The 274637-nt window shown below is 38.9% G+C and overlaps 29 protein-coding genes, 1 long non-coding RNA gene, 4 other non-coding genes and 4 pseudogenes across 50 annotated transcripts; 21 read left to right on the top strand and 17 right to left on the bottom strand.

The window, feature by feature from the left end:
- The first annotated feature begins 34328 nt into the window (after positions 1-34328).
- Positions 34329-37170, top strand: LOC125469735 (OVARIAN TUMOR DOMAIN-containing deubiquitinating enzyme 5-like). 3 transcript variants are annotated; one of them, XM_048567478.1, is made up of 4 exons: positions 34329-35028; positions 35977-36323; positions 36433-36560; positions 36661-37170. In XM_048567478.1, exons 1-3 carry the CDS (start codon positions 34908-34910, stop codon positions 36496-36498), a joined length of 534 nt encoding a protein of 177 aa, XP_048423435.1. In that variant the 5' UTR covers positions 34329-34907; the 3' UTR covers positions 36499-36560; positions 36661-37170. The 3 variants fall into 3 exon arrangements, 2 of the variants coding, with proteins under 2 accessions (XP_048423435.1, XP_048423436.1); XM_048567479.1 differs by having other exon boundaries at positions 34331-35028; positions 36467-36560; XR_007251946.1 differs by having other exon boundaries at positions 34345-35251; positions 35977-36560.
- An 8867-nt stretch (positions 37171-46037) lies between these two features.
- LOC103960726 lies at positions 46038-50296 on the top strand (annotated as a pseudogene).
- On the bottom strand, positions 50024-50790 carry LOC125469649. Its single transcript, XR_007251882.1, has 2 exons — positions 50387-50790; positions 50024-50295 (listed from the first exon to the last, which is right to left on the bottom strand). It is a non-coding gene; the product is annotated as an uncharacterized LOC125469649 (long non-coding RNA).
- Positions 50791-53316: 2526 nt separating this feature from the next.
- LOC103960665 (serine/threonine protein phosphatase 2A 57 kDa regulatory subunit B' kappa isoform) lies at positions 53317-56784 on the bottom strand. Its single transcript, XM_009373147.3, has 3 exons — positions 56262-56784; positions 54306-55465; positions 53317-54167 (listed from the first exon to the last, which is right to left on the bottom strand). The coding sequence occupies exons 2-3, from the start codon at positions 55455-55457 to the stop codon at positions 53811-53813; spliced, it is 1509 nt and encodes a 502-aa protein (XP_009371422.2). The 5' UTR covers positions 55458-55465; positions 56262-56784; the 3' UTR covers positions 53317-53810.
- A 1889-nt stretch (positions 56785-58673) lies between these two features.
- LOC103960676 lies at positions 58674-62012 on the bottom strand (annotated as a pseudogene).
- A 2710-nt stretch (positions 62013-64722) lies between these two features.
- LOC103960678 (palmitoyl-acyl carrier protein thioesterase, chloroplastic) lies at positions 64723-69133 on the bottom strand. 2 transcript variants are annotated; one of them, XM_009373154.3, is made up of 7 exons: positions 68820-69133; positions 67290-67819; positions 66989-67122; positions 66157-66270; positions 65809-65980; positions 65637-65705; positions 64723-65420 (listed from the first exon to the last, which is right to left on the bottom strand). In XM_009373154.3, exons 2-7 carry the CDS (start codon positions 67776-67778, stop codon positions 65151-65153), a joined length of 1248 nt encoding a protein of 415 aa, XP_009371429.2. In that variant the 5' UTR covers positions 67779-67819; positions 68820-69133; the 3' UTR covers positions 64723-65150. The 2 variants fall into 2 exon arrangements, with proteins under 2 accessions (XP_009371429.2, XP_048423227.1); XM_048567270.1 differs by having other exon boundaries at positions 68897-69133.
- A 13583-nt stretch (positions 69134-82716) lies between these two features.
- LOC103960680 (dnaJ homolog subfamily C GRV2) lies at positions 82717-96080 on the bottom strand. Its single transcript, XM_048567237.1, is given in 25 exon segments — positions 82717-83206; positions 83345-83413; positions 83745-83868; positions 83952-84076; positions 84423-84887; positions 84963-85264; positions 85267-85305; positions 85417-85762; positions 85850-86308; positions 86500-86718; positions 86720-86795; positions 87137-87481; positions 87575-87798; positions 88512-89006; positions 89095-89487; positions 89603-89743; positions 90191-90553; positions 91091-93310; positions 93416-93478; positions 93551-93652; positions 93851-94059; positions 94182-94269; positions 94438-94671; positions 95253-95305; positions 95308-96080. Coding segments are annotated over 25 exon segments (7740 nt in total). The 5' UTR covers positions 95687-96080; the 3' UTR covers positions 82717-82999.
- An 848-nt stretch (positions 96081-96928) lies between these two features.
- Positions 96929-98622, bottom strand: LOC103960681 (annotated as a pseudogene).
- Positions 98623-98810: 188 nt separating this feature from the next.
- LOC103960682 (probable plastidic glucose transporter 2) lies at positions 98811-103273 on the bottom strand. Of its 3 annotated transcripts, none has more exons than XM_009373159.3 (14): positions 103072-103273; positions 102525-102670; positions 102138-102249; positions 101962-102029; positions 101719-101851; positions 101135-101234; positions 100939-101051; positions 100766-100859; positions 100519-100672; positions 100257-100400; positions 100096-100169; positions 99918-100006; positions 99488-99602; positions 98811-99304 (listed from the first exon to the last, which is right to left on the bottom strand). In XM_009373159.3, exons 2-14 carry the CDS (start codon positions 102646-102648, stop codon positions 99122-99124), a joined length of 1503 nt encoding a protein of 500 aa, XP_009371434.1. In that variant the 5' UTR covers positions 102649-102670; positions 103072-103273; the 3' UTR covers positions 98811-99121. The 3 variants fall into 3 exon arrangements, with proteins under 3 accessions (XP_009371434.1, XP_009371436.1, XP_009371435.1); XM_009373161.3 differs by having other exon boundaries at positions 102525-102665; XM_009373160.3 differs by lacking the exon at positions 103072-103273 and adding an exon at positions 102886-103043.
- Positions 103274-106576: 3303 nt separating this feature from the next.
- LOC125469613 (sentrin-specific protease 1-like) lies at positions 106577-110427 on the bottom strand. Of its 4 annotated transcripts, none has more exons than XM_048567188.1 (10): positions 110259-110419; positions 109520-110137; positions 108700-109241; positions 108476-108623; positions 108229-108389; positions 107995-108076; positions 107670-107765; positions 107393-107521; positions 106986-107254; positions 106577-106888 (listed from the first exon to the last, which is right to left on the bottom strand). In XM_048567188.1, exons 3-10 carry the CDS (start codon positions 108909-108911, stop codon positions 106753-106755), a joined length of 1233 nt encoding a protein of 410 aa, XP_048423145.1. In that variant the 5' UTR covers positions 108912-109241; positions 109520-110137; positions 110259-110419; the 3' UTR covers positions 106577-106752. The 4 variants fall into 4 exon arrangements, with proteins under 4 accessions (XP_048423145.1, XP_048423147.1, XP_048423146.1 ...); XM_048567190.1 differs by having other exon boundaries at positions 106577-106885; XM_048567189.1 differs by having other exon boundaries at positions 109520-110110; positions 110259-110412.
- A 2504-nt stretch (positions 110428-112931) lies between these two features.
- LOC103960683 (transcription initiation factor TFIID subunit 15) lies at positions 112932-117229 on the top strand. Of its 2 annotated transcripts, XM_009373163.2 has the most exons (4): positions 113095-113234; positions 113827-113864; positions 115537-115837; positions 116364-117229. In XM_009373163.2, exons 2-4 carry the CDS (start codon positions 113849-113851, stop codon positions 116986-116988), a joined length of 942 nt encoding a protein of 313 aa, XP_009371438.2. In that variant the 5' UTR covers positions 113095-113234; positions 113827-113848; the 3' UTR covers positions 116989-117229. The 2 variants fall into 2 exon arrangements, with proteins under 2 accessions (XP_048423216.1, XP_009371438.2); XM_048567259.1 differs by lacking the exon at positions 113827-113864 and having other exon boundaries at positions 112932-113234.
- Positions 117230-118134: 905 nt separating this feature from the next.
- LOC103960684 (protein tesmin/TSO1-like CXC 5) lies at positions 118135-123676 on the top strand. Of its 2 annotated transcripts, XM_009373164.3 has the most exons (8): positions 118136-118851; positions 119639-119746; positions 119998-120175; positions 120791-121150; positions 121633-121733; positions 121813-121907; positions 122469-122870; positions 123066-123676. In XM_009373164.3, exons 1-8 carry the CDS (start codon positions 118559-118561, stop codon positions 123308-123310), a joined length of 1782 nt encoding a protein of 593 aa, XP_009371439.2. In that variant the 5' UTR covers positions 118136-118558; the 3' UTR covers positions 123311-123676. The 2 variants fall into 2 exon arrangements, with proteins under 2 accessions (XP_048423395.1, XP_009371439.2); XM_048567438.1 differs by lacking the exon at positions 119639-119746 and having other exon boundaries at positions 118135-118851.
- Positions 123677-124497: 821 nt separating this feature from the next.
- On the bottom strand, positions 124498-137322 carry LOC125469682 (peroxisomal fatty acid beta-oxidation multifunctional protein AIM1-like). Its single transcript, XM_048567341.1, is given in 19 exon segments — positions 124498-124829; positions 124957-125095; positions 125378-125526; positions 125685-125806; positions 125919-126040; positions 131767-131875; positions 131878-132020; positions 132217-132380; positions 132648-132769; positions 133102-133276; positions 133663-133749; positions 135269-135571; positions 136012-136067; positions 136160-136241; positions 136351-136418; positions 136505-136561; positions 136663-136725; positions 136909-136980; positions 137062-137322. Coding segments are annotated over 19 exon segments (2172 nt in total). The 5' UTR covers positions 137156-137322; the 3' UTR covers positions 124498-124784.
- Positions 137323-139487: 2165 nt separating this feature from the next.
- LOC103960685 (peroxisomal fatty acid beta-oxidation multifunctional protein AIM1-like) lies at positions 139488-145454 on the bottom strand. 3 transcript variants are annotated; one of them, XM_048567342.1, is made up of 18 exons: positions 145134-145450; positions 144981-145052; positions 144736-144798; positions 144578-144634; positions 144425-144492; positions 144234-144315; positions 144085-144140; positions 143346-143648; positions 143150-143236; positions 142600-142774; positions 142139-142260; positions 141708-141871; positions 141257-141511; positions 140798-140919; positions 140564-140685; positions 140257-140405; positions 139836-139974; positions 139488-139753 (listed from the first exon to the last, which is right to left on the bottom strand). In XM_048567342.1, the coding sequence occupies exons 1-18, from the start codon at positions 145225-145227 to the stop codon at positions 139709-139711; spliced, it is 2175 nt and encodes a 724-aa protein (XP_048423299.1). In that variant the 5' UTR covers positions 145228-145450; the 3' UTR covers positions 139488-139708. The 3 variants fall into 3 exon arrangements, 1 of the variants encoding a protein (XP_048423299.1); XR_007251895.1 differs by lacking the exon at positions 139488-139753 and adding an exon at positions 140060-140183 and having other exon boundaries at positions 145134-145454; XR_007251896.1 differs by lacking the exon at positions 139488-139753 and adding an exon at positions 140070-140183 and having other exon boundaries at positions 139838-139974; positions 145134-145454.
- A 420-nt stretch (positions 145455-145874) lies between these two features.
- LOC103960687 (protein NONRESPONDING TO OXYLIPINS 2, mitochondrial) lies at positions 145875-147578 on the top strand. The gene is made up of 3 exons (XM_009373167.3): positions 145875-146078; positions 146193-146302; positions 147296-147578. The coding sequence occupies exons 1-3, from the start codon at positions 145921-145923 to the stop codon at positions 147313-147315; spliced, it is 288 nt and encodes a 95-aa protein (XP_009371442.1). The 5' UTR covers positions 145875-145920; the 3' UTR covers positions 147316-147578.
- Positions 147579-147584: 6 nt separating this feature from the next.
- Positions 147585-152168, top strand: LOC103960688 (proteinaceous RNase P 1, chloroplastic/mitochondrial). The gene is made up of 7 exons (XM_009373168.3): positions 147585-150138; positions 150225-150314; positions 150403-150584; positions 150720-150840; positions 151048-151116; positions 151238-151367; positions 151457-152168. Exons 1-7 carry the CDS (start codon positions 148336-148338, stop codon positions 151690-151692), a joined length of 2631 nt encoding a protein of 876 aa, XP_009371443.1. The 5' UTR covers positions 147585-148335; the 3' UTR covers positions 151693-152168.
- A 1129-nt stretch (positions 152169-153297) lies between these two features.
- LOC103960689 (probable protein ABIL5) lies at positions 153298-155796 on the top strand. The gene is made up of 8 exons (XM_009373169.3): positions 153298-153552; positions 154311-154393; positions 154510-154657; positions 154761-154860; positions 154946-154982; positions 155099-155235; positions 155331-155392; positions 155498-155796. Exons 1-8 carry the CDS (start codon positions 153451-153453, stop codon positions 155585-155587), a joined length of 759 nt encoding a protein of 252 aa, XP_009371444.1. The 5' UTR covers positions 153298-153450; the 3' UTR covers positions 155588-155796.
- Positions 155797-156419: 623 nt separating this feature from the next.
- LOC103960690 (rho guanine nucleotide exchange factor 8-like) lies at positions 156420-163635 on the bottom strand. 2 transcript variants are annotated; one of them, XM_009373171.3, is made up of 8 exons: positions 159052-163635; positions 158644-158945; positions 158409-158525; positions 158143-158288; positions 157939-158013; positions 157575-157850; positions 157167-157487; positions 156420-157058 (listed from the first exon to the last, which is right to left on the bottom strand). In XM_009373171.3, the coding sequence occupies exons 2-8, from the start codon at positions 158927-158929 to the stop codon at positions 156675-156677; spliced, it is 1605 nt and encodes a 534-aa protein (XP_009371446.2). In that variant the 5' UTR covers positions 158930-158945; positions 159052-163635; the 3' UTR covers positions 156420-156674. The 2 variants fall into 2 exon arrangements, with proteins under 2 accessions (XP_009371446.2, XP_018506275.2); XM_018650759.2 differs by having other exon boundaries at positions 158644-158895.
- Positions 163636-174603: 10968 nt separating this feature from the next.
- LOC103960697 (disease resistance protein RPV1) lies at positions 174604-184368 on the bottom strand. 4 transcript variants are annotated; one of them, XR_007251883.1, is made up of 8 exons: positions 183918-184368; positions 182854-183644; positions 181152-181784; positions 179766-180864; positions 178957-179223; positions 177980-178837; positions 176062-177877; positions 174604-175070 (listed from the first exon to the last, which is right to left on the bottom strand). XR_007251883.1 is itself a non-coding variant. In XM_018650763.2 (8 exons), exons 4-8 carry the CDS (start codon positions 181682-181684, stop codon positions 176510-176512), a joined length of 4125 nt encoding a protein of 1374 aa, XP_018506279.2. In that variant the 5' UTR covers positions 181685-181784; positions 182854-182917; positions 183217-183644; positions 183918-184368; the 3' UTR covers positions 175955-176509. The 4 variants fall into 4 exon arrangements, 3 of the variants coding, with proteins under 3 accessions (XP_018506279.2, XP_048423226.1, XP_018506280.2); XM_018650763.2 differs by lacking the exon at positions 174604-175070 and having other exon boundaries at positions 175955-177877; positions 182854-182917; positions 183217-183644; XM_048567269.1 differs by lacking the exon at positions 174604-175070 and having other exon boundaries at positions 175955-177877; positions 182858-182917; positions 183217-183644.
- A 3174-nt stretch (positions 184369-187542) lies between these two features.
- LOC103946439 (protein LIKE COV 1) lies at positions 187543-190366 on the top strand. Its single transcript, XM_009357148.3, has 7 exons — positions 187543-187748; positions 188434-188486; positions 189001-189110; positions 189408-189575; positions 189665-189762; positions 189905-190031; positions 190222-190366. Exons 1-7 carry the CDS (start codon positions 187590-187592, stop codon positions 190311-190313), a joined length of 807 nt encoding a protein of 268 aa, XP_009355423.2. The 5' UTR covers positions 187543-187589; the 3' UTR covers positions 190314-190366.
- Positions 190367-191707: 1341 nt separating this feature from the next.
- On the top strand, positions 191708-191805 carry LOC125469745. The gene has a single exon (XR_007251961.1). It is a non-coding gene; the product is annotated as a small nucleolar RNA Z43 (small nucleolar RNA).
- Positions 191806-192154: 349 nt separating this feature from the next.
- On the top strand, positions 192155-192236 carry LOC125469747. The gene has a single exon (XR_007251963.1). It is a non-coding gene; the product is annotated as a small nucleolar RNA U83 (small nucleolar RNA).
- Positions 192237-192307: 71 nt separating this feature from the next.
- LOC125469744 lies at positions 192308-192396 on the top strand. The gene has a single exon (XR_007251960.1). It is a non-coding gene; the product is annotated as a small nucleolar RNA snR60/Z15/Z230/Z193/J17 (small nucleolar RNA).
- A 391-nt stretch (positions 192397-192787) lies between these two features.
- LOC125469746 lies at positions 192788-192877 on the top strand. Its single transcript, XR_007251962.1, has one exon. It is a non-coding gene; the product is annotated as a small nucleolar RNA Z43 (small nucleolar RNA).
- A 2258-nt stretch (positions 192878-195135) lies between these two features.
- On the top strand, positions 195136-196867 carry LOC103960695. The gene is made up of 3 exons (XM_009373177.3): positions 195136-195561; positions 196102-196287; positions 196373-196867. Exons 1-3 carry the CDS (start codon positions 195136-195138, stop codon positions 196649-196651), a joined length of 891 nt encoding a protein of 296 aa, XP_009371452.2. The 3' UTR covers positions 196652-196867.
- A 61-nt stretch (positions 196868-196928) lies between these two features.
- LOC103946436 (chloroplast processing peptidase) lies at positions 196929-199444 on the bottom strand. The gene is made up of 5 exons (XM_009357145.3): positions 198880-199444; positions 198106-198243; positions 197681-197767; positions 197471-197538; positions 196929-197349 (listed from the first exon to the last, which is right to left on the bottom strand). Exons 1-5 carry the CDS (start codon positions 199366-199368, stop codon positions 197121-197123), a joined length of 1011 nt encoding a protein of 336 aa, XP_009355420.2. The 5' UTR covers positions 199369-199444; the 3' UTR covers positions 196929-197120.
- Positions 199445-199943: 499 nt separating this feature from the next.
- LOC125467954 (disease resistance protein RPV1-like) lies at positions 199944-207198 on the bottom strand. Its single transcript, XM_048567393.1, has 7 exons — positions 206426-207198; positions 205189-206293; positions 204696-204989; positions 203763-204599; positions 202805-203656; positions 201102-201995; positions 199944-201015 (listed from the first exon to the last, which is right to left on the bottom strand). The coding sequence occupies exons 1-5, from the start codon at positions 206956-206958 to the stop codon at positions 203162-203164; spliced, it is 3264 nt and encodes a 1087-aa protein (XP_048423350.1). The 5' UTR covers positions 206959-207198; the 3' UTR covers positions 199944-201015; positions 201102-201995; positions 202805-203161.
- Positions 207199-209187: 1989 nt separating this feature from the next.
- Positions 209188-211614, top strand: LOC103960699 (PXMP2/4 family protein 2-like). The gene is made up of 3 exons (XM_009373182.3): positions 209188-209547; positions 210798-210889; positions 210969-211614. The coding sequence occupies exons 1-3, from the start codon at positions 209395-209397 to the stop codon at positions 211378-211380; spliced, it is 657 nt and encodes a 218-aa protein (XP_009371457.1). The 5' UTR covers positions 209188-209394; the 3' UTR covers positions 211381-211614.
- On the bottom strand, positions 211380-215735 carry LOC103960729 (annotated as a pseudogene).
- A 1112-nt stretch (positions 215736-216847) lies between these two features.
- LOC103960700 (subtilisin-like protease SBT6.1) lies at positions 216848-222120 on the top strand. The gene is given in 13 exon segments (XM_048567073.1): positions 216848-217566; positions 217957-218081; positions 218234-218386; positions 218732-218850; positions 219003-219185; positions 219368-219380; positions 219383-219636; positions 219742-219935; positions 219938-220318; positions 220462-220955; positions 221060-221551; positions 221662-221722; positions 221822-222120. Coding segments are annotated over 13 exon segments (3138 nt in total). The 5' UTR covers positions 216848-216989; the 3' UTR covers positions 221914-222120.
- A 2222-nt stretch (positions 222121-224342) lies between these two features.
- Positions 224343-228467, bottom strand: LOC103960703 (proline-rich receptor-like protein kinase PERK1). Its single transcript, XM_009373185.3, has 8 exons — positions 227833-228467; positions 226567-227130; positions 226244-226330; positions 226056-226126; positions 225737-225813; positions 225326-225473; positions 225072-225233; positions 224343-224909 (listed from the first exon to the last, which is right to left on the bottom strand). Exons 1-8 carry the CDS (start codon positions 228377-228379, stop codon positions 224586-224588), a joined length of 1980 nt encoding a protein of 659 aa, XP_009371460.1. The 5' UTR covers positions 228380-228467; the 3' UTR covers positions 224343-224585.
- A 6995-nt stretch (positions 228468-235462) lies between these two features.
- LOC103960702 (probable chlorophyll(ide) b reductase NYC1, chloroplastic) lies at positions 235463-239310 on the bottom strand. The gene is given in 11 exon segments (XM_009373184.3): positions 235463-235949; positions 236055-236247; positions 236459-236581; positions 236726-236865; positions 236972-237040; positions 237190-237382; positions 237484-237558; positions 237813-237948; positions 238042-238120; positions 238766-239020; positions 239022-239310. Coding segments are annotated over 11 exon segments (1548 nt in total). The 5' UTR covers positions 239121-239310; the 3' UTR covers positions 235463-235763.
- A 2893-nt stretch (positions 239311-242203) lies between these two features.
- Positions 242204-245160, top strand: LOC103960704 (protein CbxX, chromosomal). Its single transcript, XM_048567470.1, has 7 exons — positions 242204-242457; positions 243257-243367; positions 243511-243609; positions 243709-243819; positions 243909-244204; positions 244359-244506; positions 244602-245160. The coding sequence occupies exons 1-7, from the start codon at positions 242320-242322 to the stop codon at positions 245136-245138; spliced, it is 1440 nt and encodes a 479-aa protein (XP_048423427.1). The 5' UTR covers positions 242204-242319; the 3' UTR covers positions 245139-245160.
- An 830-nt stretch (positions 245161-245990) lies between these two features.
- On the top strand, positions 245991-249501 carry LOC103960705 (titin). Its single transcript, XM_009373188.3, has 3 exons — positions 245991-248048; positions 248340-248469; positions 249359-249501. The coding sequence occupies exons 1-3, from the start codon at positions 245991-245993 to the stop codon at positions 249394-249396; spliced, it is 2226 nt and encodes a 741-aa protein (XP_009371463.2). The 3' UTR covers positions 249397-249501.
- Positions 249502-253556: 4055 nt separating this feature from the next.
- On the top strand, positions 253557-256226 carry LOC103960709. Its single transcript, XM_009373191.3, has 5 exons — positions 253557-254026; positions 254136-254173; positions 254808-255084; positions 255169-255455; positions 255647-256226. Exons 1-5 carry the CDS (start codon positions 253673-253675, stop codon positions 256086-256088), a joined length of 1398 nt encoding a protein of 465 aa, XP_009371466.1. The 5' UTR covers positions 253557-253672; the 3' UTR covers positions 256089-256226.
- A 1307-nt stretch (positions 256227-257533) lies between these two features.
- LOC103960707 (polyol transporter 5) lies at positions 257534-259910 on the top strand. Its single transcript, XM_009373190.3, has 2 exons — positions 257534-257966; positions 258275-259910. The coding sequence occupies exons 1-2, from the start codon at positions 257849-257851 to the stop codon at positions 259663-259665; spliced, it is 1509 nt and encodes a 502-aa protein (XP_009371465.2). The 5' UTR covers positions 257534-257848; the 3' UTR covers positions 259666-259910.
- Positions 259911-265919: 6009 nt separating this feature from the next.
- Positions 265920-267161, top strand: LOC103960706 (transcription repressor OFP8-like). Its single transcript, XM_009373189.3, has one exon. The coding sequence runs from the start codon at positions 266020-266022 to the stop codon at positions 266899-266901; it is 882 nt and encodes a 293-aa protein (XP_009371464.2). The 5' UTR covers positions 265920-266019; the 3' UTR covers positions 266902-267161.
- Positions 267162-272369: 5208 nt separating this feature from the next.
- On the top strand, positions 272370-273545 carry LOC125469601. Its single transcript, XM_048567140.1, has one exon. The coding sequence runs from the start codon at positions 272658-272660 to the stop codon at positions 273345-273347; it is 690 nt and encodes a 229-aa protein (XP_048423097.1). The 5' UTR covers positions 272370-272657; the 3' UTR covers positions 273348-273545.
- The last annotated feature ends 1092 nt before the right edge of the window (positions 273546-274637 follow it).

Below are 274637 nucleotides of genomic sequence, written 5' to 3'. Positions count from 1 at the left end.
CAAATTATTAAAATAGAAAAATTAAAGGGATATGTGCATAACTTGATTGCCATGTTTACCAATTGCAGCAAGCAATGTTCCCTTGTATTTGTCTTTCAAGAAAGTACCATCCACAAACAACATAGGCCTACAAAACTTAAAACCTTCAATAGAATCACCAAATGCAATGAATATCCGCTGGAAATGAAAGGTTTTTTAGTCAAACTCCAATTCGCAATGAGATCCAGGATTTGTTTTTTTAACAGCTTCTACGTACCAAACCATTTGATAATACGACAACGAATCATCACCATGAACTTTAGTTTTTGCAATCTCTTTCCCATACCATGCATTGTAATAGGAAATATAATACGGGGTTTGGTCTGGATCTTTTCAACTATAGTAGAAGCTACAAATTTGGAACTCATCATACCACTTTTTTTCTCACGAATGCAGCCTGTGCAAGTGTGTTCGTTATTCAACCTCCTAATATAAAAGAAATTGTTAACATGACATATTGATGCATGCACACGCCATTGACAACTTTCAGAATATTTCTTATTACATACAACTGTAACTCTTTCCCTATCATTCTTCACATACACAAATGTGAATCCCATTTCAACTGCATACTTACAAAGTTTGTCTCTGAATTCTTCCACTCCGCCTTCAACTCCTTGATTTACATGATTAATGTAGGTCTTCCAAGAGTTTGACATATATACCTTGCCTCTCTGTGTTGCTTATTTCCCTAAATACTCATTGCCATCGCTGTGAATATTTCCTTCAATTATAAATGTTTGTGAAGTATTGGTATTTCGGCTGACACGATCATTGTCACAGCACGACTTTTGGTTGATAACTATATCAACACAATAATATTTCTCGTTGACAACCGACATATACAACATCCGCACGTCCATATCAGATTGCAATAGACAAGTAGAATATCCAGGTAAAGCATACGTAAAGTCGAATAAACTATGAGTCAAATTACTAAGCCTTGAGCAAACCTCATTGTACACTTCAGAGAATGTAGTGTGGCAAAAAATTGAGATAGATATAGTGGTACCTTGATGAGTGCATCTCCCCACTATAGCACCTTCCATCTGAAAAGATAAAAGAACCCCACCCCCCCCCTCCCCGGGGCCCAAAAAAATACAGTATATGTCAAACAGAAAAGTAGATGGCAAAAACTCTCGACCTTAGCTGGTCCTCCATGACTTATCTGCTCTGTTTTTCTGTTGTACCCCTTCCTATCTACAACTCTAGTAGTGTCCAACACATGAACCATTGTTAAAAAAATGTATACAATGCAATTGAATTGTACCCATGCACACCACAATAGAGAAAAAGACTTATTCAAGAATTTTTATAAACAATTTCTATGCATACAAAATTTTCGTATACGAAATTCTCTTTCAAACATTTCGACAAACACTTGGTATGCACCAGAAAAACACTGCAAAACCACAAGATACATGCTGAACTCATTGAAGTTCCCCAATACATGCCAAAAAAAAATTGAAAAATAATCATTTTACATATGCAAAACCAATTGTGAAAACGATACTACACTACTTGTAAATATGGGTACGAAAATTATAACACCAAGAATCCACCATTGCGGACAAATCAATAGAAACGAACTATGGGTGCAAATTCAAAAAATGAAAAAAAAAAAAAAAAAAAAAACCTTGAATTTTAGCTCGGAATTCTCATTGATTCTTCAAGTTACTCTGCAAAAAACTGCGCTCGCTTGAATGCTCGCAAATAAAGTATGACTTCGATTCAAATCTTGGCTAAACTTGAATTTGAAGCATCATATCAAAGATAATAATGATGGATTTGAAAAACTTAGTGAGATTATTGTGGAATTTGCAGTTATGAAAATCAAAAAGGGAAGAAATCAAGTGAGTTGGATTAGTTGGTGGAATGGATGCGTCAATTCAGTTTGGTAAGCATAGGAGGCGTTTGAGGCATCGTGGAATAAAAACGCATTCCCGGATAAAAAAAATGCAATAATTAACTATTTTAATAAAAATAAAAATAAAAATCTGACATGGAAGTATACTGATAATAAAATGCTAATGTGTACAAACTTCAAGGACTTGATCAAAAAGTAAAAAATAACAAGGTTTTAATCAAAGAAGATCAATAATTAAGGACTGGATCCTAATTTCTCCAATTTTTTTTATAACGGAAACCGTTTTTTCGAGTTTCTTTTTTGAAAACATGCTCTTTTAGTGAATTGAAGAATATGAACAGTTTGAATCGTTAACATCAAGTTCCGACTTTTAAGAATAGTGCAAATATTGCTCGATGTTCGATAAAGTTAGTCATTAAGAAACAAAATTTTAAAAGTTAAACTTATTTAATAATAATAAATAAAATAAGACAGATAACACTCGTAAGGTAGATTCCCTTGAGAAAGGAACTCAAGACATACCTAGTGAGTAGACCCAAAGAAACAGTTACTCATCTGCTACTAACATGTCAAGTCAAGTCAAGTATATATACATATCTCTGGTCAAGTTGGTGGAGGAAGTTTGTAACTGGATCGAGAATCTGCAAAACTATAGCAAGCTTGCCGGTGAAAGGCTTCTTGCGGACAGTCTGTATGCAATCTTAGAATTTTGGAAGTTTGTTACCGTTACCTACGACCATCCTGCACTTGCTCTTAGTCATATTTTAAGGGAACAGCGTCTAAGTTATTCCGGTGCTGCATTAGCCCGACAAAACGTTGACGGGCAAAATAAAGGAGGCTTCGTGGGTTGTCACGGCGGTATCCACCGTTATGGCACTGAGTGGTTCAGAAGACAATTGAAAAAATGGCAATGGTTGTGTTACCTAAACACGCCCTTTACTACATCAGTGAAAATATGTTGTGTCATTGTATGACAGCGTGAGTTTGAATCATGTCGATGACTAATCTAACAACTAACATATTAACGTTATCGCTCGACTAAAGAAAATACAAGTCAAGCTCCTTCAGTCAACAAAAACGAAAGTTTATAATATAATAATGTTGGTATGGACTTGAAAAACGACATACTGCGTGGCGAGAAGGTGCAAGGAAAGAGAGAAGAAGCGGGGAAAGAAAGGAACACGAAAGGACAGAGTATTAAAATGATGCCACAACCCGTTAAGAAAAATATTAAAATGACTCGGGAGTGGAAGCATTTGAGACAAAAGTTTTCCACACTCCACAGAGACAAAACAAAAGTGGTCGTGTAAACTTACCGACAAGTAATAGGGCGGTGGAAAAGCAGGAGCTGCATTTAAAAAAAATACAAGGACGTTTCTATTTGGAAACCACCATGCCACTTGTGGCCGCACGATCTGATCACTGGACGGTTAATATTGAAGATTCGCAAATCTGAATACGACGAGATAATTGGCAACTTGTTGTGGTGGGTATGTATTGGGAACTCTTGTTTTTTTTTTTTTTTTTGCCAAAAGTTGGAGTAATATTAAATACGAATCGAAATGTTTACATCAGTCTTCAGATGCCAAAGTGATAAACAACCACTCTAGTTCAAAACCATCCCAAGAATGATTACCCCCCATACGCACAACATAAGATGCCACCATATGTGTAGCCTCATTACAGGTATGAGGAGCATATAAAAACTCAATAGCTTCAAATTGTTGTTTTAAAATACTTATATCCCACAAGATACCATCTAAAACCGCTTCCGGTTGTATACGGCCATGAATCATATCAACAAGAACCTGAGAGTCAGTCTCCAATTGTATAGAGGTAAAGTCTCTCTCCACACAAGCCACCAAAGCCACCCGCATTGCTTCCACTTCCGCCATAATGCTTGAGACACAAGGAACTCTGAAAGATGCTTTATTCATCTGGTTTTCCACTTATTCGATTAAGCCTCGTATTGGTTCCACAATAAATAACAGTTAAAGGTAACAATTTCTCTCTCTTCCTCACCCTCTCTATTCCTCAGGATGAACGTAAAGTCTGAAAAAATCTCAAACCAAATCTCAAACCATTTCTCACTTTCAAAATGCTGTTCTATATAATATTTAGGAATTTCAAGGAGGCATATGGGGTGGCCCATATATAGTTGTGGATGGCAGGTGTAAGGTGGCAAAATAAACTTCAACGGTAAATTGCATTTTACTTCTTCATATTTGGATTTTTATATAATAATTTTAAAATATTTCAATTTCATACATTTGCTTGTCTTTATCTACATTCGTTATATAATTTGTCTAACTTGATCGTTACGTGCTGACGTTATAAATAAAAAATTAATTATTAAAAAAATAATTTAAAAAGGAAAAAAAGGGGGCTGCCTTTCTTCTCCGTGGACCTCCAGGGCGTCCCTCCGCTTCCTTCCCTTCTCCGTCTCAGCTGTTGCAATCGATTATATACTCGGCACTCCATTTCCATACAAACCAACCCAACAAATCAGCTATTCCACTCCTCCAAGAGAGAGACCAATTAGTTCAATCCGAGCTGCAACATTCTCACCATCAAATCAATGGCACGAAAATATTCAAACCCATTTTTCAACCCACCTAACCAAATCAATCAACAACGCAAACCCAAATCTTCAATCCAATAAAAGAAACCCATTTCCCTGTTTCTCCATAGATGCATCAAATGCCCCAAACCCAGCTACCCCTCACATCACCCCAACCCTGCCAGTCGTGGCGGTCGGTTCAGCCAGTGTCGACATCTACGTCGAAATCAACCAGATATCCAAAGAAGGCGAGACTCTTTTGGCCAAGAGTGGACATACCCTAATCGGCGGCAAAGGCGCCAACCAGGCTGCTGTGGCGAAAAGCTTTCTTACCCAACATACTTCGTCCGCCAGGTGGGCGAGGACACACATGGGAAGCTGATCACCGAGACTCTGGAGAGTGGTGGGGTTGTCCTTGATCCCCTGAGTGGTGGGGTCGTCCTTGATCTCCTGAGTGCTGTTTGTTTGTCTTGCAACCTCGTAACATTTTAAAAGCATTTCAACCTCGTACATTTTTTTATTGTTTATTTCAATGTCATTGTTTGGGCCCAAAATATTATGATTGGGCCGAGCAGCAAGATGTGCTCGGCCCAAGGTAATGACAAATACCATGGGCCGAATAATAAAACCCGGGCCAGCTGGCAAGGTCGGCCGAATCCTATCCTAAGAGGTCCAGATGAGTAGAGGGATCGAGGAAGTCTTGGTGCGACCAGGATTCTCGACCAGCAAGAAATAAAGCCTCAAAAGGAGGAGAATTCAGAGTCCCAGAGGGGGTAGGATTGTTCGAGCTAGAGGCAAAATGGGACAAGGACTCCCAATCCAAATCCGAATAGGTTTCAAGGAAAGAGGTGCTATAAATACAAGAAATTACGCAATAGAAAGGACCCTTGAACATCAGCATACAATTGCCCTGCGCAAAAACCTCTCAAACACCTTGAGATTTTTTCATTTTCTTTTCCTGCCGACACACCTTCAGTTTGGATAAACAGCACTGTGGAAGCAACCGGTGAGCACCTTCAGTTTGGATAAACAGCACTGCTGCCGCAGAATCAGCCGACCGAGAAACACCTTCAGTTTGGATAAACAGCACTACGTCGAGGTCGACCGATTATCTATCTAAGTCTCGGCCGAGAAGGGTTTTCGAACCTTTGTTGGTGGAGGTCATCTGACTAAGCCTTTTCGGCATAGTTGGGTGTTACGAATTGCATTGCTCGGCGTATTGGACGCCGAGTGAGTTTATGATTGGATACTCGCAAGTAAGTTTCAGGGTTCGGCATTCCGACGGCCGAACTACGTTTACTATCAAGACATATATCACATTCGAGTACTTGTGCCCGTATAGTTTGGTCTCGATTCGGCGTGCTTATACTCTCACGAATATAATCACGGTGACCGAACCAGGCTTCGGCGATTTGTGAACTCCGTAGAATTAGTAGCCTTGTCTTCAGGCTATAGAATCCAGAGACCGAGAGCGTTCCTTCCTCGGTCGCAATCGCAAGATACAGAAGTCAACAGCGCGCTCAACGCGAATACATCAAATTTCTCCTCGGCCGAGCTCGGCCGACGAGTTGGCACGCCCCGCATTCGACCGAAGGACATTAGTTAGCTCATTAGTTACTCGGCCTGCGCGCCACGTAGGTTTTGTAAATTTTAGAGTCAACATTTTGGCACGCCCAGTGGGACCATTGTGCTAAACCTTCGGAGTTCATGACCGTAGAGACACGGTCTACCAAGAAGAAAACAAACATGGGAAAGTCAACAGCTGACTTACCAGTGCAAGGCCTTGGACAGGATTCACACCCAGCAAAAAATCCGATCAGTGCTGCACCTCCCGAGGCTACAAGTGCGAACGCCGAGAAAATGAAATCTGTCTTAGCGGGCAACCTCACAACGTGGCGATCCCGAATCAAACGACGGGCATGTTTGTGGAAGGAATAGTGGAAGATTGCGACGACGATGGTGGAGAAGGCTCTGATCCACCAACTAGGTCGTTTCTTCGGAGACGACTTGATGAGCAGTATCGTCAGGTCGAGCAGTCGATTGGTCAAAGGATGAATGATTTGCTAGAAGCAATACGAAGTAACAACGATACACAGACCAGAATGCTTGAACTATTGGTTAGTAAAGCCTTTGAAGATGGCCAGGTCGGCCAACCTCGGCAGCTCTCGACGAATGCGCCCATACCAGCCGAGAGAGGGTCCGTTCGGCTGCAACCAGTCACCTTAGAAAGAAGAGGACCAGGAAATAGGTCCGAGGGACCAAGCCAGGGAGAAGAAGCTGCTTCCGTAAACATGACCGAAGTCCAAAGAATGATTGATTCGGCCCTGAAGAAAGGGCCGAAGTTTCCAAAATTCATTCATCCATACCCGGCTTATGTGGAAAGGTTTGAATACCCACGAGGATTTAAGATCCCTGATTTCAGCCTTTTCGCCGGGGAATCGTCTCTGTCCTCATTAGAACATGTGGCTCGGTTCACAGCACAGTGTGGAGACGTCAATAGCGACTTCTACAAACTACGGTTGTTTAATTTTTCATTGACAGGCTCCGCTTTCGCCTGGTACATTAATCTTCCACCCAATTCTGTGCAGAGTTGGGAAGAGCTAGTCAAAAAGTTCCATGAACAATTCTATCGACCAGGGATGGAGATGTCCGTATCATCCTTGGCCAGGATGGCTCAAGCATCCGACGAATCTCCAATGGAGTACTTAACAAGGTTTAAGTCGGCCAGGAATTGGTGCCGAGTACCACTCCCCGAGGTGGAATTCGTCAGGATCGCTCTCAACGGATTAGACGTGGAGTACAAAAAGAAGTTCCTAGGGGCAAACATTCGCGATATGTACGAACTTGCTCAACATGTCGAACAGTATGATTACCTGCTCCGAGAAGAGAAGATATCAAAGTCACCATCCCGGGGAACGTTGTATAAGAACCCCACGGTCAGCTATGCATCGGCCGAAAGCGGGGACCCTCAGTATGTCAGTGTGGATGCGGCCGAGATAGTAATAGACAAACCTTACGTCTGCAAGGCTCTGGCCCAAGTAAATGGCAAAGACGCCAAAGCCCATTCAGCCGCCGAGGAGATGAGTAAGTCCTCGAAAGTCTACACTTTTGACATCACCAAGGCCGATGCAATTTTCGATCAATTATTGACGGCAAAGATCATCAAGCTTCGGCCGGGACATATTATCCCTAAGGCCATTGAGTTGAAGGGAAAGATATATTGCAAGTATCATAATTCTAATAAGCATGCAACCAATAATTGTGTCGTGTTCCGGGATACAATCCAAAGTTGGATCGAGAAAGGAAAGTTGAAGTTTCCGGAAAAGCAGATGGTGGTCGATGTCAATCCCTTCCCTTCAACAACAATTGGTATGGTGGATGTTCATCTTCCTAAAAACAAAGGGAAGGTCGAATACGTCCCAGTGCAGCATATCCGTAAACAGAATGGTCGAACAAGGCTAAAGCTTGATATTTTTTCGAATGCACCACCCACGGAACAATCGGGGCCACTCGCCGATGAGCCTATGACGAGATCAAGTTCCGACGAAACTCATGGATCAAAGGTCTTATGTGACCATTGTAAAACACCGGTTGAACCTAGGAAGAAGACATTTTCAACACCACCCACGGCCCCTACCACTTCACCAAAGGAACTTGGCCCGCGAGGTCCAGTGTTCGATCGACTCGGCCCACAAGTACGGCTGAAAGACCAGGCCTCAGTCAGGCGGCGTCTTGACTTCGACGCGCCTTTCTATAATGAGGATTACTACTCGCACAATACCAACAATTCCAGCTCGTCAGCCGATCGTAAAACTTTCAAACCACCCAGGACATTGGATCAACGCTAGTACAGTTACAATTCCCCGACTGGCTTATACACGGCGTTGTCTAAATCCCAAAAACGTCGCCGTCAACGGATTGATTGCATGGCTCGGCGACGAGACGCGCAGGCTAGCTCTGCCAACCAGTGGCAACCAAAAAAGGCCGTGAAAAGCGTAAGCGAACGGCCAACCCCGACTATCATGACCGAGTTAGCCGAAGGGAAGAAAATAACAGCTGCCGGTTTCGAGACCACCATTGAGGATGCTGAGAAACGTATCAAAATCCTTCTCCGGCCTGGGGAAACTAGAGCTCGGCTAGAACACTTCACACAAAAGGCCGAAAGGAAACTTTCCCCGTTAACACCGCGCGAACCGTTTATCAAAGTACGGCGCAACTTACATCCCCCATTCCTCGGTGAATCTTTGGAATACATGCGAGAGTTTCATAAGAAATACTCCGCCAATGACTTGTACGGACTACCCAAGGCGTGTCAGGAAGCCCTCGACCTAGCTCTCACTTGCCCCGATGCCGAGCAAATCATTCAGAAAACCTCCGACCCAGCAATTAAGGCAAGGTTCCAACATATACGGGAGGCTCGGGTACTTGGTTTTGAAGTCGATCCCTATACAGATATCGACACCTCCAAATTACCTTTTTCGCTCGATGACCTTCAGCATTTGCGCTATCATTTCGAAGTTTTTTCGGCTGTATCACTCTTCGGCCTCACGACCGACGAGGAAAAACGGATAGCACGGTTGGATACATATCTAGACACGAGGAACGCCCGTATAACGAAGGACCAACATAAGTCTTCAGCAGTCAACATGGTCGAGGAAAATAGCCAACCCACACTCGACTTGGTTAACACGTCTCGGATACCGGCTCGTACCGAGGAACTCAAAAGTCTGATCGAGGATGTTCCGCCGACCGATACTATGGTTAGTTCTGCAGAAGACGACGACCACGATCCAATGGGTCCCTCGGTCCTCGAACAAATGGAGATCAGTATGGTCCACGTCATACCAGCTGAATTCCAACCAAGTACCCCCCAGTCGAATTTCTTGGATGGGGACGTGGTCGCCGAGGAGGCAACACAAGTCGATTTCGTCGCAAACGACGACGACCGAGAAACCCGAAGCACGGACAACCTTAAGGCGGCTTTGGCCGAGCTATTTCCTCGCTCCCCTTCGGTTAATCTCCAACACCTGAAGCCGTTGTACGTCACGGCTCACATCGAAGGATTCCCTATTTCCAAAGTATTTGTCGACTGTGGAGCCACAGTCAACATTATGCCAATATCTGTCATGAAGGCTTTACGCCGTTCTGATAATGAACTCATTCCGTCAGGGATCACTATAAGCAGCTTCGTTGGTGACAAGTCTCAGACCAAAGGAGTGCTACCGTTGGAGGTTAGCATTGCCGGTCGTCAACACATGACGGCATTCTTCATAATTGATTCCAAGACCGACTACAACGCATTACTTGGCCGAGACTGGATCCACCAAACCAGTTGCATTCCTTCATCACTATATCAAGTTCTCATCTTTTGGGACGGCAAATCGGTCACCATCCATCCAGCCGATAATCAACCATTTGAGACCAACATGATCCAGGCTCGCTATTACGACGATCACGTCGGCTACATCACCCTCCAAGGCCTTAACGAGGATGGGCGGCCGACGCGAATTTCGGTACAAAAAGTAATTGAGGTCGGCGCCGAGACTGTCCAACAGGATTCGGCGAGACTTGGCTTGGCGGATTTAGTTACCAATGCCGATGATTGAGCACACCAAGCAAGAACAGCGTCAGGCCGCGGTTTCATCAACGATGGAACGTTTGCTGGCCCATTGGTACGCCATTACCAAGCAACCGCATTCCGGCATTAATTTAATCGAATTTTTGGCCGAAGCAGATGACGGCCCTGTCCTGTCTCTCGATAAAGTTCAGGCTGCACCGGTCGAACTCGAAGACCATCGGCCTCAAGTCAAGGACCCATTAGAAGAAGTTAACGTAGGCACGGCCGACGAGCCTCGTATATTGTTTATAAGTGCTCTACTCCCATCGGCCACGAAGGTCGAACTCCATAAGTTACTCCAGGAATTTAAAGATTGCTTCGCGTGGAGTTACCATGAAATGCCAGGCCTCGATCGCAACTTGGTAGAACATGAGCTACGGATCAAAGATGGCTGTAAGCCTTTTCGGCAACCCCCTCGCCAATTTTCGACCGAGGTACAACTCGGCATTAAGGAAGAATTGGTTCGGCTCCTTAAGGCCGGATTTATTAGGACCGCTCGGTACGTCGAATGGTTGGCCAATATCGTCCCCGTGTTGAAGAAAAACGGTGCCCTCCGCATTTGCATCGATTTCCGTAACCTAAATCTGGCTACTCCCAAGGACGAATATACAATGCCAATCTCAGATTTGCTCATTGATGCCGCAGCTAATCATGAACTGCTATCTTTTATGGACGGTCATGCGGGATACAACCAGATTTTCATCGCCGAAGCCGACGTCCACAAGACGGCTTTCCATTGCCCAGGGGCACTCGGTACTTACGAATGGGTAGTCATGCCATTCGGCCTTAAGAATGCCGGCGCCACATATCAACGAGCCATGAACATGATCTTCCACGACTTAATCGGAACCATCGTCGAAGTTTACATCGACGACGTGGTGGTAAAGTCGAAACGCCGCCAAACGCACCTAGATGATCTGCGGCAAGCGTTCCTTCGCATGCGCAAGAATAATCTCAAGATGAACCCAGCCAAGTGTGCTTTCGGTGTTTCGGCCGGTAATTTCCTAGGGTTTTTGGTGCACCATCGCGGCATCGAAGTCGACGCAAATAAAGCCCGCGCCATCATTAGCGCCCCACCTCCCACGACAAAGAAACAGCTGCAATCGCTACTTGGGCAGATAAACTTCCTTCGCCGCTTCATCGCCAATTCGGCCGGCAAAATGAAGGCATTCTCCACTCTCCTTAAACTTAAGGATACCGATAACTTTGTTTGGCACGAAGAACATCAGAGTGCATTCACGCAAATCAAGGTGGCCCTTTCAACCCCACCCGTGCTGGTTCCACCTTGTCGCCACAAACCCCTTAAATTGTACATTTCGGCAGCCGCCGAATCTATTGGGTGTCTCCTCGCGCAAGACAACAATGATGGACGTGAGCAAGCTATTTTTTATCTTAGCCGGAATCTGAATTCACCAGAGCTCAATTATTCACCCGTCGAAAAACTTTGCTTAGCTTTATTTTTTGCCGCATCCAAGCTTCGGCATTATATGCTCCCATCAGTTACGCAGGTCATTGCCCAAACAGACGTAATTCGTTACATGCTCACTCGGCCTATCGTCAAAGGCCGAATCGGGAAATGGACACTTGCCTTATCCGAGTTTAGCCTGCAGTACGTACCCCAAAAGGCCGTCAAAGGTCAGGCTCTCGCCGACTTCTTAGCCCAACACCCTTCCCCATATGGTTTTGAAGGGGGCGATGTCGACATCGGTCTAGTCGCCACACGCGATAACCATTGGACTATGCATTTCGATGGTTCCAGTACTTCGACTTCGGCGGGCGTCGGCATTGCAATTCAGTCACCCGACCACTGCCGGTGGTATTTTTCTCTCAAGTTGGATTTCAGCTGCACAAATAATCAGGCCGAATATGAAGCTCTCATTATCGGCCTCCACGTTTTACACGATTTACGGGCCTCCCGTGTTCTTGTCCTCGGTGATTCTGAACTTGTGATTAACCAATTGAACGGCATTTTTCGGTGCATGAGTTGTACTTTAGCGCCATATCACATGGTCGCCACCTACCTGGCCGAGTCATTCGAACGGATCACGTTTGAACATATTTTACGAATCCACAACACAGATGCCGACGAACTCGCCCAGATCGCCTCCGGAGCACAACTCATGGGGGGCAAGCTCGGCCGAATTGCAGCCACAGGCCTGCAATCATACCCGGCCTTGATCAATCGGCAAACCCTCCAGCGCACACACGTAATACGTACTAGGGTAATGTCGCTTCCATCCTTACTAGAACGAGGAGACCCTGTAGAAGTATGTGCCGTCGAGGTAGAGCCAGATGATTGGAGAAAAACGATGTTACGGTACCTTGATAATCCCAACGGGAAACACGATCGGAGAACAAAGGTCCTCGCCACGAATTACGTGTCGTACCAAAATGAGTTGTATTGCAAAGGCGAGGATGGGTTACTACTATTGTGCCTCGGCCCACATGAGGCCGCCCAAGCAATGGCCGAGGTACATGAAGGTATTTGTGGGGCACACCAGTCTGGACGAAAGATGCGCTGGTTGCTTCGACGACACGGTTATTTTTGGCCCAATATATTAAAAGATTGTATCGAATATGCGCGGAGATGCGTACCATGCCAGATTCATGGACACGTGCAGAGAGCCCCGGCCGAATTACTACACTCGGTTACTAAACCATGGCCGTTCAGAGGTTGGGCAATGGACGTTATTGGCAAAATCACGCCATCATCAGGGGCAGCGAAACACGCGTGGATAATGGTAGCAACTGACTATTTCACTAAGTGGGTCGAGGCAAGATCATACGCCGAATTAACGGCCAGAGAGGTATGCAATTTCGTAGAGGAAAATATTGTGACCAGATTCGGCGTGCCAGAAACGATCATAACTGATAATGGCACTATATTCACGGCCGATAGGTTTAAGGAATACGCGGCAAGTTTGAACATCCGACTCGAGCAATCTACGCCGTACTACCCACAGGCAAACGGGCAGGCCGAGGCAAGCAATAAAGTGTTGATCGGCATCCTTGAAAAAATGGTAAAAGAGAAACCTGGGTTGTGGCATTTGAAGTTAAATGAAGCGTTATGGGCATACCGAACCTCACCCCGGTCGGCCACTGGAACCACTCCTTACGCGTTAACTTATGGACACGACGCTATGTTGCCGGTCAAGTTGAGTATAAGCTCGTTACGAGTAATCGAGCAGAGTGATTTGTTCAGTAGTGAATATTGCCAAGCGATGCGGCAAGAATTAGAAGATTTAGAGGAAAGTCGAATCGACGCGGGTAACTTATTGGTAGCGCAAAAGAAAATTGCCGAGCGAGCATATAACCAGCGTGTAAGGCAAAAAACGTTCGGCGAAGGAGAATTGGTTTGGCAAACTGTGTTGCCTGTTGGGATCAAAGACCCAAGATTTGGGAAGTGGTCGCCGAATTGGGAAGGGCCATTCGTCGTTCACAAAGTCCTTGGCAAGGGGGCATATCATTTAAGAGATCGGACGGGTTCAGTTCACAAATTACCGATTAATGGAAAGTTTTTAAAAAAGTACTATCCAATTACATGGGAGATGCAAGAGTAAGACCATTGTATTGGTAGCAAGATAACCATTATATTGATAGCAAAACAACCATTGTATTAATATCAAAAGGATCATTACAAGAAGAACAAATACAAATACAATGATGGGTCGCTAAGGGGTCGAAGGAAGGAAAGTCTCGAGGGCAGCTTTTAGCTCCAGCCACTTCGCTTCGCTCAAAATTATCTCAGCCTGCCTTGTCTTCTTGTTGCATTGCAGCTGCTGGATACGCCGTGCACCGGCAGCGAAGGCCGTCAGCCGAGCCTTGTTAGCCTCGAAGTCCTTCTCAAGCTCGGAAACAGCAGCCGACCTTTGCTGTCGAAGGTCAGAAATTTGACGCTCAAGGTCAGAGATCTGGCGATCAAACTCGGTCAGCTTCGCTTTCTTCGCTTTGATTGCCTCCAACTCCACTCGGCCAGCCTCCTGCGCGACCTTGGCCACCCTCAGGTCATCCTCGGCTTGTAGTGCTCGCTCGAAGATAAGAAAGTGTTACCGAGTCCGCTCTAGGAGATCGGTGAGGAAAGAGATACCCTCCGGGCTCAGGTGACCACCGCTGGCGGGGTCATTGAGACACTCTCCAACAGAGTCAAGGCCCTTGCACCGAAGGGCTTGGGAGGCAGTAAGAGACAGGACTTCGTGCAGCTTCACGAAGACTTTAGCCTCGGGCATAGCTCCCGCCGGTTCGGCAGGAGCAGCAGAGGAGCCGGCCTCGCCGGTCGTGCTTTGGAGTAGAGCGTCAAGCTCCAATTCCCACGATGGCTGCACATAAGAGGAAAATTTTGTGAAGGACAATAAAAACATCGCGATATAGTGCATAAAAGGAAAAGGATTGTTTTAGACCTGCCGAGAGGAAACCTCGGCCATGCCCTCTGGGTCATTGCTCGAACCCAGGGAACTTAATGGCCGAGCCCAGTACCTTAGACCGCTTCTCAATTCACGCGGCCGATGGAGGTCATCTACATTTGATGGCCACGATGGTGGCCAAGAGATATAGACAACGCCCGTCGGCGCATAGAATTGTCGGTGAAATGACCGTTCGGGCACCTGACATTTAATAGTTTTTTAAGAACGTGTGTCATGAGGAAAATTAACGCAAAAGGAAAAGACTTACAAAGGCCGAGGAGACTTCCTGCGGAGGAATAGGGGGATCTTCATCCTGCGGGTGGATCGGCGTCTCGGCCGTGGCCTCAGGCTCGGCCATGGGTCGCTTGCCGCGATCCGCCGCAGGAGGAGTCGGTCGAGCGGCCGCCTCGACCGCCGGAGAAGGACGGACGGGAGGAGAGTTAACCGGTCGGCGACGGCGTTCCAGGGGGATCTCCTCGCTCTCGCTCTCGACATCCTGAACAAAAAGAAAAAAAAACGTTCTGCGTTATGACCAAAAAACCTAAAGGAACAAGGGTAGAAGCAGAATTGCACCTCCAGGATGACCGTTGGAGAAGAAGGTCCCTCGACAGGGGGAGCCGACTTCCCCGCGGCAGGCGCCACGACCGGCTCTGGAGCAGTAGCTGGTACGCCGATGAGGTCAGCCGTGGCCTCAGGAGGAGAGACGGCTGGAGGAGTCGAGGCACCCGGCAAAGGAGGAGAGCCGGTAGGAGCAGCCGTCCCTGTAGTGTCACTAGGGACGACATGAATTTCCCGGTCGCCCTTCTTCGCCAATTTCTTGACGCGTTTAGAAGGGCGAGGGGCATCAACCTCCGGCTCGGCCTCTCGGTGGGGGCGTTTGGCCGGAACTGCCCGCTCGGTGGCGATGGTCTTCTTCACCAACTTCTTCGCCTTCGCCACCGCGGCAACCACCTCCACCTTCCTCGGCACGCGACCCCCTGAAGAGCAAAGTAATTAGTAACGAGGATCAAGTGGTAAAAAGAGAAAGGAGAAGAAAAGCGGAAAGACTACCTTGGGCCGGCTTCTTAGGTGGAGCCGAGGACGTCGACCGGGGATGGTCACCAAAGATCTTCTTCACCAGATCTTCGGCCGGGGCCCCGAAGAAATCGCCAGTGTACTCCTCCCACCAATCCCCGAAGGTGTCGGTTCCCAGAGATTCAGGAACCGCCGGCCGAATCCGGAATTTCCTGCATTTCTCTTGGAACTCCTGGTCGGACGCCTTGCACTCCCTCTCAGAGGAACCGGTAAGACGCCCCCGACTCAGGAGTGACCGAGAAGCGAGCAGGGGGACAGGTCTGCCTTGAAGATAGCCGAGCTGACGGGCGACAAAATTAGGGTGGTAGACCTCCCAGCCAGCTCGGCGGGCATCGCAACCCAGTGGAAGGTCGCGAGCCAAAACAAACGACCCCCAGCGCTGACGAATGTCCGCATCCTCGGACGCGGCCCACGCTGCCGTAGGAAGCCCGAGCGAGGAAGGGTACTCCTGGCACCGGCACACCAGGAACTCGTTATCCGAGAGGACGTCGAGGCTGAGGAAGTGTTTGAAGACCTCGTCGGCTCGGTGAGGAGGCGTCGGTTGAGAGGCCAGTTGAAGGCCGAGGGCGGCCGTTCGGTCGAAGGCAGGAACCTCCGGTCGAAGGGTGGAAAAGTAGACCTGCAACCAGAGTTGGAACACCCAGAGGGGTCCGTTCTGGTGCGGGTCAATCTTGCCAATGGTCGCCTCAGCCAGGCAATGGTAGAGGTTGGCGGGTATGGCTGGACTGAGCGCCAGCGAGCGACCATTGGCCAGTGCCTGGGCCACCGGCATGTTCTCCACCAGGCACTTGTTTGACCTGGTACAACAGATGAATTTGTTGTACCAGTGATGCGAACTAAGTAAGCACACAAATTAAAACCCTCTTGTGACAATTGTAGTATATAAATAAGTAGGGATCGTTCTTAACCGGGGATTAGGAGGGATTGCAAAATCACTTGGAAACTGACTCAAAAACGTAAAATAAAGTTTGAAACACTAAACTAGACTCAAAGAATGCAAAACTAACAATAAAAACACTCAAACAAATCAAAAGACTCAAAGAATACAAAACACTTATAAACACAAATTAAGACACTTTCTAACTAAATTAGACACTAAGGTAAAGGGGGATTGTGGTTTTGACGAAAATAAATTAAATGCACAGATTGTAAATTTAAGGCAGAATGTAAATATGAATGTGATGAAAATATGGAATGAATGCTAGCTAGAAGGTTCTTCTCCACACATGTTACACTTGCATACAAAATGATTTTCAGTTGGTCTTTCGATAAATTATGATATATCACCCACGGCAAAGGTGGGAAAAATGGGTTATGTTGCTGGAATGGCAGCGGCTAGGGTCAAAATTAGGTTGAATCATAAAATGGGGGGGGCCACGGCTTAGGGGGAATTATGGGAGAATGGCTGAATGGATCCTACGGCTTATGGGAATGGTGAATGAGAGAATGGGAGTTGCCGATGGCATGGAGAAAAGGCTGAAAAATAATAAGAAAGAATGAATGATTGGGAGAGAAAATAAGGTGCGGCTAATAGGTTTAGTTTATCAATTTTTAGAAAACAAAACCCTAGCTAATTTTTATTAACTAAAATTAATTTAAAGGCTGCTAGAATTAGGAAAAAAAATCAGAAATTAAAAAGACAAGGTGCGGCTAGGGTTAGGTTAGGAGAAGGAAAAAGGTTTTAAGTGCACAACTTTGGACAAAAGTGCCCCCCCTTGCACGGCAAGGGAATGGACTAGGGTTAAGGCACGGCAAGGTTGTGTAATTGGGCTAGGGCCTTGGTTTTGTGTCCTAAAGTGCCTACAAGATCATCAAAGTGGCTAGAAAATATGGACGTTTAAGTTTAGGAAAGGTTACCAAAACGGGAAACTTAAGGTTAACTTTCCTATATCAAATAGGAAACCTTGTTTGAGTAGGATTCCTCGTTTTGGTAAGAATTCATCGTTGGAGTAGGAATTCGTCGTTTCTTCAAGTCTTCAACTCATTCATTCCTCTTTCGCTCCAAAAGACTCCAATTTGCATCTTCTTGCACACTTTGGCCTTATAATCTGAAAATACACAAAAGTGGCCTTAAACACTAAAATAACTAAGTAAACACAACATGAATGCTCGAGAACAAGCTAATTAAGTCGCATGAATATGCTCCTATCAAATTCCCCCACACTTAACTTTTGCTAGTCTTCGAGCAAAACAAAACAACTAAACTAAACAAAACGAAACAAAACAAACAAAACATAACCTAAACTTTCCAACGTTTGCCTCAGGGATTTCCAATGAAACATGACATGTCAAAGATCATTACTCACATAGCTTTTAGTCTTCCTTCCCCTTAAGCACATACTTAATCATAGTCACCATTCACTAGTTCGCATTTAATCAATGAAAACACATTTTTGAATGTAGTAACATGCCTTAGAGAATTCCCTCAATTCCTCACTAGTTATGCACTCAATTTTCACTCAGATTTTCTGACTACACACCCTACACTAGTTATATGTGAGAAGATTGATGTAAACAAGAAAAACTAGTACTCACATATGTTATAACAAAGAACGCAATTTCTGGAGTAATTAAACATGTTTAGATATGATCTCATGAATGGAATGCTACTACTTAGATGCGAGAACCAGTGACACCATATGCTCATACCAAATTCAAACTCCACAATTGAAATGCACAACACTCAAGATAGAAGTCAAGGGTTGTAACGGGGCTTGGGGTGTTGGCTAACAAGGAAAGATAAGGATAAACAAAAGTTCCTTAAGCAATAGCAAGCAAAGAAATGAAATTGAGACTCAGAATCCACTTAGAATGCAGAAATCAACTGTTAGACAAATAGGGGAGATTCAAACAACTCTTAGGGCCTAATTCATTGTTTTGGGCTCTTACTTCAACAACCAATACTTTTCAACTCTTTTTCACTTTTTTTTTTTTTTTTCCTTTCTTTTTCTTTTTTTTTTTTTTCTTTTTCCACTAGCCGTGCCTATGGCACATAACTCACATCAATAATCCTTCCCCCACACTTATTTTCTGCAACACAGTAATCAAAAGGAATTCATTCATGCTTACTATGCTTCAAGAACAAGGGTACGGATGGTCCTAATCTAGGCTAGGTGAGGATGATATGGGTTAACAAAGAACATGGCTAACACGGCTCAAAGGGGGTTAAACTTAAACACAAAATGAGTGAAGGGCACACGGCTATTTGGCTTTGATGGTGGTCACTACACAACTTCATCCTGAATATGTGGTATGCAAATCAATAACATGCTTTGAATGAAATGGGCATGAGTTCTAGCATTTGGAACTAAGTGATGAAACGCCTTCTAAGTAGTAACCAAGCAAAGAATAATGAGATCATTCAACGACTTTAGAAAACATTAATGCACAGATTTTAACTCTCCAAATAACGTTTAGGCCCAAGTCTCACAGGGATGTAGCGTTTGTTTAAGTTCCTTCCTTCAAGCATGTTACAAAAACTGATTTTTATCATTTGTGATTACATGTGAATTCGTAAACTATAACTAAAAACAAGCATAAACCAAAGAGTATATCAAACGTCCATCCATGTTTGTAACTTTCTTTAACCATCATGCAATTAAAAACCAAATCCTCATCATTGTATTGGAAGGTGACCTACGACACAAACAAACACAAAAACAACTCTTTTTGGGTTTTTCAAAACAATTTTTCAAATTTTTATGGTATTTTCGGATTTTTAAGTCAACACACTCTAAAACACTTTAAAATAGCTTAAAAACAGCAAAGAACAAGTTTAAACATGTTAGGTGGTAATACCCTACGAATTTCATGCACAAAGTCTCAAAACAGAATGTTACCTCCCCACACTTAAACTAAACATTGTCCTCAATGTTTTAGACACAATTAAAAACATTACACAAAACATAAAGTAAGCAACAAAGGAAAGGGTTTAGGGACGCAAATCTGAGTGTGGAGCGATTCCCAAGTTCTTCCTTTGTTGATTGCATGGGTTGCCTCCCACGAAGCGCTTGCTTTAACGTCTTCCAGCCGGACGACGTTCTGCTCATTCCCCATTGGAGCCCACGGCATTCAATGGGATCTCCTCCACAACATGCTCGACAAAGTTCTCGTAGTAAGGTTTCAACCTATGGCCATTCACCTTGAATTCTTGTCCAGTTTTCAAACTTTGTATTTGGACTGCACCATGCACAAAAACATTAGTGATAACAAATGGACCAACCCACTTAGAACGTAACTTACCGGGGAATAATCGAAGACGGGAATTGAATAGCAACACTTTCTGCCCGATTGAGAAGGTTTTGCCCCTAATCATCTTGTCATGGACGGCCTTGGTCTTCTCCTTGTAAATCCGGGCATTCTCATACGCCTCATGCCTAATCTCTTCAAGCTCGCTCAATTGTAGCTTCCTATGATTTCCAGCCGCGTCCACATCCATATTGAAAGTCTTGACCGCCCAATGTGCCTTATGCTCAAGCTCTACAGGTAAATGGCACGGCTTGCCATAGACTAACCGAAACGGGGACATACCAATGGGCGTTTTGTAAGCCGTTCAATAGGCCCACAGTGCATCCTCCAAACGCAAGCTCCAATCTTTTCTATTCGGCCCAACGGCCTTTTCCAGAATTTGCTTGATTTCTCGATTTGACACTTCGGCTTGACCACTGGTTTGGGGGTGATAAGGTGTGGAAACCTTATGCAACACGTTGTACTTCTTCAGCAACGCCGCAATGGTGCGGTTGCAAAAATGTGACCCACCATCGCTTATGAGCACTCGAGGCATCCCAAATCTAGAGAAAATGTTAGATTTTACAAAATCTGCAACAACTCTAGAATCGTTAGTTCGGGTGGCTTTAGCTTCCACCCACTTCGACACATAATCAACGGCAAGTAAAATGTACGTAAAACCAAAAGACATAGGGAACGGACCCATAAAATCAATACCCCATACATCAAAGATTTCAACAACAAGGATTGGGGTTTGCGGCATTTGGTCTCTTTGGCCTATACTTCCGGTCTTTTGACATCTATCACATGTTAAGCAAAAAGCCCTAGCATCTCTAAACAACGTAGGCCAATAAAAACCACTCTCAAGAACTTTAAACGTTGTGCGTTGTGTGCCAAAGTGTCCACCACATGCATATGTATGGCAAAAACTCAAAATGGAATTAAATTCAGATTCATGAACACAACGACGCACAATTTGATCAGGGCATATTTTCCACAAGTAAGGGTCGTCCCAAACATAAAAACGTGCATCCTTTTTTAATTTATCACGTTGAGCCTTGCTTAAAGTGTTAGGAACTTGCTTAGACACCAGAAAATTAACCAAATCAGCATACCAAGGCTCACTTACCTGGATAGACATTAATTGCTCATCGGGAAAGGTTTCAGAAATTGGCGCTACTTCCTCATGTACCATTCGACTTAGGTGGTCAGCCACCACATTCTCCACGCCCTTCTTATCCCGAATCTCAATGTCAAACTCTTGTAAGAGCAAAAGCCATCGAATTAGTCTAGGCTTGGCCTCCTTCTTCGTGAGCAAATACTTGAGAGCTGCATGATCAGTAAAAATAATAACTTTAGTCCCAAGTAAGTATGACCGAAACTTATCTAATGCAAATACCACAGCAAGTAATTCTTTTTCAGTGGTTGAGTAATTTAATTGAGCATCATTTAATGTTCTAGATGCATAATAAATAACATGAGGTTGTTTGTCCTTTCACTGCCCCAAAACAGCACCAATCGCGTAGTCCGAAGCATCGCACATCAACTCGAATGGAAGGCTCCAATCTGGATGTGTGATAATGGGAGCCGAAGTAAGAGCCTCCTTGAGGTGCTTGAATGCCGTGGAGCATGCATCATCAAACTCAAACGCCACCTCTTTTTGCAGCAATCGGCAGAGTGGTTGTGCAATCTTTGAGAAATCCTTTATGAACCGCCTATAAAAACCTGCATGACCAAGAAACGAACGAACCTCTCTAACCGAAGTTGGAGAGGGTAAGTGACGAACAAGGTCTACCTTAGATTTATCTACTTCAATGCCTTTTTCAGAAATAATATGGCCTAGAACAATACCTTGTTTAACCATGAAGTGACATTTTTCCCAATTAAGCACAAGATTTGTTTCAACACAACGGTTCAAAATCAAACTAAGATTACTCAAACAACCATCAAATGAATTACCAAACACACTGAAATCATCCATAAAAACCTCAATGATTTTCTCAACATAATCTGAAAATATGCTCATCATGCATCTTTGAAATGTAGCAGGTGCATTACATAAACCAAATGGCATGCGACGATAAGCAAATGTACCAAAGGGGCATGTAAAAGTAGTCTTTTCTTGATCATCCGGTGCAATAACAATTTGATTATACCCAGAGTATCCATCAAGAAAACAATAAAATGAATGACCCGCTAACCTTTCCAACATTTGATCTAGGAACGGCAATGGGAAGTGGTCCTTCCTCGTGGTGGCGTTTATCTTCCTATAATCAGTGCATACGCGCCAACCGGTTTGGACTCGAGTGGGCACTAGCTCATTCTTCGCGTTCTCCACAACCGTCACTCCAGATTTCTTCGGCACACATTGGATAGGTGACACCCACTTACTATCTGAGATTGGATAGATGACTCCGCAATCTAAAAGCTTGATTATTTCCTTCTTCACAACTTCCATCATCGGAGGGTTAAGACGGCGTTGAGCCTCTCTAGTTGGTTTGGCCCCCTCCTCAAGAAATATGTGATGCATGCATGTAGCGGGACTAATACCTTTGATATCGGCCAACGTCCAACCTAGGGCAGATTTGAACTCCTTCAAAACACGCACTAGTTTCTCTTCTTCTTGTGCCGTGAGTGATGAAGAAATGATGGCCGGTAATGTCTCCTCTTCCCCCAAGAAAATGTACTTCAAATGGCCCGGTAATGGTTTGAGATCAAGAGTAGGTGCCTGAACTATGGATGGTAACAACTTGTTAGTCGAAATGGGAATCGACTCAAATGTAGAAAACTTACCCTCGTGCCTAGGAAGTGACTCTAGGGCAGCAACCAACTCTATACATTCCTCACTAGGGTGCACGGCATGGGTTGCAAAGTGTGTGCCGTGGCCTAGCAAAAGTTCTCCTCCCTTGGTTTTGAGCTCCATGCTTCTTGTAATGACGTTTTCAAGCGCATCGGCATTCAAATCTTCCATATATCCCTGCGCCAAAGAGTCAATTACATCAATGGAGAAACATGAGTGATCCTCACTAGGATACTTAATAGAATCCGAAAGACTAAAATTAACAACTTCCCCATCAAATTCCATGGACAACATTCCATTAAACACGTCAATCTTTGTCCGCGCCGTCTTCATGAATGGCCGGCCAAGTAGGATTGGCAACGAAAGGGCATGGTCAGATTCATCCATCTCGAGCACATAGAAGTCCGCCGGAAAGATTAAACCTTTTACCTGCACTAACACATCTTCCAAAACTCCATTTGGATAAGCGTTAGATCTATCGGCCAATTGTATTATTACCCCATCATTTTTCAATGCTCCTAAGTTCATAGATGCATAAATGGAATATGGCATAACATTTATAGAAGCACCTAAATCAAGCATGGCAGATTCAAATCTAGTATTCCCAATGACACAAGGAATGGTAAAGCTACCTGGATCCTTGCATTTGGGAGGTAGTTTGCGTTGCAAGATGGCGGACACATTCTCACCTACCTTTACCACTTCCTTAGTCGACATCCTCTTCCTAGTGGTACACAACTCCTTCAAGAACTTAGCATACCTCGGAACTTGCTTTATTGCATCCAATAGGGGTATGTTCACTTGAACTTTACGAAACGTCTCAAGGATGTCCTTTTCAGCTTCTTCTTTCTTCGTTTGCCTGAACCTACTAGGAAAAGGGACATTCGAAGGGAAAACATTAGTAGGAACGGAATTTAACACATTTTTACCTTTATTGGCCGAATTGGACAATTTGGAGTCATTTGAAGCTTGCGGCAAAGGTATGTCCACCTTTGCCGTGGGTTGCCTTGACTCCTCCTCTTCAATTCTTCGTTTTTCATCCTCTTCGGGGCTTGATGGTGATGGTGTAGGACCTGCCCCGACTTCTTTTCCACTTCTCAATAGTATGGCCTTTGCGCTTTTGAAGCCTCCCTTCGGATTTGGAATGGTGGAACTAGGGAGTTGTTCGGGATCTCGAAACTTACCTACAAACTCGGCAATCTGCCCAATTTGTTTCTCAAGTTGATCCACCCTCTTATCTTGGTTTTGCATAGCCTTCGCTTGATCTTCCTGCCCATTAGACAACTTAGTTAGTATCTTAAGAAGTGCATCATTGTCAAGAGACGTACCTGAGGCACTTGGGCCGGATTGGGCTTGATTTTGGGGTGGGCCGTAGGTTTTGGAAAAGAACCCCGGGGGTTGTTGCCTAAAGCCTCCTTGGTTCTGAGGTTGCTGGGAATCCCTCCACTTGAAATTTGGGTGGTCTCGCCACCCCGGATTATACGTGTTGGAGTATGGATCATGTCTCGACTGATTTTGGCTTTGAAACCCAACGGCATTCGCACTCTCCCATCCGCCATTCTCGATGAGTTGAGGACACTTTTCGGAGGCATGTCCTTGGATAGAACATACGCCACATACCACAGGTCCTTGCATCTTCATTCCCTCGGCCATCTGTGAAACAATAGAAGTAAGATTAGCCAATTGTGAATGAAGATCGGACGTTGAACTTACCTCATGTACTTGGTGCCGTGGAGGTCCTCTTTGGCCTACTCCCTCATACTGTTGAGCGTTCAATGCTCGGTTAGCGATCAAGACCTTGGCATCCCTGGGCGTTTTATCCACCAATGCTCCACCCGCCGATGCATCAAGCATTTGACGTTCTAGAGGTAGGAGACCCTCGTAGAAATATTGCAAGAGCAACTCCTCCTTCATCTGATGCTGTGGACAAGAAGCAACAAGTGATTTAAATCGTTCATAATACGAAGGAAAAGACTCACCTTCTTCTTGCTGGATTCCGCTTATCTTTTTGCGTAGGAGGATGATGCGAGAAGTTGGAAAGAACTTCTCCAAGTACGCTCTCTTCATACTCTCCCAAGAAGTGACAGTGCCGGGAGCTAACTCATATAACCAATCTTTGGCTTTATCCATCAAAGAGAATGGAAAAGCCTTCATCTTCAAGATATTTCCGTCAACAGTGACGGGAGTCATACTAGAGCAAACTACTTCAAATTCTTTCAAATGTTTGTTAGGATCTTCCATGGACAAGCCATGGTATTTAGGAATATGATGAAGCAAACTTGACTTTAATTCAAACTCATCCGTCTTACCTTGGGCAGCCGTGGGGTATTAAATGCACAAGGGTGCGGCATTATCCAAACCTGAGGCGGAAAGCTCCTTGAGTGTACGGTTGTCCACCGCCATGCCTTGGACTTCTTCAAATATCCCTGCCGTAGGTTCTTCTTCCTCTTCTAGGCCTTGTTCGTCAAGCTCAGGTTCCGGGCTTGGCGGATTTGATTCGTGATACTTCTTCCTTCGTCTCAAAGTCCTCTCAAAGTCACTGTCAAAGTCCGAGATACGCTCACGAATCGGTTGAGAACTCCGAGTCATGCACTAGTACATAAAACAAGAAAAACAAAACAAAATCAGAAACTTCAACAAAATAAATAAATAAACAGAAAGTAAACAATCCAAGGGATTAGCAAAGTTGCTAATCCCCGGCAACGGCGCCAAAAATTTGATGCGAACTAAGTAAGCACACAAATTAAAACCCTCTTGTGACAATTGTAGTATATAAATAAGTAGGGATCGTTCTTAACCGGGGATTAGGAGGGATTGCAAAATCACTTGGAAACTGACTCAAAAACGTAAAATAAAGTTTGAAACACTAAACTAGACTCAAAGAATGCAAAACTAACAATAAAAACACTCAAACAAATCAAAAGACTCAAAGAATACAAAACACTTATACACACAAATTAAGACACTTTCTAACTAAATTAGACACTAAGGTAAAGGGGGATTGTGGTTTTGACGAAAATAAATTAAATGCACAGATTGTAAATTTAAGGCAGAATGTAAATATGAATGTGATGAAAATATGGAATGAATGCTAGCTAGAAGGTTCTTCTCCACACATGTTACACTTGCATACAAAATGATTTTCAGTTGGTCTTTCGATAAATTATGAAACTCAACACCCCAGGTTAATTAGGTCCGCTTAAATTAACCGTCAAGTTCTCCTTAAGTTAATGAATTGGATGGGTTAGCGCAACGCAATTCAAAACATTCTCCAAAAGTCCTTTACGTGAAAAGCACAATAAAGATACAATCAAAGATCATTAAGCATCATGAAAACTATAAGTGTTGACGAGGCATTCGTTACTATGATGAGCATGAAACTAGTGCCAAGAATTCATTTAACGCGATTGTTTATAAGCAACCTCCACTACTTGTGAATATAAGTTCATAACTATTAGGTGAAATTCACTTATACTCTAGCATCATATTCATGCATGAAAATTAAGCGTGCACTCTCAATCAACATACATAAATAAGTTATCGAACAAGCAGTTAAACAAATTGAATTCACCATTCATGAAATTCCAACCAAAAATAATCAATTCATATTGCAAGCATAAACATGGTTTCGAATCACCCCCTAGCTAACTAGGGGGATTTAGCCTCTCATGTTCACAACAAGAAAAATAAAATTGAATTTAAACATAAAGAACAAAGGATGGATTACACCTAGAACGCCCAACGAATCCACTTGAATTTCTGCGCGTCTAAGTCCTCTTTCCTCTTCTCCTTGCTGCGGCAGTGAGGTTAAATGGATGATTTGGATGTTATTTTGGGTTGGGGATGGATTTAGGGAGGATTGGTGGTGCGGCAAGGTGTTGGAGTGATGGAGGAAGGTTGGTATGGTGGCTGGAAGGTGGAGGAAAAGCTGCGGCAGGATTAGAATTAGGGTGAATGGTGCTGCGGCTGTGTTTTTGGGAGGAAAAATGGAAGAGAAAAAATGGTGACTGCGTGAAGATGGTGGCTGCTAAAGGACAAAAGAATGGGATATGGTGGCTGCGTGAGATGGAGGAAGGCTGCAATTGGTGTTGCGGCTGGTTTTTTTTTTTGTGATATATCACCCACGGCAAAGGTGGGAAAAATGGGTTATGTTGCTGGAATGGCAGCGGCTATGGTCAAAATTAGGTTGAATCATAAAATGGGGGGGGGGGGGGCACGGCTTAGGGGGAATTATGGGAGAATGGCTGAATGGATCCTACGGCTTATGGGAATGGTGAATGAGAGAATGGGAGTTGCCGATGGCATGGAGAAAAGGCTGAAAAATAATAAGAAAGAATGAATGATTGGGAGAGAAAATAAGGTGCGGCTAATAGGTTTAGTTTATCAATTTTTAGAAAACAAAACCCTAGCTAATTTTTATTAACTAAAATTAATTTAAAGGCTGCTAGAATTAGGAAAAAAAATCAGAAATTAAAAAGACAAGGTGCGGCTAGGGTTAGGTTAGGAGAAGGAAAAAGGTTTTAAGTGCACAACTTTGGACAAAAGTGCCCCCCCTTGCACGGCAAGGGAAGGGACTAGGGTTAAGGCACGGCAAGGTTGTGTAATTGGGCTAGGGCCTTGGTTTTGTGTCCTAAAGTGCCTACAAGATCATCAAAGTGGCTAGAAAATATGGACGTTTAAGTTTAGGAAAGGTTACCAAAACGGGAAACTTAAGGTTAACTTTCCTATATCAAATAGGAAACCTTGTTTGAGTAGGATTCCTCGTTTTGGTAAGAATTCATCGTTGGAGTAGGAATTCGTCGTTTCTTCAAGTCTTCAACTCATTCATTCCTCTTTCGCTCCAAAAGACTCCAATTTGCATCTTCTTGCACACTTTGGCCTTATAATCTGAAAATACACAAAAGTGGCCTTAAACACTAAAATAACTAAGTAAACACAACATGAATGCACGAGAACAAGCTAATTAAGTCGCATGAATATGCTCCTATCAACCAGTAGAAGAGGAAGGCCTCGTGTTCTCCCTTCCTCAGGCCCTCCTCGCCTCGACCGGCGAAATGCAGGATGAGGGTGTTGTAGTTGAAGAAGTTCTTGTGGAGCTTTTGAACTTCTTCCCTTGAGGGCTCCCGATCGCCCCGGCTTAGCGTTTCGACGGCCCTTTCGTCGAATAGCACCTTCAGGTCGAGAGGAGAAGGGTATCCAGAAAGGGCGGCGTCAATGGGAAGGCCGGTCGGGGAAGTCCCAAGGATGGCCGAGACGTCGAGGATTGTGGGGCCGAGGGGGCCGAAGGGCAAGACCATGGTGTTGGTGGCCGAACACCATAGACTCAGAGCCGCCAGGAGCAGCTTCTTATCCATGGCAATCTTCATGGTTGACAGAATAATGGCATCATAGATGCCAAGAACCTTCCACTCCTTGGAGAAGAATGTGCTCATCCGGTCGACCCAGGCAGCCCAAGCCGTGGTGGTCGAGGGCCAGGCTCCCTGAGGCCGCGCCAGAGTCCACTTTGACCAGTCGAACCCCTGCAGCAGGGGTGTTAAACACTGCTCCTTGAGCAGGTCAGTAACAGACGACGGCACTGCGTCTCTGAATAGGGGACCCAGAATCTGGTGGGTGGTGGCCATGTCCTCTTCAAATCGCAGCGTCTTGACGGTGCTCCGATCAATGAAGTCTTTGCACTTGTTGATCTCATCGGAAAGTTTCGCGATAAAGGAGGTCATTAGAGTAATCTGGAAGAACTGGAAAGATTGCAGAAAGGAAAACTAGAGGGTTTGGTCTGAACGAGCAAGGATGATTAAAATTTGAGAGTTTGGGATTTCTGAAAGCGTAAGATACGAATAGAGTAAAGTGTGGGTATTTATAGGCTTTTCAGATTGAAGATCAAACGCCTGAATTTCGAAAGGCACTGGAATTCGAAAAGCATTGGTTCAAAGTGGGGGGAAATTTAACCGGGAAAGTCTGCAATCATTTAGGATATTTTGGGAACCTGCGAAAATGGGATCGAGGAGTCGAAAATCCAGGACGCACGATGGCGTGCAGCGACAGGTTCAATGTATTAATAAGGATAAGACGGTTCAATTAGTGCACGGTTTCGAGGCCCATGATTGAAGCTTTTAAGAACGGCGGAAGATTGACACGCGGCCACGCGTTGAGGGCAACGAGGAAGGTGCAATCATGTCTCATAAATATGCAGGAATAATGGTCATTAATGAAGTAAGGTCCAAAAAAGCAATAAATGTTTTCGCTTCTTCAAGGCCGAGAGCCGACCAAGAGTGACAGTCGGCGACCTCAGAAGCGAGGGGGCAATGTTTGGGCCCAAAATATTATGATTGGGCCGAGCAGCAAGATGTGCTCGGCCCAAGGTAATGACAAACACCATGGGCCGAATAATAAAACCCGGGTCAGCTGGCAAGGTCGGCCGAATCCTATCCTAAGAGGTCCAGATGAGTAGAGGGATCGAGGAAGTCCTGGTGCGACCAGGATTCTCGACCAGCAAGCAATAAAGCCTCAAAAGGAGGAGAATTCAAAGTCCCAGAGGGGGTAGGATTGTTCGAGCTAGAGGCAAAATGGGACAAGGACTCCCAATCCAAATCCGAATGGGTTTCAGGGAAAGAGGTGCTATAAATACAAGAAATTACGCAATAGAAAGGACCCTTGAACATCAGCATACAATTGCCCTGCGCAAAAACCTCTCAAACACCTTGAGATTTTTTCCTTTTCTTTTCCTGCCGACACACCTTCAGTTTGGATAAACAGCACTGTGGAAGCAACCGGTGAGCACCTTCAGTTTGGATAAACAGCACTGCTGCCGCAGAATCAGCCGACCGAGAAACACCTTCAGTTTGGATAAACAGCAATGCGTCGAGGTCGACCGATTATCTATCTAAGTCTCGGCCGAGAAGGGTTTTCGAACCTTTGTTGGTGGAGGTCATCTGACTAAGCCTTTTCGGCATAGTTGGGTGTTACGAATTGCATTGCTCGGCGTATTGGACGCCGAGTGAGTTTATGATTGGATACTCGCAAGTAAGTTTCAGGGTTCGGCATTCCGACGGCCGAACTACGTTTACTATCAAGACATATATCACATTCGAGTACTTGTGCCCGTATAGTTTGGTCTCGATTCGGCGTGCTTATACTCTCACGAATATAATCACGGTGACCGAACCAGGCTTCGGCGATTTGTGAACTCCGTAGAATTAGTAGCCTTGTCTTCAGGCTATAGAATCCAGAGACCGAGAGCGTTCCTTCCTCGGTCGCAATCGCAAGATACAGAAGTCAACAGCGCGCTCAACGCGAATACATCAAATTTCTCCTCGGCCGAGCTCGGCCGATGAGTTGGCACGCCCCGCATTCGACCGAAGGACATTAGTTAGCTCATTAGTTACTCGGCCTGCGCGCCACGTAGGTTTTGTAAATTTTAGAGTCAACAGTCATACATCTTTACGTAATCGGTTAACTAGACCTGATGACATGACAAATAATGACTTCCACATATTTTATGACGTGGCAAATAAAAATCCCAGCATTCCTCACGACCGGTGGGCGCACCAGAAACAGCAGTCAGGTGATCAAGGACGACCCCACCACTCAGCAGAGCCTCAGTGATCAGCTTCCCATGCGCGTCCTCGCCCACTTGGCCGACTAAGTATGTTCGGTGAGAAAGCTTTCTACCGCAGGATTGGCGCCTTTGCCGCCGATCAGGGTCTGTCCACTGTTGGCTAAAAAGGTCTTGCCTTCTTTGGGTATCTGGTCGATTTCGACGTAGATGTCGACACTAGCTGAACCGACCGCCACGAGCGGCGGGTTTGGGACGGTGAGATGAGCTGCTGGGTTTGAGTGTTTTGATGCGTCTACGGAGAAACAGGGAAATGGGTTTCTTTTATTGGATTGAAGATTTGGGTTTGAATTGTTGATTGATCTGGTTAGGTGGGTTGAAAAATGGGTTTGAATGTTTTCGTGCCATTGATTTGATGGTGAGAATGTTGCTGCTTAGATTGAACTACTTGGTCTCTCTCTTTCTCGGAGGAATGGAGTAGCTGATTTGCTGGGTTGGTTTGTATAGAAATGGGTGCCGAGTATATAATCGATTCCTACAGCTGAGACAGAGAAGGGAATGAAGCGGAAGGACGCCATGGAGGTCCACGGAGGAGAAAGGCGAGAGTCAGGTTCCCGGCTGAATGTGGCCTGAGCAAGTAAATGAATGATCCGGGGACAAAGAAATTGTTGGATGCCACCTTTGTCTATGAGATTGTCGTAACACTTAGTCAGTTTAAAAAGGGAAGAGTAGCAACTTAAAAAGGGAAGAGTAGCAATAGTGTCTTAACTTTAACTCAATTAGAGTAATTGTTCCTCAACTAAAAGTCTATTACTATTCGTCCATCAACTCATCAAAACGTGCAACTATGGTCCCTCAACTAAAAATTAATTACCATAGATCCCTCAACTTTAATCCAACTGTAGAAATGGTCCCTCAACTTTAATCTAATTGGAGTAATAGTCCCTCAACTTTAACCCAATTGTAGCAATGGTCCTTCCAACATAACTCATTTTGACAAAATTCTGATGAAGTTGACGAAAATGACCATAATTACATGTTTTAATGAGTTGAGGGACCCCAATTGTAGTAATGGTCTTTCCAACATAATTCATTTTGACAAAATTTTAACGAAGCTGACGAAAAGGACCATAGTTACACATTTTGATGAGTTGAGGGACCAATAGTAATGGATTTTTAGTTGAAGGACCATTGCTTCAATTTGATTAAAGTTAAAGAATCATTGCTACAATTTACTCAAAATGAAAAGAGAGGATAAAAGGACAAAGACTATCCAACAGATTATAACAATGACTTATTGACCGGGATTACAGCTATTCACCTAGTCAACAATGAATATGCATAAAACATGATATGATTATGTATGCAAGTAACGACCCCAAAGCTTATTTGTGCTAAGTAATAAAATTATCTTAGTACACATTGGATTCCTTAACAACTGGAAATTTTTTTTTTCAGTTTCGAAGTTTAGTAGTGATTATTTCTTAAGATATTTTTTTTCACCAATTTTAATCTATATTCTTGTAACACTCATCATTCGTTAATAATTTGTGGATTGGCAAGTTTGCTGCAGGATGGATTGAGGGGAGGCTTCTTTCAGATAGTCTGTATGAAATACTGGAGCGAAATAAATTGTGGAGTAAAAAAATAATTTTGAAAATTCTGGAACTAACACATAATTTTTATTTACAATTGGCTAGAACGACCCTATTAATTTTAGCTAGGTCCATCCGTTTCACGTGCAGTTCAACTACCACTAATGTAGTATTAAGTTTAATTTTGTCTCTTAGTCGTGGGGAAGTGGTCGAGAGGAGACCGATGTTTTTACCCTTGGATTTGTTCACTAATTATTTCTAGCGGCCTAGCGGTGCATATACAGTTGTAGATGGGGTAGGTATAAGGTGGCACAATAAAACTTGAATAATTTGAATCGAGGGAAAACCATATTTCTGATAAGTTTTGTTTGTATCAACGATCACACAAAAAACACATTTAGTTAACTTATTTTTTTTTATAAAGGTTCTACATTTATTTACTTCGCAATTGTTTGTGTTTGTAGGTTTTAGAAATAAACTAGCAAGGGTGTACGTGTGATGCTATGGGTTGTAAAATCGTATAAATATGTAGAAAATTCTAAATATATGTACAATAAACAATACTATTTGCATACATGTATAAATTTATTTACAATTAAAAAAAAAAAAAAGCAAATAGGTGTCTAAGGAGGGAATGACTGCTTATTGTAGAAAGTATTTTTGCAACTTTTATAAAACAAATTGGTTAACCAATCAACTTTCGAAAATGTGGTCTCACTACAAAAGCATGTGATCTCAAGATCCTTCAGTCAACAAAAACAAAAAGTTCATAATATAATAACGTTTGCGTATGGACTCGAGAAATAATATATAGCCGGGCGGGAAGGTGCAAGGAAAGTGATTACTATCAATTATGGATTTTTAGGTGATCTCAAGATCCTTCAGTCAACAAAAACAAAAAGTTCATAATATAATAACGTTTACGTATGGACTCGAGAAATAACATATAGCCGGGCGGGAAGGTGCAAGGAAAGTGATTACTATCAATTATGCATTATTTTAGGTTGAAATTTGGAAACATTTGAGAAGTAGCATGACAACAACTACATAATAAACATAAAGTGATTAAAGAATATATAAACCCAAATTTGAAGGGATAATTAACAATTATTCTATAAAATAAACATACTTTAACTAATATCGAGACATTTTATAATAAAACTTCACGTCTGACGGATTGGACAGTTGATAATTACCACATTGGGGACAGTATCAATGTGTTAGAGTAGGCCCCCTGAGCCCATTGATCCAAAATACCAACAAAAGAAGCAAACTGCACGAATTGAGGTTCCGCCGGTTAAACAAATTTGCTTCATAAGACAAGTGAGAAATTGTTCAAGAAATGACATAGAGTACTTGGTTGGAAAGCTTAATTCTTTCAAATGGGCGCTTGGCTTGCTTAGGCGCAATGTAACAATTTCATATTACTGATGACCGGGATAAGAAAAAAAAAAAAAAAAAAAAAAAAAAAAAAGGTACTAAGGTAATAACTCACAAGTGAACTGTTACCTGAATGAACTTGAAAACGTAGATAAATGCACATTTCGCTTCGTTAGTAGCAGTTGACAGTTATAGCTTGTTTTGAGAAGCTCACCCCTCTTCATGCCAAAGAGAGACGTTGCTAAAGCTGCAGGATGGTCTTTCCAACTTGAAATAAACGATACGCGTCAACATACTTTGCCGGTGGAACATAGCAGTACGGGAGATCAGCATTGGATTAGTACTGCTCTTGGTCCTCCTTTAATATAAAACTATGCCTAATGCCCTGAACATACACTTCACTTTGTGAAAACAAATTCTCCATAAATCTCTTCTCCTTCCGTTTGAACTTAAAATCAAAATTTGCCCGTTTTAACAATGTGGTCCAGAATGTTGTTGAAACTAGACCTTTCCACTTTTGCAAGAATATAACCTCACAAAATATTTCATTCATTCCATAAATGAAAGACCAGACAGACTCCAAATGGCATGTATTTGGAAATGACAAGCATCAAACAAGTACGTTCATGATGTACTCCACCACAAAGCTTGTCTCCTTCTCCCAAGAGCTAATGACTGGAAAAGAAATTGTGTCAGCAATCATTTAATATACAATAGAATTGACATATCGAACAACTGCAAGTACCTTCACGGATATATCAAGATCTTCTTCGGGTATTATTCCTGAAGGACGATTCTCTCTCTTCCTAATCTCTCAACCCTTCCCTCTTCTCCTATTTGAACTACTGCAAGTACCTTCATGAATGTTGATACTTGTGTGTTTTCTAAGAGCTGCTATGGTCACTTGTTGCCATTTTAACCGTTGATACATTTGAATTTCCGCTTAATTTGTTTATGTGTATTAAGTTGGTGTTGATACTATCAGCACTCACAAATGATAATCGTTGATTCATAGTAGGTCATAGCTAATTCTATCGATCGCCTACTACTGATGTATAGTAGATAAGATACATGGTCAGATCATAATCTACAATTCCTCATCGTTGATGTCTATAATTCCTAACAATTGATATATTGTGGTCAGGGCTGCTTTGGTATCTTGAAAATCTTGACCGTTGACGCATTATTGGTTAGGGATGCTTTGATTCATCGCCTACAATTCTAATTATTAACGCATTGTACGTAGGTCAAAAATGCTCCAGGCCATCATCCGCAGTTATTAATGGTTGATGGATTGTGAAAAGCTACAATGGGTACATGAACGACTGAAGATATATGGAAGTTAAATGCAATTCTTTGTATATCTTTTGCTAGCATGAGAACTTCATTTCATCAATATGGCATGACAGTTCTTGACCTTACTGAAAGTGACATTTTCATCAAAATAGCTGCTGTTAATTGTCTTGTTGTCTTCTTTATATTGTATGAAAATTGTGAATTTTTCCAAAACCCTAATCGTTTTCATGTACCAAAACTCTTGCAATTTCTGCCATTGATGGACAAACAATATTTGACCTACCAGTGGCGGATCTAGGAAAAAATCTTGAGAGGGTCAGGGAGGAAATAGCTCACGCGCAAATTTGTTGGATGAAAACAACACATACATTTTTAGTGTGGTATTTTCTTGAATAATTAGTGTGTTATAGTCAATGGCGGAGCCAATGCGGGGGCATTGAGCTCCCTTGACCCCAATAGATTTGTAACTTATTCCTTTAAAAAATAATTTGACCTCTTTAATGAAAGAAGCCAGTTTTTCCAGTACCCAGTCCACACCAGATCTGAAAGAAGCCATCATTCCTCCCAGCGATCTGTCTTGTTCTCCAGGTCGCGTTCTCCCGGCTTGGCATCCTTCCTCTGGTAAGCTTCTCTTGTCTGAAATTTCATTATTTATTTGTTTGGGTTTTTAAATTTAGGGAGGGGATAATCTGAGTGAAAGAGGGGTGGGAATAGCGAAGGGATGAGGTTTGCAGTGATTAGTAGAGTGAAATAGGAATTGGACGTAAGGGGTTAGGGCTTTGGCCGTGACAAGCTTCAAAGGCTTAGCTTGCGATCGCCGTCGACGGCAAGGGAGGACTCTCGGGTAAGTTGATTTCATTCTACCCATCAGCTGAATTAAAATTGGAATTTGAAGTTCATAGTCCTAGCATAATATTCAAGAATCCAAACTGTTGATTCAAATTATCAGAACCAACAAACAGAGTCCAAATGTTGGTTTTTTTTTTTTTTTTTGCTTTTTCTTTTCAAAGAATGTTAAATTTCAAATCTATGTTGTACTTTTGTTTATGGTAAAATTATTCATTGGACTTTAATGAAGTTCCTTGTATAGTTGGTGTTAATTTTTGTGATTTGATTGTGTGTAGTATTTAAATATTTCTTTAGTTTCTGCTTTGATTTTAGATGTTGGGTCAGGCTGGGATTTTCTCATCAAATCTGCGTTATTGGTTCTTCTTTTTAGATTTTCTTGTGATGTTGTATTTGGCTGGTGGTTCCATTGGTAAAGCAAGTAAGATTAACTCTTAAATCTACATGGTAAATTTGTAATCAAACGCAAACGCACTTTTGGTCGTCTAATATGAAAACTTATCTTCAAGATATTCGAAACCATGTAATTTTATTGGTAGTATTTGTTTCGACCATGACATGCATAAAGCGTTTTCATGCTCTCCAAGAAGTGGTTGAGAATAAGAATGAGGATTTGTCGTAGTTTCATTGAGGCTGGTGCCTTAAAACTGTTAGTTCTACTTTGTTGACTTTCCCATAAATCATTCATGTCATTCCCTGTTGACGACATGTTTGCTTATATAGGAAAGAGATCAAAACTTCAGGACAAGGAAACTGAAATGAAAAAGGCAGCTGCCAAAGGGAGCAACGCTGAACAAAAAGCTAAGAAAAAACAGGTGGAGGAAGAGATTACTCGGCTTTCTGCTAATCTTAAAGAAAAACATGCTGCAGAACTTGCTTCGTTAGGCTATAGTGCTAGTAATGGTAATGAGAAAAGTAAACTTGACACTTTAGTGAAGGCCATAGCTGGTGTTTCTGTCACCAGTCAACCTGAGCAGGTAAAGCCCAGCAAGAGTTTGAAGAGGCGAGAGAAGAGGGCTCAGCAAGATGTAGCCAGGGAACAAAGAATTCAAGAAGAGCAGAGCAATCTAGTAAGTGATCGAATGATTGAAAGCTATTTTTTGACCCCATTGTCTTAAATTCCTGGCTCCACCACTGGCTATAGTCCTCTTCCGAGCCTTATTGCACGGTTGTTGTCAGACGAAGACAAACCTCCGATCAAGTCTGTCAACGGATATTGGCATACGCAAGAAACTTGGTCGATAGATACCGACAACAATGCACACAAAGACACTAGCAAATGGTGTAGAGTCACACTCAGCGACAAGGTGCGTTAGAGACATTAATACGCGAATCTGACGTTATCATATTTATGGCACAATTGAATCTGCCTAACTAATCTCATCCTAACTTTTTTTGTTTCTCTAGGTTGTTGGAAAACCCCGGCCAAAAAGTTAAGAAAATCTCAGGTCTTAACTTTCTTGACAACAATGCTGTGAATGTTGTTTCAATACTGCTGACAACAATTCTCACTTCCATTGCCTGCGTTTCCGTTTTTTGAGATCGACCTGCCCAACCAAATATCTTTCCATTATCAGCTAAGATGGTGTTGATGCAATTAGAAACTGATTCATGTAGGCAGGCACGATAACAATAGTCCATCATGGTAATCTATGATTTGGATAAATGGTTTAGCAAATGCCATCCTTCTGACAAGTGTGGTTTGAGGAACTGATACTTCTAGATGGCTAGCGAGCAGCATTGTAAAATTTTCGGCTGCAAAACGTGCGTCATTGAAATCTATTCGAGCTAATTTCGAGTCACATTAAGCAGTGAATTTGATTTTGTTCACACTTACGATCACATTGTATGTATATTGGCCTTGATCCTAGACCCAACTTGCCTTAATCTTACAATTTTTTGTGTGGCTGTAACTGATTTTGTCTTGGGAGTTATTAAGTTAGAGTTAATCAGTTTTTCCTTTGGTGTGGCGAACTAATTTCACTAAAATGGATGAATTTCGTAAGAATTGGCACCAAAAAGTTCATTTACCGAAGTGTACACTGACCTGACCCTGGTCTAAGGGCAGCTCTGCCCCGCCACCCTTAGATGTAACCATGTGTATTTCTCCTTTTTACGTGTCTTATCATGAAAAAAAAAACGATAAATACAAATCAAATATGCAGCTGGTTCACCAAAGATTTTGCCAGCTTAATTTAGTGTAGGAAGATTGTGGTCTAGGATACGAAAAATTTTCAACGGAAAATGATATATGGTTGATTTATAAAGAGACTATGATTTTTACTAGATATCAATCACGTTTGATATTGTATTCCAATACACTATATATTTGTTTTGTTTTGTTTTGTTTTAATTTGCTTGTTGACAATTAAGGTACACCGTAGGCACCACATCATATATACAGAGAGATTTTTCAGTGTGCCGAAAACACAGTTCGGTATACTAAGTGTCGTAATACAAATGGTTGAATTTTTTTTCACATATCTTACAAATTGTATTATAATACTTAGTTGTTGCCAGCACCCTAAAAATTTCTCATATACATAGGCTCAAATCTAAAACAGATGGGCATTTTGGAGAAGATAAAAGAAGAAACGTTATATTATTCTTGTGAGAGATTCCTTTTAATGTTCATAAATGGTAGCTAGTTCCGCATGGGTACATGTATGCTTGCATGCATACATACACAGATAACACGTCCAAAACCTGCAGTACAAACAAACAAGATCAAAGCGAGAAATTCACAAGATCCATGACGAAATCTCGATCTGGTCTAATAAACAAACAAGGATTTACATATATTTCACTAGATCATAAGCATTTGCTGGTATTTAGTAAGAATCGCGGTCGAAGATAAAATCGTCACGATACTTATCAACATAATCATCTGATTGGTAGAATATTGCGGTGATACTAGGTTAACTCGAAAACAGATTCTCCTAAGAAAATCAAGATGCAGATCATGATACCTCTCATGACTTAGGGATTGCTTGAGAACCAAGTAAGAACGATGAGTATAAATGGAGAGAGATAGATGCATTTCTTCTGAGTTCATCGTACAAACCTAATCTTGGTTTAAGCACCGAGGCTGCATTTCGAAGCACCAACGCTGTGTAGCGAACGTAATTTTGATTTTCAGCACTCTGCCTACAGATCTTCTTAGTTCATAGCATTAATAAACTTTTCGCTGTCTCCTTCTTGTGTAGTGTAGCTTAATATCTACTTATAATTTTTGTTTTTTGACTGAACAAAGTACATTTAGTTGGGAGGACATAAACCTCTTGTTTGTAACTTTTGATTCTACGGCTGCTGAATTAATTAATTTGTTATGCATTTGACTGCAGAGTGGCATTCAAGTTATCACTTGAAGATGTTGGAACAATTGTTCATATTTACCAGGGGAGGACTAATCCTGCGGACGTAAAAAGAGCTTCAATGTGCTCTTAGCGGCCATGGGTCCCAGTACTTGGAACCTTCATCGAATTCTGCCTTATGGAGGAACCGTCTGGCGCAGCAGCAGCAACATCATCTTTGGATTATACTCGCCCGGGGGCTGCTTACACACTCAAATGGACCTTCCATGATGAACTTCGCCTCGTGTTTCTTTCTGTTTATGATCAGAAAACCTTCCATGATATCTGGTATGTGGATGAACTGCTTTCGATGGCAAAGCATAAGTTCTTGGAGATATATGATCTGACGAGGGATGTCTACAATGATTTTGATGAACCTTTTCAACAACTTATGAACTACATTAAAATCCCAATTCAGTACCCTTCCCTTGACGTGGAATTTAAATATCAGATTGAATACCCTCGCCTTAACAGGGAGTTTTAATCAGTCTGTTAAAATCCCAGTTGAATACACTTCCCCAATGCCTGCGCAAAAGGCTGGACTTCAAGGATACAAGAACAAGGGTGGTTTTTAAAAGATGACACTTGTCAAAAGATAAAAAAGGTAGAGAAGGTAGTTAGAGTTGGTTATGTTGTGACTTAGGCAGTAAGATTTGTAAAAGGTAGTATATAAACTTGAGGTTGTAAGATTGTAAGGTACGAAAAATATAAAACATCAGTTGAAGAATACTCTCTCTCTTTCTCTCTCTCTCTCTCTCTCTCTCTCTCTCTCTCTCAATATTCTTAGAACAATACTGTGAACTTCTTCCTATAATCACAGCTTGGTTAACATGGTATCATCGCTGGTATAGCTAATCGTGCGATTTTCTGATCTTGGTTTGCTTCCGCTCTCTATTTCTGATCTCCTTGCTGCTTTCTGCTTCCTCTGTTTTTTGTGGAGATTATTGTAGATCTCATAGCTCATCGTTCTTGGCGTCTGTTTTCGTGCACGGCAACTGTTTGACAAAAGTCCGCAATCACCATTCTGCTACGAGTTTTTAGTTTTCTTGCAGCAATGGTTTCTACCTCTCAACTGCAAATTGTTCAATCCCCCATTACCTCTCTCATTTCTACTGTGTCAACATCTGTCACGGTCAAGCTTGATGAAACAAACTACTTGGTTTGGCATTTTCAGATGGAGCTTTTGCTCGAGGGGTATGGAATCATGGGATTTGTGGATGGTTCCACACATTGTCCTGCTCGATTCACACATTGTCTGGATGAAATTGGGTCTTCCCAAGAATCTGATGACTACAAGATTGGAAGATGCACGATCGAGCCTTGATGCAACTCATTACTGCAACTCTTTCATCACCTGTGATTTCTTATGCCATCGGGAGTACCAGTGCACAAGATCTTTGGACACGGCTCAAGGAGCAATTTTCGACTGTTACAAGAACAAGTATCTTCCAAATGAAATCAGAATTGCAGAATATCAAAAAGGGTAATGATTCCATTTCTTGCTACTTACAAAGAATCAAGGAGGGTAGAGATTATCTTTCTGCGGCTGGGGTTAAATTTGATGATGATGATATTGTAATTCTTACTCTTACTGGTTTACCATCTGAGTATAATACGGTTCGATCAATCATCAGAGGCAGAGAACATGTTATATCTCTGAAAGATTTGAGAGCTCAATTACTTGCTGAGGAAACAATGATTGAAAGTACTTCTGCCCATTTCTTACTGCAATGGCTGCTGATACCGGTGGTTCTCAGACAAGTTTCAAGGGCAACTTTGGTCATCAGTCTCCTTCTTATACTCATACTGGTGCATTTTCTTCTTATAGCAATAACTATGGTGGTTCTCAATATAAACCATTCTATAACAAAAACAAGAACAAAGGGAAGTTTCAGTATGGCCAAGGTGGACCTAAATTTGGAAACAACAGGTCTTTTTACCCAAATCATGTGCATGGGATTCTTGGTAATTCACCTACTCAGCCGTTGCCTAATACTGGTAATCCATGTCAAATTTGTGGCAAGTATGGGCATCTTGCAGATACATGTCGGTTTTGAAATATTGATTCTGCATTTACTGAAGGGTGTCAAATCTGTGGAAAAAGGAATCACAGTGCACAGTTTTTTCATTTTCGAAATGCAAACATCACTTCCAATTCTGGAGGCATGAATGCTATGCATGTCAATGCTTCTGTTTCACCAGTGGAATCCAATTTATCTCAGCAAGTATGGCTCACAGACTCAGGTGCAACAAATCACATGACTGCAGACTTGAATAATCTGTCATTGGCAACTCCTTTTCCATCATCCTAGATGATTCAAACTGCAAGTGGTGAAGGTTTGCCAGTGTCTCATAGAGGATTTTCCATATTACAGACTCCATTCCATACTCTAAATTTGAATTCAGTTCTTTATGTACCTAAGATATCTCAGAATTTACTCTATGTGCATAAAATCTGCCTTGACAATAATTGTTGGCTGATTTTTTATGCTTGGTGTTTTTGGATTCAAGACAAAGCTACAGGGAGAATATTATTCAAGGGTCTCTGCAATAATGGATTGTATCTTATTCCCATCAAACCATCCTCTCATCCCACAAAGGTTTTCTCAGCTGCTGCATATCTTGGAAAACAAGTAATCTCTAGTCTATGGCACCATAGATTGGGTCATCCTTCAAATAATGTTGTTTCCCTTATGCTTAAGAAGTCCAACATCACTAGTGTTGCTGATTCCACACCTACATTGTGTTCCAATTGTCTTGAGGGAAAAATTAGCAAGTTACCCTTTACCTCAGCCACATGTAAACCTGTTCACCCTTTTGATATTGTTCATAGTGATGTATGGGGTCCGGCTCCCTGTCTTTCTATAAATGGCTTTAAGTACTATGTTACCTTCATAGATCAATGTACTCGATTTTGTTGGATTTTCCCACTTGTTAATAAAGCTGATGTTTGTTCTACATTTACTACATTATATCAGTTTATTCTTAATCATTTCTCAGTTTCCATAAAGACACTTCAAAGTGATGGGGGGGGAGAATTTGTCGGGAAGCAATTACAAACATTCCTTTCTACTAAGGGTATTATTCACCAATTGTCTTGTCCATATACCCCAGAGCAAAATGGGTTGGCTGAACAGAAACATCGCCATATTATTGAAACCACAATCATTATACTCCAAACATCCCATTTACCTGCCCCTTTCTGGTCATTTGCTTGTCAAACATCAGTGTACCTTATTAATCGAATGCTATCATAAACATTGAACCAAAAGTCACCATTTAAGATGCTTTATAGTTCTCTCCCTGACATTAGCCATCTAAAAGTCTTTGGCTATTCTTGTTACCCACTGTTAAGACCTCTTAATACCACTAAGTTGCAACCTCGAATAACATAGGGTCTTTTTCTAGGGTATGCATCAAAGTACAAGGGGTACTTTTGTTATGATGCCACTAAGCAGAAAGTCTATATTTCTCGACATGTTTTGTTTGATGAATCTGAATTTCCCTATTCAACTCTAGTCTCAAACCGGCCATCTGACCCTCCTACATCCCATGTGCCACAACCAGCTTTCCAACACCAGTCACTACCCTTGATAATGTGTTAGTCTCCCCCAGATCTCCAGCTTTACAACATGTTCCTTCTTCAAACATTGACTCTTCCCCATTATCCATAAACACTACTCCTTCACCTTCAATACAATCCATTAATGCAAGGGAACATGTTTCAACTCCTCAACTCCCTGTGGTTCCTGAGATCCAATCTGAGAATCTACAAGTAGTGCTCTCCATTCCTCCATTAAATTTGCATCCGATGCAAACTAGATCAAAGAATGGCATTTTCAAAAAAAAAGGCATTATTGACTACAATTCATGAACATGGAGGAGTGGATTTAGCTACTGTTGAACCTGCAACATACAAATCTGCATTAAAGTTTAAAGTATGGGTTGATGCAATGCAAGAAGAATTAGCTGCACTCAATACTCAGTCTACATGGAGTTTAGTTCCACTTCCAGTACAGAAAAACCTTGTTAGGTGCAAATGGGTTTTCAAAATTAAGAAGAATGTTGATGGTTCTATAGGGAGGTATAAGGCTCGCTTGGTAGCCAAAGGGTTTAACCAAGAGGAAGGAATAGACTATGGAGAGACTTTTAGTCTAGTTGTTAAACCAACAACTGTGAGACTTGTGCTAGCAATAGCAGCTCATTTTGGTTGGAATTTGAGACAACTTGATGTAAAGAATGCTTTTTTACATGGTATATTGCAGGAAGAGGTGTATATGGCTCAACCTCTGGGTTTCATTGATTCTCTACATCCTGAGTATGTCTGCAAGCTTCATAAGTCTTTATATGGCTTAAAACAGGCTCCTCGAGCCTGGAATGATAAGTTCACAAGCTTTCTTCTTTCCCTTGGTTTTAATACAACTTATGCCAATTCCTCTTTATTTGTGAAGACGAATGTTTCCTCTGTTGTGATATTGCTCATTTATGTAGATGACATCATTGTCACTGGTAATGCTTCAACTATGATTGATGATGTGATATCTGCGTTGACAAGAGAGTTTGATATCAAAGATTTGGGCCGTCTTCATTTTTTTCTAGGAATTCAGGTCATTTCGCATACTGATGGGCTATTTCTTTCTCAGGCAAAGTATGTTCAGGACCTACTTACTAAGACTGAAATGCTAGATTCCAAGGCTTGTGTCATACCCTGTTTGCCTTATAATCGGTTAGTTCTTGATGATGGACAACTGTATAACAATCCAGCTCTTACATACATGTTTACGTGCATGTATATATATATATATATATATATATATATATATGTATACATAGATGTGTATATACGTACGCACATGTGGGTACATACGTACAGGCCATGTGAGGTCACCGTCCAAATGAAGATGAGAAGTCAAATTGTAATGGCATGAGTCATGACACCATCATCAGGGCTTCCCGTGATTCATATTCACAAGAAATCACTGATTTCCTTATCAATATTAAGGCAAGACTACCACACCTGCTCTTCTTTTTATTCTTTCATGTATTACAATTGTATCTAACATGGGTTAATAGACAGAAAAATGTGGCTAACGCAGTCCGACCACGTCATCCACGAAGCACCTCTCAAAATATAAAGAGATGGCATATAATTTGGTCTTACTCAATTCAATTGATCTTCAACCGGTGCAAGAATTGCCTAGTCAGACAATCCTACTGAAATTTCGACCGTTTATATGTAATCTTGCACCCTGTGAGAGTTGTTCTAATCAATCAGTCTTACCAAAATTTCTCATGTATTTAGACGACTCTTTTTAGCAGAAAAATATCTTTAAACTCAAAATTTATCAACACAAGCAAGACCAAAACACCGACATAATAATACAAATAATGTGTATAATACGAGTCAAAAGTTGTTCCAAAAGTCATCATATCAACAACATTTAGATTTATGAACTTCACCTAGCACATGTGAATCCATGCTAGCCAAGGTCAAACATGTTTGTCCAAAAAAAAAAATTTGAAATGGGGAGGACTTAATTTAGCTATACAAATTCTTGACATTGCAAAGCGGATGGCCTTCAACATGATCACTATTTACTCAACAGGGAGACAGAAAAAATACAACTTACAAAAGATACGCCACAACAAACCAACCATGGAGAGTTAGCCGTTGAAAAAGGTACCATTCTCTTTGTCTCGTCGAGAAGTATGATTTTTGTTTTTAAATCACTTGATTTCATTGAGTATTGAAGAAGTTATGAATATTTAAAGTTTACCCAGTTTCCATCGAGTTTTCCAGTTTTCTCGCCTACCAGTTACCTTTGAGGCTATTTTCCGGCCATCTCCGGCAATCATTGGGCTTTTAGATAGGTATAATCTTGTTTTACACTTTCCTATCTTCATTTTGATATATTATGGGTCTTATTGGGTTAAGAAACGATTGAGTTACGAAGCTTTGAAAATTGCCCAAACTTCCGGCCAAGAGCTCCGGGACACTTAACGGAGTTTTTAATGGAATGACCAAAATGATGGATGGTGGACAATCTTAGGGACCAAAAGTGATGTGTTATGCAAATCTCATGAACTATTTTAACTATTTAACTTATATAACTTCAGAAATGAGATTATAATCCTAGCTTGCATAAACAATCCTAATAAACATAAGTCCCTTATCACCGACCATCACATTTCAGGATGTCAGAGTGTCAGTTCGTGGTTAGTCTTGAAATATTGTCGCGGCTTTCACTACCTTTACATTGCATGGTGTCAACGTGTGATTAGTCTTGAAATATCGTCATAGTTAATGTAACAAGTCTTTCTTCGTATGTATGTAGGTAATGTTAAGAAGACTAAATGTATGAACAAAATTTTGTAAACTAAATGATATGGAAATTGGTGATTGGGTTATTACTCAAGAATTGATAATACTCATTCTTATTAGAAGTTTGTAAATTTATGTACAAATTTAGTCTTCCTACTATTATCCATATAATCACTCTAGGCTGCCAGAGGGGAATGAAATGGTGGGAACGGGAATTGCACATATCCCTAACCATTCCAGCGTTTACCAAACCATCAAGAATCAAAATGATTGTGGGACCTGCATAAGATCAGGAATTCAACTCCTGAAATGGCCGGAGTCCAATTCTTGAGTGGGAGGAGGTATTTGGATTCCTGGAAATGGTTTTCATTAGGAATTCAAATTTTATACCGATAATACCCTCAAGCTCCAAAGATGAGAATAATGTCAGTGTTTGCAGCCTTTGCGATGGTGATGGCTGGCCATAGGTGCTGCCTTCAAGCCCTTGTTTGACAAGGCTAGCGTTCTCGATGAAGACCAAAGAACAGGGAAGATGGTGGTCTCACGATCAGGGGTGGGTCGGCAGCAGAGAAAGATGGGGAAGAGACGCGGACGAGAGAGATGCCTAGGAATTTTAGAAAGGGGTGGGTCAGCAGAGAAAGATGGGGAAGAGAGAGAGGTGCCTAGGAAATTTTAGAAATGGATGGGTCGGCATGGCAGCAGAGAGATGGGGTAGAGAGAGGACAAGAAGTAAATTTTCTTTTTTTAAGGGTTTGTTTTATGTTGGTAACTGGTAAGGAGCAATGAAAGAATAAAAGTAACTAAGAAATAAAAAAAAATGGTTATTCTTTCTATGTAGGATGAAAGAATATAAATTTTACTAAAAATAAATTAGTTACAATAGGGGTATTTTTGTAATCACATTAATTTTCATTTCAATTCATGTGAATTAGTAAACAGTTTATATAAATCAATATCATTCGTACTCCGATTCCAACCTATTTTAATAAACAACTTTAACACGAATTTGATTTTGATTTCACCTCATTGTAATTCCTCTTCAATCTAATTTCTCATCAATTCAATACCCATCAATTTAATTATAGTAAACGAGCCTAAGAGATGTTAAACATTATTAGGCGCAGTGCACAATGAGCACAAATTCTTCCTCATTCCATCCTTCGTTTCCTTCTTTCCCACCAAAATCCCGAAACTTAATCAGCGATAAGCATGGATAAACTTCTAATCCGACCCCTAATCGCGGTCCTAATCTCGTTGTTGATCCCCGCCAGATCCTACCGACGAAAATCACTCGACCCCTCAGGCGCAATCGCGGGTTTTGCCGTCATTACCATCCAGACTGCCGTCAGATACAGGTATCAAATTTTCTTCCACTTTCTTTCATTTTCTCGGCATCCAAACAGCCTTATTATTACTAACAAACTTTGCTCCTCGAAGGAACGGATCTCTGCTGCGGGTGTTCTTCTTCACATCGTCGAAGCTGACCAAGGTCGGGTAAGACAAGAAGCGGCGCGTCGATGCCGACTTGAAAAATGGTGGGCAGAGGAATTGGGTGCAGGTCTTATCCAACAGTGGGATTGCGTCGATCTTGGTTCTGGTTCTCTGGGCAAAATCGGTATTGCAGAGAATGCTTCGACTCGGAAGACTCGTTTCTTGTTACGTCGCTTGTTGGTGGGGTTATTGGTCACTATGCTTGTAGCAATGGCGACACTTGGTCTTCTGAGCTGGGAGTGCTCAGCCTCGATTGATCACGACTCTCAAGTTCTGTATGATCGGCTCGATTTTAGCATTTTGTCACTTGGGTTAAGCTAGAATTTTGAAAAGTTTCGATTTTTTTTTCCCAATCTTGTTCTGCTTTGCTGCATGTGCTGGCATTTCTATTGATATTTTGAGCTGAAGAACCTTACATAACGGGATGTTATTGTGGCGGTATTTGAATCTAATGACTCACAATCATTTTGGAAAGTTAAAATGAATGGCTAAGCGTGAGTGAGCTGCGTTACCTACCTGGCATCCTGGTGTAGGTTAATTTGTCATTCGTACTTAATAATCAAAGTCCTGGCTAGAAAACGTTTCCTTAAACTCGATAAATAGTTCAATTATCATATGAACACACAAACATATGTATCATTATTTTTTTCGCAGTTCCCCGTCGTAAACTCGATAAATAGTTCAATTATCATATGAACACACAAACATATGTATCATTATTTTTTTCGCAGTTCCCTGTTGTCTCACGTCTTTCTTTTAAAAGCCTAGTTACGTTCGTGCCATTGCTTATGAGTGTTATTTGTGCATCTTTTTATTCTTTGAACTGTTCTAAAGAATACCGATCGCCCTATAGACTAAGGGTATCAAGTATTTGTTCTGTCATGATTGGGATTTATACAGTTTTGGGGAATGTATTGGTCAAGCTTGAACAAAATGAAATTATCTGGCTGCTTGAATACGTAGACTATGGATGCTATTTTGGGTTTCCACATTGTATTGGCAGCCTGTTCAGAAGGGTACCAATGGCGGAGTTACAAAAGCAGGACTACTGGCAGCTGCAGGCTCTGTTATCGGACTGACATTTGTGGTTTTTGGATTTCTCACTACAAAATGCGCATATGATGTAGCACTGAAGCAGTTGTTGGTGATACCTATTTCTACTCTTGCTGCACTAGGCGGTAGTGTCATCGATTCTCTTTTGGGAGCAACGCTGCAATTCAGTGGATTCTGCACTGTTCGTAACAAGGTGCGTTAAAGATATAATACGTGAATCTGATGTTATCATATTTATGGCAACAATTGAATCTGCCTAACGAATCTCATTCTAACTTCTTTTGTTTCTCTAGGTTGTTGGCCAAAAGTTAAGAAAACCTCAGGTCTTAACTTTCTTGACAACAATGCTGTGAATGTTGTTTCAATACTGCTGACCACAATCCTCGCTTCCATTGCCTGCAATTACGTTTTTTGAGATCGACCTGCTCAACCAAATATCTTTCCATTATCAGCTAAGATGGTGTTGATGCAATTTGAAACTGATTCATGCAGACCGGCAGGATAACGATAGTCTCTAGTTGTAAACTATGATTTGGATAAAGGGTTCAGTCAATGCCAACCTACTGATAAGTGTGGTTTGAGGAATTGATACTTCTAGATGGCTAGCGAGCAGCATTGTAGAATTTTCAGCTGCAAAACGTGCGCCAATGAAATCTGTTCGAGGTAATTTCGAGTTACATTAAGTAGTGAATTTGATTTGTTCACACTTGTGATCACATTGTATGTATATTGGCCTTAATCCTAGACCCAACTTGCCTTAATCTTACAACTTTTTGTGTGGCTGTAACTGATTTTGTCTTGGGAGTTTTTCCTTTGGTGTGGCGAACTAATTTCACTAAAATGGATGAATTTCGTAGGAATTGGCACCAAAAAGTTCTTTTACCTTAGATGCAATCATGTGTATATCGCTTTTTACGTGTCTTATCATGTAAAAAAACAATAAATACCACTAAAAATGCAACTGATTAACCGATTTTGCCAGCTTAATTTAGTGTAGGAAGATCGTGGTCTAGAATATGAAAAGATTGCAATGGAAAATGATATATGGTTGATTTATAAAAGAAACTATGATTTTTGCTAGATATCAATCACGTTCGATATTGTATCCAATATACTAAAGATTTGTTTTGTTTTGTTTTGTTTTGTTTATTTTAATTTGCATGTTGGCAATTAAGGTACACCGTAAGCACCACACCATATATGCAGAGAGATTTTTCAATGTGCCGGAAACACACTAAATGTCATAGTACAAATAGTTGAAATTTTTTTTCAAGTATCCTACCACTTGTATTATAACACCTAGTGTATCAGACTGTGTTTTCGGTACACTAAAAATTTCTCATATATATAGGTTCAAATCTAAAACAGATGGGCGTTTTGAAGAAGATCGAAGAAAAAGGGATATGCCCCACGTTATATTATTCTTGTGAGATTCCTTTTAATGTTCATAAATGGTAGCTAATTCCGCATGGGTACATGCGTGCATGCAGACATACATACATACATATTACATACATAGATAACATACGTCCAAAGTCCTGCAGTACAAACAAACAAGATCAAAGGGAGAATTTCACAAGATCCATGACGAAATCTCGATCTGGTCTAATAAACAAACAAGGATTTTCATATATTTCACTCGATCATAAACATTTGCAGTTATTTAGTAAGAATCGCGGTCGAAAACAAAATTGTCACGATACTTGTCAAGATTATTATCTAATTGGGAGAATATTGCGATGATACTAGGTTAACTCGTTAATAGGTTGATCCAAAACCTGTTATTTTCATATCATATGATTTCATGTTAGGCTAGCGAGTCATGTAAAAAATTATTAAGTCCTATGATTATGCGTTGTGTGAATTAATGACTGAATTTGACCATGCATTGTGTAGGCTGCAACTGTGCTGGCGACGGCGTACTTATCTGGAGCTAAAGTCATTTTTCGTGCCGTTGGGAAATCGTACACAGGAGAGAGGCACACAACCAGAAAACTTGTCAAGAAACTCTTCAAATGACACCCAACTGTGCTGGCTTCTTAATTTCGTTATAATCACAGCATATATGCTGTTAATTAATTTGTTTGTTGATTATGTAATCTAGTATCGTTATTATGTATTTTCGAAGCTTGAAGATGAATTAATGCAGTTGTTTTGGCACTAGTTTAATGTCAAATCTAATTAATTATTTGTTGTTCAAGAGCTTCTCCTTCTCTGGTGTAATTAATTGATGTGGAACATATGGCCGAATGGATTGAAAACAAAATAGACCGGGAAAGACAAACTACAATAAATAAAAAATAACAAAAAAATGTTAGAGAGGTGGTACAAATGGAATCGAGATCCTCGCGAGATCTTAAAGTCCGAAGCCGACGAACCAAGTAATTCGAATCACTCATTTTGAATCTTACAGGCTCCTATAGTCTTTCTTACTAACCCACCTTACAAAATCCAAACGTTCAGATCATTCTCCTCTTTTAAACGATCCAAATTACGCAGTTTGTCGACTACGAATTGCGAAATTTGAAAAGAATCTAAACTGGCACAAATATGATGTATAAAATATAACTAGAGTAGCATTTTTTATATATAGTTTATTACATTATTTATTCATGAGAAATCTAATCTCCGATTCTTTTTACTTTTATTACAACCCGTCATCCATAAAATTTTAAACTCAGAACCTCCTTTCTAAAGAGCGGAGACTCCAAGTCTCCATCTCCAAATAAAAGATGACAAATCAAGTGCAGCAACAACAGAGTACATCTAAACAGCACTCACAAGTCTCATAGCAAGCAGAAACAACAACAAGCTGCAAACAAACTGCACCGAAATTCACAGATCACAAAACGAAATTAAAGGATAATCGAGGACACATATAAGTAAAAACTGTAAAAATTTCAATCAGACTAACCAAGCATAGAGGCAACCCTTCTCCTCGTGGCGCCGTCGAACGTGATCAACCGGCGACATTTCTTGGTACCCCGGTGGTGCATACATTTTCTCTTCTTCCTCCTCCCACCACAAGTTAAGAAAGATAAATAGACTGAGTGCTGATTTTTCTGTGCAACTCTCTTCTTTTTTAGGCTTACAAATTTGATAGAAATACTGAATGATAAAAGCTGTGTGTGATTTGCAACCACTCAGATTTGGTATTAAATGTATCCACCAATCATTTTTATGAGCTTCCATTACAAAATCAGTGGTTGACAGGTGGGTGAGGGAATGAAGCTGAGATTCTATCCCACCGCAGAAGTGGGCAGTCTTAACTCTTTGTAAGTACAGACAAAATCTCTTAATCTTCGTTGTGGAACACACTTGTTTTTGTGTGGGGTCATTTATGCCTTAGCACATGACAGCACACTTGGGTAAAGTGGGAGCAAGCAAGATGTGACTCAACACGTCAGTAACATATCATTACAAAAAAGTTGAGGTAAATAAACCAATTAGTAATATTGGAGATAGCCCAACTCTTTACGAGAACATGCAAGATCCTTAATTCGCCAACGTGAAATTTAGGCTGGTTTGGTATTGCTGTGCTTTGAAAAAAAACTATTTTTGTTGTGTTGTGAAAAAAAAGCGGCTGTGAAATAAAGCAGCAGAGTGTTTGATAACTTTTTTTGTAAAATTGCTTTTGGAAAAAAAAAAAAGCAATATGATAGTGTTTGGTAAACTTTTATATAAAACAGCTGTGACGGTGTAAAATGACCAATAAGGGTATAATACTAGATGTGCCATTAATTTAATTTTCTTAACCAATAAAGGTGAATTACTAAATATACTTTATTTGTTAAAGAAAAATATTTATAAACTTTATCTTAAATATTAATTAGTATGACAAACTACTTTAATTGAAATATTTTAAACTGAATAGCTAGAATTCATTAGTACAATATTGTTAATGTACTTGAAAGTAATCTAATTAGATGCATTCATCAAACTTGCCGCTATTCTATTTCGTAATGCTTCTATCTCATGTGATCCTTCAACTTCATAATTTTGGTATTCTTCATCATCATCATCACTAGTATCGCTTTCTTCACAATATTCCCTGGGGTCATCAAAATGACGATCACGTTTAGAATACCTCCGTATGTAGTTATGAAGAGCCACTGTAGCAATGACAATCTTCACTTGCTTATTGAATGGGTAAATAGGCATATCCCTTAAAATTGCCCATCTTTTCTTCCATACCCCAAAAGTTTGTTCAATGATACTCCTAAGAGAAGAATGCATGTGGTTAAATACCTCTTTCTGACCCGTTGGTTCGGCACCCTTACGAAAGTCTGAGAAATGATATCTTTCACCTTTATATGGTCCCAAATAACCTCTCATTTGTGGGTACCCCGCATCTACCAAGTAATATTTTCCTGACAATTGAAAATTTTGTTTTGTATTGTAATAATTATACAAAGCAAGTATGTAAAATGTTATAATAATACAAAGTAAGTATGAAGATTACCATTTGGAGGCTTAGAAAAGTTTAAATTTGGATTCCGTAGCACGGATAGAAAAACCCTTGTATCATGTGCAGTGCTTTCCCATCCGGCACAAGCAAATGTGAATTGTATGTCAAAATTACATGCAGCCATAACATTTTGAGTTTGTATTCCTTTCCTACCAATGTATGGAACTTGATCCGAAGGTGGTATTGAACCCTCAAAAAAATGGGTTCATCATCAAAGAGCAGCCAAACCCTAACCTAAAAATTAAATTAATTAATTATAGCAAAAATTGAAAGCAAGTCGAGTACCTGGTACCTGGAAGGTGACGGCGGTCTGGCGCTGAGACCGACGAAGAGAAAGGAAAAGGAGGAGGAGGAAGAGGTGCAGCGGCAGGAGGGAAGAGGGGCGTGCGGAGTGTTTTGCGAGAGAGAAAGAGAGAGTGCAGAGTGTAGGAATTAGGAGAAGGAGAAAGGAGAAAGGAGAAAGGAGGGGGCAGTATTGGCAAATTGAAAAAATTCATTAACTTGGTACTGTGGCTCCGTGTTTTGGATAATAAGCGGCTTCTTGAAGCTGCAAAATGCAGCTTCCACTTTTTGGCTTTTTTTCACGTGAAACTTTGAGATAAAGCTATTTTGAGATGTTTAACAAACACCAAAACCCCTACCAGTTTTTTTTTCATCCCAGCTTTTTTTTTAATCACCTCAATCCCAAACTGCACCTTACATTCTCAACAGCATACATATAAATATACGTACATACATGTTTACGTGCGCGCGCACACACACACACATATATATATATATATACATGTATACATGGTGTGTATATACATATACACATGTGGGTACATACGTGCAGCCCATGTGTGGTCACTGTCCAAATGGAGATGTGAAGTCAGATTCCAATGGCTTGAGTCATGACACCATCATCAGGGCTTCCCGTGATTCATATTCACAAGAAATCACTGATTTCTTTATCAGTATTAAGACGAGACTACCACACCTTCTCTCTTTTTATTCTTTTATGTATTACAATTGTATGATTCTAACATGGGTTAGTAGACAGAAAAATATGGGTAATGCAGTTTGTCGACGTCATCCATAAAGCACCTCTCAAAATATTAAGGGATGGCGTATAATTTGGTCTTACCGATCTCATTGATCTTCAACCGGTGCAGAGTTGCCTAGTCAGACAGTCTTATTGAAATTTCGACCATTTGTATGTGATCTCGTTCCACGTGAAGGTTATCCTAATCAATCAGCCCTACCAAAATTTCTCAAGTATGTAGGATAAACTCTTTTTAGCAGAAAAATAACTTTAAACTCAAAATTTATCAACACAAGCAAGACCAAAACACCGACATAATAACACAAATAATGTGTATAATACGAGTCAAAAGTTGTTCCAAAAGTCATCATATCAACAACATTTAGATTTATGAACTTCACCTAGTACATGTGAATCCATGCTAGCCAAGGTCAAACATGTTTGTCCAAAAAAAAAAAAAAACCCAAAATAAAAAATATGAAATGGGGGGGGCATTAATTTAGCTATACAAATTCTTGACATTGCAAAGCGGATGGCTTTAAACATGATCACTATCTACTCAACAGGGAGACAGAAAAAATACAACTTACAAAAGATAGGCCACAACAAACCAACCCTTCTGTAAAGATACAAGATGTGTCAACAAACATAACACACGGCAAGCAAAACGGTCCTTTAACGAATCTTCAGCGCAGCGGGATCATCTATCAATACAACTCAGAAGTACAACATCCAAGCACTAACACAATCTGCACCATTTGTTATCTCTGGTCCAGTTCAGAACCAAATTTTGATACCCTATTAGAGCTGTCAAACTATGCATGCCAAGTTCCGTTACTTGAGAAATTAGCAGACAACAGGGTAAGCAGGAGGTTTCATGGGAGATAAAAAGTTACAGGCTACAGGTTGGACCCCAGCCGCAGTTTCCAAGCGTTCCCATGTTAACCTTCGCTTCTCAGCTGCAGCGCTTGACCTTAAATTTTCCTCCTCCAACTTACATTGGCAGGCAATTACCAGCTCCTCATCCATATCGCAAAATGTCTTCTTCACATTCAGGGTCAGGTTCAGCACTGCTTGATTCCAGTGGTGTTGGGTGTTTCGCTCAATAGCTGGGAAGACAAGCGGCAAGATCACCTGGCGGTTATGTGCGACAAGGTTAAGGATGTGTTCATTGTTCCACAGCAAGTGGGCTCGTTCAGCCACCTAAAACAAGAAATATGCCATCGTTTAGAAGCATCATCAGTTGAATGATCTAGATCATGCTAACGTATAGTTCTTTACTATCAAGCAAGCAAATTTTCAGTCAAACAGGGGGTTCCAGTTTATGCGGTAGAATATTACCTGGTAATGAAAACTATTGAGGCAGCATCTTATCCGCCGGAACAGGGGAACCATGACCCTTTGAAACTCATCCATGCTAGTCATTTCCAAAACCTCTTCTAACTCGCTTAAAAACATCAACTCCTTCTGGCTATTTGTTACAGGCCAGTACTTCAACAACCCCTTTATTACAGTACTCGCCAATTTCGGATCCTTATCTATAAACTGTACAACACAATATGTCAACTGCTGATGATAAATACCCACGGACTTTGGTTTGTGTAGAGGAATCAGAGCCCTCCACAAAAATATCTTGTGTTCCTCCTTCAGTGGCAAAGCAAACCCACTAATTACACTTCCAAAAATCTCCAACAGCTCAGAAATTCCATTATGCCTTTCAGTTTCGAAAACAAAACGATATATGATATTGCTGACAGCTTTCCGAATAAATGGCCTGTGTACCATGAACTTTCCATAAATCCTATGCAGAATGGTTTTCAAACAATCTCTTTCTCTTGGGTCCTCAGAGTCAAAGAGGTCAAGTAATTTTACAATAAAAGATTGATCCACATGCTTTTTTGCCACCTTTACATCAAGTGAACTATAACTGATAAACCGAACCAGAAGATCATACACAATTTGCAGATATGACCAAGCAGGATCAAACATTGGTTCTTCATCTTCTGTTTCACCCCCAGTAAAATTAGATCGATACTTAGGTGGGAAAACTCTAAACAGGTTGACTGCACACATTTTACACACTGCAGAAATTGCTGGTTCAGTGAACTTCACAGTCCCAGAAGAAACATAATCAACAAGTTCTATCAATGTTTCACGTTTGAGATCTTGCTTAACTGGATCGCTGGAATCGACAAACTCACAGCAAAGGTTCAGCTTGCTGATAAATAGATTATGCTTCTGTGGGTTTGAAACCTCCTTGAAGGATAGATGGGGCTCCACTGCCTCAGCTCCGGCTGCAATGCTTGATGGGAAAACTGCTGAAGACACCCGCTTGACAACATTTAATTTGCTTGTAAGAGAACTCCCACCAATTGTACATGGGAACCCACTCCCCAAATTGGAAGTATTGCTGCCAGAATCACTCCCTATAGAATCTAGTGAATCAGACTTTGATGACTTGCGAGGAAGTTTGCTTAGGATTTGCTTCAGCATGGTAGACCCTGCATAATCCAACCAAAATTTAACATGGCGAAATGTTGTAGCAATCAAATCAATACATCAATGCATAAAACCTTCAAATAGAATATCTTTAGGCACGTCAGCTACAAAACCATCCACGTATATGGAGTGTAATCATAGTACTACAATGTCCCGCAAAGGGATTACACAACAACGCAACATAAGATTTCAACTGTGTAGGTAGTAACGGGAAATGAAAAACAGACTGAGCGGAACACAACTTGCGATGAAATTGAAGCCGTTTAGAAGACAACTTCAGTTAGTAATATCTACATGACAGCATTTCTTCAGTAAAGTCCAGAACAAAAGCATATACAAGTAACAATTGAACTGAATCTTTCACCCACCAGATCAACCTCAAAAGCAATCAATTCAAAACATGAAAATTTTATACACCAATAAAATCTAACAAATACTTCTATCTTACTAAAGAAGAACATCAATCTGACCAAAAAAGAAACAAACACTACAGAAAGAAACAAGTTAAAAACAAGTCTCTAATTAGCAACAAATTATAAGATGATAAATGCCTATAAAGTTACTAGATTTTGGTACAACAAACAATGGAAACTCAGATCTGGAACAAAAACACAATTATAACACAGATCTACACCAACCCCAGATCACAATTATCATAAAACCCTCTCAAAAAAGAAAACTTGGGCATGATCTACACAATGCACAAACAAAATTCATCAAGAACAAGAATTTGAAGTATACCCAAGTTAACTAAACTGAACACAAACATTCAAGGAGAGAGAAAGAGGAGAGAGAAACCTGTTTTGGAGCTTCTGGGTGTGCTTGTAAAAACCAGAGAGAGACACTTTTTAGCAAATGAGAGGAGCAGAGGAGAAGGTCATGGTATCCACAAAACTACCCAAAATGTAATTTTGGGTGAGAAATGAAAAAGCAATTTACTTTAGAACAAAAGGGAGGAAAAACACAAGGCAGGCAGCAGAGAGAGAGAGAGAGAGAGAGAGAGAGAGAGAGAGAGAATGAGAGAGAGAGGGAGGGAGAGGCAGCGTTTGGCCGTGAAAAAAAATGATGTTTTGATCCACTATCTCCTTTTATGTTGGACAAAAAGCTTAAGCTAGAGGGCTTCCATGGGAGATCAATACGAGGTCCTCGATTGAATAGAAGAGGCGGTGTGGCATTTTCTGAGAATTGCAGGCGCCAGGCTCCACCCAACAAAAATAAAGTTCAACACTTTTGGGTTCAGTTGGTAGAGAGGAAAAATGAAAGAAAATAAATTATATGAAAAAATAGAAAACTATTTGAGAAATATTCCTTAAGCTAAGCTTGGCTGAGCTGAATAAGATCCGGATGGGATTTTCATTTGGTAAAAAAGCATTGCTATTATTGTACTTGTGGGGCACCGAAAGCGGCCTCGTTGTGTACCATGTTAGCAGTAGCACCAACCCAAGTCTTGTGTATTGTTCCCTTTCTAACTGATATTTTTGTTGGTCCATTTGGTGTACTTATGTTTGATTAGCCCTGAACAAAGAAGAGGGGTTAGATGGAGAGGACTAATAACCTACTCTAATGATGCTATTATGACAATATCTCTTACGCACTAATATATTTTAAGTTTAAGTCGCAACTTGTATTGATGCATCAGATATTGAATATGTCATAGTGTAAATCCGAACATGTGTTTTTTTACTTAAGATACCTTCACATTAGTATCTTATATATAATTAGACGAGGCATAGACTCCCCAACATATATTGTACATACTCTTTTTAACCCGGTTGGATTATTTAGGTAACTCGACTTTTATAAAGAGTTATCATAAAATGAGAGAATCCAACTCATGACCTCTAATGATAATACTAAATTTTGTTAACAAACTAAATTACAAATTCCTTACTTGAATCACTCGGCTTAAGATCTTGCTTTGTAATTTAACTGTGAGCCTTCTGCGTTTAATCATTGTATGAACTTCGTGGCTTGAATTATTATAATTAACTTTTATTAAGATAGTATGTGAAACGTAAAAAATGATATATGGATAGCACCACCCTTTTATTAATGTATTTCAGTCTTGAAATTACATAGGGGTGATTTTAAAAAAGAAAAGAAAAGGAACCATAATGCATGTTGGCCAATTTAACAAAAGGTTAATCTTTTGATTTGTTCAATTGTTCCCCAGGACAAATGATGGGATCAACATCATAACTAAATGACAAAATATAGTGCCAAGCCTTGTCCTACCCAACAGGTGCCCATCAATTAGTTGGTAAGCAGAAAAAATGTGTATTAAACAAAAATAAAGCAAAGTTAAAATAATAAAAGGTTGGAGTTTGCTTATCGGCTTTGAGAAGCAAAGAAGACCAAATGATTCCCATAACAATAACTTTGTTTCCATTTAACTTCAATCTCATCCGTTATAGTGAACTTTCTTTGTAGAGTTATGCTTGTCTAATGACATTCTAATAATAACAACAACAAAATCTTATTTTGCTAAATGAGGTTGACTTTATATATGAATCATAGAACGTCATTACACTCAATTTTTACGTCAAATCTTTCGTTAACTTTAGGTACTATAATTGATTGGCACCCTGTTGGGTAGAACAAGGCCTTGCATGCTAAGAACGTAAAAATATTTTTGCTCTTTACATGTGATGACTCATTTTTCTTTATTATATTGTTTATATTGTGATTTGCACTATTTTTCTTTTATTCAAGTAATATTTTGATTGTTCTAATCTAATCTACAACGAAAGAATTCGAACATGAGTGTAAAGAGATTATCACACTATTCTAGCTAATTAAAACATTCTAACTACACCAAATTAAGGGTAATTAGAGTGGAAGTTGCGAGTTACACTTATTAGTAAGAATTACACTTATTAGTAAGAACGGTGTCCTTTTTCTTGTATCCAAGTTCGGAAAGGTTAGGAAGTTTACATGAAGGTATTGATTTGGGAGAATTTAACAGCAAAATGCACATGACTTTGGCTCAGTACAAGTACTTATTAAGGTCAAGATGATGTTGTCAAAAAACAAAAGCTGGTGCGCATTTCTGGCATAAACTAAGGAAGCTATTATTACTAACCAAATGATCAATTTGCAGTAAAAGTAGTAGGGCAGAGTTACTTTTACTGGTGCAGCTGTAATTACCATCAAAGTTTCACTGAATAACACAACTAAAAAGAGAGGGGGTGGAAGGTACAGTCAGGTTAACTTCTCTCTTATTTTTCTGACTAAAATGGCTTTAACAAGGAAAATAGGGATACCTGAATTGAGATTTTCTCTGTATCTCACAGTTTGAAGCCGACAAATCGAGTAATTCGGATCATTTATTTTAAATTTTACAATCTTTATTAGTCTATTTTATTAGTCTGCCACATAAAAATTAATGATCTGACCGTTAAAATTTCTTCTCACTCTCTTAAATAGTTCGAATTACGCAATCCGTCGGCCCTAAACTAAGGAATCTGAATTCCATCTGTATGTAAATGATGAGCAGTACTACTTGTATCCATGGTCAGGAAGGAATCTGAGTCCTTGGAGCTGCAAAATGATTACATCAAATATTATATGACGACCTTTTAAAAGAAGAAATAAATGAAATGAAATTAAAAGGGATTATCTATTTCTGGTTTGACGGTGCAGGACGCCATGTACCTATCCCAACAGCATCTGAACTTTTCATCAACCGAATACGCTTGCATGATTCTATAAACATCCTGCAATTAATTGGAACAAAAAACAAAGAAGAAAACGTATGGTTATACATAAGCTTTGGGTTTGACAAATCACATGAAAGCAAATTGCGTAACCAAACTTAAATCCAGAAAAGAAAATAAAAGTACGATGAACAAGAAATAGACCGAACCCTAGTCACATGAATTGGCTCTATATTAATTTACGCAACCACATTAAATCAAGACTTCTCATAGTTGATGAAAAATCAATAAGATAATATTTAAATTTACAGTTTATTCTATGATCGTCTCACTAACCAAACTCCACTCATGCTAAAGAGTTGGCCATTTAGAAGGTTAGTGGGGATTTGAATTAGGGTCGCTAGTATGTAACAGTTTGCCAACTCAACTATATATAACCATGAGGATTAACATGCACATAGTACTCTTGGCTTGCTACATATATACTTAAACACTAACTAATTTTAGTTATATGAAATGTTTTGGCAGATTTGTGACAATCATTTTCATTACATATGCATATGTAACACTTTCAGTTATTTTAAAAACACTTCCATACGAGCCCGTAGTAGGTACTGGCAACTTACTTCCAAGGGACTTCTCCAATTAACATCCAGTCTCCATCCTTGTCTTCATATGTCAGCACATATTGATCCATTCCTTTCAATGTAGGTTTCATAACCTCATTGCTGTCCTCAATACACTTACCTAATTAAAACATTATCCAGATTAATTACTAACCTTGTATTTATTAATTAGAGCTTGTATCACAAATTTATATTGGTATAACAACTAGTTAATTATAAACTATCGCTAGCCAGATTTTAGCTTAATTAACTTTATAATACTCACGGCATATGGTTAAGAAAGTGAACATTTGGTCTAAGGCTCTCAATAGCTCCTGATAACTTTTGTACACCTCCAAATCTAGTTTACGCAGATAAGGAGCTCCATCTGCACTCACTTTTACATTCCTTCTGCCTGCTTTCCACCACCACTAACGCCTTCTGTCTCATCGATCTTACCGGCGGCCACTCAATTATTCTTGCTCTGAATATCAAAACCCCAAATACACAGTTCGTTAGACAAAGCTGAAATGAAAATGTCGACAAGCTAAACAAGTATGGTGATTTAGTCAACTTTTGACATGGATATATAATTCTTGGAGTACAATTTAAAAACTGAACGATTTGATATCACACATCGGAACTACGCATGTAAGAAACAACATATGTAAGTTAAAACAAAATCTTTACTTTGCAGCTGGGGCTTTGATGACGGCGGTAGTAGTACTTGATGATAAACTGCCACGTGGATAGCTCCCGGTAGAGCTTTTCCGGAGGCCAATCTGATCAACGGTCTCCATGAACCCCCGTTTCATCGAGCTGCTGCTGCTACTACTTATCTTGAAGTTGAACACTCCAAAGACACGATGATGATCATAATCCGACGTCGTACCAGGTAACCCTAAGGTGAGCTCAGTATCCTTAAACTCCATGCTTTCATTTGATGACATCAGCTTTCCGGTCGGCCGGCTAGTACTGTGTGAACTTGTGCAGGTTGTTTGCTTTGCTGTTACATATATAGAGTACAGGAAGAGTGGAGGTAGAAAATTTCAACGGCACAAGGGGAGGCGAATGAGGAGAGTCCACGTGGGGTCCGGTGTGGGAGCACTGCTTGCTGTTAACATGTATGGCTTGACAGTAGCAGCATAGAAGTTCGTGCCGGCTGTCGGTTTATGCATTCCGATTCAGTTTCTGTCACTCTCTCTGAATCGACTTCCATACATTATTCCTTGCTAAAATTACCATAATGCTTTTTAGAAATTCCACATGATCAATAGTACTAATTGGAGGAATTTTTGTAGGCATTATAAACAAAAGTTACATACTGTATTATTAAATACGCTATAAATATACGTGATACAATTTGAGTGAAACTATAATGTTATGTAATCGTGTTTTAAGTCTATAAAAAATTATTCATGTTAATTGTTGTGCTTACATCTATAATTTCATTAGGATCATCCAATAAGCGTATATCCCAATCCTCTTTTTGTATTTTTTTTTTTTTGTAGATATTACGGTATATCACTTAAATATTTGATTTAGAGAATCATAGTATTTCTCTAGGAAAAGGATATTTGAAATTTGAAGCCTCAAACATTAAGGAGAAAAATGCTCAAACATCAGGGAGAAAAATGTAACTAGACGAAAAGTTTGTTTAATTGATAACATCATATGAATTCTAGTTTTCAACTCTTATTGGGATATTGCCAAACATACGCAATACTTAAGCCAAATTAATTATTGAGCAAAATAAGGATAGATATACATCTATTTATATATCACATTTATAAACCACTTAATATGACAATTGATGTGGTAGATCACGTTATCTGTCATGTCAGAAGCTTGTCCTCATTAAGTTTCTAATGTATAATGATTGTGTGACATATGGTTATCAAACTTTTTTTTTTTTTTTTTTTTGTGAACATAAGTTATCAAACTTTAAGGATGCATAAGTGTAATCTTAATTTATCACAATAGATTGAATCTAACGAATGATCTAACTAGGTCTTTCAAAACTTGGAGAGGAAAAACTTTGACTGCAAAGAAGCGGATTACATTGTCCATGCCAACTGGTCTAAATCCACATCTTTACCTCCTTTAACATTTGAAAGACTTATAATATACTTTTGTTCAAGGACAACAAAAATATTTTCCAAAAACACAAAATGGTATATAGCCGTTTTCACATCATCTCCTTCGTTTCCTTCCCTTTAATCATAAAACCCATACAATATGTGAGTATCTCATGAAAGAAAGGTGGTTTTGAAGTCGATAAATTTATTGACAACAAAAATAATTAATTAAGCTGTTTTATTAATAATAATAATATATTAATCCTTCAATCAACTTGGATCACTAAACTCATCTCTCAAAATGTAAAATAAAACAGGATGTCACTTAGTATTATGTTTTGAATGTATTAGTTTTTATTTGTAAATGAGAGATTTTAAGCTTAATTTTCATCAAAACGAATTCGAACCAATTTATTATAACTAGTTATTGTAAGACTTGATTCACGCTTCAATCTCTTAGTGTAAATAATATGATATGTTTCAAAAAATGTAAATAAAACTATAAAAAGTGTGGGGTGGGGGGATGACTCGTTGACTACAACTAAAGTGCTTCAAGTTCCCAGAGTAAGGATGACATAAGTCGACAAGCATGTGGCAAGTGTTGGAATGTCGAAATGGTGTCGCCTTTCAGTTCGTTGAATTGAAATCCAACAAGTGGCAGCCACTAAAAATGAAAATGAAGATGCCTATATTGTTACACCAGCACGCAGCTTAACACAACCAGTTTTAACTTTAGATTACTTGTTAATCTTCTTTCTTTTTCTTAATCCAGTTAATATTTAATTAAACATTTACTTAAACCCTTGTTCACCGCTGAAATCTCACTATTATCAAACATTGGCGAGATTCATAGGATTAGACATCAGTCATCTAATTCATAGTTATGGATTCATAATTTTTTTTCTTCTTCTTGATATCAAGATGAAGTTCACACGCTACTTTTACAAGTTACGTTTAACTCATTACCTTGCCTCAGCCTATTAGAGGCATTTAGTTAAACCTTTCGAGTCATACTCAAAGGCCTGACAAAAGAGTTGTGTTTGTCGTGTTCGTGTCATTTGTGTCATACTCATTATCTTAATGGGTCATGTGGTGTTAAACTCATTACGTTAACTGGTCTTAATAGGTGACCTGATAACGAATTGGTAACGAGTTCTTAACAGGTGATCCGATAACAACTCAATTCGTTAATGGGTCATTTTGTATCCGGGTAACGGATCATACCAAGAAATTGTTAAGCCTAATCTCTAGATCTGGCTAACGATATGTTATTAGGTTCTTAATTGATGACCCGATAACGATCCAACTTATTAACAGGTTGACCTGAAATCTGTTATTTCCATATAATTTTATGTCGGGTTAACGAGTTGCACAAGAAATTGCCAAACTTACTCAAAGATACCATCAACTGAATAGCGGGAAGTGAGAGCAATTGCATACATTAACATTTACAGTGGATCCATGAGTGTAGTCGTAGTTATATAGAATTTCATAGAATGATTCAAAGTTTAAATTAGTTGGCATGTGATGGTAATAATTAATAATCAATGTATTTGGTTTTGCGCCGTCTAATTTCAATTAAGCAATTGGAGATTGGTGCCTAATAATGTGAGGTCTCATGCTGAGTTTTGAGCTTTCAACCTACACATGTGCAATTGTTCATGCATATGAGTTGTATTAAGAACAAAACAAAACCATTAAATATGTTTTTTTTTTTTCTCTAGTTTTAATTGTAGCATTTTAATTTGGGCTTTTTATAGTGTTATTTTCTTCACAATAATATGGGCTTAAATCAAATACCAACAGGCACAGACAACTTCAGGTAGAATACCCAAATCAATTAACCTTCACCTTCAGCTTCACAATTCAGCTTTCAGCCAAAAAAGTGGAGTACTTTTTAAGTTTATTCATTTGTTATAAATAGGTAAAAGAGAGAAAACTTTTGTTAGAATCGAAGTAGGACATGATCAGTGTATCACTCTGTGTTGTTCTCTTTACTTGTGTTAGATAAGGAAAATGAATATAGAAGAAAGAAGTGAGAGAAACTTGTAGAATTTCTTTCTACAATATGATTTGATCTTTTGTCCTTTTGTAAGGAAAATGCGAAGTTGTTTATGTGTATTTTGGGGTCATAATATGATTCTTTTATATAGGTAGAAATCATAGATACAAACAACCATAATCTTACGGCTATGACAGTCGCAAAGTAAAGACTCTTGTAGCAAATAGTAGGTGAAAGCTTATCCAACACACGTGGGGCATCCATATTTGCAATATTATTTGAATTTTTACCACAAATAATCCTTTATGTTTTATCAACTCATCGGTTTTTGTCCTTTATGTTCCATACTCTTATCAATTTGGTCCTAACAATCCACATGGCACCATGTGATTGACTTCCTAGGCCCTGTCTTTGTGTCACGTCAGCCCCGTTAACAGGTTTTTAATGAAATCAAACGGTAAAGACAAAATTTATGAGTTCAGAACATAAAAGACCAAATTGATGAGTTGATAACAATAAATGATCATTTGTGATTAAAACTATTTATTTTCCAACTCAAAAGATCAATAAAAATAAAAATATTAGCGAAGCCTAGCTAGAGCATAACTAGAACCAAGTTCAGTCAATTAGTGTATCATTAAAATATCCTTAATGTATGTGGTGTACTAAAAGTTATTCGAAAAATTGGTACTAGTAGACCGCACACTCGTGTTTATTTCTAACCTTTCATAAATCAAATAAAAATCAAAAGACAAACGAGCACACAAGATTAAAATAGGTGTTCGGAATTATTTCCATAAGAAAAATGGGGATTTTAATTGAGAAATAAAAAATAAAAAAATAGTAGTAGAGAATGCAATACAAGAGAAGGTCATTATCCACAGAGACACCAATCTTCCTACCAAACGATCCAAATGTAAACAATGAAAAAATTTTGCCATATCTAACTAAAAAAAAAAATGCCAAAAGTAGTATCGTCTTTTGCCCGGTTTACCAAGACAATTAACCTGGAGTCAGGATACAACACGAAAGGTTCCGAGTGGCACAAACCAATAAAATTACAGGCACAAAACCACCATGGCCGGGCAAAGCATAACGACGCAGACTACTAGGGCGGAGAGAGGGGCGGGGAGAGCGAGAGCAAGAGAGAGAGAAGAGTACACAAGGGCTAATTACAGAAGGACTACATTTTATCCTTTTTCCAAAGATGACAGATGGGAGGGAATATATATAGGGTGAAGAAACATATATAAATCCGAGAAACATGAGCAGGTTTGTACACAAGCAATGGGCACACGCTGGTGAGACTGGTTGCCATCCCAGCCGCAAGGAACCTAATGTTTTGCTTATGCGCTTTCTGCTGGAAGATGACCCACAATCCCAAGATCGTTGGCATATTTGGGCCTCCACTCAGTCCTTCCCCTCACAATCTCGGCCCCATCCTCGAGTCGAAGCATGTGCTGGCACTCCACCCCACCATTACTTCCCAGGTTGCCGATATCAGCACCTGAGACTGCAGTCAGGGACTGAAGAACACTGTCCCTCCCGCACTCCCTCCTATACTCCATAGTCATAGAAGAGAGCTCATGACTCTCCAGGATTGGCAAGGGAGCACTCTGCATCAACCAGAATCATCTTTCAGTTAAAGAGGCGTGTAAAAAGTACAAGATGTAAAAAAGAAATGATCATTATCCATCCAAAATCTCGATGCAACACACCCACTAATTACTTTTGGGCTTGGTATGTAAGTTCAACTTAAACTCAGAATCAGCAAACCTACTAGTACAACTTCAAGTAATGAAAAGAAAAAAATTCCATTGACAGAAGTTTACCTCGAGGATCCAGCCAATGTACTTCACGTTATTAACGTGCTGGTTGACATCTAAGTCACTCCATCTAGGCTGCAAATAGAGGGTGAAAGGAAACATAAAAGGAAAATCCTTCATAGTGAGCAAGCAGCTAAAAGAAACGCGTTAGAATTATGTGCAAAGATGATTGACTTACAGTCAAACCAGAGCGAACAACGTCCGCTGTTTTGTCATCAAGTTTCGGCAGTTTCCTGCCATCTTCCTCCACAACAGGAGGAGAATTCATAAAAAAAGACTCTATTTCACCGCGAACTTCATCAGGCATCTTTGATAATCTCCTCGTCACTTTATTCATCATCACCCACACACTGCAAAACCAACAGCGAAAACAAAGGCCATACAAATCCCAGTCGGTTACTCTTTAGAACACCATTTAATTGTGCAAGAGCGCCATATTGCTGATTGAATTGCCAAAAGCTACCTTAGATCTGTAATATAGAAAACATTTCTTAGACTGTAACTAAGGAACAGGAATAACAATTACCTGGAGGCTCTTGTTAGAATTTGGCCAGTTTTCAAGTCCTGGATAATCCAATCACGACGCATTCCATTCTTCCCAGAGGCACTAACCCAAGTGTCAACTTGAACAACATCACCCCTGCAAGAAAGAAACAATTTGAGTCTATCACCATAATAGTCCAATCAAATTTATGAATGACAAATCCTTCCATTCAGAGATAATAGTTACATATAGTCATCAGCTAAAACAGATGGTATACAACTTGTCAATTTTAACCTAGTTGGGCATAGAAATGATGTATTAGTGCATGTTAATTATGTTCCCAAATTCGTCGATACTTTAGCACTCATTCTTGTATTGGGAATTTTGAATAGTTAGCTTTTGCCTCTAGTAACTTCCTCTTCTAAAACAAGACATCAACTCGCAATAACCAGAATGCAAATGGATATGAATACATCAACTGGCTCATAATACATTCAATCTTTGTGCCAAAATTATTACAACATAGAAAGACGAAAGAAAATACACAGTGAAGAGAAACAAAAAGAACATTAATGAGAAATTAGCTCCGCTATCTACAAATAACATTTTGAATTACTGTAATAATGCATCAACAGTGTGCTTGTGTTTTTTACGAATACCAAATTGAATAGTAACTTTTAAAGTGTCCCCACTACTATTCAAGGCTAATCCTAAAATTATACATAATTCATACAATAGATAACGGCATAGCAGAACCAACATAAATTCCAAAATAGTAAAGTTAATGAACCCAAATCCATAAATGAATAAGCGACAAGGCAAAATAAAAAGTAAACGACTTTTCTGGTAGAAGAGCAAGATGCATGTGACTTACCAAGTAGGATAGCGGTCTACCTCAACCTGCATCTTCGTTACAACCCATATCAGGTTTCTTACAGTCATCTCTGGAGTTGAACCAAAACCATCTCCCAGAAGCCCAGCAGTCTTAACATGATTAAGTGCTGTTTCCTGCAGCCCGAAAAGAGAAGTATGTAAAACAAAGCTTGTGAAAAAGAAAATGCACTCAAGCTCAAGAACGTGAACCAGTCACAGAACATGCAATTGGTGCTTCAATCTCTTTAACTACAAACTGAATTTGAATTTGTCATAACATAGAAATTGAATTTGTCAAAAACCTGTAAATGATTCATTAACGTCTCTATTGAAGCCGTACGATCAGCACCTATTTCGTATGATCTAATTGAGAAGTTCTGGCGAAAGACAAGACCATCCTGAACAATTCGTCCAAGACCAAATGGGTCAATGAGCATGTCAGGTCGCTTGGGTTTCCAATCAAGCATCGTCCATTGCTTCTCTGCAGCCAAGAAGATTGTGGTAATAGCAGCAAGGAGCACACTCCAATCAGGTAATTGGTTAATGAAAGTCCGTGCAGGAGGGGATGAAATGTCATCCCCATGCTTCCCACTTTCCACAGTCGCCAAACCAACGCTAGTTCCATTTATCTTTGGAGGGGCTTGAGCATTTGCCTTTACCTGCAAACCACTCGATACAGACTTCGATTTGAGTCCTAAATTGGCTGACCCGAGCTTGGTGTTCTTGGCGCTAGAGTCTGAGTTGGGAGAAGAAACCGGAAAGAACGACGCAGTAGCAGCAGTGGCAACCATGATGACAATTGGATCAGAGCAAAGAGTCACCGATCCGAGCACTGTAACAGTAAAATTCCAAATTTGTCAATGTAGTTTCACATGGGAATACAAAAATAACCAATCTTCAGCAATATGCACAAAATGCCAGCATGTTACTACCGCGGGCATAATAGCCAAATGCCAGGTAGCCATTGACACCAAAACACCGACGGTAGCGTAATTAGAACAAAAACTGAGAACAATTCCTTCCCTAACAAATTAGGCCAACAACACCACCTGATTCCATACTCAGAAACCAACGAAAAATCCAACAGAATTTGTACTGTACAATTATCCATTTTTTGTTTATTTGTTTGGGGAAAGCAGTCTAGAAGACAACCCAATTCAGAAACTTAAACAAGACTCAACATTCAAAATTTGAAAAATATGTTCTCCTTACAAAACTGAAAAATCGAGGAACAAAAACTAAAAATTACTCTAACCCCATAAGGGCTAGCAATTAAAATTTTAAGCATACGTTTCAATCATCAAACCTTGTGTATAACCAAAACTGAAAACACGAAAAATTAACAAAAGTATCAGAGAAACCTAAAATTATTGAGAAAGTGCACAACCAGCTGAAATTATAAAACTTTATCAGAAATTAATCTTCCTAAAAAATATAGAATTAAGAAAGCACAATTATTGATACAGCTACGGCCTAAAAAATGAAAACTTTTGGAATATATGCATAGAAAATCAAGGCAGATCTGAGCTTCTGCATCAACAAACATCCAGTGAGAAATCACACAAACATTTCATATGCCATACAAATGTTTTACAATACGAAAAGAGAACCATTTTTTCACTTCGTTTCTTAAAGCAAACAAATTTTCTTCCTTGTCTGTTTGGTTGCCGAGAAAATGCAGAAACGAAAAGAAAAATAAATCAAAATTTCAAAACTTTCTCATATAGATCTCCAATTTTAACAGTCGGAGATAACACCTCCCCCTCAAACCAAACAAAAAAAACAGAAACAACGCGGCAACAACAACAATATTCCCATTCATTCCGTCTTACCTCAACTTTCTCAGCAACCAAACAGACCCCCTCCGGAAGAAATCGAGAAAGCTCTCTGGACCTCCTCCTGCCCTCACCTTAAACCAAACAAACTTGAATCTAGAGCAGATGGAAGGCCTATTGCGTCATTCCGGATCGGCAAAACCTCGAGTTCTGCGTAGTTTCCAGGGTTTTCCGATTCTCCTTCGGTGGTGGTAGTGGGGGTGGTGCTTCTTTTAGCTTTTGAGAGAGAGAGAGAGTGTAGAGAGAGAGAGAGAGAGAGAGAGAGAGGGGATTTTAGGGCCAGCGGTTTTGTGGGTGGTGGGGAATTGGCGTCCAGCGAGGGACTCAATATATAGTTTCTCAACCTGGCTTTACGTAATCCCGCCTCATTCCGAACTTCTTCACCCGACACCATTTTCCTTCTTTTATTTACGTCTTTGCCACTCCCACCTTTTTTTTTTTTTTTTTGTTAAACGGATTTATTAATTTGCCAACAATTACTGTTGAGTTTTTTTTGGTTCATTATTATTGTTGTGTTATTTTGGGTTAACATTATTGTTATTGTTGAGTTGAGGGACCTTTTATGTTTACCAAATTGCAGAAATTGTCGTTATGGTGGGGTTATACGTAAATTTCAGATTATATGGTGGTAAAAAAGAAAAAGAAAAAAACCTGTTGATGACACACATGTGTGAATAAGTTATCAATTTCAGTCCAAATCAAACTTAACATCTAAATTGTTTAATTTTTTTGTAAGAGATCTTGTAACGCAGTTAGTTAAGAGTATTCGTCGTTGCATCATCTTGTAGTTTAGACGAGTTTAGTGTAGATCATCATATTGTTTGTTGAACAAAAAAAGTCTAATTATGTCCATGTATGCCTCGTTTTAAAGAATGGAATGTCATTTCAAGCCTAATTTAAGGGGCGTGCCTAAACTCAGCCAAGTTAGCTACAATGTGAACCACACATAAACGAATCTATTCGAAAGATAAATATGATGACAACGATAATTGCGAATTCTCTTAATACTCTTTGAAACGCTCCACTTTTATTATCCTTTGTATTGAGTCAATTTAGAAAATTATGAATACATTAGTGAGTAGTTTAATATCACCATCATTTTTGTTCAAAATGTGTAACATGTCATTTTTAAAGGTGTAAAAAGAGCAATTTGGACCCTCCCCTCAAATTCATGATTGAAACAATATCCGTCCTTTAACTCTAAAACAATGTTAAACTTGTATGATTATCCATCTTCTAACTTCCAAAAGTTAACAACAACATCATCCAAGCGTTATAATAATACCTTTTTAATTAAAAAAAAAACATACAATTTGTATTTTGGGACATATATTGGTTGAGCTACGTATTAGCTCGGTGCCAAACTTGAACACTACATTCCATGATACCCATCTCCCAAATTGATGGTGAGTAGCTCAACCATATGTGTACTAAATTAACAGTTGTATTGCCAGCTCAAATTGCTTTTGACCTCCAACGCGTTGGAGACCAAGGGAATTACATTCATTCTCAAATTGTTTATATATGTATACAAACATCTATATATATATACACACACATGGTTTTGACTTGTCATATGATTATGTGTCATGTTACTTGAGGTCTTCAAAGAATTCAGATTCTCTTCGGATCTTTGTGTTCGGAGATGACGGACACAAAGATCCGAACTACTTATTTTAAATCATATGACCTTCATTAATACATCTTATTAGTTCATCTTACACAAATTAAGGGTTTAAATCTCTCTTTCTTGAACGGTCTGAATTTCTCAATTTATCGATTTCGAACTGTGAGATCTGAAGAGAATCTGATCAATTCGTATTAAAAAACAAGTTTCATTCAAAAATTACACCATTTTAATTCTTCCATCGACCATCCCCGCATCGGCCATCCTCCATCAGCCATCCCCTTAACTTACCCCGACCATATATTACATTTTTATTTTATTTTTTCATCCTATTCATAAACTTTAATTTAAAATCTTTGTTATAAAAATCCCCGCCTAGGCTAGGCGGCCGGTCACTGCCCAAATTAATGCCTAGGCATTTCAAAATTAAGAAAGGGCACCTAGACCTAATGAGGCGCTCGCCTATACCACCTAGGCACCCGTCTACCCCGCCAAGACCTGCCTAAGTTGCGACTCACTTAGACAGAAAATAGATAACTTTCATTTTACATTTTATTTATTTTTTAATAAATTGTAAGCGACTTGTTGAATACTTAAATGAACACACATTATATGCTTGTTTCCCATGTTTTCATTATGTTCCACTAGCTCATAATATATATGTTATTCTATTTTGTAGTTTATGAAGAAATAATATATATTTTAAGTATAAATAGATATTTATTTACACGAAATATAATAGATTTAATTAAATTCGTCTAGTCCGCCTAGGAGCCCGCCTAACCACCTAGGCGCTAGACCTTAGTCCGCCGCTCGACTAGCGCATAACGTCTTTTAGAACATTGTTTAAAATATGTGTATTGTTGCAAAAGGTTGATGTATATATGCTTTTTTTGGTGATACGAAAAGAAAAGGAAAGTCTCATTTGACAAGCTCAATGAACCTTGTTCGTTGGCTCAAGTTTGACCCTTCAATCTTGTTGGCTTACATTACGTTTTCATGCAAGCATAGTCTTCAAAAAAGTAGACTTAAATTAACAAGTTAAATCTGCTCAATAGAGCCATATTTGTGACGTAGATCAACTTGATCAAAAGAAAACAACTCTCGATTCAACTACAACTTTTGTCACTTAAATTTGAATTCAAAGTTTCCTTCCGAAAAGATGGACGACTACATGCACGTACGTCACTATACTAAACAGTCATCCAGTGCCTGTGCCCTGTTGAATAACTTTTAAAGTAATGTTATTCTTATCATAATTTTATATCATATTTCTTTATCATCTTAGGTGGTCAATGAGTTGGACAAACTACATCATTTAATTTAAATCTTTTTATTAATTAAAACACTTAAATAATTTTAGGTAGAAGATGGAGACTCTTCGTATACCACAATCATCATTTAATCAATTTTATTAATTATTGATTAACATTTTGATTAAATGCTAATTAATTTAGATGATGTGGTTGTCCAACTGATCTGCCATCTAAGATGTTAAAGAAATATAGTATAAAATTATGGTAAGAATAACATTATTGTAACTTTTAGGTTTGACAATGACACTGCTAAAGCAAATCAAGTGGTGATATATATAACACTTACCAAACCACTTACATGATAACATGCACTAAAACTAAATATTTAGCATCCTTGTTTTGTAAATTATGTGTAACGATCATGTGGTGGTGTAACAATCGCTTTAAAATTTCTTGTGCTTTTGTTGTGAACTAATATGTGCGTTTTTGGAAAAGAAAAGAAAAAGTAATTAATTAGACCGGTAAACTACATGTTGTATCTTCTGCGTGTGTTTGACGCGTGCGTTTCATTTCCGGCTGTCAAGGGCGGAGAGAACAACAGTGAAAAGACGTGCAACGGACATATACCACCAGTGGCAGTTTTGTGAATATCAGTGCATGGAAAGGCAAACTTGGTAAAGCAATAAACAGTAAGCGTAGCCGTTTACAAGGGTTTTAGTCCGTTAACTGTCCTCGGCTTTTCTTTCTTTTTTGCCGGTCCCCATGGTCCGTTCACTTTCACAACCTGGCAGCCAGCAATATAGGGTTTTGAACTAAAGGGATACAACCTGGATATATAACCAAAAAATAAATTAAATAATTTAGTAGTATATGAAATTAAATTACGATATGAATATTAATCGACTAAAATTATTAATTAATAATGGGTTTATTTTTCCTGAACTTAGCAATAGATTGATTGGGATAGTGTATCCAAGGGCCATGTGAGATTGGATAAGGTGGGGTTGCCATCCAATTAGTACGTATTAAAAGTAATACTATGATAATCTAACAGAAATAACACGTACGGCACATCGTAAGTTTGATTTCTAAAATTACATGATGATAGTCAGAGGAGGATGAAATGTCTCCGTGAGTTCCTCCTTCCCCACCCACCCGCTCCGCTCGGGCGAAAAGGTAGATTGTTGTGGTAAAGCCACCAATTAGTCCTTTTTTTAAAAAAAAAATTCTAATAGAAATTATATGTGAACTATTAACAATAATGTTTACAGGTATAACACTTCAAGTCATGGGGTTTGCTGGCAAGAGATGGAAAATATGGATTAAAGTTTGGATAAGCTCGATGTTTAATGTCCTCCGATCGTTCTAAGTAATTTATAGTAAGAGATCTAACGTGTCCTATATATCAAGACAAGTGGCAGATATAAGGACTGAGATTTTATAAGAATTTGGAACTCAATTAGGAAGATGACTTTTGAAGGATAAGCCAAACTAGGGTTAATTAAGGGCATTAAGGCTTCGGTTTCAAAAGTTTATTCTTCACAAGGAACCTTAACCCTATCTAGGAGAATTTTGAAATCGAAGCCTTAACCTAGTCTAGGTTTTACTATGAGATGAGAATATGAATGCCGTGCGTGATCGAGTAGTCAATTTCCCATATATATATATATATATATATATATAAGTTAGGTTCAAGAGATACACTTTTGACACATATTTTGACGCTTTTTTTGTGAAGTTCATTTTGTAATGTATTTTAACTATTCGAAATATTTATATTTTAGTTAATCATTCATAAATCATACGTGTACAAAATTAGACAAATCGAAAACCATTAAGACAGACATTCATTTATAGTAAAGAAAACAAACGAATACGGTCCTACAAAGAAAAACTAAATTTAATCCTACATGCATACATATGACTTCGGATTTATGTGATTTTTGATAGATATGATCTTTGAGTTAAGACATAAAAGATAGACGGTTGGGTTGTTGAAATACATTACGAAATGGGCTACACAAAAATGTGTTCAAAATATGTGTCAAAAGCGTGTATTCCCGGACTATAACCTGTATATAATTATAATTACCCAAATCGAAGCCTTAACAACCCTAGTCTAGGCCGTTCTCTTATGAGAGGTCACTTCCATATAATAACATGCATACGCTCCAATACAACATGAACGACTCAAAGACAGAATAAACTCGGAAATGCATGAATCGAACTTGGAGGTGAGTGGCTGTGCAAACATGCATGTAAGAGGCTCGATCTGTACTGATCATGAGGTCTACAGGATATAAATCTATTGCTTCTATATATGGGCGCTCCGGGTTTTCTGCTACCAGTAAGAATAATGTGCCTTCCCTTATATTCTTCTCAAACAATCTGAGCCAGCCACGCACAAGCACAATGCATAGGCTCCACAAAAGAATATGAAAGACCAAAGCCACATTATGCCAAATTCAGTTAATGTCACATGAACATATTTTCTATTCTCATCTACCAACCAATTTCTCTGTTCATCTATTCAATATCGTTTTTAATTATTTGAATGACTTATATGTGTATGTGTTTATATCTCTTTGAGTGGTGAACCTTAAAATATAAAGAATGTTTACAATCCAAGAGTTCGATTTGAATAATAAAAATAATTGAAAGAGAATAGCACCAGGAGTCAATGAAGACGGGTTATTGGAACAATTGACATAACCGTATGTAGATCTAAAATTCGAACTTTAGGATGCCAATATTAAAAGTTAAAATGTTTTGGATAGAAATAAGGCGTAAGAAAAATGTTTATTCACTGAAGCATTCGTTGAACACGTTATGGGTTTGTTGTTGTTAACTAAATTAAGTTGCGCACATGTCAATGCCAAAGCAATCTAATGAGTGTTGTTGAGAGAAGTGGTCGAGTGCGTTGTCGATGCAACTTGCCAGAGGCACTTCGTCAAACACTTCAGGGCTTGTGTGTAAGTGCTTTTAAAATGGCTTTAAAACGTTTTTGGTAAAATTGATTTTGGGAAAATTGATTTTGAGTTCTAAGAGCACTTTAAGTGTTTTTTGTAAGAAGCATCAAATATGTTCTTTTTGCAGGAAGCACTTAAAGTGCTTTTTCAATATTCACTTAAAAGTTTTACTAAGGATTGGTTTCAAAAATATTTTCTTTAAAAACGCTTTTATTTATTTTAAATGCACTTTCAAATAAGCCATTGGAGGTCACAAAAAAGATTCGTACTAAACATTCGAGAGGTCTAAAAGACCTTCATATATATTATTCAGACTTCGAATAGCCCTACCACACCTTAATCCCAATATACATCTGCCACTAATCACTGCAACATCTCGAAACATATTTTTATACTGTTGTTACATAAAACTTATTGCTATAACAATACTTCGTGTCATAAAAATTACATATGATAATTTTGTTGTGTTATCCGTTACGTTGGAACAACTAAGTAGGAAAAAGCAGCTGTCATGTCACCATGCATGCAATTGAGCCACGTAATGAAGAACACTAATTGATCTTGGCAACACGCTTACCAATAACTTTGTATTGATTACTGGTCATTGTTATTTCGTGTACAAATAATTTACAGATTCACATTAAGTTCTATTATTTTAAACAAGATTTCCCAAATATAAACAAGATCGGTCGCGTTTTTGTTTCAAAGATGAGAAACGCAACACGAACTTGTCCGCTCATCTTTATATTGATGTTAACCAATCACCGAATGATTACTATAAATGATTTCAATAAGAGAGTTTCAGACTTTCAATTTACAGTATTTATTTAAGTAAAAAACAGAGGGACAAAAACCAAAAGAAGTGAAAAAAAAATATTAACCAAAAGCATAATATAACCGGATGACCGGAGAAAACAGTCTGCATGGGATTATAGGATCGCAGAGACATTGTCGGCACAAATGAAAGAAAGCAAATTTAGAGCAGCAGAAACTTTTCATGGCTTAAAAATAAAACACACTTTGCCACTTATCGGTGGTTTTTGTTGAGAGCATCAATCTTATATCGGAGAAAAAATGATCTTTTATGTATTGAGAGTTTCAAGTCTAGCATGTAGACAATACAAATTGGATGACTTGAAGCACGTGTGATCTTTGGGCTTCACACGATCAATGACCAGTTTTGATACTATGAAAAACATTAAGGTTAACAACATAAAAAATGACTCAATTACTTATAAGCATATGTAAGTCCTATCATTTCTCCGAAGTGAGCTTAATACTCTCAAAAGTTTTAATCAAAATTGCCACAGTTCAGTGCTGTGATTTTTTAATCAAATTGGTTGGAATATTAATTAATCGAACGGTTGGAAATCAAAGGCCAGAACCTTTTTTTTTTTTTTTTTTTTTTTTTTTGCACAAGTGAGTTTGAGCGAAAGAAAATTGAACACAGAATCTCGGTCCTATATATTATGTGTATATAGCTAACCACTTGAATTATTTGCGACTGCAAAAGTCAAGACTTTAATTGAACATTATACAAAACCGTCGACAATCATAGGGTAAGACCAAACCAGAGGGAAACATATATATTCATATTACTAGTAAATTCTGTCAAAGATTTTGACATGATTAGAAGTTTCAGAACGTAGAATCGATCGAGTTACAAGTTACGAGTTGAGAGTGATAGAAGCCATAAAAAATCCTCGTATCACCATCGTCATCAATGAGTTGGGACTTGCACCAAATAAGAGGAAACCGTCCCCGAAGCTCCTGGAAAAATTTGTTTCACATGTAAATTAATCATTCTTTTTTCTACAAAGACAATTCGTGAATCTGTATTACTAGTACCACTAGATGATATGCACGTTAGGGTTTGCATGCCTTGGCCCATAAATTTTGTATTTTTTCAATTAGTCTATGATAATATTTAGAAAAAAGGCAGGGGTTTAATATGACCGATGATTTTGTAATGCAATCACGTTATGTATTAAAGTTTACCTTAACAGTGTAACATGATATCCATACTGTAAACACTAATCTTATTACAGTAATAATAATGTCATTCTATGTTATTAACTATAACATTTCTCTTATTATATATGTAATTAATGTTGGACTAGGAACTTTGACTATTTTTTGTAATTCAGACGTTAAATGCTTAACTTCTTGTTGTAATGCTTAAATGCTATTAAGTATGAAGGTAGAGAATGCAAAATTAAATGACATTAAAGGATAATTTTACAACAATCACCAATAATTTTATTAAACAACATGTACAGTAGCATATTCACCGCCAAGCCAACTCCGTAGCTCATGGGCTTGATCGTTTTGCCCTCCATTTTGGAGATGATTGTACTCGGTTCGATGAAATGCCTTCTTTCATTTGTGATGTTATGGAAGAAGATTGTTCCACCCCTTGTACTGATGAGTAACCTTTTTATGGTTAATTGAAATATATGCCGCTTTTTATCAAAAAAAAAAAAAAAAAACAAAAAAACAAAAGAAAAAAAAGGAAGAGAAAGATAAAGCTCATTGTGGGTTTTACATCAAACAGTTGAGAGTTGCAAACAATAATACAAATTAAAATCACCAAAATGATCATGAACTACGTGGTGCATGGCAAACTGACAGGTCAACGTTGCACACCTAACACACATATAATAAAACAAATTTTGACAAGGAAATCCAAACTTCTTCATAGACCCGGGCTTTAGGGTCAATGTGGGTAGGTTTGAGTTGATCAGCTATGTATCTCATATTCTATATATCTAGCACTACACAAACACAATATATAATATTTACACTCCAAATGCCAAATTAAGGACCTGCCTGCCCTGCCTCCATGGTGCCGTGGTCCAAAATATTAATCCACCGCCTCCGCCAATCATGTTTTTAATTGGTATATTGCCGCCGACATTTCAGTTTTCACAGCCTACCCATATATATGTAGAAAGAAATAAGTGAGCCCTCAAGACAATACTTGGTTGAAATTAACCATGAAAAAATGGACTAGAATCCAATAGTTATCATTCAAATTTCGTTCAAATCACAATAGAAACAAGGGGTGTGCTATCTACACACCTCGTTTTACTTCTCACACACCCTTTGTTAATTTCTATCCGTTGATCTTTCTCAATTCATCTGATCTGACGGCCAAAAATTAGAAGAGTGTGTGAGAAGTAAAAAAGGGTGTGTGGATATCACATCTCTAGAAACAACTTTTACCTTTTCGAATCAGTGTGAACCATTAGATTTTGATCCAATTCCATGCAAGTGTATTTTACGTAGATCAGCTTAATTTTGATCCACAAGTGTATTTAAATTCAATATCAGTAATTGTCATCTATAAAAAGACTTTGTCGTTAAATCAAATAGCCGTATATAGTTCGCTAGTTTTGAAGTACATACCCTAGGTAAATTATGTATCCCCTATATACCTAACTCCCAAAACCTAATAAATAAATAATCATATTAAAGGAAGAAACATTGAATTGATATGTATTAATCATGAACGTGGTGCGTACTACTTAGAGGCTCATAGTTTGGAGATGCCCAATAAGGGACGATCTAGTTGTACTCCAAAGCGTTTGGGTCGCAGAAGGTGCACGATCCTCCTAGGAGAAGATGGAAATTGGAAAGTGAAATCCAAAAACAAATTCAATTATCCACCGTCGGTCGACATGTGCTAAATTAAATTTTCTTAACAATATTGTTAATTGCATGTAGTTTGGCAAGCATGTGTTCATTGTTGCCAGTTTCTTATTAATCTCAAGAAATTAACTGGAAATAAATTAATTTTTGACAGTCTAATTTACCTAATGATAATTTAAAATGCAGTGCAGGACCTGACTGGGGTAGTATATATATTAATTAATTTTCAGTTAATAACTTCAAGACGATATCCCACTTACATGCAAAAGCTTCTCAACAGCAAAGTTTTCATAATTTTTGCTTGTGCTTACAGATTAATTAAAAAAAGCATCGATCGATCCTCTACCAAAAAGAGAAAACAATAAAAATCGAGATATGTAAATTGAATTCCGACTCTAAATATGTAAATTGATTTAAAGGTCCATGTTTGACTTAGATGTTGGGGGTTTCAGAAGTTTAGATACTGGGACAAACTTTCGTAACCACTTAAATTACAAACCTAGCAAGTTTATATTTAAATATAAATTTGAGTACATTGAGGATTAGGGTTATCCCATGAAAAAGATAAGAAACGGATTAGACTGGAGATGTCAAGAAAGTGAAAGTCCACTAAACAATGGTCCACTCTATTGCATGGTTTTTCAATATAAAATTAAATTTTGGGACTATATTGACTTCACTAGATTGGGACAACAGCGACCCATGATTAACATGGAGCTAATATTTTGTAAAAGATTTGTTAGCAGGAATGGTAAAACCAAAACCAATGAGCACGAAAGGTTCGTCATATATATGTTTATGCCGGATTCCTGTCATCTAATGCGTAGGGTTTGTTAACATGCAATATCATCTTCATGTATTATCTACAAGTTTGGCACAATTAATGGGTAAGTCACAATATGTTTATTTAGTTTGATAAACAATGACAGGCATTGACTACAGAGAGAGAGAGAGCGCCTTGGATGGAAGGGATGATGGATGTATAATCTCTTAGATCTTTTACATTGGTTTATGCAAGTGTGATACTTATATATAGAAATCAGATAATTTGAGTTTGAGTCCAATATATTGATATCACTCATAATATATTGATATCACTCATGAGTTTAATATATCACTTTCATGAATATAATATAGGGTGGTGCTATCCACACACCCATTTTACCTCCCACACACACCTTGTTAATTTTTGTCCTTCAATCTTCTTCAATTCATCGATCTTACGGCTGGAATTTGAGAGAAGTGTGTGGTATGTGAAAAAAAGTGTGTGGATAGCTCCACCCTTAATATATTGAACTCATGAGTTCAATATATTGTCATCACACTTAAATTTTTTAGCCCACTATAAAAACGTGATTCCTATATGAGTTTAATATATTGGTAGTCACTTTTTCCGACCTAAACATTAGGGCAAAATGGCCATAGTTTTTATAGCTTCATAGGGACCCTAAACCCTGTAATTACTATAGTAGTATTATTCTTCGGGATTTCTTGTTAGTAAAACTGCTATTATCATTGGAGTAATACAGTACATGATGTCCTCTTTTTAATTTTTTTTGGTAAACTCAGTACTTGATGTCACATAGCTCTCATAGCAAACATAAATTTACACCGAGTCTTAAACTATTTGGTAGAAATTCCGTCGGTTTATTGATGTTATATGCATGGTTTATAATGCCCTTATCATTCTAACTGTTATATTTTACTTGAAATGTGATATGGAAGTAGTTTGAAGATTGTTTTTGTTATTAATTAACTCCTAATATGAAGCAAGAACTTGTAGATCATGTAGTTGATTAAGAGTGTCATTCATGCACTCTAGGTCTTGTGTTGGAATCTCAACTCTTCCAATATTCTTTTCGTTTTCGTTTGTTTGCAGAGATTTTCAATACACCATTCAAATTATAACACATATATGTCTTTTAAAGTATGACACTGTGACTCATCAACTCTTTCATCCACCCATATTGTGAAATGATAAATCAGGTAAAAAGTGTTGATATATACCCGTAAAGGTTCTCCGTTTGGGTATATGGAGCTATCCTAGTATTCCGGCTCTAAACATATAAATTGAATTAAAGGTCCATGTTTGACATAGATGTTGGGGATTTTTCAGAAAGAACTAAAGTTAGAATGTAAATTAAACATTAGGTTTATGAAATGGAAAATGCTAGGATGATCATTGATCATCTTTTGTAATCATATGATGTGGTTGTTGTAATAACATGATGTGGTTGCTAATGATTCAAATGAGTCATGTTTTAAAGAAGGAAAAATTAGTATCCGGTCCTTAATTACTAATGTTCATTGATTGAAAACTTATTAGTTTTCAGATTTTAATCAAAGTCTCTAGCATTAATGCAATAATGAATTTATATGTTAGTTACATAATTTTTAAAATAAAAATTAATAATTGATTTAGGATTTTAATACTCACACCTTTATTAAACTCCTAACTAATTTTCAATTCAAAACATTTCCAAAATAAAAAAAAAAAAATTAGAATAAGTTTGTACCCCTTAATATAAAAGGTTTCCAATTTTTTAATCTTATACAGTTATATGTACCCATTCTTGTAATTTTTCAACTTTTTAATCTTAAAATGTACCCATTCTTAAATATACCAATTTGTTGTAGTAAAATGTACCCATTCTTAAATTAGTAAAATGTACCCTTTTTTTTTTTATATAAAATCTATTCATTTTTTTTTTCTAATCCATTTTTAAACTTAAATGGGTATATTCTTTTTCTTGATTTGAGAATGTATCCGTGTCAAGTTTAATAAAAAAATTTACTAATGTTATTAAGCCTAATATCTATTATTTTTTGTGTGGTTTTGAAGAATGTACCCATATTTTGGTACAATAATTTTATTTATAAATTTTGATGAATGTACCCATGTTTACACACACACACACACACACAATATATATTTGAGAGTATAAATTATATTTTAATAATTTTAATCCACAAATTATGGGTTTTATTTATTTATTTAAAATCTCATTGATACAAACAACTATAAATTTCAATTTAAAAAAATATAGTAACATACATAGAAATACATTATCATATTAATTTCAGGGATTTCGATAAAAAATTGAAAACCAACAAGATTTCAGTAAAAGAATATTGATAGTTAATGACTGCATACAAAGTGTCCATTTAAAGAAAGAGTCTAGCCATCAATCCCACATCATGTGGTTTACAAAAATAATTCCAAATTTTGGTTTCTTTAGCATTACAAAAAAAAAAAAAAAAATTAAGAGAAGAAAATTCGAACACAAACTTTAGATGCACAAACAAACTTTCGTAAACGCTAAAGTTATACTCTAATCTCTCACTCCTTACATCCCCTCCTATTTAAACGATTACAATTACGCCACATCTACATCTTGTTTCGAAATTTTTATATAGAAAATAAGAAAAAAAAAATGTATATATGAAAAGAGGGGATGGTAATAGAAGAGGAGATAATCATACTCCAAAGTTACAATCCTAACAAGTTTAAATATTTTACAACGAGGATTCGGGTTATCCCGCTTTCGCTGAACTTGAAAAAGAAGGGATAAGATTAGACAGGAGACTCCTGGAGATGCCAAGAAAGTGAAAGTCCACCTCCCGATGACGTGCCCATTTATTTTTCAGGCATCCGCAGCATCTTCAAAATCTTATCTAATCCAAATTTACGGAAAAGGAGATTCTAACCTGTATGTTAACACACCTAACTTACTTTGCCCCTTATAATTAAAGGAACTTTAACGAAAATCATATTTTTACACTAAAAAGTTAATCTTGGTACTATTTATTTTACCATTTATTTGTCCTTATCGTTAAAACTCAAAGTGTTCAAGCTTTTTTCATTAGTTTTCCTTATAGTTAACTGGTCGAATCTACATTAACGAAATTTATTATGTTCTACCTTATAGAAAATGAAATTCGAACTTGAATGTTAGCACGCCCTATTTATTTATGAAAACTAATGAAAATAATTTGAAAACTGAATTTTAATGATAATGGCAAAATAAAGAGTAAAGTAAATAGTACCAGATTTGATTATTTAGTGTAAAAATATGATTTTTTGTTAAAATAAATAGTATCGTAAACTTTTCGTTAAAATTCTTTTTTTATTTTGCCTTGACTAACCGACCGAACGCACATATACACACCCATAATGAGCATCTAAAACTTGGCTCATAATCAAAACGAAAATGGGATGAAATCATATTTTCGTTCATTTGATCGTTTGAGAATCACTTATACCAGTTTGCAGGTCCAAACCGAGTTAACATTTCGAGTCGAAATTAACACCTAGCTGAGTAGCGATCGCCACTAAACTCACGGAAGTTGAAGAATACGAACAAAAAGTTAAACAAGAAAAGAAGAAGAAGAAAAACGAAGAAACAATTAGTGATAGGAGCATAAAATCAACATAAAACATTGAAGAAAATTGCCCAAGATGATGAGATCACACAAAAATCAGCTCAACTCAATATACAAGTGGGCAATCCCTCTTCACGTGAAAGAAAACAAGTAACTTTTTCTCACTATTCGTTGGAAAAATCGCAATAGCTACCAAGACGCAGACAGTAAAATCTGTACAGTTTACTATACAGGAAAGTATGAGGCTTTACTCTTTGTAACTGCTTAGCAACGGTTCTTTCGTTCCCTGTACTACGAAAGGTGGTCATGTTTTCCATTTAAGTCGGATGAAGTTGAAGCAGGAGGTCGCGATGGAGCGGGTTGTGGTGGGGGAGCTGTAAGGGCATAAGCGAGTCTCGAGGATGAACTCTCAATTAGTCCAGCAACTCCAGCGGCAGCGGATTGAGCACTTGAAGGGAGGAAAAGATCATGTTTCTGATCCTTATAGGCACTCCAAACCTGATAAATGAGCAATTTTCATTGCAAAAGCAACATTAGCATTGCGGTCTCACAAAACTCGGTGATGAACAATCAAGATTTTGTAAGCCGTTTCAAGATCTGGAAAGTGCAATGGATAAGGTAAGCGCGAGGACTTACTTCTGAGGAATTTAACAAGTCGCGCACTTTAGTACAATGGGCTCCCTCCGTTGCAAATGCATGCAGAACCTGGAACGATAAATCAAAACTTTCAACACGCCAAGAAAAAAAAAGGGAATGAAAACAGCTTAATAGATTAATTAAAACATGATAGATTGGAAAAATAATCTTTCCATGGACCGAAACCGCCTTTAAGTTTTGAACAAACTACCAATCAAACGAATTCAAATGTTGAAACCTTCATGAGACCTAATTCATAAAATATATAGTATTTCCTAATGAAACGAATATTATGGTTGAAAAAGCAGAGAGAATTTTCCTTCACTTATTGAAAACAAGAAGGGAACAAGAACTTGGGCAACGTAATTTATTGGCATATCTTTGATGAAAATGTTCCAACCTCAATTGCCAGCACCCTGCCAATAGATGCTTCGGATTCATTCCATTTCATCTGAGAGCACAGCCCATTCCTTCCTCCAGCTCTCCAATCAAGAAGGCCAAGAAGTACTTCAACAAGACCAACCCTACAGTATCACAGAACTTATATCAGCCAGGTCTAGACTAAGATCAGTCGAAAATAATAAATCTAGACTACAAAGTTACTCACTTAAGTCCTTGTGCAACAAGTGCATCCCTAGCTCGGTTTCCAGCAACAACAACCCGCTTTAGTGTCTCAAGAGCTAGTATGCTTCCACCTTGCCATCCAATTGCTTTCATTAGAAGAGGAACGACCTGCAAAATTGAATAGTGGTAAAACAAGAGGGGATTAAAATATGAGAGAGCACCATACATGACAAAGTGAGAATAACTAGAGGAATTCCTAGGAATTCCTACTCTCCTCAAAAACCCTATTCAATATTGACCCATAACTGTCTACCTCAATTCAAAGTAATATGCATTCTGAAGAAAAGATCAAAGATAAAGTACACAATACTACGAGCCTGAGTCTCCCAGAAATTTATGAGAACAGAATTTGCAAATGAAGTCCTTTATGAAAATTTGATAGTCATGGTTTCATGATAGAATACATGAATTTTAGATGTAAAAAGAATTACATCAAATAAGTAGTTTTACGCACCTGAGGAGTTCCTACACTAGTTGCTGCCATAGCTTCGGCACATGTGGTGCTAGCTGCCAGTTGATGTAGAACGCGTAAACAACTGAGGCGCACGCGTTCTTGTGGAGTTTGAGTGGGCTGTGTGGATTCATCATCAGATTCATCTGTTTTGTCCACATAATTGCCATTGTTTACCTCCTCCGATGCCATTGTTTCTCGTCTTCCTTCATAAGCCACAGCAGCCACGAGCTTGGGCACATATCCAAGATATCCAACATGATCTGCAAGTGCAGGGTGCACTCGTAATAAAGAAACCAACGCAGCAGACAGAAGCAAAGGAAGTTCAGGGTCAACAGCTTGTGTATCGTAATGTGTGGCAGCAATAGAAGTCAAATACTGATCTAGCAGTCCTTCCAAGAATCTCTTGGGATTTCTAAGAGGAAACTTGGGATCTTTTAGGAATAACCTAACATAGATTCCGCCAACCTGCATGAGCTTGAAACTGTGAGTTTTCCAAACAATAAGACACTTAAATGTAAATGCGAGATAACCATGTCCTACCTGTGGCTCATCTCTCATTTCTTGCTGCCCAGATGCCTGCTCAGGTACATCCCAATCAACCATGCGACCTTTCATCTGTTCGCGGTACAGATCTGATGCCATGGTTGCAATCTGTGCAGACAATGAAGTTGCCATTGCTGGTGTCCATACAAGTTCTGGGGTCTCAGTAGTCTGTTCAAGGGCAACTACAACGGCCTCACCAGGCCCATCCCTAATAACTGAAATCAAGCCATCTGGAAGAAACCTTGCTAACGTTATAGCAACTCTAGGCCCATGCATTGGCTGGCCAACAAGCTTCCCAACAAAGAGGCTGCTGCTGCTCTTTGTTGTAAGGAAATTTCTTCTGCAAATTATGATTCACATCATTAAAAAAAGGCTAATCTTCACATCATTAATAAAAACTTTAATCTTCTAAGTTAATTTTAAAAACTAGGAAGATACAAAAAGTATTTACCCTGCAAAGGCAATAGAAGTTCAAGGATGTAGACAACTCCCCCATGCTTGGCAGCTGCCCAAGCAAGTTCAGGTGTGCTGGCCAGAGCATAAAGAACATGAAGAACCCCTTCACGACAAGCTGGGGCTGAGTGAAGCATTTGTAATAAAAGAAGAAGGCTAGATCCATCTGCAACCATAGCCTCCAAGCAGGGAGCATACGTAGTCAAGAGTGATAACACGCTCAGGCAAAGTTGAGGAATGTTGCTTTCTGCTGCAACAGGCACAGAAAAGCATTCAAAAAGAGGCAATAGCTTATCTTTTGTAGAAAAAATTGACGCCAAATTTGGACTGCTTGTCAGTAAGTTCTGCAAAGAAATAAAGAGAAAAAAATGTCAGATACAAGTAATGAATTTGTACGTTTGGAACTTAACATGCAAAAGAGAGCAAGATACCTTAAGTGAATTCAGTGCAAATTTAAGGTTCTTAACCCCCTCAAATTCTTCCTTATCTACTACTTGTCCATTAGATAGTGCAGAATCTTCATCCAGAGTCTTCTGTTCATCAGTTGATCCAATAGTCGAATCATTAGAATCCTCAGATGTCTCAAAGGATGAGCCATTCTGATTTGGTACATCCTTAATTTCAGAATCGGTAGCACATTGATTATGCACAAGATATGCTATAAAATCAACTAATGCAACACAGAAAGCCTCTGGTTCACTGATCTCAAAATCTGGTTGATCGTTATAGACCCTCAAGTAAACATTGCCAACATAGAGTTCTTTTGATAGTGCCTTATACCCAAACAGATGTGAATCTTTCATATCATATGAACCATCAGGACCCTGACTTGCACGTTGCTGATCCACAAATTTCAGTAGTTCTGCTCGGGTTGTGGAGTTCCAGATAATCTAGTACCACAAATAAACAATACAATCAACCATAAAGAAACTAACATTGTAAAGCAACCAAGTGACCCTGACATAGATGTTACAAACTATGAATTACATTATTTTTTTTTGTTAAGTAAAAGAGTATGCTATATGAAAGCATGCATAAAAATTATCATAAAAAGTGTAAACAAAGAAACTAAAGCAATTACCTCTGGAGACTCCAAGTTATTGTTTAGTTTAGATAGTAGGTCTTTCGGTGCTTGATCTTTTAACATACTGGCAAGCTTAGGTGTCAACAAAGCTCTGAGGGCATCAGCCGCAGTCTGATTATAAGGTGTTGAACTCCCATCACTACACAAACCACTAAGCCTAGATAGTGCCTGCGAAGCACGTACAGCATGCATATTTTTGGCAATTTGTACACTAGCTACCAACTCCATGTGATTCTGTTGTATCAGATTCCTCTGCAGTGGAGTCATACTGAAGAAGCACGGGCAAAAGGTACCTAAAAGTAAGCGCACACAATACAACACAACAAAGATGAAGATTAATTGATCTCTTTACACAAAAACATAGCATAACAATCAGTTCTACCAAGTATCACTCAGAAACTACAAAGTTTGAGGCACTGAAAGAAAGTGAGAGTAAATGGCTTCACAATGAAACACCATTGACACCAGAATTAATAAGCATTTGTATTCTCCTCTATCCAACCATAGAAGTCACTTAACTAAATGCAGATAAAATCAACTGATGGAGATGGCAGACTAATTTGACATTTACCTGAGCGATGAGCAATCTTGCATCTAAAGTTTTAAAAGTAATTATTTGTGTAGGCTGACTTACCATAAGACACCAGCCTTCAGCAAGGCATCCTGCAATTCAGTGGACACAGAAACATGTGCAATAGTCTGGAGAGCAGCATCGACAGCAGAAGGTACAAGCTCAAGTTCAGTGCAATGCACAATGTCATCAACTAGTCCAGAATATTCAAGGATCTCGGCCCACGCACTCTCAAATTTACTCAAAACACAAAAGGTTCGCATCACATTTGTAACAATTATGGCAGATGGTTCACTTGCAGCAGTGCTTGGCTGAACTACACACATGCAACGGGAAAGAAGATTCGCAAGAAGTTGTATGCCACCATCCCTCACAAGCTCTTCTCCATTCAATGCAGAAGATGCACACCTAAGCATGGAAATATAAAATTATATCATATCTTCCTGTCAACATCAATTTGAACAATAAAACAGTTGACAAAGTGGACTAAAGGGTGTTTACGTCAGCCAAATAAGCTCTGATGCCGCAACAAGGAGAGGTGCTCTATCTGAGGAAAGAAAATTGTTATCATCCTTGTCCACAGTAACTGCATTGAGCAACATTGGATAACCAGCATATTTAAACGGCTCCAGAATGACTCCATAGCGTCTGTACAAGATACACTGTCCTTTCAATAAAAGCAACAGTCGCCAAGGCTTAGGGCCTTGCAAGCCTTGCATAGTGGCCTACAAACAATAATACAGAGTTATCAAATATCTTAACAAAGGACAGAATACCTATCACCTTCTGTCCACACAAGGTAAAATAAAAATGGATACCTACGTCACTCTACATAGAATTTTGTATAGCTCCACCACACATTAACAAGAGTACAAATAATGCACATCCAAAGGCTCAAAAGTATGCATCAAAGAAAAATACTTGAATACACAAGCACTCAGATGCACAACCAATGTTTACAGAAAATAGAATACTGAGACGTAAAAATGGCATCCACTACATACGTAAAGACTTAGACACCCATTACAAGTCTAGAAAAGAAATAAGTTTATTCAGGTAATCTTCATGGTTTAATTCATTCATGTTTACTAAATGATAGTATTACATCATAATTGATTGGAAGTAAACATAAAGGAAGCATAAATGAAATACAACTTCCTAACTGACTCTCACCATATTCTAAATATACTTAAAAAATTTCTATGTAATTAAAAGTGCACTGCCATTATTATTCCAATTCCAATGCATGTGAGCAATTTTCAAGTTGTATTCTTTCAGGCTTGCTCCCGCATCAGTCTTTGACATAACGAGAATGACCAACAGCCAGCTGTAATGAATTTCTAGAGATTTTGGAGCAAGATGAATTTTGGACTGCACATAACCAATACTTTAAGCATGCTCATATAAACAAAAACCAGTTCTGTGGGGCAGTGTGTACCTGCAGGCGCTCATAAGCTTTCTGTACGGCAAGAAACTTCTCCCTTCCTTCAGGATTTTTGTCTGGATGGTATCTCATGGCAAGTTTCCTATATTGTCGTTTAAGCTTTTCTTCATCAATGTTCTCAATCTGCTTGGATATGCTAGATATCTCCTCACCCATCTCAACAGAATGCCTCGTGTCGGCATCATCATTTGACACATCCTCCAAGGAAATCTCTAATATTTTGCAAGCTTCTTCTTCAGAAAGATCCATTGGCCGTCTTGTCAACTCCTCACGCCACATTACCAATAATGATTGCAGGAACTCAACATGTTCAACAATTGGCCAATTTGGAAAACGAATCTCGTCACATAAGTTCCGGAGGTAATAACGGTGACACCACATTTCATCTCTTAACTCAGGGTATGTCACTGGTGGCATTGGAGCATATTCATATAAAGAATGGCAGTGCTGAGACAATTTCTGGGGAAAATCACCAAGATGCTGCAAAACCTGGACAAAGAAAATATGTTAGAGATCATTAATACTCTCTTTACACAATAGTAACAAAACACATTTCTAATTTAAAGCTTCCAATTACCTGACGGATCAGATTTTCCGCTCGCATCTTGTGAGTCCATATAATCTCTGGAGTATCAGAATCAGATACCATTGCAGCTGCAAACGCAGCTGGACCACTACGTTCCAATACATACAGTAATGATGCAGGAAGAAGCCCACCCAATACACTGCGTTTTGCCAGAGGCAAGGAAGAGGAAACTGCAGCTTCTTCACCACCATGAAATGCTTGATGAACATGAGTCATTGAGAAGAGTTGGGCAATTGAAAGGAGATTAGATCCAGGATATGCCAGGGCAAAATAAAATGCCCCTGTGTTGTATAGTCGAATCATGGCCTTGGGATTTCTAGTTACAACAGCCTTAAGTAAAGAAGCGGAACCCTCTACAATACTTGGCTCTCCAGAAAGCATAGCCTAAATAAATTTGGGGAAAGAAATAGTGATATAATAATGATATAATAATGCTATTCAAGACACTTCTTCACAAGGGCCACATAAACAAATTGAAAATGAACTATGCTAGGATCACCTGAGCAATATGCGGAAGGCAACGTGGACTTGACAACATCCCTTTTACTCTAGGAGTTGGGGTAACTATCTCTCCAGCATCATCTAAATCTGAATGTGCAGATACCATGCTATGTAATATGGACAATGCTGCTTCACCAATCTGAGTATTAAAACCATATACTAGATCATGTCAAGCACAGAAAATGAGAAGAGAAAAGAAAATGGCATCTTTTCTACAGGATACTAGACAAAAGAGATAAAAGAGACCTCAACAAAAAGCATTCACCCCAATTTTTTGAAAATGTTTCAATGGACATATCCTTATGTATTCAATTAACTGAACTAATATTCAGATGTACCTTTCCATAGATTTTAATGAAAATCTTTGATATCCAATTGAACATTGACACGTTTAGAAGATAACAAATAGAAAAATAAAAAATTTTTTGATATTTTATCCAAAAGTTGAGCAGCTGTTATAATTACTTGAAACTAGAGCTACCAGCACAGCAAAGATTTGCAGAGAAGAAACTTCTTCTAGAAACAAAAAGTACACAATCATTACAACATAGATCGAGTTTAAGCTTCATGCATATCAAAACTACACCTGAGTTGGCGTGAGAACAGGGACTCGAACAGCTAAAGCCCATCGAAGTTCACGAATATCCCGCAATCTCTTCCAGTCCAACATCCCAGAAGCCCAGCATCTCGTTGTCCAATTAATATCCTTCTTTGACCAAAATCTCCTGATGGCATCCTTTTCAACAGGTCCAACCTGTGCTCCTTCCTTGTCAATAAACATCCATTCCTTGAGCGGTTCCATGAAAGCAGTCGCAGCAATCAAATTAGATTGCAAAGGAATAGCTGTCCTTTCAGAAGCCTCATGAGCCACCGTCAGCATATCAACAGCTAACACACATCCTCCCACCAAAACACACGCCTCCACATTTGACAAAACCTTCATTAACGCCTTCACAAATAGTAAATTATAGAAAGTTATCATCTTCCCCGTGTTTAATTAATAATGAAAAGACCATTTCCATTTACAAGGATGGCAAGTGGTTAACCTACAAAACAAAGGGATGGCAAAACTTGGAACCCTGGTGCACAGTGAAGGCAGTGAGAATGTCTCAATGCCTTGGTGGTGAACTCTCAGGCAGTTTGTCACACTGTGTGACTCACACACATCCAGAATGGAAGCACATCGATCATATATACATACAAGTTTTATTTACGAATATATATGAGAAAGAGAGAGAGAGCAACCAATCTAAATTACAACCTATAAATGTACTTGTCACATGTTATTACTGATTACACAATGGAGAGGCAAATGGGGAGTGAAAGGGCAGCAAAGATTTTGCATAACCAAAATAAATTTATGGAATTTTTGTACCCAAATTTTTTTAGTGTTCCCAACCCATCTTCTCAAACTACCCTACTGGAACCCAAACTGATGTCAAGGCAATTTGTATTTCCAGAGAAATAAAGAATAAAAGACTTTTACCTTCAAGAGCAATAGAAGGCGGTGCCTTAAAGCCCTGTCATCTGTCCTATCCAAAAGGACTGTGATGTGAGCAGTGCCCTCAAAGGGACCTACTGTCTTGTAATGCTGTTCATACACTATTGCCATCGCTCTTGCACAGAGCTCTCTCACTGAATATCCTCCTCCACCTCCAAAACCATCTAGTCTTCCCATGTCACACCAATCATCAGATGCGCCCATCTCATCAGGAACAGCACCATCCACTGTAAGTCCTATGTCTGCATCACATAAGAACCTATGGTAGAGTGCTCTAAAGAACGCAACGGGATCACGCAATGGAAAATCTTGTGCCCTGCCAACACTGCCACTCTCGAGCAGTAAACGTAGATAATACTGACCCACACAAACTTCTTTGGACAAGCTTGGATATCTAACTGAGAACTCAGAGTAGTTCCAAGATATCTGTGGCACACTATCTTGACCAGTCGCAGTCTCTACCATAGCACCTCCTGGAGCAATATCTTCCGTACGCTCCTTCTCAACATCTAACTTATGAACCTCAGCCTGCAAAGTCTCCCTCAACTCTTGCCGGGTACGCTCATTCCAGATCAAATCTGCACGATTATGATCAAGGCTAAATGCTCGCCAGAATTCAGGCCAATTACAAAGTAGCCTACCAGATCCCACCGGAGTGTTTTCGACAACAACCTGAGCAGGAGCAGGAAGGCCTGTGTTCTGAAAAACAGTAGTGTGGGAATCAGAATCAGTTGAGATTGAAGTATTTGCTTCCACTGCCTCATGAATGCTTGTTGACTGAACATCAGTTGAAGAGACAAATGTTGAATGATTGATTTGCGGACCACCTGTAGAGACTTCAGTGGTCAAATTTTCACCTGTTTGACTTTGAGCAATAGAAGATTGGAGAGTAGAAGCCTGTCCAGAACTCGAATCCAGTGCAGATCTTTGATAGTTATCAGCCTTAAAAGCACCACCACCTGTCGGTGTCATGGGATCACCAGGTAAGGAATGTTCTTGAGATGTTGATCCTCTCCCTGCACGACCTTTCCTCTGTTGGAGTAAGCGTCTCTGCCTTCTGCTGGTCAAGGATCCTTCTTGATTAGAATCTTCCGGTTGACTTCCATCAGAACGTGTGTGCAAATAAGCAACAAGTCCAGGAGGCAGAACTCTAGACAATAGATCCAGAGCTGGTTGATAAGAATCTGCCCAAAGAGCAACAAGCTGCCGACTAACTTCACGACGCTCACCAGGAGGAAGGAAGAACGCGTGCACTAAATGCCTCAGTAAAGCACCATCGCGCAATGCAGCACCACGCATCGACTCTGCTGCAATTGCATCTTCTTCCGCAATTGTACGCATAATAACAGCCACTGTTTCCCTAACACTTTCAGCAGGATGTCCAAACAATGCAAACAAACGACGCTTCAAACCAGCTACTTGGCGTAACAGCTCAACAAACACTGTGTATTGTGTTGTCTCACCATGTGGTTCACATATCATTGCCTCAAGAACCTCCACAACAGCCATTGACAATAATGGTGATACAGACATAGGCTTAAGTCTGTTGGAGAGTATAATAGCATAACTATGATTAGCAAACAACACTGACTTTGTGTGCATGATTGTGGCATGCTGCTCTCCTTTAGAATCTGTTAGTATATTTGTATCCCCAGGACCACCACCAATAAGTACTGCGACGAGGCCTGCTGCTTCAGCAGCTACACCCTCTGAACCATTTCTGAGTAAGCCCATTATTCTTCCAACAGCAGCAGGAAAAGACATGACATGTGAAGATGCGGTTCGTGAAGCTAGTAATCTACGTAAGCATGCAATAAAGCCCATCACCGTTGCAGCTGCTTTAGGTGAAGGGGGAGGTAAGGGAGGGGACTCTGGAGGAAGATTTGGCGTAGATGGAAGCATTGTTATTAAAGCCATCAAAGTCACCTCAGGTACTTCTATGTTAGGAGGAACTCCACTATATGGTATACATGCATTGAACTCTCTTATTCTACGCCATAGCTTAGCTCTTGATCCAGGAATAGAACCACCTTCAGAAACTGCATCTTTGGCAGCTGCTGCTAAGTGTTTCAAATGCATAGATGCACTCTCCATATCTGCAACAGGCCGCTGGAGTCTAAATTGTAATTGGACTCTCCCGCAAGGTGGATCAATGCGATGGCCAGGCATTGTCAATCTTGGTAACACAGACACTGCACATTGGCCCTACACAGATTAAACCAAGAGGTCAACCAAGAGAAATCATTATCTTATGGAAGAAATTCATGGGTAAAATCTGATCAATATCTACAAGACCACACATCCACCTACTTCTGTTTGCAACTGATCCCGAACTGCTGCAAGTAGGCTATCACGAGACGTGCTTGCATAAACCTACATACGTCATACACATCAGAAACATGACCTCATGATAAATCAGGAATTCAAAAGTAAGGTTATGCTCACATGGATGGGGCACCCATCATTGAACTCAATTGCAAACATTTGGGGCTCCTCAGCAAATCGAACAAGTGCGTTTACTGCAGATAACGGTCGAACAATAACAGCCTGCACACATCTAGTGACTATTCTCAACATTTGATATAATTCCGTGAATGCAAGTATATACGAAATAAAAAGCCATAAAAGGTTTTACAGAATTTAAACTTTCATTATTTCATTCTTAAAATTTGTTATGTGTACGTAAATTGCATGGCATCAACCTAAAGCTTATGATATATTGTTTCAGTAAATTCATCAGCTTACTTCATAGTTCTCTGGGCGTCTTTCAACAAGTGAAACTTTTGTAAGAATCAGTTGACGAGATACAGCATCACCATTTTCCCCAAGTCCACCTTTTGGGCCAACACTCAAACTCAACCCTGGAACATTTAAAGTTCCACGAGCAGCAGAGCGCAACCTTGTCACAGACCAACCTCCACATGGAGTTTCTTCTGCTCCAACTGCCTCTTTTGCTGCATTACCAGATAAATTGATAAGAACGGCTAAATAGACAACATTATTGGAACACAGAAAGAACAAGAAAAGAAGATAACTACTACAAACAGCCCTCTAAAAATGGGTTAGAATGTGCTACCCCTTCGTTTTATATACTCTGGTATAGTGAGAGATTGAGAAGTGTCCACAGTTAGTGACACCCCGACCATGGATTTTGCTGTTTTGGTCTGCATAAAATACATTATAATAAGTACTGATTCAAAAGAATCCCTGAGAACAGAATGGTTTTTCAATGGAGGCACTTCATACATTAAATTTGAACTTACAGAAAATGAGCATTTACATAAAGTTCTAAAGAAAATGTTGAACAATGAACAGTTCAAGGTTAGTCATACCAAACTTGCAATGATGGCTGAACTTGTGGTTCCAGAAGCAGCTTGAAAGGCTTTAGATTTTCTTCCATACAAAGGACAAAGAACAAAACTTCCATGTTCACCGCCTTTCTTCCCATAAGCATCAGTAAGGGAAACAATAGCGGGCGAGTCAAAATCTCTGAAATCCAAGCACCAGCGAAGGTCTCCACTTTTTAAATCAATAAGTTCAACCCCAACATAAGTAATTTTTAATTTCTGCACAAGCCATCAATTGTTACATAAAATCAGTCTAATCCTTATAAAGAGCAAACCGAACATGCCAGTCACCATTACTGACCGCTCAAATGTACATTATCAACATTCAAATAAACATCAGTTTAGTAAAAATTATTAATGACTTACATATACTTGCGAGCAACTTACATGGGTCTAAAATCTTTAAAAAGCATCAGACATAAATAAGACAGCAGTGTTCAAGTATCCTTTTTAGTAATAGAAGCAGTAACACCATGATAAGTAAACCCATTTCTGATTATTCTCCCGAGTTCCGTAAATTCTATGCTAAAACTATTAGTAAAGAATCATACTATTAGTCTCCCCAATGCTGTAAATTATATGCTAAAACTATATGGTACAGAAGCATCCTTTGCACTAAAGCTCCACTCTTCCAAGGCAAATTTGTTCATGGCTTTGAAGTAATCATACTCCTAAGTATTAGCCATTGAATCTTCTACTAACAAAGTTATCGACTGCCTACGGAGTCTTCTACTATCAAATTAGCACAGTAAAACGACATTGCACAAACACTAACAAGCATCAGAAGATGAGTAACTTACAAGTGGGACCCACTCGGCATTCCGGCGCCGGAGATGAAGCACCGGAAACTCGCGACGGCGCCCAACCGATTCCCCCTAATTCTGTGCAACTCGGTCAGTATACTCGCTCTGTACCTCGACGAGAACTTAATGCCCTTGAATTTGCCCTTCCCGTCAGTCCGAACACTCAAATTGAACTCATTGGAGTGCTCGTCGCGGCTGACGACTGGCGCGGCAGAGTCGAAATCGGTGGCGACGTCGTAGGAATTGGTGACGGAGAGCGTCCCGGGATCCAAGGTTGTTATGGCAACATTCGAAAGGCAGAGAATTCGCTTGTAGCGGCCCCGCCACGAGTGCTTGATGACCAAGTAGCGGGCGAGGTACTCCGGCTCCTCGACGACAGCAGGGGCAGGACGGGAAGAAGAATTGGAGGAGTTAATCTTGGGGCTGTCCATCGGCGCGGGTGCAGGTGGGGGCGGAGGAGAGGGGTTTTGATCGGGTGCGTGGCGGCTCACGGATTCTACGTTCGGGAGGAAGTGGAGGGTGTGAGTGCGGGGTGCATTGTGGTGGCGAAGAAAGAACCAGAGTCCCGAACCGGGTCGACCCGGTGGAGGCGCAGAGGCCGCGGCCTGAGACCGAGACTGATTCGCCCCCAGCTCTGACGGTTATTTACGCGTTCTGCCACAGCGTCCAGTTTTTTTCTCCGTTTTCCGATCGATCAAACCCTACCGGATTGAATCATCGGAGATCTTAAGGGCGCGTTTGGATCGGAGAATTGGAAAAATGAATTAATTGGAAGGAAGAAGAAAGAGAGGAATGACAGCTGGGAAGGAGGAGAAGAAGAAGAGCTGTGCTTCGCTGTGTACAATACTGTCATAAAATACCGACATCACCCGACGGTGACCTATCTTAAAACTTGAATGGCCAGAAACGATGCCGTATTGGCCCCTCAAAAGTCTTGAAGGTCCACTACTTTTTTAATATTTCTTAGTCTCGAAGTTATATGAAACTCTGACGGTCACGATGTAATTGAAGAATTTTTTATTTTTAATTCAGGGATTTAATTTTAATTTTAATTTTTACTTAAGTTATGAAGAATTGTAAGAGAAGAAATATATAGTTTTACAAAGTTTAGTTAATTCAAGTGTTATGTGGTGTTACATGTGTATTGGTTAAGAAAATATTAGTTTTTACGCATGCATATTATGATTTACAAATTAATAACACCGCGTAACGATGTGACAGTTACATTAAATATTTGTCATTCCCAATAACATATCATGAATTAATAACATGACACATGATTTGGGGCTTGCAAAAGATTATTTCGATGTAGCCCCAAATTACAAGTCATGTGATGTGGGCCTACTTTTCGTATGTCCCAAATTATTTTGTTCCTGCGCGTATTTTAGCCCTTTGAGATGGAAGTCGTGAAACCCTAATTTCCCAAATGGGAAAGTGAAACTTGACACTCACTCCACTGTTATAATTCAAAAAGCATGTGTCTAACATGTAAAAATTGAAGGGAGTTTTAACAAAACATTTCTGGTGCTGTTTACTTTTAACACAAAACCATATTTTTACCTGATATCATTCACTACACATTTATTTGTCTTTTTTCTTAAAACTAAAGATTTTTTAGATTTTTCAGTTAGTTTTTCTAAAATTGAAACCTCATGGCTCATTTTACCCTCAAATCTTGCGGTGTAAAATGCATTAACCCAAAAAGTAACGATGTATTTCCGAAAATTAAGTGGTGAATGTAGAATCACATATATTTAGTTGGATGGTAGGTAAATCCAAGGGACAAATAATGCCTAAGGGTTTGATCAATTTCGTTTAGCTAATTAACACTTCGGTCACCCGGACTCTCTGTGAGGGACAAAAGCTGTGTGAAGCTTTTTGTGGCAGATTCCGGCAAGCAAATGCACACAAGCATTGTCCCGTTCTGCTCAGCCTCGGCTTCCGGCAAGAAAACGCAAACTTGTGGCGTCGGAGTGAGGTCTATAGGACCGGCGTATATTGGCCTTCCCCATCCAAAATCAGCAGAGTCATAGATTGAAAACCGTGTCCATTGAGTTATTGTCAATTTGCCTCCAAATTCCAGCCTCCTTGGCCTGTCCACTTCGACATAATCCACTGTCGATCTCAGGTACTCTTCGGAGATGCCAAGCCGGGCGTCGCGAACCAAATGTGCTGTGTCCGAAAGCCTTCCATACACAAGGTTTCTCACAGTGCTTGTGACACAAGCAAGGCACACCACATTTCCATAATACCCTTCTTTTACCGGCAGGTTCTTAAGCTTCTGCCTCGCGTTGGCGGAGAATGTTAGCCTAAGCTCGTAGTTTAACGGCTTCACATCGAGTGCTTTCACCCATGATCTCCATATGTGAGCAGCCATAGCATCAAAAGTGCTGCAGGTGCTCGACATGTCATCACTTGGTTGCGCCGAAGTTTTCAGCCAGGTTTGAAATTCACGGCTTACTCTATAGCACTTTTGAACAGCTTTGGTTTGCCAGAGACTCATTGTGAGACTTGATCCGTCATCAATTCTCATGTACTCAACGTGTGGGAATTTAACCAGCGGTGGATCACGAGGACGGAATTTTCCCGGTCCCAACACGGCGTAGGGTTTGAGATCAATGTGCCGGCTTTCGCGGTGGCAGCCCAGGAGCTGAGAAATTGCATAGCACCAATCCCGTCGACAATACAGTGGCAGATTCTCAAGCCAAGGCTAAACCCGCCGCAGCGGAAAAGAGTCACCTGAGCTATCAGCAATGGCATGTCAAGCACTTTGTATGGCTCTTCGTTGGGAAACCTAAAGACCAGTGGCGTCCATGCCGGGTTTGGCACTTTGAGGTCTCCCAGTTCGGCCAAGGACATTTCGCAGTGCGCCTCCACCATGAGAGCTCCTTGGTCTTGCCCGAAAAACACTTCTAGCTTTCCATTTCCAGTCTCTCTCAGCCTACCCGACAAAGGGTAGTACGGAACCAAAACACTAGCAAGAGCATCCTGCAGTGCTTTCATAACCAGTTTTTGGTCATCGGAGGCATAGAAATACACGGTGGGTGTGAAAACACGAGATCCAATCACATCATCGAGGTTCGAAAGGTAAAGGGTTTTCCCGGGAGCCGCGGGAGTAGGCCCCGAGGGCATGACAGGAACCATATGATCGATGGTGATGGGGATGTGGAGGTCGGAGAAATGGAGCTCTTGAACCCACGGAGGAGCCATGAGAGGTGACGCAGGAATCTGAGGCCATCGATGCCGAAAAGCTGCATTTGTAGGAAGATCACTAGTCTCTTTGACATGCAAAGATGCTTGAGCTAAATAGATGAAGAATTTAAAGTTCTTGGTGTAGAACAGTTGGTGCTGATATTATACATGATCAAAAAAATATTATATCTTGACCGAATTAACAATTCTGTATCTTTGTGTGATGTTCTCGGATATAATTTCAGCAGATGAAGAAAAACGTATGCTCTAAATTGACATAAAATTATAATGTGTTATGTGACGTGCCAAAATGCTGTCCCGAGGAACCGTGCTTCGAGTTACGGTGAATAAAACTGATCAGTGTAGAGCTAAGCCTCAAATTTATCATTCATTCTCAAGGTACATTTATAGTTTAAACAAATACAGATACGTAGTTGTGCCTCCACTACGTCTATACGACTATGATTGTCTCTGTCGTACCTGGATAAAGACACTTACAAGTTCACCGAAATTTCACCGGATGAGAATCTGAACGATTTGCTTGTTTGATTTTTACTCTTTCCCCCCTTCCGTGGAAAGTTCTATCTATTCTAAAAAGTACCATTTTCAGCAGTAACTCGCAACTGGTAGGCTTCCAGCAGCAAACACTGCTCTCATATTAGAAGCATATAACTCTATTCTTGTGGAAGGAGCGCTATCTCGATTTCTTGGAGCGATTTTCCTTTTGTTTCGATCACATTTCGCTTCACGAAAACCACAGCCATCATGCAAAAGGTGCCAAATATAGAGTACAGAAGCTGCGGACCAAGTTGTTCAAGCAGTTGCAAGAATAGCAATCCCACAAAGAAATTTATCACCTGAAAAATACCCAGTCGCATATAAATGAAACCGTAAGTAAACTGAACTACATTGATTGATTCAGAATCTGCATAGACGAAGAAGCTAAATCACAAAATTATTAGAGTGCTGAAGCTACACAATAATTAGAAACGTAGCCTAAAAAAAGATGACATGGAATTCAGGAGGAGAAAGAGAGTTACCCAATGCACTGACATACAGAAGGCCATTGCTTTAGCCCTAATACGGCTGGGGAATATTTCTGGTAAAAGGAGACCTGGAACTGGACCAGCTCCTAGAGCAAATGTTAGGACGAACCTGCACAAATTTTGCGGTAGATGATTGGATAAAAAAAAGTTTGATTATTTTATGTCATTGTGTAACGTGATTATTCACCAAGGTGCCAACCGGTGGCTATAATTTTCTAAAGGCCATTCATCAGCATCATAAAATCTCACGAGAATTTCAAGCATAGCAACAATCATATTGTTGTCACATTTGCAGAGGCTATGGACACATAACCTCAGCATGTACAATACATAAGAAGAATATCGTTGGAAAAATTTAAATGCAGATAAATTCGTTTAATGCGGCTAAAGTCTTCAAGATGTAAAATTCAAAATTATTACTCACATAAGCATTCCACCAACAGATAGGTACAGTGATCCAGATGCTGATGAATTAAAGCTTGCTGCAGCAACTTGAAGAACCATTGACATTGCCTGAGAGGATAAAATGCATCCCATAATTGCAAAGCTAGCAAGATATTGAATTCCATGAACCAAAAAAATGACACACAACTTCAAATTACCATGCCAAAGAAGCTCCATAAGAGTAGCAGCTTCCTCCCTACTTTATCCATCAAAAGCATTGCAACCAAGGATCCTGGAAATTATAAAAATCCATCCAGTCAAGAGACAGAATGCAATAGTTGTGGGTAGGTGAACACACAACCATGAATCTAAGGTATACCTGACAAATTTGCGATTCCTACAAAGGCATTTGCAAGGCCTGATGGTACTCCGGCACTTTTAAATACAGCGGAGGAGAAATAAAAGACAGCATTTATACCAGATAACTGTTGTAAAGCAAATAAGGTTGACCCAATAAAAACCACTGCAAAACGAACATGTGAATAACCAAGCACTTTTAGAAAGCCGAAAGATCACAAATAAGAGGAAAGAAATACACCACAGGTGGATGGCGAGGGAGAGAGGAGAGCCAAAATATTTACCTCTAAAATGGCGGCCATAGAACAACTCTGAAAGGTTTACAGTATCTGTCTCATCTCCCCTGTCCAACTTGGCTAAATCTGCCATGGCAGTTTTGACATGTGATCCACCAAGGAGTTTCTCAAATTGAGCTTCTGCCTCAGAAGTTCTTCCTTGCTATATCACATGAAACCGAGACTATTAACATTTGTTTTGAGAGGTGTGCTCAATTGTTCTATTCAACCAAAGACAAGTGAGATGCAAGCATACCTTATGTAGCCAATGTGGACTCTCAGCACAGAATAACATGGCAAGAGCCAGTATTACCGCTGGGATTAGAGATACCCAAAAACAAACACGCCACCTGACACATAAACAAAGATTATAAGTTTGAAAGGTTAAATGTGAACCAATGCTATTTTGAAGCCTGTCATGTTTCTTACCAGCCAGCAATTTCTTTAACAGGGATTCCCACAAAAAGAGCCCCCATAATCCCCAGGCATGTTGCAATCTGGATGAAACTGCCATAGGTACCCCTCACAAACGCAGGAGAAACCTGCTCAAGTAAACAAAGAAACATCAGATAAGACAAGAAGTACATTATGTATTCACAAATTACAGAAAGGTTTACACCAGTACCTCTGTCACATAAAGAGAGGCAACAGGAGGGCCCAGACCCATACCAGTCCCAACAAATAACCTTCCTATAAGCATACCAGCAAGAGTTTTGGTTGATGCACTGCAAAAGCAGGTAGTAGTTTTAGCCAGAAGTACTTCAAGATGTATTACGAGAGGGCCCTTGAAGACAGGAGTATATGAGTATTGCGGACTACTTTTACTTGTATTTAAATATAAATGTGCGCAGTTACATCGGATACTGACAGATCATATATCTACATTACAAAAACCAGACTGATCCGCACTGATTTTGTGATAAAGAAACATCACATAAAAGGAAAATGGTAAAGCCCTATAATATTACAGTACCATGAGGATAAAAAAGATCTACAACAAAGGTACATAAAAAGGGGCTCTGTCATAATGTTATATCACAAATTCACAACTCAAAAAATTCCAGGAACCTAACTACTACAACAGAAAGAGTAATTACAAAATATGATAATATAAGGAGAAAAAAAACGATCTCGCAAAATATAGATCCATGTAGTTCTCAATCAAAATGATGATATTGGGACAGTTGCTTTTAAAAGTAAATATATCACCTCATAGCAGCACCAATTATCATGGGCAATGCACACAGTTGAAAAGCCCTACGACGTCCTACTCCATCGGCTAACCATCCACTGAATAAAGATCCAATAAAGGCACCTCCCAAACAGGTACTCACCACCAAACCTTCATTTGAAATTATTAAAACCCATTAGAACAGATAGCTGAAAGCAAAAATCATAAATTAGTTTACAAGTTATAGCAAACAAACAAAGAAAAGATCTACTTCAAGTCACCTTCTGCCAAGGTATTTCCCTTGAAACCAAGATCTTTAGATATGCTTTCAAGAGGTTCATTAACTACCCTGCACAAAGCAAGAGTAGAAAAAGAAAAGGAAGGTATATTACTCTCTTATGCCTGAACATAAAACAAACTATGCAAAAGAGAGGGGAAGCAGACTGTAAGCACCAACCCGAGATGGTAGCCAAACAAGAATGAAGATAGAGTTGCCACAAGTACATGGGGAAAAGACCGCTTCCATGAGGGGTTTGAAAGTTCTGGAACTGTACTTTTCTGTAAAAGAGCTAAAACAGATACAAGAATTAAACCCTTAATTGAATTATACACATACAATAAGTATATGTTTAATGCCAAAATGAGAAGACCTTAGAATCAATGAACTCCTCACTAACATTTCCAAGAAAAGCGTGGTCTTTACAAATATCTCTGCCATTGTCCTTTTAAAATTTGCTACTTTTGTGGTAAATTCATCACGAAAGTACAAAATGAACACCAGAGCATCACAATTGATAGTACCCAGCATACATATAAACTACAGATGCTCAATAAATTGAGTTACCTGAATTTTCTTCCACGTCAAGAGGATCCGTCAACTCTTTTGTATCCATGTCAATGGTATTTGAATGGTCTCTCGATGACAACCGATTGTATATCGAGAAAGCTTCGCATTGGTGGCCCCGCATGCCAAGCTGCAACCAGCCTTCCCTACAAATTAGAACAATTTGGAATCATACTTTCGAAATATCCGTCACTTCGACTACAAAACAAGCACTAGCTTAACCGATTGTAAAGGAAACGCTCAAAACATAATATTTATATAATTTTCCTTTCCTCATTTTCTCGGGAACCAAACAGATAACAATATCAAATAATTCCGAAATGAAAACAAAAAATTCACAAAAACAGAGCCTCCGCCAAACCTTCCACAGCAAAACCGAATCAAGAATCAAACTTTGAACCAAAATCTAAATTCAAGTAAGAAAACACGGAAATCAAGAATTAAAAAATCACAATTAAGCAAAAAATAAATGGAACCAAAACGAGAGCTGCAAGTTGCGATTCAGAAAACACTCAAAACTTCACAGAAATCCATCGAGCTGGAATACCTTATCTACGCTACGATCGCCCAACGGATCTGAGATTCAAGCAGCAAATCAGAGACGTGTGGGAACGGGTTTCGGCGAGGTTTGGCAGCCTCTCACTCTCGAAGTCCTTTCCTTTACAGCTCTGAGGTAAGAACGTTCGAGAAGGAAGCTTTGGAGCAGCTTCGTTTACGCGCGAGTGAGAAACTGGCGGGTACTGCGGCTGTGGTGGGCCGGGTACGGTGGTTTCTGGTGTGATAAATGCCGAGTGAGGAAGGGAAGGAAGGTGCTGGAACTTAATACGGAGAAATCTACGGGAGCAACCTCTTGTTGTGCTTTTCGAGCGGAATACAAGAGAAACAGACAAAAAGATACAGCTGAAACATAATTTAAAAAAAAAACATAAATTTTCTCGTACTGCCACGTCATTTTGCTCCATTTATTTAGTTTTTATTTTCCTTTATGACGTCAAAAATAAAATCCTGAGTTTAATTTTTGACACGTGATTGGAGACTTGGAGTTGCTGGTGGTCGGTCTCTGTTACGTCAAAGTTGACTGGTCCGAGGAGAAAGCTGGAAAATTCGCCGGAAACTGGGCAAGCTTTAAACGTTCATAACTTCTTCAATACTCAACGAAATCAAGTGATTCAAAAACAAAAAATTATACTTTTCGACGAGACGAACAGAATGGTACCTTTTTAAGCGGCTAACTCGCCGTTGTTTGGCCGGAAAACGGCTCGAAAATAGCTGTCTTGGTCTCGAGTTAGCGGCAAGTTTTCCAGTTTTCCCTCGGACCAGTCAACTTTGAGGCTATTTTCAAACCATCTCTGGCAAACATTGGGCTTCCAAATAGGTATAATCTTATTCTACACTTTTCTATCTTCATTTTGATGTATTATGGGTCGAATTTGGCTAAGAAACGATTGAGTTACGAAGCTTTGAAAATTGCTCAAACCTCTTGCCAAGAGCTCCGGGATACTTAACGGAATGACCAAAATGATGGATGGTGGACAATCTTAGGGACCACTTCTATCGATTTGAAATCTCAGGGACCAAAGTGAGGAGTTATGCATATCTCAAGATTATTTTGACTAAAAAGCCTTTTGTTGTATTGACTATGGTTGTGGTTTTTGTCTGCTTTTTTGTGGGATCGGTGATTATAGTGTCCGGTTCATATCAAATATTTATGTAGACATGCCAATCAAAACAGGAAGTTTGAGAGGGTCTTAAGAATTTCTGGGCACAGGATATGGTGCAAGCTTTGCGCGGAACATATTCCCACTAACCGTATCATTTTGGTTATTTTGAATTGCAAGTTTGCAACCAACTGTGAGGATGCTTTACTTGAGATGCTGCTGGAAGATGGAAAGTTTGGTTACAATTGCCAGATGGTGGGAAATTCAGTTTGTTCAAGTGGTATTGAATTTACCATGTTAGGAAAATTACGGACGATGTTATTTGCCCGGTAACATTGAGCTTTTCTTGGTTTCACTGGTTTAACTTGTGCTTGGGAATTGTATTTGATAAGTGGTTTGTTTGTGGTTTCATTTTCAATTTTCCTTGTTTTTGGGGGGGTCAGGTACCTGTACAGTGTCAGTTGTATAGTTATATAGTAACTAATTCTCAGCATTGCTGAATTGGGTGTAGATTGCAAGGACCTTCGGGAACTTCTTTTAGTATGTCAGTTTCTGGGTTCTGTATTTTTGTAAGACTTTGCGGAGTTGTATTTGATGGAAGGTGAACCGGTAAATTATTGTCATCGACCAGTGATATTAGGCATATAACAAAAAAGATATACAATAAGTGACTATAATTGATTAAATACATAAAATAAAATATGTATTTAAAGTTGTTTTACGACGAAGTAAGACTAAAATTATTTTTCAAGAAAACTTTCACACCATTAACTTAAAGAAAATGAAAAATAAAAAAATTTGATAGCCAAGACCGCGGCCGCCTAATTACTACCTAGATGCTTCACTGATTTTCTAAAAAAGTCGATCTATACGGTTAAAATTCAAGCACGACACCGTTTTATGTAATGGGTTGGGTTTTCTACGTTTAATGAAACAGATCGTTTCATAGTTTCTTTGGTTTGCTAATAAATTAAAAACAAATACTAACTAAATATTGTAGTACCAAATAAAGTGTATTAGGGAAAAATAAATCAAATAAAACTGATCAAGTCCAATTCAGGGGGACAAAAAAAAAAAATCACGAAGACAAGTTTATGAATATTAAGAGAAGTTCACCTCGTAATAGAATGAGAGTTTAATATTTGTGTAATAGGTGTTCGACAAAATTGAGACTACACACCATTTGGTAGTGTCTTTGTGTGCATTGTTGTCGGTATCTAAGGACCAACTTTCTAGCTTATGTCGATATCTATTGATAGACTCAATCAGAAGTTGTCATCATCTTCCATGCAATATGGCTCAGAAGAGACTATAGCACACTAATTATTCAACAAAATACCACACTAAAAATGTATGTGTTGTTTTCGTCCAACAAATTTGCGGGTGAGCTATTTCCTCACTGACTCTCTCCCATTTTTTTCTGGATTCGCCACTGGAAGGGGCTAGCTAGAGGGGGGGTAGCCTTCATCTAGTGCCTAGCAACTTTCTTGGAGGAGTGATTTTTTATTTTCGATTAGAGTAGAGAACGATTATTTTGAAAAAAATTAGTGGTATCTTAAATTTTGAACTGTAAAATACGTCATCTTGGCGTTCAAAACAAAAAAAAAAAAAAAAAAAAGATTCAAGATGGAAGCTGCGCACCGGTACTTTGGTAACAGAGACGGACCAAGTACGCCATCTTGAATCTTTTGCGAAACTGAGTTTTCTTATTCAATGTAGTTTGGATTTTTAAATGCTTGTAATTGAATTGAATGTAGACCTGACTAGCTGGTTGTGGTTGTGTTTATTTTATTTGTGTTGTTGTCGTATTATATTTATTATTTTAATTGACTATATTATGTCAAATTTGGTATTTTAATGGATGACCGATAAAGATCAAATCAGTTAACAGGTTGACTCATAACCTGATAATTTTTTATCGTTCCGCATCAGATTAACGAATCGTACACGAAATTGATAGGCCTAATTAAATGTAATTCCTCTACTGCTGCTAGGTATTTCACTGTGGGGTCGGAAAATGTCGTACTAATAACATAAAATCACCTTTTTTTTATTACTTTTTATTATTTTTATACAATAAGTAGGAAAATTTAGCGTAAATATTATATTTGAAGCTTCTTCAAATATTTATGATCATAAATATTTAGGAGTTATCAAATTAGACTTATATCAAGTTTACTCCATTTTAATCCCATCTTCTAATATCCTAACAAGGCAACGTTCCTTCATTCTTAATTTTATCACTCACTACTTCCATAGTTACCAAATCCCATGGACCCAACAAATCTCCATTCAAACAGACCCAAAATGTTTGATCGATTTAAAAAAATGATAACAAACGTATAACAAGTCATGAGGTGCCAAAAAAATGTAGGTTTACGCGGACCGGTGTCATGAGGTGCCAAGAATGATCGAGTGCTTAATTCTTTGAAAAAAAACACACACATATTATGTTGCTAAATTACGAATCTTTTGCATATTTAGTATTTGACATCCAAAAAGTGAAATGGCAGTTTAAAAAAGATAGGGCATATATGCAACCGTTGAGTATATGTATAGGCCGACCAGTGTCATGCATTCATGGCAAACAACTCCAAGGCCATTCTCTTCCTAAATAGTTCCATGTCTGCTTGCCTGAAATTCAGTGGTTTTCCCAAACTCAAGTGCTCAAGAAACTTGAGCATGAACACCCCGCAGTCCCCGCTGCTAAGGAATATTCATTGAAATTATTTATAAGTTAACAATTTGGATGACAAACAAAATTCATTATATATTATGTACCAAATTACTATGAAAAGCTCACCTGGCAGACTGTCGTGGGATGTCGCCTTCTGGATGTACCACCTTAAATGGTGTACTGAGAGGGTTCAACTCAGGCCTTTGTGCATAGAAGCCCGACTGGACAAGCAACGACGGCAGCATTGTTGCCATGGGCTTCAATATGTCAAAACTGAACTCATCTTCTGGCGTAGATTGAGACCTCGTCGAATCGTATATGGTTAACTTTCTCCGCATTAAGTCCACACATACAGCTATCCAATGCCGATTCTTGATGTTCACCGGGAGGTATAGCTGCATGCCATTATCGCACATTGATTGATCATCTAACTGCTAGTTTCTTAGGTCATGACCTAACATAGAATATGTAATACATCCATATATATGTATATGTATATGTATATGTATATGTATCTGTATAGGTATACTTACAGACTCCACTTCACTCCACGGTCGAGAATGTTTAGGCGACTTTCCAAGTGGATAGTCCAACATGTCTGAATCCCAGTTATAGGAGTCAGGGTTATGCTGGAAAGCGTCCCATCGCCCATTCATCCAACTCTACAAAATATATACCAAAAAGAAAAGAAATAAAGAAAGAAAATCCTGAATGGTTAGCCACAGTACATTAGATATTAACAGAATGGTACGTAAAGCGGTAATATAAGTATATTTCATCATGTTTGGTTTTGTTATCACTAATTCTTACCCAAAACACAGTGTCCATGATGGCGCAAGATGGAGACAAATGTTGGGACTGAAGATATGAATTCTTGCGAGCAAAATGCAGGAAAACATCTACATGCTGTGCATAGACACTTGATTAGAATCTAGAATATATCTCATCATGTTTGGCTTTGTTATTATAACTAAAATACGAGAGAGACCACGTTTGAACCACCTCTCTAATAAGCATGGGACCTATTTGTACTGTGGAGTCTCCTTGTAATAGAGAGAATTTTTAGATGTGGTCTATATATAAAAATTGGAATCCCTAACATGACTGGTTAATTAGCAAGCGCGGGCACACTTACCGAGTCACTCAACCACATGCCCGCCGTCATCAAGTCTATAAACCATTCTTTTGATGCCTCAAAAATTTCCAAGTTCTGCCATCTTCCATGAAAATAATTAAGCGATCATAAGCGATCATATAAACCATTCTTTTGATCGATGCTTAAAAATTTCACAAAGAGACACACACATGCATATATGCATAAATGTCATAAATAAATCGATGAAGGAATTATGAAATAGCTAGCATATACCCCGCGCTTGGGTCATCCAGCCATGCATTAAACTTTCTCAGAGTCAGTTCCCTAGCCTGGACCTCACTGTCAATGCTTCTTGAAACAATTGTTGATTCCGAAATGTTCATGTCGTCCCTCTCCAATTCGCTCATCCCCTTCCAGTCCATCTCGTTCTTTATCTACATTAACACACATATGAACTATACAGTTAGTTCTATGAGATTATTCGAAATTCAAAGTCAAACAAATGGAAGATTTAATTTACTTGTATGTGGTTGATAATTTGGGCCATGTAATTGTCAAGTTTATCTGTTAATTTCTCCCCGAGTGCCTTCACCTCTGCTTGTAAGTCGAACCTAACACTGCTTACATGTGATTGAACTATTTTATTCATCACATCTCTCTTCTGCATCCTGGTGAATAGAAACTAGTCGTGAATATACATGAAGGAAAATCGAACAAGATAATCAAACATAAAAGTTTGCATACCTTACGACTATAAGATTAGTCTGTTTGAGGAACCTATTTTCTTGGGCCATCTCCATTCGTAAGTTTTCAAGATAGGGTAAGTAGGGTTCCCATAACTTTTTCGTTTCTTCATCACAGACCACTCCTTCTAACTGATCAAGATACACAACTGACAGGGGCAACTTATTCACTTTGGAGCACCGCGTCATGTTGAGCTTTCTTAAACTGGACATGTTACCTATGTCTTCAGGCAACTCCGTAATACTGTAGCAGTCAGATATGTCGAGAAAGTTTAACTTGTTGAGGTTCGTAACTGAACCTGGTAACTCCGACAATGTTGAGCAGGAGTTCAACCTCAACACTTCTAAATTTATCAGGTTTCCAACCGTCTTCAGGCATGGTAGATAGCTGATGAAAATTGGTGATGCTGATGTTCTTCAGGGGAACAAAATCATAGAGCTTGGGCGGAAACTTCAGCATATTATTCTCCTGTTCTATCTTTATATTTATCTTTACTAGGGTCATCAGTGTAGCTGATATATGAATGTGACTGCTGCTGGAGCCTTCATGATCGATACGCATACACATCAATAAAAGTTATGCTCAGCAGACAATAAAGCTAGCTAGTGCTTTACTCCAAAAAACAAATCTCAATTATTGACAACGTTCATTTTTTATTGTCCATCAGTTAAAGATTGTCATTTGAAAACATGTGGTCTTCCTAGCAATAGCAAATCTACCTTGAACGGTGGTAAAAGTTAACGCTCAAAAAAGGTATTAAAACATTACCCACTAGAATGGAGAAGTAGAAGAAAGAGAGGTGGATTGAGATCAGCTATACCTAGGATTTTCTCAAGATGAAACCCTTTAACTGTTCGCAATATTGTGTCTCTGAAACTTCCTTCAGGAGCAGTCTGCACAAGCATTGACTTGACATCCGAACCAACAGTTAGTGGAGGTGCACGCCAAGCTTTATTTTCAGCTTGATTTCGTACCACGTCAATGACTAGATTGAGCTGCTTCTCTATCTTCTTTGCCGAAATCCTAGTTTTCTTCCCATCCCTTGCTGCCTGCACGGTTAGTACCTTTAAATGTGTTTTGAGAGACCCGTCCAGTTCAACAAGTTGCTTGGTGCACGTACGGTTTTTGTACCACTTATCAACAGTTGACAACTTGTAAACAAGCTTTACGCCCTCTTCGATTTTGCTATGGAAAGCTGCTATTTCCTTGCACGAGGGATCCAATTCGTCGTTGCAATCTCTCATCTCGTCAACAATTGGTTTTAGAGAATCTAGCGTGGTTTGGAGATCACCGAGGAGGGGCTTATTGCTTTTCCAGAGTTTTTGAACGCCTCTATACAGCTCTGAAAATACTGTCCCAAGAGCAGCCCCAGCAACAAGCTCCCCTACTACAGCCATGCATTACCTTGATTCTTGACAACAAAACCAAACGCCAAAATCTGAAACTCAAAACCAACCTCAGATTTCTAACCAGATCGGAGATAAAGTAAGTAATACAAATATGAAATATGTAAAGCTAAACGAGATGAAAAATATTCTAGCTAGACTGGTTCAACGCACCGTAAAGCAGCAGGTAAAGCAGCAGCAGCAAATCAGCAGGTGTTCCTAGCTAGAAATTAGGCTCTTGGGTTCCATGTGACCTCTTTCTCTTTTGATGTAATCTTGCTTAAATTAAGGAATGCTGTTGTCTTAGTGATTAAGGATATGGTTGCGTATAAACACAAAAATTTCTAATGGTCATTGGCTTACGTCACTTATTAATTCCCATCCTTCGTCACAATTTCTTGAGCTGACTTTTCGTATTTGTTTAGGTCAATTCACCCTTGATTGGAGATTTACAGAATTTTCCAAACTCATCAATTTTCCAAACCGCGTTCAGTGTTATGTATTCTTTCTAGAAATTGTATGGATGGATCGGAGATTCGTAAACCGCGTGCACAATGTTATATGTTCTTCTGGGAAATGCATGATGGTGTCGGGGCCTTTCCTAATCAAACGTGTTAGGTGCGAGACTGCTATTTTTCTTTTTGGGGTCAATACAAATGAACCAATCTCACCATCAATAAGGCTTTGCCTTTTGCCTTTAAGTAATGTTTAAGCATTGTGACTAAAATGCTGGAGGAACTTAAAGAAAGTTGAAGATGTACCATAAAATTAATTGGTGATATAAGGAGTAGCTCAATTTCTTATAAGTACTTGCATGGTTTGGTAACCGATGTAGGATTTTGTCCTCAATTCTCACAAAACTTACATGCATTTTTTTATTTGTTGTTGCTTAGTTACATGAAGTGCTCGACGAAATGCTTAATTGAAATTTTTTGTCGGTGATGTTGTCATAGTGGAAAACAATGGTCATTTTGAATAGCTTTGTTAGAACTTTCGTCCTTTCTTCACCCCTTTTAATTCTCTATTTTGGGTGGAAGTTGTATTGGTGTTGCTCAAAGTACCATTGTTCATGGATCAATATACATGAATTTTTAGTTTAGGATCAAAACTCCAATTGAGCCAAATTGAAGGATCAATGCTTCAATTTGTTTTTTTTTTTTTTTTTAAATTCCTTATATGTCAAAGAATGTGGTCTATTATAGTAATTGTCTATTGGATTTTTTTCTTTGAGGAAAATATTGGGGTAAATTAGTCAATAAACATTAGTTATATTTTAATTGGGTTTGAAATGCAAATGTTGGATTCAACAAAAATATTTCATTAAAATTAGACAAATATTAGCACGTGATCTAATATCATAGCGGATAGAAACAAATATTTTATGAGTTATCTATGTCACATCCCGGCCCGGGGCGGACCACTTCCCGGGCCCGATCCACCACCGTAGCACGATATTGTCCACTTTGGGCCCCGACCACGCCCTCACGGTTTTGTTTTTGGGAACTCACACGAGAACTTCCCGATGGGTCACCCATCCTGGGAATGCTCTCGCGCGCTACTCGCTTAACTTTGGAGTTCCAAAGGAACCCGAAGCCAGTGAGCTCCCAAAAGGCCTCGTGCTAGGTAAGGATGAGAATATACATTTAAGGACCCCTGGGCGATATGGTATGTCACAATCCACCCCCCTTAGGGGCCCGACGTCCTCATCGGCACACCACGACCAAGGTTAGACTCTGATACCAAATTGACACACCCCGACCGAGGTCAGGGAGTGCTGGCCGTCACCTTCACATGACGGCCAGCACTCCCTGACCTCGGTCGGGGTGTGTCAATCTACGTACATTTTATTATTATTATTTTTTTTTATTAACCAAAATTTTCCATTTAGAATTTTTTATTGAGAAATATATTTTGTGAAATTTAGAAATATATTTTCTTTCTCAAATTCGTCTTCATTATGATTTTCTCTGTGCAAGTTTTCGTTATGCCTTTTTATTATGGCAAACAAAATATATTGTGGGAATTTTAGTAAAAGAAAAATTTTCCATTTGGAACTTTTTTTATTGAGAAATATCTAAAATATATTGTGTGAAATTTGGAAATATGTTTTCTTTCTCATATTCATTTTTATTCTGTGCAAGTTTTCGTTATGCCTTTTATAATGATAAACAAAAACGTTAGTGAGCTAAATTGACAGGAAAAATTGAAATAGGCAGAGATCGTACACGCATCAGAGTGCATAAATTACTTTGCTCCATTGAGATATAGCACATTTGTAATTTTCATTATTCCTTTATTTAAAATAGAGAAACTAGTAGTAATGATCCCTTAACTTTAACTCAATTTGAGCAATAGTTCCTTCATGACTATTGGACCCTTAACTCATCAAAATGTACAAATTTGATCATTTTCGTCAATTTGGTTAGAATTCAAAATGACATGTTGGACGGAACATTGCTATGATTGAGTTAAAGTTGAAGAACTATTACTCCAATTATGTTAAACTTAAGGAACTATTAGAGTTGTAGGATCATTGTTACAATTTTTCTCATTTAATTTTTCATAATTGCCCATGATTTAGCCTTACATGCATGACACGTAACTCATTTTGACGAAAGTTCTGATGGAGTTGACGAAAAGTATCATAGCTGCACGTTTTGATGAGTTAAAGGACCAATGGTCATATGTTTTTATTTAAGGGACCATTACTCCAATTAGATGTTTTTATTTAAAGGACCATTACTCTAATTGGATTTAAGTTCAGAAATCATGACTACAATTTTCTTTTTAAAAATAGGTTTTTTCATAAAGGGACAACACAGAGGCTGTAAAATCAGGAAAATGTGTCGCCCTATTTCGTAATTTCGAGAAAAAGCTCTCACACCCAATTTTAGGGCGCATTACGCTCGCATCTTTTATCTTGCGATTCATCGCTGTCGAACAGCGAACCGCACAGAACGATGGGGTCAAGGGACAAAGACCATACAACACCGCATCATCAGCCTCTTCTCAGCAGCCTCGTCGTGCGGCCCTCCACCAGCGACGGCGCCGGCGGTGGAGGCGGTGGCCGTGGCAGCGATTACGAGCCCGGCGAGGTTCGCCGCGAGCCTCCTCCCTACACTCGTTCGGATCGTTACTCCGATGACCCTGGTTCGTCTCTCTAATTCTCTGCTTTTTATTTTTATGGATTTTATTCATTGTTTGACGGTGTCTCGGTGATTTATGCTCAAATCTTAATTTGATTTTGTATTTTGTAAAATTATAATTTGATTAGTATTTAGCATTTTGTCTTATAGATCAATAATCATGATTACTTATTTGCTTCATTATTTTCTTGAGTTTCTGTAGGCCTTTTGATGCAGAATAATTTATCTAAATGTATGATGTAGGATTTTATGATATGTTGTGTGTTTGATGTGAAACTTGTAGAACAAGGAGGTTAATATGTTGGAATTAATTTTTGGGCTTCTGTGAGCATAAATTTGAACGATATATATTTCGTGTCAAAACTTCTTAGTTTATCAACAATTGATTTTAAAGTTTAGTTTCTGCTTGGTCGTGTTTACGGTTATCATAAGTAGCTACGGTGATCTTATAAGTAGTGTCCTATGAATTTGTGGCAGCAAAATATGGGTTTCTTGAACCTATTGATTGTTTACACTGTGTGTCGAACTTGTGGATCTATGACCAATTATCGAGTGTCGAACTGTGAATAAATGAATTCTGCTATTGTGTCTTACAGCTCTGAATGTGCCTGCAAGAACATGAATCTTGAGGAAGGTATGTTGGTGTGAGTGCAGTCTTGGATCATGGTCTTGGGCAATGGTCTGGGGAAAATTGTTTTTTCATATTGTGGGTATTGATGGGAAATGTATATGATGCGTGAACTCGTGGGTTGCTGCATCAATGAATATGGGTTTCTGGGCCTCATTTTGTTGTATTGACTATGGTTATGGTTTTTGTCTGCTTTTTTATGGGATTGGTGATTATAGTATCCGGTTCATATCAAATATTTATGTAGACATGCCAATCAAAACTGGAAGTTTGAGAGGGTCTTAAGAATTTCTGGGCACAGGACACGGTGCAAGCTTTGCGCGGAACTTATTCCCATTAACAGTATCATTTTGGTTATTTTGAATTGCAAGTTTGCAACGAACAGTAAGGATGCTTTACTTGAGATGCTGCTGGAAGTTGGAGAATTTGGTTACAATTACCAGATGGTGGGAAATTCAGTTTGGTCAAGTGGTATTGAATTTACCATGTTAGGAAAATTAAGGACGATGTTATTTGCCGGGTAACACTGAGCTTTTCTAGTTTTCTTGGTTTCACTGGTTTAACTTATGCTTGGGAATTGTACTTGATAAGTGGTTTGTTTGTGGTTTCATTTTCAATTTTCCTTGTTTTTTGGGGGGTCAGATACCTGTATAGTGTCAGTTTGATAGTTATATAGTAAATAATTCTCAGCATTGCTGAATTGGGTGTAGAGTGCAAGGACCTTTGGGAACTTCTTTTATTATGACAGTTCTAGGTTCTGTATTTTTGTAAGACTTTGCTGAGTTATATTCGATGAAAGATGAACTGGTAAATTGAGGCAACAAATTAATGGAATTACTTATTTGGGTCGGACATGCCTCAGTTGTTTCATCCCACTATAATGTTCAGAATGGTTATGCAGCGGTTAGTGAACTCGGATGTTTTGATTTCTCTTCAAAGATGTGAAGATGGTTTCTGAAGAAATGAACATATTGGGAGTGGGTAAATTGTAGAGTTATTTCAAGGCTTGAAGTTCTGTGTGGGTTTTTTTTGGGCAGTTCATTTCCTGTGGGCGTGCACTTTGGTTTCACTGCTCCTTCTTGCAGGCATGCTTCAACTGTTCTGGGATTATTGTTCTCTGTGCTGGATTAGTATCAAATATTAGTTAGGTGTATCTGCATCTTCTTTATCTGTTGGTTGCAGATATGGTTGAAATTTTCGTCCTTATCACTGAGAAAGTCTTACATGGTTATGGTTGCACCAGATTTATGATTATTGGGTTTTCCGGATATGTAGGTTAAAAGCTTGTAATGGTTCATGTGGTAGATGGATGTGAATTTAGAAAATATAAAACCGCTCTAAAATTTATTGTTCTTAGGGTGAGCAGTTGCACTATGTGTTGAGGACTCTGAGGTTGAGTAATCATGGTTTGACATGCTCATTGCCGTATTTACTGGTATTATTCGCCGGTTGTTTGAGAAGTAACCAGGGCAGTTATCATCTGAACTTCTTATTATCTTCCACTTTTTATATCATGTTTCTCTCCCGAGTTATGGTAACAGTCCTTACAAACTTTGAAATGATGGTATTGAAGTTTCTGGGTCACAACTGCCAATTCCTCAACTACTTACATTATACTCCCATTGTGTTTCTGTGCAATTGGTAGTTACTTATCTTTACAATTCACTACCCTTTCCAGGATATAGAGTGCGTGCAGGTTCTGCTTCACCTGTACACCGCAGGGATGCAGATCATCGCTACAGCTCTGAGTATAATCAATCAGGGGGCCCCCTACGTGGGCGTGATTTTGGCAGTGCACGGGATTCTGGTAGATATCGAGACCGCTCACCTCATTATGCTCGAGGAAGGGGTGCTGGCAGGCCATTTGGTAGAGGTTTAGATGGACCGGGGCTTGGTCCTGGGCCATTCAGAGGTGAAGGGAGTAGAAATAATCCAAATGTGCGCCAAAGGCTCGGAGACTGGATTTGCCCAGATCCTTTGTAGGTTCATTTTCTCCCTTTCTTTTTTCTTTGGGTTTTTCATTTACGTTCCCTTATTTTTTGAGGTTTTCCTTGTTGGAACTTGTCACTAATGTGATTGCTAGAGGGTTCTGCTTCCTTGATTTTGTTTTAAGGCAAGATTTTGGAACTAGGGCACAGCTATACAAAGAGGCACACACATGAATTTATACTTTACAAAATCTTGTAAAGTTTTGAGAATTTTGTATTTATTTAAATCTATTTAGTTCAAAGTGGAGCTTATCCAAGTTGAATGTTGGTTTCTTGCATTATAGTTAGTATTCTAGGAACCAATCACAATGATCAAATTATGAATTTTAATAGGTAAAAGCTTCAGAATCTTGTTAACCATTTTAAGTGAAAGAGGTTCCTGCTGTAGCAGTTCTGTTTCTGATTGCAGGATTGGTTGGAACAATTTGCCTTTGTTTTACTTTCGTTTTTGACGAGTTAAGTGCTTGTAAATATGCATTCATCTTGTCCCAATCCTTATATTGTTTATGTGTCTCAGATGTGGCAACCTGAACTTTGCAAGGCGAGAATACTGTAACAACTGCAACAAGCCCCGCCGTGGAACTGGGGGAAGTCCTCGAAGGGGTTATCCTGGGCCACCACCTCCTAATGTTCCTCATAAACGCTTCCCTGGTCCTCCAATTGATCCTCCTCCCCTTGGAAGGACCTTAAATGGTGGCTATAGGTCTCCACCTCGTGGCTGGGCCAGAGATGGCCCCAGAGATTTTGGTCCTGGGCTCCCACCTCCAAGGCATGAAGGCAGGTTTCCTGACCGTCAAATGCAAAGAGATCGCTTGGACTACTCTGACAACCATAGAGGAAGAAGCAAGTTCGATAGGCCAATGCCTATGGATTGGGGTAACAGAGATCGCGGAAGGGATGGCTTTTTTAATGAAAGGAAACCATTTGACAGGCGACCGCCCTCTCCTTCACCACCACCACCACCACCACCACCGCATGTACCTCCTCACCGTGGCCGATGGGCACATGATGCTAGAGAGAGAAGTCGGTCCCCATTAAGAGGCGGCCCACCACCAAAAGACTACAACAGGCCTATGTACATGGACCGGGGACGAGATAATCGTCGAGGCATGGGGCGAGGCCGAGTTGGAGATGCATATTGACTAGGTGGCCACGGGGATTTTTTTCTGGTGTAATTTTGTCTGAGTAGGTATCCGTTTTTCATCTAGAGTGTAAGGAAGAATGCGTAGAGCTTAGTACTAGTTTTCGTATTTTGGTTTTGAATTCGTATTTGTGACTTTGAACAGGTTATATGTTTCTTCAGTCCTGCATGTTTTTTAGGTTATGTTGTTCATATAACGGATTATCCACGGTTATTCTTCTGACCTTCATGTTACTTTTCAATTTTTGTTTTCGATTCGCTTTTATGGTTTTGAATTCATATGATCAAACTCGTCCATATAGTAAATTATTTTATAAATATAGTCTTTGCAGTAAATAAATTAAAACTAAAGTCGTTTAATTATTGAATTGTCTACAAAGATATGAACAGAATTTGCTATAATAGATCGTTTGAACAATTTTATTTTTAATTTATTTTTTACAAATATGATCTTACAGAATGATTTAAAATATGAATGTTTTGCTTGTAAGTACATAGTTTAATGGATTTTGAGTAGAAATGTTTGATGTGAATGTTCAATAATTTATTGCACCTTTTTGTTTTTTCGATTGGAATCATTATTCTTTTCTGTCACATCCTGTCCGTCCATTCCGTCCATCACACCAAACTAGAAAATTCCACCAATCACAAATCAGAGATGGCAGAGAGTTGTTGACCGCGGACCCCACCAATATTCCAATCCCAATTAACCACCTCAAAGTCAGCAAAACCCTTTTTAGCGCCAAATTCCGTACGTTATTTACTTCACGTTTTACCGTGCGGAATCTTTTAAATTTTACCCCAGTTTTTTCACCACCCAAATTTTAATCAAATACGCGATCTCTCCAGCTACACACTCCACTCTTCACAATGACCTATCCTATACGTGTCACAATCTCAACTGCGAACACGTTATAGTTCCAGTGGCTCCGCGTGCACCTGATTTTTGTTTCCTAAGACACCTCCACTCACAGACTCACACTGGTGGAAAATTTTGTATCTCGTCAAATCCGACGGTCAACCACCGACCTTACTCTCACCTATGAATTCCTGCCGTCGATCATCTTTTTTAACACAAACCGTCGGATCAAACCTAGTGTCCCGATCTTACCGTCAAAAAATCGCAAAATTGAAATTTCAAAACACTGGAAGAGAGAGGGAGGAGAGACGAAAGGAGGAAGAAGAAGAACAAAATAAGGCCCCCTTTGCTGTGCCTTCTCTCTTCTCAATCCCTCTCTCGAAAGCCTCGATTTTTCTCTCTCTACATTCTCTCTCTGGGAGTTTTCGGTTTTCCTGCCGCCTCTGTTTGGCAATTCGACGCCGTTTTGTTTGCGGCCGGCCACTGGCGGAGCTTCGCCGCGAATCTTGAGCTGCGGGGAGAGCAATTTCGGAGTGTTTGAATTCTTCCGGAGGAACCCGATTGTGTTTCGGATCTGAAAGTTTGTAAAGTTGAAGAATTTGGGAGATTATCCGAGAGTAATCAGTGGATTGAGGTTTTTTTTTTTTTCACCGGAAGAAGAAAAATTCGAAAATTTCAGGTGAAATTTTGGAAATTTGAATTTTTGGATTTCATGGGGGAAGGCGACGGGGCCGATTCGGCTCCGAAGAAGGCTCAATCGGATGCTGCAGCGGGCGCTGCCACGACGTCATCCTCGTCATCGATGAACGATGTTCCGGCGAGGAAGCTGGCGAGGCAGCTCGATTTCACGGTGTTTGGTAGCGCTCCGGCGAGTGTGGCGGTGTCTGAGCTTCCTAAGCCACCACTGCCGACCGTTGCGGTGCCACCGAGTCTGCCAAAGCCCCCCGTGGTGTCCGTGCCAGTGCCGGTGTCGTTGCCGCAGCAACCGCATACACTGAAGCCTGGGTAAGTTTGTAGCTTTTCAAAGGGATAGGCATATAAGTTTAATTTGTTTGGAATTGGAAAATTCTGTTGCTTGTTAATTTTATGGTTCTGTGGTGGATTCGTAGTTCAATTTTGGTTGAGAAGTTTGGATTTTGGATTGTGAGGTAATGTGGGAATTGTTCTCAAATTTGGAGGTGATTTGATTGCTATTTTTTTGGAGGGTAGTTTTGGAGCTCGTGTGTTTTAAGGTGTAATAAACAATGTTCCAATCTTTGTTTGATGGATTGATTTTGGGTGAGTTTTAATGGGATTTTTGCTATTGGTTTTGCTGAAGTTGGGTTAGTTGAACTTCTACATTTGCAAACAAATGAGAGGACTGCATTTGCATTTTTAGAATATGTGAATTTGATGAATTGATACTGGACATTGTTCTGATAGTTTAGTTTTGTTGAAGATGTTTTAGTCTGGTTTCAAGGATCTCCCCTTATCTAAATTTCGATTTACAAATTCTCTACCCTTATTGACGTGAGTATGACTTTTATTTTAGGCAACATCATTGAACTGAGTTCCTGGTTTTGGAATTTTAGTGGTAATTTTGGCTGGGTGATTAATGGCTATGGTTGATGATGCATCTTTATCCTTCAATGCATTTACTGAACTTTATTTGTAAAGCGTAAATTTTGTGGTTGTTATTGTACGTTGAGATACATCTGAACTTACCAGTGTCTAAGAGTAGAATCATTGTGTACAACCTCAAGCTGTTTTATTTATGTTGTAAGCACTAAACACTATTATTTTTCTTTCTTAGGAAACCAGAATCCCCAAAATCGAGACCAAGACCCAATGTTGATGCAAAAGATGGTACTCCTAAGAAGCAAAAACAGTGTAACTGTAAACATTCTCGCTGCTTAAAGCTGTAAGTGCATATCATCTCTGCACTCAGTCGGTTAGTATGAAAAACCATTCCTTGTAGGATTTGATGATTTGTTACAGTTTGGAACTGATGTTCTTATTGTTTTAACCTTACGTTTTTTATGGTTCATTTTGATTTTCTCTTGTAGTTCTCAATTGTCATACAAGAATTGCTAATTCACGACTTTCATGCATCAAAGGGTTTAGGTTGCAACTGTGTAAACTGTAGCAATAACGTTGTCATTTTATGACCAGGTATTGCGAGTGTTTTGCATCTGGAATTTACTGTGACGGATGCAACTGCGTAAACTGTTGCAATAATGTTGAAAATGAAAGTGCTAGGAATGATGCAATTGAAGCTACTTTAGAGCGTAATCCAAATGCATTCAGGCCAAAAATTGCGAGTAGCCCTCATGGAGCAAGGGATACTCGGGTACGTATCTCTTAGTTTGATGGCCTAGTTTCAGACATGATGCATCTTTTAATGTTGTCTTATTTGTTCAACAAACTGAGTTCAACTATTTGGCTTTTGTGAGTTGCAGTTGTTAATGTTACAGGAGGAGATTTCTTTAATAGTGTTTTCTCTTTTTTACCTTTTCTGATGGTTCTAAAGTCACGAGAGCATTCAAGATGTATACTTTCCCTTCATTTTTGGGGTTTCATCTAATATGGAATTTTGGTCTACCTGTCACCATGCACTTCTGACCAGCGTTCTATTTTATGCCTTGTGCATGAGGGACCAGGAAACATGCTTTGAAATTGATCAAGCCGTTTAGGAGCGTATGAAATATCATTGCATGTCCAACTTATTTGGCATGATTTATGAGCTTGTGGTGTCTATTACCTTTCCATTTTTAGTGAATTATGTATGGTTTTTATTTTTTTTATGCCAACACAAAAAATGGCCTAGATGAAAGTGACTTACTTGTTTTACTTTATATACCTTCTAATTAGAATTATATTAAATATTTCTATTGGTGTTTTTTATTATAGTACCCTTCATTATGACATTGTTGACAAGAATGTGGTCTGGTTTGGAAACATGTAGGAGGAAGCCGGCGAGGTTTTGATTTTGGGGAAGCACAACAAAGGATGCCATTGCAAGAAATCAGGGTGCCTGAAGAAATACTGTGAATGCTTCCAAGCCAACATTCTCTGCTCGGAGAACTGCAAGTGCATGGACTGCAAGAACTTTGAAGGAAGTGAAGAGAGACAAGCTCTATTCCATGGAGACCATGGCAACAACATGGCATATCTTCAACAGGCAGCAAATGCTGCCATTACTGGAGCTATAGGATCCTCTGGCTATGCATCATCGCCTCCAGTATCCAAGAAAAGAAAAGGTCAGGAACTCTTTGGACCGACAGCAAAGGATCCATCATTACACCGGATTGGACAGTTTCAACAGGTGAATTTAGTCTCATGGTATCAGAACTAGTTTTTGACAAATTAGTTGGTGCTGACCAAATGGACAAATGGTCCTATTAAGATTATAATTTTTGTGAACTCACTAGACCTATTTCCAGATCAGTCGTTATTTTTTGGAGAAAGTGCATGAGTAGATATCATTTTTAGTGAGATTCACATTCTTTTTGTTTACTTCTTGTGACACTGAATTTAGTGCTTAAACGTGGACGCTGAATGATTTTTGATAATTCTTTCTAGGGGTGTGCTATCCACACACCCCATTTTACTTCTTACACACCCCTTGTTAATTTCTATCCATTGATTTTCTTCAATTCATCCGATTCGACGGTCGAAAATTAGAATGGTGTGTGAAAAGTAAAATGGGGTGTGTGAATATCACACCCCTTCTTTCTATCTACTTTTTTAATAGCATATTATAATTTGAGATAGTATCATGAAGTGCATGTTTCATGTAATTGTAAGGGAAACAATATCAGAGCCCCTGCACCCTCTCCGCTGTCTTCGGTCCCTGTTAATCACCTTGGTGGTACTACAGGATTAGGGCCTTCTAAGTTTACATACAGGTACTATCAGGTTTTTTTTTTTTTTTAAAATAAACTGAATTGACGTGGTTCAGTACTAATTTATGTATGATTGTTGAAGGTCTCTCCTAGCAGACATCATCCAACCACAGGACTTGAAGGAGCTTTGTTCAGTTTTGGTTGTAGTGGCTGAAGAAGCTGCAAACACACTTGCAGGTAGTTTATTGATTCACATATGACGAATCACTATCTTTCAGATTTCACTGTTTTTCATGTGTGTGTGTAATTATAGACTTGTGTTTAAAATTATATATATTGATATTTTCTTCCTTGAACAAAAAATCATCTTAGCATGAAGCGCTACAAATAATGTCAAGTACGAGCTACCAAAAAAAAAATCTGGAAAGATAGGCCTTCACCCCAACCCTCCTTTAGTATACCATATTTTACAAAAAATTTAGAAGTCGGAGATGCTTAGAACCTTGTTATGTTCACTGTTGTGGTTATTTGTAATTTTGTATGCAATGTTGTAGAGTTTCTCCATTTGTATATGATCCTTACTAGTTTATTTTGTAGGTGATTTTTCATACTGATTTTTGTTTGTCTTTTCTTCGTAAAGACACATTAATTACTAATTGGGCATTATATGGCAAATTCAGTTATAAACTATCTATTATTATGATACTTTGAGTAGTCACTTTTCAAGTAGTTTTAGACTTTTAGTAGAAATGGGATCTGTCTGTAAATTCTGTACATTAATCTATCCAATATGTACAGACCAAAGAAATACAGCAGGGAAGCCGACAGAAACTTCCCTTGCTTCAACGACACAAGACAGGTTGCAAAACGAAAAGGAATCTGATGCTCAGAATGCTGTGGCTGATGATCGTTCTAGTTTGAATGAGGCTGATAAAATCAGCCCTGAAGATTCCAATTCAGATGGTGCCGATGTAACGAAAGGGAGGCCTATGTCTCCCGGAACTTTGGCATTGATGTGTGATGAGCAAGATACAATGTTCATGTCAGCTGCTTCTAATGGGTTAATGGGCGATGGTAACACATCTTCACGGTTACCTAGTGCACAAGGAATGACAGAAGTCTACGCAGAACAGGAAAGGATTGTCTTGACGAAATTCCGAGATTGTCTTAACAGGCTCATCACTTTTGGTGAAATAAAAGGCAAGTGAATCATTTTTCTTTTCTGGACTAATTACGGTATAAGGTTAAAAGTTTTCCATAAATTTTACCCAAACCCTTTATCACTACTCCAGGAAAAAACTGTCAGCGTAGTTCATTAAGTTGAGATTTCGTTATTTTTCTTTTACCGCTCTTCTACATTGGGAATCAATGTGCTTGTTCCATTTAACACTGCAGAAACGAAGTGCTCATCTTTAGCCAGAAGTGAAGCGGAAACTCAAAAAGACCAACACAGCAATGGCAGTACAAACGCAAGAATGGATTCGCAGACTACGCAGAGACCAATTACCAACGGTGTTACAAAACCTGTTGTTCCACTCGCAGCCAAGACAACGACATCACAGACGGTTACTGCAGCAGTCTCAGCCCTTAGTAAAACTCCCTCCCATCCGGAAAACGGAGATGGGAGACCAAAAGCTTGAAATAGAGTTGTAGAAAGATTTTAGCAGACAAGATTCGCCAAAGGTATTGTTTCGCTATGACTTATCTCCGTTGCAGCGTCAAGCCGGTAATTAGGAAGTTATTAACCATTCTTAGAAGTATCTAATTTCTCTTTCTAAGGTTATTAATATATTTATAGAATAGTTTTTTTTAGCTTTAACCATAGTTTTTCGGTCGAATTTGTGTAAAATGCAGAGCCTTGTAGTTGTGCAAGATATCGTTTTTAGATCGTTACATACAAATTAACATCATAGCTTGTATTTGCTACATGCTAGGATGATTTTTTTTCCCTTCCCTTTTTGATCTTTTGACATGTGGAAATAATATTCAACTTAGTTTTGCCTTTATGGAGTTAGCGGAAGACTTGATACAAAATCGAGCGCAATGTAGTTTTCCTTCGAGGGAAGAATCTGGTTAATCTTTCTGCGCCTTGTGTTTAAACAATTAGCCTTCTTCAAACCACTGACAATTTCAGTGAAAAGTGGTTTCATAAGGTCTTTTACGTGCGCTTTAAGAAAAGTATTACAAGTCGTATGGGAGCGATCTTATTATTTATTGAGTTATATTGGTATATTATTGAATTTTGAAGCTGGAAAACTAGCGGGGTTAAAAATTATATTTCGAAAGTTTTCTAAAATAGATCTTAGGTTAAGTACAGATAATTTCCTAACCGTAAGGGCTAATTTCAAATTATTCTCAACCTTTTAAAATATTCAAAATAACTACATAACGTACTGTGTTGGACATCCATTAGGTCTCTAACATTAAGTGATGACCTGAAAAATTATTCAAATGAGTTTTTCTCTCACGTTGTCTATAGAGCTCTAGATCTCTAAATCGATCCTTTTTAACTAGACAAGTTTAGCATTTGTCTTGGCTAATAGGGGTCTATTTGGGATTCAAAATTCCAAAGATGATGTGTTAGTGAGAGTAAGTTTCAATATTTGTTCACGTCATTACTTAATATCAAGGACATTATCAACTAGCTGTATTTACGTAATGTTGTTAACCTAACTAGTGTACAATTTTATATACACTAAGTAGTTACTTGGAATGTTTTAAATTGAGACCAATTTGAATTCACTTCTAAAAATTAAGTAATTATCTGCACTTAACCCTAATTTTATAGTTTTTGTTGAAATTAGCAAAACCGATTAAAAATTGTGAGTTATTGTCGTAATTAAGAAAGCATACTTTATGCTAGTGGAGGCCACATTATAGCCATACATTACAGTCCTTACCATTTCGAACGTTACAACTATTCATTCACAAAGCAAAAGGAAAGAATGATGAGTAAAAGAGAGGTGACAACAATATATTTTAGTTTGTAAACCCCAACTGCTTATGAATTCTCCATAGCCACCTTGCATATTACAAGGAATCGATGAACTCGAAACTTATTTTCCCGATTGCTGAATGTGCTCGAAAACCGGTTGAAAATAGGGTTCTTTCTGCTTAAATGCGTGACCTTGAAGACGGGGATGACGACGCGGGTGCACTCTGCAGGACAAGAAAAACAAATGTAACATGTTTACTTCAAAATGAGAAAGGGAGGTTTACTTCAACTCATCCAAATCCAGCAAAAAGGGAGAAGTTCAGGACAAAAAATAAGAACCGATGTTCTTACCAGCGGCAAGCCTTTTGTTGCTCTTTCTTCCAAAAACCTTGATGGTTTGAAAAAGTTGCCATATAATCCGGACCATTTCTTTAGACTAGCGTATATATGTTTAGGGCCAACCTGATCTGCCCAGAACACAATACCGCCCCTGCCACGTAAGAAACAGACGACGTGAAATCAAGCATGTACTAATAACTTCATCAGTGTCAACCGAGTGAAAAAACTAATAGTACACATCTGCAACAAGCTTGTACAAAAATGGAGAGGGTTGTTCAAGTCCGGACAGTTAATCCCGCAAGGGATAAATTGCCCGCACCTCGGATGTCCAGATAAAACAATCAGCCCTCTCTCCATTAGCTGCACGAGTAGAGAGGCGAATATTTCAAACATCTAAAGTTCAAGCAGACACGAGGGTCAAAATAGAACTCACCGGTAAGAGGGGAAACTCATCCCAAGAACAGATGCGATGTCAAGGTCTGCTGCTCGAATAACTATTCCTTCATCTAGAATACGACATGCCTCATTCACCGCAGGAAACAGCATCATCTCCAGAATTTCTTGGTCTGTAACAGTCAAAGGCTGCAAGCCAAAGTCCAGCAAACACGATGAGCATGATAGCCTCATAAAGAATGCATTATTTAAAGCAACTACTGAGCCAGTAACAGCAAGACAGAAATCCATTTAAAGTACTACTGTGCAAAAATGAGAATCTATCTTCTGATGTACAGAAAAAGTACCTTTCCACCAGGCATGATATTCGTAACTCGTCGAGATTCCTCAATAAGAGGTAGGACAGAAAAATCAGGTTTTGGCTTGCTTCCCTTCGCATAAATATAATATCCTTTTCCATTGTTTTTACCTGAAATGCCAAAAGCACAAAGCAGTTAGAACAAAAAACATGTTACAATACCCCTCTCCAACTTCTTTCCAAAAAAGGATGATCTAATAAAATTACTGAAGTTCTAGATTACCATTTCGTCCATTTTTTATCAAGATCTCAACCAATGGAGATTTAAATGTGCGATCAGGGAAAGCACGAGATAATTCCTTTCCAGCAGCAAGGGCTACTCCGTAGCCTCCCAAGTCTTGAAGCCTGCAAGTTAAGAGCACCAGATATAATCATCAATGTAGTTCTTAATTCTACGATCAGCATGTTGGAAATTCAAATAAAAACAGGCTGTAAAAGGTTGCTTCTAGCTGTTAGTTTCTTTACAGGTTGTATCCACACATGTTGCAACTACAAAGACTAAAGTTTCCTCCATGTGCTAGCTGAAATGGTGATGAAAGACAGCAAGTGTGCTGCCATGTGATGTGCTAGCAGGAAGACAGCAGTGTGCTGCTGTGTATTAGCCGAAAGAGTGTTGATTGCAAGCTGGAAAGATAGCTGCATATGTGTGCTAGACTGTCCAAAGTTCTTGCATGTGTTTTAAAGGGTGTAAAGATGTTAAACACCCCATTCATTGCATGTGTTGTTGCATTGTTTATCAATTTCTGTTTTGTATAAATAGGCCATCTTGCTAAGCTTTATAGCATCCCATCCAAATCCCATTTCCATTCTCATTTTCAGCTTGTAAGCTTTAAGAGTTGTAAACTCTTCTAATATTTCAAAGTGTTTGTTATCACCAAGCTTGCTACTTCTTTCATATATCAAAGTCCAAGTGTTTTACCAAAGCTTGTTGCTTCCCTCCTTTCTCTATTTCTTTGTCCAATTTTATTGAGAGTGAAAGTGAGAGGTGTGATAAAGTTTGTAAACTTATCACCCACATATTTTGGTATTGAGTTAGTAAACTCTTGAGAATACCAACAATTGGTATCAGAGCCAGAATACCATTCTGGCAAGTGTAGTAGCTATGGCGTCCAATTTAGTGCAACTCCAAGTTCCCACATTGAAGAAAGAAAATTATGAAAGATGGTGCATCCAATCCAAAGCATTGTTTGGATCACAGGAGCTATGGGAAGTTGTCAGTAGTGGGTATGTTGTACCCACTGCCGAGCAAGAAGCCGTATATACTGCGGATCAAAGGAACACTCTCAAGGACTTACGAAAGAAGGACCAAAAGACGCTGTATCTTCTATACCAGGGTTTGGAAGATTCAACGTTCGAGAAGGTTGCAGAAGCAACAACGAGCAAGCAAGTATGGGATACACTCAGTACAATCTACAAAGGAGTAGATCGAGTCAAGAAAGTGAGGTTACAGTCACTTCGAGCAGATTTTGAAACTGCTCACATGAATGAAGGGGAGAGCATCTCCGACTATCACTCAAGGCTCATTGTGATAGTAAATCAGATGAGGAGAAATGGCGAGAGACTCGATGAAGTACGAGTTGTGGAGAAGATACTCCGGTCACTCACATCTAAGTTTGAGCATGTGGTGACTGCCATTGAGGAATCCAAGGATTTGGAGGTGATGAGCGCAAAGGAGCTACTAGGATCCCTCCTAGTTCACGAGCAACGCATTCAGAAGAATGCAAACCCCACAACGCTAGAGCAAGCTTTGGAGTCAAAGTTGAATATTGAAAAACCAAATGGAGGTTGTGGGCAGTGGAACTCACGTCGTGGGAGTTCATCTAACCGTAGCCGAGGACGAGCTCGAGGAAGAGGTCGAGTCTATGCACAAAATCGAGGTCAGTCTCAAGAGTGGAGATCTACTCGAGGAAAGGCGCATATCCAATGTCACAATTGCAAGCAATATGGACATTATGCCAATGAATGTTCACATAAAAATAGTGAGCATGTCAACATGGCAGAATCAAGTGGAAATACTGATGAAGAACTTACAGTCTTGCTAGCACACCATGATTCCAGTAGCCAACAAGATGTTTGGTATTTGGACTCTGGTGCAAGCAATCACATGTGTGGAAAGAAGGAGTTTTTTGCCGAACTAAAAGATGGGGCCTATGGATCTGTAAGTCTTGGTGACTCCTCAAAGTTGCCAGTTGAAGGCAAAGGGAAGATCAAGATCATCCAGAAGGATGGTAAAGAAGAATACATCTCCGATACCTACTACATACCAGGTATGAAGAGCAACATTCTAAGCATTGGTCAACTGCTCCAGAAAGGGTACATTATACATATGGAGAATATGTTTCTCACTCTCAGAAATGCAAGGAGAAAACTTATTGCACGTGTTCAAATGTCAAAGAACCGAATGTTCCCGTTGAAGTTGAACACAAAGATTGGGAGTTGCAACATCGGTGTGATGGAAGATGAGTCATGGAAATGGCATCTTCGATTTGGCCATCTTCATTTCAATGGCCTAAAGTTGTTGTCAAGTGGAGGAATGGTTCGTGGTTTACCCCAAATTGAAGCCACACGCCAAGTATGTGAAGGTTGTGTGCTTGGCAAGCAAGCACGACTATCGTTCCCTGTTGGTGATACATGGAGAGCAAAGGCACCACTGCAGTTGGTGCACACAGATATATGTGGTCCATTGGATCCCATGTCTTATGGAGGTAATAGGTATTTTATTACCTTCATTGATGATTTCAGTAGAAAGACTTGGGTCTATTTTCTCAAGGAGAAGTCAGCTGCTCTAAAAATTTTCAAGGAGTTCAAGGCACTCACAGAGGCTGAAAGTAACCACAAGCTTGTGGCTGTGAGATTAGATAGAGGTGGAGAGTACACCTCCAATGCTTTCCAAGCATACTGCAAGGAGCAAGGAATTAGGCATCAACTTACTGCTGCCTATACCCCATAGCAAAATGGGATAGCCGAAAGAAAGAATCGAACCGTCCTTGACATGACAAGGTCCATGCTTAAGGAGAAGAATTTGCCAAAAGAGTTATGGGCAGAAGCTGTAGCTTGTTCGATTTATTTGTTGAATCGATGTCCAACAAAGAGTGTCAAGAGGATGACACCACAAGAGGCTTGGAGTGGATACAAGCCGAATGTTACACACCTAAGAATTTTTGGGTGTGTTGCATATGCTCAAGTTCCAGAAGCCCAGAGGAGGAAACTTGATGATAGAGGTGAGAAGTGTGTGTTTGTGGGCTATAGTGAAGAGTCCAAGGCATACAAGCTATACAACCCACTAACTGGCAAACTAGTGGTTAGTAGAGATGTCATCTTCAGTGAGGAAGAGACATGGAAGTGGAACAACAAAGAAGTCAGTAAAGAGAAGATCGTCTCCATTGATTTTGAAGAACCAGAAGTTGTACCACCTATTGAGCAACAGCCTGCTCAAACAATCACAACAACTCCAGTGCACAGAATTGCAAGGAGTGGTCCTACATCTAGTGAGGAAAGCAGCTCCTCAACTCCAGTGAGGTTAAGGAGTCTCACAGAGATTTATGGACAAGAAGAAGAAGAAGAAACCAATTTTTTCTGCTTCTATGCAGACCATGAGCCTCTCTCATTCAATGAAGCTGTGGAAGAAAATTGTTGGAAGAAAGCCATGGAAGAAGAGATCCATGCCATCGAGAAGAATGACACTTGGGAGTTGACAAAGCTGCCACCAAATCAGAAGGCTATTGGTGTTAAGTGGGTGTACAAGATCAAACGCACTGCAGATGGGAGTGTAGATCGGTACAAGTCAAGGCTTGTAGCAATGGGCTACAAACAGAAGTATGGAGTGGACTATGATGAAGTCTATGCTCCAGTTGCAAGACTTGACACGGTAAGATTACTAATCTCTCTTACTGCTCAGCATAAATGGAAAATTTATCAATTAGATGTCAAGTCAGCCTTCCTTAATGGAGTTCTTGAGGAAGAAGTGTACGTGGAACAACCGGAAGGCTTCCAAGTACAAGGAGAAGAAGAAAAGGTGTATCGTTTGAAGAAGGCTTTGTATGGCCTCAAGCAAGCACCACGAGCTTGGAACTCAAGGATTGATAACTACCTTCACCAAAATGGATTTCAGAAATGTCCATACGAGCATTCAGTTTACATGAAGAATGGTGCAAAAGGGGAGTTCTTAATTATTTGTCTCTATGTAGATGACTTGTTGTTTACAGGAAACAATGAAGCAATGTTCTGTGAGTTCAAGCAATCCATGTTTAGTGAATTCGAGATGACTGACAATGGATTAATGTCATACTTTCTTGGCATAGAAGTGAAGCAAGGAAGTGACGGTATCTACATCTCTCAACAAAAGTACATGAGAGATATATTGGAGAAATTCAATATGGACAAGTGCAATATTGTCAACACTCCAGTTGCAACTGGATTGAAGCTGTCCAAGGAAGGAGAAGGTGAGTTTGTAAACTCAACCGTGTACAAAAGCTTGGTTGGAAGCCTAAGGTACCTTACAATCACAAGACCTGATATAGTTTATGGTGTTGGACTCGTGAGTCGATACATGGAAACACCAAGGGAGTCTCATTGGCTGGCCGCCAAGAGAATTTTAAGGTACATAAGAGGTACTCTAAACTATGGTCTATTTTATAATTTTGGTGAAGATGCAAAATTATTTGGTTATTCAGATAGTGATTGGGGAGGTGACCAAGATGAAAGGAAAAGCACAACTGGCTATGTGTTTTTTCTAGGATCAACAGCTTTCTCATGGACTTCAAAGAAGCAATCAATTGTTGCTTTGTCATCATGTGAAGCCGAGTATGTTGCTGTAGCCTCAACCGTGTGTGAGGCAATTTGGTTAAGAAATCTGTTGAAGTCAGTGTGTCATCCACAAGTGGAATCGACTGTGATTCATGTGGATAACGTGTCTGCAATCAAACTTGCAAAGAATCCTGTTCAACATGGAAGGAGCAAGCACATTGATACCAGGTTCCATTTTCTAAGGGACCATGTGAAGCAAAAGACAATTGAGCTTGTCTATTGTCACACAAAGGAACAAGTGGCTGACATCTTCACTAAGCCACTACCAGTTGAATCATTCCGGTTATTGCGTGAAATGCTAGGCATGAAAGCGTTTTGATTTGAGGGGGCGTGCTGGAAATTCAAATAAAAACAGGCTGTAAAAGGTTGCTTCTAGCTGTTAGTTTCTTTACAGGTTGTATCCACACATGTTGCAACTACAAAGACTAAAGTTTCCTCCATGTGCTAGCTGAAATGGTGATGAAAGACAGCAAGTGTGCTGCCATGTGATGTGCTAGCAGGAAGACAGCAGTGTGCTGCTGTGTATTAGCCGAAATAGTGTTGATTGCAAGCTGGAAAGATAGCTGCATATGTGTGCTAGACTGTCCAAAATTCTTGCATGTGTTTTAAAGGGTGTAAAGATGTTAAACACCCCATTCATTGCATGTGTTGTTGCATTGTTTATCAATTTCTGTTTTGTATAAATAGGCCATCTTGCTAAGCTTTATAGCATCCCATCCAAATCCCATTTCCATTCTCATTTCAGCTTGTAAGCTTTAAGAGTTGTAAACTCTTCTAATATTTCAAAGTGTTTGTTATCACCAAGCTTGCTACTTCTTTCATATATCAAAGTCCAAGTGTTTTACCAAAGCTTGTTGCTTCCCTCCTTTCTCTATTTCTTTGTCCAATTTTATTGAGAGTGAAAGTGAGAGGTGTGATAAAGTTTGTAAACTTATCACCCACATATTTTGGTATTGAGTTAGTAAACTCTTGAGAATACCAACACAGCAGGCATAAACATTCCTTAAAAAAAAGCCAGATCCTAGTTTAAGATGAACAGAATAAGGGGCGACCCCAAGCCAACAAGGCTCTTTGCTTTGCAAGGGTCGGGGGAGGAAAGTCTATTGTATGCAGCCCTACCCTTGCAAAGAGGCTATTTCCATAACCTAAACCCGTGATCTTTTTTGGTCACAAAGGTGCAACCTTTCCGTTGTGCCAAGGCTCGCCCTCTAAAATGAACAAAAGAAAACACGAAATCTAGGTATGGTGAAAAGGAAGAAAGTTACTGGAATGGACCCATAGGTAGGCCAAAATCCCTAATGATCCTGTCAATTCTGAACACATCCACTCCTGAATTGACCAATAAATGGGCACTGTGAAAATAGGGAAAAATGCTCGATTGACGGCAAAGCCTGTGCAGTTACCAACCACAACAGGAACTTTCTTTATTATTTTTCCAACGGTAAAAAGATCAAGAATAACTTGTGCTGAAGTCTTCTCTGTCCGTACTATTTCAAGAAGAGGCATCACATGAGCAGGACTGTCCATCAAAGAACAATTCAAAATTAAGGAAGTATAAACAAAATGCATTCCACCATAACTATCAGTGCATATATAAAAAACAATGACAAAAAATGGTTTTGGCGGAGTAAAACATTTCTAAGTGGAAAAAAAGTGTGTTTCTTTTCTTCGAGTGGTACAGCAGTGTCCTCCTGGGAAGAAAAATGCATGATAACCTGAAAAAATGTGCCCCCACAATGCGATCATGAGAGTTTGTCTTTCCTCCAACAACATTGAGGTCAATAGTGGATGTGTTTGTAGCCAATACGCAGTGAGGAGGACAAACTTTCTCGAGTTCACTAAAGATTTTTTGTTTGAGAGGAACACTTTCAATGACGGCCTGCAAACAAGAAATAATTGTATCAAATGACTTTCAAACAGAAATTCAAGAGGTAATATGTAGATAATACAAATTTCATTACAACAAAAAACATTAAGTAGAGAGCAGATGCTCAGGCTCTCAGGCCCAAAAAGGTGGTCAATACAGATGAGCACAAGAAATCATCTCTAACAGAACAAAGAAGGTTTAAGAAATTGGTCTGAAAATATGAAAGGAAAAACAAAAAGAAATTGAAAACATCTGGTATGGCATTCTAAAATTCCCTACCTCTATGACCATATCCACATCTTTGAAGTCGGAGTAGTCCAAACTACCTTTAAGCAATGCGAGAGATTTTTGTTCCTTGTCCTGTGTCAGCCCCCTTGTAGTTACTAAGCCCTTAACGTTTCCTGTTGAAACAAAAAACCAACGATAAAGAATTTGAAGATTTCAGGTTTCAAATATCACCAGTGCACTGCATACACAAAAAAAACCATGCCAGTGTGTTATTTTGTTAGTTATCTGAAAACAAGTGAACCACCAATCTGCTACAAAACTCAGCACGGACTCCCATTTAAAATAAACATGATCTAATGCAGCCTGAATAGACTCATTCATAAATCCAAAGTAAAATGAATAGTAAAAAAAATCATATGCCGGACTGCAGCCTGAATCCTGAAGACTCGTTCATAACTCATAGGAAAATGGTAAATCTCAAGAATTCTGCCGATGAGGTAACCACCTTCTATCTTTTTTATGCCCTTCTGAAGATATTCAGAGTTGACTTCCTTTAGAACCACAGATATATTGCTGAGGAGAAGGGCTGTAGCAATGCCAGAACCCATCAGACCTCCCCCAATAACAGCAACTTTCTTTATTTGCCTTGGTTTAAGGCCAACATCAGTAACACTGGGCACCTGCATAAGTTAAAATTTAAGTACATACAACAAGAATCAAAAGAAGGGTAAAATGCAGAAACTGCTTCCTGGCAACAGAAGATAATAAACACTCTTCATACAATTTAAATAATTAGCAGAGGCATTGCATAAAAGCATCAATACAAATTCAATTACTTAAGGATGAATAGTGGATAACTGGATTTAGAAGCAGAACCATTTACAACAAACAGACGAACATAAACCAAATGGGAAATCACATTAAGAAGCCAGGAGAGGGTTGTTTAGGGCCAAATCTGTCAACAAATGTCATCAACACAAAGACAGAGGACTGGAAAAAAAATCTAAAAAAAGAAAAAGGGACCGGGCAAGCTAGTAAAGAAGCTACTTGTGTATCAAGATCGTACCTTCGATGTTGCACGTTGGGCAAAATAAACATGGACAAGACCTCTTGCAGTGTCTGCTAGAAGTAACTCTTTAGAAACTTTAGCCTCCTGAAATAACAATTTAATTTGTTAGAACATATGTGAACCGGCATGCCTTTACACATATGAAGGACGATTAAACATGTATAACAAACAATGTATTAAAAGGCCGAGGAGTGGGCGAGGCGTCGGAGGGATAGCCCCGTCTAGGCGTGAGTCGTGAGGTGAAGCTTCACGGGATTAAATTTTTTTAAATATATGTTTTATTTATTATACATATAATTGTAAAATAAAAAAAATAAAAAAAAAACTTTGTAAAATAAACATCCATTCTCAATTTATCATTCAAATCCATAGTCATTCAAAAGATAATATCATCTAATTTCATCATTCAAAAGGTAATATCATCCAAATTCATCATTCAAAAAGTAACACAAACATTAACTAAAATTGAATCAAAGGCTTACATGGAATTTTCTGTTTTTGCCACTCTTTAGATAGCAAAGAAATGCAGCTTTTTTTTACCACAAAATGCCTAATCTTTAATATTTATGCAAGAATTTAACTGAAAAACTCTACAGAATTCATAAATAATTGAAAATACAGAAATTATGTGCATCATTCAAGATCTCAGGAAGCCAAGATTTTCAAAACCAATTAGTTTCAATCAGATCTCAGTCAAGTCCAAACCTTTTTAGTCAATTTGCCACCTTTACACATTACATACAAGCTTAACTATTAAAATAAACTAAACTTAATAAACCATTAAAAAATTAGAGACAGAAAGACAAAAATTAGAGAATACAATAAATTAAAAAAGAATCAATAGAAAAAGGAAATAGAAAGTGAAGATCTAGCATAAACTAAACTATACTGCCTTAAAATCCCAGTTACAAAATCTCAAAGAAAACAGAACCGACACACTTTATTTCGACAAATTAAGGAAACCCAGTTCTAGAATCTCCCACAAAACAGAAAAGACACTTCATTTCGACGAATCAAGAAAACCCAGTTCCCTTTTCAAGCTGAAGAGTCAACAAACATCGAACACATACTTCTCTCGCACGAGCGCGCGCGCACACACACACTCTCTCTCTCTCTAGAAAAAGCTTCAGCAAGTACAAAAAGAAACAGACTTGGAAGCTCAAATTACAGACTATGGCTTCTACGTAGCTGGTATTAGTTCGAGATTACTTCCATTATATTTAAATAATAAAAAATAGACGAGGAAGAAGGAGTTGGGAGTTGAAAGGTTGCAGCAAGATAGCTATAGCATTATTGGAAGGTGTAGCATCAGAGAGGCTATTGTAAAGAAACAAAAAGAAGGAGAAGAAGAAAAATCACACCGGATTTGAGATGATATTTGGGTTTGGGAGGTTTTTCTAAAAAAAAAAAAAAAAAAAAAAAGCCAAACAAGATGCCTGGACGCCTTGAGGCGTGCCTCCGCCACCTCGGCGTCTCCGGCGAAGCCTTTCGTCCACTCCCTCAAAACAGAGGCAGGAACACTGACGCCCAGCCTCAGAGAACACCTAGGCGAGCCTTTTAAAACATTGATATTAACAAACAAAGCCAATGACATCAAAATTACCATTAAAAGGCCACTGTATCCTCCATGAACAATGCCATCCTCGATCACATTGAGGCATGCTTGGTGATGAGGCATATTGGGAGCATTCTTCCTGGCTTGTTGTCTGGCAACTTTCAGTATCTCTCGAGCCTCAGACAGGGAACCAAGTTTATCTGTCCTGTGAAGAGAGCGCAACCAGGGTTTGCGTCTGTCTGCAATTTCCAAAGCCCATGAACGAGATACTTTCAGCAACTCTTCAGGAGATACAATAGCATCTATAAGACCAAGCTTCTTCCCTTCTTCAGACAGGATTGGCTTCAATGACTGAAAAGGACCACATGCTGTACTAAATTAGAATCAATGCAATATGAGCTTGTAATGGATAATAATTTTGAGTAAAATTTCAAGTTGTACAAAACAAGCACACTGCGTGTGTTCAGCGTACGGACCTAAATATATAGTTTCAAGATAGAACACAAGAAATTATTTCATGACATATGGGTATAAAGCTCAAACAAAATATAGTTCAGAGATAGAACACAAGAAATTATTTCATAATTCTCAACATTTCAGTATGAAGCTCTAATAAATTTTAACTGTTCCACACTAAGCTATCTTTTCCTCTTTTGCCTTTTGTCCTCTCAAGGCAAATGACAATGTTTTCAAATCAATATGGTAGATCAAGAATTGAAAGAATATAGTTGCAAGCACAAAACTAGAAAATTGAAAACGAATAAAAAAAAAATTGAGCAGAGGAGCCTTACCAACATCATTTCAATTGCCTTCTGAAGCCCTACAAGCCTTGGAAGACGTTGTGTGCCTTACATAGCAACAATATTTTCACGTTTCAGTACAACAATCGATATTATTTTAGTGTCCAATTTACTTGCTTGTGTAGAAAAAAAGTTATACCTCCAAATCCAGGTATCACTCCAAGAGACAGCTCTGGAAGACTAAGTTGAGCTCTTGGAGCAGCAATACGTGCATGGCACCCCTGCACAAAATTTACTAATAAGACGCAATTCCACTACAGTTGTGACAGCAAATTTATCACCAAAAATCTAAAAACCAGAAGTTGTCCACTCATGGGTGCGAGCACAAACCAATGCCAACTCCAAGCCACCTCCTAGTGCAAGTCCTTCGACGGCAGCAACAACAGGCTTTTTCGAATCTGTTATACACACAAGCAGTTAACTCTGAGCAGCAAAAATGGAGCCCAGTAATTGACCCTTTCGAAAAGAACATTGGGGACAATACTTTCAAGTGTGTTGAGCACAAAGTCAAAAGATACATCGGGCATAACCAAAACATCCCCTACAACACCACACAAAACAACGGTGAGTTCTCAATCCATTTCATCAGTTAACTCAATGCTACAAATAGAGAGAGACCAACATGGTTCATTTGAATCATACCAGACTCGTGAACCTTCCCGAAAACATTGATATCGAAACCGGCTGAAAACCTTCCCGCATTGCCTTCATCAAACGAAAAACAAGAAAATTAAATTACAAAACATCCACAAAGCAAAAGAAAATCAATACAAAGATTCAAGCTTTCGATTGTCTAAACTTAGATTTTCCAATTGGGACGAACTAAATCGAACAAAACGTCACCGCATCACAATTCAATCGAAAGAGCAGGAATGGAAGCTGCATTACCGGTCAAAACGACCGCCTTGACGTCGTTTCGCCTCCCGGCCTCCTCGAATTTCTCCTTCAAGCTAGCTACAGCTGCAGAAACACCAAAATATCAATAAACAATTACGAACCGGCAGAGATTTGATAACGCAGAGGCAGAGCTCGCTCGTTCACTCGGTATGGCCAAGGCGTTGACGGGTGGATTAAAGATGGTGATGACTGCAACGCCGTCGCCGCCGACCTCCAAGTTGACCTTGGCCTTCGCCATGGATTGGAAAACCAGAGTGAAGAAGAAGAAGAGAGTGCTATTTTGAATTGTACAGTATCTCGATTCATCTCAACGAGGAATTTATTGTCGGATTATTTTCTTACTTTTTTCTTTAACAATTTTTCTTTGGTGAAGAATCGATCATTATCGGATTCTGCGCAATGTAGGGACAACTTCATTATCACAAAATAATCACGAACTAATCATGCTTTATACTTGAACTTAACATAAGTTTAAGCCATAAGATTTTACAAATTTCCAAGACTTTTGCAGTGGAAAGGGCAATCACAATCTGTTTCTTACTCCTCCATGCAACCAAGTTACCTATAACGAATGTAAAGTAACATGATGTTAAGCGCATATCGTCAACTGAACCAGCCAATATGCATTAGTATAACTTTTAACTCTAAGATGATTATTCCATTTAATAAAATTTCTTTGCCAGACTTACCTTTAAATATTGCAAAATCCTTACTGCACGTGTTGTTCTCCAGGTCATACATGTATTGACTTATTACACTTAAGGGATAAGTAAGGTTTGTCTTGTGTGTGCCATGTACATTACATGGCCTATTAACCTTTGGTATCTCCCTTTGTCATCTTGTACTTCATTAGGATCCATACTAAACTTCAACCCTTCATCTAATGGTGTAGCTACCGGCTGACAAGTTGACATGCCGGTTTCATGCAACAAATCAATAATATACTTCCTTGGACACAAGAAAATTGTAGAACTGCTTCTCGATACCTCAATCCATGTTATCACCATATCATCTACGTACACAATAAATGTAGTCGGCTTCCCATTTTGTCTTTTCATAAACAGTGTATGATCGAAGTTACTTTATCTGTAGCCAAATGTTCTCATAGAATTTGTGAAGCTTCCAAATCACGCTCAAGAGGACTGCTTCGAACCACACAAAGATTTCTTCAACATGCACACCTTTCTTTTGTATTTATTTGGAGCATACATACTGGTGGCAGATGTATATAAATATTTTTTGTCAAATCTCCATGCAAGAAGACATTCTTCATTCACATTGAACTGTTGTAAGGGCCAATTAAGAAGTATAACAAAACACAGATTTTTTGTTGAACTTGGTTATTGGGGCAAACATATATGTATAGTCGATTCTATATTTTTAGTGTACCCTTTTGTTATCAGTCTCGCCTTGAATCGATCCATCGCCACTTCAGCTTTGTACTTCAAGTATAGACCCATTTGCATCCCACAAGTTTCTTGCCAACTAGCAAGTCTGTGATCTCCTAGGTAGCATTCTTCTTCGAAGACTTCAACTCTTCATTCAATGTTGCTTGCCAACGTGGATTAGCTAAAGCCTCCAAAAACTTCAACTTTTCAGTCATTACTTCTTAGACGCATAATCGAGGGAAACAACCTAACCTTACCCACCGGATGAAGGAAAAGGATCCAAATATCCTATTGCCAACCATGTATCATCACATAAACTTCAACACCATGCAAAGCATTCATACAAAAACTATCATCGGATAGTATTCCGAGTTCCTTGAAAGAATCCCTATTTGATACTAGATGGACCAAGGCCATGAAAAAAGAGATGAGTGTGCTTCACAAGAACCGAACGTAGGATCTAGTCCCATTTGCCGAGAGGAAAGAAAAGAGTAGGTGATGTGGGTGAATGCAATCTAGCACAAAGCAGATGAATCCATTAAGAGGTATAAGGCCTAATTGGTTGCCAAAGGTTATACTCAAACCTATGGTACTGACTACACGGAAACATTTGCTCTAGTAGCAAAATTCAACATAGTAAGAGTGTTGCTTTCATTGGTAGCAAAACCTAGATTATCTTACAACAATTTGATGTGAAGAACGCCTTTCAACATGGAAATCTTAATGAGGAAGTGTATATGGACATTCCACTAGGGTATACATCACTTACACAATCAAGAGTAGTGTGTAAACCGAACAAAGTTATGTATGGACTAAAGCAATCACCTCGTGCATGGTTTGTCAAGTGCAGAAATGGAGTATATAGGTCTGGTAAAAAGAATATGTGATTTATTAAGGCTTCTGCGGTTGCTTACAGAACTTGGGTATCCGCCTATACTTGCAACAAAGTTGTTTTGTGATAACACAGCTGCCATTGATATTTCTCATAATCTAATTAAGTGTGGTCGAACCAAACATGTTGAAGGAGAAGTTAGACGCAAATATCATTCAATTTCTTTTCGTGAAATCAAAAGCATATATTTTAACAAAGGCAGTTGGAAGTCAAACATCCTAAACTCACTCGATAAGTTGGGCATCAACGACATTTATACACCAACTTGAGGAGTGCTGGCATAAGTTGACTTTTTGACGTAATTAACGGGCCTTGTTCCCTATATGATTCCTTGTAATTAGGATAGACTTCATTATTTATTCTTGTCTTGTAAGTTAAAGTTGTAATATATATCTTGCCTCCTATTTGAGGAGAGTACATTGAGAATTCAACCACCCAAATGAGCACCAGAATCTTATTTTCCTGAATACTGTATGTGATCGAAAACCGGTCGAAAATATTTTTCATCTGCTTACATGCGTGACCTTGAAGACGGGGACGACGACACAGGTGCACTCTGCAGCGCAAGAAAAAATTGTCTCATGTTTACTTCAAAAGGGGAAAAAGTTACGCACGAAAATAAGAATAGTTGTTCTTACCAGAGGCAACCCTCTTGTTGCTCTTTCTTCCAAAAACCTTGATGGTTTGAAAAAGTTGCCGTATGTTCCGGACCATTTCTTGAGACTAGCGTATATGTGTTTAGGGCCAACGAGGTCTGCCCAGAACACAATACCGCCCCTGCCACGTAAGAAACAACGACGTGAAATCAAGCATGTACATTAACTAACAACATCGTTACTGTCAACCAAGTGAAAACACTAACAGTACACAACTGCAACAAGCTTGTACAAAATGGAGAGGGTTGTTCAAGTCCGGACAGTTAACCGCAAGGGATCCATTGCCCGCACCTCGGATGTCCAGATCAAACAATCAGCCCTCTCCATTAGCTGCACGAGTAGAGAGGTGAATATTTCGAACATCTAAAGCTCAAGCAGACACGAGGGTCAAAATAGAACTCACCGGTAAGAGGGGAAACTCATCCCAAGAACAGATGCAATGTCAAGGTCTGCGGCTCGAAAAACTATTCCTTCATCTAGAATACGACATGCCTCATTCACCGCAGGAAACAGCATCATCTCCAGAATTTCCTGGTCTGTAACAGTCAAAGGCTGCAAGCCATAGTCCAGCAAACACGATGAGCATGATAGCCTCATAAAGAATGCATTATTTAAAGCAACTACTGAGCCCGTAACAGCAAGACAGAAATCCATTTAAAGTACTACTGTGCAAAAATGAGAATCTATCTTCTGATGTACAGAAAAAGTACCTTTCCACCAGGCATGATATTGGTAACTCGTCGAGATTCCTCAATAAGAGGTAGGACAGAAAAATCAGGTTTTGGCTTGCTTCCCTTCTCATAAATATAGTATCCTTTTCCATTGTTTTTACCTGAAATGCCAAAAGCACAAAGCAGTTTGAACAAAAAACATGTTACAATACCCCTCTCCAACTTCTTTCCAAAAAAGGATGATCTAATAAAATTACTGAAGTTCTAGATTACCATTTCGTCCATTTTTTATCAAGATCTCAACCAATGGAGATTTAAATGTGCGATCAGGGAAAGCACGAGATAATTCCTTTCCAGCAGCAAGGGCTACTCCGTAGCCTCCCAAGTCTTGAAGCCTGCAAGTTAAGAGCACTAGATATAATCATCAATGTAGTTCTTAATTCTACGATCAGCAGGCATAAACATTCCTAAAAAAAAGCCAGATCCTATGTTAAGATGAACAGAATAAGAGGTGACCCCAAGCCAACAAGGCTCTTTGCTTTGCAAGGGTCAGGGGAGGAACGTCTATTGTACGCAGCCGCCCTACCCTTGCAAAGAGGCTATTTCCATAACCTAAACCTGTGATCTTTTTTGGTCACAAAGGTGCAACCTTTCCGTTGTGCCAAGACTTGCCCTCTAAAATGAACAAAAGAAAACAGGAAATCTAGGTATGGTGAAAAGGAAGAAAGTTACTGGAATGGACCCATAGGTAGGCCAAAATCCCTAATGATCCTGTCAATTCTGAACACATCCACTCCTGAATTGACCAATAAATGGGCACTGTGAAAATAGGGAAAGAATGCTCGATTGACGGCAAAGCCTGTGCAGTTACCAACCACGACAGGAACTTTCTTTATTATTTTTCCAACAGTAAAAAGATCAAGAATAACTTGTGCTGAAGTCTTCTCTGTCCGTACTATTTCAAGAAGAGGCATCACATGAGCAGGACTGTCCATCAAAGAACAATTCAAAATTAAGGAAGTATAAATAAAAAGCATTCCACCATAACTATCAGTGCATATATAAAAAACAATGACAAAAAATGGTTTTGGCGGAGTAAAACATTTCTAAGTGGAAAAAAAGTGTGTTTCTTTTCTTCGAGTGGTACAGCAGTGTGCTCCTGGGAAGAAAAATGCACGATAACCTGAAAAAATGTGCTCCCACAATGCGATCATGAGAGTTTGTCTTTTCTCCAACAACATTGAGGTCAATAGTGGATGTGTTTGTAGCCAATACGCAGTGAGGAGGACAAACTTTCTCGAGTTCACTAAAGATTTTTTGTTTGAGAGGAACACTTTCAATGACAGCCTGCAAACAAGGAATAATTGTATCAAATGACTTTCAAACAGAAATTCAAGAGGTAATATGTAGATAATACAAATTTCATTACAACAAAAAACATTAAGTAGAGAGCAGATGCTCAGGCTCTCAGGCCCAAAAAGGTGGTCAATACAGATGAGCACAAGAAATCATCTCTAACAGAACAAAGAAGGTTTAAGAAAATGGTCTGAAAATATGAAAGAAAAAACAAAAAGAAATTGAAAACATCTGGTATGGCATTCTAAAATTCCCTACCTCTATGACCATATCCACATCTTTGAAGTCGGAGTAGTCCAAACTACCTTTAAGCAATGCGAGAGATTTTTGTTCCTTGTCCTGTGTCAGCCCCCTTCTAGTTACTAAGCCTTTAACGTTTCCTGTTGAAACAAAAAACCAACGATAAAGAATTTGAAGATTTCAGGTTTCAAATATCACCAGTGCACTGCATACACAAAAAAAAAAAAACCATGCCAGAGTGTTATTTTGTTAGTTACCAGAAAACAAGTGAACCACCAATCTGCTACAAAACTCAGCACGGACTCCCATTTAAAATAAACATGATCTAATGCAGCCTGAATAGACTCATTCATAAATCCAAAGTAAAATGAATAGTAAAAAAAAAATCATATGCCGGACTGCAGCCTGAATCCTGAAGACTCATTCATAACTCATAGGAAAATGGTAAATCTCAAGAATTCTGCTAATGAGGTAACCACCTTCTATCTTTTTTATGCCCTTCTGAAGATATTCAGGGTTGACTTCCTTTAGAACCACAGATATATTGCTGAGGAGAAGGGCTGTAGCAATGCCAGAACCCATCAGACCTCCCCCAATAACAGCAACTTTCTTTATTTGCCTTGGTTTAAGGCCAACATCGGTAACATTGGGCACCTGCATAAGTTAAAATTTAAGTAGATACAACAAGAATCAAAAGGAGGGTAAAATGCAGAAACTGCTTCCTGGCAACAGAAGATGATAAACACTCTTCATAAAATTTAAATAATTAGCAGAGGCATTGCATAAAAGCATCAATACAAATTCAATTACTTAAGGATGAATAGTGGATAACTGGATTTAGAAAACCAAGCAGAAACATTTACAACAAACAGAAGAACATAAAACAAATGGGAAATCTCATTACGAAGCCAGGAGAGGGTTGTTTAGGGCCAAATCTGTCAACAGATGTCATCAACACAAAGACAGAGGACTGGAAGAAAATCTAAAAAAAAAACTAGTAAAGAAGCTACTTGTGTATCATGCTCATACCTTTGATGTTGCTCGTTGGGCAAAAAAAACATGGACAAGACCTTTTGCAGTGTCTGCTAGAACTAACTCCTTAGAAACTTTAGCCTCCTGATATAACAATTTAATTTGTTAGAAAATATGTGAACCGGCATGCCATTACACATATGAAGGACGATTAAACATGTATAGCAAACAAAGCTAATGACATCAAAATTACCATTAAAAGACCACTGTATCCTCCATGAACAATGCCATCCTCGATCACATTGAGGCATGCTTCGTGATGAGGCAATTTGGGAGCAGTCTTCCTGGCTTGTTGTCTGGCAACTTTCAGTGTCTCTCGAGCCTCAGACAGGGAACCAAGTTTATCTGTCCTGTGAAGAGAGCGCAACCACGGTTTGTGTTTGTCTGCAATTTCCAAAGCCCATGAACGAGAAACTTTCAGCAACTCTTCAGGAGACACAATAGCATCTATAAGACCAAGCTTCTTCCCTTCTTCAGACTGGATTGGCTTCGATGACTGAAAAGGACCAGATGCTGTACTAAATTAGAATCAATGCAAGATGAGCTTATAATGGATAATAATTTTGAGTAAAATTTTAAGCTGTCCAAAACAAGCACACTGCATGTGTTCAGTGTATGGACCTAAATATATAGTTTCAAGAACACAAGAAATTATTTCATGACATTTGGGTATAAAACTCAAACAAAATATAGTTTAGAGATAGAACACAAGAAATTATTTCATAATTCTCAACATTTCAGTATGAAGCTCTAATAAATTCTAACTGTTCCACACTAAGCTATCTTTTCCTCTTTTGCCTTTGTCCCCTCAAAGCAAATGACAATGTTTTCAAATCAATATGGTAGATCAAGAATCGAAAGAATATAGTTGCAAGCACAAAACTAGAAAATTGAAAACAAATAAAAAAAAAATGAGCAGAGGAGCCAATTACCAGCATCATTTCAATTGCCTTCTGAAGCCCTACAAGCCTTGGCAGACGTTGTGTGCCTTACATAGCAACAATATTTTAACATTTCAGTACAACAATCGATATTATTTTAGTGTCCAATTTACTTGCTTGTGTAGAAAAAAAAGTTATACCTCCTAGTCCAGGAATCACTCCAAGAGCCAACTCAGGAAGGCCAAGTTGAGTTCTTGGAGCAGCTATACGTGCATGGCACCCCTGCATGAAATTTACTAATAAGACGCAATTCCACTACAGTTTTGACAGCAAATTTATCACCAAAAATCTGAAAACCAGAAGTTGTCCACTCGTGGGTGCGAGCACAAACCAATGCCAACTCCAAGCCACCTCCTAGTGCAAGTCCTTCCATGGCAGCAACAACAGGCTTTTTCGAACCTGTTATAACAGAAGCAGTTAACTCTGCACAGCAAAAATGGAGCCCAGTAATTGACCTTTTCGAAAAGAACATTGGGGACAATACCTTCAAGTGTGTTGAGCACAAAGTCAAAAGATACATCGGGCATAACCAAAACATCCCCTACAACGCCACACAAAACAACGGCAAGTTCTCAATCCATTTCATCAGTAAACTCAATGCTACAAATAGAGAGAGACCAACAAAGTTCATTTCAATCATACCAGACTCGTGAACCTTCTCGAAAACATTGATATCGAAACCGGCTGAAAACCTTCCTCCACTGCCTTCATCAACCAAAAAACAAGGAAAAAAAATTACATAACGTCCACAAAGCAAAAGAAAATCAATAAAAAGATTCAAGCTTTCGATTGTCTAAACTTAGATTTTCCAATTGGGACGAACTAGATCGAACAGAACGTCACCGCATCAAATTCAATCGAAAGAGCAGGAATCGAAGCTACATTACCAGTCAAAACGACCGCCTTGACGTCGTTTCGCCTCCCGGCCTCCTCGAATTTCTCCTTCAAGCTAGCTACAACTGCAGAAGCACCAAAATATCAATAAACAATTACGAACCGGCAGAGATTTGATAATGCAGAGGCAGAGCTAGCTCGTTTACTCGGTATGGCCAAGGCGTTGACAGGTGGATTGAAGATGGTGATGACTGCAACGCCGTCGTTGCCGACCTTCAAGGTGACCTTGGCCTTCGCCATGGATTCGAAAACCAGAGTAGTGAAGAAGAAGAAGAGAGTACTATTTTGAATGGTACAGTATCTCGATTCATGTCAAGGAGGAATTTATTGTCGGTGCCTCAATTATTTTCTACTCTTTTCTTTAACAATTTTTCTTTCCTGAAGAATCGCTTATATTTAACTTGTTTATTCAATATATCGGATTCTGTGCAACGTAGGGACAACTTCATCATCACAAAATAATTTCACGGACTGATATGCTTTATACTTTGAATTAAGCTTAAGCCATAAAATTTCACAAATCTCCAAGACTTTCGCATATTTCGTTTCTTACTTCTCTACGTAATTAAGTTACCTTCCATGTAAGTAACATGATATTAAATGCATATAGTCAACTGAACAAGCCAATATACATTAGTATAAATTTCTTTGTCTGACTTCCCTTCAAATATCGCAAAAGTCCTTACTGAACATGTTGTTTTCCAAGTCTTGGTGAAAGACCTGGTCAAAGATTTCAGGGTTGTTGCGGGTCAATGGATCGTATCAATATTTACTAGCAGGTCGACCCATGGGCCCAATGGATCATAACCAAGACGCCCTAAACAAAGACACCGAACCCGACGTCGTTTCCTGTGGCCGTCTCGAATAAACCTTTCCGTCGGCGAGCCCAGTGACAGAGTGACCAAAACCCCACAAAGCTCGAAGCTTTCTCCAATGGCGTCCTGCAAAGTTATCTCTAGGTTATCCTCCCGATTACAGCCCTTCACGCGCAATCTCACCAAGAAGTCGCCGGCATCCGAGCTTTCTCAGCTCAAGTCGAGCCTTCTCTCTCCGGCCTCCGCTCCCGTCCGACGCATTTCTGGTCTTTCCAGGTATATCAGCTCCTCCAATTCTCATTTCTCGTCCTCGTTTTCTTACGACCTGTTTGGCGCCCGAGAAAGTGTAGGAATAGTTTGTATCTTAGAAATATTTTGTCTTTTTGTTAGGTTACCAGTGGAGTTGGGATCAATGATGCCGTTGCACAGCGCGGTGGCTTCGGCGCGGTTGATATCGAGCTTGTCGATTGACTCTCAGAACTGGGGATTAGTTCCTCAAGGTGAGATTTTTACTTTAGTATGATGATTTACGCGCTTAATCTCTGTAGCTTGTACTTGACATGATGTTAACTAGAAAATGCACACCATCTGCTTGTTTGTTTGCCAACTTAATCTACTTGTTAAATGTCGGTGTTTAGCTTCGCAGGACTGGCGGATCAGTCTCGCACGAACAATTTGAATTGTTTGATGCGATGTTGCTTCATGATAAAATGAGCTATGTTGCATTGTTGTAATAGTTGTTCGATTGCCCTCGAGCAATCCTCTTAAGTGAAAATGTGGTTTAGAACTGCTCTGGAATGACATTACGTAACAAAGTTCAAATTCTGTTTGAAACAATTGAAGTTTTCTTGTTTTGGATGCTCGGCGATATGGGGTTTTTGAGCTCAGCATTTGCTTTGATTATAAACTCTTTCTCTATTTGATTGAGTTTTAGTGATCTAAGTTTCGGATTCAGGTATATATGGCATTTTGTAGTATTTATGGACTGGATTGGCTATCCGTTGCCTGCCTTCTTATGAGCCTCTGAGTGAGCTTGTATTGTTAAGACTCGAGAGATAACTACCAGGGGCAGACTATGGTTGTTTTCGTTTTTTAGATGGAAGTTTTTGGAGCTAGATATATCCTATTGACTTAGAATTTTTCGGAGCCTCAGTTTGCTTCCTAGTAGTAGTTTATACAAAAGTTGCTAGGGTGCTCTGGCATGCCATTTTCTTTGTTCTCAAGAACTTAAACTAGACATGCGCATGTATTCACACCTGCACACTCTACCGAGTTGCAACAATGGATTCTTGCTAATCATCTTTATGTATAACTATATCAATCAAACGATATACAGCACTTAATGAAGCAACGGTTTAAATGTAAGTAAAAAACTTCCTTGTTTTGCTAACCGTAAGTTGGCTTTACATCAGTCTCGATATAATCACGTTCAGCCATGTTCATGTGATATCAAGTATGAACTCTAACACCTTCTTTTCTTTCACATATTTCAGGGATTTCAATGCCTTTATGACAATGTCTCCCTGTATCAAGTTGTCTTGCATAGGCAATGTAGGTCTCGTGTTGACATTTTCTTTTACGATCACTTTAGTGACATAAGATGTTGAACAGTTCATCGGACACCTCTGTCTGTCGATTTTCATCCTTTTGTTAGAATTCCTTCTTCAATGAGGCTGGATGCTTTTCTGTCTATCGATGTTTGGGCATTACAAAGGGTGAGATGTGCCCGTCATTGTGTACTTAGTTTATCCATGATGCTGGACGCTTTCTTTCTTATTGCTTTCAGCTACATGTCCAATTACAAGTTATACAAGACAAGTTCAATTTCAAAGCTGTTTGGAAAAGTTACCTACTTACAGAAACCCTTCTCTCTCAGTCAGTTACTTGCGGGTTATGGCACAACCCTTGAGAGGGTAAGATAAGGAGGCCCTCAGTATCTTGTCTTAGCTGATAAGATCGTTTTTTTAACGCTCCTCTTTTAGTCTCCTGCGTTTGTATTTAATTTAGAGTGCAAGTGACTAAAGCAGGAGAACTAGAGTAATGCTAAGAAGATTAAATTTTGAAAACTAAAGAGCGTGGAAGTTGATGATTGGTTTATTACTTAAACGTTGATAAAAATGCTTATTTCTATTGGTAACACATCATTTAATTTTATAGAAAATTTTGAGTTTGATTCCTATGAATTAGAGTTGAACTCATACACTAGTCCGTAAAATTTGAGTCCAGTAGAGCGAGTACAGTATAGAACATGACTCTTATTACGATTAAACTCACACAGCTACAAAAACAATGGGTAGGCCGGAAGCCCGACACCCTAATTTTAATATACAAGAATCAAACTTACATAAACCACCATGAAACAATATTGGATATAAAGGGCTTGTCATTTCATTAGTTTCAGTGGAGTTTACTACTTTACCGTCGCACTGTTAAGCAATTCCTACATCCCCTTCATAAATAGTAAGGGCAACTTCGTCATTTCGGACAACTTTGGGATTACTTTTGTATTAAATCCATATATCGGGTAACAGAGATGGAGCTCTTCCAACGGCCACACATGGCCTCCTTCACCTCCAACGCACTGCAGCAAAAGCACCACCACCACCACCTCCCCTCCGCCACCCTCTGTAAGTGCCCGTCAGCTTTCCACGTCTTTAAATTCCGTTTTCCTTCTCATATTTTCACTTTCTCGCCACCCAAACAGACCCTTAAGCTTTATCCACTTCCACTAGCTAGACAAAACATCAGCCACATAGTTGCAAAGTTATCGTCGACAACGTACCACGAACCGTACACAAAATCCCAGAACTCAGGAACTGGAAGTGGTACGGAGTTGTCTTCCTTAAAGTCCACGGAACAACGGGTTTCGAGAAAATCCGAAAAGCACCATGTCGGTTCAGGAGTGGAGAAGAAGGGTGAAGATACTAGGAAAAATCTTGTCTTTAGAAAGAGGAGGGATGGGAATGGTCCTAATGGGTCAAATGGGCATTCTTCTAGGAGGTTTAGAGATAAGAATGCGGTAAAATCTTTGAAAAGCCGAGGCGGTTTAGGGGTAAAGGAGGGGAGGAACAAGAGGGGTGGTGGTAATCAGGTGGGAGGAGAAGAGAGAAGGGAGAGAGGGTTGAAGAAGTATGATGCTGATTCGCCGGAAGTTAAGATGCGAGTAGGTTTGGATATGTGCTCGAAGAGAGGGGATGTGATGGGTGCAATTAGGTTCTATGATTTGGCTCAAAAGGAAGAGATTAAGTTGGAGCAGTATCATTATACTGTGCTGTTGTATCTCTGCTCTTCTGCAGCTGTTGGTGTTGTTCGTCCGGCGAAGAGTGGGAGTGGGAGTCGGACTTTGGATACCTTGGATTTGCACAGCGAAGAAACTAGGGTGGAATCCATGGATACATCAAATTTGGACAATGGGGACCTGGATGATACCTGTGGAAGTAACAGTTTTGATGATGATTCGGATGGTACTTCCAATGAAAAGGAGAATTTAGCATGGTTTTCTAATGGGTTTGTGAAGCGAAATTCCCGCCTTTTAGATGGACTGAACTACCCCACAAGGGGTGGAGATGATTCTTCTAATGTAAAAGATGGGAGCAGTAAGCAAGAAGATAATGGAATTCGGGTTAGTGAAGATGTGAAGAAGTATGCGCTCGAAAGGGGATTTGAGATCTATGAGAAGATGTGTTCGGATAATGTTCCGGTGAATGAGGCAGCATTGACATCTGTGGCTAGAATGGCAATGTCAATGGGTGATGGAGACATGGCATTTGATATGGTGAGGCAAATGAAGTCAATGGGAATAAATCCTAGACTCCGTTCCTACGGTCCTGCATTATCTGCTTTTTGCCATAGCGGAGATATTGATAAAGCATTTGCTGTTGAGAAACACATGTTGGAGCACGGTGTTTATCCGGAAGAGCCTGAACTTGAAGCCCTCTTAAGAGTGAGTGTGGGAGTTGGTAAAGGCGACAAGGTGTATTATATGCTGCACAAACTAAGAACAAGCGTAAGGAGGGTCTCACCGTCTACTGCAGATTTAATTGTAAAATGGTTTCTTAGCAAGGAAGCTTCAAGAGTGGGGAGAACAAAATGGGATCGAAGATCTATAAGGGATGCAATCGAGAATGGAGGTGGGGGCTGGCATGGGCAGGGCTGGTTGGGAAAAGGGAAGTGGTCTGTGTTACGTACTACAATCGGAGATGATGGCTTGTGCAAATGCTGTGGGGAGAAACTGGCCACAATTGACCTTGATCCCGTAGAAACAGAAAACTTTGCTGAGTCAGTTGCATCAATAGCTATAAAAAGAGAGAAAAACTCAAGCTTTCAGAAATTTCAAGTACAAAAATCCCATCAATATGCGTTGTTTTAGCTTAATCTTGTATTCAGCCTTGACTTAGGAAAGAAAAATATTTTGTTATGCAGAAATGGCTGGACTATTATGGACCTTTTGAAGCAGTGGTGGATGGAGCTAATGTAGGCCTTTTCAGCCAGAAGAAATTTGTCCCGTCCAAGGCAAGTTGCACGATGCTTAGGCACACACGCAAATCAAGTTTATGTTCTCATTCGTGATTGATGTAAATTTTATTGGTGGATTGTTTAGGTCAATGCTGTTGTTAATGGAATACGGCAGAAACTTCCTTCGAAGAAATGGCCACTTATTGTTCTTCATAATAGGCGCATCACCGGAGGCAGAATGGATGAGCGAGTAAATAGGGCACTGATTGAGAAGTGGCAACATGCCGATGCTCTATATGCGACACCTACTGGTTCAAATGATGATTGGTGAGTAACATAACATTGGAGGTAACTTCGTATATGATTTTTCCATCAAATTTCTGATTTAATAGCTCATTCTTGTTAATTATCTAGGGAATACATATATGCATTTAAAGTGCCACGATATTACCTGTGATTCAGGTACTGGTTGTATGCAGCTATAAAGTTCAAGTGCTTACTTGTGACAAATGATGAGATGAGAGACCATATATTCCAACTTCTTGGAAATGATTTCTTCCCCAGATGGAAAGAAAGGCATCAAGTGAGTGAGGATCTTTTGAAGCTAATATTTCATCGTGCCTCTGTCGGTTCTTAATGTGAACTTTGCAAAGATAATAAACTTATCTATGCTGGACTAGATTACTAGGTCCAATCTGTTTTACACTTCTTGCAACCAACGATTCTTGGTTTCCGGTATGATTTCTAGTCCTATTTTTCTAACTAGCTAGCTATCGTTTTCTAATTTCAGGTGCATTTCACATTTTCTGATGCTGGTCCAGTCTTTCACATGCCTCCTCCCTGTTCTGTTGTAATACAGGTAAATCAAATTAACTGAATCTTTGATTCGAAAATTCTGTATCTGTACATGTTTATATTTCTATCTTTTGAAAGCCGACTCAACAGAAATATTGGTACACTTGGTGCAATTATGTCCTTAGGAATCAGAGGAAGGGCACTGGCACATTCCAGTTGTATCAGAACATGAGCGTGAATCAGAACGAACATGGCTATGCATTATGCGAGCTAAATCACGCACGGCAACAAAGGATTCTGCAGCCATCCGTGAAGGTGATTTTCAAGTGCTAGCAATTCGCTTGTTTATTATTGCGCAGTCACTTTTGTGTTTATAAATTTACTGAGTTCATTGTGTGGAATAGATGCACAACCCCCTCGTCATAACAACGGATATGCAAGGTCAGCTACCCGAACTGGTGTTGATTCACAGCCACTGAATAGTGGCAACCAAAAATATTCTAAACACAAACCTAAGGAATTTATCAAGAATCTCAAAGATATTCTGTTGGGGTCCGTGACCTTGGATCATCACTCGATTGTGCCAGACATTGCAACTGCAGAGAAGATTGGTGGATGCACCATTGATTTCCAAATATAAAGTTTATGCAATCCTGTTCAGGAACTTCACTGAGGCATTAGGTAGTAGCCAATGAGCTCCCAACTGAGAGGTTTTTTGTATAGTTGGCGGCTGATTTTGCTAGTTGGAGAAGGATAGAGATTTGCGATTGCAGAAAGCACTTTTGGAATAAACTTTTAGTAGCTTAGGGCTTTTTTTCTCCTCCTTTTTGCACGCGTGTGTACAGTGGGGTTGGCTGATAGGGTGGTTCTCATAGGCCACAAGCCTCTCCTTTGGTTGCATGATCTTTGATTCAAGTAAACTCAATTTGATGCTCTGGCCTCGTAGCTTAAGTAGTTACCTCTGCTTCCGAGATCATGTGCTTTATTTCTCTTTCACCAATATCACTTGTTGATAAAAGTGAACTCAATTTGATATATACATTGACCTTCTGAATGAGAATCTATAACATGTTGGAACGAGCATCGAAATTATTCAAATTACGGAATTGCCCTTCATTCTCGTTCCCTCTCTGTTGTATTCATAACTTCTCTTTTCTTCTCTTTCTAAATTTTCGACTTTCCTGATTCATGATTTTCTCCTTTCCAAATAAGTTAATATGCAACCAGTTTAAGGTAATCCAAGTCGAATCTAACCACATTGGGACTGCCAATAAACCTCGTTAATTGATTGTAACAATCTTATCATTATCTGACAATTAGCCTCTAATTATTCTTGATATCAAATCATTTTGTCATGAACCCATATAAAGAATGTGTAATTACAATTATACCTCGGAAATAATGCAGTCACTCATTCAAATCAAATATACTTTAATGGATGGGCAGTACCACCTGGCACCTTTGATTCGCTTGTCAGTCACTGACTAACACTAATTCTTTTTTAACTTTTCTTCTAAACAGAAAGCTAAACAGAATAAAAGGCAAAGAACACAAAATCACGGGCTGAAAACTCTGTTTTTGTCATCTTTCTCTTTCTTGATACACATGCTGCTGTGATCATGTAGAGATTTTTCATTATGTCAAGAACATGGTCCAGTCCATCAAGAGGCAGATGCAAATTGAGACCAAGTTAGTACTATGATCACTCGGAGTTCGATAAATATATATGTGAAGGTCTGATCATCTGAATGTTTTGTACATGTTCTTTTTGTACCTACCAAGTTATTGATGAAATACCTGCTAGACATATTTAAACATATTGCGTCGACAATACTTAACAAATTCTCTCAATCTCACTCATCATATAGCTTCGGCATATGTTGCTATTTGTTGACATACGTGAATCATGGTATGTGACTCATGACAACAAGTCCATCCAGTATTTGACGAAATGCCTCGATGAATAAACCGAAAAAGATTTTGTGCTTTGCAATCCATTCTATCTAAAAGACTAAACACTGGGACATCCCAATATCCGAATTTTGAATCCGCCACTAGGTACACCAAATGTCATAATATAAGTAATTGGATACTTAAAAAATAAAATCAATCACTTATTTTGTGGTATTTGATGTAACGAAACGTGTTCTCGACATAACAAAAAATTTCTTGTGGCCATGACATGGAGAAGAATCTCTCTCTTCTCTATTAATGTGTTTTATTTTGTATGGTTTTCTCTGTGTTTCCATGCTCATCATCTCTATTTCTCTATAGATCACGTGTCTATCTGTATAGTCACAATCTCCGTGTCTCCTTCTCTCGCTCAAAACAAAAGCAAGCCACCCACCCCACTGTAATTGTACCATCATCCCTTTCTCAAAGTTTTCAAGTTTCAAACATGGAGGAGGAGATGCAGAGCAACTCCAAGTCCCCCTCAGGGAGAGGGCAAGAATCAGAGGCAGAGTCTAAGGACATTGTAAGCTTTGATAAGTCTCTTCAGGTACGTTTTCTCAACTCAACATTAAAACTTCGTCGTCGTCTGATAACCATTTCATTTTTTATTTTAGTTTTTAGAGGTGGAGGAAGAGTGATGTGAGATATGTAGAAGACTTGTATATGAAATGGTACACAAGATGAAAACTACAAACCTGAAACAGTTTTAAGTTGTATTCGCTCTCAAGTTTTTCTGTAATGCATTCTCTTTTGTTTTCTCCGTCGTCCCACCCTCCACCCTTCCGCCATCTCCCATCTCTCCTTCGGAATTTCCACCCATATGCTTTCCCTTAATTTCTAGCAAAAAAAAAAAAAAGCACAAAACGAAAAACAAAATGGTTATTAAAAATAGCGTAAATTATTGTCCATATTTTTCTTTTTTTCTTTTTATCTTGTTTTATTTCTTATGAAAGTGCCAAATTCATTCGGTTTGTTCACGGGTAAGCTTTTGATAACACAAACAAGTCAAACCCAATACTTTAGAAAATTAAAAACAGACTTTGTAAGGATTGGAAATGGTTTTAGAAAAAATGGCTGAAAATGCTTTCACAAGATGTGTTTTTAAGTTCTAAAAGCACTTGAAGCACTTTCTGCAAAAAGCAGTTTAAGCGCTTTTGCAAATTTACTTGCATTTTTACTAAAGATTGCTTCTAAATATATTTTCACCCAAAGCGTTTTCAGCTATTTTAAAAAGCACTTCTAAACGAGAAATGATGTTTTTTCTAGTTTACTGAAATCCATTTTGTTTGTGGGTTGAACTTGAAGGAACTAAGAGACCTGCGCTCACAACTTCACTATGCTGCTGACTACTGTGAATCAACCTTCCTAAAGACCAAAGAAAAGAAAGTGTGAGTCCCTCTAAACAAACCTAGTTAAATTCCAATGGCCTCCATACAATGACCTTTTTAGCCCTCACCCCATGAACTAGAGTTCAACATTTTTTTTCTTAATTCAAATTTTGCAGTGTGATGGAAAACACCAAAGAGTACATATGCAGAGCTGTGGTGACTGTTGTCGATCATCTTGGATGCGTTTCTGCCAACCTCAACGGCCTCATTTCCGAAACTAACACATTTTCGGAGGCTGAGATTCGAATTGACTGCCTCAAACAAGTTGTTATTACCACCTTATATCAATCTAGCTAGCTTATGTTAGTTAATACATGGGTTTATGTAATTGCAGCAATCACTAATCAGTATGCTTTGTGTTTGTCAGAGGATGTTCTTATGTGAACAATACACCCACAAATTTTCTCTTCCTAGATTCCGATGGAAGGACATTATCCCGCAGCATAAAGCACGGTTTTTATCTGCAGGTAAAATCCGAAACTGCTGTGCTACTTACAAAGATGTTCATAGTCTTCATTTTTTTCACCTTCTAATTCTTTGTTTTGTGATCAGCTACCGAAGAAGCTGAGAAGCCCAATGAAGATTTGAGGTAAAGTTTTCGTCTTCATAATTTCATAGCAAAAGTTGTTTTAATTTTATTTGGCTACAGGATGTTGTGCATTGATAAACAATCTTTAAATTTGATGAATTTGATCATTTATGCAGGGCTATTCCAGGAAATCCAGCCTCTCGTAAAACCATTGACAAGCAAGATCTTGGCAAAGATGTAGCAATGCCACTTGTCTTGTACACCTCGTCTCACAAACGGTCATTGTCCAAGGACGAAAACAATTCAGTTTTAGGTAACATGATCTTTAGTTTTATGAATGGTCTTCAACATACTCCAGCACATATGATTTGGGACTCTCAATCTTTAACGTCGATTATTTGACTCTAGTGCCGGTTTGTGATGGCCTCTCAATCCTGTCTAGAGGTCCAAATCCTACATTTCATTTCCAGGTGAATTGACACAAACATAATATGTTTATTATACGACGTTTTCTACCATTAATTTGTCTCCTATTCCTTCCATTATGGCATGTCTCTTCTTGTGTTGTCTTGAAGGAATCTCGGAAGATTACTGGCCGCCTCAAGAAATCTGGGCACAGTAATGACATCTTGGCACTCATTAGACGAGCAAAAAGAACGGTATGAAAAAGAGAAGAAGGCGATTTGTACCACATTGTTAGATTATTCCAAGCTTATCTTTCTTTCTTTCTCAGTGGCTAGGGATGATTGTTATGGTTGTGTAAATGAAATTAATCAAAGTTGATTCCAAAATCATCGATAACAATGTTTCGGGTTTTAAAGCGACTGGGATAAGCAAATCAGCAATATCCAATTCCAATGTTTTACTACCAGCATTTTACATAGTGAGTTGCATCCGCAAAGTTTGTCCTTTCGTTGCATAAATTTTAAATTTAGTGCACATCAAGCACAATATCCCGAAGGATGTTTTCAGTCCGATTAACTCCAACTTTGCCAATTTCATAGCGAAGAGTGCATTGGTTGGTAACTTGGTAAGAATTCGGAATTTCAATCTCACTAGGTTTTTTTCTCTACTGGGAGAGTATCTGACTCTTGCCACCAACTGGAAAAGGGTCGGCAGCGAAACAGGGTAGGTTCTTGTGGCGATGGTTTTACTTTTATGGTCAAGTTGAGGCGTTTTTAAATTTTACTCGGGTGATAGGGCTGGTTTGGTATTGCTGTGTTTTGAAAAAACTGTTTCTGCTGTGTTGTGAGAATAAGCTCATTTTTGCTGCTTCACATTTTCACCTTTTTTTCACCCGAAACTGTGAAAATAAACTGTTTTTAAGCGTTTACCAAACACCTTTTTGAACTCAGCTTTTTTTTATACCCACTTTTTATCAAACCAGTACATAGTCTAATCTAAACGATTGAAACTTTGGGTGCAGAGGGAAAGGCATATTGTCTTAGCCAACTAAACTACGGTTTAGTTGAGACTTGAGAACAAAATTTGTCGAGCGAAAGAAAGGAACAAAGACCATACAGCCTTTGAGAAAAACTAGAATACATGTATTACTGTTTCTAACAACCAGCAAAGATCAGAATAACCACATCCCAATTCTCAAATGCATCAAAAACCCACTAATTACAAACACCCAAGAAACTTCCCAATCCTTCAATAGGATGGAAGAACAAGCACACTACTTAGAAGTATATCTGTATCTCTCTCTATGTCTATCTGCCCCTCTCTCTCCTTTGTTCTTCAATTTTTCCATCAATGCCGAGCTGTTGGACTTCTTAGACCACTCAACTTCTCAAGCTTCTCCAAGTATGAAAATCTCTTGGTGTTTATGCTAGCGGGAGGTTTGCTCATGATCTTGTCACGGTCTTCATTAAAGCAGCTCTCCTTGTTGCCTGCTGAGCTATCGTTGTCTATGTCATTCTCTTCCGTCTCTGCATTCCAATCCATGAACTCAAACAGTGTCTTTGTTGGTGTCATGTCTCCATCTTCCCTAGAATCCAGTGAAAGCCTCATGTTTGATGATGATTTTCGAGCTTGAGAATCAGCGTAAAGCACATCTTCGATCATGGACATGACTTTGAAGGCCAAGCTTTCGATCACCCTCGAATAGCTCTCTAGGATAGCGTACCCTACATCCTGCATAGAGACAAAAGAAACGCGGTTATTAGATTTGAAAAACAAGTTAACAAGCACAAGATGTAAAGGAGTAAAATATGTTTGTATGTTCGGCAGTTTAGTTCTTACCATATTGAATTGAATTTTACTTATGTCAAGCGCAGATTGTGGGATTCCTGGGAACTTCTGTTTCAATAGAAGCAAGATAGTCTCTACTCTCTCTTCAAAGAGCTCTCTCTTCTCCAAGCTCACGACCGAACTCCACGAAGACTTTCCATTCTTTTGGTTCATCTTTTGCTTCCAAATTACAATAGAGGCCTCAATTCGGTCTTTGAGGTCAAGCACTTTGTGCTCTGTGGACATGTCCATGGAGCCAAAGAACTCCAGAGGATCAAAGTGGTCCACCGTTATGCTCTTATAGATCGAATCACCGAGGCTAGCCCTACCATTCTGTCAAAAGAAAACAAAGTCAACCGTTCTGTCCATTACGAAAACAATATCTTGGAGACTAATTAGAATGAGTGTTACGTGTTATACCTTGGGAAGGGATTCAATGTAGTTTTCGGGTATGCCCATTTCGGCTAGCACTTGCGCGTTGATGGCCATTGCTGCTTTTAGTACTTGGTTCACAGATTCCTTCTGAAATTGCATCCACCTTCGGCATTCATCCGAAAGCCCTTCGGGTGGAACTTTAACCGCGGGTTTCCACCATTTCTCGTCATTTCTCTGGGAATTATCATCATTTTCAGAATCTTGGGCTCCTTTTTTCACATACCAGAACTCATTTGGGGTTCCAAAGCTATCCAAGTGACCCTGTTTCGTATAACCGATTAGCAATAGGTGTATAATTCTGATATTTTCTAGCTAAACCAGGAAGTAGGTGAGGGATGAAGGTACTTACAATAAGCATTGCATCGAGCTTGCGCAAGGCAGGAACGTTCATGTGCAGATCATTTCTTTGCCGGGTCACCATTATCTATCATGTCAAAAAGAATTTAGAACCCTACAAGTTTGGAATTTTGAGCTATGTGAAAATATATGGCATTGGACAATCTGACAAGGGGAGAGAAAGAGAGAGAGAGAGAGAGAGAGAGAGAGATAAAACCTCCATGTTTGTTCCATTCTGTTGCGAAGGGACGAATTCAACAATGTGATCTGTCACAGACAAAAGCCAACCTATTTCTTTCACCCACCGTGCTTTCGCTTCCGAAGACATAGGCTCCAGTTTCCTTTGTTCTCCGAAAACAGATGCTGTGTTGTCATAGGAACAAAGGAGAAAGCAAAGAACCCTATCAGAATTACCCTCGTTTGGATTTGGTATTTTAACTTGCAAATATATTAATGCAGTTGCCGTAAGGCATAAATTTGTACCTGCTAGGTTGGTTATGGCATTTGATAAAGCCAACGCCGAAGAGACGCCCTTTCCACCACCGGACATATCTTCCCCCAAAAGTAGCTTAGAGAACCTTTCCTTCATCATTTCCATATCTAAACACAAAATATTCATACAATTTATCAAAATTGATCTTTCATCTAGCTACCATTGTGACAACTGATAAGAAATATATACAGCATGTAAAAATTATATTTGCAACAAAATATTTACCTGAAGGCCTCTTGGATTTAGGAATTTTCACCTTTTCGCCTTCATCTGTGCCTTCATCTGCACCATTATCGCGATCAGATCCCCACGTTCCTTGTGTCTCCACCGGGCCGCTCTCTGGTGTAATCTTGGGACTCAGTAACTGAGCGGTATCGCTATCTCCCTCCCTGTCCTGCCCATTCTCAAAGATCAAATTCTGAAGGTGTCTCGGGATCTCAAACATTCGTTTCATCTGGAAGGATTTTGTCTTCTGCACTGTTTGTTGTTGGGATGTAAGAGCTCGGACCATTGTGGAACTCGAAGACCTTAATTTCGTTCGAGATTACACAATCTAAAGTTATAACAACAACCTTAAAAATCCTATGAGAATACTGGAAAGAAAAAAGGAAAAAGTAGGAAACATTTCTTCACCTTCGTCTTTCTTGGGAAACAAACAACGACAATGGATGTTGTTGTGTGGGAGAAAGGAGAGATTTTGAGGGGAGATAGGTTTCTTTTCTTCTCTCCCAACAGAGAGGGATTGAGAGATGTTAGAAATTATGAAAAGGGTATTTTGGAATTTTGCTTTTCGACTTCGAAAAGTTTGAAGAAATTGGGAAAAAGAAGCTGAGGTGATTAGTGCAGTTTTCTGTTTCTGCAGCTAAAGAACGTGGGGTGCATATGTTTTGAGAAACAAAAACAGAATGTGGGGTTGACGTAATTAAGGTGAATTAATTAAGATTAATTCAGAAAAAAGATTAATTACTGAATTTTTTTTTTTTCTGGGGCTGATTTTGTTTCTTGGATGAATGGTGGTTAATAAGTTTTCTGTTCTTTAAGTTTGTTTTTATAGAGGGATTGGTGATAATTTTGATTAACACTTTCTGTACTTTTAACCTACGCGTTTTGACGGTAAAAATGGACAACCGATGATTGTATATTACTATTTTTGCATGAAATGGTCGTCGCCAATTCTAAGCTAATTTGACTGGTTTTTGCTAATAATGTTTCGTTTACTCCTAATGATCAAGTCTTAGGCCAAAACTCTTACATGCTCTTTGGTATTTTCCGATCAACCCGTGGCGGAATGAAATGGTGTACCGTTAATGTCACGTGGTATTACTATTACTAATTTACGGATTATTAATGTGTTGGCTACAAGTTTATATTTTAGAAGATAGTATAGCCAAATAAATTAAACGCGTGTTGTAATAATGGTGAACTGATAATACGATGCGAGAATGTGACGGGTACACATTGAAAAAAATCTTGTTTGTGTCATCCCATGTGGTTTTAGAATCAAATTTTAAATTCACCAGAACTTACATATGACTATTTGGTCTAGCGACACTCGATCTTTACTTTGTTAAAGTAAATTCAAAGTTTAAAAATCACGAAAAACAAAAAGCTCAACATCACTTCGTTAAAGCATGTGACCAAGTTAATCTAGTGGCATCAAATTGCACTTTGTTGAAAGAAGTACGAGTTTAAATCTCACGAATGATTAATATTTATAAAAAAGAACCTTGGAGTTATAGTATCTTGGTTCATGTGTACACACATGATTTTTGCGTCATTTGCTTCTTGTAATCATTTGGGTCTGCAGTGCTTTGCACACAAAGATTACATGTGTGAAATTATGAAATTGTTCTTACTGTTTCTTTTTTTGGATTTAGAAATTGAAAGACGTGATGGTCACAACACAAACAACTATTTTAATTTCCAGGTCTAAACTCTAAAGCAGCTTCACCAGGAGGGCACACAAAGGAATTAAATTTTGTTTAATAATGGTGAAACTATGTTCGAGTTGCTCCACCAAATGATAAAGATTCTATATTTCATACCACCAGTGACTCCACCGTTGCAACAACAGCTGCGTTGCACAAGGCGGGGAAAGGGCCGAGTCTGATTGCCAAGCTCATGGGAATCGAAGAGTACCACTCGAGATCTTTGCAGGCTGCTCTGAAGAAACAGTCCGAGGAAGGTGAGAATACTTTTTCAAGTCAGCAGATACGAGAGTTAAAAACCCCTCAAACTTTGGCTCAAACGTTGATCATGAAAAGAGGACCTTGAGGGAAGTTCTTGAAACGATGCGATTTAAAGGACTTTTGAAAGGCAGCTCTGGGGAAGAGCATAGGCCTGATTTGTCATTCCAATCACTCCGGTTCCACGGAAAGATTTGAATCACTCCGGTTCCACTGAAAGATTCACTAATGATAGCCCTCCCATTGTGCTTGTAAGGCTCTTCCTGTTTCATCTATGGAATTGGAGGAGCCTCGTGCACAATATTAGTCCGAGGAGAGGAGGCTTTCTACACCAAAATGATGCTAAAAAGTTTGGAAGCACAAGAAGGAGGTTTGTAGTCTGCAAAAATGCACCGAAAAATGAAGCAGAAGAGACTCCAAGCAAAAGGCTTGACCATGAAGAACAAGCTAAAACTGGAAAGTGGCTGCAAAGAAACCTGAAGAAAGAGAGGCCAAGACGAAATAAAAGGCTTCAAGAAAGTTGAAAGCTTCTCATCCTGCAGATCTCTAACCACATAGAAAGGTGGCAATTGACAAGAAAGTTGATAAAATCCACAAGGTGACTTCGGTTGTAGGAACTCACCAGAGAAACATCGCAAAGAATTTAATGTCTCGGCAACCAAGTACTGCGACAATGGCAAATCTCGAAACCCTCATCTCAGAATGTAGCATGTAACTCAACTGAGCGGAAAAGAAATCACTTAATGCAAGAGATCCAGCCTAAGAGCCTATGAAACTAAATCAATTGTATGTCTTCCTTGTCTCAAAATCCTTTTTAGAAAATTTCTGCTTTCTTTTTTCGCCATACAAAATGTAACTTTTAGAAGCTAATGTTTGTTTTATGCAGAACAGAAATGTTGTGAGTGAAGAAAGTGAGAAGAGTGATGCTTCCCCAATCAAAGCTGGTCTTGCAGACCAAAACCCTAAGGAAGAAGAAACAGATGCCTATGTATCTCAGAGTGGAGGTATGACCTTCTTGAATTACTAAGTAACTTGATTATGTAATGGCCACCGTTGACTTTAAGTATGGTTGTAAAATGAGAACGTTCATTGACAAGGAAACGTTGCGTGTTACCACATCTGTTTTCTTGCTCATTAGCGCTTTTAATAAGGACGTGAATTGACAAGAAAACAAGAGGGTAACATCTATTATTCATAAGCACAACTAGCTAAAGAAATGCTTAAATTACAATATCATGAAGTGTGACGTTTTTCTGACAACTCCAAATGTCTAGATGAACACATTAGCTGGGTAATCCTGAAACCTCAATGCGGTCAGGAAGAAGACAGTTTAGTCATCAGTGCCGGAATATAATCCAGTTTATAATTGTTGCCCTAGTACCCGCATGTGATTTCGACCGTTTGGGGGCCCTGTATTATCCAGTTTAGTTTTATGTTGATAAATGTTGATTTTAGGTTAGCTCTATGTTCATAAATGTTGATATTAGTTAACCTGTTTCCTTTTTTAATCACAGGACATTGCAGTAATTTCAAAAGTTCTGTATGTGATGCCACACCACTAAGCCCTAAACAAGAAATAGAAACCAAAATTGCAGAAGAAGCTTCAGAACACGGGTCGGAGAGCAGATGATGGCAAAATGTTCGAGAGTGGAGAAAATTTCAGAGATTTGCTATTAAGAAATTCATCAATTCTTAGTCTTGCGCAGGAGATTTTTTATCTTAACATGAACTGCCCTACAAATTTAAAGACATCTTCCATCTACAATTTTGGATAATCCGACAGAAGACTATTTATAGATTGCACTGGATATAACAACTTTTTCATGAAACTCAATATGAATTTCACAATAAGTTTTATGTGTCTCTCGTGTGCCCCTTTCTTAAGAGATTCGGGCAAAACTGGTGCATAGATAAAGGTCACGTTTTGAGTTAACTGAACATCTTTTGTTTGTCCTACTTTTTGTTTGGCAGCTCCATTTGGAAGGTAAAGCTACTATACGTAATGAAACAGTATGTGAGTCCTAAAGTGCGACTGTATTAGGAGGTGTTGTTCAATCACTCATGGGCAAGATGCAATCATTGGAGGTGACTGTTAGGGAGTGATTGCGCAGCATGCATAACTCACGGGCGAGATGCAATCATTGGCTGATTACTCTGACGTTAGCTCTAAGAGTAATGGGCCTATTGCCAGAAATACCGAGGATGGACCAGTTGGAAGGCAGCAAAACCTTCAATTGATAGCAAATGACGAGGATAAATCTTATCAAAAAAGTGAGGCAGACAACACTTGTAAGGCAAATTCCCTTGATGAAAGAACTCAAGACAAACCTAGTAGCTCTGCAACAAATACAAGGGCAAAAGAAGGTGGATTTTCATTCATGTCCAGCTTGCAGGTCGTTATTAAATTTTACCATTATCCTGCTGCATCCAGGTTTTTTGTAATATTAAGTTTACTTTTATGTTAAGTAGTTGTGAGGAAGGGGTCAAGAGGAGACCGATGTTTTTACACCTGGATTTGTTCACTGATTATTTCTAGTGGTGCATATATATATTGTAGATGGGGCAGGTGTAAGGTTGCATAATTAAACTTGAATCAAACAAGTTCATCGACTGCAAAGGTAGTAAAGAAAAGGTAATAAATCTTCTACGAAAATGTAGAGTCAATCTTTGGGTAATATGTCAGGGCAAGTCAAGATTAATGTCTTCTACGAAAAGGTAGTAGAAACTATATATTGACTGGCATCTTGAGGCTATCATTATTTTCTAACCTTAAAAGTAAATTCCTGGAATATGTGGTGGAAGCAGGGCAGGTATTTGTGCGAATTCGAGTAGTATTTGTCAAATATTTGGATGAATGTCTTATATGGCTTGTTGTAATGTTGAAATGTTTCTATATGCAATATATCTTCAAAATTTTGAATAACTAATTGAAAAAATCATATGAATCTGAAGTAAGTATGAAATATGTACTTGCCTTCATTATCGAACAGAGAAAGCGAAAAACAAAAGAGGCATTTGATGAACTGACTGTGATCTGGCTTAGATACGTGATGATGAGCGTGATGATGACGATGCTTCACCACCTTGATTGTGCCTCATAACAGAACCAAGCTGGATGCTGGTAAAAGCATAACCAGCTTTGTCCAAATCATGCATGTTTTCCTTCATAGGTTTGTCCCATACTAAATTAACCCCTATTCTATTCACTCTTGCATTAAAAAAATCTACACCAACTTCAACTCTATCCCCGCCTTGCAAATTGAGCTTATCGTTCGATAATTGTCCCTGCCAAATATGATGGGATTCAGGTTTGTAGGATATTCTATTCCGATCTTCTTTGACCATGTAGGCTTGCAACTGAATACACTTAGTATTCTTTATAACAGTAATGACAAGACGCACAGGATCACCAGTTTTTTTGCGTGAGCTATATGAGCAGAACATAGTCAACCCTTCAAAATTACAACCATCACTTAGGGGAATATCAAAACTGATTTTAGTGCCCTCGCTGACAAACTCAAGCCAATCAAGAACATAATTCCCATGGAGGAAAATGCCACCAAATCCACAAGAAGTCCATCCCTACGTAAACAATACAATTATACTAGTGTGATATATATACACATGTACATGTGCGTTTGTGTGTGCATGTGCACGATAGGAAGGCAATGAGAGAGAGAGAGAGAGAGAGAGAGAGAGAGAGATACCTGTAGGATGTTCTTCCTAAAATCAGCTGTGAGATTGGGGCAGCCTATCTGTTACACCCGCCCCTGCTTATAAGGATAATTCTGTAATTCTCCCTAAGAATTTATGGAATTATCACTTTGACCCTCTTTTTTTTTTGTCACAAAATCAAGATCTGAAATTTAAATTATTACCCTATTACCTAGACTGCCACGTGGCAGCACCCCAAGTCCCTTACTTTTTCTCTTTTGTCCCCCCCCTCCCGTGACACTTTTTCTTCTCCTCCTTTTTCTTTTTCTTTTCCTTTCTTTTCTTTTCTTTTGGTTTGTCTGCACTTTTCTTTCTCTCTCTCTCAAAAACTCTCTCTTTCTTCTTCCTCTTCTACCCGTGAAAGACACACACACACACACACCCATTGTTGCACTTGCTTGAGGACACAACCACCATCATCATCATCAAACCTTAGCTCTCTCTCTCTCTCCCTTGCTCACGGCGCCAAGAGGGTAAGCACCTCCGGCGAATTTAGCTTGTTTTTCCGGTTGGGTAAGCATGGTTTCTCCCTTCTTAGTCTTGTTAGAGGTTGGTTAAATGTAGTTATTGAGTTTGGGTTCTTGATTTTCAAGGTTTTGGAGTGTTTTGGCAAGGGTGGAGGTACACCCAATTTTCCGGCGAATGTGTGGTTTCCGAGGGATTTTCCGGCCACCACAAGCCGTTACACGGTGAACCCAAGGTATAAACTTACTCCTCTCCTCTAGTGCTTCATTTTGGTACCTAGATCGGGGTCTAGTTCGAGTGTTTGAAGTTGGCCGGAGCTTGGAAGCTCCGGTGGTCTTCTCCGGCGCACCCAGGCCTTCGGGCCATGTCTGTTTCCCCACGGGCCTTAGGCCATTTCGGGTTTTAGCCCAAAAGCCCAACCCTTTCAGTTTTTATTTTTAGTTATTTCTTTTAAAAACCCAAAAGGCCTTAGGGCCTTGGTTGCAGCCCAAACCCATCACCCTTTTCTGTTGTGGGCCTTTGGGCCGTAGGGATTCAAGCCTAACCCAAACCCACTTAAAAACCCAAACCCATTTCTGTTAGCCCAAAACCCTAACCCAAAAGTCTAAACCCAAAACCCTAACCCAAAACCCATGACCCGTGACCTTGACCCGTGACCCTGACCCTGACCCGTTGACCCGTGACCGTTGACCCGTTGACCGCGACCCGTTGACCGTTGACCCGGTCAACGGTCAGCGTTGACCTTGACTTTGACCGGTCAACGGTCAACGTTGACTTTGACCGTTGACTTTTTGGGTTTTCGTGCGGGACCCATCCTAGGCTAATTTCGACGTTCTGAACCCGTTTCCGATGTCCGTTTTCCCAAATTCAATCGTTTGAGTGGAGTTTGACTGAAAGTAACAATTGTGTGTTTAGGTGCGATTCTTAGCGGAGATTTCGTTACTCCTGTTTGGTACAGCTTGCACCCTCGGTGTACGGTGAGTGGACCCCTTCTCAAAATACATGTTTTAATGGTAGAATTGCATACACAGAAAAGCATGACTTTACGATTATGTTTTATGAAACGTTTTGAGATAATATGCTTACTAAGGCTAGTTTGAATTATTACTATTTTTCCTATAACCCATGTTCTTATAGAATATCTGATGGATGACGATATGATATTTAGAACATGTTTAGAACACTTCTTTATAGTATAGATGATGGATGACTTTATACTATGAAGTTGATTTTCAAGATATGTATGTTCACTGATTTTATGCCTACCTAGTGGTCCTTTCCGCTACGGGACGTAGGGATAGATCCGGTCCGTCCCGGGCGACGGTTTGGTGTTGGCATAGGGCCTGGAGTGTGTTTTCCTCTGACTGTCTGCTCAGAGACGGGGAGCCGGCATGGGGCCTGAAGTGTATTTTCCTCTGACTGTGTGCTCAGAGACGGGGAGCCGGCATGGGGCCTGAAGTGTTATATCGGACATTCACTAGTGTTTATTATTTATGCGATTTATGATTTGAGACATTGCGCGTCATGCTAGATTTCGGAAAACCTATATTTATCATTATATTTATGTTTTCATAAAACCTGGGGGTTAGTATGTTGATAACTGTATTACTATTACTGTATATATAAACTTGGTCCACTCACCTTTGTTTTGCGCCCCCTTCAGGACCTTGGAACGAGGATTACGATCTAAGCTACGAGGCGTTCCCCTACCAGTGATTTGTATCTTATTCACTCCGCTTCGCCACGTATTGTAATAGCACTTCTTTATTCTGAGTTCTGCTTGTACTCTGTATTAGAATTATGCTCTGGGCGTGCTGTGGGTTTACCTAATTTCATTACTTAGAGGTTGAACTTTTATTTGGGTTTTTAGTCTTTATTGCGTACTTTAGTTTATTTTCTCAGTTTTTGTTTTAATTAAATGGTTTCGTCACCCTTCGGGTGTCGGCCAGCACGTGACCATCTCGATGTCTCTAGGACCTCGGGGTCGGGGCGTGTCAGATTGGTATCAGAGCCAGGTTAGTTCAGAGCATACTTAGGATTTCATTCCACCATTTGGTAGTCATATTTCTCATTACATTCTTGATCTCCAGTTATTCTAAACCTTTCTTGCCTCTTTTCAGAATTATGGATCCCACTGGTGGGAATGTGCCTCGTCGAACTCGTTCTGGTTTAGGGGGAGGAATTCAGCAGTTAACTAATGCTATACGGAATGCTTTCACTAATCGACCGAGTCGCACGTATATTGAGATTGCTCGAAGCCATGGTATTCCAGATCTTAATGTAGTTGGGGCTTGTCCGGAGGCCGAGGAGTGGCTTGAGCAGGTGGAGGACACTTTGGAGAGCATGAGATGCCCGCAAAATGAGTGGGTGGACACTGCAACGTATTTTATGAAAGGGGACGCTAAACTTTGGTGGAAATCGGTGAGGCCTCGTCCACCTAATAATCCAATGAATTGGGTTGACTTCAGGAAGGCTTTCAGCGCTTATTTCTTGAGTCCCAGTTATCAGCTTAGGATGAGGCAACAATTCTTGGAGTTTCGCCAGGGCGATTTGAGTATCACGGAGGTAGACTGTACTTTTCGGCGTTTGGCGAGACATCACTCAGGGACTTATGGAAACCCAGGTGAAATGATGGTCCAGTTACTGATTTGCTTAAATCCTGATTATCGTGAAGCAGTGGCAGCAATAAGGCACAACAGTTACGAGGAGATGATTGAGACTTGCTTAAGGATTGAACAGTCTAGGTGGGAGACTGAGCATCAGGCACAGGCACAGGCGCAGGCGCAGTTACAGTTTCAGGGACCACCAAGGTATCAAGACCGACCTCGGTACCAGAACCAGAGGGGTCGTGGATTTCGATCTCGGAGCGTGAGAGAAGCTGCTAGTTCGTCTAATTATGCTGGCCCTCGACATTCTTTTTCCTTTAAACGTCAAGGCCAGGGTTCAGGTTCTTCTAGCGAGGGTTCAGGCAATGAATCTGGGAGACGATCCTTCAGTCACTTCAGATCCCCCATCACGTGCCACAGGTGTGGAGGCACGGGACATATTGCCAGATATTGCCCATCTGAGAGACCCGCCGAGAGTTATGCTTCTGCGCCGAGTTACAGTGGAGGGAGTAACCCGAGCTCCAGTTATGGCGGCAATTTTACTCGAAGTGACAGTGGGAGTGGAAGCCAAAATTCTCAATTTTCCACTCAGAGGCAGCCACAGCAGTTTGGTACAGCATCAGGTAGCCGCCCTCCAGGAAATCGAGCAGGCCGTAACAACCGAGGTTTTAGGGCTCGAGGTGGCCGTGACGGTGGTACAGGACCCCAGTTTCATAGACGTATCAACGCCATGACTCAGCAGGAGGCTGATCAGGATCCTCAAGTTATTACTGGTACGTTACTTATTTGTGGTAATTGGGCGAGAGTTCTAATCGATCCAGGTGCTACTTTTTCATTTGTGTCTTCCTCATTTGCACCGAATCTAAATTCGCAACCTACACCGCTTGGGTATGATATGCTTGTACAACTGCCGCATGGAGAGTTGTTTTGTGCACAGTGGGAGTTTAGAAGTTGCCCGGTAGTGGTGGAAGGGGAAACAATGGAGGCTAACCTGGTTCCCTTCAATTTGGTGGAGTTCGATGTTATCTTGGGAATGGATTGGCTCTCCAGGCATCGTGCTTATGTCGCGTGTTGGGAGAAATCTGTGACGTTCAATCGGCCTGGACGACCGTCGATCACATTTCAGGGTGAGCGACGAATCCTTCCTAATAGTATTATTTCTGCTATCCGCGCTTCTAAGTTGTTGTCTAAGGGATGTGTAGGGTTTTTAGCCCACGTAGTGACGAGGGATAAACCTTCGTTGAGTCCTAAAGATGTACCAGTGGTGAAGAAATTCACCGATGTTTTTCCGGAAGATCTACCAGGGTTGCCACCTGCGAGGGAAATTGAATTCACCATCGATTTACTTCCAGGTACAGACCCTATTTCATTACCACCTTATCGGATGGCACCAGCAGAGTTGAGGGAATTGAAGCTTCAACTTCAGGAGTTAGTGGATAAAGGTTATATCCAACCCAGCATGTCTCCTTGGGGTGCTCCCGTTCTTTTTGTTAAAAAGAAGGATGGTTCGATGAGACTTTGCATCGATTACCGGCAGCTGAACCGGGTGACGGTGAAGAATCGTTATCCTCTGCCTCGGATTGATGATCTGTTTGACCAGCTGAAAGGCGCTCAGATGTTTTCTAAGATCGATCTTCGTTCGGGTTATCATCAGTTGCTAATTCGAGAGGAAGATGTACCGAAGACTGCCTTTCGTACTAGGTATGGGCACTTTGAATTTCGTGTCATGCATTTCGGATTGACGAATGCTCCTGCAGCGTTCATGGATTTGATGAACAGAGTCTTCAGACCCTATCTAGATAGGTTTGTGATTGTGTTCATCGATGACATTCTGATTTATTCCAAAAGTGTTGACGAGCACAGGAAACATTTAAGGTTGGTGCTGGAAAGGTTGAGAAGTCAGCAGCTGTATGCTAAGTTCACCAAGTGTCAGTTTTGGCTTAACCAGATCAGCTTTCTCGGACATGTAGTATCTGCTGAAGGAATTAGTGTAGATCCTCAGAAGGTGTCAGCAATAACTACATGGGAGCAACCGAGGAATGTTACAGAGGTGAGGAGTTTTCTAGGTCTGGCTGGCTATTACCGACGTTTTGTGCAGGGTTTCTCAGCAATTGCCTTGCCTTTGAGTAAGTTGACTCGAAAAGGGGTTGAATTTAAGTGGGATGAAGATTGTGAGCGGAGTTTTCAGGAGCTGAAACGACGTCTCACTCAAGCTCCCGTTCTTGTCCTTCCAGACGATAGCGGCGAGTTTGAAATCTACACGGATGCATCTGGTTCAGGTTTGGGTTGTGTACTGATGCAGCATGAGAGAGTCATTGCTTATGCTTCCAGACAGCTCAAGACCCACGAGAGAAACTACCCTACTCATGATTTGGAACTTGGTGCAGTTGTGTTCGCTCTGAAGATCTGGAGACACTATTTGTACGGTGAGAAGTGTCGCATTTTCACTGATCATAAGAGCCTCAAGTATATCTTTACGCAAAAGGACTTGAATTTGAGGCAGAGAAGGTGGATGGAGCTCATCAGTGACTATAACTGCACGATCGAATATCATCCAGGACATGCCAATGTAGTAGCGGATGCACTCAGTCGGAAATATCATGGACAACTTACATCCCTTAGAGCTATCCATGTTCCGCTACTATTTTCTCTTCGAGAAACGGGCGTTGTGGTGAACGAAGGTGATCAAGGAACTTGGTTGGCACACTTCCAAGTTAGACCTGTTTTGGTGGACATGGTTATAGAAGCTCAGAAACTTGATCCGGAGTGTGCGGTCATCAAGGGTTTGATTTCAGAAGGAAAGAGGAAAGAATTTAGTATTCGGAAGGATGGAGCCTTGATGTTGGGAAACAGGCTGTACGTGCCTCAGGATAACGAAGTGGTGAAAAAGGAGATTCTGGATGAAGCGCACCTTTCAGCATATGCCATGCATCCAGGAAATACCAAATTATATCGCACTATCCGTCCGTTCTATAACTGGGTCGGAATGAAGCGGGATGTGGCGGATTATGTGAGTAGATGCATCATTTGCCAGCAAGTAAAGGCTGAAAGGCAAAGGCCTGGAGGACTAATGCAGAATCTTCCGATACCAGCTTGGAAGTGGGAAGACATCACCATGGATTTTGTGTATGGGTTGCTGAGGACACAGTCGAGATTGGACGGCATTTGGGTGATTGTGGATCGTCTCACCAAGACCGCTCATTTCTTGTCGGTTCGACAGACTTATTCACTGGAGAAGTTATCGAAGTTGTTCATCGATAATATCGTCAGACTTCATGGCGTACCCGTATCCATTGTTTCAGACAGAGATCCCAGGTTTACTTCCAGGTTTTGGAAAGCCTTTAATACTGCCATGGGTACTCAGTTGCTGTTCAGCACTGCTTATCATCCACAGACCGATGGTCAGTCTGAGCGGACAATTCAGACGTTGGAGGACATGTTGAGAGTGTCTGTCCTCCAATGGAGGGGTAATTGGGATAGCTATCTACCGTTGGCTGAGTTTGCATACAATAACAGCTATCATTCGAGCATCGGCATGGCACCTTTTGAAGCTTTGTATGGAAAAGTGTGTCGGACGCCGTTGTGTTGGACAGAAGTCGGCGAACGGGTGTTAGTGGGACCAGAGATTGTGGACACCACAAATGCTAACATCCAGCTGATTAAAAGAAATCTAAAGACAGCGCAGGATCGACAGAAGAGCATCGCGGACAAACATTCCAGGGATCGTGAGTATAAGGTTGGGGACTTTGTGTTTTTGAAGTTGTCTCCCTGGAAAGGGGTTGTTCGTTTTGGTAAGCGAGGAAAGCTGAGTCCTCGTTATGTCGGTCCTTATCAGATTACTGAGAGAATTGGTGCAGTTGCTTACCGTTTGGAGCTACCACCGGAGTTGTCGATGATTCACAACGTTTTCCATGTTTCTATGCTTCGAAAGTATGTATCAGATCCCTCACATATTATTCAAGTGGAGCCACTGGAGATAAATCAGGACGTTAGTTACGTGGAGGAACCCGTGGCTATCCTTGACCGACAGGATAAAGTGTTGAGGAACAAGGTCATTTCGTTGGTGAAAGTTCTTCGGAGGAACCACGCTGTTGAAGAAGCGACGTGGGAAACGGAAGACTTGATGAGAAATCAGTATCCGTTTTTATTTACTTAAGGTTGTAAATTTCGAGGACGAAATTTCTATAAGGGGGGTAGATTGTTACACCCGCCCCTGCTTATAAGGATAATTCTGTAATTCTCCCTAAGAATTTATGGAATTATCACTTTGACCCTCTTTTTTTTTTGTCACAAAATCAAGATCTGAAATTTAAATTATTACCCTATTACCTAGACTGCCACGTGGCAGCACCCCAAGTCCCTTACTTTTTCTCTTTTGTCCCCCCCCTCCCGTGACACTTTTTCTTCTCCTCCTTTTTCTTTTTCTTTTCCTTTCTTTTCTTTTCTTTTGGTTTGTCTGCACTTTTCTTTCTCTCTCTCTCAAAAACTCTCTCTTTCTTCTTCCTCTTCTACCCGTGAAAGACACACACACACACACACCCATTGTTGCACTTGCTTGAGGACACAACCACCATCATCATCATCAAACCTTAGCTCTCTCTCTCTCTCCCTTGCTCACGGCGCCAAGAGGGTAAGCACCTCCGGCGAATTTAGCTTGTTTTTCCGGTTGGGTAAGCATGGTTTCTCCCTTCTTAGTCTTGTTAGAGGTTGGTTAAATGTAGTTATTGAGTTTGGGTTCTTGATTTTCAAGGTTTTGGAGTGTTTTGGCAAGGGTGGAGGTACACCCAATTTTCCGGCGAATGTGTGGTTTCCGAGGGATTTTCCGGCCACCACAAGCCGTTACACGGTGAACCCAAGGTATAAACTTACTCCTCTCCTCTAGTGCTTCATTTTGGTACCTAGATCGGGGTCTAGTTCGAGTGTTTGAAGTTGGCCGGAGCTTGGAAGCTCCGGTGGTCTTCTCCGGCGCACCCAGGCCTTCGGGCCATGTCTGTTTCCCCACGGGCCTTAGGCCATTTCGGGTTTTAGCCCAAAAGCCCAACCCTTTCAGTTTTTATTTTTAGTTATTTCTTTTAAAAACCCAAAAGGCCTTAGGGCCTTGGTTGCAGCCCAAACCCATCACCCTTTTCTGTTGTGGGCCTTTGGGCCGTAGGGATTCAAGCCTAACCCAAACCCACTTAAAAACCCAAACCCATTTCTGTTAGCCCAAAACCCTAACCCAAAAGTCTAAACCCAAAACCCTAACCCAAAACCCATGACCCGTGACCTTGACCCGTGACCCTGACCCTGACCCGTTGACCCGTGACCGTTGACCCGTTGACCGCGACCCGTTGACCGTTGACCCGGTCAACGGTCAGCGTTGACCTTGACTTTGACCGGTCAACGGTCAACGTTGACTTTGACCGTTGACTTTTTGGGTTTTCGTGCGGGACCCATCCTAGGCTAATTTCGACGTTCTGAACCCGTTTCCGATGTCCGTTTTCCCAAATTCAATCGTTTGAGTGGAGTTTGACTGAAAGTAACAATTGTGTGTTTAGGTGCGATTCTTAGCGGAGATTTCGTTACTCCTGTTTGGTACAGCTTGCACCCTCGGTGTACGGTGAGTGGACCCCTTCTCAAAATACATGTTTTAATGGTAGAATTGCATACACAGAAAAGCATGACTTTACGATTATGTTTTATGAAACGTTTTGAGATAATATGCTTACTAAGGCTAGTTTGAATTATTACTATTTTTCCTATAACCCATGTTCTTATAGAATATCTGATGGATGACGATATGATATTTAGAACATGTTTAGAACACTTCTTTATAGTATAGATGATGGATGACTTTATACTATGAAGTTGATTTTCAAGATATGTATGTTCACTGATTTTATGCCTACCTAGTGGTCCTTTCCGCTACGGGACGTAGGGATAGATCCGGTCCGTCCCGGGCGACGGTTTGGTGTTGGCATAGGGCCTGGAGTGTGTTTTCCTCTGACTGTCTGCTCAGAGACGGGGAGCCGGCATGGGGCCTGAAGTGTATTTTCCTCTGACTGTGTGCTCAGAGACGGGGAGCCGGCATGGGGCCTGAAGTGTTATATCGGACATTCACTAGTGTTTATTATTTATGCGATTTATGATTTGAGACATTGCGCGTCATGCTAGATTTCGGAAAACCTATATTTATCATTATATTTATGTTTTCATAAAACCTGGGGGTTAGTATGTTGATAACTGTATTACTATTACTGTATATATAAACTTGGTCCACTCACCTTTGTTTTGCGCCCCCTTCAGGACCTTGGAACGAGGATTACGATCTAAGCTACGAGGCGTTCCCCTACCAGTGATTTGTATCTTATTCACTCCGCTTCGCCACGTATTGTAATAGCACTTCTTTATTCTGAGTTCTGCTTGTACTCTGTATTAGAATTATGCTCTGGGCGTGCTGTGGGTTTACCTAATTTCATTACTTAGAGGTTGAACTTTTATTTGGGTTTTTAGTCTTTATTGCGTACTTTAGTTTATTTTCTCAGTTTTTGTTTTAATTAAATGGTTTCGTCACCCTTCGGGTGTCGGCCAGCACGTGACCATCTCGATGTCTCTAGGACCTCGGGGTCGGGGCGTGTCACTATCAATCCACGTCATGGAGTATAATGACTTATCCAAGCCTGGAACCTCAGTGAGTTTGGCTGAATTACTTACATCCAGTTCTCTCATATTTGACATTTCCGAAAAATCTGGCATCGTTTCCAATGCAGGGCAATCATCGGCAAACAGAACTTTCAAATTTGTTGGTAAATCAGGGATTGTACGAAGATATCTGCTTCCATTTAACCACAATGTTTCGAGCTTTGAAAGACCACTGAGGTTTGGTAAGCTATGAAACTCATTATCTAAAAGACGCAAATGTTGTAAATAAATTAGACTGCCAAAATCCTTAATTGCATCATCTAATGCTCCGTATGTGGGATCAAATTCTCTTAACGAATGGGGCAATTGAATACACCTCATAGTCCCCTTCAGAGATAAATGAGTGAGATTCTTCAATCCTACTATGGAAGGTGGTACTTCTCTTATGGCTGTATCCTCTGCTTCAAGTGTTCTCAGTGATATCATCTCCCCTATATCCTCATGCAGTTCTATGAATTTTGAACAGTCATTAAGAAGAAGAGTCTCAACAGATTTCAATTTATAGAAATCCCTTGGAAGAGAAATAAGCTTACGGCATCTTTTGAGGTTCACCAAAGAAAGTCTTTTAAATTTTCTTGTTGTAGACTGTTGCTTAGCACAAAAGTTTTAATGTGCTTTTGCAGGGTTCTCTTGTCATGCTTGGCAAGTTGCAGGAAGCTTCACATTAAATGTCTCACTTGAACAAAAACACAATCATGTGACGGAGTTTGAAAAACCGAGGCATTCTGCAGATGGTTTTTTGAGGAGTGGAAATGAAGAGCTTAAGAAGGTGATCAGAGACAGCCTTGTGACTCAGAAACTGGTGGAAAATACAGAATCTGTCGAACAAGGTTTTACTTTTGCTCTCGAAGATAATGGATTCGTGCTTGGATACTCCCTCCACCAGCTCAAGCCAGAGTTATATGTTTCATACCACCAGCGACTCCGCCATTGCAACAACAGCTGCCTGGGCCAAATCGAATAGCACCCCTCGGGACCTTTGCAGGCCGCCTTGAAGAAACTGCTCAAGGAAGGTGAGAAGACTGTTTCAAGTCAGCAGAGATCTATGTTTGATATCGATAGGCCAAAATTTAGAAACCCTCAAACTTTAGCTCAAAACATTGATCACGAAAAGAGGACCTTGGGGGAAGTTCTCGAAACGATGCAATTTAAAGGACTTTTGAAAGGCCCTTCTGTGGAAGAGCATAGGCTTGATTTTTGTCAGTCCAATCACTCCGGTTCCACGAAAATATTCACTAATGATAGCCCTCCCATTGCGCTTGTAAGGACTTTTCCTGTTTCAGAATTGGAGGAGCCTCATGCACCATTGGTTCGAGGAGAGGAAACATTCTACACCAAAAAGAGGCTGAAGAAAGAAAGGCCAAGACTCTAGACAAGTTGGTGGAGGAAGTTTGTAGCAGAATCGAGAATCTGAGAAATTCAAGTAAACTTGCCGGTGAGAGGCTTCTTGCGGACAGTCTGTATTTGATGTTTGAGAGGGACATAATGTGCAGAGGAGTGGTGAACAGGACATGGGATTTGGGTTGAACGGATTTTCGAGAGATGAAGCCGAAGCAAGTAGTGAATGACAGAGAGAAACTGGTTGTAGTTGTAGAAGGATTGATTGAGGAGGTGATCGCACAATTTCTGCTCTAGTAATATCATACACGTGCAAATAGTGAATTTATGTACACAAAAATAGTTCTCAGATTAATTAAAACGGTGTAGAAAGTATTGACTGGCATCTTGAGGCTATCCTTATTTTTCTCACCTTAAAAGTAAATTCCTTGAATATGTGGTGGAAGTAGAGCAAGTATTTCTGCGAATCTGAGTGGTACTTCTCGAATCATCGGATGAGTGTCTTATATCGGTTTTTGTAATGTTGAAATGTTTCTAGATGCAATATATCTTTAAACTTCAAAACAATTACTTACCGAAAAAATCATAAGAATTTGTAATGTTGAAATGTTTCTAGATGCAATATATCTTTAAACTTCAAAACAATTACTTACCGAAAAAATCATAAGAATCTGAGAGAAGTATGAAATATCGACTCGCTGATGATGAAGCCGGTGGTGATCTGTAGTCCAGAAATTCAGATATGTGATGACGATGATGACGACGCATGACCCCTGATGATGACGTTGCATCACTGTCTTGATCGTGCCTCACCATAGAACCGATCTGGGTGTGACTTAATCTAGACAAATGAAGTTTTCACTTCAAAATTTTTGCCTTTTTCCATTCTAGTCATGTGTAGTAATTCTCATCATAGAACCGAGCTCGATGTGGGTCCAAATCATGCAGGTTTTCCTTCATAGGTTTGTTCCCTACTAGATTAACCCATGTTCTCTTCAATGTCCCAGAAAATTCAGGAGAAGAAGGGGACTAATTGCTTAGCAAGTACATATTTTCAACTCTGAGTCTTTCACTCTCTCTAAATGGTAAAGGCCAACAGAGTCAGGCGTCCGGCTGAATGTGGGTTGAGAAAGTAGATGAATGATCAGGAGACAAAGAAAGGCATGCAAAGGATTTGCAAAGGCGTGCAAGAAGATCATCGTCCAATGAGTTGGATATCTGCTCTTCACTGTCACTGACCGCCAAACCATGTGGGTGCCGCTCCAGAAGTACTGGTAGATTCCGTGGACTTGATCGAGGCTGAGAGTGAGGCCGTCGTGAACGACGCTGGATATGACAGCCTGCATGAGGAGTATCAAGAGACAAGGAAAGACGTAAATGTGCAAGGCCGAGAGGGTCATGATCATGCACTGCTACTGCTAGTTGTTCTTCTGTACTACTCATAATTTGATTACTACTCGGATCATATGCTCCCATTGGGTCGGATATCTGCTCTCTACTGTCACTGACCGCCGGACCTTGTGGTTGTCGCTGGAGAAGTACTGGTAAATTCTGAGGACATGATCGAGGCTGAGAGTGAGGCCGTCGTGAAAAACGCCGGATACGACGGCCTGCATGAGGAGTATCAAGAGACAAGGAATGATGTAAATGCGCAAGGCCGAGAAGATCATGATCATGCACTGCTACTGCTAGTTGTCCTCCTGTACTACTCATAATTTGATTACTACTCGGATCATATGCGCCCATTGAGTCAGATATCTGCTCTCTACTGTCACTGACCGCGGGACCCCGTGGCTGGAAGAGCACTGGGAGATTCTCATGACGAGTTTGAGGCTGAGAGTGAGGCTGAAGCGAATGAGTCTGTCGCAAGCGAGGCTCAATACGACGGCCTGCAGGAAGAGTATCAACAGACAAAGAAGGACGTAAATGCGCAAGGCCGAGAGGATCATGATCATAGAACCGAGCTGGATGTGGGTAACCATCTTGGTCCAAATCATGCATATTTTCCTTCATAGGTTTGTCCCATGCTGGATTAACCCCTGTTCTCTTCACTGTCTGAGGAAAATCAGATTCCGCAAAAATTATATCAACTTCAACTTTATCCTTGCCTTGCAAATTGAGCTTATGGTTCGATAATCGTCCCTGCCAAATATAATGGGCTGGTTTGTTATCTATTAGCCCCTCCCAATCTTCTCTGACTATGCAATCCCCCAACTCTGTACATTTGGTATTATTTATTATAGTGATACTGGCAAGAGGAAGAGGACGATTAAATCTGTTGCCTGAGCAATAAAAGCAAAACAGAGTTAACCTTTCAAAATTGCAGAATAGAGTCAACCCTTCAAGATCACGCTCATTACTTGGGCGAATAACAAAACTGACTTTATTGCCTTTGTTGACAAACTCGAACCAATCAGGAACATAATTTCCATGGAGGAAAATGCCACCAAATCCACAAGAAGTCCATCCCTACATATACAATGCAAGTGTCATATATATGCACATGTAAATGTGCGTTTGTGTGTGCATGCGCATGATAGGAAGGCAATAGAGAGAGAGAGAGAGAGATACCTGTAGGATGTTCTTCCTAAACTCAGCTGTGAGATTGGTGCACCTTTTCATATCAATCCATGTCATGGTGTTTAATGACTTACCTAAGCCTACAACCTTAGTGAGTTTGGTTGAATCACTTACATTCAACTGTCTCACATTTGCCATTTCTGAAAACTTTGGCACAATTCCCAATGCAGGGCAATCAAACGCATACAGAAATTTCAAATTTGTTGGTAGATCAGGGATCGTTTGAAGCTTTCTGCATCCACTTAGCCGTAGAGTTTCAAGCTTTGAAAGACCGGTGAGGCTGGGTAGGCGAAGAAAATCATTCCCTCGAAGATTCAAATCTTGTAAGGAAATTAGACTCCCAAGATCCTTAGGAATTGCATAATCACGTAAATGGCACGCTGAGAGATTTAATTCCCTTAAAGAGTGTAAGCCATGTAACGAAAGGGACAAATCAATAGGCATCCCCAACAATTGCACACATTCTAGGGATAAACGAGTGAGATTTTTCAGTCTCACCATGGAAGGTGGTACTTGCCTTATGGCTGTATTCTCTGCTTCAAGTACTCTCAACGATACCATCTCCCCTAAATCCTCATGTAGTTCTATGAATTCTAAACATCCATTAAGAAGAAGAGTCTCAACAGATTTCGACTTGTAGAAATCCCTTGGAAGAGAACGAAGCTTGTAACATCTTGTAAGGTTCACCAAAGACAGTCTTTCAAGATGACTAATGGAGGGGTGAATCTCGGACAAACTAAAACAACATTCCAATATCAGCTCTTCAAGATTTGGGAGTTGTGAAAACTCCGGTGATTTAATTAGTGAACGGGAATAACTGAGATTAATGATTTTCAACTTCAGCAGCGACTGTTGCACAAAAGCAAAGGAAAATTGAAATTAATATCCAAAAGGAATATCTCATAAAAAAGAGGAGGGAATCCAAAAACAAATAGAAACAGAATATCATCATGTGTAATTGATTGTACCTTGGAACCCTCCCAAACTTGTACCAGTTGGCTAAACTGCGTGTCTAAAACAACTAGTCTTGGTTGATTAATAAAGTCATCTGGTATGGACTTTAAAGGGAATCCATGCCAGCACAACCATATCAACTCGTTGGGAAGATGTTTGTATTCTCCATTGAGCTCTACGAAGTTGAGCTGAAGCAATCTCAGTTTCTTCATATTGTTAAATGCTACTGTAGTGAAACAACTGGTCCTTGGTAGAGCAAGTCCTTCAACTCCTTCAGTTCCCTGTTAACACAAGGTTATGCTGGTAAGAAACATATTATTTGCATATGTTTACAAGATTTTGCTTAATGAATTATACTTGCAGTCCCCCTTTCAAATAATGTTTCTTCTTCGTACAAATTTCATATCCAGAATCATTCCATTCCTTAATCTTCATATGGATATCATCTTAAAAAAAATCATTTGATAAAAGATCATTTAATTTAGTTATCCAAATGTATCAAATAAATGAACAATTCATCATTACTATGTTACTTGGTACTTACACTATTATTTATTCGATATATTTGACTAAACGATCTCCGATTATGAAATTTGCAACTGAGGGAATGAGCTCACCATCGCTAAAGGGAAATGCAAGTATTATTCATTAGGTAAAATCACGTATGTTGAATATGTGCAAGTACTATTGTTTGCTAAATGAACTTTCCTTGTGCAACTACATATACACATGAATGTTGTTTAACGTATAATAGACATACGTGGGCTATATATGTTTTTATTATACGATGCATTAATCTAAAATTGATTGGGAGTGTACTTACAGTTTTATTTGTTAATACATTGGTGACGACTTGAGGGTTCCACAACCTACTCCATTTTCCAGGGTGATCAGGGGATTTTTCAGAAATTATTACTCTGGCCATTTCTCGAAGCAAATCATGCATATTCAACTCGTTGCGTTCAACAGTTACAAGGCATCGTTCACGAAGAACACTGATTCCTATTGTTGCAGAAAATTCACATCCATCTAATACTTTTATGACATAGTCCTTATTCCATCCAATAAAGAAACAAGATATGTCAAGGAATATAGCCTTTTGTGTATCATCTAGCCCTTCAAAACTTATTCTTAGTGGTTTTATTATTTTTCCATCAGGAATTTTTTCCAATTTCTCCAATTGACTTCCCCACTCTGATATGGTTCTTTTAATCAAAAAAGAGCCTAAAACTTCAAGTGCTAGTGGCAAGCCTCCGCAGTAAGAAACAACCTTTTTTGCGAGTTCAAAATATCCTTTGTTAGGCCAACTATTTCTAAATGCATGCCAACTAAAGAGCTCCAGAGCTTCTTCTTCATTCATTTTCTGAAGCAGATATATCTTGTCCACTTCCACTTGCTTTAGTAAATGTTCATCTCTTGTTGTTATGATAATTCTACTTCCTGGACCATACCAATCACGATTTCCAGCTATTGCATTGAGTTGTTCCACTTCATCTATATTGTCCACGATGACAAGTACCCTTCTACGTTGAAAGTGTCGTTCTATCAGACTGATACCTTCATCAACACTGCTTATTTCAGACTTCTTTTTCAAGATGTTAGAAACTAGTTTTTCTTGCAAATAAACTAGACCATGTTTACTTGTGGTGTCGCTAACGTCGGCAAGGAAACTTTTGAATTCAAACTTACAATGAATTTGGTTATAAATGGCTTTGGCAACTGTTGCTTTACCCAATCCACCCATCCCCCAAATTCCAACCATGATAACATCATTTGGTCCACCACTTGAAAGAAAAGCGATAATATTTTGAATGCGAGAATTGATTCCAACTTGGTGCTTGGCCACACATAATTTGTTTGTGCTTGGAAGCCATTTAGTAATAATCTTGTCAACAATTCCTCTAATAAGCTTTGCTTCGCGCCTGAAAATTGAATTCGTAAACATTAGTGGGACTCAATGAAGGCTCAGTAGGAGCTATCACTACATTAACAATTTTCTTTCCTTCTTTCCGTCATATATACCTGCTAGCTAGTATGTGATTTTTGACCAACTTGAATAAAAGAAGGAAAGTCATTCATTTATATAGTTAGGTGTATTAATTAAACTCCATTCAAGGTTTAGGTTTTATATGAGGGATTAAGGTGTATTAATTAAGAATGTTAATTAGAGTAATACAACTTAAATCTTGAAAAGCAGGTGAATGATTACCTATTGTCAGTGATTTGAAGATGGTGGCCAGACAAATTTGCAGCTTTTGTAAGAGCCTCTCTCCACTGTTTTACTCTTTCTTGTTTAGCTTCACGTTTCTTGTCATCTTTTTCTTCACTGATGCCCTCTTCGTGCTTCTGAAATGCTTCGGCTAAATCTCCGTCCTGCTTCCTGACATGTGAAGGATCAACATGATAGAATATTGGCAAAACATGTCGCCCCAGTTTGGATCTGCACTCCATGATCTTCACCAGCTCGTCAAGACACCAACTCGAATCCACGTACTTCTTTGAGAAGACAATGATAGAGATCATTGACTCTTCGATTCCCCGGTAAAGTTCTTCTTTTATATCTTCCCCTCTTCTTAGATCGTCCTCATCCATATAAGCCTTGTATCCCCTGTCTTCGATTGCATGGTAGAGGTGGCCCGTGAAGCCCTTGCGCGTGTCTTCGCCGCTAAAGCTCAAGAACACGTCGTAATTCCAAAGTTTTGACTTGAAGGAGGATGAAGAGGAGGCTTCGTAGGCTGTCATGGCGGTATCCACCGTTATTGCACTGCGGTGGTTCAGATCACATACTTAAAAAAATGGCAGTGGTTCTGTTTGTGTTGCCGAACGGATCACATTGAAATACCTAAGCCCAAGTCAAGATCATTCAGTCAACAAAAACAAAAGTTAATAATAATAATAATAATAATAATGTTTGGGTATGGACTTGACAAACGAAGGTGCAGGGAATGGGAGAGGAAAAGAGGAAGGAAATGAACACAAAAAATCAAAGACTATCAAAAATATTGTTGGCCGTGATAACAGCTATTCAACTTTGCTAGATTTCCTTAGTGAGATGAAGGTTTTAGATTGAAATTGAACTACCCCTCTAAATGAGAAGCCATTTAGATTACACAAAAAGATTTTATTTTCCTAAAATTTACAAACACTGCCATTTTCAAACAAACAAACAAAAATCAAATATTCGGATTTATTTATTTTTTTAGCAGAATCTAGTATTTCAAATTCCATTAAAAATCATCATTATCCTACAAATCTAGAAATATTGGCTTTATGGAATTTGAATTCAAATTGTTGATGGTTGCTTACTTGCTTGCTCAATAAATGACAACGATTATACCTATATTTTCATATTATAATGAACCCACTAGCCACACTAGAAATATAGACTATTGTTAATGTACTATTTCCAAAAAACTAACATTAAGAGCATAACCAAATTATATGTCAAAACTGATACATAGACATACAACGATAAAAATGGCTGTAAACTCTCTCCAACTGAGCTTTCAATTTCTTACGTAGTGCTGAGTCAACTGATTTCAAAGCCTGTTAAATTTATTAAACAATTTTTTAATAGATTAATATAATCTATAATAAATATTGTTGTGTTTTCAAGTATGTTACTCTGAAACCAAAGCAAATGTAAACGGTGCATGTGAACTACACGTGAAGCTAGTTCTTGGCCCAAGACAGTACAAATAACTAAGAGACACCGTGCAAACATGTAATAATGAGTAGATAAAATGCAAGGATGTCATGCCACAAGTTTATACTCACAAATAATATTAAAACATAAAGTGTACGGAAAACCTATTTGTAAAGCTAAACATAGCATGTCACATCATTATATATAAAAGCAGTTGTTGGGAAAATCACATATACATATAAATACGTAAAAACAAAATACTCACTCACATAACCATAGCTTGATTGCTCTTGATAAGCTTTGTCACGTCAAACCGAATAAGCTTGTACCTATCACATTGACTTAACAAAACACTTAAAACATAAATCATACACAAAATGGACAGATTAACTATAATCTGTCCAAATTTCACATTTTACCAAATTGCCCATAAAACTGGAGGTAATTGCAAAAATGCCCCCAACTTCTTAGAATTACCAAACAGCCCTAAAGCTTCAACAATTTTTGCAGTTTGGTCCTTCTTGTAAAACCAGTACAGCAACATCATTCTTTTCTAAAATTTCCCACCAAACAAGCATATTCTAACATTGTACAATTTCTAACACCTAACGTGAATAACAAAATATACCTTTTCCGTTGAAGATTCCGTTAAATCTAACAGCGGTCGTTAGATTTCACGATCACCGGAGTTCACTGGAATCTGCATAATTTTCCCAGAAAATTACAGAGCTTCGGTTCAACTATTTTCATAAGGACTTTCATTCCGGTCTCAGTTAAAATCATCTAAAAAGGGTTTATAAAATTACCTAAGGACTGATTAAGATGAATTGGGGGAGGTTTGTCATGAATTTCATCGGAATTGCTCAGGCGAAGGTTCACCAGTTTTTTGGAACTAATTGCAGAGGATGAACAGAGGTGAAACACCTCGTTTCCGAAAGACTTTGTACTAGAACTTCACCAGAAATTGAGGTAATTCATCAGAGCATCAACACAGACGAACTCGAGTCGAATCGACTTCGGATTCGACAGATTTCCTTCGAACACACCCGACAGTTTCTGGAAAAATAGAAAATGGAATGCATGCGTAGGTTAGGGTCTGCCATAAGGTCACGAATCACTTCAAATTCATCACCAACACCTACGGGTTTAGAATCACCGTGAGAGAGACCCCAGCAGGCTTCGAACTCAACGGCTCTCGCCGGAGTTCGTCGCCGAGGCTGACGATACACTCACAGACAAATGGCGGAGACTAAACCCACGGGTTTCAACTCGAAACACATCAAAAACCAGAGAATAACTCAAACAATTGAAGTAGGGCAATAACCTCACCTGGGTTTGAGCAATGGAAGCTTGAAGCTCTCGGCTTCAATGGTGGATCACCCAAATGGTGCTCTGATGATGCCTGCAAGGATATGTTCGAGTTCCTCTCATTCAGGGGATTAAGATTTCAGAGTATGTTTAGTTTGATTTGCTTCGGTTTCGAAGAAGAGGAAGGATGAGAGCTCCCGGAGCTGTAGAAAGAGAATGAGAATGTCGAGAGCTTAAAGAGAGAGAGAGAGAAGTTGCTGAAATGAGGGGGAAGGGTTCAGTCGGTAGAGAGAGAGAGAGAGAGAGAGAGAGAAGGAAAATATATTTTAATCAAAATGTATATGAGTGATGTCTGATGGTGTGTTTAGCGGGTAGAGAGAGAGAGAGAGAGAGAGAGAGAGAGAGAGGGAAATGATGGTGTCAGGTAGGGTTGGAAAAATGGGTTGCATTTCACTTCAATTTCCACCGACAACAAAAGCATGTCTTCTCATTGTACGAAGACCCACTCAGACACTCGATAATGTTCCAGCAAAGGTGCGTGCTGCACGAGGGAAATTTATAAGTTTAAGATTTGCCTTAGATATTTTTACACAGTTTTAAACCTAATTTGTTATAAGGCCATTTGTTTGTAAAAATAAATACTATTCGAAAATAATAAAATAAGATTGAAAAAGTGAAAGAAAAATTAAGGTCTACATGAAAGGCTTAAGTGATATCTCAGGGGTATTTTGTTAATTTTACTATTACTGAGAATATAATACGATAAAACTCGAAATGAAATGTCACATCACATAAGTCATCAAATATCATTTTGATGTATAAATTTAACATTTTTTTCGAAGATGTTCTAAGTATATATCCAATAACTTTCAACAAACATATTATTAAGTAGTTTTTTGAAATGGGTTCAAAGTAACTAAAAATTGGACCTATTTTAAAAGTAAAAAATCACTAAAAATTGAATCTATTTCAAAAATTAATCTATAAAATTGAACCTATTTCAAAATTTTCCTATTAAAATAATAAATTTGAATAAACATACCTAACTATAGAGCAAACCTACCAATACGTCCGACAAAACGTACCAAACTGTAGCTTTCATCTCTGATTTGAAACCTTCATTGGGCCAATGGTGCATTTTCATGTCCAAAATCCTATCCTTTCTAGGCTTTCTCTTTTCTGGCCTTTTATTTTCGGCCTCATTTATATACACGCTTTTTTTTTTTTTTTTTTTTTATCTATTTTTTCATTTCAAATTGACGAGGATGGGAATTCAAACTCAGAAACGAGGAAGCGGGGATGAGAACTTGGAGCTCCTCTTTGGGTATTGTTAGGAAGAAAGGTATATGCAACTAGAGGCCAGTGCAAGCAAGCAGTCAATGAAGCTCCTCGAACTTCAACTTTCAAAAATGTTGCAATCATAAGAAAAGAAGATGACCAAGTCCATGTCCCAAGCCATTTTATGTCTTTCCTTCCCTTTAACAAAAACCTACTTAAGTTCATTTATTTTTGCTTCCCTTTGTTCATGTACTAATGCAATCTCCAACAAGATGATATGTAAAAGTTATTTATGTATATACGCTGAGCTCCACTTTAACTTTAATTGTAGAAATAGGTGGGCCATGGTGTTTTAAAAAGCAATAAAATAAGACAATGTCAAAATTGACAGCACATAGTAAAACCACTATTTCACATAATTAAAACATTTAAGTTAAAGTCAAATTCAATTGGAAACGAAATCCTTTTCGGATCTCACAATCCGAAGTTGACGATTGAGTAATCTGAACCAATCATTTCAAATCTTACAACCCACCTTAGTCGATCTTACTAGCTCACCTCACAAAAATCAAGGTCAGAATATCTCTCTCCCTCTCTTAAACAGTCTAGATTACGTAGTCCGTCAGCCCTGAACTCCTAACTTTGTAGAGAATCCGAATTCATTCAATTGTATTTTATTAACGTTAATGATGTTACTATATATTTGACATCTCCTTTAAAAGACATCCTTATCATTTTTTAGTTTAAGCCCAGCTTTGCTCATCCCAATCCAGCTTTTAGGAATCCAATACTTGGGTTGAATAATTTAAATGATCATCCAAATTACACTCCTAATTAAGAAGTGGGTATGTATAAATAGTAGAGATTCAACAACTCTCTTATCTGAATATTGCATTGCCACAGAAGAACACCAAATTGCAGGCCAAAATTGCCGGCATCCTATCATTGGAAGAAACATCTCATCAAACATCACTACACAGTATAAATTCAGAAACAAAGAGAGATTAAACATTAATTTATCCTCCCATTTTTTTAATTAGCGGTAAACAAAACACAACATTTCTTTGAAGTCTTTAGATGCGCGTAATATATTAATCCCCACAATATTATAATATATTTCTAAATAATTGAAAAAAATGTCATTTTCGTCAATTACTTTAGAATTTTTGTTCAAATGAGTCACATGTCGTGCATTAGAGATTGAATCAAAAAGTAAATATGAAAGTACCAGATGTAAAAATTGTAGTAATAGTCCATCAACTTTAACGTTCTTTAACTTTAATTTAATTGGAGCAATGATCCTTAAATTTTAACGTCATTGTAGTACTAGTTCTTCCAACGTGACTTATTTTAATAGAAGTTATGACGAAATTGATGAAAATGACCATAACTACATGATTTGATGAGTTAAAGGACCAATGATCACAGATTTTTTAGGTTAATATTGAGAGACCGTTACCCTGAATTTTTTCACTTCCTTAGTAATCCTCACCCAATTAAAATAATAATTAACTAGCATATGGCCTCACACAAAGTGTGCGAAATTTTTTATTTTTGTTTTTGAAGTAGAAGGAGAGAAGAAGAGAGAGAGAGAGAGAGAATGTGGGAGTGGGAGTGAGCTCTAATTTTTTATTTTTTTTATTGTTTTTTAGTTTTTATTTAGAGATATATTAAGACTTGTTTGGATGTGTTTTTGAAATGACTGAAAGCCCTTTTAGTGAAAATGTTTTTGAAATCAATCGTTAGTAAAAATGTAAGAAAATCCTGGAAAAGCACTTAAAGTGCTTCCTAAAAGAAGCACATAACTGATGTTTCTTGTATAAAGCACTTCAAGTGCTTTTGAAACTCAAAATATTTTATTTAAAAACGTTTTTAATCATTTTAAAAGTATATCCAAATAAACCCTTAATCACATGTAAGTAAGGTTTTTTTTAAAAAAAAAAACAACAAAATTTTCATGTGTTACGTTTTTGTCCATATCTTTTATTCATGTTTAGTTTTAATTTTAATTAGAGAATTAAACAGGTAATTTCATATCATTTTAATTGATAATGAGTGTTTTATTATTAATATGTAATTTAGATTAAATAAAAAGAAAACTAATGAAAATAGTTTGAAAATTTTGAATTTTAACGATAAGGATAAAATAAAGGGTAGAGTGAATAATACTAAGATTGACTTTTAGTATAAAAATGTGATTTTTCGTTAAAATGAAGGTCTGAAAACTTTTCGATAAAAGTTCCTAAATAAAAACCAAATATTTGAAATGCCAAATTTACAAAGGAAGCAAAACGAGGATCAGGAGAGCTTCTCTCTAATCAAAGTCCGTCGTTCTTCTGGAATTTCACTGGCAAAAAAGCCCCCGCGTTGCGGCGTTGAAACGGCGTCGGATATCAATTTGGAGGTCTGCTGGTGATGGGCGATGAGAAGTCGTCGTCTTCGATCGTAATGGCGAGCAGAGACAGGGAACCGCGAGATCGTGAGCTTCTCATTCCGGTGGCGGACTCCGGCGACGAAGATGCATCGTCCAAACCCTCCTCGTCTTCCTCCTCCTCCCACCACACCGGCCGCGAGGTGAGTCTCGATTTCTGTTTCAAATTTCATTGCTTTGTGTGTTGTGTTGTGTTTGGTTGCTGAGAAAATGGAGGAAAATTCGTGGAAAGGGCTGTAATTTTTTGCATAGGTTGCGAGTTGAAGTTAGTGTATTTGTGTTAATTGGGATTTATGGGTTGATTTTTGCGATTAAGTTTCTAATTTTGTGTTTGACTTACTGTTTACCGAGGCTAATGGAGGAGCAAACTCAGATTCGGGTCTTGTTTTGTTTTTCAAATTTTCATCAGTTCATTTGGACTTGTAATGTGCTAACATGGATTTTCGGTATTAATTTATGTTCACGGTTTGAAATTTGGGTGTGAGTGTAGCTCTATTTCGCTGCTCGAGCTTCCGAGTAATGTGATAAGAAGATCAAACAATTGATTCGCGTATATATAAGCATTTCATCAAGAAATCTGGTGACATCGTTGCGTTTTACTTTTAGTCAGTTTAAGGGTGTTGCTGCTGCATTATACTACTGATACGCACATAAAAATTTGTCTCGTAAGTCAGCAGTAATTTATCAAGAAACGGTTACAGTGTGTCAAAGTTTGTTACTTTTTGGTGGCCTAAGTTGGGGCATAAGTTTAATGATGCTTCGAGCGTTTGTGCTCCTTTTTCTTAATCTTCATAACTCTCATTCTGATCTCTTTTTGTCTCTGTGCAGACGTTTTCCAAAGTTGTTAGAAGTTGGGCATCAAAAAAGTTCATGACAGGATGGTGGGCATTTCTTTCTTCAGGCTCCTTTTTCGTTCAAATCATGTTCATATGCAATACTATTTTCTGTTTGATACTGTGTGTGTAAACCATCAATTCTATGTTGTGGGAAGGGTCAAATATCTTTAAAGTTGGTGGATTTCTGATTATTCTTAAGATTTAGAGTTGAAAGATGGAATGCTTTAGTAGTGATAGGAACTTAAACTTAGATTGTTGGCATGTATTTATAATCTGTTTTTCTATCTTTCTGAGTAGAAGTATATTACAAGTTAGCTAAGACAGAGAACTAGCTTCTTGCCAGATGAATTCAAGAAATGTACAACTTAGCTTATTACAAGTTTTAGACTGAGCCCATTTCATATAATTACGCTAATGTCATATGTTTTTGGATTTTTTTTTTTGATGCATCCATTATGTAGTAGCTAATGATATCAAAGCTTTGTTCTCTTTCTTGCTTTTTGCTCATATATATATATATATATATCATATTAGCTGCTCACACTTTGCTCTTTTGCAGTGTGATCCTATTTCCAATAGCGATCACTTTCTATATCACGTGGTGGTTTATTCACTTTGTGGATGGTTTCTTCTCTCCAATCTACGCTCAACTTGGAATCGACATTTTTGGTATGTAGTGTTCTGAAATGCATCCTTAAACCCATTATTTTGATTGGTACATTCTAACTTGCATTAGTTATGGTCTGGGGTTTGATGTTGCTGAGCTTGTGCTAAGTATCTAGTCCATTTTTCTCTTTATCTAATCATAGAGACAATAATTTTGGTGCGATAATTCAACTTCAGTAAAGATACCGCCCATTTATTATGTAATGACTTGTTTACAGTCAAAACATACGCTTTCAGTGATTCATTTTTGTTTTGGTCTTACAATGTATAACTGACCTTTCAACTTCATATACATGTTAGGTCTTGGATTTGTAACTTCTATTACATTCATATTTCTTGTTGGGGTGTTCATGTCATCATGGTTGGGTGCATCTGTCCTCGGCCTTGGAGAGTGGTTTATCAAAAGAATGCCGTTTGTTCGTCATATCTACAATGCCTCCAAGCAGATTAGTTCTGCTATATCCCCAGGTGAGCTCTATAGAAATTTCAGTTCCCTTGGTTGGAATGAATGAATTAGATGGGCCAATCTTTAATCCTTAGCTCTTTATAATTTTTAGATCAAAATACACAAGCTTTCAAGGAAGTGGCCATAATAAGGCATCCACGTATTGGTGAATATGCATTTGGGTTCATCACTTCATCCGTTGTCCTTCAGGTATGCTAGTAACTTTTTATTGTGAAAAACGAGGACACAGCAGATGAAATGATGCTGTGCAGCTTGTGCTTTTAAATATAATTGGTTTTTCAGACTAGTAATGGTGACTTTATTTCTCCTTGTCCCCAAAATTATTTTGCAGAGCTATTCTGGAGATGAAGAGTTGTGCTGTGTTTATGTTCCCACGAACCATCTTTACATTGGTGATGTGTTCCTAGTCAACACCAAGGATGTTATCAGACCAAATTTATCTGTACGGGAGGGAATTGGTGAGTAAGCTTTTGTATTCTACTTCAACTAGAAATAGAACGGCAGGGATGAATGGACTTGAGCCCTTAGCTTGAATTTTCCTACCACGTACCAAACCTGAAAATGAAAGATTAAACTAGAGAACTTTTATCTTCATGGAGTTGTATTTATCACGATGCGGTATCTTATCAGTTTATCCTTTGAATGCAGAAATTGTTGTGTCTGGAGGCATGTCAATGCCCCAGATCCTGTCAACGCTCGATCCAAGGATCATGCCAGTTGAAGCTGAGGGAAGGCGTTAGATGTAGCTAACTTGCTCTTTAATTTGATTACCTTATTTGGTTCTGCAATGTCATCAGACTGGCCATGCAATCAACGTGCTGCTTATGCAGGATTTAGGATCAGATTATCGAGTGTCAGATTCTGGTGACATTTGTAACATCGGTTTTTTGTGGTCAAATTCGTAACATCGTTGTGATGTTAGAATGTAGAATTTTTAGTGTTTGCTTGAAATATAGCTAGATGGATGAAGTGATAATACAGGCGTATTATAGCCTTGTTTTGATGTTGAGTTTTCATATTTTGTCGTAGAAACGCTTTCTGTATTATAGCCTTGTTTTGATTTTGAGTTTTCATATTTTGTCATAGAAACGCTTTCTGGAAAAGGAAGCACTAAAGTGCTTATCTAGAAAGCATATTTTGTTCCTTTTCCACAAACACACTTCTAACAAAAGCAGTCAAAATCTCAGTCTGTAAGACCAACTCCAACCCATAAAGTAAGTCTCAAATTTTCCCTTCTATTCTCCCATTTCATTCCAATCCTTATTCTAAAATGGAGTTAAGTGTTAGAACTAAAAAAAAGAGCCAAATTTCGACCAAGATTTAGGCCAAAGTTAGTGGGCTGCCCCACTTGTGCGAGTGGGAAACCAGCAATTAGAGATCACTTCCCCAATTGACACGTCATACTCTCCCAACTCTTTAGCGCCTGCAAGGTGGCAACCCCATACATGTGGGTTGTGTTGGCCACTTGTCGGCAATAAAGTTGGGCCCAACGGCTTCTTTTGTGATCAACATCTCACATTCAAATGATCGTTCCAACAGTCTACATTTAATTTAATTAATGTTTTTGTTTTATATTCATTCTTTAATAATTTGGGGTTAAAAAATTAGGTTTTAAGGGTTGGAGCAAAAAATTTGTTTTTAGGATAAAATATAAATTTTTAGGGCTCAAAATTTTAGGTTTTAACCCAAAAATTAGAGATGATCTAAGGTAAGCGCATCACCTCCTCCAATAAAATAGAGACGAGGTTTGTTTTCTAAAATTATTCTTTTAAAAAACTCGAGCCAAAATGGGCCCATTTAAAAGGTATATCCTTCACTATAATGGGCCGGCCTTATGTGGATCAGTTGTTGTTGTAGCCCAACTTCAACGCCATTGTGAGAGGCGCACTCTATAACTATACACTGAATTGTACTGTATAATTAACCCCATTCCGAAAGCCCTAAAACCCGAAACGCAAAACCCTAGCCCCGAAAGCCTTTATAAATCTGCGAATTCTTCCGCTCTAAAACACCAAGAATCTCCAGTCGGCGGCTTAGGGTTTCGAGCTCCTCAGGAATTAGGGTTTTTAAACTTCTTTCGTCGCCATTTTTCTCTCTCTGTTTTCGCTTTTTCAAGTTTCGATTTCAAATTTTGGGGCAATGACGATTCATTGATATAAGGTCTCGTTCGTCGTAACGGCCGTTAAGGCCTTGCCGACCATCCTGCTATATCACCACCCATATTCTGAGTCTCTTTTAATCTAATTTCCCAAAATTCAAAAGCTTTTTGTTCTTGATTTGTTTCGAATTAGGGTTTTATCGTACTTAATCGCTTTTTGCTAAGCAAAAGTTCTGTAATTTTTGGGGTTTTTTTTTTGTCAGCCGATGATTAAATTAAACATTTAGACAAGCATATGTCTGAATTACACTATGTGGAACAAACTAATCTTCTCTATGAGGCTGATAATAATTTTTTCCAAACTTTAGGAACATTAAATTTTTACTCTTTTTATTTTTTTAATTTTTCTGGGTTTGGATTTCTGAAGATACCCACCAAATTGTTTCACAAAAAAATGAACATGATTTAGGATTTGAGCTCAGCTGCCAATGACGATAGTACGGTTTTCGTGTAATCTATGATAATCTGTGATTACATACACACCTACTGCCTTCCTTCTGAGGCTGATCTCTTTTCTTAAAATAGTAACTTACTTTTTATGAATTTAGCGTAGATTATCTTATCGACTATAATTAATAGGGTCGTGTGATGATTTGATGCATAGTTCAACTGAATCTCTGTGATTAAGCAATTTTCATGTCTTTCGCTCCTATCTGACGACCCTTCAGTTTCTTTCTGTAATTTTGTGTTGTAAACTTGGTTTTTTGTGTCCAAATTGTGCTTTTTACTGCCAATCAAAAATTTCCCTTTTGTTTTTGCATTGTTTGCCGAATGTGGTAGATAATGCAGATGTTCTGTGATGAATTACGTTCGGGATTGCTGCAGCGGGTTTTGGGCGGTGCATGATCTTGTTGAATTATTGATTTTGCACCGTTTAGGAATGACTTTTTAGAAAAAAAAATGTCTTTAATGTTAAAAATAAATAGTACTAGGAATGTTTCGTTAAAATTTCCATTTTATAAAACCCCCTGCAATATATATCTTGATTTGTTATTTTGTTTTGTCAACTATCTCATACTACCTACGGCAACACGGATTCGTCATACGAATCTGACTGGACTGTGATGATTTGTATTTTGGTCTCTCGTCGTAATGGCCTCATTGGCCTTGCCGACCACTGTGATATTGCATCAGTTGTCTGAGTCCATAAATTCTCTAAGCATATGCCGCTTCAACAGCAATCTTCTCTATATCTAGTGTTCGTTTATAATTTTATGCAAGTGTTATTTGTGGTCTTGGCTTTTTGGATTATTTTCTCGCAGGTGATGGTATGGATAATCGGTGAACCGTTGTTGAATTAGTCTCATGATGATCGAGGCTCTCCGGCCGTGTGAAATCACTTGTTGAGCTCCCCCATATGAATCACTCGTCAGTTTTTAGCTGGTTATGCTATTGTTCTAAGGCTTTGGAGCATAGATGGTGTTGGTTCAAAGTGCTCACGAATGTATGCTTAGGCCTTCAAGCTTGGAGTATACTGACTATTTCAGTACAAATTATTTCAGTCGGATATGATAAATAGCCATCAAATAGTATTGACTAAATTAGTGTGGTGTTTAATGTAATATTGGACTAATGATTGTATTATTTATATTGTGTTTGGTAATATACTGAATAAGAGGAATTCAAAGTATGATTACTTTTTTAAGATAAAAATGGATAATTAATGGAAAAAAGGGAAAAAAAATTTTACACTTAAATAAAATTCACAACCACCAAATAGATCAAATTAAAAAGTATTATTACTTTTCTAAGTCTTGTAGCATAGATGGTGGTTGTTCAAAGTGCTCAAGAATGTATGCTTATTGTATTACCCATTAAACATTATGATTCAGATTGTAGGCATGTTAATTGTTGTCCTTCATTGCTCATTGTAATTTATTGTTAATAAAGTTGGCTTTTTCTTTAAAGTGGCATGTCTTGTATATATTGATTTAATGCGAGAATGGAATGTTAGCTGTCGACAGTGTCTCTCTCCATTAGGGTTTAAAAAACCTCCTTACATGGTTACATATGAATGTATTTCTTATCAAACCAAAAAAAAAAAAAAAAAAAGAAAAAAAAAACTCAGGAGTATGAATCACCTTTTTAATAAATTATACTATAGATGCATCGATTATGTGACGATTTATCTTGTCAATAATATAGAGATAAACTACATATATTATTGATGGAATCTCATATCGTATTATGAAAATTCTTCTACCTTCGAAGTTAATAGTCCATTCTAACGAGTTTCAAACTAAACTTATCTATTGTATATTTTGGAGTGGTGTACGTTTACAAGTGTTAATCTAACCCAAAAATCTTAAACCAAAATCAGGCGTCAATCAGTACCCGCCACCGTGACAACGTGGCCATCGCGCGCGCCAAACGTAACGCAGCTACACTACTAACCCGTCAAAATTCACATGGGCAACGCGGGTAACGGGAAGAGTGAGAAACTGCGACACCCAACCTAAATCCAAACCTTTGCTATATCTAAGCTAACATTCCTCTGACTCCTTCCACTCCAACTCCGTCTGTCTCTCACTCTCTCTGACTGGCCAACAAGAAAAAAATGATGATTCTGCAGTATTGTCTCACTGCTCTGCTTTTCTCTGTGTGCCCACTCCAATTCACGAAAACGGCACTCTAGAGAGAGAGAGAGAGAGAGAGAGAGAGAGGATAACACACCGACTGTCCGAAGTTTCTGAACCACGAAAGGCACGTACTTTTCTGTTCAATTTATGCTCTTTCATCTTCCTTCTAATTCTGCCATTTTCTGTGTTTTGCCACCAACGCAGTTGATTTCCGAGTAATCTCGCCAAAACCCAGATCAAATTTCCTAAAAAAGTTCGAAATTTCCATCTGGGTCTAATCGAATTCAGTTTCTGAGCTGAAAGATTCAATTTTTTCTGTTTAATTTGATCAGTTTGCTGTTTGTCTTCTTTCCAATTCTGGTAATTTTTCTCTGTTTCATTCAAAACCCAAATCCAATTTCCAAAAGACCTTCAAACTGTCCATCTGGGTCTAATCAAATTCAGCATTTTTTTTTTAATACCAAAATCTCTGTTCCCGAGCTCACAGACTGAAATTTTCTGTTCCATTTGCTCAGCTGCTCTTCATCCTCTTTCCAATTTTGGCATTTTTTCCTCTGTTCTCATTTAATCAATTCACAAAACCCAATTCAAATTTCCAAAAAAGCTTCAAAATCCCCATCTGGGTCTGATCAGTTTCATCATCTTTCACCAATTCTGGGATTTTCCTCTGTTTAATCAAAATCCAAGCAATCCCCACAAAACCCAAATCAAATTACCAAAATAGCTTCAAAATTTCCAACTGCGTTCTAAGCAAAATTAGTATCTTCACACATTAAATACTGCACCCCTACAGTAATTATGATGCACGCGAAATCCGACTCAGACATGACGAGCCTATCCCCATCATCACCCAGATCACCCAAGCGCCCGCTGTACTACGTTCAAAGCCCCTCCAGGGACTCCAACGATGGTGATAAATCCTCCACAATGCAAGCCAGCAGCCCCATGGAATCCCCCTCGCACCCCTCTTACAGCCGCCACTCCCGGGCCTCCTCCGCCAGCCGGGTCTCGGGTACTTTTCGGTCCTCCAATTCCGGCCAGAAGGGGGGCCGGAAGCGCAACGAGAAGGGGTGGCCAGAGTGCAATGTGATCGAGGAGGAAGGCGACTACGGAGGGCTTTATGGGAACAAAGGAGTTTCCAGGAGATGCCAGATTTGTGTTGCTCTGTTCGGATTTGTTGTGATTTTCTCTGTTTTTTGCTTGATTCTTTGGGGGGCTAGCAGGCCGTACAGAGCAAGGGTTGATGTTAAGGTACGTTGGTTAATTAAAGTTAGGCAAATTTGAATTTTGGCTTTTCTAATTCTTTTTTGTTTGGGGGGTTGGGTGATGTATTTTGGATTATTTTATTGATTTTTGAGTAAAGTAATCTTTTGCGAATGTGTGATTAGTTTTCTAATCCTAATTTAGTAAACTCTCTTTGTTGGGTAATTTTTCCCGTGATATATTCTCTCGTGTCTATCTCGTTCATACATGATAAGAGATTAGAGAGAGATGAAGGATGAGAGATATATAGATTCAATGGAAAATACGATTGGTTTACAGAGCCAAAGATTTTATTAGAAAATGATTTCCGAACAATCATTTTTGTCTTTGTGTACACCGCTGTTTATTTATATTTCTTGATTTATTTAATTCAATGACTAAAATCTAAGACGGATGAGCATGAGAAGAAAAATGACATATATAAATCACTTTCTTTTTTATTTTTTTGCTGATTTTACTTTCTATTGGTAACTATTTATGTTTCAAATGACCTTTAACTTAAGTGTTTTCAAAACCCTTTTCCAACAGAGCTTGGTTGTGCATAACTTTTATTTCGGTGAAGGATCGGACATGACTGGCGTGCCTACAAAGATGCTGACAATGAACTGTTCAGTGAGGATGACTGTGTACAACCCCGCTACCTTCTTCGGTATCCATGTCAGTGCCACGCCGGTTAAACTAATGTATTCAGAGATTGCAGTTGCAACTGGTCAGGTAAGAATTCATACATTCAGGGTGTGATTTGAGAAGCTGCTCTACTTTCTTCACCTTGTGCTTATTGGTAGCAAATTCAATGCAGTTGAAGAAATACTATCAACCGAGAAAGAGCTACCGGACTGTGACCGTGAACCTCCAAGGGATCAAGGTTCCTTTATACGGGGCTGGGGCAAGCTTAGCGGTAGCTGATAACAACGGAGGAGTTCCCATGATGCTGGTGTTTGAAGTCCGGTCGCGAGGGAATGTGGTGGGGAAGCTGGTGAGATCAAAGCACCGAAGGCATGTATCTTGCACCATGGAAGTCGGCTCTCATAATACCAAACCCATCAAGTTAAAAACGAGTTCATGTACTTATAAATGAGTACCAAAGGCGAATCTCTCCATCTTGCTGGCGGAGTTTTTTCATGGAACGAGCACATTTTTATTAGTTATCGTGGTTATCGTTGTGTGATGGTGTGAAGTGTTATTGTATGCCTTCTTCCTAGTTAATAAGCTTCATCTTGTCATGCAACATTTCGCAAATTTCTGCAGAGAGTGATTATACTAGTTGGATCGACGATATCCATCTTACATGACAGTAGTTTTTGTTTCCAAGTTATTCGTTTATGTATGTTGAAAGTAAAGCTAGAGTGAGCAGATTTTGAAATGAGAATAAGTTACTTAAATCGAGCGTCGCTTTGCAATGTACAATGTCAATAACTATGAAGAACTAGGGCCTTCCAAAAATTTGCCCGTATGCGTGTTTCCTTAGAATAGAGATGTTACATAAGGTCGAAGGCAAAAAATGAAACAATTTCAAGTAAAGCGCCGGAAGAAACTTCATATGGTTACTAATTCAATGACACACCTTCCTTTAGCTGAGACGCTGGAATGCTCTCCTGACCTTCCTTTACCTGAGACGCTGGAATGCTCTCCTGACCTTCCTTTTGCTGAGACGCTGGAACACTCTCCGGCTTATCAGCAGCACAGCCAGTCTCAAGAACCGTGGGACCGATCCTTTTTGGTGGCCAATACCGAAACAAGGATCTTCCCAAAATATTCTTGGTTGGCAATGGACCCCTAAACATTTTCACAACTTGAACGATCAATCAACAGGAGGAACTAAAAGATAAAAAGTAAATCGAAGTTCCTAAAACTGAACATATCTAGCAATTCTGCACTAGGGTTTTAGAAACATTACCATACGTGTGAGTCGTAGCTGTTGTTTCGATTGTCACCCATCACGAAAACTGAGTTCTCGGGCACACGCTGTGCAACATAAACACGAAGAAAAAGATGCAAAGTTAACTCTCTAGGTAACATTCTTCTAGAAAAGATCTAACACATGGAAACCACCACATCCCCTCAAATAATAAAAAAAGAACGTACAATGTCATAACATAATTCTTACAATAGGAGTCATATCATATGCAGGTGGTTCAAGGATGAATTTTTCATCTCTCTCCACTCCATTAACTATGAGCTTCCCATTGCGTACCTGCAATCAGTCATCGTTTTTTGTAGTTAGGTTCCTAAAATTCAGATATTGATAGATACAAGACAACTTTCTTGACAGACATATAGAAACCGTCTCTGTATTAGTATAAATCTATGAACTTTCAAAGCAAACCAGAATTAAATTTTAATATCTAGATTGTCATATTACTCGTTCTAAACAAAACTTATTGAGATTTCACGTCTCACAGTAGACATGACAAGGTATATTGGTCCGATCAACCTCTTGGTTGACATCGGGATATAATTAACTGTAGCAAGAATTATGAAACAAAAAAGTAACGTCACGAAATTTTTGACATGCAAAAGTGCTAGTCTCACCTCTACAGTATCACCTTCCTTGGCAACAACTCGTTTAATGAAGACATCATAGTCAGTATATCCTACTTGTTGAAGGACTGGTGGACTTTTAAAGATAACTACGTCATTGGCACATGGCTTTCTGAAATAATATGAAACCTGACAATGTTAAGAGGAAGAGTCCGTCAGGTAAATAGTCGACAACTTATCATTAAATGTCAAACAAAATAACATCACAAACTATAGACAAAGCAACTCTCATAAGACTTTACCCAGTTCAGTGGTCATACAGGCGCACACAAATCTGATCAATCGAGTGCGAAATTATGAAAAATCTCTCACTATGTATAAAATGCATTTCCACTATCTCCTCAATTGTCTACCACTCATTCTAATTTTGTGCCCCGAAAGATTTTTTTCTTGCGAAGCCTTGTCCCCCGAAAGTTCAATCTTCATCTGTCATCCCCTTCTTCATCATCCTTCTATGTAACCTCAACCTCTCAACCATTGCATTTCAAGAAAATGGTAACTCCATTTCCCCCGTGGTAAGACAAGACCGATGTGTAAACTGATCATCCGAATTCAATGGCTCCATCCAAATTCTAATTTCCGAGATCCGAATTGTAATCACTAATTAACTTCAAACATAAGCTTCATCTAAAATGTAGCTAAGCAGCAATGTTGCCATTACAATTACGACTTCTAAAGCGAAATCAATACGTTTCAAACCTCAGCAAACAGAAACCATACAGCATAAGCAATATAATCACCAGAAAAAATAAATAAAAATCTGACCTTTTCTGCTACAATTCGATCTCCCACATCCAAGGTCGGATACATTGACAACGAAGGAATGAACCTCGGCTCAGCTACGAAACTCCGAAACGCAAGCGACACTGCAATCGCCGCAAACACAGTCTTCGCATCGTCGGTAGTGATACTGAACCATTCCGGAAAAGGCCCACTCTTTTTCTCCACCTGCTCATCATCCCCTCCGTCATCACCACCGCCTCCTCCGCCACCATCGCCACCCCCACTGCCCAAAACCGGCTTCGTTTCATCGCCGGTGTCTTTCAGAGCATTGCAAGAAAGTTTTCTGAGCTGGGTTTTACAATTAGGGAGCTTAAATCGTAGAAAGTTCTGGGCTTTGAAGTGGGTTTTCGGAATTGAGTGGAGACTGAGGACAGTGAAATTAGGGGTTTGGATTGGGGTGGAGAAGTGGGTAGGGTTGAAGTTAGGGTTTTGGAGGGAAGCTGAAGGAGGGAAGACATGTAGAGAGAGCATCTCTCTTTGGTTCAAGCTAAGATATGCGTTCAATTCAGTCTCCGCAAATTTTGTAGCTTTTGGGTAACTTCTCTCTCTTGTTTGGAATTTTATCTGTTTTGGGTGGAAAATTTTGATCCAGCTACCTGTGCATGATTGTCTCTTGTCTTGTTTGTGGGTCCTACTGGGGTGTAAAACAGTAAAACAAGTGTTGACCCCGATCCACGGCACCCATTTTTACCTTTTTTTTTTTTTTTTTTTTATTTTCGACCGTCGGATCAGATGAATTAAAGAAAATCAATTAACAAAAATTAGCAAAGATTGTGTGAGAAGTAAAAAATGATGTGTGGATAGCACACCCTTAGTTTAACTTCTCATTTTTTACTTTATGCACACTTTTATATACAATCACAAATTGAATGAATAAATCAAGGCCAAATCAAGAGACCTAACTTAATAGCAAACGAAAAAACACACTGCTCTAACCAACTGGAATAAGTTTGGACATGTTGTCTTTTCTTTTGTTACGTGGGTCGATTGGTTTTGTGGTATCTTTTGTGCAGTAGGGATCTAGGTTGCATTTGGACATCCAGATGTAGATTTTTTAGCCTTGAATTATGAACACATATAGTATATGTTACACAATTCATGTAGCAAATTACACAATTTCAGAACACTTTAACTTGCACAATTGATCAGCAACACCAAAAGGATCAAAAGAATCATCACCACTTTTGAATTCAAGAGTCAGAACCAAGGAATCCTTCTGCTCGCTGATCACCGTGACCGCCTTTGTTTCCTCGTTTACATATTTACACCACCGGACGTGTATTTACAAAATGCCTGAACATCCCAACTCGACACTGAAACTGCCTCCTCATATAAACAGTGGCTGCAGCACTCTAAACGTAGACGATGTAGTATGCTAAGACACATGGTTTTAGCAGCATTGTGCTGCATACTTTCAGCTGAAAACCCAAATCCTCTTGAAATCATATGACCTCGTATACTGGCAGCAGATCCGCCGGTATCAGAAACTACTACTCTAGGTATCTGTAAAACATTAGGATAAGAGTACTCCAAGCTCTGCTCAGGTAACTTGTCCCTCCTACTTTCTACTCCGAATCATTTGAGACTCTCATGGCTTCGATCACTAAACCTATTGAGTGCCACGCTTCAGCCACAAGCTGGATAGTTCTCTTCTGAGGAAGAACACCCTTCTCTTCCATTATATGGAGTAAGTCTTCGGCTTTCCATGGTTGCTTAGCTTCTCCATATCCCCATATAAGAGTCTCAAAAAATTTCAAATTCAGGGGATTCCCATTTCGCACATTTTCTCATAGACACTCCGGGTATGCTCCATTTTTTCCAGCAGTGCACCACCCTTTTATGATGGTTGTGAAGATTACAACATTCGGGTGCATGCCATACTTTCCCATGGATGTCATAAGTGATTCGACCTTCCCAGGCTCACCGGCACACACATAAGCTTTTGCAAGAATGCTGAATGCATGGATGTTGGGTTCTCTGTCAGATTTTATCATGTCATTGAAGACCTCCTGGCATTTTTTATTTTTCCATGAGTCCTGCTGAGCTCCATCCATCCATTATGGTGCTAAATGTTATTACATCCGGTTTCATCCCAAATTCTTCCATCGACATTAGTACCTGTGAAGTTAAGCTCTTTGTGTAAGTAAATATTTTGTGAGAAATTTGAGGAACTAAGTGCTAAAGCATCGAAGGTAAAAACTCACCTCGTCAACTCCATCAGTGTCAGTAATGTCCAGAAATCCTTTGATAAGAGAGTTAAAAACAAGAAGATTTGGCTGCATCCCGAGATCCTTCATTCTGTATACAAACCTCTGGGCATCTGTCATGCTACCTTCTTTACATTAGCCATTTACAATGATGCCACAAGTTCGCTTGTTGGGGTGCACTTTGTTGTTCTGCATCACGAACATCAGCCTTTCAGCCATATATGTCTCTCCACTCTTGGAGTAAGCCCTTGTCAACGTGTTGTAAGTGGCTACATCGGGTTGAATACCAGATGCAACCATCTTATACACCACATTCCAGGCTTGATTCATATTCCCCTCGCTACACAGGATCTAACAATAATTTTATACGTCCTGTCATTTTGTTTTGTATTCTCATCCTGCAACATAAGCTGTAGCAGTTTTAAAGATTCTTCAGGTTTACCAGCAATTCCATATCCTTTGATAAGAGTGTTAAAAATGCTGGTTGTGGGCTTACATCCACTCTTCTCCATTTTCTGAAAGATTTTCATGGCATCGTTGATAATTCCAGATTCAGAGGAAGCATTGATCATGGCATTAAAAAGTAAATAATCGGGCTTCGTACCATTCTCTCCACTAGAGAGGAGCGAGGGAATAGACTTGAAACGCCTCTGGCCTGTCAAAACAGCTACTAGAGTTGTGTAGGTTATAAGAGTTGGCCTGTGTCCTTCTTCCGCTAAACTCTTGAAAACGGAATGGGCCTCATGAGGCTTCCTTTTTTTCAATCAAAACATTCATCAGTTTCGTTCTTGAACGCACTACTTGATAACTGCTCTTGCCCAAACACCCTAGGCAGTGGGATTGGATTCCTGAATCTACCCGAGTTGATCCCTTCTTCCGCAAATGTGGCTCCTAAGTAGTCACAACGATCAGAATTAGGCCATTTACCATGCTTAACCACACACACGTATAAACTACGCCTATGTACAAAGGTTAATGAAAGAACAACGCATTGTCAGTCTAATTAGTCCAAGTAATGCAGATTAAGGAAGATACAGAATGCACATTGATCATTGAACCATAAAATTATGTACGCTGCATACCGCGAGTACAGATGATTTGTTGCCTAAATGGAATCGTTACCTCTTGGCGTCTACCCATGAGCTGAGCCCCTAACAGCACCAAACTCTCCCAATTCTTTTCTCCACTCCTTCCTCAATTTCACATGTAACTTTCTTGATTAAATTCAGATTTTGACTTCCAGTGCATACATGCAATGGACAAATTTGAGGCATGTACATTCAGTATATCAGAAATTTATCAAGTCTTAAATTCAAAATCTCAATTTATCCGTAATAGATTTAAGCTCGGTTGGTTAACAGCATTCGCCTCTGAACAACCCAAGGTCCCCTCTTCAATTCCCTGCTTTCCCAATATCGCTAAAACATAAAAATGAGGGAAAAGAATCTAGCCCAAATTAGAAAACATCCCAACCCACATCTTTCAAGAATCAAATCTTCATGCAATCAAATGGGTTTGTGGAAACCATCACAATTATCATAACCAATACTTAAAAACACACTTAAAGAGTACAACTTGGGCATTTTTCACAGCAGTTAAGTTCAGTAAACTTCAAAGCTACAAAATTTAGACCAAAATTATATGTTTAAAAATCCAATTAACTTAATGAATTAAGCCGCCTGGGTGGTAAGGATATTTACCTATTGAGCTGACAGTGGCAGAGGTTGGAGAGAGAGGTGGAGCCGACAGTGGCAGATGTTGAAATGTTTCTAGGTGCAATATATCTTCAAAATTCAAAACAAAAGAGGCTGATGATGAATGTTACAGTGATCTGTAGTCCAGGAACTCAGATATGTGATGATGAGGATGAGCCTGATGATGACGATGCATACCGCCTCGTTCGTGCCTCGCCATAGAGCCGATCCAGGTGTGGATCAATCTCTAGACAGATGACAGATGCTTTTTTGTCTTCAAAATTTTTGCCTTTTTCTGTTTCTGTCATCTGTAGTAATTCTCATTCGATTACTGGGATGATTATCAGATGGCCCATCATAGAACTAAGCTGGATGTGGGTCAAAAACATAACCAGCACGATCCAAATCATGCATATTTTCCTTCAGAGATTTGTCCCAAACTAGATTAACCCCTGTTCTCTTCATTGTACCAGAAAAATCGGAATCCGCCACAAAAATAATATCAACTTTATCCCCGCCTTGCAAATTGAGCTTCAAGTTTGATATTTGTCCCTGCCAAAGGTAATAGGCCTCAGGTTCACCACATGTTATCCGAGAATCCTCCCAATCTCCTCTACCTATGCAGGCTCGCAACTCAGTACGCTTGGTAGTATTTATAACAGTAATGGCAAGAGGAAGATGACAATCAAAACTACTGCCTGAACGATAAAAGCAGAACAGAGTCAGCCCTTCAAACTTACGACCATCACTCAGGGGAATATCGAAACCTACTTTATTGCTCTCATTGACAAACTCAAACCAATCAGGAACATGATTTCCATGAAGGAAAATGCCACCAAGTCCGCAAGAAGTCCATCCCTATATATACAATGCAACTGTCATACACAGATACATGTACATGTGCTTTTGAGTGTGTGAGCGTGTTACAGAAAGATAATTTAGAGAGAGAGAGAGAGAGAGAGACCTGTAGGATGTTCTTTCTAAAGTCAGCTGTGAGATTGGTGCACCATTGCATATCAATCATTGTCATGGAGTTTAAGGACTTATCCAAGCCTGGAACCTCAGTGAGTTTGGGTGAATCACTTACTTTCAGTTCTCTCATATTTGACATTTCCGAAAAATCTGTCATTGTTTCCAATGCTGGGCAACCAAACGCATACAGAAATTTCAAATTTGTTGGTAAATCAGTTACTGTATGAAGATTTCTGCAATCATTTAACCTCAATGTTTCAAGCTTTGAAAGACCGCTGATGCTCGGTAGGGTACAAAAATCATTCTCTTGAAGATCCAAATATTGTAAAGAAATTAGACTCCCAAAATCCTTAGGGAGTGCATCATCAGTTAAATTGCAGCATGACAGTTCTAATTCTCTTAAAGAGTTTAAGCCATATAACGAATGGGGCACCTGAACATCCCGTAGAGATAAAGAAGTGAGGTTCTTCAATCTTACTATTGAAGGTGGTACTTGTCTTATGGCTGTATCCTCTGCTTCAAATATTCTCAATGACACCATCTCCCCTAAGCAGTCAGGCAGCTCTTTGAATCTCCAACAGCCAGTGAGCCGAAGAGTCTCAACAGATTTTGACTTGTAGAATTCCCCTGGAAGTGAACAAAGCATTTCGCATTCATTCAGGTTTACCAAAGACAGTCTTTCAAGATGACCAATGGAGGGGTGAATCTCATACAAACTCACACAACCTTCCAATATCAATTCTTCAAGATTTGGGAGTTGTGAAAAGTCTGGTGATTTTTTTAGGTAATCAGAAAAACTGAGATCAATGCTTTTCAATTTCTGAAGCGACTGTTGCATAAAAACAAAGACAAATTGAAATTAATATCCAAAAGAAAGATCTCATAAATAATAATAATAATAATAAAAAAAAATAATTGATTATACCTTGGAACCCTCCCAAACTTGTAGCAGTTGGCTAAACTGCATGTCTAAAACAACTAGTCTTGGTTGATTAAGAAAGTCATCTGGTATGGACTTTAAAGGGAATCCATGCCAGCACAACCATATTAACCCTTTGGGAAGATGTTTGTACTTTCCATTGAGCTGCACGTTGTTGAGCTGAAGCAATCTCAGTTTCTTCATATTGGCGAATGCTTCTGTACTGAAACTGGACTTGTTAGAACTTTGTACCGAAAGATGAGGGAAATCTAGAGCAAGTCCTTCAACGTCTTCAGTTCCCTGTCAACAACACGTTATACTGGGTAAGAAAAGGATTATTTGCATATATTTTACGTAATTTTGCTAATTGAGCTTCTTAATGCAAATACATATATTTACACATAAATGTTGTTTAATGTACATAGACATTCGTGGTATAATGTGTAATGCTTTTCTTGTACGGTGCATAAATCCAAAGTTTTATTGGAAGTGAACTTACAGATTTATTTGTCAATACTTCGGTTACCACTTGAGGATTCCACAATCTACTACATTTTTCAGGGTGACCAGGGAATTCTTCATAAATGATTACCCTGCCCATTTCTTGAAGCAAATCGTGCATCATCAAATTGTTTTCTTCAACAGTTACAAGCGACCGTTCACGGAGGATGCTTATACCTATTGTTGCAGAAAAGCCACATCCATCTAATATTTTTGCGACATAGTCCTTGTCCATTCCAACAAAGTAACAAGATATATCAAGAAATATAGCCTTCTGTTGAACATCTAGCCCACGAAAGCTTATTCTGAGTTTTTCTAGAATTTCTTCCTCAGGTATCGTCTTCAGTTTCTCCAATTGGTTTTTCCACTCAGCTTGGCCTCTGTCAATTAGTAAAGAGCCTAAGACTTGTAGTGCTAGTGGCAAACCTCCACAATAAGAAACTACCTTCTTTGACAATTCATAATATCCTTCATCTGGACAACGATTCTCAAAAGCATGCCAACTAAAGAGCTCAAGAGCTTCCTTTTCATTCATTTTTTGAGCTGGATATATCTTATCCACTTTTAGTAGCTTTAGTAAGTGTTCATCCCTTGTTGTAATGATAACTCTACTTCCCGGACCAAACCAATCACGACTCCCAGCAATTGCATTTAGTTGGTCAAACTTATCTACGTTGTCAATAATGACAAGTACCCTTCTACGTTGGAGATGATGTTTTATAACAGTGATCCCTGCATCAACGTTACTAATAATCTGAGGCTTGGCAAGTTGTAAGATGTCAGAAACAAATTTTCCTTGCAAATAGACCAGACCATGTTGGCTTGTAATGTCACGAACGTCGGCAAGGAAACATTTGAATTGGAACTTATGATGAATTTGGTTATAAATGGCTTTGGCAGCTGTTGTTTTGCCCAATCCACCCATCCCCCAAATTCCAACCATGATAACTTTATTCGATCCACCACTTGAGAGATGACTGGTAATTTCTTGAACACGAGAATCGATTCCAACAGGGTGCCTGGCCACATGTAATTCGTTCGTGCTGGGGAGCCATTCCCAGATATTCTCATCAATAATTCTCCTAATAAGCTTTGCTTCATGCCTGGAACACACAATTCGTAAGGAGATACAAATGGCAGTGCAGCCTTGCAGTGACTTACTATTTGCAAGACTTAACCAATCAGAAGAAAATATATATTGTTGATAAAAAAACGTAGATGAAATGCGTGGTTACCCGTTGTCAGTGTTTTTAAGGTCCAGACCAGACAAGTTTGCAGCTTGAGTAAGAGCCTCTCTCCATTGCTTTACCCTTTCTTTCTTGGCTTCCCGTTTTCTGTCATCTTTTTCTTCACGGATGTCATCTTCGTGCTTCCGAAATATTGGCGCTAAACTACCTTCCTGCTTCCTGATGTCTGAAGCTTCAACATGATAGAATATCGGCAAAACATGTCGCCCCAGTATGGATTTGCACTCCATGATCTTCACCAGTTCGTTGAGACACCAACTTGAATCCGCATACCTCTTTGAGAACACAATGATACAGATCCATGACTCTTCGATTGCCCGGAACAGTTGCTCTTTTATTTCTTCCCCTCTTTGTAGATCGTCCTCATCGATATAAGCCTGGTATCCCCTTTCTTTCAAAGCCGCGTGGAGGTGGCCCGTGAAGCCATTGCGCGTGTCTACGCCGCTGAAGCTCAAGAACACATCGTAATTCCAAAGTTTGGACTTGGAGGAGGATGAAGAGGAGGCTCCGTGGGCCCTCATTGCGGTGTCCACCGTTATGGCACATTGGCACTGGCAGTGGTTCAGATCACGACTGAAAAAATGGCAGCATTTGTGTTTGTAACGACTGAGTTCCGGCCGGTATGGGGGAAGAGGAAAGAAACTGAGAAACTGAGTGAGTGTTTTTTTTGGTCAAAGGAAAGAAACTGAGTTAGGAAACTTCGGCCGCCATAGATCCATTATATTATAATATAAAATAACAGTGACGCACATCTAAGGCCCTCGTTAACAAGTCCGGATACTGATTAGATCTGAGCATCTGTAAATCGTGTATATCATTGTATATTATATTTTTAGAATTTATTTTAAATATTTTTATTTAAAAATAAATATAAACAATATTTGATAAAAATTAACCGTATGATTTACGGTAAACGAATATAATTTATAAATTTCCAAAATCTTTATAAAAGAATCTAGAGAATATTCTGTTGGCTCATTAACAGCCTCCAATCGAATTGTTACCACTTGGCGTCTACCCATGAGCTGAGCCCCTGACAGGCTGACAGCAACAAACTCTTCCAATTCTTTTCTCCACTGCTTCCTTTATTGCATAAGTACCACAATATTATAGCTTATTTTATTTGAATCTAAAAGATATTATCTAAAACTATATTAATAAAATTTTCTTTATCAATCAAAAGAAAGTAAAAAGATATTTTTATCTTTTACTATAAATTCATACAAACTAAATTTTACAGTTTTTTTTCAAAACCTTACCCAAAAGTGATCCTAAGTCCTAACATCCTCTAATTTTAAAAAATAAAATATAAAAAAAAAACTTCTCTCTCTAATCCACATTCCTTTTTCCTCTCTCTCTCCTTCCCATTTTAAAATTAAAATAAAAATTATTTTCACACACCAAAGTGTGGGGCATATGCTAGTCACTAAGAAAACAAGTAGGTTTAGTCTCACAATGAGTTAACAATAACATAGCTCAAACTCGTCTTTGATCAAAACTTATGTTTGTTTTTAAATGGGAGGGAGGGAACGTGAGAATGAGAGCGGGAATAGAGGTTTTTGTTTTTTATTTTTTATTTTTTATTTTTTAATATAAAAAAATCACTTGTAGTTCAAGCATCATAAAAAACAACAAAATTTAATTTTATGAAATTACATTATCTCACATTATTTTTTTATGTGATAGATTACTAAATAGTATTTTTACCTTCTTTTAATTGACAAAAAAAATTTATGTTAATAGCTAGTTTGGATTATAGTTTATTTTATTTAGTGGTCGAAAATTACAAGGACCACAATATTATCCTCCTTTTGTGTTTTTTTCCTTCTCTTTTTGGACCATTTTTTTTCTTTATTTTGTACCACTTGAGTTCAAACCTATGTGGTCATTTCTCCTTGTCTATTATCCAAGATTTCCTTATGCAAGATTTTTCCACAATAAAATCAACAAAATAGAAAAAAAAGGGCTTAACAAAATATCAATCAAAATCAACACTATAACCAAAGAGAAAGGGCGGAAAAGAACACTATAACCAAAGAGAAAAGGCGGAAAAGAACAAGACTTGGTTGCTGAATTTTTAGCATCCATTCCTGCTTACACCCAATCTCGGGTGTCAAAACTTGGACACGTGTCCACACGGGATTAGGTGTAAGCAGGAGTGGCTGTTGAAATGTTCAGCAGCCAAGTTAATTCTGGCGGAAAATATCAAACTTTACATATTTGAGCTCGATTCTACCTTTTCCAGTGTCCTTTAAATATGAAATATGAATTAGAATAGAATATTCACCTTGTCACACCGTGTTCAATTTTTTCTTAAAGTACTTTAGAATATCACTGCTTCTTTATTAAAAATGTTGATACGAGTTGTAATTTAAAAAAAGCACGTAATGTTAGAGTAGAGTATCAAACTTATTGGAATCGTTTAGAACATCATTTCAAAGAATGACTTTCATAACACAAATTAGTCATCGTGACGTTCTTTAATATCAAAAAGGCAATATATTTGTACTAAGTAAGTTGTTTTGATCTCTCTCATCTAAAATGTTATGTTGATAACGTCGTAGTATCTCTCTTCTTATTTATTAATTTTTATCAAAATTAATTTTTAGTTTTTTTTTTTTAACAACCTATATTAACTACAGTAAAATGAGATGGTGAGAATCCAATATAAAAACCCTTCCGTACAGATGAAAAAGAACTAGAACGTATCAGTAAGTCCTATTTTAGTATTAGCAACTAGCAAGTCAGAGAAATTACTATTAGCAAAAATAAATCGAACTCCCTCATTCCACGGTTGGCAAAATCCAGAAAACGATCAGTCTTACCAACTTGTTCCCAAATAAAGGGACCTCCGTTGTCAAAGCTTCTACCTTCAAAGAAAAGCCTCCAACCTCCTCCGCCGTTTGCCGTCTCTCCTCCCACAGACGCCGAGCACCGAGTCGCAGTAGCCACCACAAATGATGATGAAGCTCTGGAAATGGTACCAGAACTGCCTCTCTTTCCACCCACTCAAAACCCAGGTCATCAGCTCCGGCGTCCTCTGGGGCGTCGGCGACATTGCCGCCCAGTACGTTACTCACTCCAACGCAAGAAGGCGCCTTCACCTTTCTGTGAGTTGGGTTTTTCTAATTTCGTATCCGGAACCTGTAATTTCATTTCTTCGATTCAGTTTCTTGGTTTCGGGAACTGGGTAGCTGCATATTTCTCCTTTTGAGTTGGGTTTTTCGAAAAAAGTTGGGTAATTTACATTGCTTTGTGTAATTGTTATTTACTTGTTTTAGAGTGAAGTTTCCTGTTTTTTGAGAAGTAGATACCTTGTTTGTTTGAACTCATGAATCTGTTCTTCAGAATTCGAGAACATTGATTGTGGGTCTGTTTCTATGTCTTGTAGAACTCGATACTTTCGACAGTTTTCAGTGTATCATTTATCATCCAGAATAAGGATACTATGGACTATAGAGTGCAGATAATGGAATGATTCAATGGCTATGAACCGGCGATGGCTTCATTTTCTGTAATGGCCAAATTATTTATCAATTAAATCGATGAATTCCGTTACAGAAAATGGATGCCATTGCAACCAGAGATGATAATTTCATGACATGATACTAGAAGATTATCTACTAGCGTTTGCAGATGAGCTTATTGGTTTTAGCTATGCAACCCATGCTATTTGCTCACACCTGCAGTCGGTCATCCTTTGATTTATAACTACATAGAGGAACCTTGTTTCATTCAATTCTCTTCTTTTATATTTTACTTATCAGCGAAACATTGTTTTATTCTGAAATAAGACATCGGATTAGTATTTGATATAATTGTCTTGCTCAGATGGTGCATAATATCAGGATTACCTTGTTGGCACTTTGCTTCAAATATGTTTTTCCTGTCATTATTTTTTGTATTTAAGTACTAGGATAGGCTTGTCAAGGAACTACTTTTATCATATGCAGGCAAAGATACTTTTCAGTTCAGTTATGTCTTGCAAAATGAAAAATGAACTATGAAATTCAGGTACCACTGAAATATATCATTCTGTGCGTGTGCGTGTGTATGTGCAAGTATGGGTTTCTAATGTAGCTCTTTCTATCTTGTTCTTTAATGTAGATTGTATCTAATTAAGCCTTGATCCCTTTTTCTCTCCACTTATTTGTTTGCTCAAACTTTGTTAACTGTTGGACTTAACATCAAATGATGCAGCTGAACTTTGTGGAGTGGAACCTGATTGATTTTTAGTTCTAGTCGTTGTTGGTGTCTGTTTGTTCACTTCAAGTCACTGTGTAGTTAAGCAGTTTAGTATTTTGTCCATCAACTACCTTCTCTGCACATATGATGAAAATTTATATATTTCATGCAACAGGATACAGACGCAGACTTCAAAGTTAACTGGAAACGCGTAGCTATCACAAGCACATTTGGTTTTGCCTTTGTTGGACCAGTTGGCCATTTCTGGTTTGTTTTACCTAATCGTTTCTTTTCCCTCCGGCTATAAGAAAATAAAAGGAAAAGGTATAACATTGCTTGTTTGTAGGTACGAAGGCTTGGACAAGTTTATAAAGCTGAAACTTCACCTACAACCCAAGTCAGCGCGGTTTGTTGCTGCTAAAGTGGCAATGGATGGCCTTATCTTTGGCCCCTTGGATTTGTTGGTGTTTTTCACTTACATGGGATTTTCCACGGGCAAGAATTCTGTTCAGGTGAAGGAAGATTTGAAGAGAGATTTCCTACCAGCCCTTGCGTTGGAGGGTGGTGTGTGGCCAATTGTTCAGATTGCGAATTTCCGATATGTTCCTGTGAGGTACCAACTCCTCTATGTAAACATCTTTTGCCTGTTGGACAGTGCCTTTTTGTCATGGGTCGAGCAGCAAAAGGATGCCGCTTGGAAGCAGTGGTTCACATCTTTTACTTCGGTTAAGGAACGAGGAGGTCAGGGCAGATTATGATTATCTTCTGCTTCTACCAATTTTCTGTTCTTTCCTTCGCTTCTTCAGTTTAGAGTAGTACAAAATGGAGGAAAAAGTATGTGCTTTAGGCAGAAAGCATCATAAGCCCTCCTGGGACTACCAACCGCTGGTTTTCGATGTTGGGGTTATGGGAGTGTGATGCAATTGTTTTCAAGTTGTATGTGTTCAATAACACTTTTACAAAGAAATGAAGAACACAGTTTAATTTTTTCAGTTTTCCGCCTTTTTCTTCGTGTTCTTCATACGTAGATTAACGCATCATATATTGACTCAAGAAATACATTTTTAGCGTACAAAATGTTTCCCCAGTGGAAATTTGGGGTTTGAAGCTTGCTGGGGTAAAATACATGTTGCAACATAATCTAAATGCAGTACAAAATTGGGGCTTGAAGCTGGGGGTCATATATCGACTCCAATGTCCCGCTGAACTGGAAAGTACAGCGACTAGATGAACGAAGTATGACCTCCGCCAAGTGGTACTTTTGGCTTGAATGTTGCAGATATCGCTAAGCGTGGGCAGTGTTCGAAGGCAATGCTCTGTAAAGAAAAATAAATATTGTTACTTGTTAGGAAACAGGTTACACAGCTACAAAATATCATATAAATATGCGAAAACAAAACTAAGAGGCTACCCTTTCAGAGTTGGGATATACGAAAACTTACTGGGATGCTTAGCAGTAGTCCTTCACCGTTGACCAGGACGGGCAGGCCTCTTCGTGCAGCAAGAGGGATGGACCTCAGGGATACAAGAGCTCTTTGTGCTGAGAGCCTTGCATAATCTAAACACTTGTTCGTCTTCTCTTCTGTTTGCTCTACCACATTATCCAAAGCATGTCTATGTTCTTGAAAGTTTTCCAAAGTATGACACTTCAACAAGTTGGCAAGATACAGCCAATCCGGTTCAATCATGTTGCGCACCTCAACTACCGTGTCATGACCAAATACACAAGATCTGCAACAGTAGCGACTTTTTTCCTCCAAAACCCCACCACAATTAGCTTCCTCGGAAGTTGCATTTTCAGTAACTTCCTCACTCAAATCCCATGTGATAAAGAATCGGTTCATGAAGCAACATATTTGCCCAGGTTGAAGTGGTTCACTCCGTGACGTACTAGCAGATTTGACCCCATGCTGTGACTTGTAGTCAGCTGTGACTTTACTAGACTTGAAATTGTTAATCTCTTCCTTCTGCAATAAAAGGGTACTTGTAAAGGTTGACTTGCTAATCATACCGAGTTGCCTGGCTCCAGTTAGAATTGATTCAGCAGTTCCTTCCAAGAAATGCACATCTGATGCATTTGGAACCAAAGAATCTGCATACGATTTGCTATCTGCTATAATATGCTCTATCTCATCTAGAGTACTGTGTTCCTGTTCTGCCTGAAAGTGTAAGCGGGATAATCCCATTTTTAAAGGTAGAGGACTATCGACAGAAACACAAATTAGAGCTTTCATTCCTCTAGAACAAGGAGCCGGTGAAATGTAGCAGCCAGCTGCAGTCAGGGAGGTCTGCAGAATAGGTAAAACAGAACGATATTTCAATGAAACTAATAGCAGATACCGCTGTTGAGACATATCATGAAAGCTAACTCAGATTTAAGTGCTAAATAACACACAATCGTTTGTGAACATCCGTGAATTGAGATGCACATCAAGTTGGTAAGTATCGTTGAGAAAGCAGTACCTTGCATGGTAAAGTACGCATGTAATCCAAAAGCAATTTTGAAGTGCTACCTCGAATTGGCCTGTTCCTCTGTGAGATGAACTGGAAAATGGCACGAACATACATTTGTCAAAAGATATATGTTTCTACAACTATAACTATAACACCAAACAACTTGTATGGTAATATCCGATGTACCTTCAAAACCAAGGCAATAAACTTTGACATGCATATATCCTCGATTTCTGATTGATTAAGAATCTCTAAATCAATAACATCATATCCGAGCTGCAGGCAGCAATATCAAGTAGATTTCTTAAATATATTCAGAAATCTTTAGACTATAGTCAAACGAAAAGTTGGCTGCAGTAGTTATCAGTTATCAGAAGGTACAACAGTTAAGTTTATGAACATCAAATGATGCTTACATCCGTAAAAGTCACTGCTTTACCTATCAAATTACTGCAAACATGATCAACGTATCTGCGTATTTTGCGACAGGCAGCAATAACTGCTTGTAGCTCCAACCTGAATGCACCTGGGGAAAGGGAAAAGACATTAGTAGTGTGAACATGTGTTTGCAAACAAGAAAAGTGGCAACACAACTTTTGCCCGGAGAAACAATTGAAAATATGTTCATTAGAACTCACATGTTAAGTCTCTTAAGGACAATCGAATTCTGTTACGAGCATATAACTGGCTTTGATTCGTTGGATCTTCCACCCAGACCTGATTACTTCCTTCACATATCTGCAGAAAATTGTGTGAGAAAATAACTCAAATTGGTTCAAAATACAAATCAGAGAAAAATGTATAATTAACAGAAACTAGCCCAGCTCTATTGCACTAACCTTGTTCATATCATCTTTCGCTAGATCCAAGAGCGGACGAACAATAAGGATACCATGGTTTCTGGAAACTTTGGCACAAGAATGGGTATACGTAGAGAAAATTTGAGAAGTGAAAGGCCATACCAGCAAGTCCAAGAACACCGCTATTGCGAGATAGTCTGAGAACAAATAACTCAGCCTGGAACAAGTCTGGAAAGTCGAAATCAGTACAGGAGGAATACTACCATAACCACTACACCATAAGCTGATAGATACTTGTAAATGCCTCACACGCACACACATACGGATACAGCAACAGAAAGAAACATTATTTGAATTATTGCTGGACAAACCTGGTCGTCAGCATGATGTGCAATTAGCAACACACCAATCCGGTTTTGGATGCAAATGTTCTGAAACATCTCGTACCTGACATTTAAACCCCGATTTTAACAAAATCGCAAATGAAATATTTTCCATATCCAGTTAAACCACAAATGTAATGAACCATTAGCCACCTCATGTCACGAGCTGCTTCTTGCAAGTGACCTTGTTTTGGGTGACCATCCGGCCAATCACAGCAGGCAATGTAACTTCTGAGTCCTGCACAAACTTCACATTGGCTTATCTTACTTCTACCACAAATCTTAAACAGAATTCACTGTGTTACTTAAAACCGAAGGCACCAAAACAAGATATCAGCAGCAACAACCGAAAATTACCAATCTTCGAGACCCGATTGGAGATAGTGTTGGCCTCCTCTTTGCTCTCAGCGCGCAGCCCATGGTCCACAATTATAGCCAAAAGCCCGCAACGAAGCCGCCATTGTCACATTTCGCATTAAAGTCTTGAGCTTTCCAGTGGGCAGATAAAACGCATAAGGCCATGCTGTCTGGACCTCCAGAAACTCCAATAGCTACAAAATCAAAAGCAACAAAACAAGTAAAATAGGACCCTTTTTATTTTCCACAAAGAATCAAAGGACCTGTCTGGGATTGCTTCTTAACTGGCCAAAATTGCTTTAGGGTGGCCAAAAGCGCTTTGAACTACGTTTGACAAAATCTTTTAAAAGCGCTTCTCGGTCATAGATGGAAGCACCACCTGCTATGTGCCACCGTCAAGTGCTTTCTTATCAATATTCTATACATGCTTATTATAAAAGAACTTCTAGCAGAAGCACTTATGCAAAAGAAGCAGTCCCAAACGACCCCGATATCCGGAGAGCAAAACAAGCGAAACTAAGCCCGTAAAATGAAAGAAAAAAAAGCAAGTTAATAATTTGCAGAGAACAGGGAAAACAGACCGATGCGGTAGTGGGGTTTGAGTCCCGCCACGGCCATTCGTCTGGCGAAAGCTTCCTTGTACTTGGCCATGTCGACGACTGCGGAGGCTGGTGCTGCTTGGGCGGACGAGCACTTGCAGAGAACTTGGCGGGACATGAACGGGAGTTACCATGTCGTTAGGGGTATTTTGGGATGGAGGAAAGTAATGTTTAGGTACTGGTTTGCGAGGGTAGGATTACAGCTCGCGCCATTTACAAAGCTTCAAGCTTTGAGTGGATTTTGCTCTTTTTACAGATAGCGTTGGAGATGGAGGCAGCGTTAGGCCATCTCCAACCGAGAGCTGCTCTGCTCGTTTTAGCCTCTGGCTTTAAAAGATTTTAATATTTTAATGAATACTACGTGATCGTATTTGCTTTTGCCCCTAATGGAGTGTTATAGAGCTCGTTTTAGCATTGTCATAAAAATTCATCTCCTTCTGAGGATCATAGTCTCAAACATAATGTATTATTTAAATTTAAAAACTTCAACAACTTAAATTCAAATCCAACAACAACTTAAATTTAAAAACTATAACTTATATTTAAAAATTACAACGGTAACTGGTCCAAAAATCTAAAAAAATTAGAACTTAAATTTAATAAATGGTTTAGGTATTTATAGGAAAAAATTAGAATTTTTAAGAACTTGAAAAAAAAAAAAGGCCCAAAAATCAAAAAAAAAAAATTGAATACAACGGCTAGTCAGCTAGCCATTGGATTAAAAAAAAATTTAAGCATTCCTGTCGGTTATAACCGACATGATTTTTTGAATTTCTGGCCAGCCTGCAGCCAACCTCTTGGCCCTTTTAGATTCCGTGGGACCAATGAGCCCTCTAACTTAGTCCTCGATTGGAGACGATTTTCGGACTATTTTTGATCCTCTGGACCCTTCGGTTGGAGATGATCTTATACAGAGCCGCCGTCGTCGAAACGCAGCGTTCAAGCAAACAATTTAAAACAAAAATAAGGCCAAATTTACTTTCGTCCTTGTCATTTTCCCGTTTTCCAATTTACTCTATGTGGTTTTCAATTCTAGTGATTTTACCCTTGTAATTTGGTACCCTTACAATTCTAGACCACATCAAAAAAATTTATCCAATTGATTGACGGAATCACCACACATCGTAGAGATACTTATGTCTTTTTGAGATATTTACATTAGGCTCAATTGGAACTACTGTTTGTTTAAAATTGCAATTTTTTATTATTAAATTTCAATAAATATTTATTCAAACTTCTAAAGAACTGAAGCTGAATTTTAGATAAATCACAGTCCTCAAATCCAATATAATGTGAAAATTGATAGGAGAAACAGATAAATAAATATTTCAAAGATTCTTTAGTACCCTTGAATGTGTTTAAGACAAGAATTTGGATGTATGTGTCCTTGAATTACAAGCGAAATACCATAATACAAGAATAAAAGAATAAAATCGTTACAATTGAAACCACGCGAACTAACTGAGCTACTGAGCAACAATAAGAACCAAAAGTCAAGGGCCATTCTACAAAAAAGAAAAATTTGATGGGCCATTCTACTAAAAGAAAGAATTGATGACCAGATATGAATAAAAAATGATTGCTGCACAAAATCTGTATTATTTTATTATTTACGTACGTGGTGAAAAGACGCAGAAGAATAAGAGACAAGTTATAACTGACGATTAACAGATATTCTCTGGAGCGACCCGAATTCTCTCTCTCCGATGCGAGAGTTTTCCCGCCAAATCAATGAATCCTCAGCTCCGCCAATCTCTATAGCGCCGCCGTCGCCATGACCGCTCCTCCTCCTCGCGCCACCACGTCATCGCTCTCTCTTCTCTTCGTCGTCATCTCCATTTCAGTTTCCATCTCCATCTCTCTCCTCCATTTCAGACCCCAAAATTCCCCAACCCTAAACCGAAACCTTCCCCCAAATTCGTCGCGTCCCCAGGCCAACCGCCAAAGGTACGTCGTTCGATTTGTGGAGTACAGGAGGGCGGAGGAGTTCCGAGAGTATTTAAAATCGTGTGTGCGATCCGATGGGTGGGATTGGATCGAGAGGAACAACCCAGCGAAGAAGTATCCGACGGATTTCGGGTTGGTTTGGATAGAAGACTCGGCGAAAGAAAGGCTATTTTCGGAAATGGGGAGGTTGGGAATGGTGAAGGATGTGAATGCGGATCTGAGGTATGGAAGGGGTTTGCTTGCTGAGGGGAAAAGGGACAGAGTTGGGGCTTTTGTCGATGGGAAGAAGCGGCCAGGGAAGATCTTGACGGGGATGTCGTTCAGTGAAGCCGGCGGCAATGCATTTTACTCCGCCACAAGCAATTCTTCGATTAGCTGGAGAAGGCAGCTCATGTCTCAGGTGGGTTTTTGGTGCTTTTGTGTGAAGTTTTGGGAAAAGTAAGAAACTTGGAAGTTGGTACTTTTATGTTGTTAACGGTCGTTTATCTTATTAGGTTGAGTAAGTTACAAGTTTTTCATAATTCAGTTTTCGGGGGTGTTAATGATTCCGAAAACAAAATGGCGTTGTGGTCTGTTTTTGTTTTGTATGGTGTTGCAGTGGAAGCTTATAATGCAGAGCGCCAATTTCTTAAACTACCAAAATCACATTACGATTTCTAACTCGATAATCGAAGGAATATTGAATGCAGCATTTTGTTTTTCTCACTGATACTTATGTATATTGACCTGGAGAAGCCATTTTTTGTGTCTCAAAAATCGGCTGTTTTGATTCTTGAATATTTCCCTTGTGTTTATTCTTGATTCCCTTGTGTTTGGGGCTGAGTCCCTTTGGGAAAAAGGTTATACTGGTGTAAATGTCAAAATGGCCTTCTTTGACACTGGAATTCGAGCTAATCACCCGCATTTTCGTAATATCAAGGTAATTTATTATGGAAAAAAGGTTGGAGTTTTTTTCCCTTGTGTGTTTTTTGCAGTCGGTTAATTGGCATTACTTACCTTAATACATATTTGTTTGATTCGAAAAAAAATTCTCAGTGCAATACTGGTTTTAAAGTTTGAACAATTATGCAGGAGCGCACAAACTGGACAAATAAAGATACTTTAAATGACAACCTTGGGCATGGGACATTTGTTGCTGGTGTTATTGCTGGTGTAGATGCAGAGTGTCTTGGTTTTGCTCCTGACACAGAGATTTATGCTTTTCGTGTGTTCACAGATGCACAGGTAACAACATCGGACATTTGAAGAATTATTGACGTGACATTATGACTAGAATAAAATAGCATACCAAGGGAAAAACACAAAGTTACATTCATATTTCACGTTCTATCCCATAAGTGGGTGAAGTGTGTTTTTTTGTTGCACATATATGCATTGTTGATTCACAAATATTACTATATTTGATCTCGTTTTTGGAAGAAAGGAACGGAGGCTAGATTTCGGAAACTTTGTATCGGCCTATGATATATAAGTCAACGTGTTATTTGAAATACTTGGCTTCATGGTGTTTCATTTGGCTAAAATCAAATTTTGCAAAATTATGAGAAGCTTGTATTCAGCTTATTGCAGGTATCATACACATCATGGTTCCTTGACGCTTTCAACTATGCAATTGCAACCAATATGGATGTGCTAAATCTGAGTATTGGTGGACCTGATTATTTGGACCTCCCATTTGTAGAGAAGGTAGTTTTCCATATTGCGTAAAGAACCTTAGTGTGGTGGCTTTGGATCTCCATCAGCGATTGCACTCAGACGATTGTGGGCATATATTATACTTATGCTTTTGAATCATGAAACATATTTTGCTTAGCTTTGTTCTGCTCATTTGCTCACCGGGTTGGGAAATAACTGCAAACAACATAATTATGGTTTCGGCAATTGGAAATGATGGACCACTTTACGGCACTCTAAACAATCCAGCAGACCACAGTGATCTCATTGGCGTCGGTGGCATTGACTACAGTGATCACATTGCTTCTTTCTCGTCACGTGACATGAGTACATGGGAGATGCCTCATGGGTAATCTAATATCTTTTCTTTCGTACTGCTTATTGTGATTGCTTTAGTTTTTTTCCCTTCTGGAGGTTTTTAACTGATCTTGAGATATATCCGATCATTTGTTATTCTTTTAGCGGTACAATCTATCTTTGTTATAACATTGAATGTGCAAATCATGAACTATTTGAGTTTTCTCCATACAGTTATGGTCGGGTGAAGTGAAGCCAGATGTTGTTGCATATGGACGGGACATCATGGGATCCGAGATCAGTAAAGGCTGTAAAAGCTTATCAGGCACAAGTGTGGCAAGTCCTGTGGTTGCTGGTATGGTGTGTCTTCTTGTCAGTGTTATCCCTGTGAGCATTAGGAAGGATATTTTAAATCCAGCAAGCATGAAACAAGCACTCGTTCAGGGTGCTGCGAAGCTTTCTGGTCCAAATATGTATGAGCAGGGTGCAGGCAGGGTTGATCTGTAAGTACTCCTGATTTGTAGGCCCCTTGGTTTTTGCCTTAAAGTCCAGCTGTTCCAGCATTGGCATTTATGGTTTTTAGTTTTAATTTTTGACTTTTTGGTCAGGTTAGAATCATATGAAATCCTCAAGAGTTACCAACCTCGTGCCAGCATCTTTCCTAGCACTCTCGATTATACAGATTGCCCTTACTCTTGGCCCTTCTGTCGTCAGCCCCTTTATGCAGGTGCCATGCCTGTTATCTTTAATACTACCATTCTAAATGGGATGGGTGTAATAGGCTACGTTGAAAGTCCACCGACATGCATCCTTCAGATGATGTAGGGAATCTTCTAAGCATTCACTTTACTTATTCTGAAGTTATTTGGCCTTGGACTGGTTATTTAGCACTTCACATGCAAATTAAGGATGAAGGGGCACAATTTTCTGGAGAGATAGGAGGCAATGTTACTCTTAGGGTATACAGTCCTCCAGCTCTAGGAGAGATGGATCATCGGATGAGTACTTGTGTGCTTCAGTTGAAATTGAAAATTGTCCCAACTCCACCAAGATCGAAACGAGTTTTGTGGGATCAGTTTCACAATATTAAATACCCTCCAGGTTATATCCCTAGAGATTCTTTGTATGTCCGTAATGATATTCTTGACTGGCATGGGGATCACCTGCATACGAATTTTCACATTAGTTAATTTATCCTTTATGGGATTTAATGATTCGAAAGAGAGAATTCATCCTTTTACGGTCATTTGATTTGGTAATAGTAATAAAGATACTAACGAATGGAAAGAAATGAACGGTTTGGATCTATATCAACGGCCAATTTCCGTTGTTCAACATGTTACGAGACGCTGGGTATTATGTCGAAACACTTGGTTCGCCATTTACTTGCTTTGATGCTCTCCGGTATGGGACACTTCTTCTTGTAGATCTTGAAGAAGAGTACTTCCAGGAGGAGATTGAAAAGCTTCGAGATGATGTTCTTAATTCTGGACTGGGACTAGCGGTGTTTTCTGAATGGTATAATGTGGACACAATGGTGAAGATGAGATTCTTTGATGATAACACATGGAGCTGGTGGACTCCAGTCACTGGTGGCGCAAATATTCCAGCATTGAATGACCTTTTAGCTCCATTTGGGATTGCATTTGGAGATAAGATTCTGAATGGTGTTTTTTCTATTAATGGTGAGCATAGTCGATATGCATCTGGAACGGATATTGTGAGGTTTCCACGCGTTGGTTATTTGCACAAGTTCCCTTTAGTTGATAGCTCTGAGAGCGGGGCCACTCAAAATGTACTTCGGACTCCTGAGATGACCACGGTGAGCTCAAAGGCTACTTATTCACTTTTCTGCTTTCTTTTTTTCATAATCAAACTCAATCATGATTCATGTGATATGATGATGATGCCCGTTGATAAATGTAGGCAGATTCTCCCATTCTTGGTCTTGTGGAGGCGGGTGAAGGTCGTGTTGTAGTCTATGGAGATTCTAACTGTCTGGACAGCAGTCATATGGTGACAAATTGTTATTGGCTCTTGAGGAAAATATTAGATTTCACGGGTGGAAACATCAAGGATCCCGTGCTTTTCTCAAACTCGGTTAAACAAAATTCACCTTTACATATAGAAGACAACCAATTACCGTCTCGTAGAACTGACGTGAATTTTTCTACATATTCTGCTGTTATGGGAAGGGAATTGATGTGTGGGAGTGACTCTGTATTTGAAATCTGGGGGACTAAAGGTTACAGTTCACAGGTCAGGGGAACAAACAGAAGATTACCGGGCTATTCTGTGGTTGACTTGGATAGAGGTTTAAATTCTACAGCCGATACTTCAAATTTGAAGCACACCCAGTTGACTGTGGAAAATAGAAGTGATCCTTTGGGATACTTGGGCCTGTTCTATGGGGACGAGGTAAGCCAGAATGGTTAGAAAACGATATTTTCCGCTATTCCATTTACTGTCACTATCATACTATAACATGGTTACATGACGCTGAGAGATTCCTGTAATCCTTCCTGCAGCTTGACATGCCTGTGTTAGTTCCTACTCATTGGTATGTTCCTGCAATCATTCTTGCAATTGGTAAGTGATCATTTAGTTCTACTCATTGGTTTGTTCCTGCAATCATACTGGTTTTTCGGATCGTCATTTACTTGTGAATTGCTTGGCTACTACTTGTAGGTCTTTTGGCATTTTTGAGCTTTTGGCGAATCCGACAGAAGCGCTGGTGGCGAAGGAAAGGATCTGGTTCTGGTCGGTATTCTAATTTGTAGTTCCAGATGATTTTTTTTTTTTTTTTTTTGGTAACGTGAATTCGCTAATATAAGATTCTTCGAGCTAGCGCAAAACCGAACGCAATGGCATTCTAGGATTTATACTGCCCAACCCATAAGGTTTGGTGGTTGTAAGGAATTTGGTACAAACAAATTTTGATTTTCTTTAATCTATATGTATTTATGCTAATCATGAGTATTAGGCAAGAATTTTGATAACCTTTCTTGTCGATATTATGAACCGCAAACGAACTGCAAGCAACTATTTTCCGATATTTTAACGTTTTAGGGGAATGCACTTTTCCCAATGTCAGACCGTATTCGGATTCGTGTATATTATGTTGTTCGAGAAAACCTTCAGCAAGATTGTTTGACCGCGTCGTATGAAGGTTATTTCGCGCAAACAAGTGGGATATCTTTGCATTTGGGTCACACCAACCCCAAACTTGTGAAAGCTCCTCTTCAAATAGGGATAACATAACGTGACCTTTGGACCACCTGTCTGTGCAGTCACATATATAACACCAAAATCTCTTCTATACGAGATAAACTCAGAACTGAAGACATTATGTGGCACATATATTTATTGAACAAGTGGTACATTTAATAAAAACGTGACAAATATTTATTATACAAATAATACTACTAAAAACTACGTCTTATTATACAAATAACATGACACGATGAAGCTGTCCTACTCGAGAGTTCATCTGGTTTGTCATTCAAAATTTCCATGTACTTTGTTTTTTTTTTTTTTAAGGTGAATTTCCATGGGACAAGGATTGTCTGCCCTTCCATGACTTCCTGTTTTGTGTGGTCACAATTAAGCCACATCAATGTTTTATATTGTTTTTTATAGAGATAACAAGACAAAGATAAATAATAATATAAAATATTGACGTAAATAATAGAACAAAGATAAATAGTAATATAAAATATTGACATGACTTAATTATAACCACACAAATAAAAAAACACGGATGGGCATCAAAAACGAAATGGCAGACATTGCTTGTCCATTTCCATGTACTTTAGGAAGGTCCCTTCCCTACAACCTAGCCGGTAGCCAGTCCCCACCAGAGTGGTAGGGCACATGGGAGGGTATAAAATAAGTAGGTAGGCATGTGCAAATACAGCACACGCACAGCGAACAAGCATGGGTGGCGGTGGACTCTCGAGTAGGACAGCTTCATCGTGTCATGTTATGTTTTCACGGTTAAATTAGATCAATATTTTATATTTTTATTGATTGTATAAATTCAATCCAACGATTTTTGTTAACTTATTTTTGTGGCTCATTACATAAAATTAATAACTCTGATTTCTTTTACACATCAATTAACGATCTAGATAATTTGATCCTTAGATTCCAAATACTAAGATCCGGAACGGATTCAATTCCTTATATTCCACATGTGGGCTGCGAGATTCCACTAGGGTTAAGGGTTAGCGTTTCAGGTTAAATTGACTTGGCTTTTAATGCCATCCAGCAAACCAAACCCATCATTCAAAAGCTTGCACGAATTCCCAAGGTTTTCTTGGTCCCCATTTTTCTTGAGCAACTACACCCACCTTACGTATCAGACACACATCTAACTATTGAATTTGATTCAGCAAAACTGTCTTTCTTGAGTAACTAAACCCACTCAACGTATCGATACATATTTGATTACTGGAATTTGATTCAGCAAAACTGAGTGACTGAGGACTTGAATCTAATTCAAGAGTCAAACATGTTTGACATTGAGTTTCTATTGACACCGAAGAAAAATTGGCAACCAGCACAACTTGACATAATTTGTGCATGGTTTCATCATAAAACCAATTGGCAATATGAGGAGTAACCCAATACCACATAAGCACATAACAAACTTTGTCCCTTACCGATGTGAGATAACTCAATATGAGAAGTAACCCAAGACCATATAAGCGCATAACAAACTTTGTTCAATATGAGAAGTAACCCAAGACCATATAAGCGCATAACAAACTTTGTCCCACATACATGCCCCTGCTGCATGTGTGGCGGATTTTCAAGCCTACACGTGGACAACAACTAGGTGATGTGGAGCACATAACAAACTTTGTCCCTCATCGATGTGGGATAACTCAATATGAGAAGTAACCCAAACTTTGTCCCTCACCTATGTGGGATAACTCTCAACATGCCCCTGCCACACGTGTGGCGGATTTTCAAGCCTACACGTGGACAACAACGGGTGACGTGGAATGCGTGTGGCTGTTTGACTTCACACGAAGACAAATACCATAATGAAATTGAGGTTCCACCGTAAAACCAATTGGTAAAATAAGGAGTAACTCAAGACTATATAAGCATATAGAAAACTTTGTCACTCACCGATGTGAGACAACTCTCAACACATGGCAAAATTGTAATGCTAAGAAATCGTTAGATATTTGGAAACATGTGAAAGAAGAAAGATTAAGCATAGATAAAAAGAATTGGATAACAATCTTTGTCAGCTGTCGTATAAACACTGCTAAATACACTATAAAAACCGATAATTCGAATAAGTCAAATGGAGGGGAAAAAATAGATCGAACTGGTTCACAAACAAGCCGTTCTTGAAACCGATGTGATATAAGTGTTAAGAATATGGGGAGGGGGGGGAGGAATTTTTACAGGAAAAAAACTGGTGCATTGGCTGTGTTTAAGAGGTTCCACTGCTAAAACCGCGATTGTTTTTCTTTATCCTTCCCAATTCCATTTCTCGGGTGGTTTGGCGGCTTTGGCCTTCCCCGCTGCTTGAGCCGGATGGGTACAAACCGTATTCACTGGTAGGCGCGCTATACTCGCTGCTAGCACCGTACTCCTGGCTTCCCAATGCCATCTTTCTGAACTTTTTCATGTCCTCTTTGTATTGGCTTGAGTCATAGTCCGAGCTCCCGTAAGAACTGTAGACATTGCTCTGTCCAGGCTGGATTCCTTCGTTGAGGTCGGACAGAGACACATCTCCCTCTAAAGCACGGACAACCTGTGTGTATTGAGTAAATATGGTCAGAAGACGCGTTACAGAACCCTGGTAGATCTTGAAAATCTTGCTTGTCCAATGGAGACAGATCAACCACAACCTATGACATCTAGAAGATTCATTCGTGGAACATGAAAGACTAAGCTCTTACTGAAGAAAATTTACCTGACTCATTCGTGGTCGACGCCGTGCAGAATGACGTATGCAAGCTGCAGCACAAGCAACCATACGAGCCATCTCGTTGGGATCATAACTATTCTGAAGCTTAGGATCTACTAGTCCATCAAAGTTTCTTTCTTCCAAAGCTCGAGTTAGCACAGGCCTTGCCTACAATGCCAGAACATGCTCATTAGTCATCATTCTCTAAAAACACCAACCGCAATGCACATTGTTCACAGACAAAGTGACTTATTACTCACCCATTCAACCAAACTATCCTCCACGTAAGTTTGAGATGCATCAACAGGCCGACGTCCAGTAATCAACTCCAAAAGCATAACCCCAAAGGAGAAAACATCTGACTTATCTGTGAGTTTTCCACTTGAAGCATATTCCGGAGCCAGATACCTGAAGGTAGCGAGCATGTAAGAACATGAATGATAGGTAAATATACATCTAGCAAGGCAACTTGAATATGTGGTGATAGATCTAGACAAGCTAAACTAAGATGAAATCCGGTCATGACACCAAATAACGTTTACTACAATCTCGAGAACTCAATCTTGATAAAATGATGGTCAAACTTTGGGTCAATCTTAAACTGAAATCATTAAGATAACTAAGTCCATTGGAAATTATAATATGATAGGAGTGGGTTTCACAACTCTTACCCAAAAGTTCCCATCACTCGGGTGGAAACATGAGTATTAAGATCAGATGAAAGCTTGGCAAGTCCAAAATCCGCAACCTGAGCCGAAGACGGTGAATCTCAGATATAGAAAACTAAAAACTCCTTGACATGATCACACCCAATATATTTTGACTGAGATTAACTTAACCGCCAAATTGACAGGGCACAGAAATAGCTGGTCCCTTATATCAACCAGAACAAAACTCAGGCAGGCAACGACTTGCCATTCAGTAAGTTTAACTTTTATTTTAAGAATTGTAAATATTGAAAAAGCCATAAGAAATTTATGCAGTCCATACCTTTGCCTCAAACTTGAAATCCAAAAGTATATTAGCGGCTTTAATATCACGATGAATAATTTTTGGATGACCTGCATAACACGTACAGATTATTAAAATGTAAAATCTAAAGTTCCGATGTCAAGGACCAATTCAAATTAATTCTTTGTCAAGTGCCTTGTGCGTCTGCACAGACTCGGATAACTTACAATCCTCGTGAAGATAGGCTAGTCCTTTTGCAGACCCTAAAGCAATTTTTAGTCTGGTTGACCAATCCATGGTAGGTCGTCCCTTCCCTGCAATACGTATATTCTATCAGATCCTTGTAAGCTGTACGGACCAACATCACAATGATAAATATCATCTACTCATAACTTGAATCCTATTGACACATTAATGAGAGTTCAGCATAAAACAATCAAGCAACGGTCTATCAACTACAAAGACATTATAAATTCACTGTCTTTACTTTTGACTATAAAGGTGTTTCTAATCATCAATTCAATATTATGTGATGCAAAATCAAACTTACCATGTAAGTGAAACTCCATAGTATTATTGGGAACAAACTCATAAACCAGTAGTCTCTCAGATCCAGTCATGCAATATCCAACCAGTGAAACAAGATGCCTGTGATGCACACGGCTAATAATTTCAACTTCTGCCTGGAATTCACGCTCCCCTTGCCCACTTCCAGCTTTCAGCTGCTTGATTGCTACTTCCTTCCCATTCGGAAGGACTCCTTTGTGTACGTATCCAAATCCACCTTGACCAAGAAGATTGGAATCCGAGAAGCCTTCAGTTGCCAACGCTAGTTCCTCATATGTGAATGTGCTTTTAGCGAACCCCAAGGAATAGGCTGGTGGAGGTGGTGGTGAGGGTAGATCACCCCCTGAATAATTGGAACCAGAACCTCCACTGCTGTTTGTGAAAGGTGGTGGTGGTGCCACCGGATTTGGCTTATATTGTGGTGAGTGTGGTGGCCGTGATGCTACTGGTGGTGGCGGAGATGGCTTCGGCATCATTTTGACTGCATGATTTCCAGGCGGAGGAGCATGTTGTTGCCACTGATGTGGCGGACCACCGTATGGGTCAACTGGAAAATACCAACAAACACGCAGAAATCAGTATTCAATTCCAGCTGGATAATTCAATGCAATACATGGAGGAGTCACCGGCAACCAAAGTTAAACTTCCTCAGAAACACATTCTTTCAAACTCGAATAAATTAATGAGTGACAGAAACAAAAACAACAAGACAAACCACAAAAGATAAAAAGAACACAATATATTAAAAAATTTGAGACTAAAATTCATAACTCAAGTCAGAGTATTACAGGCTGGAAATGTTTCTACATGATGCTTAACACAATACAGTAACGTAATATGCACAATCATAACCCCTGAACACATCATGCTTTACCAGATTCACCAGTACTTCATACTAGTTCATAAAATCAGACACGGAGATGTCACGAATTCAGACATTGAACGATAAAAATCGACAACAATGCAAATCAATGAGAACCGTGGAGGGAGAAATGCTGAAGAGCATTTTCTAATACAATGACCAGATCCAAAATCCCAAAGAATCTTAGTCAAAGACCGCTGCGCTAAATGTCCGTTTGATAACCATTTTGTTTTTAGTTTTCACTCAATCGAACTTCAAAAACCCGAAAATATCGTTGCCATTAAATTGTACATGCAGAGCAATCAAAACGTTCCAAATGAAATCAAATTTAAACTCAATTAAAGAAACCCAGATCGAAAATGTAAAGAAACAAAGGAAAGTCGATACCTTTGGGGCCAGGAGGCGGCGGCGGAGGCATATAATACTCTTCATCTCTTCTTCTCCTTTTCTTCTTCTTACTGCAAAAAATGCAGCAAAGACTCAGCACCACTAAGATCACCACAGCTCCAATGGCAATCCCGATTATAACCCCCGACTCCAAGCCTGAAGATGGCGGTGACGGCGACGAAGACGATTTTGGCGGAGGCGGAGGACTCTTTGAGGGGGTAGAAGGCGTAGAACCCGAAGAAGTCGGCGGCGGAGGAGACGGGGTGGTTGATTTCGGCGGAGGAGGAGATGGGGTGGTTGATTTCGGCGGCGGCGGGGATGTAGAAGAGGCCGGAGGTGGAGTCGTCGATGGTGGTGTGGGTGTGGTCGACGACGGTGGTGGTGACGACGAAGTGGCTGGTGGTGGCGCGCTCGGGGTCGCTGGTGGCGGTGCGCTAGGAGTCGAAGGAGGCGGTGCGGTGGGGGATGGCGGCGTAGGCGCAGAAGGCGCCGGAGCTGTGGGCGGTGGCGGCGAGGTTGTGTTGGTCGACGGCGCCGGAGCCGACATTGTGTAAATCAAACGAATCTAATGAAATGGGCACTTATCAAAAGCAAAATTTAAGAAAATGGGTAGCTGAGAAATAGTCCTTTCTGGCTCCGGCGAGTGAAAAGCTTCGATCTTTTCTCTCTCTAAAAAAGTAGAGAGAGAGAATGTTGAATGGTTTTAATGGAGAAAGCAGAGCGAGAGGGAGGGAGACAAACACAGCAGATAGCGTTTGCTTTTTTGGTTGCGGGAATTAAAGGAAGGTATTTTTGTTGCTTTTTTTTCCTTCTGCTTTTTTAAAATTTTAATATTTCATAAATTTAGCAAAATAAATCCTCAGTAACATGGTTAGGAGAGAGAGAGAGATCATCGTCTTCGTCTGTGCTTTGCTGTTACTAAGCTGGGAGGAGAGAGAGAGAGAGAGAGAGACACCGAGTGGGGAGCTTAGTCTCGTCTTGTGGGGTCTTAAGGAGTGGGGCCTACACGATTGGCCCGCGCGTTTCTCCGTCTATTACTCGGCTGGGATTATACTCTTCTGTTTTGGTTGGTGGTTAAATAGGATGGGACGGCTTCTGTTTTTTTATTTCTTAATTTTATTATTTTTTTTCGTTTTTCTTAGTCGTTCCTGCACGATATTCGTGTTTTATGGGTCCAAATTAATTTCCACAATATTTATTTCGTGTGTGTAAAAGTCCATTTTTGAAAGAAGAAAAAATTGGTTGTCTGAGTATATTTTTCAATTAAATATTTGTATAATTGTTTGTTAAACATTTTCGATTACATTTGTACCAAGTATGAACACCTTGAAATTATCCATGATATTATTCACATATGGAAAAAATGAAAAAAAGAAAAAAAAAGGTATTATATAATTGGGAAGGGTGATGATGTTATTATCCAATTTGGAGAGTTTTCATCTATAACCTTGTATGTCATAATCCACAAAAAAACGTGTCTAAATACTAGATTTTGGGGTTGTAGGGTATTTAGCAATTTGTTCCCATTTTGCAATTCAATTCATGAAATTTGTAATTTGTATAGAACTTTTTTTTTTTTTTCAAATATCAGCTAGTTGCTTCACTAAGAATCGAATCAAGACTTAATAGAACTTTGAGGTGCTGTAAATTTCGTTGGAAACTATTATCGGCACTTAAAAAATTCATTTTACACTCTTCATAAGTGTATTTTTTTTAAATATATAAAATTTAGAATGTAAAATGAGAATTTTGAAATATCAATAACAATTCATTTTTTTAAAAGAATAACACTATTTATTCAAAAAAATCAAGAGAACATTAAGGCTTGTGATGGAAAAATTCACCCCGTGTGAAACACTCAAAAATTCTAGGAATAGGAATGGTGGCAAGTAGAAGCTTCGCTTCCCCTAATTCCAAAACACAACAATAGACTTGCAACTATAGTGTAGGAAAAGCTTATATTTGATAGCAGGTCATATGGAGGAAAGGATCCGATCGTAAGATTCAACAAAGAAACAATCTACCACACTGAACTTTTTTCTTTGGGAATGTCATAAGTTTCAACAAACCAAACTTTCATTACTTTAAGAGAGAGAAAGTAGTTGAAAATATAATGGTATTATCCATATACTCATTTTTACCGTTCACACTCACTTTTAATTTCTGTATTTTGATTTTCTTCAATTCATTCGAGACTAGCCGGAAGTTGAAGAAGATGTGTGAGAGCACTGAGAGGTAAAAATAAATGTGTGTGTAGCACCACCCCCTGATAATATATTAGGGCAATTTTGGTAAGGTGGGATTGATTCTGTTAGCGTATCGAGCCTTAACAAGCTTCCAGACAGAAGTCCGAAGTCTTGAAATTCCAAGCGAGAAAGGAACAAGAGAGATGCATGCGCCTCAGAGAGAAAACTACTGGTTTGGTATGAACTTTTTGATATTTGCAGCTGCTTCCCTTGTCACAGGTGCTAAGTGTTACTTTCCATCATTTTTAACCTAATTATCTTGTGCAAGGAGGAACTACTAACTAGTGCATGCAAATAAAATAGAGGGAGTGGTTGATCTTAGGTTTACGTCAGCAAAATATATGATTAAGAACTTAAACTGTGTAATTATGATTCATCATGAAAAGCAAAAAGTGAAAAGTATCGTATCATCAATCTTAATCATATTAGGGTTTTTGATTATTAGGTGATAGGTATAAAGTGATAAGTAGGATTTGAACATAATATCAACACTCAATCACTCATAATTTCAGTATTCTCTTTTGTTCTTCTATTCGAAAACTCCTAGATATACATGATTAATTTAAAGTATAAACTCATATCGTTCCCTTAAATAATATATATAGTACGTGAAATAATGGCATCAAGTAAAAATATTGCAGTATCATATAATATATATCTTTGTAACTAAAATGAGTGTCTATAATGCGAAGGTGAACGAGTTTCGTATCGGTGAAAGAAGTAATTTTGGGGGGTGTAAGGATATAAAGGTAAAAGTATCCAACATCGGTAAAAGGAAAAACCTTACAATTGCCTATAAGAGACTGACTATTACTCCCCATATTACTAATTAGAATTCAACAGTTGCTTGGGTTGCCTTGCATAATTTAAAAGGGATGTGTGCGGAAGTCTGAATTTCTAGGCCCCCATCCACTCTTGTGCATATCTTATCCATTGATGGTCTTCCCTGTCCTCCTTAGGGAGGTTAAGGGGCATTAGGTTCCGTGGTTTTGGCGACTAGAGTTTCTTCTCCAAGTCTTCTTATCCTTTTCTAGGGTCCTTTTGCTCCCAAAATTTTGTTGGTCCATCTTGGGACTAAGCTTCCGTGCCTTATCTCTTTTGTATGGTCTTGCTGTTTCAATGAAGTTGTTTCTGATATATATAAAAATAAAATAAAATAAAATAAAAAGATTTGTGTTTCAACTTTTTTCATTGTAGTAAAGCAAGTTGGTCCAGATGTGAAGCTCAATGGCTATACATGCTCTATGTCATCCAATTTGTGTTGTCTACGTGTTTGGTTTGGAAATTTGTCACACATGAAGAGGCGTGTAAGGATATGAAAGTAAAAGAGTTTAACATCGTTAAAAGGAAAAACCTTCCAAAAACTTATAAGAGGTTGAATTACTTTTCATATTGTCACTTAATTTTATGACATGACCTCAACTTTTTGCACATAACCTATTTTTATAGAATCAAGATTCAAGGCAAATGTGCAATAATGTAATATTTCTAATTTCTTTTCCCTTTATATTTTAACAAAGATTACAACGAATTATATATGGCTCAAGGCACAGAGAATACCAATGTGAAAGTGAGTTGTACAAATTAACCATATCAATAACGTTGCCCAGACACCATAAAAGAAGGCAATAAGTTGTGAATTAGTCAAGGATTAGGTGATCCTAATTGATCTGATTTGAAATTTTAATTCTTTTATATATGGCATATAGGGGAATCTGTTACTCTAAGTAAAGCCACACCAGCTGGGACACCAACAGCCAAACCCAACATTCAACGAAGTTGACAATGCTTCCCACACAAAAGAGGGATGGCCTGGCCAACTGGAACAGTTGAATTCTAATTTGAAGTATTGATCTGCATTTTATATTCTCTTCGAGAATATGTTTTTCTTGCCATAATACTATAAGAGTCGAGAGTTGAACTCGCAGACACGGATGTACTCCTTCCTCATATGCGACTTATTTTTTCCCATTAGATTAGTTTCAAGTAAAATATCTCTTAAAACATAAAAAGTTAAGAGTCGAATTTTTTTTTGTGAATACGATGAAATGTTTTACGTACTGAAACTATAAGTTTTCAGTATGTTTTGAGTTGCATTTCAGGTAGATTTTCAGTACATTTTGAAAGATTCACCTACTGTCAATTCTTGTACATTACAAGATTATTATCCGAAAACCTATATGCTATGATTAATTTCAAACCATGGAATCAACTTGAACGGTCGAAAAATGAGATGCCAAGTGGCATGCAAAACCCTAGTTGTCCATATATATCAATGCATGGACCGTGGCAGGAAGAACTGGTCTGATATTCGTGCGTGTGGCGTTGCAGCAGAGGTAGCAGCACAAATTGCGGGCAGGCGGAGGCGGACGTTTCGCCCTCCGCCTCTCAAGTCAATTCCAAAAAAATGAGCAGCACTACTTGGTCGAATGTCACATCCTTTAACGTCTGCAATAATTAGTGGATTTGCCGGCGATTATTTCATGTTTAATTAATTTTAATTAGGATGAATATCCCACTATTTGTCTAAACCCTGAAGGAAGCTTCCCATTAGGTCTTTGATAGTGTGCATCATAAACCAGTCTTTGTTTTAAGCTTTCAGTTCAAAAGAACCCAGGTCAAAATTGTACTATAATTCTAACGATGCCTTATAAGTTGTGTTAGAAAATGCGACAAGTATATTGTGGACTTGCATGAAAGTACTTTTAAAATATCTAAAAGCATTTTGTGGATATGCTTTTGAAACGACTCTTAATAGAAATACAAGTTAATCCTAAAAAAACATTTAAAGTGATTCCTGCAAAAAGGAAATAACTGGTTCCAAAAAGCACATAACTGATGCTTCTTGCAAGAAACACTTCAAGTACTTTTAGAATCAGAAACATATTTTCTCTAAAATCGCTTCCAGCAAGGAAGTAAAAACCCCAATGTCATTTTCATAGGGTTGGATCGGTTGTCATGACTACGGTGTTGTTAGTCATCTCGCATTGTGTGTGTTTGGATTTACCCATTTATAGTTGTCATGTTTGTGTTAATTATTAGATAACTTTGAAAAACTATCATTTTATGTTAGTGTTATTCATGTACAAATCGAGTCTTATAGACGTATCTTGTCTTAAATGTCGATTGTAAATTTTATTGTTGTTAAAGTGTGAAAATTACACACTATAATTTAAACTTCTAATCATCAAGAGGTGCTCCTACAATATGCATGCATGTCTTGGTTTTCCCTAACAAAAAACTTATTTCTTTTAATTTTTAATGATCATGAGTAATTTGACTCAAAGAAAATTGAGATGGAAGAGAAGCAAAGCTGCTGGCAAATGCTTCAAAAAATAGTGATGAGCTGGTGGAAGGTGTTCAGTTTTTGAGAAGGGATCCGGAGACTATAAACGGGTTCATTCATAAATTTATTTTGTAAAGTGAACAAGCGCTGTATTAAATACTAACCAATTAAAAATTGAACACATATCAACAATATCTAAAAAGTAAATAACTGCTTTCACGAAGTGTAAAAAACAATTATATCTATACATCATCATACGGATTCAATTCCCATTGACTTTCCTCTTTGTAACAATGAGTTATCTAATCTATTAAAGCTATTATTTACTAAGAAACAATATCTAAACGGAATTGTTATTAGCATTCTAAAAATTTCATTTGACATTTCAGACTTTATATAATTAAAAAGAAAAATACAAGTGTGAGAGTGTAGAATAAAATTTTAGAATGCTAATAACAATTCCTTATCTAAAACAAACAAGATAAAAATGATTAGGCGGGGTTGAATTTTGAATGACAGAGAGGTCGAATTGTTGTGGCCTCACATGGCTATGCCATTATACTATTCCGCTTCTAATAAGTGCCATGACATTCGCCTTCATTTTATTTTGACTAAAGTGAGAAGAAGGCAATTAGTCAGCACATTCCAGCTATGTACTTTATTTATTATTTCCAATAAATATAATAATTCTCCCTTTTTGGCAATTGAAAAACATAGCAAAGTCTTACCCCTGTTTAATGTCATTCATATAAGGCTTTTAACCCCAGATTGGGATAACTCACCGTAGATATATCATTTTGTGAAAAATTTCTATTAAATAAAAATAAGATGACAAAAATATCTTTAATTTTTGTCAAATTATTTTGGCCAATTGTTTATTAAATTGAGGTATTTTTGTTATTTTGGTCCTTATTTAACATAGTTTTTACGAAAGAATCAAAACCTGCCTTTGTACAAGTATTTTGGTTTTACTCATGATTATTATTACGGATACATCATGGTACAAAATTATTTGGACTACAAGATCAAACCAGATTATAGAGCAAGATTTGATAAGTAATAGTCAACAAATTGGAATTCATTTATCAACAGATTTTTTTCTTACATTTGAATTCGCTTCGATAATTCTTTTGAGTGCATTTTTGCTCACCACCCTATTTATCACCGTTAGATAAGTTTGAATTTTGGAATTTGTGCTTATCTACTACATGAATCTTGAAATTCAAACTCATTTAACGGTGATAAATAGGATAGTAAGTATACATCACACAAAATGGTGGGGAGCAAAAATGCTCTCAATTCTTTTAGCAGCTTTGAAAGGTGCAATTACCGTGGCACGACAGTAAATTTTTTATAGAATTAGCAATGCACATTAAACTCTGTTCGGTTTTATCATATTACATTTATTTCCCTTTAATTAAAGATTGTTTATGTATAAAATAGAAATTATTCAATCTATATACTATAAACAACAGAATATCCGCCTTTGTTCCGTACTTTTTTTTATTATAGTCAATTGAATCTGTTGAATTGTTGTTCAGTTCATATTGAAATGAATCGACATTGATAAGGAGTTGGTCAATGATGCTCAAACATGTAATGACCAAATTCAGGGATTACTTCTATCAATTTCAAATCTTAATAACTAAACTGAGAAGTTAAACCAATCTCAATAACTATTTCAGCTAAATAATTTATGGATTTAACCAACTTCATTAAGTCCAGGTTTGTAAAAGAGATTCGAACATCACTCGTATAGAGTTTGTGCATTAAGCGGTTGAGATTAGCCTAACTGGTGTGGGTGAGCAGACGTTAAGCGGCAAACAATACCGCACGAAAAGAAAAAAATTTCAATGTGTCCAAAATATGTGGCGGTATGTTATATATTATTATACAATTACATTACATGGGCATTTGAAAAAGAAAAAAGAAAAATTTCATCCAATTTTACATGGCATGTTTTATAACACTCCGTATTCCGGTCAACACTGACAAATTTCTTGTACGAAATAAGTCAAGAGAGAAACAATGGCAATTCTGATTTTATGGTGAATCATATCGATTTACGCCATGTTGAAGCATTGCTACTCGTAGCATGTACAAATTGGAATCAAATATTACTAAGAACTACTCAAGTTTCTACATGATTTTGCATATACAACCCCCTACAAAGCTCGGATTTGTAAACGATGTGCAGCAGTCAAATAGGCTTATCATGATCTACAACGAATGCTCTACAAATGATTAGTGTCCGATCGACGCAGGGTAGAACAATGGTACCCCGACTTTCTTCGGTTGCATGCGTTGTCCCGAGCAATGTGGCTGGTTTGGTCCTTCACAAATAGCATCCTGCCTGAGGTAATTCCTAGTGGTTTCGGTTTCAACTGTGCACGAAAATCTTAAGTACCAGGTAAGTTGCTGCTGGTGCTAGAAAGAATTATGAAGGCGCAAACAACGGAAAGTGAGAAGACAGACACCCATGTGTTCTCCGTGTACATCTCCATTGCATCAGTGAAGTAAAAACGGGTGCGGTTTTCTGCCCAGTTCCGAAGTCTGTCTGCTTCTGCTGCGTATAATGCCTTGCCCTGCAAGTTATATCAGAACCGGTTTGAATAACTGTATGATTTTCCTGCTGCACTTATTAACTGCAGAACTTCATTTGTCACAAAGCATACAAAAGTAAATGTTACCTGGTCATCAAACCAGCGACCTCGTCGCAGCCATGCAGTTACTAAAGCGAGTAAGATCCTAGGAGGTGTCAAGTAATTGATGGCCTTTCCTGTTCCTTTTACAACTCGCATCCGTGGAACCAAAGTTCTAGCTACTGTTTCAGGAAGCTCACATATGAAGTTAAACATTTGTTTATTCTTCAAGGAAGAACCACTGCAAACAAGCCATAGACAAACTCAATTACACAGTATGAATCAAAGCATTTTTACACAGCATGCAATACAATCTGCGAGGGCAAACTCAATTAACGATGGGCTGGTGCATGGAAAGATTTGAGGGCGAACAATCATGTTTAACAATAAGCATAGAAAATCCATGCATTGAAACAAGATATGCATCACGAATGATAGTTCATTAAGTGTACCTCAGAAGAAGATCGGTAAGAACCATGCCAGGAGATGCTGTGTGTACTCCTACTTTGGACCGTTTGCACTCCTTTAAAAGTGATGATTGAAGTTGTCTAAGACCACACTTTGTCGATCCATAGCTAAAGGTTGAGGATATAAAATAGCATAAGTATCAATGTTTAATTGTCACCGATCAGAGATCTTAATTATGAAAAAATAAGTGAAAGTTCAGCCTCTTCCCACAAAAGAAAGGCTATTTTCCATGAACAAGGCAAGGCACTCACACAGCTGTCAAAGGGGTACTTGATCCCCCAGAGCCTGCTCCATCCATATTAAATATGTGCCCACCTTTAGGCTGATTCATCATTATATGCATCGCTTCTCGAGTGCAGAGTATTGAACCAACCAGGTTTGTGGAGACAATCTGACATAAAATTGGAAGGTTTAAGCTCAATTAGTGAACCAATTTGAAGTGGTTTATTTCACTCTCTTCACATAGCAACAACAGAGAGCCATTTTTTCGCACATACCTGCTTAATGTCTTCGTCCGTAAACTGAAGCAATGGTCTAAATCCTTTATTAGCACCAGCATTGTTTATCTGTCCAAGGGGTTACAAATTAGACGGTAAAAAGTTTGAAGCTGGTAAAATACATGGACGAAGTCCACAATACATCAAGTGAATATCTAAAATTACACCAGGCCCAGTTGCAAAGTGATAAGCATCAACATGATAGTTCAAAAGCTTACCCAAATGTCAACATGACCAAGTTCACTAACAGCGAAATTTGCCAGTTTCTGCACATCACCAGGTTCACAAACATCACATGCTATGCCAACCACTTTTGCATGTTTCAGGTTCTTGGATAAGCCACCTGCACTGTTTATACCTTCCTTTAGGTTTTCCTCGAGCTCTTTGACAGTTGCTTGTACAGACTCAGGGCTGCCTTGACAAGATTCAGTAATCAGTTGAGGTGGCAGCACCATGGCATAAAGCTGTAGACAGGTTTATACACAAATACATATCATAATCTAAAAAATAACCTTCGAGAAGCGACCACTACACGATCTCCAGAAAGAAGAAATTCACGAGCAAGTGCTTTTCCAAGTCCCCTTGTGCTGTACCAGCCAATGAAAAGGTGCAAAAACATGTAAATCACACACGTTATATGCGCTCTTAAAGCAATCATATACAAAAATATTATATGAGATGCTTCTTCATGATAATACTAAATTGAAAAGCCTCCTCCACCCATATCACCCCTCCTCATACGAAGATTATAAGGCCTCTAAGTTTTAACCAAATTACATACAATGTTGAGGCAGATAGACTGCTTAATTAAGCAGAAGAGCAAGCAAGAGAGAGTTTCTACCTTCCACTGATGACAACATTTCGTGGACCAGCTCGACAGTGATCCTCTAAAACGATGTTAGCTCCAACCATAGTTCCGATAATAATTCCACCAAGCCAGCTATACCAAACTAGCTCATTCAAATCAGCGTCTCCACCTTCACAAAACTTCCAATAAATTAGAGGTCTACATATGGAACATTACATTTCGGACAGATAATATGAAACTAAATAGTAACATGCTTTCTAACCTGACAACTGAAACCCAATTGCTAGTATAACTCCTGTGCTCATCATGGTCACAATATATCTTCCGATTTGAACAGCAGCCTATTTTTAGAGACAGAGAAAGGGTTAAATATGAAAGATACCTACAAGCATGTGACATGTCAAAAGCCTGATAAACAAGACAACCTTAAACAGTCCCTAATCACTTGAAAGATGTTTTTCATTAATTTTAGTGGAAAAAGGACGAAATCTTAAGGCTTAAACTTCTTAGTACAGTTCTTGCTTTCCCTAAATTTTAGTGAGAACGATAAATCTTGACGGTCTTAACTTCATTTCTCTTTTCATTCGTTCATAAGAAGTTGAATAACCAAACTAACAGAACAATCATTAGCAAAAAAAATTATCAGTTTCCTCCTTGGATTTTCTCAGCACCCAAACAACCCAAAAAACAAGTTTATGAAAGCTTCAAGTTTCAAAATTTAAAACCTCAATAATTTTCCCAGCCAAATCAGTGAGAGTTTCAAACTTCAAGATTTAAAGGACTTTGAATGGACTTTGAATGGACTTTTTAATGGACTTTAAAATCCAAGTTTAGTCAATTAGAATCGCAGTCAAACTTTTCTTTGCTTGGATTTTCTCTGCAACCAAACAACCAATAAACAAACACATGCTCCAACTAAACAAAACACAATTATTTAACTCAAAAATAATTAAACGAAAACAAAATCCAGTAAAAACATTACTCACAGATTGACAGATCTCCTCCAACTTGGCCACAGCCTTCCTGTGTTCATCCCCATCTCTAAACCCCCAACCAAAACCACCCCAAACCGAAGATTTCAAAATCCCACCTCCCTTCTTCAAATTCCCACGCTTTCTCGCACTTTCTGCCTCTCCCTCCTCCGCATCCCCTCCGTTATCCTCCCCCCTAAACGACCTGCACGGTTTCAAGCAAAACCCATTTCTCCCCGCGGCCAGCAGACCCCCGGAACGCCGAAAACCACGACCCGATTATCACCGCCGGGCCGGTTCCGCGGTGGTCCTTGACGTTGAAGTGCTCCAAGCTGTGCGGGCATGCGTGAAACCTCGCAACCATGGCCATTGCAGATAAAATAACACAGTGACTGTAAGCACATCCAAAAGTGGCTCCAATATTTCGTGAGCGCTACAGAATTTTCGGTCAAAAAATCATTTTTCTTTTTTCTTGTTAGAAAGACTAATGGAAAAAGTTACGTTAAATAATTATATTTAAATCAAAATTTGATTTTTTTTTTTTTTTTTTTTTTGTGGGTGACGGAAATTATCTGGTTGCGAAGGAAGATATTTTCGCGGGAGATTTTGGAGGAGGAGAGTGGCAGCGTGCGGACAAGGAGGTCCGTGATGACCACACGTTAGGGAAACCTCATCTACTAGTGATTGAGTGACACGTGTTGTGTTGGGTCTGAGTCATCGTGTCGTTTTTGCGTTGGTTAGGTGGGAAGGTCCCAGGATCAGTCTTGCGAAGCACGGCTGCGATTGAGTGGCGTAGTGGTTAACTGCCGACCGTTGGATTAGCATGGGAAATTTAACACCTCATCAATTTGGGCCCAAGTTTTAAGACAGATTAGGCCCAACCATTTTCAGTTATAATGGATTGGGCCAATCCATGAACCGGTCTTATTTAAACTTTCTTACTTCGGTTCAGCCCTAATCTTTTCCGGGCCCGATCAAATTCAGAAAATTAGAAAATTATATTGCCTTCTCTCTTCCTTCTTCGTACTTCAATTCGATACGTATGTAGAATTCATTCAAAATGCATAAAAATTAGGGCTCGTTTAGAAGTATTTTTAAAATAATTAAAAGACTTTGTAGAGAAAATGTTTTGGGATTCCAAGAGCATTTGAAGTGCTTTTTCAGAATTCAGTTGCGTTTTTACTAAAGATTGACTCTAAAAACATTTTCATCAAAAGCACATAACTGATGAGGGTATTTGTCCGCCTATATAGGCTTCATAACTACCACCATCATCTTTGTCCTCCCCATCACGTGCCTATAGCCCATATCTGAATTATTTTGTGCTTTCAGTCATTTTAAAAACGTTTCCAAGTGATCCTTTAATATACATATCAAACTATGATTGACAATAAAGTATAAAGGAGGTCTTTAGTTGGTATTTTTATTTTCTCATTCTTACGTATTCTTGATTATACCGTCCTTTGATTTAATAAAATAAAAAGAAAACGAAAATTGAAAGGGAACCAAATCAAATGACGAAAACAATACAAAAGCGTACATAAGATTAAAATATATATATGAAATACGGATATTATTTTAAAGTGTAAAACACCCTTTAGAAGGAGCCGTGTACTTTCCGCAAGGAAAAGAAGTGATCGACTGCTGAGCTCACATGTTCTCAAGAATAATATTTACCATTATTGTGTGTTTTTTATTTCTTGGCAAAACATTATTGTCTTATTTTATTGTTCAATGATTATGATAATGGAATGAATAATCATGGATTAATCATTCTAATTAACCAATTAAGAAAATATTTTGCCAAAAAAAAAAAAAACCAATTAAGAAAATAAATCATGTTCACCCATTTTCTTTGCTAAAAATTTAAGTACAGTAATATGGATAAGCCACATATTAATGTATGTCCCATTTACGCTCATCTTCCGAACATATGTTTTGACATGAATCACATAGGGGTAAATTATACCTTAGAAATATTTGATAAAATTCCTACCTTCTCTAGTAATACCTAAACCTCAACTGCTCATGAATCTTTTCAAATGCTTGTTTGAGATTTATCATCTTCGTTTAAAAAGAATTTAAGAAATAGATTTTTGTCTTTAATTGATGTAATTAATGAATTAAATTTTAAAATAAAATTTTTAAAAATTTATTCAAAGATAATCATAATATAAAATACAGCGCCAAACGAACTAAAAAAAGACTAAAATTATAATTTGACTGATACAAAATATTCTTTTCTTCCCGCAAATTACACAATTGAAGTGAAACTTCGTCCAAATTACAAAGCATAAATTAAAGTTTTAGCCAATAAAATTGATTTCTTTTAGAATTTGAGGATTTAAAAAAAAGAAGGAGGATCGATGAATAAATTAAAAATCAAGCTTTAGAATTTGAGAATTTAAAAGTACTAGGGGTCCGTTTGTTTGACCGGATTAGGAAGGATTGGACTGGACTAGACTGTAATCCCTTGTTTGGTCTGCACCAGGATTAGGTTTAATGACCTTAGGTCGGACTCGCTCGGATTATAAACCTCTCCTTACGAGTTCTTAACGAGGATCCCCAATTTCGGGCGGACTCGTAAGCCCTTCTGATGGAGAGAAAACCGCGGGAGAGTCACTCGTCCAAGAACCCCCCAAGGTCGGTCGTCCTGCTCGTCCTCATCTCTGCGTCTTTCCTCATTGTTGTCCTTGCCCTGCTCCCTCATCGTCGTCCCTATCATCTACCATTTTCAAACCCAGATCCCACAAAATTGGAAACAAAAAGCAAAAATTTCTGCAATATTTCCATTTTCAAAATTAGATCCAAATCCAAAATTCAGAACAAAAAAGCGAAAAAAAAAATACAAAATTGATGTGCGTTTGAAACGCTCAGCAGCTGTGCTCACACTCCACCTAGTCCAGACTCCCTGATCGTAGACCTTTGCTAATGATGCTGGAGAAGCAGACCCATGAATACCCAAATGACCCAGACTCTGAATGGGTTCTAATTTGCCAATTGGTCCCCAAAAAAAATTAAGAAAAAAACAGGGAGATGAGCAGAGAGAAATAGGAAGAAAAAGATGGAGATGAAGAGAGAGAGAGAGAGAGAGAGAGAGAGGGGCGAAGAAGAAAGAGGAAGAAACAGAGGGAGAGGGACAGAGCAAACTTGGAAAGAAATTGGGAGATTAGCAGAAACGAATCAGGAATGGGGATGGGTGGTTTCTAGAATGAAAAAAAAAGATAGTGGTAGTAATAAAATATTACTAGTGTATTAAATAATATAAAATATTAATAAAATATGAATTAAAAATATATTTGTTATTATCTAGTTTTTTAGTCCGACACTGCATCAAACGTTTCACTAAATTAGTCTAGTTTAGTTTAATTTAAGCCAGTCCAGCTTAGTCCTGAAGCTAGTCCAGTCCGAAATAGTCCGATGCAATAAACGCGTACTTGAAGGCTTCCCTCTAAAATCTCTATCCCCTGTTTTCTCTCAGTACATTTTCAACCTGCTTTCTTTTGTCCGTGAGAGGAGAGAGAGCTAGCAAGAACCCCACGAGTCCAGAGGAGGGAGAAGAGGGAAGGATGCATAGGCGCCCAGATCAACGGTCGAGATCCGCCAAGCCCACTACCATCCACGGCTGCGCTCAGTCCGGCGACCTTATTGGGTTTCAGAAGCTGCTTCGGGAAAACCCATCTCTTCTCAACGAGAAAAATGCCGTTGTAAGATCTCATCTTGTAAATTCACGAAATTGGGTTGTCAAGAATACGATTTCGTGTCGAAAGCTGGCGTCTTTGCGATCCTGGGTGCATTTTGTTTGATGGGTTTGCGCCATTTTATCATTAGGAATGTTTACCAATTGGGTTTTGAAAATTTTGTGAATTTCAAGTGTTTGATCATGTTTCTCAATCACCCTAATGTAGATTAGTGTTCTTCAATCTTACTATACTAGATTTTCTTGATTTTGTAATTGTATGTGGATGTCGGTGCAATTTGTTGGGAAAAAATTGGGACTTCCATTGCATAAGGGAAGGGAATCGTTGACCTTTTTCTTGGCAAATGTATTTTGGTAGCCTTTAAATTGCAATGTAGTTGTGGATTAAGTACCTTTTGATGTTTTTGGTGGATTGAAGAGGAAGCAATTGTGCTGGATCTAAATGTTCACTGTTCAATGATGACGGATACGAGAGTTTCTTTTTAGGGTTGTCATTACTGGTAGATGATCATGCTACTAATTTAAGCTAATTGAGTTTCATTTCTGGATGGTATGCGTGGCCAAATTGAAGATCCAATCCTGTACTGTAGTAGTTTTCGACGGCATATACTTTTCTTTGGCCAGGTCATAAGCCTTAGTTTTTCCAACTAGAGAAAGGGTAGCTCAAAAAAGGAATATGTCATTAGAAGGTTTTCTTTTATCATTTTGGTGATAATTATGTAGGAGAGTATCATTATCATTGAATGTGAACATTCAAGTAAGGTTATCTCATCCTCTAATTAATCTTTGTGTTTCCCCAAATGCAGATGGCACAAACTCCTCTTCATGTTTCTGCAGGTTACAACAGGGGTGAGATAGTTAAATTTCTTCTTGATTGGCGAGGGCCGGGTGAAGTTGAGTTGGAAGCCAAGAACATGGTAGGTAAAATGTTTATTTTCAGATCTGAATTTTGCATTACATTAATTGTTTCGAAACTCAATTTTGGAACTGAATTTGTTGTCTATTTGCTTAATAGATTTCTTATTTGATTTGCATGGCAATAACATGTTGAGCTTTGCAGTACGGAGAAACACCATTGCACATGGCAGCAAAGAATGGATGCAGTGATGCTGCACGGTTGCTTCTTGTCCATGGTGCTTTTATTGAAGCCAAAGCAAATGTAATTCGTTTCTCCCGAGTCAGTTTCTGTTGAGTTTTAGATTTCTGACCATCGTGTCAGTGTGTACTCATGTTTAAAAAGTCTCTCCTTTCCATGCAGAACGGAATGACCCCATTACACCTTGCTGTGTGGTACTCACTTACCGCTGATGAGTTCTCAACTGTCAAAACATTACTAGAGTACAATGCTGATTGCAGTGCTAAGGACGATGTATTTCTCATTTCATTTACTTGCAACATTCTATTTACTCAAGCGTAACACCAAAGTATATGCGTAATGCTATTGCCTTTGAATTGTAGGAGGGCATGACTCCTATACATCATGTATCAAAAGGCCGTGCAAATGGAAAGCTGCGGGAACTATTACAGTGGCACTATGAAGAGCAGAGGAGAAAAAAGGCAATTGAAGCATGCAGTGAAACTAAAGCTAAGATGGATGAACTTGAAAGTGAGTTATCAAATATTGTTGGTTTGCATGAGCTCAAGATACAACTACGGAAATGGGCAAAGGGTATGCTTTTGGATGAGAGGCGTAAAGCTCTTGGGCTGAAAGTTGGTGTAAGGAGACCGCCTCATATGGCCTTTCTTGGAATCCCGGAACCGGTAAGTGATGTTTAGACCATGAAACCTATTTCTTTAAAGACATCATAATACACCACTAACATTTTCATAAGCGTAAAATGAAACAAAGGAATATGCTTTGTTGGGTTACATCTTTTTATTATCATTATGATGTATATGGTTATTGCTATCAACAGGTAAGACCATGGTAGCTCGAATTCTTGGAAGATTACTCCATATGGTGGGAATTCTACCTACTGATAAAGTAACAGAAGTACAGAGGACTGATTTGGTTGGGGAATTCGTTGGTCATACCGGACCCAAAACCAGGAGGAGGGTAAGACAATGATCTTTTTAAACTATTTCTGTTCTACTTTCACACTCAGGACATGAGTAGTCAACTGTGACACCCTAATTGTAATGTTCTGTCAGATTAAAGATGCAGAGGGAGGAATTCTTTTTGTAGATGAAGCTTATCGACTAATACCTATGCAGAAGGCGGACGATAAAGACTATGGCTTGGAAGCATTGGAAGAGATCATGTCTGTCATGGATGGTGGAAAAATTGTAGTCATATTTGCAGGATACAGCGAACCAATGAAACGTGTGATAGCTTCAAATGAAGGTTTCTGTCGACGCGTGACCAAGTTTTTCAATTTTAGCGACTTCACTTCAGAAGACCTAGCAAAGATTCTCCATATCAAGATGCATAATCAGACAGAGGAGAGCTTGTTGTATGGATTCCAGTTACACTCTTCATGCAGTATAGAAGCTGTTGCAGATCTGATCGGAACAGAGACAACAGAAAAGCAGTGTAAGGAGATGAACGGAGGTTTGGTGGATACTATGTTAGTGAATGCTAGAGAGAGTTTGGACCTTAGGCTCGATTTTGATTGTATAGACACGGAAGAACTTAGAACAATCACCCTAGAGGATTTACAAGCTGGCCTTCGGATTTTGTCACAATGAGGCAGGTTTGGAGTAAATTTAAGGGGCTTTTGTCATAAGCATGCAGAGAATGCTTTGCCGGTGTAGCTCAGATTGATTTGAAATGTTCGTTTCTCCAGCTCTCGTTCGATATCTAGATGCGGTCACGATGATCCGCGACAGTTTACTGCTGGAGATTTAGAGGTTTGCAGAAATTATTTTATTCATTGTGATTTGATTACTTGTTGGCAGGTATTGGTGTAATTTACAGTTTATTTCTATGATAGTAGAAATCCGTTGTTCAAAAACTTTCAAATTTCAGTTGCTTGTTTAAAGTTTTGTTCCAATGAGTAATGAGAACTGTCTTTCGTTGAGACTTCCCTTGCCTCCACTTCTACTCCGTAGCTATCACACCTGATGTGATTGTCATGAGTTCGCGTGAAATCAAAATACAATGATGTCTTATGTTTTCGTGAAAATTACGCACAATTGACATTGTCAGGTATTATTATTGAAGATTTAAAAAGAACTTTACCAGTAAGGGATCATTCATGGTTTTACTTGCAAATCAAAGCTTTACTAATGCAAACTTAGAAAAAGACAAATTATGTACACATGCCAAATTATGATTCGTCTAATGAAATTTCCCACGTCATGTAACACATGGTTTAGCAAAACTACGTGCCGTTGGTGAAATTATTGATAGTTTTGAGGGGTATATATGCCATTTGAGCAGTAAAACTGTTGGGCCTAAAAGGGCCAAGACCCAACAGGAAGGCATGAAGTTTGGTGCACGCTGTGTAGCTCGAGGCCCTATTCGTCTCCTCCACCAAACCAAACCCTCGCAAAATCCTGCAAACCCCTAATTCATCCCATTAGCAGTTTCAGACGAAAATGGTGAAAAGCGAAGCCAAAGCGCCGCAGCCGGCAGAGTACGCCGCCGCGCTGCTCCCGAAAGTGGAACCGAAAAAAAAGAGGTGGGAGAAGAGGAAAAAGAAGAACCCCATCGCAATCTCTCTCGATCCTGACGGAAACCCAATAGTCCCAGCGGCAGTCCCGGGCGGCGAGAAGAGTACACATACAGTTCGGGTCGAGGTGGGATTGGAAAACGCAGCGGCAGTCCCAACGCCGCAGCCGGCAGAGCACGCTGCCGTGCCGCTCCCAGAAGAGGCTCCGAAAAAGAAGAGGTGGGAGAAGAGGAAAAGGAAGAACCCAATCGCAGTGTCTTTTGATGCTGACGGAAACCCAATTGTCGATTCTCAAAGATCTCTTGAAATAATAGTCCCAGCGCCGCAGCCGGCACAGCATGAAGCTGCGCTGCTCCCGGAAGCAGAGCCGAAAAAGAAGAGGTGGGAGAAGAAGAAAAAGAAGAACCCAACCGTAATGTCTCTTGATGCTGACGGAAACGCAATTGTCGATTCCCAAAAATCTGTTGAAATAATAGTCCCAGCGCCTCAGCCGGCAGAGCACGAAGCTGCGCTGCTCCCGGAAGCAGAGCCGAAAAAGAAGAGGTGGGAGAAGAAGAAAAAGAAGAACCCAACCGTAGTGTCTCTTGATGCTGACGGAAACGCAATTGTCGATTCCCAAAAATCTGTTGAAATAATAGTCCCAGCGCCGCAGCCGGCAGAGCACGAAGCTGCGCTGCTCCCGGAAGCAGAGCCGAAAAAGAAGAGGTGGGAGAAGAAGAAAAAGAAGAACCCAATCGTAGCGTCTCTTGATAATGACGGAAACCCAATTGTCGATTCCCAAAAATCTGTTGAAATAATAGTCCCAGCGCCGCAGCCGGCAGAGCACGAAGCTGCGCTGCTTCCGGAAGCAGAGCCGAAAAAGAAGAGGTGGGAGAAGAAGAAAAAGAAGAACCCAATCGTAGTGTCTCTTGATGCTGACGGAAACCCAATTGTCGATTCCCAAAATTCTGTTGACATAAAGGAACAAGCTTTACAGCCAGAGCCAGAGCCTATAGGCCCAACTGCAGTCCCGCTTGAGGTGGGATTGGAAAACCCAGTCGTTGATTCGCCGAAATCGATTGAACAAACAGTCCCGAGCAATGAGAAGGCAATCACAGTCCCTGTTGAGGTAGGATTGGGGAATCTAGTTGTTAATGCTGCGAATATTGAAGCAATAGTCCCGAGCAAGAAGAGCAAGAGAAAGAAGAGCAAAACCAGAGTCTCGGGATTGGAAATTCCAGTTGCTGATGCGCCAGAAGCAGTGCAGACGGGACTGATTCCGAAACCTGAGTCGATAGTTCCAGTAACAGTCCCGAGCACAACCACAGTCCCTGTCGAGGTGGGATTGGAAAACCTAGTTGTTGATGCGCCAAAATCTGTTGAAGCAATAGTCTGTAGCACAACAGTTCCGAGCAAGAAGAGGAAGATAAAGAAGAGCAAAACCACAGTCCCTTTTGAGGTAGGATTGGAAAACCCAGTTGCTCATGCACCACAATCTATTGAGGTGGAACAGGCGGGACTGGTTCCGAATCCTGAGCCGATAGTTTCAATGACAGTCCCGAGCACAACCATAGTCCATGTCCAGGGCGGATTGGAAAACCCAGTTGATTTGCCAAAATGTATTGAAGTAGAGCATGCTGGAGTGCTTCCGAAGCCTGAGCCAGTAGTCCCATCAACAGTGCCGAGCAAGAAGAGGAAGAGAAAGAAGAGCACAGATAATGTCCCTGTTGAGGTGGGATTGGAAGACACAGTTGTTGATGCGCCAAAACCTATTGAAGTAGACCAGGTGGGACTGTTTCAGAATCTGGAGCCGATAGTCCCACTGACAGTCCCGAGCACAACCACAATCCCTGTCGCGGTGGGATTGCAAAACCCAGTTTTTGATGCGCCAAATTTTTTTAACGGAATAGTCTTCAGCCCACTATGTGGAAGCTCGAGAATATATGAGAAAAATAATGACACATCCACGTTCCCTATCGATGTGGAAGCTCGAGAATATGTTGAGGTGGGTTCAATTTGCATTTGTCATAGGTGAATCAAATCTGATTTTTATCTGTTAGTAAGTTGATAATAATTCCTAGTAGTTAGCATAGATTATAAAAGAAGGATTGTCTGATGAATATTTGATGCAATTTTGTTGCATAATCCTGGAAATATTGTCTATGCCTTGAATAATTTGGGTTTCCCTCAAGTGTTTGAAGAAGTTTTATTTATTGCAGTCTTTGGGGAAATGGTTAGTTCTCTAGTTTTATCAGGAGTCGACTTATAGTGATTATCTCGTGTGTGTTGCTTGCAGATATGTGTCCTGTGTCGGAAAAAAGGGCATAGCATCCCGACTTGCCCTGAGCTGAACAACCTCCACGTGCATAGTGGAGGCCCGAAACTTGAAATGAAAACGAGAGAGAAGTTACCACCGATGCCTTGGGGTAATGCCCTTCCTATGTTGCTATTACTTAGTTTTGTCTCTTTGGTTTATGCTTTGATGTGTGCAAAAGATCACTGTATGTTGCTTAGTTACATTTTTGGTACCTCGTCATAATATGTTTTTCCAATGATAAAATCGTGCATCTTTTATCAATTTCCCTTTTGTTCTATCTTTTATGCAACAGCATGGATTTGAAGTTTCGGGAGTATTAAAGGGTTTATCGATATATATTGATTTGTTTTCCTGCTGCTTTTTGTGAAGCCAATAATTTGAGTTACCATTTAGGGAGATCTAACCTACAATGTAGGAAACAAGTAGACCATTAGGCAATAGTTACAAGACGCTCAAATTATAAGACAAGTTTTAAAATTTTCGATTATAACCTCAGAGACGTTAGAATATAGCCTCTTTTCCCCTACATCTTTCATTTATTTTGACTTGCAGACTACATTGATGTCCTTGGCGTTTTGGCTTTACAATGTCTCTGACAATTATCATGACTTTCCCTGTAAAATTGGAAGTTTGGTTTATTGGTTTGATCATAGATTTGGTTCGAACTCCAGTGGGGTCGAGAATTTTAAGTTGGTGTGCAAACTTACTCCAACAGATACGGAAATAATTTGACCCCCGATACTCATTGTGTACAAATAAATCAAGTAGTGTTACTTTCACATATGAGGTTAGTCAGTGTAATTCAATCCCTGGTATTTTCCGTAACTCCCTTGAACTTCCTAAGCTGTTTCTAGTATGCTGTGTTGATAGGTGCTTTTCGAGTCTGATTCCGTGGTTGGGGAAATGCAAGGATGCAGTGATAAACTGACAGTTTGTGAGGGTGTTTATCTTGGTTAATACCATGCAGGTTACTAAGTTTATAGCTTTCTTGTTTTCAGGTAGACGGAAGAGGAAGAAAAGCAGTAGTGGTAAATAAGTCAGTCCATTGTGAAAGCGGGTTTGACTTCTCAGTCGCAAGAAGAAAAGGAGTTTCATGAAGATTTTGTGCGATGAAATTCATTGGATTTCTTCTTGTTCCCTTTTGTTTTTACTTTTCCATCTACGCCCGGCTCCAACATATCTTTGCTTGTCCGGTGAAAATTTTTCGTGATGGACTCGAAATGTAGGCAAAGAAACGACCGAAAACTGTCGATTTTACGTAGTTCTGAAATTGTTGAGCACTGAAGTTCCATTTCAGTTTCTGTGGCCTTGTACTTGGTGTGTGAAATTATGTTGTCAGTCTCTTCCAAGAACAAGGAAGAGTATGGCTTTAATCCCAATGTTTTCTGTTTGAATAATTTTATTTGAACCCTGTAACTTATTTCCACACACATTTTTTACACCCATATTATTTTTAAAGAAACTGTTAATATCCCTTTAAATCTAAATTTATTATTTAAACCACCCTCACAAGCCTAGTTCAATATGTTTACATTTATCTTTACACCCAATAGATTAAAAGAACAAAACCAGAAAGTATGTTAGATTTTGTGTCAAGAGTAAATAATTTCATTAAAATAAAGACAAAACTTCAAAAAAAAAATTGATTATGTTAGCCACAAACTTTGAATAATGCTTTGTCCATCACTCTGGAATGGTCAATATGATTCTTGAGTACACATCAAGAACTTTGTGCAATCATAAGATTAAGAGGGCTTTCAATCTTGCGTCATGTGTTGCGGCTCTCCGCTGAAAAAATAAAATAGTGCTCTTGCAGATAAACTAGCACTGATTGGACTGGCCAAATATATCATGAGTTTGTCCAAAGCTCCTATGAATACGAGCTTAGAAAGAAAGATATTAGTTTAAGTCAATTCTTAACTGCATTGAATTTGTTATTGTTTCACCACAAAAAAAAAAAAAAAAAGTGTTATGGGTAGTGAGGGTAGAGTTCGTAACAACTAGGCTGTTGAGATCGAACTAAAGTTATCTGCATGTTGCTGGTAGCCAGCTTGCATCGAATGACATAAAAAAAGTCTCCCTTCGGTTCTTCCGATGTTCTTTTGGTCTTGATACATGGGCTACCATAACAATTCCAGGTTTGTTGGGTGTGTTGGTTGAGACAGTGCAGACAATACCCTTATCTATGAGAATCTTAGGGTTTAGCCGTCATGAATACCCTTAGCGTTTTAGAGTTCTATACACCCACCCCTTCTCAAGGACCTTCTTTAGACAAAACTCTGTTTTTTCCTCTTTTTGGGTGGTAAATATTTTTCAGAACATAGAGTATGAATCAAACCCATGTGCCTAGGTGATATGTGTGACTTTATTGATAAATTTTAGTTTTATCGTTAATTTCATCATATACTTGAAAGTAATTATGCAAAAGGGTAAAAAAGATAATTCATATTTAAAATTTAAGTTAAGTGTAAAGAGAGGTTATATGGGTTCAAATAAAATTTCTTTTTTTGTTTTCTATCACTTGCCCATTTCTAATGTGATACAACCTGAAAAAGAAAAGAAAAATGAAAATATACATAAATAAAATCGGTTAATTATAAATTACTTTTTGGCATTTTTTAATAAACTTTATATTTTCTTAAAAATAAAGAGCAATTACAGACTAAAAATAAAAGAAATTGACACGAGTTAAATCAATTTTAATACGAAAAATTTATGGATGCCTGCACATATACTATTTAAAATACACGATGTGACAGCCCGTCCCGAAAATATCGAAAACGTACGTGTGAAAAGACAATTTTGCCCCTAGCTCGATTTCGTTACGTTTATTGTTTGTTTTTGGGGTTTTGTTGGCATGTTTGGTGCCACACACACCTTCCCACACACCACAACCTTTCTCCCTATTTCTCTGCACCTGTCCCGAGCCCCATTCCTTCTCTTTTTCTTCGAAAACGTACGGACACACACACAAGCACACTAAACCTCCACAGATCGAAGGAACTGAGCACATATTCGAGCTCGTGAAGCTCGTACGAGTCCAATCATACCATTTCCAGGTAAGAACTTCAACGTTTTCACGTCGATTCGACGATGTCCGATTTAGGTACTATTCATGCACACGTGATTTCTCACGTTTTAGGGAAAATGAAGCTTGTAGATAACTTGGTGAAGTCCCAAGGAGGCTCGGAGTAGTTCGTTTGAAGGAATTGGACGTCGGGATCGTTGGTTTCGAAGTTGGCCGGAGTTGGTTCGATTTTTCAGGTGAGATTTTGTGGTTTTTAGCCCTTAAAAGTTGTATGGTTGTGTTCCTCTAGTTCTAGGCTTCATTTTGGTACCAAAATCGTGGAATTTGGTTGAAAAACGAAGGAGTTAGGACGTTTTAAAAATTTTCCAGTTTTCCGGTGCCGGCGACGTCGCCGGGGAAGAAGAAGGAATATTCCTGACGCCGTTGACGGAATCCGTTAGGGATAACGGAATATTCCTAACGACGTCAGTTGACGCCGTCAGCGTGCCAGGCACGTGCCTGCGCGTGGCCGGCGCGTGTGGCCGTGCCTTGGCCGGCGAGTGGGGGCGCGTGCGGTGGTGAAAAATTATTTTAAAATTTTGGGGATGTTCGTGAGGTTGAGTAGATCGCGTTGGTGTATTCATACACCCCATTTGAGCAATGTGTGAGAAGTTATTTCTAAAGTTTGGTTATGTGCTTTAAAATTAACGTTTTTGTAGTTATTTCGCATATCGGTGAGACGTATCCCGAGGACGAGCGTGGTCACTCGAGGCAGGGGGGCTACGACCCTTCCACTTATCAGTGAGTGGCCTTTTGGTTTTCCGTATATACCTATATACTTATATTTTCCCGGAAACTGATTTAATTATTTATTTGTTATATGCCATGCATTATATTATCGTCAGTTATGCATCATTAGTTGCATTATTGGGCGTATATATTTATATACATATGCATATTTGGTGCTGTGGACGCACAGGTAAGTGCCAGGTAAATGTTATTCATGTTTACTTTTAAATGGTGATTCGAGATGCTTAGAGAGCTCATAACTTGCACCCCTGGTGTTAGTGCTCCTGCCCAGAGTAGGGCACAGTCCTTCACGTGATGTTCACCTCCCGCACCACACGCTCAGCTTGGATCCAAGTTAGGTGCACAGTCCTGTCGTACAGACCACATTAGGTGGTTCCGACTCGTAGGTGACTCGCGAATATTCGCACAGCCTTCACGTGATCGTAGCACTAGAGCGTTCATATATATATTGCACCCAGGCCTGTCGTACAGACCACTTTAGGTGGTTCCGACTCGTGGGCAGGTTTAGTTATTGAGATTGAGATTTGAGCTCTAGATGCAGCCGTACAGGTCATGTTAGGTGACTCCGGCTGCCAGATTATATGTCATTGATATGATTTATACCTGAGCACTTGCATTTCATTCTGAGGTTCCGATATGGCATATATTTGAGCATGATTGGCATATTTATATCTACGTACATATGTTTATTTTCTGGGAAATATACAGGTTTTACGGCGAGGGGTTAGAATATTGTTTTTGAAATGGTTTTCGAAAAGCTTTGTTTTTGCCCACTCACGCTTTTGTTTTGTGCCCCTCCAGGTTCTAGCTGTTCAGTTGATTTGGTGGTTTCCCAGAGGGCTTTCTCGGCATTTCTGACAGACGATCACCAGCGTAGGGCCACCTTCGGGTGTACTGTTGTAGTGTCACTTTAGTTAGGCTGCTTTAGGCTTTCTGCTCTGAAATTGTGTCTCACTTACGCTAGTACTTATTACTATTACCTTGTATGCTAGTTTTTATTTATTCGTACTTTTACGTTACTACTTTTTAGCTTCCGCATTGTGCACATGGCTACGTCACTTCCACGTGACGGCCAGTATGCTCTGATCTTGATCGGGGTGTGTCACACGATCAACACTGTCAACAACGTTGAATTCAATTTTATCCTTCATGAGTAAACTTTTTCCTAAAAAAACTACTCATCGTGTTGTTTTATGTGATATATATATATATATATATATATAATTTATATTTCACGTGTCATGGTCTGCGATAATATTATTTCAACGAAAAAAATATTATATTTTTTGTCATATAATTTCCAATTTTCCAAAATGAAAATCCAAAAAAGAACAGCCCATTTCCAAGATTTTATCAAGAAAAAAATCCCGCGAGGTTCAACCACCTTCCTTTTTGGCCAATAGATATTCACTCCATCGACCAACTCCATTTCCTCTTTGTTTTGTTTATCTGGACGCCCCCCCCAACTCTTTCTCTCTCTCCGGAGAAAGCAAGCATGGTCTCAGCCTCTCTCTCCATTCTCTCCTCCTCCTCCTTGTTTCCCTCCAACTCCGCCACTCACTTCGATGCTTCCTCCACCTCCACCAGCTTCAAAACCAGGCCCTTCGAATCCTCCAAACGGACCCTCAGATTCTCCAGACCCTCAAAGCTCCTTCCTTTCAAGGTCTTCGGCTCTTCCTCCCTCAGCCCAATTGAGGACGGCTCCGCCGACCAGTTTTTGCAGAACAATTCGCTAGCGGATTTCATGCGGTTCAAAAGGGGTCCCGATGGCGGAACCGGGGAGCTGCAGACGGCGGTTGTCAGCTACAAAAAGCGGTTCCCTTGGTCGCTTTTGAGGCCGTTTCTTCAGGTATTGGGTGTAAAGTTGGATTCTTTGATTTGAGTTCTTTTGTTCTGTTTGTGGGGTTTGTTTCTAATTTTTTTTTTTTTTTTGGGTTGTTCTTGTTTTGGTGTTGTAGGTTGATTTGGTTTCGACAATTCACATCGCGGATAAAGAGTATGTATCTTCAAACAATCATTGTTATTTTTGCGCAATTGCTTCTTCTTTTGTCGTAGTTTTGCAGTTAGCTACTTATGATTGGAATTGTTTAATTATTAGTGAAATATATGAACTCGGAAGCTAAAGCCTTATTAGTTCTAAATTATCGATTGAGTGGAAAATTTGTTGCTCAAACATCGTGCGTGAGTTGAGCTAAATAAATGCAATGCTAGTGGTTGGAGAGATGAAGCTTTAAAGGCTAGCTTTCATATAAGTTTAAAGTGTTTTCAAGAAAAAGAATGAAGTTTTGAAGGGTAGCTTTCGTATAAGTTTTACACATAACTTTGCTGGGCTGTGATTTCAAGGAAAAAAATGTACATTCGACCCTAGAATGCCAATGAAATGCATGCCAAGATTGTTAGAGACTTGGTGCTAGGAAAGTGCCTTGATCAATTTTACGTCATTTTTTGAAACTTAACTTAAATGATATGCAGAATATTTCGTTTTGGGCTCGATTTTAGATTCCCCTTGGTAATTGTTATTAACTTTTGGCAGTGGTTGATATTTTTTTTTCGGTAACAGAAGTTGATGTTTACTTAATCTGTATGAGTATAGATTGGTTGTCGTTAATGATCTTAAATACAATTTCCAGGTACTTTGAGACCCTCCAAAAGGAACTTGAGTCCTATGATTGTGTCCTTTATGAGATGGTGACTAGCCGGGAAAGTTTAGAGAACAGAAGATTCCTTGCTGCCACGAAAAGACTAAAAGTCAAAGGCTCACGCTCAAGAGGATTTAACATCCTGGGATGCATTCAGCGACAGATGGCTCGGGTTCTGACTCTTGATTTCCAATTAGACTGTCTTGATTACGAGTCTGAGAATTGGTACCATGCAGACCTCGACTTCGAGACTTTCAAATTGCTTCAGGTATGTATCTTCTCTCTCCTTTTTGGAGGGTGTAAAATGCTTGAGGATCATTGGTGCATCTAATGCCTTTTTCATTTCTTTCAGGAAGAAAAGGGTGAAAGCTTCTTCACATTTGCAAGAGATATGACTGTTAGATCCACGAAAGCTATGATTCAAACTGTTTCAATTCCAGAAGGCCTTGGTCCCTGGAGATCTAAGCTTTTGTGGGCCGCACGTGTGCTTCCGATGCCACTTGTTGGCCTTCTCATTATCGGAGGTGTCTGTGCAGACACAGGCAGTCAGGAATCAGAATTTCCAGAACTAGAAGCCTTGTCTAGGCTTGATTTAGGTGCTGCGATGAAGGTCTTCTTGGCCAAGAGACTAACATCTGAGTAAGTATTTGTCAAGAGTTTCGCTTTCTGTCACTTCTTCTTGATGAACGAACTTTCATAACTGATCAAACGAATTATCAATTGGGTTTTTAGTCTCAAAAGGGTATTGTGAATTGGTGCAAAAATTTGAATAGGAAAGTTGTTAGTGTGCAGGAAACTCAAAACTAACACACATGTATTACTTGGTTAAGATTCACGCAGGCTACAGCCGATGTAGAAGAGAGCTCTGTGATTATTGGTGAGAGAAACAGAGCGGCCATAGATGCTCTTCAAAAAGCAATCGCCAGCGGGAACAACAAGATTGCAATACTATATGGAGGGGGTCACATGCCAGACCTGGGGAGACGATTGCAGGAGTTGGAGCTGATCCCTACTCAGGCACAATGGATTTCCGCATGGTCCATAAGGAAGCAGGATCTGAATAGCAGTTCCCTTCCATTTCTGAAGACGATGGCGGAAGTATCAGGTTGGCCTTTGAACCGCTACCAGACTTTGGCATTGCTCATATTTTCCACGGTCCTCGCGTTGGATCTATGGTTTTGGGAGCTCTTTTTTGGCACCGCTGTGAACTGGACGTATCAACTTGCTTCACAAGTCACTGAATATATTGACAATGCTGGGATGAATTTGTAGAAATAGTCTCCGAATCCCATTGCTCTGATTCTTTATATGTAAATACAGTAAAAATCTCTGATTGGATTATAAAATTTACAAACCAAAACTATTTCTGAAAAGTAAATGCAAGGATCTAACTGATGATTCATAGCCAAAGCTCAGATGGAAGCTGATGATCTACTTGAAACAACGACGACGCCGAGGTTCTCTTCTTTCTTGGAGCTGCCTCAGTACCTGCAATTCACAACCAACACAGAGAAAACCCTAAACACGTAAAGTGGTTTAGCGGAAAAACACATCATGTGTGGAGTGTGCTTCTTTGTAAAAGTAATTTTATTTTTTGATGAAAAGTCAAGTAAGTAAAAGCACTTATACAGTTATACTGAAACACTCTCAATAGCTTTATCAAAAAGCAAAACGAACCCTTCAAACTTAATCGATAATGATCTTTCTCGAAGATTGCTCTCTTTCTTGGTGTTTCAGTATTTTTTTTCATCACGCTCATAAGGTGGTAATGCTCGTCATTTTATTTGTCATTATTTAATGAGTTTAAATTTTAATATTTGTATCTATTCAGTACGTATATCTCAAAAATTAAAATTACCTCACTGTAATAAATAAGGTATGTTTAGAGACTGGAGCTTCAATAAAAAAGAGTGTTAAAGGAGTGGTGAGCTTCGATAAAACCGATATCGCGTTTCAATAAAAAAAAAACATCAAAAGAAATACGAAGTTGTTAAGAAAGAAGTCGAATGAATGAATGGGTTATGACTCAACCCAAAAGAAAATTGAATGACAGAGAGATGACCCAAAAATTTGTCACTCTGACTCAAGGAGGTACTTAGTCACCACTTTATCATAGCTTATTGACTAAGAAATTAGCCAAATAAACTTAATATCTTAGAAACACGTAAACGTTTTGATTCGAATTCAATGAAAGTATTACCTTTTCAATAAATAACTTGTTTAGAACTATTTTTAAAACGATTGAAACAGTTTTTAGAAAAAAATATTTTTGAGTTTCAAAAACACTTAAGTGTGTTAATGATTTTCGAGAATTCACTTATATTTTTAATGAAAATTGGTTCCAAATGTATTTTCACAAAAAATACTTTCAACTATTTTAAAAACACCTATAAACGAGCTTATAAAAATTAAAAGAGAAAAAAAAAAAAAGAATAATACAGATTGAAGTCAACAAGTATGTGTAGAAGTAGGACTTTGACTAAAAGACAAAAGTAAGAGTAAATCTCTACTAATTAATAAAACATTCATTGTCAACTAAAATCTTACAAAATTACCAGTTTAATTCTCTAATTAAAATAGAACATTAATAAGAAATATGGAGCAAAAATATAATTTCACACAGTCAAATTTTGTTTTTTTTAAAAAAAAAAAACCTCTATATGTAATCCTAACATATCTCTAATTAAAAAAAAATAAAAAAATAATAAAATAAAAAAACTTTCCACTCCTACATTCTCTATCACTCTCTTCCTCTCTTCTTTTATTTCAAAAACAAAAATACAAATTTTCTCACACACTTTATGTGTACCTATATGCTAATATTAATTGAGAAAATGCCACTACTGCTTCGGTTGCCGAACGTGTTGTTCGTTCCCAAGTTATGCCGAGTTTTCTCACTCCTCCTTCATGCAATTTTGCTCCCTTCTGCAACCTAACAAAACCTATCCACTCTCAGTCCCTCCCTCTCCAAACCAACAGAAACTGAGATCTTTACATAAAATATCCTCAGAAGAAGGAGAAGGACTTGGGAAATGGATGTGATTGGGGATCCAGGGGAGGGGCAAATCGGTCAAAGAAAATCCGGGATGAACAAGTACACAATTGTCTGCGCTCTCTTGGCCTCCGCAAATTCCATTCTTTTGGGTTATGGTAAGTTCCTTGTGGGTTTTTTCTACCATTTCTGTCTTGTGAGAAGAATCGATAGAAGTAATTTTTGAGATTGTCTACTGTCAATTATTCTGTGAGAAATCTTCAGGCATCTTTGTCAAATAAACATGTGCCCTCCAACTGATGGTTTCTTGATCTTACAGAATGATCAAAATAATTGAGGGAACTATTTTAGATAAAAAGCCAATAAAACATCGGAGAGAAAGAAGTATAGAATGACTGTTTTGGAGCGTTGATAACAGTTTCATTTCCTTCAATTTTACCGAAGAAATTGCGTAAAATTTGTGCAGATATCGGAGTGATGAGTGGTGCGGTGCTCTACATCAAAGAGAATCTCAAGATCACATCAACCCAAGTGGAAATTTTGGTAGGAACCCTAAACGTGTTCTCTTTGGTAGGATCACTAGCTTCCGGCAAGACTTCAGATTATATAGGCCGGCGTTACACTATAGTCCTAGCCGCCTGCACATTCCTAATAGGTGCACTCCTCATGGGCCTAGCGCCGTCCTACCTATTTCTAATGGCCGGACGTGTCGTGGCCGGCATTGGTGTCGGCTACGCCCTCATGATAGCTCCCGTCTACACGGCTGAGCTATCCCCCGCCATGAGCCGGGGATTCCTCACCTCTCTTCCGGAAGTGTTCATCACATTCGGGTTATTACTAGGTTATATTTGTAACTACACCTTGTCCGGCCTACCGCCGCACATAAACTGGAGGCTGATGCTCGGGTTGGCGGCGGTGCCGGCAATCGGAATTGGGTTGGGAGTTATAGCAATGCCTGAGTCCCCTCGTTGGCTTGTGATGAAGGGGAAATTAAGGGAAGCAAAAGAGGTCTTACTGAAAACATCATGTTCTGAAGAGGAAGCTCAACTGAGGCTTGAGGAGATGAGTAAGGCTGCTTTGGATTTACCCATAGGCCCATTAACGGCCCAGGAAGATTCTTCAGCTGGTGAGCCTGGACGAGGGGTTTGGAAGGAGCTCTTGCTGCGTCCTTCTAAGCCCATTCGTCGGATGCTCGTTGCTGCCATAGGGATCAACTTTTTCATGCAAGCTTCCGGCAACGATGCCGTCGTGTACTACTGCCCGGAAGTATTTAGGGCAGCTGGAATTCACAGCAAGAAACAGCTCTTTGGCATTAATGTCATAATGGGCCTTGCCAAAACATCCTTTGTTTTCATCTCGGCGAGTTATTTGGACCGGTTTGGGAGGCGGCCCCTTTTGTTATTGGGCTCGGTCGGGATGGTGGTCTCGTTAGCTGGGCTGGGCATAGGATCAAAATTTCTGGAGCATTCGAGTAGTAAGCCCACATGGGCCATTGCCTTGTGTATCGTGGCTGTTTGCGCTGATGTTTCGTTCTTTTCGATTGGGCTTGGGCCCATAACTTGGGTCTACTCATCGGAGATCTTTCCTATGAGGTTACGGGCCCAGGGTTCGAGTCTAGCCATATCAGTGAACCGGTTGGTAAGCGGGGTGGTGTCGATGACATTTCTAACCATCTCTAACAAGATAACATTTGGGGGAATGTTTTTCGTGTTGGCCGGAATAATGGCGGTTGCAACGGTGTTCTTTTACTTCTTTCTGCCGGAGACAAAAGGCAAGACCTTAGAAGAAATGGGGACGATTTTTGAAGACAAAGACACAACAAATGTGAATAGGGTGACGGAAATGAGAGAGATGTAGTGATTGGGCTGCCCTAAACGCCTTGTATTTTTTGTTCTACTTTGAATTAAAAACATGTAATATGTTAATCTAGAGTGTTGAGATTATATATTCAAAAGATATCATGGTGAAAAAGCTACAATTAGAAGTTGCTTCTAATTAATTAGGGATGAATGGTGGTGAACAAATCCGTAACAATAGTGACAAAGGGGAAGCTTGATATACTTGTATTCTTCAATAAAAATGAAAATTCTGTTTGATTCCTAGTATTGGCGAGTCACCCGATGGCAGCCAGAAGAATGCTGAAATGGTCTATGTAAGTTTTTTCAACAAAATGGACTGTCGTAGCTTTGCCACCAGCTATTCTCCTTTTCTTTTTCTTTTTTTTGAAAGAAAAGAATAATAAACAATTCGTACATGTTGGCCCCAAATTGGTGGTCAATGGAGATTGTTAATTAAGTACATCAGATTAGATTATTACAGACTAATATCCAACATCAACCCTAAATTGTACTATACCTATATGGAATATAAAACAACTGTAAAACTGTACAACCAGTCTGTTCACAAGTAAAAAAAATAGAAGAAAAGAATAGAGAACTTAGACAAAGACAAGAGGATGACAAACAACTAGGAGAAAAATGGTGGTTGTTCACGGGTGGATGGAAAACCTGTGCCCGAAGAGTTTGCTCGCTGCAATCAGTGAAGATCTTTCTGCCCATGTTCACCGTCAAGCCAACACCGTTGCTCATCGTTTATCTAGGTTCAGTCTAAATATTGACAGTCATCTTGATTGGATTTACCAGCCTCCTAGTTTCATTATTGATCTCCTTGTGGAGGATGTAATGTAACATTTTTGTACAGTGACTCTTGGCTCCCAATGGCCTCTCTATCAATATACTACCATCGTTTCTATCAAAAAAAAAAAAAAACTGTGCATCCACACGCATTCTAACTATACAAAATGAGTTCGATTGACTTGAGTTACTAGACATGGTAAAAATTCCAAGCAACTTTTCAACTTTGTTACTTTTCCATCGTTTAGTGCCTGTAATTGGGTTCAAATCTTTCTTTTCTCTGATTGATTTTGAAAGGCCTGTCCCTTTTTACCCATCAGTGCCCAACAATCCACATCTTGTATTGTTGTATGGGATGCTTTTGCCAAATTGCCAAAATTAATTGCAACTTCAAACAGTTAGCATCGATGTGAAGAAAGGACTAGGTAAAAAAGAAAATCGCAGGACAAGAAGGGGAGATATACTTGTAGGCCAGCATGTTAAGACATTTAAATGCAAAAAAGGAAGAATCTCTATAAAAGGAGTGACTTGACATACAAATGAATACAAGAGAAGGTCCTAAATTAGCTAATATATGTTGGCAATTGTATTCGATCCCTTTTCAAAACGTATGAGAGCAAGGAAAACCATGTGCCACCACCAGGAAATATAGTTTTTCCAACGGATCTGTAGCGACCAATGAGGAGAAAAATAACCATAAGCAAAGCAAGATATCACACTAGAAGAGTCACTTTCAAGTCATAAGCTTTGCCAACCCTGCACATACGATAACTTCACAGCAAGGATGACAACATGAAACTCCACATAGAAAGAAGTATAATGCCCCAAGTTCAAGGAGAAACCACCAATAAATCTACCCGCATGAATTTCGGAAAACCTCACCACAATAGGAAGGACCTGGGTTAAAGCTGTTTTGAAGTATGAACTAATTAGAATTAGACACAGAGCAGTCCAACATTAGATAGAGCTTGGCTTGTTATAAAAAGATTGCAACTAAACCCTAGAAATTGTTCATCTTGTTTTCATTATGAATTTAACTTAAAAGTTGTTCATCTTTTTTTTGAAGTTCGAATTAACCACAACTAGACACGGATAAGTTGGAATTAGCCAAAATGTTGCTTGTTTTCATAAATACTACACATAAACATTAAATTACAACTAAACCCTAAAGCTTGTTCATTTTGTTTTCAGTCCGAATTAACCAGAATTAGATCCAAATCAGATACCAAAACTTGGCTTGTGTTTATAGAGACTTCAAATGGGCTTGCGATTGCAACTAAAACCTGAAGATTTTTCATCTTGTTTCAGTCCGAATTAACCTAAAGATTACTCATCTTGTTTCCAATTTGATCGAATTAACTCCAAAGACTGTTCATCTTTTTTTCGCGTCTGAATTAACTACAATTAGACACATTAGTTCAAATTAGCTATAGTTTACTAAACTCTAAAGATTCTCATCTTGTTTACAATTTCAATTAACAAGAATTAGCCATAGATCGGTTGAATTAACTAGAACTTGGCTTGTTAGATAAGATTACAACTTGCAAGGGGGTGATGAGATTGTTATGAAAGCTTATTGGCTCATAGCTTGGTTCATTGCCCTTGTCTTTTTTACCTCCAATCCTATTCCTTTATGGTATTCATGGAAATAGTAACCACCATTTTCGCCCAAAATGCATTCTCAACACGTCAAACACTAACCCCTCTCGCAAGTCCAGATCGATTTTTTTTTTTTTTTTAAATTTTCAGAGCCTGGACCTTTTAGTCATAACAAGAGCATGAAAGCGAGTGTAAGTGAATGACGAAATCTATGTCGTGGCAATAAGTTTCTTCTTGTCAAAGAGCAAACTTCGACTTGAAAAATGAATCCCATCTGCAGAAGACTGTCTGTTAGCTCTTGGTTGCATGGGAGCATTGGTTGTAAAGGTTAAGAACCTGCGCTCCCCAATCTGTATTTAGCTGTTGGAAGCTTCTAAGACCTTGAGATGCTCATCTTCAAATATACATACGCGCGCGTGTGTGTTTCAAGAAAATATAAATATATATACGTATTATATGCCACTAGGGTTTTTTTTCGAGAAGTTTAACGAAAAGTTTCCGGTACTGTTTATTTTAACTAAAAATCACATTTTTACACTAAAAAGTCAATCCTGATACTAAAAAGTAAACTCAAAATTTTCAAGTTTTTTTCATTAGTTTTTTTTTTTTTTTTTTTTTTTTTTTTTTAAATTGTGAAAATTGAAACGTAAGTAGTACTCAGTAGTCAGTACATGAAAACTTTCAAGTTGTTCGGTGCAAGCCGAGAGTTTTAGGTTCTCTCAATTTGTCTTTTAACTGGTGGACAAATGGGAAGCAGACACGAACAAATTGACAACAGATATAAAACCAAAAATTCAGATTGAAAACATCAAAAAAGCCTGTTGAATAATAATATTTCCCATGTACAACATGGAAAAGGTGACAATATAACCTTTGTCCTCCACTCTGAATCTCACTAACCCCTCTCTCTCATGAAAATATGCATGTAACCAGGGGTGGTGGGTGACAAACCTGCATGTTTGGGGAGGTTTTCCACTTTCCAAGGCATTCTTTTTTTATGCAACGTCTGCTTATCGAAACTTCCAATTTCAAGAGCTAAATTTGAACTCACAAGGAAGAATATAAATGATTCTGAAGAATATATTGTACATAAGTTTTATGGTCTTTCGGAAAAGAAAAGAAATGTAGCTCATGTACATAGATTACGCAAGAAGAAAATCTGTTTTTAGACTTCAAAATAATATTTTTATGATAAAGGACTCGACAATTTTTCTAGAACGCCAATAACAATTTTAATCATCAATAAAAACTAAACTATTGGGTCACGAGCACATATAGTGTACATGGTAAGTGGTTGAATGGAGCCAGGCTGCGCTACAAATATGTTGGCTAATGACCCTCCCATTTCCATGCTTCATGCATCTGTGTGTTTAATTTAAGGTGCTTCCCAACATAGAGACCCCACTTTATATTCAGAAACAAAAAAAGGACCAAATCCTTGTCTCTTTACAAACCTGTTTTCTACTTAAAGATAATATTATACCAATGAGAAGAAAGGTTCTCACAGAGAGGAAATTTTTCAGTGTGTATCCAACCACTTGTATTGGGCTATCGAACCGTATTTCCAATACACTGAAATTTCTTCTTATAGAGATAGAGTTAGGGCATCAGTCCATGTCTCATAGTCTTTACTGATTTTCTCTCGTACCCACTAATATATTTGAAAAGAGTGCTAAGATCAATCGTCTATATATGTATATTAAACACGACCTGACACATTGAAAAATTTCTCCTTACAAAGATAGAGTCAGAGCCTCAATCCAGGTCTCATAGTCATCACTGATTTACTCTCATACCCACTAATATATTTCAAAATAGTTCTACGATCAATCGTCTATATATGTATATTAAATATGATTACTCATGGTTTACATCTCTCAAACGTTTCTTTTGAATTTTTTAAAGTCAAACATCTCTTTTTAATATTACAAGTGATATTCTACACATATTAATCTACACTAAAAATATCAAAGAATTTAAACTCGAAATACATTAAGAATAAGTTGAAGTGGAAGTGGAATACTCTAACCATCAACACAATATATCACTTGCTAAGAATTTTTAGATTCTAGTTTCTTCTTTCTTTTAATTTAATATATACCTACATATAGGTATATATTATTGCAACGTCATAACAAGCCGCAGGATTGTTTGATTCCTATACAGGAACCAAGAAAGCAACATCCACAGTTTATAATAATTTCTGCATCTCCGGTGTATATCTGACAGCAATATTTTACCCTCTTCCTTGTCATTAATTAATTCTTGGAAGTGCATATAAAGGTTTCTACTTCCTTGTAACATAATCATCAATCTAACTTGAAATTGGATAATGTAAACGTAACAAGTCTTGGAAAAAAATAAAAACTATACTAGAATGTCATGAAGCCAAATGACATCGAAGAAAACGTCTACAAGATGGAAGAGCTTGCTCGGAGAAATTGATTTCAAATAACATAATAAATCCAAACAAGTGAAATCAAGACTATGCCATACTTATGAAACATATTCAATTATTTAGTCACACATGTGAAAAATGCCAAAAAGAACTGTGTACATGTGAGAAAATGCCAAAACGAACTGTGTCGATGCCATATTTTTATGAAAGGCTTAATAGCTTTTAGTTCAAACTTAGATGACCAAAAGAGCGGCAGACAAGTAGCATTTCTAGTATGGTGATATTCTACATGTATAGGTGCATAATTTAATGTTCCTCACATCTTAAGCTAGAATTTTGAATTTTCTTACGATACATAGTTTGATTATATCCAAATCCTGCTTCACATACAAGGCTTAAAGCTAAAGTGAATAGGGTAGTGTGACGCTTCCCTTACTTCGAATTCAAATTCTCTCGCGTAAACTTCATGGTTTAAAATTTTGTTTGACCAACGAAATATATAAGCTTATATTATTTCAACATAGTTTAAACTACAATTATATATGCCCATAAATAGCCTCAAGATCACTAAAGTTTTTGGTCCATCCTCCCATGCACAAGACCTAATATAGTGCGTGGGCAATTACTCAATAACCATAGATAGAAGGCATTCCTCAGATCTGCAGTCGAATGGTTCATCATCTAGCTGCCCATGCATGCGTAACATAACTGTGTAATGATTTCATATTCATAAATTCATTCTCAAGGCAAGATTCCAAATTGGCTGAAACCCAAAAAAAAATTTAAAAAAAAAAATGCTAAAATACAAAAGATTAGTTGGGAGGTAAAGTTGGACCATATATCATCTTAGAAAAAGAAAAATAAGAACTCTTTTTTTATACCAACGAGATTTTACTTTTACTTAATTTAAACTTTAAGGGAAAATTTGTACTCAAATATACGTAATAGAGATTGCATCCGTTCTCACTAATGTGTTCCCTTTCGCATCTAAGAAAAAAAAATTATGGCTACAAGTCAACAATATAATCAAATAATCAAAACCAGTATTTCTTGAAGTAATGCTAGTCATACATTGTTTTTATACCACATTTTTCTATATCACCTTAGGTGACATCTGATGTGGACAGCCACATCATTTGAAAAATTTGCAAAACCCAAGGAAATGAAGGAGTTGTATACCACAATCATCATTTAATTAACTAATTTTTCTTAATTATTAGTTTATTAAATAATGAACTAAATTTAAAAATCTGATTAATTTAAATGATGTGGCTGTCTATATTAAATATCACCTAAAATGATACGAAAATGTAATACAAAAATATGGTGTGAATAAGTTTACTCGTATTTCTTGTAGATGACAAAGGAGAAGACAAACCAGCAAAAAGTTTCCTCAAACAAATGTTAAAATATCATTTAAAACGCTCCCACTTTCGGTTTCTCATGCATTTATACCCCTCTCATCCAAACTCCTCCATCTCTCTCTCTCCTCTCTCTCTCTCCTCTCCTCTCTCTCTCTCTCTCTCTCTCTCTCTCTCTCTCTAGAAACTCAGTTCTTCTCCATAGCTCTCTGCAAGTGCAATGCAAAACCGATTCAAGCTCAAGCTCTCAAACATGTTCCGATCCTCATTCGGCTCCTGCAGGACCCGAAACTTATCGGACGTGATCGAAAAAGCCGTGTGCTTGCCTGAGAACCAGCAAGACTTGCATGTTGCCGAGCCGCCGCCTAAGCAGTTGCCTCCTCGACAGTTTCCTTCCATTTGCAGACCCAAATGCTCCGACTCAAATCAATCAATTATCTCTATCAAAGACGCCATGCTCCCAAGACGCAAGATTTTCGAAAAGTACTCTCCTTTTGTAAAACCCTTTAATCCCGACGGCCACACATGCCCTCCAGCCTCGCCAAACTCGCCGCCGTTAAACCCCTTCTACAACCTCCATGAGAACAACTCGAAACAAAGAAAAACAAGAGTCAAGAAAAAGAAGAAGAAGACGAGGAATTCAAAGAAGAACAAAACCAACGATGATTTTTTCCCGTTTAGTTCTTCATCTTTCGATAGTAACAACTACAGAGGATGGTGGTCGAGCAGCGATGACGAGACTGACACACTGTTTTCTTCAAAGAGCCACTCTTCCGACTCCTCCGGGCCCCGCTTGCGCGGTCGCTCACGGCGAAACGGGAGCAGCGGCAGCCGGAGAAGAGCGAGTTCCGACGTGGGTCTGCTTCCGTTGCAAGGAAGAGTGAAGGACTGCTTTGCGGTGGTGAAGAAGTCGAGCGATCCGTACAACGACTTCAGGACATCAATGGTGGAGATGATCTTCGAGAAGCAGATATTTTCGGCGAAGGATCTCGAACAGCTTCTGCAGTGTTTTCTGTCTTTGAATTCCACACATCATCACGGAGTGATTACTGAGGTTTTTACTGAGATTTGGGAAGCTTTGTTTTCCAACGGGGGGTCTTAATGATAGAGTTTTCTGTAATCTGTGTTTTCTAGTGGATTTATTAATAGTTAGAATCAAACTTTGGGTAACTACATTGACGGGTTTAGTGGCACTTTTCTTCCGAACGTTGGAAGATATCTCAAGTTCGAATCTCACTATTCAGTCGATTCCTAAAGAGAACTACATTGATGGGTTATTATCTCTTTAGCCTCAGTTATGTGATCTCTATGTATTTTAATTCCTTTGTCTTTCTTAGTAAAAGTATATTTTGATTTTTTCTATGGATGATTTCTGAGTTTTCTTCTGTTCTTTTTATGATTTGACAGAAAAAAATAAAGCATAAACAATTGGTGTTTGAAAATATGAAGCAGAAAAAGAAAAGCTTGTGGAAGTTCATTGATGCTTTTTTGAAAAAAGATTGGTTGAGGAAAAAGGGTCTGAATGTTTCCATTACTTTTTTGAGTGTGGGATGACAACTTTTTCAACTTAGAACACTTGAAAGATGGGGAAAGCAAGTGGTTTAGTTCACATAAAGTTGCTATAATTTTTTGTGTGTGGTTGTACCTTTTTGAATCTCCATGCCAAAGATCGCACCAAAAGAATACAAAAAGGTGATCCAACTTTCAAAATCCTCTAGGTAAAAAGTCCTTGATTGAACATTATTTTTGTACTACACACAGGCTTAGCTTCTCCCTAACCTAAAAAGACTAGGATTAATTTGAAGAAGCTTTTGGGGGCTTCCCCTTTTAGCCTTTTAGAGTTTTTTCAAATTACAGTGTAATTATTATTAGGGATGGATAACGGTTATGTCAAACAGATAATCGTGATTATTTACTCACTTTGGCAAAGGATCATTTCATTAGTAACTCATGCACTTTGATAATCGTGGTTATTTACTCACTTCCTTTGGCAAAGGGTCCTTTTGTTAGTAACTCATGCACTCTGCTCCTCAGTATGATCCTCCACAGACTTTTGGTATTTATTCTTGATGGACAAGCGTTTTAAGAAAATTTTGCTCATAATTAATTTTGTTCAACATTGGTTATTATTATGTAAAAGCAATATTGAAGGAGGAGAATTCGAAAACATAACATTTGATACAAAAATAAATACTTTTAATTACTTTATTCTTAAATTTTTGATACAAAGATAAACGTTTTCGATCACTTTCTTCTTAGTTCACAAGTTTGAATGACAAACATGTGTTTATTGGGAGATTAAAATTACAAACAATTAACTGGGGATTATTGTCATAATGCCAATGGACAAGAAAACCAAAATTGTTAATATTTGCAACTTGTTAAGAGAGACAATATATATCATTGGGAGTTAGGTGAATCTATTTTTGTTGTGCTGTCAAACTACACATATGTTTAATTAATAAAATCAAATTTGATTCCTTTACTATATATACAAACAATTAACTGGGGATTTTTGTTAGTTGTTAGACTATGAGCATCCAAGTCATAACCAATTAACAATCTCATAATATAAGAAAACATAAAAACTTGAAAGCGTATCCATCTCTGTAAGCTGTTAAGCTGTTAGCGTCCAACTCAGAATCAATTGACAGCCTCATAATTTGAACAAACATCAAAATTCAAATGAGTGTTCCATTTTTAAGTGCAAAGTAAACAAATACTAACTTGCATGTGTTGTTAGTACGTAAATTTGAATCATTAACTGTGTAAATTATCATTTGAATGTGTGGTTCAGATTGTTCTAACGTTACTGTAAATGCCACCCAATTTGTCAATAATGTTAGTACGTTACCCGAATTGCCAATCGATTGATACGTGAAAGAATGTGCATGAACAAAAGAACGGAAAGAAGAGTTTTGTTTTTTTTTTGTTTTGTTCGTAAGGAGGAATATTTGGCAGCAGCAGTAGCTTTCTATTGAAAGCTGATATGTCAAGTAATTGAAGCAGTAGTAGCTTTCTATTGAAAACTGATAAGTCCGTTTCAGAGGAAAATAGGGCAAATGGGTTTTTGCCGAAAAATAAAAATTGAAATGAAAGAGAAGACACAATGGAATGGAAGGAGAAAATATAGATTTTGAACCAAAGTGGGGAGCTTTTGGTAGAATGTGATATCTAGAAAGCTATGTCACATAAATTTTGGACAGATGAGAAAAAAAATGTGATTTCTCGAAATAGAATTATCAGTGCATCCAAAAATTTGATGTTGGTACAGCTACTTAGTACTATGGTCTAGTGTAAGAGGTCTTAGGTTCGATCCTTGTTAAAGGCGAATTTGAACCACAATATTATGGCTAACTCATTGTAAGGCTTAGCTCACTCCCACACTCCCCTAGTGTAAATAATATCGTTTGTTAAAAAAAAAAATACGATATCTGTGCACATTATACTTATATTTATATTGTAACATATGTATTTATTTAAATTACAAGAGTGCAAAATATCAACCTTATCGTTTACTTGTGTATGAGTTTTTTAAAGATTAGCTATATTATATTGAAATTATATCAATTTACACCTTCGGTCAAATTAATTATATGATATCATATAAGTTAACCATAATACACCGTATAAGTAGTAAATATCAACTCTATCATCTACCCATACTAGTAATACATACAAAGACACGCTACGTAACAAGTGTTCCAGTTACATATAAAAAATTTATCCTACTCCTTTCTCCAATGAACTTTTTGATGGCCAATATAATTGGAGGGCTGAGCTGAGGTGTCAGATCAGCAGGCACAGTCCTGTCACCTGTGTGTAAATACTGCTTACCAAAGTTGGAAGCGATTTAAAAGAATCTCTGACTATTGCCAATGATGTTACATTTGATGGGTGCCTCCGGTGGGCTGCATGGCATTTTTTGGGTTACTGAGCCTTAATGCTCTTTTAATTTCTCCATTGGGCTAACGATTTTGGGTTTCTGTGCCCTCTCACTGTCTCACACATATTCCCAGGTAAAGTAATTGGGCTTTTTGGGTTGGGCTATTCGTGGCAAGGGAGTAAGAACTCGGAACATGTCTGTACCCAGCAAGACTGACAGGTGACAATTAAAGGATTTTGGGTTGGGAATGGACCACAGTTTAAACCCCTGAAAACTCACTTGAGGTTTTGATTTAGTGTATTCAGAATAAGAGACGCGGTGTATCATATATTATTATATAAGTGAAGAAATTTTTTTTTTCAAGTATTCTTCTACTTATATAATGACATATGGCGTATGTGCTCGTCTTTTAGGAATACTAAAAAATCTCTTCTAACCTATGAGAGAAAGTTTTTTAAAATACGAGAATAAAGTGTATATATAATCCATGTTCTATGAGGTGGATGAAAAATAAAATAATGAGGTAAAAATAATATAAAAATTATGTTAGAATTGATATTAAACACTTAGATGTGTTTCCTAAGAAAAACACTTACTTGAAAAAAGGCACCTAGGGAGCGATTCAAGAAGCATCAAGTATTTAAGGCTGGTTTGGTATTGCTGTGCTTTGAAAAAAAGTTGTTTTTGCTGTGTTGTGAGAATAAGCAGCTGTGAAATAAAGCAGCAGAGTGTTTGGTAAACTTTTTTGTAAAAGTGCTTTTGAAAAAATAAAAAAAAGTAGTATTATAGTGTTTGGTAAACTTTTATATAAAACGGATGTGAAAAAAAGTCAGTTTTTCAAAGCTGGGTTTTGCAGCTTCTTGTTTTTGGCTTTTTTTCACCTGAAACTGTGAAAAAAAGCTGAAGCTGAATGTTTACCAAACACAAAAAAGCTCTCCGCTTTTTTTGATACTAGCTTTTTTCAGAATCACCTAAGTACCAAACCAGGGCTTAGTAGGTGATCTTCCAAAAAGCGCTTCTATAGCCTAAGAATACTTAGTTTTTTTCTTTTTTTTTCCTGCTAAATGTAGTATGGATTTTTTTTTTTTTTTTTTTTTTTTTTTTGGTTGTGAAAAAACCCTTTTGGTCCTTACAATAAACACTCTCAAGAGATTTTTTTTTTTTTTTTTTGAAGTTTTCTTTATTAGATAAGATAGGTTTGATACAACAAAACATTCTGATCAAAAATCAATGTCCAAGAAATTTGAACACGGACAATTAATCTTACTGCAACATTTAGAAATTGGGTGTCCATAGAACAAAACGTCATAAGGAGATTTCATTGATAGATTGAATCTTTATTTTCATCATTGTTTTGTGTAATCTACTATGAATACATACGAATGTAGATGCTGTAACATGATTTTTTTTTTAACAAACGATATTATCTACACTAAGAGAATGGAGGAGTGGCTAAGCCTTACAATGGGCTTGCCATAGTAATATGATTCAACTTTGCTTTTGGCAATAATCGAACTTAAGATCTCTTACTTAATGATGATGCTAGAGAGACCATCTTTGCAGAACATCTTTTTGTAGACCAGATGTTACGTCAGTTGGTGATTGAAATCATTCTTTAAATCATTAAAAATATAGTCCAACCATCAATCATCACATCTTGTAGTTTACAAAATATTATTGGGTATATAAAACTTAATTGGTTAGTAGTAATTTCTAATAGCATGGCATTTGCTGAGGGTTGTGCTATAGAACAATCAAGCATGTAAAGTCTCAAGTTAAATATTAAAATCTATGAGACTAAGACAAACCATTATAACCCTTGGAGTGCTTTTGGAGAACCACAAGTACTCAATTGCTCAACAATAAAAGTATAGAGAGACCATAAAGCTAGTAAAACCCACATCATTACAGCTCAGTAACCCAAAAGTACTATCCGTTGCCTTTTAAGGAGTTTAAATTTTCTGTCCTCAAAATTCTCTGTTGTGTTTCTATGATCCTATCTCATTTGTTGACACTTGACCATTCATTTAAATATCTCTTAAAAGCTAAAGATAAATTAAGTAAAAAAGACACGTGTTACTTAAGTAGATAAGTTATAGAAAGGCCACATAAAATTTTGAGTACAGAAGATTTTGAATTTCCTTCCAAGTGAGTGATAGATGAGTCATTGGTGGCTTTGCTTTGTCATACCTAATTGTTCATGAAGAGTACATCAATTCGAAAACTTCCATTTGCAAGAGCCAACTACTGAAACAAAACATAGGAAATCAAGGGAGATACAATGTCATTATCTAAGGTGGAGTGATTTCATTATCATGACTCTTTTATACTTTATTAATAAGAGGTATGTGTATAAGGTAATGACATTGATAGTTCGTATATCAAATAATCATATAGCATCATGGCAGTAACATCGAAAAAATTCGTTGTATGTAAAAGAAGTATATAAAAGTGGGAAAAGTAAAGAGAATCAATTATCAATCAAATTAGCTAGATGAGAGAATTGGTCCAACAACCATCCCGCTCCTTTCATTCTCCTAAAGCGGCTACACACCAACTCCCACCTTCTAAAGTAAAAGCAACGAAACAATCTTTTTGTACAAAAAGGAACAGTCGCCACCTTAAGCTACAATACATCTCTCATTTCATCACCATATGATCCATGATCTTTGATCAGAGAGAGAGAGAGAGAGAGAGAGAGAGAGAGAGAGAGAGAGAGAGAGAAGGAAGGGAGCGTGTGGAGACAAAGAAACATAAAGGGAAAAGCCGAAGGGAGGAGGACTTCCCTTTTTCCGTAGAAAGTTAAACAACCTTCCATGGCTCCTCTGATTCTATTATCTGTATAAAGAAACCCTTCCTTCGTCACTGAGATCATCACTTGCAAGAAGCCAAAAGTACTGAAAGATCCTCTCTCTCTCTCTCCCTCTCTCTCTCTCTCTTCATTTATTAAAACACACCACAAGCTGCCGCCAATGTTGCTTAGGAGCTCCATTTACCACACCAAGAAGTTCTTCCAGAAAACCCTAGGGAGCTTGAAGAACTTCTTCTCTGACGGAAGCTACCAAAAGCTCCCAAAATCCCCTACTTTCCACAGCTACGACAACCCCTTTCCCCATGCTTCTGCTTCTACTTCTGTTTCTGTCGTTGACAACATGAATAATCTCCACGCCACAACATACAAAGACTTGGACAAGTTGTACACCGACTTCACAGACCAATGGGATTCAAAAATCGAAAACATCAGGCGATCGACGAACAAGAAGAAACATCCCTCCACACCCGCCAAATCACAACATCTTCATGAAGATCATGTTCAAAACCCTTCAAGCTTATCTCCACGGCCACTCAATTCACATCCTGCAGCTGCAGGTTCTCCTCCTGCAAAGATTGAAACCTTTTCAAAGGAATCGAGGGCCGTGGGAAGGGGTTGTTTAGTGGAACAGAAGCTGAAGGAGTTGGAGATGTTGGACGTGAGCAATGTAGATCATGTTTTGGACATCGAAGAGGTTCTTCATTATTATTCTAGACTCACTTGTCCTGCCTATTTAGAAATTGTGGAAAAGTTTTTCATGGAAATGTATTCGGAGTTTTTCTCTCCGGCAGCCGCAACTCCGGCGCGCAGCGTCAATTCTGGCCTGAGGCCGAGGTCTGTGAGGTCCTAACTAAACTTTTGGAAATTTGAGAGATGGGAAAAAAGTTACTAGTGATTAAATCATTCCACTTGTATTTAAACGTCTCATCAGTTATTGTACTTTACATTCTATTATTCTTATGTTAGTTTGTGGTCGACATTTGTTTCAATTGTTTGTATGTGTGACAACCTCTCTCTGAACAATCTGATTTCTTGATTCATTCTTCTTTGATTCGTACTGATGAATTTAACTTGCAATTCTGACTATATATTTCTTAAAAGTTTTAGTATTTTAGCATCATGCTGAATTGGATGGATTTAGGTAATACAAATTTTAATCCTTTTGCTTTAAAATAAAGTAAAAAAGGTAGTCGGAAAACATATGCTTTAACATCCCGCGAAGAGCTCGTTTTGACAGTACTACTAGAAAGCTTAAAATACGTTCGTATAATTAAAAGTGTTATGGCAACGATTGGAAGAATAACTCAAATGTGGATTTAACAACACGGTTTAGTGTCTTTGGGAAAATCATCTACAAGGGTATTATAAAGAGTAGTAGAAGTTTTTCTATAGTAAACATTTTCAAACGGACCCTAACCTTTAATTCTGCATAAGAGTGATTAATGAATAACAAATATTCTTTTTCTTAAAAAAAAAAAAACCATCGCATTTGTTAGCGCGTTATCTTTTTGTTTACATCGCTTAATGAAACCTAATTTACCCTAATTTTTTTTGTCCAATGTTTATGACCAACACGGTTGCAACGATTCATATTAATAAGGGCAGAATAAAGTCATTGGTCTACTGGTATACTTCACTTCCATAACGTTGGAAGGATTTGAAGTTCAAATTCCCCACCCGATAAAATATACAAACACATCAGAATTTGACGGACGAATATGGATTGAATCTTTAGTTGTAAGTTGTAACTTTGAATTATGGGCTATTTGACCAAGGCAACAAAAAGATTGATGAAGCTTAACATGAATGGTGTTTGTTCTGATTTTACCAACCCAATTGGTTTTTTGTTTAATGGATCAGGCATCTCATCTCATTTTGTCGGTTACAGTAACACTAGCCCAAAAACTTTTGTTGGGTACAGTGACACTTGCCCAAAAGCACTTCCTTTATTGGTAAAACTAGCCCAAATAACTTGGACCGTACACGATGATTCTGTGTTAGACAATCTATCAAAAAATTGGGCAGGAAAACCAAATTCGAGACCTCATCTTATATCAGGAAGAGAAGTACTACCACACTAAAAGCTAGTTTATTGGTGTTACATTTTTTTTTACTTTCTTTTACAGGAGACTAATATTGT

The sequence above is a fragment of a genome, unplaced genomic scaffold (assembly GCF_019419815.1).
Source record: "Pyrus x bretschneideri cultivar Hongxiangsu unplaced genomic scaffold, Pyrus_bretschneideri_v1 Contig44, whole genome shotgun sequence".
Classification (NCBI taxonomy): domain Eukaryota; kingdom Viridiplantae; phylum Streptophyta; class Magnoliopsida; order Rosales; family Rosaceae; genus Pyrus; species Pyrus x bretschneideri.
Note: the sequence above shows the minus strand (reverse complement) of the source record. Positions and strands in the feature narration are given on the sequence as shown.

What these genes read in the sequence shown, in the direction of transcription:
- LOC125469735 (XM_048567478.1), top strand. Translation starts at nt 34,908, where the DNA reads ATGAAAGAAGCCAGTTTTTCCAGTACCCAGTCCACACCAGATCTGAAA. An exon ending in GGCTTGGCATCCTTCCTCTG is followed by an intron (nt 35,029 to 35,976) that starts GTAAGCTTCTCT and finishes TTGCTTATATAG; the next exon opens with GAAAGAGATCAAAACTTCAG. An exon ending in AAGAAGAGCAGAGCAATCTA is followed by an intron (nt 36,324 to 36,432) that starts GTAAGTGATCGA and finishes GGTTGTTGTCAG; the next exon opens with ACGAAGACAAACCTCCGATC.
- LOC103960665 (XM_009373147.3), bottom strand. Translation starts at nt 55,457, where the DNA reads ATGCTGAAGCAAATCCTAAGCAAACTTCCTCGCAAGTCATCAAAGTCT. An exon ending in TCAATAGTTTTCATTACCAG is followed by an intron (nt 54,168 to 54,305) that starts GTAATATTCTAC and finishes TTCTTGTTTTAG; the next exon opens with GTGGCTGAACGAGCCCACTT.
- LOC103960678 (XM_009373154.3), bottom strand. Translation starts at nt 67,778, where the DNA reads ATGGTTGCCACTGCTGCTACTGCGTCGTTCTTTCCGGTTTCTTCTCCC. An exon ending in CGTTAATGAATCATTTACAG is followed by an intron (nt 67,123 to 67,289) that starts GTTTTTGACAAA and finishes TTCGGGCTGCAG; the next exon opens with GAAACAGCACTTAATCATGT. An exon ending in TTGTTCGCTCTGGTTTGACT is followed by an intron (nt 65,706 to 65,808) that starts GTAAGTCAATCA and finishes CTCTATTTGCAG; the next exon opens with CCTAGATGGAGTGACTTAGA.
- LOC103960682 (XM_009373159.3), bottom strand. Translation starts at nt 102,648, where the DNA reads ATGCGGGGCCACCAATGCGAAGCTTTCTCGATATACAATCGGTTGTCA. An exon ending in TATGGAGCTTCTTTGGCATG is followed by an intron (nt 100,007 to 100,095) that starts GTAATTTGAAGT and finishes TTATCCTCTCAG; the next exon opens with GCAATGTCAATGGTTCTTCA. An exon ending in TCTGTATGTCAGTGCATTGG is followed by an intron (nt 99,305 to 99,487) that starts GTAACTCTCTTT and finishes GGTATTTTTCAG; the next exon opens with GTGATAAATTTCTTTGTGGG.
- LOC125469613 (XM_048567188.1), bottom strand. Translation starts at nt 108,911, where the DNA reads ATGTCCAGTTTAAGAAAGCTCAACATGACGCGGTGCTCCAAAGTGAAT. An exon ending in AAATTATCAACCACATACAA is followed by an intron (nt 108,390 to 108,475) that starts GTAAATTAAATC and finishes GTGTTAATGTAG; the next exon opens with ATAAAGAACGAGATGGACTG. An exon ending in CTGGATGACCCAAGCGCGGG is followed by an intron (nt 108,077 to 108,228) that starts GTATATGCTAGC and finishes TTTTCATGGAAG; the next exon opens with ATGGCAGAACTTGGAAATTT.
- LOC103960683 (XM_048567259.1), top strand. Translation starts at nt 113,045, where the DNA reads ATGGGGTCAAGGGACAAAGACCATACAACACCGCATCATCAGCCTCTT. An exon ending in TCGTTACTCCGATGACCCTG is followed by an intron (nt 113,235 to 115,536) that starts GTTCGTCTCTCT and finishes TACCCTTTCCAG; the next exon opens with GATATAGAGTGCGTGCAGGT. An exon ending in TGGATTTGCCCAGATCCTTT is followed by an intron (nt 115,838 to 116,363) that starts GTAGGTTCATTT and finishes TATGTGTCTCAG; the next exon opens with ATGTGGCAACCTGAACTTTG.
- LOC103960684 (XM_009373164.3), top strand. Translation starts at nt 118,559, where the DNA reads ATGGGGGAAGGCGACGGGGCCGATTCGGCTCCGAAGAAGGCTCAATCG. An exon ending in ATGGAGCAAGGGATACTCGG is followed by an intron (nt 120,176 to 120,790) that starts GTACGTATCTCT and finishes GGAAACATGTAG; the next exon opens with GAGGAAGCCGGCGAGGTTTT. An exon ending in GGATTGGACAGTTTCAACAG is followed by an intron (nt 121,151 to 121,632) that starts GTGAATTTAGTC and finishes TGTAATTGTAAG; the next exon opens with GGAAACAATATCAGAGCCCC.
- LOC103960685 (XM_048567342.1), bottom strand. Translation starts at nt 145,227, where the DNA reads ATGGCGAAGGCCAAGGTCACCTTGAAGGTCGGCAACGACGGCGTTGCA. An exon ending in AGGCAATTGAAATGATGCTG is followed by an intron (nt 143,649 to 144,084) that starts GTAATTGGCTCC and finishes GGTCCTTTTCAG; the next exon opens with TCATCGAAGCCAATCCAGTC. An exon ending in CAACAAGAGGGTTGCCTCTG is followed by an intron (nt 139,754 to 139,835) that starts GTAAGAACAACT and finishes CTTGCGCTGCAG; the next exon opens with AGTGCACCTGTGTCGTCGTC.
- LOC103960687 (XM_009373167.3), top strand. Translation starts at nt 145,921, where the DNA reads ATGGCGTCCTGCAAAGTTATCTCTAGGTTATCCTCCCGATTACAGCCC. An exon ending in CGCATTTCTGGTCTTTCCAG is followed by an intron (nt 146,079 to 146,192) that starts GTATATCAGCTC and finishes TCTTTTTGTTAG; the next exon opens with GTTACCAGTGGAGTTGGGAT. An exon ending in CTGGGGATTAGTTCCTCAAG is followed by an intron (nt 146,303 to 147,295) that starts GTGAGATTTTTA and finishes CACATATTTCAG; the next exon opens with GGATTTCAATGCCTTTATGA.
- LOC103960688 (XM_009373168.3), top strand. Translation starts at nt 148,336, where the DNA reads ATGGAGCTCTTCCAACGGCCACACATGGCCTCCTTCACCTCCAACGCA. An exon ending in AGAAATTTGTCCCGTCCAAG is followed by an intron (nt 150,315 to 150,402) that starts GCAAGTTGCACG and finishes TGGATTGTTTAG; the next exon opens with GTCAATGCTGTTGTTAATGG. An exon ending in CCTGTTCTGTTGTAATACAG is followed by an intron (nt 151,117 to 151,237) that starts GTAAATCAAATT and finishes TTATGTCCTTAG; the next exon opens with GAATCAGAGGAAGGGCACTG.
- LOC103960689 (XM_009373169.3), top strand. Translation starts at nt 153,451, where the DNA reads ATGGAGGAGGAGATGCAGAGCAACTCCAAGTCCCCCTCAGGGAGAGGG. An exon ending in GAATTGACTGCCTCAAACAA is followed by an intron (nt 154,658 to 154,760) that starts GTTGTTATTACC and finishes TGTGTTTGTCAG; the next exon opens with AGGATGTTCTTATGTGAACA. An exon ending in AGCACGGTTTTTATCTGCAG is followed by an intron (nt 154,861 to 154,945) that starts GTAAAATCCGAA and finishes TTTTGTGATCAG; the next exon opens with CTACCGAAGAAGCTGAGAAG.
- LOC103960690 (XM_009373171.3), bottom strand. Translation starts at nt 158,929, where the DNA reads ATGGTCCGAGCTCTTACATCCCAACAACAAACAGTGCAGAAGACAAAA. An exon ending in TAAATCCAAGAGGCCTTCAG is followed by an intron (nt 158,526 to 158,643) that starts GTAAATATTTTG and finishes TTTTGTGTTTAG; the next exon opens with ATATGGAAATGATGAAGGAA. An exon ending in TGCCATAACCAACCTAGCAG is followed by an intron (nt 158,289 to 158,408) that starts GTACAAATTTAT and finishes ATGACAACACAG; the next exon opens with CATCTGTTTTCGGAGAACAA.
- LOC103960697 (XM_018650764.2), bottom strand. Translation starts at nt 181,684, where the DNA reads ATGACAGCCTACGAAGCCTCCTCTTCATCCTCCTTCAAGTCAAAACTT. An exon ending in ATGTATTAACAAATAAAACT is followed by an intron (nt 179,224 to 179,765) that starts GTAAGTACACTC and finishes TTGTGTTAACAG; the next exon opens with GGAACTGAAGGAGTTGAAGG. An exon ending in AAGTTTGGGAGGGTTCCAAG is followed by an intron (nt 178,838 to 178,956) that starts GTACAATCAATT and finishes TTTGTGCAACAG; the next exon opens with TCGCTGCTGAAGTTGAAAAT.
- LOC103946439 (XM_009357148.3), top strand. Translation starts at nt 187,590, where the DNA reads ATGGGCGATGAGAAGTCGTCGTCTTCGATCGTAATGGCGAGCAGAGAC. An exon ending in AAAAAGTTCATGACAGGATG is followed by an intron (nt 188,487 to 189,000) that starts GTGGGCATTTCT and finishes GCTCTTTTGCAG; the next exon opens with TGTGATCCTATTTCCAATAG. An exon ending in CTTCATCCGTTGTCCTTCAG is followed by an intron (nt 189,763 to 189,904) that starts GTATGCTAGTAA and finishes ATTATTTTGCAG; the next exon opens with AGCTATTCTGGAGATGAAGA.
- LOC103960695 (XM_009373177.3), top strand. Translation starts at nt 195,136, where the DNA reads ATGACGAGCCTATCCCCATCATCACCCAGATCACCCAAGCGCCCGCTG. An exon ending in GAGCAAGGGTTGATGTTAAG is followed by an intron (nt 195,562 to 196,101) that starts GTACGTTGGTTA and finishes CTTTTCCAACAG; the next exon opens with AGCTTGGTTGTGCATAACTT. An exon ending in TTGCAGTTGCAACTGGTCAG is followed by an intron (nt 196,288 to 196,372) that starts GTAAGAATTCAT and finishes AATTCAATGCAG; the next exon opens with TTGAAGAAATACTATCAACC.
- LOC103946436 (XM_009357145.3), bottom strand. Translation starts at nt 199,368, where the DNA reads ATGCTCTCTCTACATGTCTTCCCTCCTTCAGCTTCCCTCCAAAACCCT. An exon ending in AGGAAGGTGATACTGTAGAG is followed by an intron (nt 197,768 to 198,105) that starts GTGAGACTAGCA and finishes GACTGATTGCAG; the next exon opens with GTACGCAATGGGAAGCTCAT. An exon ending in CATATGATATGACTCCTATT is followed by an intron (nt 197,539 to 197,680) that starts GTAAGAATTATG and finishes TATGTTGCACAG; the next exon opens with CGTGTGCCCGAGAACTCAGT.
- LOC125467954 (XM_048567393.1), bottom strand. Translation starts at nt 206,958, where the DNA reads ATGAGGGCCCACGGAGCCTCCTCTTCATCCTCCTCCAAGTCCAAACTT. An exon ending in CTTAAAAACACTGACAACGG is followed by an intron (nt 206,294 to 206,425) that starts GTAACCACGCAT and finishes TGTGTGTTCCAG; the next exon opens with GCATGAAGCAAAGCTTATTA. An exon ending in AAGTATTGACAAATAAATCT is followed by an intron (nt 204,990 to 205,188) that starts GTAAGTTCACTT and finishes TGTTGTTGACAG; the next exon opens with GGAACTGAAGACGTTGAAGG.
- LOC103960699 (XM_009373182.3), top strand. Translation starts at nt 209,395, where the DNA reads ATGATGATGAAGCTCTGGAAATGGTACCAGAACTGCCTCTCTTTCCAC. An exon ending in GAAGGCGCCTTCACCTTTCT is followed by an intron (nt 209,548 to 210,797) that starts GTGAGTTGGGTT and finishes TTCATGCAACAG; the next exon opens with GATACAGACGCAGACTTCAA. An exon ending in GGACCAGTTGGCCATTTCTG is followed by an intron (nt 210,890 to 210,968) that starts GTTTGTTTTACC and finishes GCTTGTTTGTAG; the next exon opens with GTACGAAGGCTTGGACAAGT.
- LOC103960703 (XM_009373185.3), bottom strand. Translation starts at nt 228,379, where the DNA reads ATGTCGGCTCCGGCGCCGTCGACCAACACAACCTCGCCGCCACCGCCC. An exon ending in GCCGCCTCCTGGCCCCAAAG is followed by an intron (nt 227,131 to 227,832) that starts GTATCGACTTTC and finishes GGTATTTTCCAG; the next exon opens with TTGACCCATACGGTGGTCCG. An exon ending in AGGATAGTTTGGTTGAATGG is followed by an intron (nt 225,234 to 225,325) that starts GTGAGTAATAAG and finishes CTGGCATTGTAG; the next exon opens with GCAAGGCCTGTGCTAACTCG.
- LOC103960704 (XM_048567470.1), top strand. Translation starts at nt 242,320, where the DNA reads ATGCATAGGCGCCCAGATCAACGGTCGAGATCCGCCAAGCCCACTACC. An exon ending in TCAACGAGAAAAATGCCGTT is followed by an intron (nt 242,458 to 243,256) that starts GTAAGATCTCAT and finishes CCCCAAATGCAG; the next exon opens with ATGGCACAAACTCCTCTTCA. An exon ending in ATTGCAGTGCTAAGGACGAT is followed by an intron (nt 243,820 to 243,908) that starts GTATTTCTCATT and finishes TTTGAATTGTAG; the next exon opens with GAGGGCATGACTCCTATACA.
- LOC103960705 (XM_009373188.3), top strand. Translation starts at nt 245,991, where the DNA reads ATGGTGAAAAGCGAAGCCAAAGCGCCGCAGCCGGCAGAGTACGCCGCC. An exon ending in AAGCTCGAGAATATGTTGAG is followed by an intron (nt 248,049 to 248,339) that starts GTGGGTTCAATT and finishes TGTTGCTTGCAG; the next exon opens with ATATGTGTCCTGTGTCGGAA. An exon ending in GTTACCACCGATGCCTTGGG is followed by an intron (nt 248,470 to 249,358) that starts GTAATGCCCTTC and finishes TCTTGTTTTCAG; the next exon opens with GTAGACGGAAGAGGAAGAAA.
- LOC103960709 (XM_009373191.3), top strand. Translation starts at nt 253,673, where the DNA reads ATGGTCTCAGCCTCTCTCTCCATTCTCTCCTCCTCCTCCTTGTTTCCC. An exon ending in TTTTGAGGCCGTTTCTTCAG is followed by an intron (nt 254,027 to 254,135) that starts GTATTGGGTGTA and finishes TTGGTGTTGTAG; the next exon opens with GTTGATTTGGTTTCGACAAT. An exon ending in ATTCACATCGCGGATAAAGA is followed by an intron (nt 254,174 to 254,807) that starts GTATGTATCTTC and finishes TACAATTTCCAG; the next exon opens with GTACTTTGAGACCCTCCAAA.
- LOC103960707 (XM_009373190.3), top strand. Translation starts at nt 257,849, where the DNA reads ATGGATGTGATTGGGGATCCAGGGGAGGGGCAAATCGGTCAAAGAAAA. An exon ending in TTCCATTCTTTTGGGTTATG is followed by an intron (nt 257,967 to 258,274) that starts GTAAGTTCCTTG and finishes AAATTTGTGCAG; the next exon opens with ATATCGGAGTGATGAGTGGT.
- LOC103960706 (XM_009373189.3), top strand. Translation starts at nt 266,020, where the DNA reads ATGCAAAACCGATTCAAGCTCAAGCTCTCAAACATGTTCCGATCCTCA.
- LOC125469601 (XM_048567140.1), top strand. Translation starts at nt 272,658, where the DNA reads ATGTTGCTTAGGAGCTCCATTTACCACACCAAGAAGTTCTTCCAGAAA.